This window comes from Canis lupus, chromosome 31, assembly GCF_011100685.1.
Source record: "Canis lupus familiaris isolate Mischka breed German Shepherd chromosome 31, alternate assembly UU_Cfam_GSD_1.0, whole genome shotgun sequence".
In the NCBI taxonomy this organism is placed as follows: domain Eukaryota; kingdom Metazoa; phylum Chordata; class Mammalia; order Carnivora; family Canidae; genus Canis; species Canis lupus.
This window is the reverse complement of record NC_049252.1, coordinates 4,779,089-5,067,446: the sequence shown is the minus strand read 5'-3', so window position 1 is coordinate 5,067,446 and position 288,358 is coordinate 4,779,089. Positions and strand designations below refer to the sequence as shown.

Genomic DNA, 288,358 nt, shown 5'->3' with positions numbered 1-288,358 from the left:
TAATAATTGTATCCAGATATTTGACAACCCCACACTTTAGTATTTAACCTGGATAGGTATATGGACCAGGTAGAGAAAGACTTTTACAGACCCATTTCAACAACTATAACTTTGTCTCTCTTCTTCCAACAAAAAGGTCAGTATCTAGGATGGAGGAAGAGAGAAATGTTTACTTAAGCAAAATGGAAATGGGGGAGGGAGAACTGGATGTTTTAAATAAAATTCTACCAAAATCTCTTTGTCTCACTCATGGATTATGGGTTTTATCTTAAAGCTAAAAGTATCATTAACTTTGTGTTAAATATGTTAGAGGAAATTAAAGACTCATATGTTACTGTTCAGAGGAGAGCCATGGGATTAAAAGGTCAGTGGATAGATGATATGGAAACTATCCATTAATATTTCACAATTTCATTCTGATGATAATAAAAAAATATTTGAACTAATTCACAAGACTTGGGTATATGGAAGTTTGTTGTTTCAGAAGACTATGTAAGACAAAAAAATCCTAATAGTTAATGGTTTAATGGTTAAATTCCTAGATACATAATTCTTGGTGCAATATTTTAATTAGGAAAAGATAGCCTAGTGTAGACATCTGCAGATCCCATGATCTGAAGAGCCATGCAAATTAATCAACGTGTAGTTTGACAAGACAGACTTGGAGCTTCCCATTGGATGCAATGGGATGAAGATCAATGTCTCTCCCTGACTTTCTAATCTTTCAAAAATTGATACCTCCTTCTGCTCTTATCTTTTCTTTTGCCAGAGGCCATTATGCTTTAATTTATTTTAGGTTCAGTCCGACAATTTCTTGGCATTTTGGAATCTTTAAAGAATATGGTAATTTTCCCCCTTTGTCTTATTTGAATGTTCTCAGCCTCTGCATTTTCTGATAGTTATAATAAATAATATCCAAATCTGTTTTATTCTCTAATTCCAAAAGAATCACCCCATAAATGTAGGGACCAAGTAGAATTAATGTTTTCAACATTTCAAATTGAGAAGTATGCAAATCATTTTTGTTTAATATAAGGACTATCTACTTAGGAGTTTTAAAATTTCTCCAAATTAAAAAAAAAAATTCTCCAAATTACTTTATTAACTTCTTTGTCCCTAGAAACAAAAGTAATTGAAGGCTTCTCAAATTTTCCTTATGCTTCAATCATTAACATCAATTGAAATTTGTCCAATTTCCTGGGTTCAAGGAATGTCCTTTAAGACTTTTAAATTCGGGATCCCTGGGTGGCGCAGCGGTTTAGCGCCTGTCTTTGGCCCAGGGAGTGATCCTGGAGACCTAGGATCGAATCCCACATCGGGCTCCCGGTGCATGGAGCCTGCTTCTCCCTCTGCCTGTGTCTTTGCCTCTCTCTCTCTCTGTGACTATCATAAATAAATAAAAATTAAAAAAAAAGACTTTTAAATTCATGATACTTGAGGACTGCAATATGAGAGAATGGCATAAATGAATAACATCAGAGAAGTGCAGAATTTTAAATGATTGCTTATCTAAAACTGAACATCTCCATGCTCAGCTACAGTCATTTAAATTTGGGATTTCTACCCTAATAGTGTACAGCTGGTGGTTTAGCCAGTCATGAACTTGACAGCAGGATTCCTTAAAGGGCCAAGATTTCAATATGTAGTTAACATTTTTGTCTACTTTTGCATCTCCTTTATTCTATTGTGTTTTTCTTTTTTTCTGATTCTAAGCCATCTGTTCCTCTGTCAGAAGCCAAGGGGCTAAAAAAGATTGTCTTGCTTAATGACAGCCCCCAAATGTCATGACATTGCAAAATTGCAGGTATGGGTATTGCAGATATCAGAATTGTGGGCTAAAGAAACTGAGATAACTAGAAAATACGAAGAAACTTTAAAAATAATATCCAAAGATTTTTTCCCCTAAATTGCTAAGAAAAGAGGTACAGATCAGTCATAATATAAATAAACTTGTCATTCAATAAGAGTGAGAATGAGATGCTTCCTATATAGCATAAAGTGTAGTCTTTTCTGCATAATCAATAATCTAGTCTACACAAGCTGGAAGCAATAACCAGCCACCTCTTGGAAATGTAGAAGTATCTTCATAAGATATTTCAAGCCACAGGGATCCATCTGCTAATGTGGGAAGCTGGTGCCACAAATTTAAGAACTTCATAAGTTTTACACAGAAGCATGTTCAGGACCACAATTTTGGCTTCTGACAAGCAGAGACTGATATTACATAAGGCTGGGCATGTTACATGCTTAACTCAAAGTGAAGACTAATGTCTGTCACACACTAGCTTTCATGGAAAGATCCTCTTCTATCAGAACAGATGGCATGCCATGACTCAACTCTCTGTGCCTCCATTTCACAGATTTTCCCTTTTTTAACTTACTCTGGCTCTGTGTATGTGTGTATATGTGTTTGACAACTTATTCAGTGGGGAAAGGCCTCCCCCATAACCATCTTTGTGGTTCTGTGATGGCCCACTTGAACACCGATGACAGCAAGTCTTTATAGAGAACTAGCTATGATGATGGTCATCCAAGATTTATTTTTTCCAAATATATGATAAATTATGATATATGACTTGAACTTCTCATCCAAAGCTTGTTATATTACATATTGAGTATATTTGTATTTCCTTAGTAACTATAACACATGAAAATTTTCATTTTGTTTTAAAAGTTTTAACTATTATCTTCAAAAGCCATTAAATCTTTTCAAGGATTACCATGGTTTCTATATCAATCCAGTAGCAGTGCCCTTTCCTGGCCAGTTTATAAAACTAGTTAACTTTATTAAAAATGGTTTAAGTAAAACAAAGTCTTTTAGGGTGCCTGGGTGGCAGTCAGTTGAGCATTGGACTCTTGATTTCAGTTCAGGTTGTGATCTCAGAGTCCTGAGATTGAGCCCTATTTCAGGGGTTCAGCATAGAGTCTGCTTTAGACTCTCTTCTCCTTCTGCCCCTCCCTCCCTGCTACTCTTATCTCTAAAAGAAATAAAATCTTTAAACAATAAATAAAGTCTTTTTTCAACTCATATGGGTTGATAAAAATGTGTTATCATTGTAGACATGTAGTAAATGAAGGCTTTTACTTGAAAATTTTCCTTCTGGTTATTAGTATGAAAAAGCAAATTAAAAAGTACAAATACTTTACTTCTAAAACCTCTTTATTGCATCTTTTTAAGGTAACTATTGGATTTATAATATGAAATCCATGTGGTATTTAATGGTTTTCAGTTTCTAAAAAGATACTATATTCTAGTGTTTGTATGATAGTGCCCTTAGTTCAGGTAAGTGTAATGATAATATTAAAATAATTTAATCATTAGGTTATAAACTTTAATTTGTTAATAAAATTTGACTTTAATTGATTTTTGGTAGTAAAATATTTTGGATTTGTGTTATATAATTAGTTAAATCAATATAAAATTAATAGTAGAATAAGATATAAGCATATTATAAAAATTGGGTAGAACATTTTTTCTATTATATCTCCAATTCTCTTGAGTACAAGACTCCTCAAAGGCATAAAATAATTCATATTTATTTTAAGAGGTCTTTGTATTCATTGTATAGTTTGTTACATAAAGTGTGGGTCACTTTGTTGTTGAAATAATATTTTGGCAGGTCTATGACTTTAATACATTATTTACTTGGACACAAAAGGACATAATTTCTCCTCACTGAAAATACATGAAATCAATTTTCTTTTCAAAAACAACCGATTAGCATGATTCTACTGGTATCGTAGGTATTGCTATAGGTAATTTTTTCTTGTCATTGTTTCACAGATAGAAATGTGTCCTCTTCACCTATTTTTCCCTTTCTTTTCTTGACCGGTTTGCAGTTACCAAAAACACTCTATTTAAAGCTAGGAAAATAATTCTTAATTATCATCATCATAAAACCAGATTTTAAAAGGAATAGTGATTATCCACCATCTGCAAATATAGTCAAGCTGTCAAAAAAATCTGTGACTACCTCCTCTATACAGTATTTCAATTACTGCAAGAAAGATTTGGTCAAATGGATCTATTTATTTAGAGTCAGGCATTTAAAATTAACATAAAATATATATCATCTCTCTAAATAATATAATAGGTAAAGCAAAATACAGTGTGAATGGAATTTTATTTTAAGACATTTTGTTAGGGAGCAGATTAATTGACTATAATGTGTGAATTAATATAGGAAAATAGAAATGATAGAATTGAGTATAAAACACCCATCAGAGCAATAAAATGCATCACACAACTATGAAGATAAAGAGAAAACAGACAGAGGCTGCAGAGATGGGAACAGATAAACATGTAACTTAGACTTCTTGGAACAATTAAAGATGTGGAGAGTTCCACTGGAAGCAACTATACCCATTCTGTTCTGTTCTGCTACCCTTGGCTCTGCGTTTCCTGGCAACAAGGTCTTCTGAGACCCCTGTTGGGGACAAAACTGGTACTAAGCAATCTTCCGTGTCTAACAACCTGGCTCTGTTTCTAGTGGTTGAGCTAAAAAACACAAACACATTCACTTGCTCACAAGCTAAAGCATAGAAAGATGCAGTTTTTTCTCTTGCTGTGTGGTTTGCTATATACAAGAAGCAAATACTTCTAAAAAGTGAAAGACTCATTTTTGTGTATGTGGAAGAAAAGTAGAAATTAAATGAAAAGGCACATGAGTATGAATGTTTTTGATAAATGCTCACTGCACTTAAGATGTATATAAAATATATGACACTTCAGTAGTATAATAACTGAACATGCACATTAGTGTCAGGGGATATTCAAAGACAAGTTTTTGTTTTCAAATATAATACAATATTTAATAAATATCTGTTGAATGAACACATCAGCAATATATGTTTCCCTCACTTCAGTTTTGTACAAAGAACTTAACATCAATTTATTTTTGCTACTCAATTTTCAATAAAATTGCCATCATGAAAAATATTCATGATACTGGTCTGATATCTGTGGTCCATCAATTCTGAATTTTATAATTTGCTATATCCAGAAATCAAGATATTCCATGTTTAAATCAAATTAATTTCTTACAGAATCAAATGTATTGACTATTGCTTTTGCACCATGCCTTGAATTTGCATTAAGGCTTATTTTGGCATTCAGCCATAAGAAATCATTACTGCATTTGTAGTAAGGATAATTTTAAGACCATTGTTCACATTGGTGCAGAATGACCTATTTACAAGGGCTCATAGAGAACCATTTTACTCTTCAATACCAGCAAGACTGTGTTTTTCCTAACAAAATTGAATGAATATTATGAATCCTTCTGTCATTTGTGTAACATTCCATAATTTATCTTCATTCTAGCTACTAAGAAATTCAAAAACAAATTTAAGGCTTATCCCAATGATATAGTACCTAACATGTGCCTGCTTAACAAATTTACCATATGGCTAAATTAATTATTCTATTTTTAGTAAGCTTCTATCTATATTTTCTCATGTTTATTTTTAAAATGTATTTTTAAATGTGCATAGCTGGAAGCTGCCTCAAAGACTTTATTAGATAGAATGATGCTGGATATCAATAATAGTACATCTGTAAACATGATGCATGATTTAATATACATAATATAATAAACATGATAAGATCTCAATACTGGATTTAATTGACAAAAAAGATATCAAAATTACCTATGAAATCTTAAAGCTTAAACTTTACTCATTGAAGGCTTTGCTGATGAAGATAAACTTTGGAATAAGATATGTTGACAAAGTTCGCTCATTAGGTTTTTTTTCCTCACCCAGCTATACAATGTTTTATACACATATAAGCAGATTATATTTTCTAAATAGAAAAAAAAATACCAATTACTCAAGTATATAATTGCAGGTAAAATATATAAGCTACATATTTCTGGAGAAAATAAGTGTTTATAAAACAGCTAACAATACAAATCTTGCTCACTAAATGTTATGATTTTTTTTAAATGTTATGATTTTTAGAGAATATTTTATTCTCTTATCTCCTATTGCTATACTTAGATAATAGGTAATTAATATAATGAAGTGGAAAAAAACTATTTACTGGGATCCTACTATGTTCTAAATTATTCTATGTATTTTGCCACTTAATTATTATTCTAATAATGCTGCTTAACTAACTGTATCAAAACTCAGTGGTCAAAAATTTGTTCTCATTCATTCATTCATTCATGTGCAGTCTGCATGGGTTGGTAAATTTTGGGTAGGAGAGGCTGGGGTAGATCCAAGCTACAGGTTAGGCCCAGGTCTTCATATGTTTATCATGCTCTTTGGATCAGCAAGCTGGTCAGAGTAAAGTTTTGTTCATTTTAACCTGATAGCACAAGTGCAAGATGAGCCCCATCATCTGTGCACATTTTAAGCCTCTTGATAAAATATGTGTTGATATTTTATAATAATGACATTTATATGTTATGTATAAATATATGTATTTTTAACATATATATTTTTAACATTTGTGACTAAGAGAAAAACTGAATACATTTTGTACCATTTTGCACTTAGTGCTTTCACATTCATCTTGTTCAATGTCTTTATTTATTGGAAAGTCCACTGATCACCCAAATGGCAAAGAAAGTAATATTGCTAAGACAAAAGCCAAGGATGGGGAAGTATACTCTGCTTCTAGTGAGAGTAATTGTGAACTCATATGGTAAAGGGTATGGATTAATGAGAAATAAAGAGTCAAAGATCAATAATTTTATTTTCCATAATATTTTCTGTGTTATTCTTAGTCACATTTCTCATGTGCAAAAAATACATCCATCTCCTTCTTAAGACTCTTCAAAGTTGTCGTCTAATTATAATAGTCTTTTTATCTAGTTATATGGACATATAATATTAGTTTCAGGTAAATAATGATTTGATATTTGTATATACTGGGAAATTATCACTACAATAAATCTGATTACATTCATAACTATAAATAGTAACAAATTTTTTTTCTTGTGATGAAAACTTTTAAGATTTACTTTCTTAACAACTTTCAGATATACACTGCAGTATTAACAACTATGGTCACCTTGTTGCACATTATATCTCCATGACTTATTTGTTTTATACCTGGAAGTTAGTACTCTTAAACCCCCTTCCTCATTTGCTTCCCCTTCCTTATGCCTTGGTAACCACAAATCTGCCCTCTCTAGCCACGAGCCCATTTTGTCATTGTTGACATTTTTCGGTTTTTTCTTCTCATAGATTCCACATCTAAGTGAAATCATACATTACATGTCTTTCTCTTTCTGACTCATTTTACTAGCATAATGCCCTCAAGTTCCATCCATGTTGTCACATATGGCAAGATTTCCTTTTTTATGGTTGAATAATATGCCACTGTAAATATATGACATTCTCTTAACCATTCTTAACTATTCTTCCATTGTTAGACACTTCCATTTCTAGAGTTAACATCCTTGTCATGTTCCTGATCTTAGAGGAAAAGTTCAGCTTTTCACTATTAAGTATGATGCTAGATCTGGGCTTGTCATATGTGACCTTTGCTATGTTGAGGTATGCTCCCTCTATAACAACTGCACTGAGAATTTTTATCATAAAAGGATGTTGAGTTTTGTGAAATGCTTTTACTGCATCTATTGAGATATTATTTTTATCCTTTATTACTATGGTGTTTCAAGTTGATTGACTTGTAGATGTGACCCATCCTTGAATCTCTGGAATAAACTTCACTTGATCATGGTATATGATCCTTTTAATAATTCAGTTTGCTGTTATTGAGGATTTTTGAATCTATGTTCAATTGGGATATTGGCATAAAATGATCTTTTTTTGTGGCATACTTGACTGGTTTTGCTATCAGTTCAGGTAAATTCATAAAATGAGTTTGGAAGAGACTTCTATTCTTTGGAAGAGTCTGAGAAGAAATGGTGTTAATTACTCTTTAAATATTTGGTAAATTTTGCTAATAAAGCTGTCTGGTCCTGAACTTTTTGTTTGTTGAGATGTTTATAATAACTGATTCGATCTCACTGGTCAATTGATCTATTAAGAATTTATATTTCTTCATGATTCAGTCTTAGAAAATTGTTCGTATCCAGAAATCTAACCATTTTTTCTGGGTTGTAAAGTTTTTGGAATATAATTTTTCATAGTGCACTATTCAGATCCCTTGTATTTCTGTAGTATCAGTGTAAATCAGTGGTAATGTATTCTATTTCATTCATGATATTTTCTAGACATATCTCTTTCTATGATAGTGTTTCTAGCTAAAAGTTTGTCAATTGTGTTTGTCTTTTCAAAGAGCTAGTTACTAGTTTTATTGATCATTTCTATTGTCATTTTGTCCTCTATTTCATTTATTCCTACTCTGATCTCTGTTATTTTTTTCCTTCTATTAAATTTGGGTTTCATTTGTTCTTTTTCTAGTTCCATGATGCATAAAGTTGGATGGTCTAAGTTCTTTCTGTTTCGTTTTTGTTTTATGTAGGCATTTATCACTATGAACTTCCCTCCTATAACTGTTTTCGCTGTGTCCCATAAATTTTCTTATGTTGTATTTTCATTTATCTAAAGGTATTTTTTTCTATTTCATTCTTTTTTTTAACTCATTGTTTGTACATTAGCATGTTGTTCAATCTCCACATATTTGTTAGTTTTCAAGTTTTCTTTATGTAATTTCTAATTTCATATCATTGTGGTTAGAAGAGATGCTTAATGTGATTTCAAGCTCTTGTTTTGTGGCCTAGTGTATGATCTATCTTGGAGAATGTTTCACATACGCCTCAGAATATGTATTCTCTTGCTTTTGGATGGGATATTCTATATCTATCTAAGTCCATCTGGTCTAATGTGTTGTTCAAGGCTGATATTTCCTTATTGTTTTTTTGTCTGGATGACAAATCTATTGAAGAAATAGTTTTTAAAGTCCCCTCATATTATTGTATTACTATCATTATTGTATGCATGTATTGTATGGATTGTTGTATGCATTATTTTATAAGATTTTTTTAAGATTTTATTTATTTATTCATGAGACAGAGAGAGAGAGAGAGAGAGAGGCAGAGACACAGGCAGAGGGAGAAGCAGGCTCCATGCAGGGAGCCTGACGTGGGACTCAATCCCAGGATCATGCCTTGGGCTGAAGGCGGTGCTAAACTGCTGAGCCACAGGGGCTGCCCTGTATGCATTATTTTGTATTATTGTATTGTATTTTTCCATCCTTGAACTTTCAGTTTAAAGTATCCTTACATTTTAAGTGAGTCTTTCATAGAAAGCATGTGGCTGGATCTTGTTTTTGTTTTGATGCATTCAGCCACTCTATGTATTTTGATTGGAGAATTTAACTTAGTCCATTTACACTCATTGCCATTTTATTAACTGTTTTTTGGCTGTTGTGTAGTTTTTCTGTTCCTTTCTTCTTCTTTTGTTCTCTTTGTAATTTGTTGATTTTCCAAAATGGTTGGTATAAATTCCTTTCTCTTTATATTATATTTTTTGCTTTGCAATTACCATGAAACTTACATATAACAACTTTATTTATGATAATTTATTTTAGTTGCTAAAAACTTAATTTTAAATGCTTTACTTAAATTTAAAAGCTCTACTTTTTTACTTCTTCCTTTTATGTTTTTGTATTGCGATTTACATATTTTTATCTTATATGTCCCTTAACAAATTAGAGTACCTGTATTTTTGCTACTTTTGTCTTTTACTATTCCTACTACTTTATAAGTGATTAATTCACCACCTCTACAACATTAGATTATTCTGAATTTTATTATATATTTACCTTTACCAATGAGATTATATACTTTTATATATTTCATGTATTTTTCTATTATCAGTTAACACCCTTTGTTTCAACTTAAATAAGTCTACATTTCATGTAAGGCCAGTTTAGTGGTAATAAACTGCTTTAGGTTTTGCTGGTCTGGAAAACTATCTTTCCAACAATTCTGAATTACAACTTTGCCAGGTAGAGTATTCAAAGTTGGGAGTTTTCTGGGTTTTTTGTTTGTTTTCTTCTTTTTTCTCTTCTTTCAGCACTATGCTGCTTCTTTCAGCAGCATAATGCTGCTCCGTATGCCTGCAAAGTTTCTGCTGAAAAATCTGTTGATAATGTTATGAGTTTCTTTGTAAATAGCAAGTTGTTTTTCTCTTGCTGCTTTTAAGATTCTCTCCTGTCTTGAACTTTTTACATTTTAATTAAAGTATGTCTTGGAGTGGATCTCTTTGGATTCCAATTCTGTAGGTCTCTTTGGGGTTCCTGGATCTCAACGACTGTTTCTTTCCCAGATTAGGGAATTTTTCAGCCATTATTTTTTTAACTAATTCCCTTTGCTCCTTCTTGTCTCCACCTAGATCTTTACAATGTGAATATTGTTCCACTTGCTATTTTCCATAAGTCCCTTAAACTGTTCTTGCATTTTTTTTAAAATCTTTTTCCTTTCCTTTCTTTTTTTTTTTCTATTCTGTGTAAATGAATTCCACTTCCCTGTCTTTGAGTTCACCATCCTTCCTTCTGCTTTATCTAGTTTACATATGAACACTTTTATTGCATTTTTCAATTCACTTATTGTATTCTTCAGTTCTGTGACTTCTATTTGGTACTTTTTTTTTGTCTCTTCATTGTAGTTTTCACTGTGTTTATCTTTTCTTCTCTTGAGCCCAGTGCTATCATTATGACCTCTCTTTTGAGTTCTTTATCAGATAAATAACATCTCTTTCATTAAGACTTTTTCAGAGACTTTATCTTGTCCTTTCCTTTGAAACATATTCCTATTTTCACTTTCCTTGACTCTCTGTTTTGGTTTCTATGCATGAGATAAAATTGTCACCTCTCCCACTCTTGGAGGTTGACCATGTGTAAGAGATGAACCTTATTATATCATACTGCCCTAGCTCTTTGTTGTTTTCAATGCTTTGTGATTTTCCAATGAACTTATTTTATTTTTAGTCACTCCCATAGTGCCAGGGTTGGTTGTGCCAGGAGCTGCCAGTGTCCCAAAGACACTGGAATATCAATCAACTTTTAGATTCGGGATGATTGAAAGTCAGACTCTTAGGCATCAGCTTGTATAGTAGACAATATATACAGTCCTTTGTGACTGCAAGCATAAATCTTGCTGGTTACCAGTGCCAAGTGACCTAGAAGTGTCCTGCATAGCAGTTTAAAAAAAAATTAAGGCTCTAAGCAAGTGTATAGCTCCTTTTTAGATACTTTTTGGGAGATATCATTTGCCTGGAGTGAGGCAGATTCTGTTACTGGAAGGCTTGTCAAGGCCCCTGGATATGAACAAATCAGAAACCTGATCATCAGTTCAAAGCTCCATGATAAGCAACTATAGACTGGATCTTGTTTTGGTTTGTTATTTGTACTGTGTCCTGGGGTTAGTAGCCAGCTAAGACTGCCTCTCTGGTTTTTGTTTGTTTGTTTGTTTGTTTGTTTGTTTTTTACAGTTCCATGGGACCCAGGAACATGCCTTGCTGGTCACCAGAGCTAATCAAGGTATGTTTTCTTGGTACTAGTCACAAAAAACTAAGGCACTAGACGTAAAACCTAAGACACCAGATACATGTAAAAGCTTCCTTCTAGGATATACAATTTCATTGGAGCTCAGCAGAGGCAAAGCATAAATACTGCTTGCCTTCTGAGGCCCCGGGAAAAGATTACAATTGGCCCTTTGATGTTTAATTAGAAGCCTATTCCTAAGCCTGCGCTACTCAGGGAGTTGTCTCTTGCTATGCCCTGGGGATGATGTCAGTTAAGAACTCTTTCTCCATTGGTTATAGTCTTCTGGACCCAGGAGCCCTGGACCTTGGCCACCAGAACCAACTGATTAAGTGGTATCCACTAGGTTGCAGTGGTAAATACCAGAGCAGTAAACAAAAACAGGGCTACCAGGCATGTGAAAAACCTTCTTCCAGGAGATGATAGTGTTCTAGTGCATGGCAGAAGAAGAGTACAAAGATGGAGCTCAATAGGGAGTTAAAATGTATAGAATTTGAAAAAAAAAATGTGCTCTCCATTAGAGTGAAATGGATGGGGAGTACAAAGATGGTGTCTGCTCATATTTAATCCTGTAGAGTCTCAGCAGATTCCTTTTGTGTTAAGTTACATGTCTGCTTCTCAAGGTAATGTTTTAAGGTCAGAAAAACAGGTCTCTTTCAGAGAAAATGGCTTTTCAAATGGCTCCTCCTGAGGTGGGAGAGTCCATGCAAAATCCCTTTAAGAATTTCTCAGTTTGCTATAGCCTTATGGGTCTTGTGATGTGAGGCCTGTTGGCTTTCAAAGGTAGATGTTTTGTGGGCTCATCTTTCAGATGCAGGTCTTAAAAGTTGAGGTTTCCAATGTAGGGTTTAAACTCTTCACTCCTCAGGGGAAAGCTCCAGGTTTTAAGTTCCCTTCTGATAATGGGTTTCCATGCTGGGGTTTGTGGTAAGGCTGTGTCTTAGCCTTTCCTACCTGCTTTGACATGGTTTCCTTCTCACTTACCTTATATGAAAGGGTCACTCAGCTAATTTGTACAGTTGTTTTTTTTTTCTAAAGGAAGTTGTTCCATAAATAGTAGTAGATTCAGAGTGTCCATGGAAGGAGATGAGTTCAAGATCTTTCAACATGAAATCTTGAATCCATTTCAACTATGAGTTTCTTATAACAATAGTTCTGAAGTCTAGGATCCCATAGTAACACTAAATCTGCGTGTAACACCTTGTAACATAGAAAAACATACATTATACTGGATTTTGATTGTCTATATATTTTTCTGTCACCCCCAGAAGGAGACAGGCAGAAACATTTATCAGACTGCCAACATTCAGAGACAAGAAGAATGAAAGTGCTCAAGAAACATTACTGTATGATGCATGCTTTAGAGTATGCACTCACTATAGTACTTTAGATGGTGTGTTAACTACTCACTAATGCACATGTATTGGTTTCCGGCAATTTGTTGAATGTACTGGAACACAAACTAAGGATAAAAAAAATTCTATCAAGTTCAAAATAATTCTGAGAATTTTATGTAAGAGGCAAGGACAGGAAAAAAAGAAGCATGTGTCAGTCAGCCAACGGGGGATTTTTATACAGTATATTTTTATATTTCTTCTTTTCCTTTAGAAGAGGAAAAGGTAAGTGGAAAGCTGTAGCAATATAATGTATCAAATCAGAGATAGCATTGTCTTGAATATTATGTCATGACTCAAGAGAATGAACCTGATTTAACAAACCTGTCTTGCTAAATTAAATTTAAAAATTGAGCCACTAGTAATTAGACTCTCTGGACATATGGATAAAATAAGTCAGGAAATAAACAGCATTTTTAGAGGAAAATGTGTCAGTGAGAACTTTGTCCTGCTTAACAAAATGGGAAGTACATTCCTAGGAGTATAGGTAACAGCTGTCATAAAAGGTCAGAGAAATAGAATCCTAAGCAGCTTTAGTGTTCATATCTATACTTTGGAAAATTCTCTGAGAACATACCCAAGTTCTCTGACTTTCCTCAGATAAGCATTCATGGATATTCAGTTGAAGCTGACCTTTGTCCGAGTCATTTCTGCTGCAACCTAATATTAGTCAGACACCTCTGCTAAAATAATCTTGATGTCCTTATTATGTATTACTACAAATCTTCCCCTAATTTTATTCATATCAGGGAAACACTTTTCCAGGGATTAAAAAATAAAAATCGAAAAGGATCTTTATTTTTCTTCTGTAACATTTTTATTTTCTTTTGTCTGGAGAGCTGCTTCCCCACACACCTGTGCATCTTACTTCTTTCAACCTCTGCTTACATCTCACTTTCAATGATAGACCTTCTCTTTTTTATATGGAAGGACATTCTTCCATCATCATCACTTTCTGGTCCTTTACTCTCATTTGTTCCGTCTCATAGCAGTTATCCCCACTTGACATAAGGCATATTTCCTATTTATGGTATCTCCCCCAGTTGGACAGAGCTCCATAAAAACAAAGTGTTTGTCTGTTTGATTTATGCCTGTTCAGCTGTACTAGCACAGTGTCTGGCTGTTGTTGGAAAAAAGGAATTTTTCCCTTTCCTTTATGCCCAGAGGAAATGTTTGCTAAAGCATTCCATGGATTAAGCTCAAGGTATTATTTATTCCAGTCAACTGGCCCAGTACCATGTGTATTTTATTAGAATTCCTAAATGCATATCAATGACAATAAATGTTTTCATACCTAAGGAAGAGGCTTAATTGATAGAATTTAAAGAGGTAGAGAAAAATATATTTTGAAAAAACTTTTGCTAGCAACCAAAATTCAACCTTTTTTCTTAGCTAAACACAAACTGACAGCTGAGTGTTGACCATTAAAAATTGGAACATTTAACATATATTTACTAGCATATCAACTTATTCTCCTAATACAAAAGCAAAAATACAGAAAAATACAATTAAAACATGTATAAGAAAAAAGTGAAATAATTACAAATATGAATTTGTTTTAGTGTGTTTATCAGCAGAGGAAAAGGTAGAGACACATTTCACTAGGTAATACAAAGAAAAATATTTTCAGATATGGTTGACTTTGCCATCATTATTGCATATACAGTTTTGAAAAAAATATGGAAGTTTTAGAACTTTGAGTTGCCCAATTGAAAGGACATTTGGTATTACTTTAGAAATTAGCTAAAGTACACAATTTAGGAAGTAAATAGACTTTCTAAAATTATCCTTTTTTAAATAATAAATTTATTTTTTATTGGTGTTCAATTTGCCAACATACAGAATCCTTTTTTTCTTTTGTAATTGGTTTCACAAGTAATCATGTGAAACCTCAGTGAAGAATCTGCTTAACAACTACTCTGCATAAAAAGAATTTGTTTTATTATCATATCAGTATAGGAAAATTCAAAAATTGATTGACATAGGAAAATAAGCACTAATAACAGGCTAACTACTTCTAAGTGGCTTCTATTACTAATGAAAAATGTTCTGTCAAACCAGTGTTCCTTGTTCTTTAATAGAAGAGATCTTCTCAGTTCTTATATACACATAGCGATCTTTTCTTAGAAGAAGAGCGAAATTTTCTTTTCTGGAAAATGTAGAACTTAGTATTCATTCTACCTACAACTAAATAACTAGTAGTACAGGGAGAGAAGTAGGATGTCTCTAATACCTATATTAACTCTTTATACATGCCGTTCGAATTACTGTAGGCTATTAATTTTTAGCATTATCATAGAAATTAAGATTTATTGATTAAACTAAGTAAAAACATTTTTTGTATTAATGATTTAAAATTACGAGTGAATTAGTCCTCTGAATAAGCTTAAACATATCTAAAAAGACATTAAATTATCTTACCAGCTGACCTCTTTTTTATTGTTTATGAAATAAGAATGTGAAATTAATTGATAAATATTTAGAATCTGCATGAGGTATTCAAGGGAAATGTGTGTGTTTGAATTTAGTTACCTTAGCTTAAGCTTCTGTCATTGCTTCTTTTGAGAGATACAGACACACACATACACACACACACACACACACACACTGTTGATTATATAAAATATAATCTCAGGACACCTGGGTGGCTCAATGGCTGAGAGTCTTCCTTTGGGTCAGGTCATGATCCTGGGATCCAGGATTGAGTCCCGCATCGGGCTCCCTGCATAGAGCCTGCTTCTCTCTCTCTCTGCCTGTATCTCTGCCTCTCTCTCTCTCTCTCTCTGTTTCTCATGAATAAATAAATAAAATCTTTAAAAATATATATATAATCTCATCAAATTTGTTTATATGGGCTTGAACTAATACACTAGCAAAACATGCCATGAAATGTTCTAAGCATTGATGACACAAAGTTCCAGTTACAATAAATTCACAATCATAATCTTTTAGGTGAAAAATAAATAATAATCATACTTGTATATGTACATATTATAGTAGACAGTATAGTTGCCACCCAAAGGTGTACATGTCCTAAGCCTTGGCCTGACATATTAACATATCAAAATAACTTTAAGCCACTATGTGGTAATTTGTTAGAGCACCAATAGGAAACTAATATAGACTTATATATATATATTTATATATACATACATATTTATATAAGGATGAATAAATTTATGAAAACATACCCATACACATAATGTTAATATATCTTTAAATAAAGAATATCATATAAGAGGATAGGAATTGCCAAGGGGAAGGGAACTGTAAGTTTTTAGAGTTAATGATAGATAAGGTGATCTTTAAAAACACCTTTGAGGTGATATATTTTTTTAAAGATTTTATTTATTTATTCATGAGAGACAGAGAGAGAGAGAGACAGAGACAGAGACTCGGGCAGAGGGAGAAGCAGATCCACGCAGGGAGCCTCCCTGGGACTCAATCCCAGGACTCCAGAATCATGCCCTGAACCAAAGGCAGACACTCAACCGCTAAGCCACCCAGGTATCCCAATGAGGTAATATTTCAATAGGGACCTGAATAAAGTAAGTAAATTAAGCCCTATGGATATCTGGAACAAAAGTATTTCAGGCAGAGGGACTAGAAATTGGAATGCCTTTGGAGGATTTGAGGAATATCCAGGAGCTACTAAGCCTGGAGCAAAGTGAGCAAGGAACATGGTGATAGGGAATCAGAGATGTTCTTAAACTATCTTTGGTTAAAATTAAAAAATGGGGTTCCTTTTTTGATTTACATTTTGTCACAGCCAATATTCTTTATAAAACACAAATTATTTTCTAGAAACATAAGTTTAAATGTAGAAGATTTACCAAATGCACCCAACTTTTTAATATTAAAGTCAACATAAAAATGAATTTCAAGGGATCCCTGGGTGGCTCAGCGGTTTGGCGCCTGCCTTTGGCCCAGAGCGCGATGCTGGAGACCCAGGATCGAGTCCCACGTCCGGCTCCCGGTGCATGGAGCCTGCTTCTCCCTCTGCCTGTGTCTCTCTCTCTCTCTCTCTCTGTGACTATCATAAATTTAAAAAAAATGAATTTCAATAAATATGATATCAAACATAATAGAATAAACAATAAAAGTTATAAAAGCTGTATTCTATTCATGAAGACAGCATACATAGGAAGCAACAGTTTGTGAACTAGAGATTCCACTTTGATGTCCATGGACCATTGAAAGGACCTTGGACCTTGTTGTTTTGTTTTGTTTCTGAGAGTGGATGCTCCTGTGAAGTTTTCAACAGAGATGTCTCTCAATTTACATTTTATACATATTATTGTGACTACTGTGGGGAATAAATTTTGGTGGGTACGTATGAAAGCAGGCAAACCACTTTGGAAGTTTTTGAACTAATTCAAAGAAGAAATGAAGTGGTGGTCAACACAAGTGGTGGTCAAAGAGGTAAGAAATGTTGGCATTATGAACATATTTTGAAGATAGAGCCAACAGGATTTATAGATGAACTTTTTAAGATATAAAATATTGAGTAAAATCAAAGATAAATACAATTTTGGAACCTCATTACACTGAAATATAGTCACCATTTCCTGAGAATAATGGAGAGGAGCATATAATGATATTTAAGAGTGGGGAGTCAGAAGGTTACTTTCAATGTGTTACATATTACTGGATGTTAGTGATGTGCGGCAAAGTTAACAGCTTAGACATCAACCATTTATTTCCTGTGGTCAGAAGTCTGGCCTTGACTTAACAGAATTCTCCGCTCAGAGAGAAGCAGCTAATATCACAAAGTGTCCAGCACCCTGGGACTCTCATCTGCAGCACAGCATTTTCTTAAAGGTTTATGCAGGCCATTGGCAAGATTTGCCTCCTTAAAGCTGTAGGACTCCACTTTGGCTTTCCTGCTAGCTGTTAACCCAGGTCTGTTCTCAACACCGAGTACCTACATGCTGCCCCATGCTGGTGGGTTTTCTCCTTAACAGGGCAGTTGCTTCTTAAAGGCCAAAAGGAGAATCCCTCTACTCAGCTACCAAGGAATCCTACATTAAGTAATAAAATCATAAAGTGACGACCCATCATCCTGACAATACAAAATAACCTAATTAAGAGAGTAATTATCCCATCACACTCACAAGTCTGTCCACAGGAGAGATGGTTAATCAGAGCATATTCGCCAGGGAGTAGCAATCTTAGGAATCATTTTAGATTTTGCATACCACAGATGACTATTTGGAGTCTGAATGGAAATATCTAGTAAACCATTAAATAGAGAAGTCTGGAATTCATAGAAGAGATTGGAGTTGAGATACACATTTGTGTATTAATTTGGCTCTTTTACATTACCACCCCCTTCTATCCAAATTCTCATCTTTGCTGTCCTGATCTGTGCTACAAAAGACTAATATTTGTAACCAATATTTCATGGGCTCATTTACCTTCAAATTCTGAGCTACTTTCAGCCAATGAAAAACAGAAACTTTCAAAATGCCAGAGAGCCCTGACATGTCCCTAACATTGGCTTCCAGCTTCTATAGCCTAAGTTCCTTCTGGCCTGCTCCTCTTGTGCTACTGTTCTAGTTATCTAGGGATCTGACAACACCATTTTTTCCCCTTTTCTCTCTAGCCTGGGGTTAGTAGCAGCTTTCTACTGTTGCATGCTTCTCATTCCCTTGTCATCTGTGTAATCCTTTGGTAAATAGTCCTTTTACTAAGTTATCTTTTCCTGTCACTTTGAATCTGCCATCTTCCCCATTAGTATCCTTAGTAGCATAGGTATCACAGAACAAATAAAAGACTATGAAAAGAAAATGACTATGGGAAATTAATTCAACAATGGAAAAAATAACATAAGCCCTAACTGAGCTTGTTTTCAGATATTTGAGGCTGGTGTAGTTAAACTGAAATTACAGTTTATTACTAGATAGAAGGGTTATCTAAAAGGCCTTATACTTCAGGTAAAAGGCTGCATTATATCTGTGATATGGAATAAATTCACTCAAAAAAGCAATTGAAGAACAAAGAAGCCATTCAATAAGTGACTTTAAAAACAAAAATGCTACAGATCAATAAACCAGCTAAATCTTTAGCACCAGTGGGTTAAAGGTGCCAGATGAGGAAAACACTCAGAGATGATCCGAAAAAGTCACAAGGAGACTTAACCAAGATGGAATGACAAAAGAGGAAGTGACAGTGGCAGTACACAAAGTGCATGTTTTCCTGACCAGTCCTGGAGTGGCATTCATGTAAAAATGCACTTGGTTTTAGAGGCTGCTCTCAACAATATCTAAGTCACTTGAATAAATTCCTTTCAAGTTGTTGCCTTAAATATCATGACAATATCTAGATCAACATTATAGTTCATGATAAATAAATTGACTTTCAACTAAGTTGAATAATCTCAAAGAACATCCCCAGCCCCTTGTGAGTGAAGAAAAGCTTAATGACTTTGATTGAGCAATGACAATGTATGAGAGTGGTGCAGTTTGACACAGTAGTTATGAGACTGGTGTTTGTTTGAATACCAAGGCTCCCAGTAATCTCTGCAAATGCATCATATGACTTAATATTTGTGAGCCTCTATTTTCTGATATACAAAGTAAGAAATGTATTTTACCCACCTCCATATTATTGTGAAGATTCTATAAAATAATGCATGTCAAGTGGCAGGCACATTATGGACATTGAACAAATCTCCTTTGCCTCAGTTTTGTTTGTCTGTGTGTAAGTGAATGTGTGTGTTTTATTTAAAATCATAATGATAACTCAAACTATGATTTAAAATATTCATAGGTATTTTGGATGGTTGTCACTGGCAATATATTTTGTAAAATGTGAAATATTTATAACAATGATATGTACAATCTTTCATGCAAAGGCATTGTTTTATTCAGAAGGGATATTAGAAGCATTTTCCTTAGTTCATCCCAGTCATATTAAAAAATACAAGGCACTTGATATGAATTTATATGCAAAATAATTTTCTTCATTTACTGATGTTCCAGACTTCAGGAATTACTTAAGTGGATTCACTTTTCCTCAGTCTATAGTCAGCATCTATAGGAGCACAGATCAGCATAGAAAGCACACCACACTCAAATTCATGGTAGCAACTAGAAACATGTGGTACTCACATCATTAAATCTGTCATGTTCACAAAATGCATATAATTAGCTCCAAGCCTTTTGTTCAGACCATAAATTACCAGAATAAACCTATGGGAAAACTTAATAAGCCTCATTTTACAATGAAGAATTAGTCTTCAGCAAATTCTGTCATCTATTTCCTCTAACATACATAGTACTAGTGTTAGAAAAATTACTAGTGTAAAAAGTATTAGTGTACAAAGGTACTAGCCAGAAAATTGATCAACAAGTCTGACTGCAGAAAGTGTTTCACCATAGTAAACAAGGCTATTTGTTTTTATTAACACGTATATCCAGTACCATAAAGCAAACCAATACAGTAGGAAGAAATAAAAATATAGTTATGCCTTCTAAAGTGGGAAAGTTAAAACATGTAGGATCATTTTAAGTGTTTTAAGACTTGGTTATCTACTAAGCTCTATCATAAGATCTACATTTATTTTTCCAAATTCGAATTGTAGTCTAATTTTCTGCTTTTTAAAATATGCACAAAGTAAACTTCTACTAGCCTTTTGAAAGTCTCTCTGACCTATTCTGACCATTCTGTTCCCTGTGTTATAAATGGTTTCCCCCACTGATGACAGAAATATCTTTTCCCCGCAGAGACTTATGAAGAAAGCAGAATTCTTCAGTAAGTGAGACTGAGCCAGATTTGGAAAAAATACTGAGAAGTAGAGAACTTAATTAATTAAGAGTAGAAAAAACTGGCCACCTCTTGTCTGGGGCAAGGTCTCCAGTGGCCTGAATTAATATATAGAAAGATAGAGCAAAACAACATATGGGGACCAATAGGAATTGAATAAAGATAGTGCATTTATCTTTGGGTGTGCAACCATTAACTTTTAGACTCATAGAGCTATATATTACCTAGTAAATCAGATAAATTTTTCATTCATATGCTACCTGGCTTTAAATATAATCTATAAAATCGGGAGAGGTGTACCTGCACACATACAGTTGGCTTGGTTTGATCACATAATCATTGAATGTGGTACTGCAGTAGGCTAAATAACATCCACACGAATAAATGACTTTTTCCAACACATGATGAGTTGTCTCATGCAATGATTCTGAGTATATTTGGAAGAAAGAATTGTTTTGGTAACTCTGTACAAACATGAACCAGTGGGGATTTCTTGATGGTCATGCTACACTTTTAAAATATGTAAACTAAATTGAAGCTACTCTGCAACTGTAGCAACTGCACATTTGCTTAAGATGAAGAACATAAAGAGATTTAAGTTTATTTTAATCATAAGCAGATGGAATTAAATAATATTTCTACAATTGCTTTTTTATCATTTCTACTCTGAATTATTGCCAGATTATCTCCTGGAAAAATGCTTGATTATACATTGGGACACCTTTATGTTATTTTCAGGTTTTATTGCAAATAGTTCAGTATTCATTAAATTTAATCATAATAACATTGCCTTTATCATCAAGTTATTGTTAAGGCAAATTTTGAATGTCTATTTTAATCATAATAACATTGCCTTTATCATCAAGTTATTGTTAAGGCAAATTTTGAATGTCTATTTTAAATATTTCCTTTTGAAACATAAAAATTATGAAATGCTTAGGATATCTTCACTAACATAAGTGAGAATTTCACATACATAAGTGAGAATTTCATTTTCTTAATTGTCCAGTCTCCTTTTCCTTACAAAATTATTCCCAATTAAGGGGGCTGTTTTGCCTTAGAAATAAAGGTGTTATAAAAGGAATGTATGGTAAGAATTTTCCTTCTATTTCTTTAAGTCAGTGATGGAGATTCAGCAGTTTGGGATTATATAAATATTAACAGCAATGCATTCTTTCTATTGCACAACCTCCTACTAGACAAAAAACTAATCTATTCAGTGGGTTTATTATATTGGCTGGGGATACTTTTCACTTAAGGCACAAGATTAAGACTCAAAAGTATATATCTGTCTTCTCTCTCTCTATCCCTGCACTGCGACTATATATCTGCCATTCCTGCTCTCACATGCTGCTTAGACATAAAATAAATGGAATATATTTACTAGAAAATACATTCTCTTTCGTTGTCTTTTGTAATCCTAACCTAAGGAGAGAGTTACCTTAGTTATTTTTTAATGATTATTAATGCTTGACAATATACATGTTGCTTTCCCTAAAATCATTACAATCTTAGGCCACTATCTGTATGTGTATCATTTACTATCCCTAAACTTCTCTTAGAAGCTTTTTGTTGCATTAAGTTAGGAACTGCGTGGAATAACTTTATCTTACATTTTATAGTCTCCAAGAATATTTAAGAATCAAAGTATTAGCTAGAATTTTCATCTTTCATGTTCAAGAATTTCTTCTTCAAGTAAGGCAAATACTGCAAGTTTCCTTTTTGTCATTACAGTGGATTTTATATCCTAACAAAGACATGCTCTCACCTGTCAGTTTTTCACTTGAAGTGCCTTAAGTGAGGAATGAGAGTGCCCTAAGTGTAACATAAGTTCAATTTCTGTCACTTTACACAGGGCTTTCCTGGGTATACTCTATTTGTACTCCTTCCCATTAAAACTCACCAGAAAGGGGTAGCTTAGAGTAGTTATTCTTTCCTAAGGGAAACTGAAAGAATCCACAGCAAACATGTTGCTTTATCTCTCTTCAGGGCTTGGGAACTAGCTTTTCTCTTGTTCCCAATGGCTGTAACAAAACTATATCTTGATCTTTTCTTTCTGATGAAGCCATCATTTAGAATTGTTTTCAGGACTAATGGATTTTAAACTTGATTCATTGCTCACGTTGGCTTCTAGTTATAAAATTATAGATCCTAGGGTTTAGTGTTGAGGGGACCTGAGAACAAAATCACAGAGATGTAATTCATAAGAACCCACATTCCAGATTTGAATTTTTTCACTTTTTTACTTTATAAATATGTAAAGTGAAGTAATCTTGATATCTCCTGGAGAATAAACTTTATATTTAAATCATTTTAATGAGAAATGTATCCCAAAGAGAGTAATGTAGAGATTGTTTGGATATATAAAATATACTTTATATGATCCCCTGTAAAATATACAAGTAGCATTGGGTTTCAGATGATGTTTGTTTTTATGAAATAGAAGAATGATGATCAAGAAAATAAAGTTTTGTTTTTCTTTTCATTACAAGTAGCATATTTAGCATCTGGAATGATGAGTAAGTGACATAAATGCTTCAATTGATACAGCAGGGTGTCTTAAAGTATAAGAACTGAGTCATGCTTTTAGTAAGAAATTCATTCATAACTAGAGTAATTTTAATCGCCACTTGTATGAAGTATTTTAGTGATAACTCAAATAACATTTATTCATTAATCTAATCCAAATCCAAAGTAAAAATCCTACATTCAGACTTAAAATTTCTATGATACTTCTTGTTCTCAATTTGCTTCAAAATAATTGAAAACTAAAATTTCTACTGTCACCAACATTGTGGCTATAAAGTTGAAGGAATACATTTTATTAGACTTTACAGGAGTAAAATATCTCTATTTTTATAGAAAAACATTTTATTTTGGAAGCAGGAAAATTACATTTAAATATCTGAATCTTGATTTTTAGGAATATTTTGGCATATAACTAAAAAATCTTTTAAAATACATAAATTGTATATTAAATATTTCGAGAATTGTTAATGTAGAAAATTTCATTAATAATGACATTATTAATACTTAAACATTTTTGCAAATAATTATTTATGGTTCATATTGATATTTTCTAGTGATACACAATATACTAGAAAGTATAAAATTATTTTATTTCCCCAAATTAACAACTTACTGAACCATTAGCTAATCTCTTAGTAAATATGACATATTAGTCATAAATATCATTGTCATCTCCCCATTTCCATGAAATGAATCATATATAAATAAAATTTTTCTAAATATACATGAACAGAAAAGGGGCAGGAGTAAATGACAACAGAAAAATATGTCAAGGAAGTAAAAAAGCCAAGAAGTTATAACTGATTGGTGGGATGGTGGGGGTAAAATATAAAATTCTTGCTGAAACAAGAGTGTGTAAATTCACCTAATAGAGCGCTGGGATGCTGAAGTCATCAGCCATGATAGAAAATTGAGGTAATTCCTGGGGCTAAAACAAGGAGTTTGGTTATAAATCTAAATGTAAAATAAGTATAACATTTGATTTCTTTACTCTATCTTTGAAGTCACAAAATTGAAGCTCCTCATCCTCCTCAACAAAACTTGGAGTGCCATTAAGATAGATCCAGGGAGGCTCTTGAATGGGAAAGCCAGGCAGAGAGCAGAGGTTAGGTGGGGCAGCTGGAAGACTAAATAAAAACTGCATGCTGAAGAGTCAAACATTCAATTTACTTCTTCGACTCAACTGCTAATGTATTGGCAACCAGATACACACTACTCCAACAACAAATGGAGGATTATTTAGCTAAAAATTGAACCCAATGAAAAGCTCTGACATATTGTAATAAAAGACTATTACTGACCAGACCACCACGAAGCACACCCATCACAAGCTCTTGGCCAGGAGTCAATTTTCAATATAAATTGAAAACTGAAGATCACTATCATAAAATGTTGCCCTAATGCCCTAAAAAATAGGGAACCAGTAGCTGGAGAAAACCCAGATAAAGATAACAGGGATAAGAATGAAGAAAGAGAAATGGAACCATATTCTCATGTCCTCAGTTTTGAAAGATTGTCAAAAATTGACAGCTTAAAAGAGAGAGAAGATGACAGACTGGGTAGAAGAATCTTCACTATACAGGGGTATTTGAAAAAGAGACCAGAAGACATGATTTGGAAATGTCATCAGGGAGCAGTAAGAAGTCAATGAGCTAACAGCCTAAGCCTAACATATAAAAAGAATAAAAAAAAAATAGCTTCCACCCAAGAAGCTGTTGGGGAAGCTGTACCTGTAGGAATTAGCCAGTTCTGAAAAGGATTTATTTCTGAAAAATCTACAAATTGACTTACAAATCTCAACCATTCCACTAATTTGTAAGAACTAAATGCGATGAATAATTTAGCACATTAAGAGTATGCCTAAAGCAAAAAAAAAAAAAAAATGGGAAAGAAATAAAATAATCCACATCTATTTGCATTTTGCACTCATACTTTATATTCTATATAGGGTTGCCCAATAGCTTGTCAGACAGAACAAAAATTTATTTGCCTTCTAATGTAAATTGTTCTCTAAGATGTATCAAAATTGTAGCCATGACTTGTGCAAGGGTACGTGACTGCACTTCTCAGATTCGGCAAATTGATAGTTAAATCTAATAGTCTCTGTGTCCTACTGTTTCCTGGGAGTATCATCAGCATCTACCTGCCACTTGACAGGCATTTCCAAATGATTAAAAATACCTGAGAGGAATAGAACTTATAAATTTTTAGCAGCTTCAAGTGTATGTGTAAATGAATTTGGAGCATAAAGGAGGTTGTAATTAATAGCCATATTTTTCAATAAGGAAAAGTCACCCATAATAATTTTTGTTTTGAGTTGCTACATATCTTTTTTTTTCAATTAAATATTTATTGAACAAATGCAGAATAAATGAAGCGGGGGGGGGTGCTTTTAACCTGAAGATACAATAAACACCTCCAAATATTCAGAGGGCATCACGCAAAAACTGCAAGACTTGTTCGGTATTTCTCCAAAAGGCAGAACTTGAACCAAAGGATAAAAATAAGCAACCAGTAGGCTGCAAGACAGTTGTACAAAGTGGATCACTTATCTTAATAGCTTCTTTGCCAATATAATGCATTCCACCCTAATATTCCCTTCTTCTGAAAGGAGTATTACATCTAATATTTCTCCTGAAGGTCTTAAATAGTTGCATTTTCATGGCAAGCCCTCCACTGCCAGCAATGGATGTACTCATACTATCAGGAAAAAAATCGAAGTTAACAAACTGGTTCACTGAGGAAGTAGTCTTCTGTTCCTCAGCCACACTTCAGCATTCTGTAAGAGTGATATTCAGGTGGTGAGGAGAAAGAGGAGCATATTCTCGGAAGGGGGTGCATCAGAATCCCTGGCAGCTCAGAGACTGTCTCTGGGGACAGTCCTCCTCAAACGCCAAAGGGATCACTGCAACTGTCAACCATCAGTGCCCATAGAGTGTGCTGTCCGCTGGGGCAGGGGCAAACAGCTGACAGCCACTGACCTACATGAAGCAGGAGAGCTGTTTTATAAGTCAGTCACTAAGAAATATAAGCTGCATCATACTGACGGGCTCCATCCAAATTGTCAAATATTACAAAATGAGAACTGTTTCAACAACTACTTCAGCATAATGTTTAGGGACAAAATATATAATAATATACTTTATATATGTATTTTATCACATACTCAGTAAGGAATGCTGAGGTGCTTCATCCATCCAATAAATTGAAAATAAAAATCTTACATTTCGATATCTGTCAGTATACAGGATTCTGAAGGTGGATCTTGGACTCAGAAGGATACACCAGTTTTCGAGGAAAGCCACATAATCGGTCAGTCTGGCTAACTGCTGCTCACTGGGGATTAGGGGCACTGGGGCAGGCTCTGATAAGGGAATAAAGCTGTTAAAGGACACATCCAGGACCCCTGCAACTGGCGTTTTGGGCATAGCCATTCTCGTGGGAGAGTCAACCTTGCCATCCTTGTTCCAATATACCCTTCACAGCCTCCCCCACAGGGAGCCCCAAAGGCCGCGAAGTCGGCGGCAATTACCGAGGTGTAGGCTTGAGAGACCAGGCAAAGGCTCTTCTTCTTGTTGCATCTCTAAGTGCTTCACGGTTGGCTGGACCGTCTCAGACCACTGGTGTGCGTTGATGGTCGTGTAGATCCCAGGGAAATCTCTCTGCCAGATTCTCTGTGCTACTGACCAAATTCCCCCAAGTTCAGAAATTGCAGACTTTGTAGCAGGTGGTATCCTCTTCCAAAGATATCTTGCATTATTCATGTCATTGTGGAGCAGATGTAGAGCTAAGAGCTGACCATACACGGGGGGAATGGCAATTCCTCCAGGAGCCTGGAGCTCCTGGTTCTCGCACTGATCCAGCAGCTTCTTGAAACTGAAGGCGCCTTCGCCGTCACCGCCCCTGGCATCTTCCCGGCCGGTGCCGCCGCCGCACCCTCACCAGAGCCCCCCCGCGACTCGAGTTGCTACACGTCTGAGTCAATCTTTATTCATCTCAATTGAGATGAAGTACTACCTGCCACATATCTGCACTTCTAGACAAAATAAACTTCACAGCCATTTAGACTGTTCCTTATTTTCAGAAAAGTACAGAAGTGCAGTATTACTATACTGATTTGAATACTGACATATTCTTTGCTAAGAACAAATCTTCAAGGAAAGGTGGGTTTTGTTATTTGTTTGTATGTATGTGTGGTGTGGGGTGTGTGTGTGTTCAAGTGTCTGAAACAAAAGGCTTCTTTCCATTCATCCTGACTATCTAGGATCATTGGAATTCCATCATGACAATATGCTTTATCCTTTGTATTTTGAGGAGATATCCTCAAGGTCATAACTCTTTGCCTAACTTTCCTTGTGATCTAAAGAGAATTCAATGAAGAAAAATCATCAGTATGGTAATGGCTAGACCAAAGGAGTGGAATGAGAAGGGGGTTTAAAAGGGTTGAAAAGTTACTTTGTGTTCCTAAAGAAGACTGAGAAGCTCGCTGAATGTTGGTGGGAGACTGTAGCCAAGATGTCAGTCTAGCAGTGACTCTGCGTTGGAAATCTGTTTAGTGGACTTTCCATCTTTGCCTGAAATGCAGAGACTAGATCACAACCATTAGCAAACTTTAGATACCCACATATCTCATCTCAGATCCACTAGACAAACGTTAAGAATCTTGTTCCAGACACCAGAAGGATATCAGAGACAAACTCAAACCTCTCAACTCTGCTTCTTTTAGAATTGCTCTGCTGGTTTATGTCCTGTTGACATCTGAAAAGTGTGACAAACAAACAAACAACGACAACAACAAAAACTACTTGAAATTAAAAGGGAAAATATCCTCTAAAGAGACTATTAAAGCAAATTATTGGATTGCTCTGAATTTATCAGACTGGCCTAAATACACCCCTTCTGCTCTTTTTTTCCACTAGATTGAGGTTCCATGAGACAGATGACATCACTTATTAGAAATTTTTATACATCTGAACATAGTGTGTAAATCCTGCAATATAAAAACTCCTATAGAAGAGAGATAAGTCAATTTAATTTGCCTAATAAAACCCCCCAAAACCCCAGGCATCTATTTTATAAATATTACTGGCTCCCACATGAATCTTGTTAATTTGTAAGTGATATTTCTGATAGTCCTTATTACAAAGTAATGTGACTAGTAATTTCTAATTATCCACTTATATCTTTGTTACCCAGAATATATTTGTAAAACTTAGAAACGTTTCAGAGTTAAAACAATATGGACACAGCACATATGACATAAGAGGACGACATATTTAGCCAGATTTCAAATGTAGAATTCTGAAATTTAGTTTAAAATTTAACAAAATCTCTATTGACAGATGAATGTATAAACAAAATGTAGTATTTAAATATAATGAAATATTATTCAGCCTTAAATGGAAAAAAATTCTGACACATGTTACAATGTGAATGAACCTTGAGGATGTTCTGCTAAATAAAATAAGTCAGTCGCAGAAGGTCATGTACTATATGACACCATTTATGTGAAGTCCCTAGAGTAACTAAATTCATAGAAACAGAAAGTAGCAGTGTGATTGCCAGGAACTAGGGTGAAGGGGATTACAGGGAGTTTATTTGTAATGAGTAGAGTTTCTTTTGGAAAGATGAAAAAGTTGTGGACTTGGATAGTGGTTATGATTGCACCAATAATGTGAATGTACTTAATGCCACTAAACTATACCCTTAAAAATGGATAAATAATAAATTATATATTGCATATACTTTACCCTAATTTATAAAAGAGTAGGAATAAAAACAGAATGATACTTTAAAAAGCATCTTGTGACTGACATTTTACTCTATTTTTTTAATAATAAATTAATTTTTTATTGGTGTTCAATTTGCCAAAATACAGAATAACACCCAGTGCTCATCCCGTCAAGTGCCCCCCTCAGTGCCCGTCACCCATTCATCCCCCACCCCCCACCCTCCTCCCCTTCCACCACCCCTAGTTCGTTTCCCAGAGTTAGGAGTCTTTATGTTCTGTCTCCCTTTCTGATATTTCCCACACATTTCTTCTCCCTTCCCCTATATTCCTTTCACTATTATTTATATTCCCCAAATGAATGAGACCATATAATGTTTGTCCTTCTCTGATTGACTTACTTCTCTCAGCATAATACCCTCCAGTTCCATCCACGTTGAAGCAAATGGTGGGTATTTGTCGTTTCTAAAGGCTGAGGAATATTCCATTGTATACATAAACCACATCTTCTTTATCCATTCATCTTTCGATGGACACCAAGGCTCCTTCCACAGTTTGGCTATTGTGGACATTGCTGCTATAAACATCGGGGTGCAGGTGTCCCGGCGTTTCATTGCATCTGTATCTTTGGGGTAAATACCCAGCAGTGCAATTGCTGGGTCGTAGGGCAGGTCTATTTTTAACTCTTTGAGGAACCTCCACACAGTTTTCCAGAGTGGCTGCACCAGGGCACATTCCCACCAACAGTGTAAGAGGGTTCCCTTTTCTTTGCATCCTCTCCAACATTTGTGGTTTCCTGTCCTTGTTACTTTTCCCCATTCTCACTGGTGTGAGGTGGTATCTCATTGTGGTTTTGATTTGTATTTCCCTGATGGCAAGTGATGCAGAGCATTTTCTCATGTGCGTATTGGCCATGACATTTTACTCTAATCCTTCTTTGATACTTTATAGCAGACCATGACCTGCCATCAAAGCCTAGGAAAGGTGGTTACCACTGGCACCTTTGATTATGAAGTTAAGCTATCTAAAAAAATTATTCCCTGAATTAGATCCCCCATGAAAAAAGAGCTAAGGTATTTCATAATTCGAGAAAACTGAATAATTTCAACTTAAGGAAAAACTACAGAATTATTTAAAAATCCCTTAAACTACATGAGCCTTTCTTTTATTTTGCCCTTGGCAATACAGCATAATCAGGCAACCTGCTTTTGGAGAAAGAGTCATTTGAATATTTTATTTTATTTTTTTTATTTTTTTCATTTGAATATTTTAGAAAGAATCACTTACAGATTAAAAACCCAAGAAATGAGTATCAGGTTTATATTATTAACTAAAAAGAGGAAAAGAGAGAAAATATGATTCTATTAAGCTGTTGGAAAATGTTCCAGTGATCCCATTATTATTATTTTTCTTTACAGTGGGAGAGAGAGAAAAGGGGATAAAGGGCAGAGGGAGAGAGAATCTTAAGCAGACTCCATGCCTAACACAGAGCCCAAATAGGGCTTGGTCTCACAATCCTGAAAACATGACCTGATCAGAAATCAAAAGTCAGACACTCAATGGACCTAGCCATCCAGGCACCCTGACCCCAATATTATTTTTAAAAACACTAAATCTACTATGGCAAATTACCAGGGCGGGATAGAGAAGTAGAACCTAATTTATGCAGGAAAATCAGAATATCTCATGAATAGTCATATTTTTACTCTTTAATTTCAAGATTTTCTTTTTTTTTATTTAAAGATTTTATTTATTTATTCATAGAGACACAGAGAGAGAGAGAGAGAGAGAGACAGAGAGAGAGAGAGAGAGAGAGGCAGAGACTCGGGCAGAGGGAGAAGCAGGCTCCGTGCAGGGAGCCCAAGTGGGACTTGATCCAGGGTCTCCAGGATCACACCCTGGGTTGCAGGTGGCGCTAAACCACTGCGCCACCAGGGCTGCCCAATTTCAATTTCAAGATTTTCTATCTGATAGTCTAAGTAAATACATTTTGTGTCTTGCCACTTAAGTCTTCAACTTCCTCCTTAGTTTACAGAGCACATGGCTAAAATGAGAAACCTCAAATGCATGCACTCTCCAAGTTGTCCTAAAGTTTATTATACTTAAAGCAGAAATCATTGCTGCAGATATCTGCCTATCCTCTTTTGTACTGCACAGTGGTTTCTGTGCAGTGATCGAGATGGCAGTGTCCCTATTATGAGTTGTTATCACTTTTTTTTCCAATGGAGCAGGTATTTGATGATCTGCCAAAAGCATCTTTGTGAGTCTTAAAGACATTCATACTGTGAAAAATATTCATTTAACAAAAGGTATATGGACAAGTGGATAAGTAATTGGTTACATGCCTGAGACTGCCCACCGGTTTTGTTTTGTTTAAAAAGCAAAAATCTCTCACTCTGTTCTCGGAATAATATTTCTAGTAGTGACAGCTTTAAAATGTAGTGGGTTTTTAAAAATATTTTACATGGAAAAAGGTCATAAAGATGCCAAGGAAAGAGAGAGAGAAAGAAAGACAGACAAAAATAAAAACAAAATGAAAAACAATCAAAATTCATGGAAAACAAAATACAAAAACATGCTTTTTTTTTAATTTATTTTTTATTTTTTATTTTTTTAGTTATAATCTTTGTGTAACTTACACCATTGCAGTCTTTTTCCTTTTTGAGAATAATAATAGCAAGGGCACAGTGACACTGGTGTGATGTGTTCAGATTACCTGAGGAGTCTGTGTGATGCTGTATATATTTCCCAATTAATCTTTATGAAATTTTCTAGATGAAAATCAGGCTGTGAAATGCACTTTGAGTGACTCCCACTAAATCTGATGCCCTGCTGGTGACTATCACTGAAAATCCAGAAATACTCACTTTTTCCACTTTAACCCATTTTGATTTTCAAGATATTTTATAATTTCTATGGTTTACTTTACTTTGGTTTTGTTGTTTTTGTTTTGTTTTTGTAAAGTGTGCTCTGCTGAGTGTGGCATCTAACTTTCACAATTTCTATAAACAACAGTGCAAATTGTAAAGTGAATAGAAAGCTTGAAACTAATTTTAATGGCAAAGGACAGTTATTCATTAGAGACCCAATCTTAAAATTACTTGTTGTTAATATGTTTAGGCTGCCCAAAGTACTTTCATTAGCCATTTTTTGTAATGTTATGTTTATAATCATGATACTATTCCCTGAAATTTTGTAGTACCTCCTAATTAGGCTATGGAGACAGGAGTTATTATTCCATTTTTTTAAAGATTTTGTACTTATTTATTCATGAGAGACACAGATAAAAAAGCAGAGACATAGGCAAAGAGAAAAGCAGGCTACCTGTGGGGAGGCTACCTATGGGGAGGCTACCTATGGGGCTACCTACCATATGCTGGATTTGATCCCAAGACCCTGGGATCACTACCTGAGCCAAAGGTAGCCACCCAAGTGCCCATCATTCCAGTTTTTGAAGTAGGAAAAGTGATGTTCAGAAGCATAGTTACTTGTTCAAGATAACACAACTACAAATATGAAGACAAATTCAAAGCAAGATTTATCTGATTCCAAAGTCTATCAATGCCTTGCTATACTAGAAAAAGAATAGCAAAAAGTCAGCAAAAGAAGTCAACATTAGGTGAGGGAATAGAGGAGTATATAGTATATATAGTAATATATAAAGAAATATACTAGATTGCATCTTTGTATGGATTTTTAATAAGTCTAAATATAGAAATTGATCTTGGTTTGTGTATTTTATGATTAATTTTGACATCATAACATTAGTTCATGATTTCAAAATATTTCCAATATTTTAGCCATATCCTCACATGTTTATTATATGGAGATCTCATTACAGTATTCTGAAAAAAGACGTAGAACTATAGAGAAATTAGTAACTTTGATATAAATGTTTTCAATAATTACTATTATCTCCTAAGGATAAATATGACCACATGGGTAAGTATGTAATGACTATTATTTAAATATACTGTGGCAAAGCTGCCTGAATAATGAAAGCAATGGTTAGTGAAATCCCTTGTACTTCATAATTACCACAATTTCAAAAGGACTTAATATTTAATAGCTGGGCAATTTCTTTCAAATTACAAGTAGCATTACACATTACATAACATTATTGTATCTAAGATTCATATGGTTTCTTTCTTTCTTTCTTTCTTTCTTTCTTTCTTTCTTTCTTTCTTTCTTTCTTTCTTTCTTTCTTTCTTCTTTCTTTCTTTTTTGTTTTTTTTTTGTTGTTGTTGTTTTGTTTTGTTTTTTTTTTTTTGTTTTTTTTTTTTGTTTTTGCTTCTTAGACATTCAATGCAGTTAGATAAATAAAAACACCTGCCTGGAACATTTTATTCATTTGCATTTCAGCAGCTTCTTTTGTGGTTTGAAGTTTTGTTTAACAAAAGGAAGGAGAGAGACAGGTGTGAGGAGAAACAAAAATTAGAAAGTAAAAAACAGTTGAACAGAGGAAAAATGTAAATACTTAATAAACAGCCAAAATAGAAAAGAAAAAAAATAGGAAGAGGTGAGGGATTTATTTTTAAATATTCAAGATATTTTTCTTAAAAATGGTATATCCAGTACTCCATTTATTTTAAAATTGTGTCATAGAAGTTTAAAAATGAAGTTTGTCTAAAATAATTGCATTAGTTTCTTTTTAAGTGATATCTTCTTTTAAGCCTGAAATTAATTGCAAGTGATAATTACGTAATAATACTTGAATCAGTGATAAAAGCAACATGAAACTGCTCCAGGGCATTTCAGAGAATAATGTAAATGTACATTTGTCTATTCTATTTAATGAAATCTTTATTCTTCCTCTTAAATTGTTCTTTCTATGCTACTTTTTATACCATGTCTTTATAGACTAGTCAGAGAGATTAAGTGACAACCCCTTCATTTCATTCATCTGGATCACGGAATAATGTTTTCTTATTTAACCTTGATTCTTAAATGTTTTATGTCTTTATAAAGTTGAATACTAATGGAGATTTAAAATAAAACATTTCTATGGTATTTAATCGGTGTAAGTCAAAAGAGAAAGAACGAGTTATTCAAAGTTGGTGAAATTGCTCTAGAAACTTGTTGAAAATAGCAAGACCAATTTTATTTGAGCTACTGCAGTAGAATAAACAAGTTTCAATATAGAGTGGAGCACAATTCTAAATATAGTTAGTAGAGTTGAGGATTTGTAGCCTATGGGCAAAATAAGGTCAGTGGCTGTGGAATTACTAAGACTAAGTTAAATAGATACAAGATAGAGGGGCAAAGAACTGGATTGGACATATTAAAGGTAGTAGGATTCTCCCTAAAATGGCTTAGCAGGATTCTTGCTAAAACAGAGCTCAGCAGCCAAGGACATCTAATCCAGAAGCGAATTCAGAGAAGACTGAAGTTTGATCAGGGACTGAGTTTTTGTTGGTAGGAAACAATTCTTCCTACCAAAACAATGTGTAACAGGAACAATAAAAAAATAAGTAAAATATCTTGAGCTTTATTTTCTTTGTTCATAGTCTTTAAATGAGTTTGTACCTAGACACATTACAAAATAAAGACTATAGCAAAAATTAGAATTAGCAGTAAAAATGTACTGTAAAGTATAATCTGTGGCTCATATCTCTTCATTTAATGTTCAAGATTAAAAGTTCACAGTAGGGTGAGGAAGAACAATTATCATTTTTATTAGAAAAACATAAGATTTTCACAAATATGTGTTTATCACAATTTGAAATTCATTTTAAAAGTTTAAATTCCAATTGTTGATTCCAGCCATATGTATATCTTTAGTCCTTAGATTAATGTTAATTATTACACATTATTTATAAATGGCAGTATTATATACTGAAGTTTTAAAAAATATGAAATTTATGTTAACAATTTTTATTTGGATGGTTTTCAATATTTTCCTTTTAATATTGGTGATTCAAATAGGCCCTTCTGAAGATGTAAGCCAGATTTTAAATATTTAAAATTCAGTATATTATAAATGTATAATGGCAGCTTTCTCTGCTGTACAATAGTCTTGAAGAAACTTTGAGAATTCTTCTCTTTCCCATCCTAGGTCAGTAACACTAAAATAATATTGTTTACAGACATCTCATAATGAAAGAAATAGAGGACATTGTAATTTGAGGAAGATTTTGCTAGCTTGAAGGTTTCATAGTATTTTTCCCTAATAATCTCTTATTTAAGAGGCAGTTAAGTGATATTAACCTAAATACAGAGGTAAATTGAAGCCAGCTTAAATAAATGTGTTTATTTGGAAAGAGCAGAGGAATTGCCATTTGGGACAAGCAAACTGTAGCACACTCATAGGTGTGTCATTTGAGGAACTGAGGTGGACTGTAATTATGGGCAGGGAATGTAAGCAGGGGAGAGTTCAGTTATCGTCAGTTAAATCTAAAACAAATGAAGACAAGTCCTGAAATATTTCTGAGCAACAAAATCAATCCAGTCACATGAAAAAGCTCAATTCAACCTACTTTGTCAGACCAATCTAACCTGGGTCATTTCTATTCATGCTTCTGGCAAAACTTCCCAAGACTGAGATGAGACACATTTTTTAAAGATATATTCATTTATTTGAAAGAAAGAGAGAAAGAAAGGGGGCATGCAGAGGGAAAGGAGAGAGAATCTCAGGCAGACTCCCTTCTGTGCATGGAGCCAGACATGTGCACGATCCCAATCCCATGACCCTGATATCATGGCCTGAGCCTTAATCAAAAATTGGATGCTTAGGGACACCTGGGTGGCTCATCAGTTAAGCAACTGCCTTCAGCTCAGGTCATGATCCTGGGGTCCTGGGATCAAATCCCGCATCAGGCTTCTTCCTCTGTAGGGAGGAAGTCTGCTTCTTCCTCTGCCTGTGTCTCTACCTCTCTCTATATATCTCTCGTGAATAAATATATAAAGTTTCTAAAAAATAAAAATAAAAAAATTGAATGCTTAACCCACTGAGCCACCCAGATTCCAAAGATTGAGACAACTTCTGATTAACTCCCCACAACCCAAGAAATTCCAACACTATCAGTTTCCTGTAAATCTAGCATTTATAGGAAATCAATCTTTTAGTCCTTAAGTTTTGTTTTCTTCCTAGGGTGCATGCTAGTCTCCATTTTATGTTCTCTGGTTCTATTTCAGATTAAAATTTTTCACAGTAAGCAATAAATGCAAAATGTTAAAATCAAACTATGTCTTTACTTTTAAATCACACAATTACAATTTCTGTGATCCCAATCAAGAGAAGACATTCTAATGATCTAATTTGTAGCTTAAGTCCATCAAGTCATTAAAAAGACAGAGAACAGAAAAGGTAAAAAACAAAAACAAAAACAAAAACAAAAAACTACAATGCATAAAATTTTAAATCTGACACAACCCGTGTAAGTCATTCAAGTGTTTAATCTGAAAGGTGCATGAAATTTCTCCAAACTAAACAAATTGTTTCAGTAGATTAATTCAACTACATGAATTTAAGCTAGATATTCAGAACCCTTATATTAGCCTAAGAATTTTAGTTTTCTCTTTTGGAATCAGTGAGTCACTAATTGGTCCCTTCAAGACATGGAAGACAAGAATGTTAACCCTATCTTCTCCATTCTAAACTCTTTCCTTACTGCCACCAAAACTTATTGACATTTAATTATAGTTCTAAAAAAGATAAAAAGGAATCAATTAAAAAGCGAATATTTGGTCATCTCTTTCCTTGACCTTACTGCCTGTAACATGATTTGTTTTCCCTCCCTCAATACTATATGACCTCAGGCATATATGACTTTGGAATTTGGTTATGAAAGAACAATTTAAATTTTGAAACATTGATGATTTTTGTCTCCTTAATAATTTTAAATAATTTCCTTAGTCTTCATAGACCATGCCATGTCTGATTAAAGTTTAAGAATTCAATTAAGCAGTCAAGAGATGAAAGCTCCCATTTATACCTCTTTGGTGAGAAATTAAATAGTTAAATAAACTCATTTGTACTTAGCATTCATCTAATAATAGCCCTCAAGTTAGCTGGAAATTATTAGAGAGTGGCAAATAATGGGTATACAGCACACACTTAATTAGTAAACTATATGGAATACCTTCTTTCATCAAGCATTATTTATTGAACACACTCATGCATTTGGCTCTCTGCCAAATGTTTGGAATAGCATTGGTAACCAAGACACATTGCAATCCTAAAACAGCTCATATTTTTATGGCAGTACTATGTATTATAATTGTAATAATTGATCCTAGGTGCTGTCTTGAGGATAGCAATCTACCACAGTCTTTATCAAGAATTTGTGTGTGTATAGGAGTAAGGTGGTTAGTGGGGAGGTACAGGGGGATGGAAGGATAATGCAAGCAGATATACAGATTCCATGCAAGGCATGTGATACACTACAATATTTTTTTAGAATTAAAGAGAAAGAAAAGATTAAATTAGACTGGTCTGAATGAGGTTGATGTAATTAATGTGCTTTCTGGTTCAGGATCTGGATTCTGGCCCATTATTAAAGAAATGTATGCCTTTCTTATGCTTCCTATAAAAGAATTCTTAATTTTCTGTGCATTTTAATTCAAATCATACTTAAATTTTTTTTCTTCCTAAATTCTTGGGCAGATCATTCTCAAAGTTTAGCATTTATGAGTATCATTTCAGGATTGTAAGAACAACGATTGCTCTGTGTAATCAAGAATGTTCATTTCTAATAGTTTCCATACATTACTGACATTGCTGGTCCAGGGAACCTACTTTGAATATCTTAGGAAAAAGTCCCTGATTTCCCTGAAGATAAAAAATTGCTTTCGGATTTTTTTTAAGGTTTTTTAATTTTTGTTTTCATTTTTGTTTTGTTTTGTTTGAGAGACAGAGAAAGAGTGTGCATGAGCAAGGGGCAGAGGCAGTGGGAGAAGTTCAGAAGCTGAGCAGGGGGTTCAATGTAATGTAAGGTTCAATCCCAGGACTCCTGGATTATGACCCAAGCCAGAGGCAGACACTTATTCAAGTGAGCCACTTAGGTGCCCCAGAACTGTTTTCAGTTTCATAAAACACACAGATTTTTAGGTTTTAGATTAAACCTAGTAAGTCGGAATGTCCTCATAACTTGGCCGATAATTATAATCTGTATGTCTAACAGGTGTCCTAGGAGGACATTCTTCAAAAATTCTAAAATTCTTTTCCTTTCACTATTTCATTGCCTTGCTTATCCTCCTAGTAGCATTTGATGTCTTTCTTTCTTCTTCTTTCTTCTTCTGATTTTTTTTTTTTTTTTTTTTTTTTCCTTTTGGCCCATGTTCCACCATATCCCTCATGGCCTGCTTCTCCTTCAGGCTTTTTTTTTGACTCTTCATCCTCTCCTTCAATTTTATTTTATTTCTTTAAAGATTTTATTTGTTCATTCATGAGAGACCCAGAGAGAGAGAGATAGAGGCAGAGACACAGGCAGAGGGAGAAGCAGGCTCCATGCAAGGGAGCCCGATGTGGGACTCGATCCCAGGTCTCCAGGATCAGGCCCTGGAGCGAAGGTGGCGCTAAAGCGCTGAGCCACCCAAGCTGCCCTCTCTCCTTCAATTTTAAATGCCAGGATAAAAGAATGACTCAGGTTTGGTCTTGATAATTCTTCCTAAAGCAGTCTCATCCATTCCATGATTTTCAATGTCATTATTTGCTGTTGACTATATTCTTGTCTATACTTCTATATTAATCAGTCTTTTGAGAATGCCATATAGTTTAACAATAAACAACTTATTATTTTTATATTAATTTTAAGGATTAGGGAGTCTCAAAATGTATAGTTTTTTCAGAAATATGAGTAACTGAAATTTAAAAAAAATAGTAAAGCAAACACTAATAGATTTACCAATTGTTAATAACTTGCCATATTTGTTTTTCTTCCTTTTGTTCTTCCCAATTATTTAAAAGTGAATTATAAAAATCATATGTTAGCCTGTACCCCCTAAGAACAAGAATGTATACCTGCCATGTCACTTTCATATCTAAGAAAATCTACAATAATTTTTCAATATTCTGTAATACCCATTTTATATTTTAGCAACAGACCCTCCCAAAGGTCCTTATAATGTTTATTTCCCCTAATCCAAGATTTAATCAATGTTCATGAGTTGCATTTTTTCAATGTCTCCTTAGTCACTTTTCATCTAGAATACTACCATCCTTACAGATTTTATTACATTGACATTTTAAAATACATTTTTTTCATTTTGCTAATAGTAAGTAGTTATAGAGTAATACTTTGATGGCATCTAAATATCTTGTTCTTCAACAGCCTTTCAAACATTTTATTTTAGTATCCCTGCTTGAATCAATTTACATTGGGCAAAAATAGTGACTTTCTGATTATATCATAAATACATAATGAAAAATATCTATCATAATCGTCCTCTTTAACTTCATGTGGATGCAATTACTGTTATTTTTTGGCTCCTATTATTAAACATTTTTAATATGATGTACTCATATCTTCCAAGTATAGTCTGGATTTCAACACACTTCTTCTGGAGTAATTTTCCTGAAATAAATCTTGCTATAAATCCCAAACTAAAACAATTCAAAACTTCAAATTTGTGATATACTTGACACTGTTTTATCATATCCTACTTAAAGATTTTACTCTTGAACTATGTTATAGCAGATAACATTTTGGAGTGCCAATGCACTATATACTAAGTATTTGCTATACTTGATTTCAATTTTTTTCCTTATAGAAACCCAATACATATTATTAATATTCCAATTTTATAAATGAGGACATGGAGGCTCTGGGAAAGCAGTAACTTAGGTCACATAGCCATTAAGTGAATGCAACCAGAATTCCATATCTGTTATGAATGACAGAGAATATGCCTTATGCATGTATCCATATCCCACTTACTTAGTAATGTATTCAGCACCTTGTCAGGGCTCCAGGAATATGAGTTTATGTTTTTACTTTATATGACATTTCTCTGTTATTAGATCATTAGCTAATTTGAATGTATTGAATTATGCCTTTCTTATTTTTCTCTTTAATGCCTAACATTTATTAAATAAACAATGATTACTATACCATTGCACAACTTTGCATTTATTATGGTAGTGTTTAAATGATGGGTACTGACAAACTAAATTTAGAATTTTGATTTATATCTCAACACAAATATAAATGGCACTTTGGGAATAAAGTTTCTCAGCTACACATAAATACTTTGAGAACTCTGACATTTCATCTTGTGTAAACATTTCACAAATCCTTGACCTGATCCTATGGATCGTTCTGTAGCAATTGTTCTTTAGTGACAGTTCTTCCAGTAGGCTTCTGCGCTCCCATAACTTTGATTGCATGTCAAAAATTTCAATCTGGAGAGAAGTTTTTTCAAGATGATGTCCCTGGTCCGAGACAATAGAATCTATCAGCAGTCACTTCCATGATGACTGACAGAATTGATTGTCTATCAACATCATCATGGTACTCATCAGAAATATCATCTATAGTCAGACCAGCATCTGTCATAGTAGGGATTACAATTGTTATTTTCCTTAGCTTTTGTTTACCTCTTTTTAGGAACTACTGTCAATCTTCTAATGAGTCTGTATTTCCTAATGTGCTTTTGAAAAACAAATACCTTGTACTCTGATATATGCTTGATAGACAAAAGTATCTTATTATGGTACTAAAATTATTACCATATTTTTAGATATATTTTAATATTTTCTGTGTATGTCTATCACATATTTAGCTCTTTGCTTCATTCTTTGGTGGGTTCCAAAAAGACTTATTTTCTCAAAATAAAATCTATGTTTATATATTGTTTAGGCAATAATATTGACATTTAATCTAAAAAATGTAGGGGGAGGGGGCACTGATCCCATGTGCAGACACATATCTATGTATAACTTTTCTTTCCAAACATAACTAAAAATAGCGTACCATTGACCAGAAGCTTTACCAATAACCTGAATAGTCAATTAACACACATTATTTTGTGTTATTTGTATTATACTCTGTATTCCTACAATAAAGTAAGCTACAGAAAAAATATTAAAATCATAAAGAGGAGGAAATACATTTATTTTCTTTTCGTATTTCATTATATGAAATACATTTATAGTTCTTCATTGTAGTTATTGGGGGGAAAATGCTTATAAGTAGACCTATGCAGTTCAAATTCTTTCAAGGGTTAACAGTACATTCATCCATGTTAAAATGAAAAGTGAAGCTAAGTTTTTTAAAATAGAAAATTCTTGTTTTCAAGTATTTCTCAATACTTTTTATGGTTACTAATTGATGTGGGCACTGTACACTTAAATGATATCCCCCCTCTGAAGTTTTAAATTCATTCTACTTTAAGAGAAAGTCATAACCTGAATTTGGTATTCCCTCAGCATTTTATTTTGCAGCCAAAAGCATCTCTTTCTTATTGTAAGCTATTCTCAGGGAACATTGAAATGTTCCAGTCATTTTGTTTTTACAGGAAAGTGGTCTTTTAGCTTCAAGGTAGTAATCGAAACACTTTCACTTGCAGTGATTTTCTCTTTTTAAGCAGGCCGTGATGCCAATGATTTATCTTTCATGAGTCAGCATATTTTGATGTAAATAATAAGTGTGGGCACTGTTCATTAGAATTATAAATATGAAGATTAATTCTTGCATAGAAGAAAAATTAAATAATCAGTCTCAAACATATTCCACTTGAATTGCCTTTATGGACTAATTTTAAATTCACATTACTATACAACCTTTATAGTGTCTGAGAGGAAAGTTTTGAAGATGACATCACTGTGAGTCAGCTTATTAAGTAATGAGACTCTATAGAGACATCATAGAAGTTCCATACTTTAGAGTAATGCTTTTTAGGTAATATTAAATAATCATGTAATACCTGGTTAAACTAAAAAAAAAATAAACTACTTTTGGGAACCATGTATCACACCCAAGAAGACCTGAAGTTAACATACAGACTAACAGCTAATGTCAAATTGAGATGTTCATTTATGTATTTTATGTCTCTTACTAAAGGAACAAGACTAATGTCAATTCGAGGATTTTTACTGCCCCAGGCAATATGAAAAATGTCTCCTCCTTCTAGCAAGTAATCACTCACATAATAAATAGTCACAAAACACTTTACTCTTCTAATATTTTGCTGCCCCAGGCAACCAGCTGTTCTACCTATATGGTACAACCCGTTGTAACTGTTGTGCATGTGTGGTTACAGTGGCTTAATGTAATAGTAATAAGACACATAATATATTCTGACTCACAGCCTTGAAGAATTGCCAAATGCAGGCCAAGATTCCCATTATTTGAATTTTTACTTTATCATATTAAAAAAATACCTTCGTAAAGGAAATTAATTGTAGTATCCAGAGTTCAAAGTATGATTAAAGTATGATGTAATCTCCATTTATATTTTTTATAGTTTTGAGATTGCTACAGACAACTTATGTAAATTCTCCTTTGTTAATGAAAATAATTACTTATTCTGAATACTAAGCAATATTTATTAGCTACTATTGGAAATCTTTGACTATTGCCCTATATCATGAATGTATGTTTGAATTATAAGAAAAAAGAGGTAAAGTGATAATCCTCAAAATTCATTTGTGAAAGAATAAACTCTAGAAATTAAACAAATATGATTATAAGTGATTTAATATAAAAACATAACCTCGTATTTCTATTTTACAAAGTTTATTAATTAATGTGCTATAATTCATTTGTGATTATAATGGATGACATTATGCTATTATGTTAGTTTCTGGTATACAACAAAATGATTCAGTATTTGTATATGTTGCAAAATGATCACATAAGTCTAGCTAAATTTAATAAAAATACATAGTTACAATTTTTTGTGTGTTAACTTTTGAGATTTGTCTCATAGTAACTTTCTAATATACAGATCAGTATTATTAATTATGTCATGTGCTGTATATTACATTACTGGTAATGTAAAATTCCAGCTACTTTTATTATAGGTGGAATTTTGTACATTTCAGACTTTCACCCATTTTACCCCAGTCCTAGAACCCTGCCTTTGGCAACAACTAGTCTGTTCTCTGTATCTATGAACTGAGTTTTTGTTTTTAGTGTGTTTTGTTTTATTTTAGATTGTACATAATTGAGATTATATGCTATTTATCTCTGTCCGAATTATTTCATTTAGCAGAATGCCCTCAAATTTCATCACTGTAGACACAAAAAAAGATTGTTTTCTTTTGTATAGCTGAATAATATTCATTGTATATATATTCTATACCTTCTTTATTCATCCACTGATGGACACTTAGGTTGCTTTCATATCTTGGCTATTATAAATGCTGCAAAGAACATGGAGGTACACATATCTTCTCAAGTTAATGTTTTTATTTTCTTTGAATAATAACCAAAAGTGGAACTGCTGGATCATATGGTAAATTTGTTTTTAATTCATTAAGGAACCTCCATACTGCTCCATGGCTGCTGCACCCCCACTGAAATAGTGGTCCAGCTTCATTTTTTTGCATGTGGCTTTCCAGTTTTCCAAACATGACTTATGAAGACACTGTCTTTTCCCCATTATATAGTCTTAGCTCCTATGTCATAATTAACTAGCTAAACATCTGTGGGCTTTTTGGGGGGCTCTCAATTCTGTTCTGTTGATCTATGTGTTTGTTTTTATGCCAATACCATTCTATTTTCATAACTATAGCCTTACAGTATTGTCTGATGTCAAGGAGAGTGATGACTCTAGGTTTGCTCATCTTTCTCAAGATTATTTGCTTTGGCTTTCTGGACTTTATATTTCCATACAAATTTTAGAATTGTTTGTTCTATTTTTGTGAAAAATGACATTGAAATTTTGACTAAGATTACATTTACTCTGTAGACTACCTTGGGTGGACATTTTAGCAGTAGTAAGTAATTTTTCCAATTCATGAGCACAGAATATCTTTCCATTCATTTGTGTCATTAATCTCTCTCATTTATGTCTTGAAATTGTCAGTATAAAAGTTTTTCATCTCCTCAGTTAATTTTATTTCTGGCTATTTTATTCTTTTTGATGCAATTATAAATGAAATTGTTTTCTTGGTTTACTTTTCTTCTAGTTCATTTTTAATCTAATAAAATGCAATGTATTTTTTAATGCAATGTATTTTTAAGTGTTGATTTGGCACGCTACAACTTCACTGAATTTGTTGATTAGTTTTAACAGTCTTTTAATGAATTTGGGGTCTTCTATACATATATTATGTCATCTGCAAATACAAATAATTTTACTTCTTTATTTCCATTTCGGATGACTTTTGTTTCTTTTTCATGATTAATTGTTCTTGCCAGGACTTCCAATTCCATGTTCAATAAAATTATCCAGTTGAGCATTCTTGTCTTATTTCTAATCTTAGAGGGAAAGTTTTCAGCTTTTCACTACTGAGTGTAATATTTGCTGTGTCTTATCATAGGTGTTGAGTATTTTTATTATAAATGGATGTTGAATTTTGTCAAACGCATTTTCTACATCTACTGAGATGGATCATATGATTATTATTTCTCATTTTTTAAAATGCGTGTATCACAGTGATTTGCAGATGTTGAGCCATGTTTGCATTCCTGGAATAAAACACTCTTACCCATGGTCTGTAAACATTTTAAAGTATTTTTGAATTTGGTTTGTTAATATTTTGTTGAGGACTTTTACACCAATGTTCAGGGATATTGGACTGTAATTTTCTTTTCATGTGACATTCTTGTCTGGTTTTGCTATCAGGGTAATGTTATAAAATGAATTTTAAGTGTTCTTTTCTCTACCAGAGTTTGGAAGATTTTAAAAATAATTGGTATTATTTCTTCTTTAAATGTTTGGTAGAATTCACCAGGGAGTCCACTTGATCCTAGACTTTTGTTTTGTTTTGTTTTGTTTTTAATTTTTTTAAATCTCCTTTCTTGTAATTGCTCTGTTCTTATTTTTTAGTTTTTTTATGATTTAGTCTTTATAGGATGTATATTACTAAGATCTTACCCACTTCTACGAAGTACAATTTGTTGATGTATAATCATTCATAGTAGTCTCTTATGATTCTTCTATATATTTTTGGCATCATATCCCCTTTTTAAAAATTGTATTTATTTGAATCTCTCTCATCCATTTCTCCCTCTCTCTCTCTCCCTCTCTCTCTCTCTCTCTGCATTCTCTCTCTCTGTTTAGTCTAGCTAAAGATTGGCAAATTGTCTTCATAATTTCAAAGAAACATCCCTTAGTTTCATTGATCTTTAAAAGAAAAAAAATATTTATTTTAGAAAGAGAGAGGATGTAGGGGGAGACATAGGGACAAGCAGACTCCATGCTGAGTGCAGAGTCCAATTGTTTTTATCTGGCTGCTATTAAGAGTCTCTCTTTTTCTTGGACTTTTGACATCTTAATTATAATGTGTCTTGTCGTGGGTCTCTTCAGGTTGCTCTTATTTGAGTATCTCTGTGTTCCCTTCCCTACCCAGTTTCTGGGATTTTTAACCATCACTTCTTCAAATAAGTTTTCTGTTCCTATCTCTACTCCTTCTGGAACCCCTATAATGAAAATATTGGTCAGCTTGATATTATCCCATAAATTCGTTATATTTCTCTTTTTTTCATTCTTTATGCTACTCTGATTCAGTGAATTCAACTGTGTAGTCTTAGAGTTCACTGATCCTTTCTTCTGCTTTATCTGGTTTGTTATTGAACCTCTTTAGTGTATTTTTCAATATAGTTATTGTATTCTTAGGTTTGTAGCTCCTCTTTTTGCTATTATATCTTTTATTGCTTTGTTAAAATTCTTATTATATTCTTCCATTATTCTTCTGAGCTCATTGGATATATTTACGAATGTTATTTTGAATTCTTTATGAAGTGAATCACTTATCTCCATTTTATTAAGGACTCTATCTGAGGTTTTATCTTGTTCTTTTGCTCAGAACATATTTCTTTTTGTTTTCTTTGATTCTCTGATTTTATGTATAAGATAAAACATTACTCCTCCCAGTCTTGAGGAAGTGACCTCATGTAGATCAACCTTATTATTCATCACAGCCCTTGCTGTTGGTTGTCTATCAAAACTTTGTGATTGCCCAAGCAACCTATTTTATTTTCAGTGGATCCCATAGGTAAGAGTGTACTATGACCTTCAGTGTCCCAAAGAGAAGGCTCTTAGTACCAAGGTTTTAGCTGATTTGGAGCCAGATCCTCAGGAAGAAGTTTCTGAAATATACAAATATATGTGGTCTTCTGAGATCAACAGCTTAAGTCCCACAGGTCACCAGAATTGGGCAACTTAGAACTGTCTCCTATGTGGCAAACACAAAAATTGGAGTGCCAGATGAGTGTACAGGTTCCATTCCCAGAGATGCCAACAACCTGGATGAAACAGATGGAGAGCACAAAGAGGACATCTACCAGTACTGATTTCCCTGAAGTGTACCTTCATAGGACCTTAGATCTGTACTATACTAAAAACCTTTCCCTCAGGCCATGGGTCCCAAAGAAACAAATAGGCCTTTTTCACAGAAAGACTGGGGGTATGTTTTAGTTTACTATCTGTGAAGTGCCCTTGGTAGTTAGCCAAGAACTCTCTCTCCATTTGTTAGAGTTCCATGGCACCCTGGAATACAAGCTCCACTGGCCATAGAAACTAGCCCCTCAAAAGCCATCCTCTTGGCAACATCACATAAACTGGGGCACAAGGTTAAAAAAAAAAAAAACACTGGGAAATTAGACCCATGTACAAGCTTTTCTCTGGGAGATACTGGCACTCTGGATTACTGCTGGGGGAGGGGAAAATATAGAACTTCCCTTCTGAGATATCTAGAGAGGATTATATTGGGCCATTAGACTGGTGTTCAATTTTAAGCCTGCACCCCAGTTCATAGCTATGAAGATAAGCTAATAAACCTCTTTCAGAGAATGTTTAGACATTTCTGTCTGTTTCCTGTTGCTATACCCTGGGGGTGGTAGCCAGCCAAGAATTGTTTCTCTATTTGTCAGTTTCATTGGACTCAGGAATGAAATTCCCACTGGCGACCAGAGCCAGACAATCAAGGGATGTGTTTTAGGTAGCAGCCATGGAAACCTTGGGTACCAGATGTAAAAACCAGGGCACCAGAGGTTTGTAAAATTCTCTTCTGGAGATACTAGCATTCCAGAGAGTGGCAAAAGAAGAATTCAAAGATTGAATCCACCCTCTACAGTCTATGGAAAGAATTACAGCAGTTCTTAGATATGTGTTTGATTAGGAGCTTACTCCTAAGATTATAGCAACATAGATAAACTAATAGGCTTTTCATGAAGAAAGACTGGTAACCTGAGCCAGCTGTCTCTTGCTGGATTCAGAGGTGATTGCCAGTTAAAACCCTTTCTCAGATGGTTACAGTCCTGTGAAACCCGTGTGCCTATGCCCTACTGGATACTAGTGCCAGGCCATCTAGACATGTCTTAGTGGCAGCTGCAAAAATTGTGGTGCTAGATGAGGTTGTAACCTTGTTTTTGAAAGACACTGATGAGTGCCTTCCCAGTAGAGGGAAGGCACAGTGATGACCTCTAAGGCCTTCTGTTTCCTGGAAATGCTTCAGTAGACCCCCTATGTGTGTGCCAAATCAGAAGTGTAACACTCAGGCCAAAGCTCTGAGATAAGCAGATAGGATTTTTTCACAGAACAATTGTAGGTGTGTTCCATTCCACTGTCTCCATAGTGCCCTGGTGGTAGTACCCAGCCAACAACCATCTTCCCAATTGTTTTATTCCTGTGGGATCCAGGAATACAAGCCCTGCTGGCCACTATAGCCAGGAAGCCAAGTGGTGTATACACACACACACACACACACACACACACATACACACACAAAGGTGCCTGCCCACATCTATCTCTGGAGATAGACTGCCCCTAGATATGCATTAAATTAAATGATTGAAAAAAAATTAGATGCTTAACATTTTGACTGACACTTTAAGATAAGTGGGAGTGGGGAAGGGGACCTTCTTTCGTAGAAAGGATAGACACTTTACAAAAACTACCTCTGTGCTGGGTCCTGAGGTGGATGGGTCCTCACATAAGCCCATTAAGAATTATTTCTCTGTTACAGAGGAAGAGGGATTATGAGCCCCATTGGCTTTTCTTTTTTTCTTCCCAAATTTTTATTTAAATTCCAGTTATTTAACATACAGTGTAATATTAATTTCAGGTGTAGGATTTAGTGTTTCAACACTTAAATACAATACCCAGTGCTCATTATAGAAAGTGCCCTCATAATACCCATTAGCTATTTAACACACACACACACACCTCCCTTCTGGTAACCATCACTTTGTTCTCTTTAGCTAAGAGTCTATTTCTTGGTTTTCTTCTCTTTTTCTTCCCCCTTTGTTCATTTGTTTTTTAAAATAGTATTTGTCTGTCTCTGACTGATTTCACTAAGCATAATATTCTCTAGCTCTATTCACATTATTCCAAATGGCAAGATTTTCATTCTTTCATATATATATATATATATATAAAGAATGAAAATCTTGCCATATATATATATATATCCCCCTCTTCTTTATCCATTCATCAGGTAGTGTATTTTTGAGCTGATTCCATAATGTGGCTATTATAGATGATGTTGCTATAAACACTGGGGTGCTTGTATCCCTTTGAATTAGTATTTTTAGTAAATACTTGTAGTGCAATTGCTGAATCATAGGGTTCTATTTTTAACTTTTTGAGGAACATCCATTCTGTGCTCCAGAGTTGGCTGCACCAGTTTGCATTCCTACCAACAGTGGAAGAGGGCTCCCCTTTCTCTGCATCCTTGACCACACCTGTTGTTTCCTGTATTGTTAATTTTTGCTATTCTGATAGGTGTGAGGTAATATCTCATTGTAGTTTTGATTGTTATTTCCCTGATGATAAGTAATGCTTAGCATCTTTTCAAATGTCTGTTAGTCATCTAGATGTTTTTGGAAAAATGTCTATTCATGTCTTCTGCACATATTTTAACTGGATTATTTGTTTTTTGGAGTTGACTTTTATAAGTCCTTTATATATTTTGGATACCCTTTATTGGATATGTCACTTGCAAATATCTTCTCTCCTTATGCAGACTGCCTTTTAGTTTTGTTGATTGTTTACTTCACTGTGCAGAAACTTTATTTTCATGTAGGCCCAGTAGTTTATTTTTGCTTTTGTTTCCCTTGCCTCAGGAGACTTATCTAGTAAGAAGTTGTTATGACTTATGTCAAAGAGGTTATTGCTTGTGTTCTTCTCTAGAATTTTATTGGTTTCCTGTCTCACACTTCAGTCCTTCATCCATTTTGAATTTAGTTTTGAGTAAGGTGTAACAAAGTGGTCCAGTTTCATGCTTTTGGATGTGGCTGTCCAGTTTTCTCAAAATCATTTGTTGAGGAGACTTTTATTTTTCAATTGGAAATTCTTCTTTACTTTGTCAAAGATGGGTTGACCATATAGTTGTGGGTGCATTTCTGGGTTTTCTATTCTGTTTTATTGACCTATGTATCTCTTTTTGTGCCAGTACCATACTGTCTTTTAAAAAATTTCAATGTTTTACTTAAATTCTAGAGAGTTAACATGTATGATAAAGTTGGTTTCAGAAAAAACACTATGTAGTGATTCATCACTTTCATATAACACCCTTTGCTCATCACAGCAAATGATGTTCTTAATGCCCATAACCCATCTACCCTACTCTCTGCCCACCTCACTACATCAACCCTCAGTTTGTTCTTTATAGTTAAGTGTCTCTTACATTTTACTTCTCCCTCTTCCCCTATGTTCATCTATTTTGTTTCTTAAATTCCACCTATAAGTGAAACTGTCTTGATCACTACAGCTATGCAACATAACTTTAGGTCCAAAGTTGTGAAGTCTCCAGCTTTGCTTTTCCTTTTCAACATTGCTTTGGCTATTTGGGGTGTCTTTTTGTACAAATTTTAAGATTGTTTGTTCCAGCTCTGTGAAAAATTCTGGTGGTATTTTGATAGGTATTGAATTAAATCTACAGATTACTTTGGGTAGTATAGATATTTTAACAACATTTGCTTTTCTAATCCATGAGTCTGGAATGTTTTCTCTTTCTATTTCTTTGTGTCATCCTCAATTCTTTTCATCAATATTTCATAGTTTTCAGACTACAGATCTTTTACCTCTTTGCTTAAGTTTATTCCTAGGTATCTTATTGTTTTGGTGCAATTGTAAATAGAATTGATTGCTTGATTTCTCTTCCTGCTGCTTCATTGTTAGTGTATAGAAATGCAACAGATTACTGTGCATTGATTTTGTGTCCTGTGACTTTACTGAATTTGTGTATCAGTTCTAGCATGATTTTGGTGGAGTCTTTGGGTTTTTTTTATATAGAATATCATGTCACCTACAAATAGTGAATGTTGACTTCTTCCTTGCTGATTTGGATGCATTTTATTTCTTTTTGTTGTCTGATTGCTGTGGCTAGGACTTCTAGTACTACGTTAAATAACAGTAATGAGAGTGGACATCCCTGTCTTGTTCCTGACTGTAGAGAAAAAGTTCTTCATTTTTCCTAATTGAGAATTATATTTTCTGTGGGGTTTTGGTATATGGCCTTTATCATATTGAATTCTGTTCATTCACTCTATCTTTACTTTGTTGAGTGTTTGTATCATGAATGGATATTGTACTTTGTCAAATGCTTTTTTCTGCATCTATTGAAAGGATCTTTTTTTTTTTAAGATTTTTATTTATTCATTCATGAGAGATACACAGAGAGAGGCAGAGACATACGAAGAGGGAGAAGCAGGCTCCTCGCAGGGAGCCCGATGTGGGACTCGATCCTGGGACTTCAGGATCATGTCCCAAGCCAAAAGCAGATGCTCAACCACTGAGCTACCCAGGCATCCCTATTGAAAGGATCTTATGGTACTTATCCTTTCTTTTATTAATGTGGTATATCTTGTTGATTGATTTGCAAATATTGAACCACACTTGCACCCCAGGGACAAATGTCACTTGATTGTGACAAATAATTCTCTTAACGTACTGTTGGATTTCATTAGCTAGTATTTCATTCAGGAGTTTTGCATCCATGTTCATCAGGAATATATACCGGTAGGTCTCTTTTTTTAATTGAGTCTGTCTGGTTTTGGTATCATGTTAATGCTAGCCTCACAGAATGAACTTGGAAGTTTTCTTCCAATCTATTCTTTCTTTCTTTCTTTCTTTCTTTCTTTCTTTCTTTCTTTCTTTCTTTCTTTCTTTCTTTCTTTTTCTTTCTTTCTTTCTTCTTTCTTCTTTCTTTTCTTCTTTCTTCTTTTCTTTCTTTCTCTTTCTTTCTTTCTTTCTTTCTTTTTTTCTTCTTTCTTTCTTTCTTTCTTTCTTTCTTTCTTTCTTTCTTTCTTTCTTTTCTGAAACAGTTGGAAAATAAAAGTTATTAACTCTTCTTTAAATGTTTGGTAGAAAACCCTTGGGAAGGCTTCTGGCCCTGGGCTTTTGTTTGTTGGGAGATTTTGCTTACTGATTCAATTTCTTTGCTGGTTATTGGTCTGTTCAAATTTTCTATTTCTTCCTGTTTCAATTTTAATAATTACATGTTTCTAGAAATGTATACATTTCTTCCAGGTTGTCCAATTTGTTGGCATATAATTTTTCATAATATTTTCTTGTAATTTATTTCTCTGGTGTTGGTCATGATCTCTCCTCTCTCATTTGTGATTTTATTTATTTGGGTCCTTTCACTTTTATTTTTGATAATTCTGGCTGGAGAATTTATCAATTTTATTATTTTTTCCAAAGAATCAGCTCCTGGTATCATTGATATGTTCTATTGGATTTTTTTTTAGTTTCTATATCATTTATTTCTGCTCTAATCTTTACTATTTCCCTTCTTCTGCTGGCTTTAGGATTTGTCTGCTGTTTTTTTCTAGCTCCTTTAGGTGTAAAGTTAGGTTGTTTATTCGAGATTTTTCTTGCTTCCTGAGGTAGGCTTTTATTACTAAATATTTCCCTCTCCAGACTACTTTTGCTACATCCCAAATGTTTTGGATGGTCTTGTTTTCATTTTCATTTGTTTTAATGTGCTTTTTAAATTTCTTCTTTGATCTTCCTGATTGATCTATACATTGTTTAGTAACATGTTGTTTAACCTCCGTGTATTTGTGGTCTTTCCAAATTTTTTCTTGTGGTTGATTCCAAGTCCCCAGCCTGGCACTTTAGGGAGTGTCTCTGGTGTGTGCTGCATGCACTCTGCTGTTGGGTTTTGGATGTTCAATCTTTCAGGCCCATTGTCTGCAGAGGCTCTCCTTGCCTGCAGTAGGCAGTGTTTGGTCCTTAACTAGAGTGTGGCAAGTTTTAACTAGGTGTGCTCCGATCTGCTTTTTAAATGAGACCTGATACTACTTCCACTAGAACTAAAGCCTTTCATAACTCTCTGGTTGGGAGACATGGTGTGTGTGTGGGGTTTCTGGTGGTCTGGGGAAGGTGCCCACTGAGTAGGACTGAGGCAAATTTGGGAGGGCATTACCTGCAAAATTCAGGGATGTGGGACCTGGTAATAAGCAGGTTAGGTAGCCAGTGTTGGTGCCAAGGTATTTACCACAGGTGGGTGGCTTTGTGTTTAAGCTAAGGAGCAGTAAAGGAAAATGGCACCAGCCAACTCTTTGGTCCTCAAAGAGAGGTCTCTATTACTTGCTTCTCCAAGGAAAGCACTCCAAGAAAAGCCAACAATCTTCCCTCTGTGTGCCCCAGGCATTCTTCAGGTCATCATTTCCATGCTGTCTGCCTCTGGGTTGTTTGTCTGCCTTTTCTCCAGGAGCAGCACACTGGCCTCTGGACTCTATCCCAGGCAAGCCTGCTGATTTTTAAAAGTCTAAGTTTTAGGGACATGATATAAGCAGGGGCTTGCACTGGTCTTCCTTGAGGGTGTCTTGCCATGCTGGGACTGAAGAAGGTTTAACCAAGAAGGGCAGCCATGCCAGAGTACAGGGGTGTGGGGCTTGGAGCAAGCAGGCTAAGCAGCCAGTGTCTGGGCTGAGATGCCCTTTACAAGTGGCTCTGCCCTTCTGTTGAGGGGTAGGGGGAGGGAAATGGCAACCACCAGCTCCTTTATCCTCAGAGTTGTCTCTATGAATGCTTCCATTGGCTTTTAAAGGTAGATGTTTTGGAGGCTTGTCCCTTATGTGCAGTTCTTAAAAGTTAGGGTGCCCAATGTGTATGAGAAGCTCCAGATCTGAGTTCCCTCCCAATTGTGGTTTACTGTGCCAGGTGTGGGCTTTACAGGGAGATTATGTTTCACTTACTGCATTCTTCCATGTAGGGTTTTCCTTGCTTGTCTGATGTGTAAGAGTTGCTCAGCTACTTTTCTTTTTTGTTCATTTGTTTGTTTGTTTGTTTGTTTGTTTGTTTTAACAGAAGTAATTGTTTTGCATGTACCTATAGATTCGGTGTGCCCCTGGGAGGTTCTGAATTCAGGATCTTCCTATCTCACCATCTTAAACTGTCCATTCTATTCAATGTTCATGATGATATCATTGATAACTATGATTATTGATGATTATTGCAGATAGGTTGCTGAATTCAGAACTCGGATACATGATTAAAATATTACCCAAGTTATCTATGTGACAGCAGGTCTTCTTGTACTTGAGAAAGTGGATATTTCATTAAGAAATAGCATAATAATAATTAAGGTAGCATTGTAATAATGACTAGTCTAAGTATAATCTATAGCCAGAGTCTTGCAAAGTAATAAGAATGCAGAAATTGTTCCACTGTTCTTTTGTTAATATTAATAGAATGGATAAAAGAACGAATTCATTGATGTAAATATAATTGCTCACTGGGGCCTAAAAAATTTTAGAGATTTCATAGAAGTAAAATTATTCTCCCAGAAGTGAACTATTTTTGAGTAAAATTTGAGAATATGTCTACACCCATGACCAAAATATGATGGCATTATAGAAATATTTTATTGTGAATTGTATTTTCAATAGGTAATTGTGTCTATTTTAGAAACTTGATTTTCCTATTCTGAAAGATGTAAAAGAAAACAAAAGCACTTATAGTGTTCTAATGACATCTGGCCTCAAGAAATGTATCAGAGTTCAAATTGCTAAGAATACATGGAAACATCTATCTTCAAACTTTGGGATCTACAATTTAAGATTTCCAAAACTCATTAAAATGTCAGATTTCAAAGCAATTTTCATTACTTCCAAAATCTCTGTACTCACTGAAAATCAGTTACTTAGTTCCTTATTTTTTTAATTAAGAAGAAGCAAAAGAAAAAAATATAATTTTGTTCTTTGAATATAAATGTGCTATCAAATTAGGCACTGTATGTCAAGAAGGCTGAAAAACTATTTTAGTTATAAGGAACATTAAGTTTTACTAGGAAGAACATAAGTTTTAGCTATACATCAGAGCAAACATTACCTATGTTTAGAAACATAACGCTCCCTCTTATACAAAATACCACTTGGTAAAGATTACCATTAATTTCTTATACTTTCTGACTTTATCCACATATTATCCATTCATGGGAGAATGACTTCATGAAACATGCAACCATATATGATTTCAAATGATATAAATTCACTTTCATTCAACTTATAGTACTGGCAGTAGAAATTATGAAAGCATGATTTTAAGGAGTTTACCATGACACAAAAAAAAATTAAAATAAAATGTTAAAGTGAACATGATGCTATAAAACTACACACACACACACACACACACACACACCCAGAATAATTAATTCCAGGAATCATACTGTAAATATTTACAGTCCATATTCTTAGTACATTGAACATGGATTGGAGGTGGAAACTCCACTTCACATAGAAACTCATGAATTATCTCCACATATACCGATACAGGAATACACCAGATAAACTCTCAAGGTCTTTTTCATTTCTCTACCCATAATGACACATGATATGTCTTTTTTTTTATAGAATACTGAAGTATAACTGAAAAATAAACATTGTATATAATCGAAATATACAACTCGATGTTTCAATATGTGTATACATTGTGAAATAATATCTATATTCTCCATAATCTCTATATTTAAGCTAATTATATCCATAATTTTTCATAGTTACTATTTTCTTGTTTGTTTTGTGATGATAACACATGATCTACTCACTTAGAAAATTTAAAGTAATTTAAAGTATACAATACTGTTAACTGTAGGCACTTTGCTATAAACAGATGTCCAGAACATATTCATCTTTCATGGCTGTAAATCTGTACCCCTTGACTAATTGCTACCCACTTCCCTCTTGTCCCATGACATATCATTGATTAGAGCTAGTTATATGGCCTCTCATAATTATGTGAGACCTGGAAATGAAGGAAGCAAATATTTAATATGTATTACCACCTCTAAGAAGGTAGGCATATTTAGAAAAAAATCTGAGAATAAATGAAATATAGTGATTAATTCCACCTAGCCAGACTAAAGATGCATTTAAAAAATAGTGTTTCAGAAAATTTAATGTTCTTAAAATTTCCTAATAAGTTGTAAAAGAACAAAAAGTATATAATAAATTTTATTTTTATGATTAAAAATAAGCATAACTGGGTTTCCAAAATTGCAAGCTTGCTCATATATCAGTGTCTGATCAAGTTTGGCTATTATAAGTAACTTAGAATGATTTGTAGGAAAAAATAAAAGTAACATTATTTGAATTCAAGACTAAGTTTGTAAACAAACAGTGAAATTGCCTGAAATTGAGTTTGAAACATAGATGTTCAGTAACTAAATATTATTTACTGAAACAAATATATAGCACTTTTTCTATTCAAAGCTATCTTCTCATAACTCCACACCTACCAAGTCATGTAATCCTCCAAAAGACTCTATGAAATAAGTACAGTCTCACAGTACCTACATATGAGATAGAGAATAGTAAATTACCCAAGATTATATAGCTAGGAGCAAAATTAGGTTTTGAAGTCAGGCATTAAGTTTCCAGAATCTATTAATCATTGTGCTGCTGAATCCTAGAGTTTGAGAAATGAGTTTGCAAAAAATACCATCATATAGATGATAATTAATTTCTTTAAACAGCTTGACCAAAAAAAAAAAAAAAAAGCAACAGTTAATATAAAGTGTAAATGAGATTGATAGGATACGTGGAGAGGATACTTACCTATAAACATGAGGAATGATGTTTTTTCTTAAGGATAGAATAAAAGAACAAATGAGAATAAGACAACATAAAAAAATTTTTAGGTAGAGACAAACGATATGAGTATGCTGAGAGTGAGAGTAGTAGAAGACTTATGGATTTAAGGAAAGGTCTTAAAAAGGAGCCATACAATGAAAAGCAAACAAATAAACTGATTAGAAAATGAGCAAAGAACTTAATAAATCTTTCTCCAAAGATTATATACATGTAATGATGATTTGCATCACTACTATTTTTTGAGGTATAAGCACCTCTACTAAATAGATAAGAATAGCATTTGAAGAAATAAGAAAATCAGAAAGAATAAGTAACAGTGAATTTAAATTTACGTCTCCTTTAATTTGAAGCACTTTTAGTATATCATGCTATAGCAACTAAAAATAGACAAAAAGGCAAATGTATATGAGGTGAAATAATTATTAAAGGAGTGACATAAATTTCATGAACCTAAAATTGTTCTCTGCATGTTAGTCTAACATTTAATGTGACAATCTCATCTGATATTGACAAAAATTAAAAGTAATGACCCCAAGTAATGATATAGGCCTTTTAAGAACTAGTTAAACCACCAACTGCCAAAATGCAGCAAGAAAATATATTGTTATGGCAAGTCAACACCAACTTTTTTATGTGACCTAAAGTCTTCTAAAAATGTTTTATGATAAAGGATTTAAAGATTGGGCAATCTGAAACTTTGTGTGAAAAGCAAATTGACTCATTTGGTGGTATGTGCAACTCTCAATCCTGGAGTGGTAAATTCAATCCCCAACTGGGTATGGAGCCTACATAAATTAAAAGAAAAAAGAAAAAAAAGAAAAATTGAGAGGGGTTATATTTTCACAGAGTTTCAAAAACAAATCAAGAAATACTGTAGGTGTTTTCTCAATTTGTATAAAATTATCAAGTTATTTTATGTGCTTTCACTTATTTCTGTATTTGTTTATATAATATCAGGTCCTTATATAATTTTAAAGATCATAGTCAATTGAATACTTATGTGAATCCCTCTAATATTTAATAAGCAGAATATAATACTGCAAAAAATAATGCTGCTAAAATATTTTCTAAAATATTTTTATTTAAAAAAATAAAAATTTAAAAAATTAACTATTTTTTAAAATTTATTTATGTATTTTAGAGAAAGAGAGCATGCACAAATGTGGGCGGCAGGCACAGAAAGAGAGGGAGAGAGAGAATCTCAAGCAGACTCCCTGCTAAGCACTGAGCCCAAAGTGAGGCTCCATGCAGAACTCAACCTGGGGCTTGATTTCACAACCCTGGGTTCATCACCTGAGCCAAAATCAGTGTTGGACACTTAACTGAGCAACCAGACACTCCAAGTTTTTTCTTTCTACATTTATTTGTGTTGCTTCAAATTTATTTTTACATGCATTTATTCAGGACCATAAAGTGGTTTTAGAATATATTTATTTATATGTATTTATTTATATATCTAGGTTGGAAATAACATTAAAGGAAGTATTTATGTATTTAAATCATACCATGTTATAAGCAAGTAATGCTATAACATATTTCAAACTACCATAGAGTGTAATAGGATTGCAGTAATTTTCCTAAAAATAAAAGAATAGCTTAATGACTTATTTTGAATTGAACCCCCATACAACCACCACTCCAGTCAAGAAATAGAATATTGCATTATTAGTTGAGACCAATCAATTTTTTCGTAAAAATAGATGCATTTCATAATACAGTCTTTATGAGATTTGAGTTTAATTCCTCTTCTAAGGAATCTTTGAAACATTGTAGCTAACATATTTACATAAAAATGTATATACACTTCAAACAAGTCCTTGTTTTCTCTGTAGGAAGCCTGAAAACTTGATTTAAAGGATTTTTTAAAATGTCTTGCTTTTTCTAACAAAAAGGCTCCTGTGGCGAGAAATATATTCTTAACACAATTACTATTTAGTGTTACATCAGTAGAAGTACAAACCAGTGATGCCTCAGATCAGTTTTTTATTGTGATGAGAGATTATTCACTAACAGCCACTCAAGTGCAAATCTAATAGAAATGAATCCATCCTCCATCCCAAATAATGGCAACATTGTAGAAGAAAATAATGAAAAAGGAAATAAGAAATTTACACATAAATTACTGAACCCAGGAAATTCTGGAATTGATGATTCTAATGATTTGTCCTATGAGTACGTACAGGGGCAGATGAATGGCATAGTTTGTTGATTGTTGTTCAGTTAAAAAGATACTTCTAAGTTCAAATGTCAAAGAATTGTCATTGAGTTGTCCATGCTTTCTTTTTTTTTAATATATTCTTTAATTTTTTATTTATTTATGATAGTCACAGAGAGAGAGAGAGAGAGGCAGAGACACAGGCAGAGGGAGAAGCAGGCTCCATGCACTGGGAGCCCGACGTGGGATTCGATCCCGGGTCTCCAGGATCGCGCCCTGGGCCAAAGGCAGGCGCCAAACCGCTGCGCCACCCAGGGATCCCTGTCCATGCTTTCTCATGTCACTTTTTCCTGTCATTTAGACTACTCTTTTTGCTTAGAAAGTAATTGTATCAATCCCATCTTCCCCTTTCCTTATGTTATACACAGTCTTTTTTTTTTAATGGTTTTATTTATTGATTCGTGAGAGACACAGAGATAGAGAGGCAGAGACATAGGCACAGGGAGAAGCAGGCTCCATGCAGAAAGCCCAACGTGGGACTCGATCTGGGGTCTCCAGGATCACGCCCTGGGCTAAAGGCAGCACTAAACCGCTGAGGCACTGGGCCTGCCCCAGTACACAGTCTTTGGATAAATATGTGTCTTGTTGTGCAATTAAGTCCTTTTTTATCTTTTTTTTTTTTTTTTTTTTTTAGTGTTTCCTATTTTCTGCTTTTACGTTAAACCTAACCACTTGTGTTTCATGGCTACCTATGATTGGTAGGCTGCTAGATTCCTCCTTTACTATTCAAATTGGGTATCTCTAATTTTATTTTTAACTCCCCTCCTTATACCTTATTAATATACCTTTTCATTCCCATGTATCCATTCTTTAATTTTGGTTTATATGGTTTTCATTGCATTCTAGATAGTGGGTATCATTTGGTCCTTCATGTTTAACCCCTGGCCATCTTTTACATTGTTAAAATATTCATATATGGCAGACTAGAAGAGGATTACAGAAATAAACTCAATAGAAAATAAAATGAGAGTTTCTTTAGAAATATCCATTAAATGATTGACATAATATCCTTTTAATTGCCAAAAATAAGCATAATTGAGTCAAACATCAAACAAGTACAAACCACTATATCAGTTAGAATGAAAATATGCATTTTTGTTTTAATTAGAAAAGTCAACTTTGTGAATGAACTAGGGTTAAAAGTGGTGCTTGTGCAACACGGTTATGAACAAATGATAGTAAATATGTAGCATTTATTCTAATTTTCATCTCTGAAAATCTTATTCATATTCAATTCAGTTTCTCACTTGTGCTAAAGCAAATCCTTATGAAAAGCAAAACTGGGAATCCCTGGGTGGCGCAGCGGTTTAGCACCTGCCTTTGGCCCAGGGCGCAATCCTGGAGACCCGGGATCAAATCCCACGTCGGGCTCCCGGTGCATGGATCCTGCTTCTCCCTCTGCCTCTCTCTCTCTCTCTCTCTCTCTCTCTCTGTGTGTGACTATCATAAATAAATAAAAATTAAAAAAAGAAAAAAGAAAAGCAAAACTGGTAAGTTACAGTGTAATTCCAAGATATTAAAACTATTTCCAGATGTTTGGTTGACCACACTGGAGAACAGTACATATCATATAGTCTTTAATGAGCATTCAACAGTGACTATAGCCAGAATGTCTAGTCTTTAGTGAATAGGCATCCATGTTTCTGAGCCCATGTACTCCTATTCCTGCTATTGTTTAATGAATCTATTGCCAAGGATGGAATAATTAGGAAAAACAGTGGATTGTTGTCCACAGAATAGATCATCTGCTCTGCCTTATTTTTTTAGACTCTCTTCTGCTGAGATTCTTTTAATTAACCATTCACCTAGTAGTCAAAAAATATTTGGGTAAAACATTTTTTTTTACCTTTTTCAGTCTAACCACATATGTTTTCCCACTAAATTTCCAATCATTTTTCTTTGAAGCCCCTCATCATCCAGTCATACAGTTAGCCACTGCCCATGAATAATTATAGATCTGAATCTTTGGATTAAGAGGAAAACATCTGTGAAATAGATTTGTCTTCACCACTGTCTTTAAGGACTACAGTGGAGTAATACTGCAGTGCTGCAGCTGATCTTCTTGGTGATGTCACCATATCTGCAAAAGCATCGAATAAACAAGGCTTAATTTATTTCATGCTTCATAATTTATTTATAATTAATCTCCATTGAAGCAATAGGTTCAGGTTGAGAAATAAAAAGCAAGATACCAGGAATAGCTGTCATTAGCATTAGGATCGGTTGTTCAAGTAACTTATTCATAATGTCAGGATCTGCTTAAACATGGGTCGCTCTGCTTGTCCAACTTCATGGCTTAGTACATCTAACAACACACAGTTCATGATGGGCACCTAAAGTTGTATAGTACCTTGGTGGTTAATTGTCATACATTCAATCCATTAACTTTCAATTACTACTTAAGAGCTGTTTCTCAAAAATAGACTGGTCACTTGCAGAAGAGGAGATAGCTTTGTTTCAAAATCCTAAAGACCTATAGAATTAATTGCAAACTACTAGAAAGTGAAGCAATGATTGTAGGAGCAGATATAGGTTCAGTAGATTTAGCTCTTGCAGACTGTTTTCTTTTTTAAAAAAAGATTTTATTTATTTATTCATGAGAGAGAGAGAGAGAGAGAGAGAGAGAGAGAGGTGGAGACACAAGCAAAGGGAGAAAGTAGGCTCCATGCAGGGAGCCTGACATGGGACTCAATCCCGGGTCTCCAGGATCACACCCTAGGCCGAAGGAGGCGCTAAACTGCTGAGCCACCCGGGCTGCCCTGTTTAGTTTTCTATAGCCAATATAAAACTTATCACAAATATAGTGGATTAAAACAACACAAATTTTTCTTTATCTTATAGTTTCTTTAAATAAAAAATCTGACATGAGTCTCACTAGACTAAAGTCATAGTAGCATCAGAACTGCATTTATTTCTGAAAGCTTAAGGGGGAAATCTGCTTCTTTGCATTTCCCAGGTAATAGTAGCCAGGATTTTCTTTGACTTTAGTTCCTCTCCCATCTTCAGGGCCAGAAACAGTTGAGTCCTCTACCATTATATGTTTGGTTGCTTCTGCCATGATCATATCTCTCTGAAGGAGAGTTTCCAACAGTTCCTGTGACTAAATTGGGCCCTGTTGGTTAATTCATAGCTACCCATCTCAAGATCTGTAATCTTCAATCACATCTATGAGGTTCCTGTTGCCATGTAAAGTAATATACGCACATTCTAAAAAAAAAAAAAAACAAAAAACAAAAAAACAAAAAAAAAAATATACGCACATTCTAGGGATTAGGGTGTGGACATTTTGGGGTAGGCCATTTTGTGCCTACCTTAATGAAGCTTATATAAAGGGCCACAATATTTGAGTAAAATTTTTCTTATGAGTCAGGATTTTATAGTTAGTGCTTTTGCTTTCACTTCGTCTCAACAAATGGAGATAAGCAGTTGCAAGATTTTTCATAGGAAAAACTTGTTTTTCCTTACTACTTCAGAGAAATATTCCTTTTAGAATATGTGCTTTGTTTTTATGATTCCTTTTTTTTTCCTGAATTCTCAGATCAAAAACAGATCTAGGGAAGCCCCATTAACTGTCCAGGTATCTCATTCCTACTGTTGCTAACATGAGATCTAGGTGTTGCACTTCAGGATGATTTTTAGCTAAGGAGAGAGATTTTCTCAGCTCTTTCAGAGAGCCACAGTCACAGCAACTTCTTCCTACTGCTTTAGGCCCCATCCCTTCCAGAAATGCTTCTGCTTATTTTACCTCCTTTTTCACTAATAATAAAGATTTTCATTCTGTCTCTCATACTGTGTGGCTTTGATTGATTTGCAGATCCAACATGCTGATTTATACCATCGCTACACCAAAACTCCATGCTTACTCTTAGATACTGCATTTGAACTACCAGAATTCTAGTATGGGGATTTGATTACAAAAGCATACCAAGAAATATGTGAAATTTCACTTAGTTTTAGACATTAAAACTTATATTTGATCAATGAATATGTATGTGCTCATATGGAAAAATCTCTAACATGTATTAAAAAGTTTAGAAAGAGTAAGAACATGAAAAACCATATTTAAAGGATACTCATATTTAACTAGATACATACATATACACAAACACATATATGTGTACATATTGTAGGAAGGATCTAAAATATCTTACCACGACGCCTGGGTGGCTCAGTTGGTTGAGTGTCTGCATTCCGCTCAGGTCATGATATTCGAGTCTGGGGGTCAGGTGCTGCATTGAGCTCCCTTGCTCAGTGGGGAGTCTGTATCTCCCTCATCCTCTGCCATACCATCTTGCTCCCGATTTCTCTCTCTCTCTCTCAAATAAATAAATAAGATCTAAAATAAACAAAAATAAATCTGTTATCAGCAATATATTTAAGAGAAATTTTTTTTTCTTTTTTTTAAGAGAAAATTTCTAGGGGATAAAGAAGAATAGTTTTACTATTTTCCCCTTACTATCAGAGAGGTATAAAATAAAAAAATAAAAATGATCTTTTGGTCATATGTATATATCATCTGTTTAAAAAGAAAAAGTAAAAAGGAAACCCAATGTAGTTATTTCTGGGGGCATTTTAGACATGGATCAGAAAGAGTTTCTGTTGGTCATATTGCCTCTTTCACTTGGAGTATAGAGTTCACAGCATATGGAATAAAGTTCTGTTAAATCTCTCTGGTTATGAATCTCATTGTACATAAATTTCCCTACAAATGGAATTAATTCATTCAGCAACTGAGTTTCAAATTCTCTGCCTCAATTTGAATCAATGTAGGCAAGAAGCCCATAAACAGATTTTTTTTTCATGATGTCCATGCAAGTATGTAAGTATGACAGCCATTAGTGGTAAACATTTGACAAAGTGAGAAAAGAAAGGGGAAGTGAGAGTATGTTTTATAAATACTCAGAAATGTATTTGCAAAAGTTCCAAGTATATGATTTTAGGGCTATGCCTATTTGAACAACATCTTAAAAAGCTGAACTCAAAGACAATATTTCCTATTAAAATAACTGAGCATAGATGTCCCATTTTGCTTTAACAACTTTTGCTATCTTGGCCCAGAAGAATCACACTTTAATTATTTATAGCAGCTGTTCTTTCCCCTTGTGTACATTTTCTCACGCACACACAAAATACATAACAAGAAGAAAATAATAAAATCACACAAAATAACCCCCTTGGTATAGCTTAAAAAGTGACAATACCTGCACTTAAAAATAGCCATATCAGCAAGGGGTCTAGAACAGTTATTTTTTAGATTATATCCCAAGACCATATTATTTTTTTGTTCAAATTATTCCAGGTTTGGCCATTGGCAACTCTTTCATGTTGACTAATTTTCTTCCTATGTTTGCTTTTCTTCCTCCTCTCCTCCTCTTCCTCCTTCTTCCTCTTCTTCTTCTTTTTTTTTAGAAGGATTTTTTATTCAAGGACTCCTTTTTAAGACTCTTTCAGCATACAATTAGAAATTATATTAATTTATTTATACTAACTTGCTTACATACACTAATATATGTTCCTGTATCTAACCATGTGTATAACATGCATCTGTGTAGGGGTGCATATGTGTATATATATTTAGTAATCCTCAATCTAATCTCACCACACCAATAATTCATAAAAGTTTCTCTTCTCCTACCCTTTGCTTCTTTGCAGGCTTCTTTCTCTGGCAGTGAGAAGCCTAGCCATTACTACCTCTATAATACATGTGAAATAATTTTAGAATTGTATGCCTATATCCCTGTAAGACACAAATTTTCCTAACTATAGAATAGCATGTGTGTACGTTTTTTTTTTTCTTTGGTTTTACAAATCTACTCAAAACTCTGTTTTCTCTAGTCTTAGCACATTTTGCCCTATTCTCTTCAATCACGAATTTGTTGTTTGTTTCATCTGTCATAGTGTGTGTCCCATCCTGGCATTCCCTAATGCCCTGGTTATAATTTTTAAATTTGCATAAAAAGTTTAATATTTTTTGTGTACAGTTTTATGGATTTTGACGCATAGTGCATATAGGCATGCATCCACCACCACAGTCATAGATGCATCCCTCTAAAAATTTTATCTTGTACAAGAATATAGACACATGATGACACCCATCTTAAAGAGAGGCTAATAAATGTTGTCTGACTAAATGCCTAGGTAGAAGGACAGAAAGGCAAGAAAGAATGCTATTAGACAGTAGTTGGCCCTACTAGAGATACTTAATTTTTACAATATAATGTGTTTTATCTCTTTCATCTCTTCCTTTCCTTCTTAGTTTTTATTATTTTTCTTTTATTATATTTTTAAGATTATGTATGTATGTATGTATTTATTTATTTATAAAAGATTTTAGTTATTTATTCATGAGAGACACAGAAGGAGAGAGAGAGGCAGAGACACAGGCAGAGGGAGAAGCAGGCTCCATGCAGGGAGCCGGATGTGGGACTCAATCCCGGGTCTCTAGGATCAGGCCCTGGGCTGAAGGCGGCATTAAACTGCTGAGCCTCCCAGCCTGCCCGATTTTTTATTTATTTATTCATGGGAAACACAGAGAGAGACAGAGACCGAGACAGAGACAGACATAGGCAAAGGCAGAAGCAGGCTCCCTGCGGAGAGTGCGATGCAGGACTCAGTCCTAGGACCCCAGGATCATGACCTGAGCCTAAGGCAGACGCTCAACCACTGAGACACCCAGGCATTTTATCTTCTTCCTTTCCTTTTTAGATAATTGTAAAAGATAAGAAGTCACTGAAACTGAAATTATTTAACAGACTTATATTTTGGACCTTTAAAGCAAATATAAACAAAAAATGAATAGATATATGACAAAATAAATGATAAATACACTCATATTAAAGGATACACATACACCCTGGTTAGAATAAAATAACGTGAGATGGAGGGCATATCAGTCACTTAGACACCAGAAAAGATTAGTCCTGCAAATTTACTATCAATTTTACTAGTCCAAATAACGTGAAGGAGAAATATATGTATTCACATTATACACACACACACACATATTTACACATATATACCTGTATGTATATACATGTTTGTATATATACATAGATATGTATATATGGGAATTTGGCTCTTCTATTATATATATACATATAAAATATTATATATATAATATTCTGTAGTTAGGAAAATCTTATATAGTATTATCTGTCTAATACATACAGGCGGTGGCCGCCGGAGGGAGGGACGCTGAGCGGCGCGGCGCGGGCCCCCAAGGCGAGCCCCGAGCTCCACTGGGCGCCTCGACCGCGGGCGCGACGGGCTCCACTCGCCCAAGGCCAGGTCCGCGGCCAGGTGCTGGCGCCGCTGCCCGTCCACGGAGTTGCTGATCGCCTGGGCTGTGATCCTCAAACACGGTTCTTTGTCCCTCCTGACATCAGTGGATTGCCCTGCTGCAGAGGGGAAATTGCACGTTTCAAGAGAAAACAGAACGGGCTGCTTTCCACAATGCAGTTGCCGTGGTCCTCTACAGTAATAAACCCAAAGAGGAGCCCATGACTCATCCAGGTTATGTCATGGACTCTCAAGGATTATCTCTTCGACGGGGATGCTTCTTACCTATCAGGATAAATGTCGAAGCCAACTCAGTACTAACTATTTCTTCATTTCTCATGGGAGCATTTGAGGATATTTCTAATTTAACTGCTTTAATAACAATAGTAGTAATTTATTGAGCACTTACTATATATATGCACACACACATATATACATATTATATATATTATATGTATATATATATATATATATTATATATATATATATATATGCCAGGCATGGGACTATGAAGTTTTTAGGGGAGGTTGTTTTTTAATAGACTTTATTCTTCAGAGCAGTTTTATGTTCCCAGCAAAACTGTATGGAAAGTACGTGCAGAGCTTCTCCCACTACCCACATCCCCCTCCAGAGCAGTAGTTCCTTATAGTTGGTGAAACTGCAGTGACTTATTATAATCACCCACTAGGCCATAGTTTAATTTGGGGGTCAGTACTGCTGTTGCACATTCTGCGGGTTTGGACAGATATGACGTACTCACGGTGATGGTATCACACAGAGTATTTAACTGCCCTAAAGATCCTCTGTGCCCTGTCTATTCATCTCTTTCTCCACCAACCACTGATTGATTGGTTTACACTATTTCCATAGTTTTACACTATTTTCCATAGTTTTGCCTTTTCCGGAATGTCCTGTAGTTGGAATCATACAGTGTCCAGCCTTTGCAGACTGGCTTCTTTCACTTAATAAACATACATTTAGGTTTCCTCCATGTCTATTCGTAGCTTGATAGTACATTTCTTTTTACCACAGTGTACCTGTTCACCTAATAAAGGACATCTTGGTCGCTTCCAGGTATTGTCAATTATGAATTAAGCTGCTGTAAACATTTGTGTACAGGGTTTTGTATGGATGTAAGTTTTCAGATCCTTTAGGTAGATATCAAAGAGCGTGATGGCTGAGTTGTATGATAAAAGCATGTTTTGTTTTATAAACTGCTGAACTGTCCTCCCCAGTGGCTATACCATTTTGCACATCTACCAACAATAAAGGAGAGTTTGTCACCGGAAAAAAAAAAAAAAAAAAAGAAAAAGATACACTTTTTTTTTTTTTTTTTTTTTGCAAAGCAAACTTTATTTATTTATTTTTTTTTCAAAGCAAACTTTATATGGCCCTGAGGTTGGAGCTCCAGGTCCCACTGAACACTTGAGAATTGGGGCGAGGGCCTCTCGTGTTGGCCTCAGCAACTCCATCCCATTCAGACTCAGGTGGAGAGAGGCTGAGTGGGGGAGACCTGGGGTCACAGCACACGTGGGGGAGGAAGGCCACCCTGCCTGCTGAGCTGTCATCTGTCAGCTGCGAGGTATTCTGGTGAGTCCCTACTTCAGAGCTTTACTCCTTAACAGATTTTATTAGCATAGCTCTGTGATGGTCATCCAGTTTTTTGAAAATGTGCTTATCCAGAAAGGCTCAAGTCCATGCAGCTGTGGCAGAGTTACAGTTCTGTGGTTTCATGTTAGTTACCTTATAGTTACTCTGTAATTAGTGCCACATAATGTATGTTACCAAAAAATAAGTCTATTTACCCCAGACTAGATGTAGTACTTTTTGTATAATTGGATTTCCTAATACTGATATTTGTTATCCCTGCAGAAAGTGTATTGTTTTTTTTTTATAAAAAGAAAGTGTATTTGAAAATAGAGTCAGTTGGAAAGTTAAAAAAAAAAAACACATTTTTTTAACTATGACGGAACACGTGTATTTATTTTTTCGCCTCAACTAAAAGATCACAAAAACGAAGTAAAGAAATGGCAAAAATACAGCTATAAAGACAGAGAAGATAATGGGAAAGAGTAGTAAACAGTATGAAAGATAGAGAATGATGAACTATTTCCTTAGAGAATTTAGTCCTTGGGAATGGGAATAGCAGGAAGAAGGGAGCCCTTGGGGGTGCTGAGTTGTAGCACTGGGGCCCTGTGAAGAAGGAGGTGATCCATACGTCTGGAAATAAGAGGGTGTTGAAAATCAAGGGAATCCCTGAGGGGCTCAGTGGTTTAGCACCACCTTTGGCTCAGGGAGTGATCCTGGAGACCCGGGATTGAGTCCCACATTGGGCTCCCCATATGGAGCCTGCTTCTCCTTCTGCCTCTCTCTCTCTCTCTGTGTCTCTCATGAATAAATAAATAAAATCTGACAGGCAGCAAAAAGGCAGTGAGATTCTTGAACTTCAGTGGCATGGTACTTCATCCTTGGACACTGCCTTCTTGTTACAGTATTTCAATGACACTCATAAAACTGTTCAGAAGGCCACACATCACCCCAGAGGTCTGGAGGGGTTCATAGAAAAGGATTCTTCTCTTTTGCGGAGGGCCCCGCAAGCAGGCAGTATCCCATCTGGGATCCCTAGCTCCTCCAGGGACCATGATGGGCCTAAAAGTAACCAGTGTTCCCTCCACTCTTTCCAAGTCAGCTTCCATCAGTTGGGCTGGGATCTTTGGATTATTGCTCCTCATCGATATACCCCAAACTACTGTAAAGGTGCCTGCCCTTGGGTACTACACTATGGTCTCAATTCCCCCAGTCATGCCATCATCGAGAACCTTGTCATGAGCTGGTAGACTAGAGTGTCCCCCAGCCATCCTGTGTTCCTTATAAGTATGTTCCCATTAGCATCCTTTTGGTTGAGGCAAATGGGAGCATCTTGTACAAGGAGTATGAGGATATGATTGCCCAGTCTTGCACATTCAGGGGATAGCAAAGGTAAAGCTAGCTCAGGTGTTCTGAGGAATTGGAAGAGTTTAACATAAAAAATATCAGTGTTAAAGCTGCAAAACAAAACGAACAAAAAAACGAGTGGGATTCCAGGCACTGTAACGGCGTTGACTGGCGTCAGAAGCTGGACTCTCAGCGAGGGGCCGACATGGCCACCAAGCTGAAGAACAGCAGCTACAAGTTGGCCCGAGGGACCTGCTGTGCTCTGCTGGTCGGATCTAGCATCTCAAGCTTGGTTATGTGTCCTGGTACCACGTGAAAGATTCCTCATGCCACGTCATCCTGGGCACCCAGCAGTTCAGGCCCAACGAGTTTGTCAGCCGGATCGACCTGAGTGTGGAGGACGCCTGGGGCATCCTGCGCTGCGTCGTTGACATCCGCATGAAACTCGAGGAGGGCAAGTACCTCATCCTCAAGGACCCCAACAAGCAGGTCATCCGCGTCTACAGCCTGCCTTCAGCTCCCATGAGGATGACGAGGAGGAAGAGGAGGAGGAGGAAGAGGAGGAAGAGGAAGAAACTTAAACCAGATGGTGACGTGGAGCTGGAGTTTGTGATTCCACTGAGCTTAGAAGGCTTTGGATGCTTAGTGGAATGCTTGTCTGATTATTGCTGAGGTTTGAAGGTTTAGTCTCAAAACCTTTTAGTCTCAAAAATATATATTTTTAATCTATTATATATATATATATATATATATATATATATATATATATATATATGCCAAATTTTTAATCCAGGGGGATTTCTCTGGAATGATAGCATTATTAATAGAAAGTTGAAAAATAACAGGAAAAATAGCTTCACATATGTCTACTATATAACTTTTTTAGTGCTTTCCCCCTGAAGACAGGGCACACTCCCTAACTCTTAGATTTTGGACTTGGCCCTTTGACTTGGCCTATTGAACCATGTGGATGAGCGGGTGTATATTTGTGAAGTATCAACCTTAAGAGGCTTTGCATGCCTCTGGTTTTTGGTTTGTTTTGTTGTTGTTTGTTTGTTTGTTTGTTTTCATATGTCTTTCTCACCTCCTGAAGAGGTTTTCCTGGTGGGCTGCTGTTCCTTTGACCTGACCACAAAATGACTACACATAGAACAGACATGAGCCTCCACGTCTGTGAGGACCTGTACTCAGTAAGATTCACAGATTGAAGCACAGCAGCCCAGCCACTCTCTAATTCAGTTGTTCCTCAACCACAGAAGAGTGGTCCTAAGTAAGTAAGGGACTTCTTTAAGCCAGTCACTGAATTATGGATAGGTTTATTACACAATAGCTAACTGACAGAATCAATGTTATCATCGTCCAATTGTTTGGAGGTCTGAAACTGAAAAATTATGTCAGATATGCTACTCATTACCCTAACCAAGTTCACAGTTTAAAGAGGTCTAAGCATGCCAGTTGCATGGCTCAACACTTTGGAAGGTTGCATTACAATTATTAGAGACACCTGCTGCTCCCCATATACTCTTGTTGAGACAGACTGCTTTTCCTAGTTCTCTGGCCAAAAATATTTTTCCCTCTGTTTTTTTTTTTTTTTTTTATTTCTGTTTGTGTTCACTGGGCAGTTCTGTACTGGGTTCCCCTTTGAGTCAGCTAAGTTTTCTTTCAGTTATCTGTGGCTGTAAGTTGACTTAATAGGTATTGTTATATAATTTGCAAGGGCCACCTCATTCAGGTTCTGAGAAGTGTCCAATGATTTGAGACATCATGAGTATAGTCTTAGTGTAGGAACAGAAGGAATTGTGCCCCTGAAGTTCTAAATGGGAGGAAATGCCCTATGCCAAAAAATGTAATACAGTAAAACTGTCAAAGAATGTATTATATCATTAATGTAAATTGAGAAAGACATATAATTCTTGTTCACCTATGACAAGGTAAATATAGCAAATCTTCCAATACAAAACTTTTTATAAAAAAGTATTTATTCATGAGATACACAGAGAGACACAGACACAGTCAGCAGGAGAAGAAAGTTCCTCACAGGGAGCCCAATGCAGGACTAGATCCTAGGACCCCGGGATCACACCCTGAGCCACCCAGGCATCCCCAAATATAAAAAGTAAAAATCCAAATAAAACCCTGGAAAGATCGGTGTAAATAATTTGAATATAATAGTTCATTCATGATTTATTTGGTTGAGGTTTTTCAGCTCCCTGTATTGACTATCTCATTTATTTATACAAGTTTATCTGTCTTTGTTTAGTCTGGCTGATATAACAAAATGCCACAGACTGGAATAACTAATAAATAACAAAAATTTATTTCTCACAGTTCTGAAGGCTGGAAGTCCATGAGGGTGACAGCATGGTTTGGTGATGGCCCTCTTCCAGGTGACAGATTTCTCATTGTATCATCACATGATAGGGAGACTAGGGAATCTTATGGGATCTATTTTATAAGAGCTCTAATCCCATTTATAAGGCCTCCATTCTCACAAACTAATTACTTGCCACCTGCTACCACCATCACATTGGGCATTAGGGTTCCAACATGTAAATTTTGAGGGAAAACAGACACTGAGACCATATGATCTCTTTATTACTTGATAGTAAAATTACTATTCCTTTTTAGTTATTTATTATTTCTCATATAATTAGTTCTATTTCCATTACCTTATCAACAATAATCATTCAAAATCACATTAAAATAACCTTTGTATTATGATGTACTTTTAAAGAGTGTCCACAAGTCTTTTAAATATGACAATATTTGAATACAGTGGCTAATTTTTTATCATTATCAAAGGTTAATCAGAATATATCTAGCCCTAATTTAGATATAGAATGTGAGATAGCTCAAAACCAGGATCCTTAATGCTTTTAAATTTGTGAATATAAGTCATTGATTATTAAATAATATCACCTTTGTATGTACCTAAAATGTATGGCTGGAATATATTGTTATTAATGATAAAACACTCAAGGTCATGTGGAAGATCTAAATCAAAGGTAAAGACTCTGTAATAGCTCAAGAAATTTCTACTTTCCAAAAAGCTCTGGTCAAATTCATACAGAAACAATTTGCATTTTACTTTAGTTTTAAGAAGGAGAGATGGGGGGAGCAGCCAAAGGAAAGTGAGAGAGAATCTCAAGTAGGTTCTATGCCAGCATGAAGCAGGATCTCATGACCCTGAGACCATGACCTGAGTTGAAATCAAGATTTGGATGCTTAACTGACTAAGCTATGCAGGCACCCCAGAAATTGCATTTTAAGTAGCTGAAAATGTGTTTGTATTGATTTTCTAGTAAAATTAACTGATGAATTTGCTTATTTGAAATGAGCTTAAAATATTAAATTAATAAACACTAAATTAATTTTTTTAATTCCTATAAGGTACTGTTCTATTAATAATATGGGATTCATCTGTTTTATTTATGAATAGAAAAAATAGTGTAATTAGATATCAGAAAATAAAGGTGAATACATCTTTCAGGAATCAACATTATAAATAAATTTGTATTGATAATTACAAAGTTCACAATATGTAGTTAAAAAAATCTTTAAATTTGCAGAGCATTATAAAATATGATTTATGTTTACTCAATGTGTTAGGCAGAATAATGCCCCCTCACCCAAAAAGTGTCCATATCCTAACACTGAAAAACTGACAGTATTTTAGTTTAATGGAATAAAGGAACTCTGAAGAAGTATTAAATCCAGAATTTGAGATTAGATTATCCTAGATTATCAATACAATCAGAATTTTCCTTATAGGCAGAAGAGGGAGGTAGGAGGATCAGTCAGAGATGTGACAAGAAAAGCAGAGGTTGAAGTGATGTTGCCTTGGAAGATGGAGGGGGACATGAGCCAAGGAATGCAGGTAGCTTCTACAAGGTAGAACAGGCAAGAAAGGGATTATTCAGAAGAGTCTCCAGAAGGAACACACCCATGCTGACACTTAGTTTTAGCCCAGTAAGACTTACTTCTGACTTCTAAATTCTGGCACTGTATGCTAATAAATTTATTTTTAAGCTACTAAATTTGGGGCACTTTGTTACATTGGCAGTAGGAAACTTTGCATGTGCAAAGGCAATTAAAAAACAGCTTTGACTGTCACCTAATTTCAAAAGAGATTCTTGATTTTCTTTGATATTTAAAACAGCACTAAGTCTAATTTAACCAGCATTTAAAAAAAATCCCATGCATAAAATCTCTTTTGATTTGTATTAAAGGTGAAGCTAGAACTCTAATAGTGCCATGGACATCATGGAAAATTTTGACATAGCTACCATAAATTTTAGTGTGAGACAGGAATTTTATGTACTTTTTTTTTGGATTTCACTTTTATTTATTTTATTTTTGTTTTCATTGAAGTTTGATTTGCCAACATATAGTATAACACCCAGTGCTCATCCCATCAAGTGTCCTCTTCAGTGCCAATCACCCAGTTACCCAAAACCCCCGCCCACCTACCTTTCTGCAACTTTTGGTTGTTTCCCAGAGTTAGGAGTCTCTCATGGTTTGTCTTCCTCTCTAATTTTTACCACTCGGTTCGCCTCCTTTCCCTTATAATCCATCTCACTATTTCTTATATTCCCCGTATAAGTGAAACCATATGACGTTTGACTTACTTCACGCAGCATAATACCCTCCAGTTCTATCTATGTCGAAGCAAGTGGTGGGTATTCGTCATTTCTGATGGCTGAGTAATATCTCATTATATATAGAGACCACATCTTCTATATTCATCATCTGTCGATGGACATCAAGGCTCCTTGACAGTTTGACTATTATGGACATTGCTGCTGTGAACATTAGGGTGCAGGTGTCCCAGCATTTCACTGCATCTGTATCTTTGGGGTAAATCCCCAGCAGGGCGATTGCTGGGTCATAGGGTAGTTCTATTTTAACTTTCTGAGGAACCTCCACACTGTTTTCCAGACTGGCTGCACCAGTTCACATTCCCACCAACAGTGTAAGAGGGTTCCCCTTTCTCCACATCCTCTCCAACATTTGTTGTTTCCCGTCTTGTTAATTTTCACCATTCTCACTGGTGTGAGGTGGTATCTCATTGTGGTTTTGATTTGTATTTTGCTGAACAAGTGATGCGAAGCATTTTCTCATGTGCTTGTTAGCCATGCGTACGTCTTCTTTGGTGAAATTTATGTTCATTTCATGGTTGAATTGTTTGTTTATTGGGTGCTGAGTTTAATAAGTTCTTTATAGATCTTGGATACTAGCCCTTTATCTGATAGGTCATTTGCAAATATCTTCTCCCATTCTGTAGGTTGTCTTTTAGTTTTGTTGAATGTTTCTTTGGTTGTGCAGAAGCCTTTTATCCTGATCAAGTCCCAATAGTTCATTTTGCTTTTGTTACCTTTCCATCATAGATGCATGACGAGAAGTCAAGAAGTTGCTGTGGCCAAGTTCATAAAGGTGCTGCCTGTGTTCTCTTCTAGGATTTTGATGGATTCTTGTCTCACATTTAGATCTTTCATCCATTTTGAGTTTATCTTTGTGTATGGTGGAAGAGAATGGTCCAGTTTCGTTCTTCTGCATGTGGATGTCCAATTTTCCCAGCGCCATTTATTGAAGAGACTTTCTTCCAATGGATAGTCTTTCCTCCTTTGTCAAATATTAGTTGACCATAAAGTTGAGGGTCCACTTCTGGATTCTCTATTATGCTCCACTGATCTGTGTGTCTGTTTTTGTGCCAGTACCACACTGTCTTGATGACCACAGCTTTGTAGTACAACCTGAAATCCGGGATTGTGATGCCCCAGCTAATTTTCTTTTTTAAAATTCCCCTGGCCATTCGGGGTCTTTTCTGATTCCACACAAATCTTAAGATGATTTGTTCCAACTCTCTGAAGAAAGTCCATGGTATTTTGATAGGGATTGCATTAAACGTGTAAATTTCCCTGGGTAGCATTGACATTTTCACAATATTAATTCTTCCAATCCATGAGCATAGAATACTTTTCCATCTCTTTGTGTCTTCCTCCATTTCTTTCAGAAGTGTTCTGTAGGTTTTAGCGTATAGATCCTTTACCTCTTTGGTTAGGTTTATTCCTAGGTATCTTAGGGTTTTGGGTGCAGTTGTAAATGGGATTGACTCCTTAATTTCTCTTTCTTCAGTTTCATTTTTCATATATAGAAATGCCACTGATTTTCTGGGCATTGATTTTGTAGCCTGCCACACTGCCGAATTGCTGTATGAGTTCTAGCAAACTTGGGGGGGAGTCTGTTGGGTTTTTTATGTACATTATCATGTCATCTGCGAAGAGGGAGAGTCTGACTTCTCTTTGCCAAATTGAATGCCTTTTATTTCTTTTTGTTGCCTGAATGCTGAGGCTAAGACTTCTAGTACTACGTTGAATAGCAGTGGTGAGAGTGGACATCCCTGTCGTGTTCCTGATCTTAGGGAAAGGCTCTAAGATTTTCCCATTGAGAATGATATTTGCTGTGGGTCATAGATGACTTTTAAGATGCTGAGGAATGTTCCCTCTATCCCTATGCTCTGAAGAGTTTTGATCACGAATGATGCTGTATTTTATCAAATGCTTTCTCTGCATCTATTGAGAGGATCATATGACTCTTGTTTTTTCTCTTGTTGATATGATATATTATGTTGATTGGTTTATGATTATTGAACCAGCCTTGCATCCTGGGGATAAATTCCACTTGATCATGGTGAATTATCTTCTTAATGTACTGTTGGATCCTACTAGCTAGTATCTTGTTGAGAATTTTTGCATCCATTGTTCATCAGGGATATTGGTCCATAATTATACTTTTTGGTGGGGTCTTTGTCTGGTTTTGGAATTAAGGTGATGCTGGCCTCATAGAATGAATTTGGAAATATTCCATCCCTTTCTATCCTTTGGAACAGCTTTAGTAGAATAGGTATTAATTCTTCTTTAAGCATTTGATAGAATTCCCCTGGGAAGCCATCTAGTCCTGGACTTTTGTGTCTTGGGAGTTTTTTGATAATTCCTTCAATTTCCTCGCAGTTATTGGCCTTCTCAGGACTTCTATTTCATCCTGTTCCAGTTTAGGTAACTTGTGGTTTTCCAGATATGCATCCATTTCTTCAAGATTGCCTAATTTGTTGGCGAATAGCTGCTCGTTTTTAAAATTGTTTGTATTTTCTTGGTATTGGTTGTAATCTCTCTTCTTTCATTCGTGGTTTTATTAATTTGAGTCTTTTCTCTTTTTTAATAAGGCTGGCTGGGGGTTTATCTGTCTTATTACTTCTTTCAAAGAACAAACTCTTGGTTTTGTTGATCTATTCTACAGTTCTTCTGGTCTCTATTTCATTGAGTTCTGCTCAAATCTTTATTATCTCTCTTTTTCTGCTTGGTGTAGGTTTTACTTGATGTTCTTTCTCTAGTTCCTTTAGGTGTGAGGTTAGCTTGTGTACTTGAGTTTTTGCAATTTTTTGAGGGAGGCTTATATTGTGATGTATTTCCCTCTTAGGACTGTTTTGCTGTATGTATCCCAAAGATTCTGAATGGTTGTATCTTCATTTTCATTAGTTTCCATGAATATTTTTAATTCTTCTCTGATTTCCTGGTTGACTCATTCATCTTTTAGTAGGATGTTCTTTTACCTCCACACATTTGAATTTCTTCCAAATCTTCTTGTGTTTAAGCTCAAGTTTCAAAGCATTATGATATGAAAATATGCAGGGGACAATCCCAATCTTTTGTTATCAGTTGAGACTTGATTTGTGACCCAGTAAGTGGTCTTCTGGAGAAAGTTCAATGTGCACTTGAGGAGAACGTGTATTCAGTTGCATTCAGATGGAAAGTTCTGTATATATCTGTGAAATTCCCTCTGGTCCAGTGTATTATCTAAGGCCCTTGTTTCTTTGGTGATGCCGTGCTTAGAAGATAGGTCATGTGTTGAAGTCTCTAACTATTAGTGTATTGTTACCTAACTATCTCTTTACTTTGGTTATTAACTGATTGATATACCTGGTGGCTCCCACACTAGGGGCATAAATATGCATGATTATTAGGTCTTCTTGTAGGATAGACCCTTTAAGTATGATATAGTGTCCCTCATCATCTCTTACTACAGTCTTTGGGATAAACTCTAATTTATTTGATATGAGGATGGCTACCCCAGCTTTCTTTTGCCAGTCTCAACCCTGGTCTTTTGTGGGGATCATTTAGCCCATTCATGTTCAGAGTAACTATTGAAAGATATGAATTCAGTGTCATCATAATACCTATTTAGTGCCTGTTTTTGTGGATTGTTTCTTTGGGCTCCCTCTTTCTTTTATAGGGTCCTTCTTAATATTTCTTACAAAGCTGTTTTAGTTGTTACATGTTCTTTTAGTTTCTGCCTATCTTGAAAGCTCTTTATCTCTCCTTCTATTCTGAATGAGAGCCTTGCTGGATAGAGTATTCTTGGATGCATATTATTCTCATTTAGGACCCTGAATATATCCTTCCAGCCCTTTCTGGCCTGCCTGGTCTCTGTGGAGAGGTCTGCTGTTAATATATCACCCAATATAAGTCAAGAATCTCTTATCTCATGCTGCTTTAAGAATTTTCTTTTGGGACGCCTGGGTAGCTCAGTGGTTGAGCATCTGCCTTTGGCTCAGGATGTGATCCCAGAGTCCTAAGATCAAGTCCTGTATTGGGCTTCCTGCATGGATTCTGCTTCTTTCTCTGCCTGTGATTCTCCCTCTCTTTCTCTCTGTGTCTCTCATGAGTAAATAAAATCTAAAAAAATAATTTTCTCTTTATCTTTTGAATTTGCAAGTTTCCCTATTAAATGTAGAGGTGTTGAATGGTTTTTATTGATTTTGGGGGGGATCCTCTCTAACTCTTAGATCTGAATGCCTGTTTCCTTCCCCTGATTAGGGAATTTCTCAGCTATGATTTGTTCAAATATACTTTGTGGTCCTCTTTCTCTCTCTGTCTCTTCTGGAATCCCAATTATACGTAAATTCTTCCTTCTCAGGCTATCGTTTATTTCCCTAAGCCTTTCCTCTTGGGGTCTAATTGTTTTTCTCATTTTTCTTCAGTTTCCTTCCTTACCACCAACTTGTCTTCTATGTCACTCACTCTCTTCCACCTCATTAACCCTGGCAGTTAGGATATCTAGTTTGGATTGTATCTCATCTAATCTATTTTTAATTTCAGCCTGATTAGATCTCAATTCTGCAGTAACGATGTCTCTAGAGTCTTATCCTTTTTTTCCAGAGCCACCAGTAGCTTTTTAATTGTACTTCTGAATTGACTTTCTGACATTGTATTGAAATCCAAGTCCTGTAACTCTGGCAGAGAGTACTGTTTCCAGTTCTTTCTTTTGTGGTGAATTCTTCCTTTTAGTTATTTTGTCCAGTGTAGAGTGGCTGTATGAGTGGTCTTAGTCAATAATGTCAACCACGACCTAAGAAAAATACACCCTGGATGATTCCAAAGAGGTCAGAGACCAGAAAACAAAAGAAAAAAGATCAGAACAAAATTAAACAAAAGGACTACTAAAGTGAAAAACAAATTTTAAAACAAAGTAGTAAAAATAAAAAGCCAGAAACCAAAACAAAGAAGAAGAAAAAAATAAAAAGACAAAAAATGTAAAGAAAAGAGGAAAAAGAGAAAAAAAATATATTGGGGGAATGATGGTGGTGAAGAAGTGGTAGTAAAGAGGGAATGTAGTCTCCCTGAAGGGTCCTAGAGGGTTATCCTCTTGGTTTTGAGTATATTCAGTTCTGTATGTTAAAAGATGCCCAATCCCAAATTTATATAAACCAGCAATACTTGTGGAGTGCCCCCAAACTGACTGCAAGAACATAAACGAGATAAAAGAGGGGAGCAAAATGGGAACGAAGAGAGACTATAATCTCACAGAATGAACCAGCATGGTATCCCACTTGGCTCTGGGTGCATGCTGGTCATGTTTTAGAAGATATTAACTTCCACTATTGTAGAACAAAAGGAGGCAGAGAAAACAAAAAAACAAATAACCATATCTCGTATATCTACCAAAATTAAATTGAATACATTGAAGGGAATCCAGAAGTAGAAAATATATCTAAGATCTATAATTGTAGAGATATTAGTCAAAAAGAAAAAAGCTTAAAAATGAAGAGCTGGTAAAATATCATAGTTAAGATGGGAAAAGAGGAAAAATATTGGAAATTTTTAGTCTGATATAAAAACGAATTTACTGGAAAAAGAAAAAAAAATGCGGACTCTAGTTCTATATACTATTTCCCTAGGATGTGGAGCTTTCCAGTGCTGCTTGGTCGACAACTGGCTCTTCCCCTGTTCTTCCACCTGGTCTTCTGGGGGAGGGGCCTGCTGTGCTCTCAGGTGTGTGCACCTGGGGAGCTGCCCCCCCCTCCCACGCCAGGTGCCAGGCTCAGTGGGTGCTGTTGACCCCGTGAAGCCTGTGTTCCCAGGTGGCCCCCCCCCTCCCAGGCACACAGTGACACAGGAGGAATGACACCACTGGTGGTGTCCAGGTCCCCAGCCCTGGGGTCAGCTCCCCCAGTAACCACCTGCAGCTCCCAGTCCGCACTGACCTGCACAGCTGGGGGTGCCTGGCAGCAGGAGTGTCCTCGCTGTCCTGTGCCCTCCCCGCCTCCGCCTGTCCGGGGGGACCGCAGGATGGGGGCTGTGTCCCCTGGTGCCCCGGAATTCGGGGCCTGTTGCTGCTGGAATCCCGCTCCCGGGGCCAGTGGCTCCCGAAGGCAGCAGGGCACAGCCCGCCTGGAGCCCCCGCCTGACCCACGGGCTTCTCCCGAGGCCCCGCCGGGTGCGCTGCAGCCCTGACCGAGATCCCCGCGGTGTGAGTGCGCTCTCCCCCCGCGCCCTCCTCTCCCAGTGACCCCGGGAGACTGGAGGGTCCCCCCCCTCCTGCACTTCTGCCCATTTCCCTGCTGAGCACTTCCCTCTGGGAAGAATCTCCCGGTTGAAGGTCTCCTGTCCCGAGGCTCCCCCCGCCCCCCTTAGCCCGGCTCCTCGCGGGGGGCCCTCCGCCACTCGATTCTTTTTTATTTTATTTTTCTCCACCGTCCTACACTGTTAGAAGCAAAAACCCTTCTCTCTGTACCTCTGGCTGTCCTCTCTTTAAATCTCAGGTTGGATTCCTAGGTGTTCAGGATGGCTTAGAAGGTATCCGGGGGGAGTGGGTGGGGCCGGGTCAGGTGAGGACCCTACTCTTCCTTGGATTTCATTATTTTGTAAGAAAGTAAAAGATTTCTGAAGTAGTTTGTGTTTCTTGTTTAAAGTGTTACTCATGCATTTTAGATGATGGGGACATTTTAAAAATCTCCCTGAATTCAAAAATGATACAGTACAAAGTGTCGGCTGATACATTAGTGTGCACTATTAGTGATGATAATTGAGCTCTTGAAGAAGATTTTAAAATTGGAAGTTCCATAAAATGATTGCTCAAAATCACAGATAGCCAGTAATTCAAATGGCTTGTCAAAACTAGTTTCCAAACTTGAACTTTATGTGTTATCTGTTCTTTAAAATGTCTAGTGTTTCAAAAAGTATTACTTAAAAAAATGTAGCTAGTATTCTAATAAACACAAACAATGAGGATGGCTAAATGTAGTGGGATGCTTCTAAGCATACATATGAGTTTTTTGACCTAATATTCACAATAATTTTATGAGATATGTATTCTTAGTCCCATTTTACAAACTAAAAAAAAAAAATAGTCTCAGTGCAGATAAATCGATTGTTTAAATTTTCATGTTTAATAAATAGCAATCCTGAGACTTGAAACCAGGAAATATGATCTTGCCACCCACCCTCTCCTTATTACCAGTCCAATATATTGATTCTCTAATAGAAATAATAGTATTTTTTAAAATTGTATTCATTTGTTGAAGAGTACTTGACACAGTTTTTGTTTCAGATGTACAACATAGTGATCTGACAACTCTATGCATTATGCTATGCTCACAAATGTAGCAACCATCTGTCACCATACAATGTTGCTATAGTACCATTGACTATATTTTCTATGTTGCACCTCTCATTCCCATGATTCATTTCATGATTGGAAGCTTATACCTACCACTCCTTTTCACCCATTTTGCCTATCCCCCTTCCCCATTCCCCTTCAGCAATCATCATTTTATTCTCTTTATTTGCAGGTCTGCTTCTGCTTTGTTCATTTGTTTTCTATTTTAGATTCCACATATAGATGAAATCATATGTATTTGTTTTTCTGTTTGTCTTATTTCACTAAGCATAATACCCTCTAGATCCAACCAAGATGTCACAAATGGTAAGATCTCATTTTTTTATGGTTGAGTATATTTTATATATATATGTATATATACATACAATTTTTTATCTTAGAGGAAAATTTCTACTCGTCATTACTGGGTATGTCATTAGCTGTGGGTGAGTAATATATGGACTATATTATGTTGAGGTATGTTGTTCCCTCTTACCCCCTTGAGAGTTTTTAAAGTGAATATAATTTTATAAGAAAATTGTTATTTTAGAAATAAAATGAATAACAAGAATAACATTTTAAAATTATCTACATGACATTTGCTATAGTCCTTCAGTGGTTACTTAAGGTTTATATCTATGAGTCAAATACTTACTATGCCACACTAACTGGTACCAATTTCCCTCACTCTGGAAAATCTATAGAAGATTCAAGTATATGTGGACATATCTTTTATCCTTCATCTGCATTAACTTTTTTGTTTAAAAATTGTCACATTATAAACCAGGTTATTTAGTCACTAGTTGGGATTATTGGTGTCAGTTTTGATCCCTACTATATATTCCTGGTTTCTGTTTTTGTTTTTTTTATTAGTTATTTCCTATAGTTAGTACTTCCAGTCTTAAATACTTTTTAACTGTTTTATCTTTCTCCTTCCATCTTTTTTCCCTCTTTTACCCTATTGTTCTGTCCTTTCTTCTTCCCCAAATCTCTTCTGTCTTCCTATTTCTCTTTTTTCTACATATCAAACCCAATAACATATTCGAATTAAAGCTTATTTCAAAAAGCTTCCATTTGGGCAGCCCAGGTGGCTCAGTGATTTAGACCACTTCAGTGTGATCCTAGAGACCCAGGATCGAGTCCCCACATCAGGCTCTCTGCCTGGAGCCTGCTTCTCCCTCTGCCTGTGTCTCTGTCTCTCTCTCTTTCTCTGTGTGTCTCTCATGAATAAATAAAATCTTAAAAAAAAACCCTTTCATTTGCACATCACATCAGATTTGTCATGATTTTAACACTGTAGCTAAGTTTAAAATATTGTTTTTTGATATGAATGTATTCAGCTCCATATAGAATGAATAATAGTAACTTCATGAATCTTTCTTGTAATTTCCCTCTTTATATTACATTTCAGATTAACCTTTGTTCTCAAGTGGCTTCTGGAAGATATTTCACTGATACCAAGGCTACTATCACTCAAAGTGTATAGAGAAAGAAAAGCAATGTCGAGATTGCTCTGATACCTTAAGATTCTGGAGAGAAATTACATTTCTCTGTGATATTTTTTTGCTACTGGTTGCTAACAGTGCTAGTTTTGTTGTCTACGGAAAGCCTGAGTCCCACTATTATAAACTGTCAATAGAAACCATGGTTCTCATAAAATTGCATTTTCATCCCCCCAGATTTATAGTAATTTAAATCTTTAGCTTTCAACTTTTAGAGGAGTTTATAAACTGAGGCAAGGACAAAGCCAGTTTTAAACAAATAATTGCTGGGCTCCACAATATGCAGAAATGCTTCTTTATTTAAAAATGGAAACATTGTGTGTATAACTGTAGTTATTTCATATTTAGCAACTCCTTTTTCAACAGTTTCCTTTTTTTTTTTTTTTTTTTGGAGCTCATTGCCCATTTTCACTTAGCTGGTTCTCTGGGCATTATGCCCAGCTTGAATTAATGTTTGTTTATTATAATTTACATTATCCAGGATAGTGTTTCTAGCTGGGTACCTTGGAAATTATTGTAATCAGGTAGCAAGGAATACATTTATTATACACATAAGTACATTGGGTCATCTAAGATGTTTTTCATACATCACTTCAAATAATAGGTTTACATTTAAGTTTTGTGATCTTTTAACCTGGTAACCTTTTTGTCTTTAAGCCATTTTAAATTGTTTCATGTCTAGATGGATTAACTTCCTTTTCCTTTTCTTCCAAGAGCAACTATGTATTAATATCCGTTGCTATTTCACACTTTTAAATGAAAAGGGAGAATATGAGCTTTAAGTGACATGTATTCCAGATAAATGAAAGTGACGAGATAGGTACAAGCTAAAATGAGATGATTTAAGTACTTATTAGTTAGGAATTGCTCAATAAAACAGAAAATACTTTTGAGTATTTTAGGAGGAAGGGATGTAGTACAGGGAATTAAAAAATTACACAGCATATGCTGAGTAGAGAGAGAAATGATAAGGGAGAACCACTCCTGGAATTCAGGAAATCAGGAAAAATGGAAAGAGAAATTGCAACAAAGGTTTTATATACATTCATCATCAGCAACATATATATGATTTTTAGATACTGCTGCTTAATAGTTGAACTATTCCTTCAACGGTTAAGCAGCGATATGTAGACAAACTGTAATCTAGTGCTAGAGTGCTGTTCCACTTCAGGAGAACATTAACTTCTGGGGTAAAAATTTAAATTTAAACAACTAGCAAGAACTACAAAATGTAAAGGCTGACACTATCATCAAAGATAAGACATTAACACATAAATGAAGAAACAGTTAATGAAGCAACTCTATTATTATTATATATATTTAATTATTAATTAAATATTAAAGTAAAACTTTAATACTTAGTATCCTAAAATAAATAAGCTACGGTTGCTGGAGAAAAATTACTCTGAAGTGAGTAGAAAATCATGGAAAGGTAAAGTGATTGGCAATAATACAATAAATGTAGAGAGCAGAAAATGGACATTTATAGCTACAGTTTTTAATGGTGAACAGATTTCATGTATGTACTTAAATTCTTCTCTTAGATCTGAGTCCATTTTTATTAAGACCACTATAATGCCATGCTATTTTTCATAGAGTCATGCTATATTAAAATACAATAAATGAAATAATTTTCTGAACTTAGGCTTGAATTCTCTAAAAATAACTTCGCATATACAAATCTATATAGATCTAGTGCCTATTTTATTTCAGACATTTCATTAGCCTAACTTGACCTGAAAACATAGAAAAGTTAGGATAGGAATGAAAACTATCAAGATTGTTTTATATCTACAACTTCCACCACTAGAAAGTCTGAAACTCATGGCTAATTTAAAGAGCAAAATAGATACCAGGACAAATAGCAGAGTGTGTTATAAAGAAGATGCAATCCAACTATTTTTCAGCCAAATTTTCTTTTCATACTATTTTAGCAGTGGATAAAACAAGCCATGTAAAAAAAAGTCTACTTGATTTTTGGTGTTAGTCAAAACTGACTTGTAAGAACAGGTTTGCAGTATTACCAGAAACTTTCAAACACAGACTAAAATCAATACTTTTATGCATAACTTAGTATAGAAGCCCTTCTATTCATGTCTCCCCAGCTTTCTTTAACATGGAGTTCCAAGTGGGTTTTAGCTTTAATTTAGGCACTATTTACTTCATTTGTTCTAGTTTATTCTCATTCAAAGATTACTATCATAACTTGGGTCTCCTTAGTAGGGAAACTAAAAACTATATTACCTGTGCACTTTTATTAGATCTCATTTCTTCTTGCACAAGCCATCTCACTGCTGTGGTCAAAAACATCTAATAGTTACCAACTGTCTCTTACTTTTTCCTCCATTTCTTTTGACCTATATGTATTTTCTAATGGTAACATAATTAACATTATTTCTATAAATATGCTTGATGCAGATTTTTCCCTATATTACAAAATGTAAAATTGTTTTCTGGATTTTACACATAAATTTCCCCCTTTAATAAATTTTGACCACTAAAAAATTAAGACACTTTTTAAAGAACATAGAACATGAATCTAATAAACATATCAAATAATTGTCAGTATGTTAAAAAGAAAAAGGTTTCCCCTAATTCTAGAACTTACATCAATATTGAGAAATACATTGATAATTTCTATATAATATTACATCAATAAAATATACAAAGATCATTTGAAAAATGGATATTAAAATTTACTAATAATTTTCATTAGAATAGATTAGTACTTAGGCCATTAAAATTACATATGCACATTCATACAAAACTGCCAAACTTTCCTAAAGTTTAAAATATAGGAAATGCTTAAGTCAGGAATGAAACATGGGTGCTTATTTCTACAACTCTTACTTGGCCTTGTTTTAGAAGTAGTGGACAGTAGAAGTAGGCAAGAAAAATGTATAAGTGTTAACGTGAAGTAATTTAAAAATTTCCCTAGAACACATTGTTTTCTTTTGAAAAACCCCAATATTGAAAAACATATTCGAAAAGGAACATTTAATAAATGCCATTACTTAAAAATAAAATAGCTAACATTTTTCCTACATAAAAATGACAAATATTTTTAGTAATTTGATAATAAAACAAGGGCCATTATATTTCCTTCCCAGAACTTTCAATATAATGAAGAAGCTAATTTACCCCAAAATATTATTCTTATTTTAAAGATTACTGAAAATATTCTATTGGTTTATTCTTTTACTGAAAAATATCAAGAACTTATGTAAAAATACATTCATAAATAAGAAATGGGAAAATATCACTGTCACTATTGTACAACAGTTCTCTAATTTTAGCTGCATCAGAATCACTCAGAGGGGGGATCCCTAGGTGGCTCAGTGGTTTAGCGCCTCCTTTGGGCCCGGGGAGTGATCCTGGGGTACCAGGATCGACTCCCACGTCGTGCTCCCCGCATGGAACCTGCTTCTCCCTCTGCCTGTGTCTCTGTCTCTCTCTTTCTCTGTGTGTCTCTCATGAATGAATAAATTTTAAAAATCTTAAAAAAGAAAAGTTAAAAAAAGAAGAATCACTCAGAGGGACTGCAAACTAAGTATCATGGACCTAACACTTACTTGCATTATCATTTTGGAACATTTCTAAGTTTTATATTTTCACATTAGGCTTGTTTCATTTTATTCAGAGAATCCACTCTTTTTCAGTACCTTTCTGTTCTCATCTTGGCCATGCTTGCAAGGATTTTTTTTTATTGTATTAGTTTATTTTAAAAAAACTCAGTTTTAGATTCACCTACTCTTTCTACTTGAAAAAAAATCTGTATTGATACTTTTTGCTGTTTAGTCTCCAATTTCAAAAAGTGATTACTGTTTTTGTTTTTCAAAAACAGATTTATAACTATAAAATTTTCTCTATTTTCATTATTGTAGTTTTTCACATGAATTGTCTCTAATTGTCTATTTTTGAAAATTTCTTCAATCTTTTCATCTCATGGTTATATAGTAGCATACTTCACTGATTTTAAAGTATGGAAGACTGTTTAGTCACATTTGATTATTTCTAATTTATTGGCTTCTAATAAAAATATAGATTGTAGAATTAATAAAGTTTCCTTTATATTCAAATGCATAATCATTTTCATAATGGTCTATCAGCATACAATATTGTGTATATATTCTATATGAGCTATCTACATATGTCTATATATGTATAAATCAAGTTTAATGAGTATTACCCAATTCCTTTACTTGGTTATATTTTATATATTAGGTGTATCCAATTAAATACATATTAGTACATAATGATATATCATATAATAATATAATATATATTATTGATGTATTATATATATATGCCCATATTTTCTTTGCCATTTATTCTGGTATACAGTAGTCATTAATTTCAAGTGCATATTTATTGTCTTATTTTCTGGATACTTCAATATCCATCCAGATAAAGCTAGTATCACTTTATTGAACTTCTCTTCTTCAATCATCTTTTTCATCTTACATCTTGCCATTATCTTCAGATCTTTGTTTTTGCCAACAGCAGCACTATCAAAAATCTTAGTCTCAAGGATTCCTTTCTTTAAAGATTTTATTTATTTATTCTTAGAGAGAGAGAGAGAGAGAGAGGCAGAGACACAGGCAGAGAGAGAGAAGCAGACTCCATGCAGGGAGCCCGAAGTGGGACTCCATCCCAGGACTCTAGGATCACGCCCTGGGCTAAAGGCAGATGCTCAACCATGGAGCCACCCAGGTGTCCCAGTCTCAAGGATTCCTATTTGAAATGACCGTATTCTAGTTTATTTCCAGCTCACTCTCTCCAGTACCTCAACTCCATTAACACTTGTATTAATCATAACTTAAAAATCAATAATTCTATCATTTTTCATCATTTCCCATCTCCTAGACATCACCCATACTATAGCCAACCTATACATATATCATCATCTGTTTTGTGTAAGGTTTCCTGGAAATTTGGTCTTTGGCAAATTCTGAGCCTTGTCTGCTCCACTTCTGACTCTAACTGGAGAAAACTAGCCCTGTTGATTGGTCTCCCTTTTTATTTATTTATTTACTTATTTATTTATTTATTTATTTATTTATTTATTTATTTATTTAAATAATAAATTTATTTTTTATTGGTGTTCAATTTGCCAACATACAGAATAACATCCAGTGTTCATCCCGTCAAGTCCCCCCTCAGTGCCCGTCACCCATTCATCCCCACCCCCCACCTTCCTCCCCTTCCACCACCCCTAGTTCATTTCCCAGAGTTAGGAGTCTTCATGTTCTGTCTCCCTTTCTGATATTTCCTACCCATTTATTAACCCTTCCCTTCTATTCCCTTTCACTATTATTTATATTCCCCAAATGAATGAGACCATATAATGTTTGTCCTTATCCAATTGACTTACTTCACTCAGCATAATACCCTCCAGTTCCATCCACGTTGAGGCAAATGGCAGGTATTTGTCAATTCTAATGGCTGAGGAATATTCCATTGTATACAAAAACCACATCTTCTTTATCCATTCATCTTTCGATGGACACCGAGGCTCCTTCCACAGTTTGGCTATTGTGGACATTGCTGCTATAAACATCGGGGTGCAGGTGTCCCGGCGTTTCATTGCATCTGAATCTTTGGGGTAAATCTCCAGCAGTGCAATTACTGGGTCATAGGGCAGGTCTATTTTTGACTCTTTGAGGAACCTCCACACAGTTTTCCAGAGTGGCTGCACCAGTTCACATTCTCACCAACAGTGTAAGAGGGTTCCCTTTCCTCTGAATCCTCTCCAACATTTTGGTTTCCTGCCTTGTGAATTTTCCCCATTCTCACTGGTGTGAGGTGGTATCTCACTGTGGTTTTGATTTGTATTTCCCTGATGGTAAGTGATGCAGAGCATTTTCTCATATGCATGTTGGCCATGTCTATGTCTTCCTCTGTGAGATTTCTGTTCATGTCTTTTGCCCATTTCATGATTGGATTGTTTGTTTCTTTGTGTTGAGTTTAATAAGTTCTTTATAGATCTTGGAAACTAGCCCTTTATCTGATACGTCATTTGCAAATATCTTCTCCCATTCTGTAGGTTGTCTTTTAGTGTTCTTGATTGTATCCTTTGCTGTTGAAAAGCTTATCTTGATGAAGTCCCAATAGTTCATTTTTGCTTTTGTTCCTTTTGCCTTCGTGGAAGTATCTTGCAAGTTACTGTGGCCGAGTTCAAAAAGGGAGTTGCCTGTGTTCTCCTCTAGGAATTTGGTGGAATCTTGTCTCAGATTTAGATCTTTCATTCATTTGTAGTTTATCTTTGTGTATGGTGCAAGAGAGTGGTCTAGTTTCATTCTTCTGCATGTGGATGTCCAATTTTCCGAGAACCATTTATTGAAGAGACTGACTTTCTTCCAGTGGATAGTCTTTCCTCCTTTATCGAATATTAGTTGACCATAAAGTTCAGGGTCCACTTCTGGGTTCTCTATTCTGTTCCATTGATCTATGTGTCTGTTTTTGTGCCAGTACCACACTGTCTTGATGACCACAGCTTTGTAGTACAACCTGAAATCTGGCATTGTGATGCCCCCAGCTATGGTTTTCTTTTTTAAAATTCCCCTGGCTATTCATGGTTCTTTTCTGATTCCACACAAATCTTAAGATGATTTGTTCCAACTCTCTGAAGAAAGTCCATGGTATTTTGATAGGGATTGCATTAACTGTGTAAATTGCCCTGGGTAGCATTAACATTTTCACAATATTAATTCTGCCAATCCATGAGTATGGAATATTTTTCCATCTCTTTGTGTCTTCCTCAATTTCTTTCAGAAGCATTCTATAGTTTTTAGGGTATAGATCCTTTACCTTTTTGGTTAGGTTTATTCCTAGGTATCTTATGCTTTTGGGTGCAATTGTAAATGGGATTGACTCCTTAATTTCTCTTTCTTCAGTCTCATTGATAGTGTATAGAAATGCCACTGACTTCTGGGCATTGATTTTGTATCCTGCCACACTGCCGAATTGCTGTATGAGTTCTAGCAATCTTGGGGTGGAGGCTTTTGGGCATTCTACGTAGAGTATCATGTCATCTGCAAAGAGGGAGAGTTTGACTTCTTCTTTGCCAATTTGAATGCCTTTTATTTCTTTTTGTTGCCTGATTGCTGAGGCTAGGACTTCCAGTACTATGTTGAACAGCAGTGGTGAGAGTGGACATCCCTGTCTTGTTCCTGATCTTAGGGGAAAGGCTCCCAGTGCTTCCCCATTGAGAATGATATTTGCTGTGGGCTTTTCGTAGATGGCTTTAAGATGTCGAGGAATGTTCCCTCTATCCCTACACCCTGAAGAGTTTGGATCAGGAATGGATGCTGTATTTTGTCAAATGCCTTCTCTGTATCTATTGAGAGGATCATATGGTTCTTGGTTTTTCTCTTGCTGATATGATGAATCACATTGATTGTTTTACGGGTGTTGAACCAGCCTTGTGTCCCAGGAATAAATCCTACTTGGTCATGGTGAATAATTTTCTTAATGTACTTTTGGATTCTATTGGCTAGTATCTTTTTTTTTTTATAAATTTTTATTTATTTATGATAGTCACACACAGAGAGAGAGAGAGAGAGAGAGAGGGAAAGAGAGAGAGGCAGAGACACAGGCAGAGGGAGAAGCAGGCTCCATGCACCGGGAGCCCGACGTGGGATTCAATCCCGGGTTTCCAGGATCGTGCCCTGGGCCAAAGGCAGGCGCCAAACCGTTGCGCCACCGAGGGATCCCCTATTGGCTAGTATCTTGTTGAGAATTTTAGCATCCATGTTCATCAGGGATATTGGTCTATAATTCTCCTTTTTGGTGGAGTCTTTGTCTGGTTTTGGAATTAAGGTGATGCTGGCCTCATAGAACGAGTTTGGGAGTACTCCATCTCTTTCTATCTTTCCAAACAGCTTTAGTAGAATAGGTATGGTTTTTTCTTTAAATGTTTGATAGAATTCCCCAGGGAAGCCATCTGGCCCTGGAATTTTGTGTCTTTGGAGGTTTTTGATGACTGCTTCAATTTCCTGCCTGGTTATTAGCCTGTTCAGGTATTCTATTTCTTCCTGATCCAGTTTTGGTAATTTGTGGCTTTCCAGAAATTCATCCATTTCTTCTAGTTTATTGGCGTATAGCTGTTCATAATATGTTTTTAAAATCTTTTGTATTTCCTTGGTGTTGGTAGTGATCTCTCCTTTCTCATTCATGATTTACTAATTTGAGTCTTCTCTCTCTTCTTTTTAATAAGGCTGGCTAATGATTTATCTATATTATGAATTCTTTCAAAGAACCAACTCCTGGTTTTGTTGATCTGTTCCACAGTTCTTCTGGTCTTGATTTCGTTGAGTTTTGCTCGAATCTTTATTAACTCTCTTCCTCTGCTGGGTGTAGGATCTATTTACTGTTTTTTCTCTAGCTCCTTTAGGTGTAAGGTTAGCTTTTGTATTTGAGTCCTTTCCAGTTTTTCGATGCTTTTATTGCGATGTATTTCCCCCTCAGGACTGCTTTTGCTGTATTGATTTTGAATGTTTGTATCTTCATTCTCATTAGTTTCCATGAATCTTTTTAATTCTTCCTTAATTTCCTGGTTGATCCTTTCATCTTTTAGCAAGATGGTTCTTAACCTCCACGTGTTTGAAGTCCAAGAGGAATGTGTATTCAGTTGCGTTTGGATGTAAAGTTCTGTAGGTATCTGTGAAATCCATCTGGTCCAGTGTATCATTTAAAGCTCTCGTTTCTTTGGAGATGTTGTGTTTAGAAGACCTATCGAGGGTAGAAAGCGCTATATTGAAGTCACCAAATATAAGTGTATTATTATCTAAGTATGTCTTAACTTTGGTTATTAATTGATTGATATATTTGGCAGCTCCCACATTCGGGGCATATATATTGATGATTGTTAAGTCCTCTTTTTGGATAGATCCTTTAAGTATGATATAGTGTCCCTCTTCATCTCTCACTACAGTCTTCGGGGTAAATTTTAGTTTATCTGATATAAGGAGGGCTACCCCTGCTTTCTTTTGAAGACCATTCGAATGGTAAATGGTTCTCCAACCTTTTATTTTCAGGCTGTAGGTGTCCTTCTGTCTAAAATGAGTCTCTTGTAGACAGCAAATAGATGGGTCCTGCTTTTTTATCCAGTCTGAAACCCTGCGCCTTTTGATGGGGTCATTAAGCCCGTTCACGTTCAGAGTTACTATTGAGAGATATGAGTTTAGTGTCATCATGATATCTATTCAGTCCCTGTTTTTGTGGATTTTTCTTTGGACTTTTTCTTAAAGGGGAATATTGGGAGTTCCCCTTAAAATTTCTTGCAGAGCTTGTTTGGAGGTCACATATTCTTTCAGTTCCTGCCTGTCTTAGAAGCTCTTTATCTCTCCTTCCATTCTGAATGAGAGCCTTGCTGGATAAAGTATTCTTGGTTGCATGTTCTTCTCATTTAGGACCCTGAATATATCCTGCCAGCCCTTTCTGGCCTGCCAGGTCTCTGTGGAGAGGTCTGCTGTTACCCTAATACTCCTCCTCAAAAGAGTCAGGGATTTCTTGTCTCTTGCTGCTTTAAGGATCTTCTCTTTATCTTTGGAATTTGCAGGCTTAACTACTAAAGGTCGAGGTGTTGAACAGTTTTTTTGATTTTAAGGGAGGATCCCTCTACTTCCTGGATCTGAATGTCTGTTTCCCTTCCCAGATTAGGAAAGTTTTCAGCTATTATTTGTTCAAATACATATTCTGGCCCTCTGTCCCTTTCGGCGCCCTCGGGAACCCCAATAAAACGTAGGTTTTTCTTCCTCAGGCTGTCATTTATTTCCCTTAATCTATCCTCATGATCTTTTAATTGTTTGTCTCTTTTTTCCTCAGTTTCCCTCTTTGCCATCAAGTTGTCTTCTATGTCACTCACCTGTTCTTCCACCTCGTTAACCCTCGTCGTTAGGACTTCTAGTTTGGATTGCATCTCATTCAATTGATTTTTAATTTATGTCTGATTGGATCTAAATTCTGCAGTCATGAAGTCTCTTGAGTCCTTTATGCTTTTTTCTAGAGCCACCAGTAGCTGTATGATAGTGCTTCTGAATTGGCTTTCTGACATTGAATTGTAATCCAGATTTTGTAACTCTGTGGGAGAGAGGTTGTTTCTGATTCTTTCTTTTGAGGTGAGGTTTTCCTTCTAGTCATTTTGCTCAGTGCAGAGTGGCCAAAAACAGGTTGTATTGGGAAAAGGAGAAAAAGAGAGAAGAGAAAGAAGGAAAGAAAATAAAAAAAGAAAAAAAGAAAAAAGGAAGATAAAAAGAAAAAAGAGAAGAAAAAGAGAAAAAAAAAGAAAGGAAGAAAAAAGGGGGTGGGGGAAGCAAACAAAAATCAAAAAGCAAAAAAAAAAGGGGGGGGGGAGTATTCTCTGATTCTGTATACTGTAAGTCCCTTGACTTCCCCCGGAACTTTCCAGTGCTGCTTGGTCAATAATTTGTTTTTCCTCTGTCCCTCTAGCTGGTCTTCTGGGGGAGGGGCCTGCTGTGTTGATTTTCAGGTGTGAGCACTTGGGGGAGCTGCTGTGCCCCTGCCTGGTGCAGGGCTCAGTGGGGTTGTTTACCCCGTGAGGCCCCAGGAGGAACAACCGCAGTGGCGGGGCCAGCTCTGCAGCCCTGGAGTCAGCCCCCGCAGTAGCTCCCGAGCTCTCCGTCTGCAGGGCCTAGAGGGTCCGGGGCGGGGCCGCTGATCTGCTCAGCTGGGGCAGGAGCGTCCTCGCTGTCCTGGGCCCTCCCGGCCTCTGCCTGTCCTGGGGGAGGCGGGATCCTGGGCTGTGTCCCGGCGCCCTGTGCTCCGAGGCCTGCGCTGTTGGATTCGCGCTCCGGCCCTGCAGCCCCCTCCGCGGTGCCGCCCCCGAGCCCCCCGAGCTGCTCCCGCCCCGCAGCCCCCTCCGCGGAGCCGCCCCCGAGCCCCCCGAGCTGCTCCCCCCCGCAGCCCCCTCCGCGGAGCCGCCCCCGAGCCCCCCGAGCTGCTCCCCCCCGCAGCCCCCTCCGCGGAGCCGCCCCCGAGCCCCCCCGAGCTGCTCCCGCCCCGCAGCCCCCTCCGCGGAGCCGCCCCCGAGCCCCCCGAGCTGCTCCGGGTCCCCCGTGCGCGCTGCAGCCCTTAGGGAGCTCGGCGCACTCTCCCGGGGCGCAGGTGCCTGTTAGTGTCCCCGAGAGCCCGAGGGCATCCCCGCCCTCCCGGGTCCTGCTCCACCTCCCCGCGAGCCCCTTTCCCCCGGGAAGGTCGGTGCAGCTCCTGCTCCTCCGGGACGGGGCTCTCCTGTCCTGGGGACACTCGCCCCGGCCTCAGCCCGGCTCCTCGCGGGCCCCTCCCCCTTGGAGGCCTTTTGTGTCTTTATTTCTTTTTCCCCGTCTTCCTACCTTGATAGAAGCGCGAACTCTTCTCACTGTAGCGTTCCAGCTGGTCTCTCTTTAAATCTCAGGCCGAATTCGTAGATTTTCAGGATGATTTGAAGGTTTTCTAGGTACTTTGATGGGGACAGGTGACCTGGGGACCCTACTCTTCAGCCGTCTTCCCCTCCATCTGGTCTCCCTTTAAATTCATGACCAGTACTCTTAGACATGTCCTTATTTAACAGAATAATATGATTATATTTAGAATAACCATGAAATCTGTGAAGTCTTAAATCTATTTTCTTGTGGTTTCTCCATTCTTGTACCTTGTTTTCTCGTTAATAGAATGATTTTCTCTGCCCTTTTGTGCAGATACAGATGATTCCTGCATTATTTGTAAACAAGATAGAACTGTTTCCCCCATTCAGATGACTTCACACAATGCTCTGCTCTAGCTCCCACATGCTATATACACACACAAAGATTAGATGGCATTTATTTCCTTCCTTCATTTTTTCCTCAGAGAGGTTCTTGGAAGATTTCCTATAACCCTTTCTCCTCAATTCCTAAATTTTGCTAAGTTAGTTTGTACTTATTATAATTTTATTTTTACTTTGCCCTTCTATTTATATAATTCTGGCATATTTATCTTGTGGCCGTAGAAAGATATACAGATGTATATATGGTATCAAGATTCATTTATCACCATTCCTGGTTCTTCTCTTCATTTTATCCACTTTTGAAATCTCCTTTAGAGATTATTTGTTGTTTTATTACTTCACAAAACTTGACGCAGATCAGGTACTTGGGTGATAAGATCTGGATCCATGCCTGTTACTGGGTATCTTTATTTCTCCCTAACAGATTAACAGTTCCTTTGATAATCATGATTTTTAGGACAAGTTATTTTAACAGGATATAAAAGTGATTTCCCTTTCTTCCACCTCTCAGTGTTGCAGGGAAGAAGTCTAATGAAAAAAAAAATCTTTTACTTTGATAATAATCTCTGCTTTTACCTAGAAGCTTGTATGGCTTACTCTTTATACTTAGAGTTCATAAAACTTTAATGGAAATGCCAAGATATGTCTTTCTTAGCAACCTTTCTTGAAACTTAGTGAGTCCTATCAATGTACCCTTGGGTCTTTTCTCAGATCAACACAATCTTCTCATAATATTTAATTATTATTTCTTCTATATTTGTTTTATTTATTCTCCTAGAATACCATATGTTCTCATACTATTTTTTCTGATGTTTTTTATCCCCCATACTGACTCTTAAGTCAGGATGAAATTCCATTAGAAAATTCTAATTTTACAAGTGACAAAATGTACCGTCTCTAAGGGCCCTCCCTGAGGGAAAAATAGTATGACAATCTGAAAGATTTGCCAGCCGCACTGGTGAATTCTGACATCGCTGCTTTTGTTGATTCTCAGCAGTGGGTGACTGTCCCATATTGTCAGATGTTGTGCTTCAGTGAGCATTTACAGTGAGCTGAATGGCTGATGCTCTTAGGTGATCCCAAACAAGCTACACTCTACAGCATTTCTTCTTCCTTCTTACTGATGTCCAGACCAGTCGACTTATTCTCATGCAATGCATATATCATTAGAAAAAAATAGCCACTATACATTTGGACTATGGATAGACTCAAAGATTTGTTGCTGACAAGTTGAGAGTTGGATTATTTGGAATTTTGTGAATGTGATTTTTTTAAATGTCTAGTGAATATAGAGTATCAAAATAAATCATGGCATAACTCAAATGTTAAAATGAGCCAAGGAACTATCCCTTTAAACAAATTCCAACCTAATAATATAGGTATCTGATTGAGAATAACATAGTTTTACCCCTAGGTAAACTTACACATAGGTGTTCTCATTGAACACATTAAAGAGTCTAAACACTGAGGATAATATAAGACCTACTACTTAATCGGTCTTCAACTGTGTTTAAACATGAGTATTTCAGATTTTAGAAAAATATCAAATCTATGTAGGCCCCACATTTTTTTTCAGACCCTCCTTATAGGAAAAAAAAAGTGAAAGTAATGCAACATCAAAGTGGCTATTTTTAAATGTAAGGAGGGATGAGCACTGGGTGTTCTATGTAAGTGATGAATCACTGAATTCTACACCTGGAACTAATTTTGTACTCTATGTTAAATAACTAGAATTTAAATAAAAGTCTGAGACTACAAAAAAAATTAAGTGGGTAACAAATAATTAATAACTAAATTAAAACAAATATGCATGTGCCTTTAGTGACTTAATGCCAATTTTTTCCCATATGAAACCAAATTTAAGAAATAAACTTAAGACGTGGGGCTTGTGTATGAAACTATTTACAAGGAATATGGAAGATATGATTATAGTTTATCTTATTAAAGATAATGAAAAAATTGTGCTTAAAATGTTTCACTTAATGGAGAAAAACATGAAAAATACTGTAGAGAGCAAATTAACAAGGTGAACTAATTTTTATTCTAGCATATTAGTCAGAAATATGAACAAATGTGATTTTTGCCAAAGCAATCTTTGCCTATTAATAAAATATAAACTATTTCATGGAAAAATATGGCCACTAATGTCTTAATAGCAGGTAGGTTAATATTTAAAGGCATATGATGTTGACAAATCAGAGAGGGACAATCATCATATGGTTTCACTCATACATGGAATATAAGAAAGAGTGAAAGGGATTATAAGGGAAAGAAAGGGAACTGAGTGGGAAAAAATAGAGAGGGAGACAAACCATGAGAGACTCTGACTCTGGGAAACAAACAAAGGGTTATAGAAGGGGAAGTGGGTGGGGAGATGGGGTAACTGGGTGATGGGCACTAAGGAGGGCACCTGATAGGATGAGCACTGAATGTTATACTATATGTTGACAAATTGAATTTTAAAAAAAGCCATAGATGTTGACAATTTTAAATTATATCTCTCAAACTCTTATTTTTTTTATATCTAAACTGACCATTTACTGAAAATCTGAAACTATTTTTACATATAATTAGACTGATAATCATTTCAACTTAGATTCAGGATGATAGTCACTTCATTTGTTTCATATGTTCAGCTGATAATTTTTCCATATAAGGCACATTATTTTTCATATAATGGAACTCATAAGATGTTGATGAGGGTGCTAATATATTTTTTAAAGCTTTTTTTTTTTTTAAATTCCAGTTAGTTAACATGCAGTGTTATACTAGTTTTGAGTGAACAATACAGTGATTCAACATTTGATACCCTTACTTGGTGCTTAACATGGTTAAGTGTACTCCTTAATCCCCACCACCTATTTGACCCATTCCCCTACCCACCCGCCCCCCTCTGGTAACCATCAGTTTGTTCTCCATAATTAAGAGTCTATTTCTTGGTTTATCCTTTTTCCTTTGCATTTTTGCTTTGTTACTTAAATCCCACATACAAGTGAAATCATATGGTATTTGTCTTTCTCTGACTTACTTGCTTAGCATTTACTCTCTAGCTCCATCCATGTTGTTGCATTCTTTGTTATGGCTGAATAATATTCCATTGTACATATACACTTACCTCTTCTTTATCCATTCATCAGTCAGTGGAGACTTGGGCTGCTCCTACTTCTTGGCTATTGTAAATAATGATGCAATAAGCATAGGGGCACATGTATTCCTTTGAATTAGTGTTTTGTATTCTTTGGTACATACCCAGTAATGTGATTCCTGGGTCATAGGGTAGTTCTATTTTTAACTTTTTGAGGAACCTCCATACTGTTACCTGAGTGGCTGCACTAGTTTGCATTCTCAACATGCAAGAAGGTTTCATTTTCTCCATGTGCTTGCCAACACATTGTTATTTGTGTTGCTATTCTGCAGGTGTGAGGTAAAATCACATTGTAGTTTTATTTTGCATTTTCTTGATGGGAAGTGATAATATCTTAATATTTTAATCTCAATTAAGTGTTCCTTTTCATATTTAAAGCAGCCGAAATTTTATCATATCATGAATTGTTCGGATTTGATCACAATCACACCTTATAAACCCTGACATGATTTTGATTATCACTTATATTGGCTTTCTACACTAATATTTTCAAGAACACAAACTTTTGCCAACAAAGTTCCCTGAACAGTAACACAGACATTTTCATAAATGTAATGGCAAGACAAAATAAATTGAAAGTTTAAAGCATATTAGAATTTGTCTTTGACTTAATTTATATTTAAGAAATGTTTGATCTCCATTAAAACCATCCCTGCTTCTCCTAGGTCTTTATATAGAATGATTCATTTACAAGAAAACTTAAAGGCAACCAGAAATCCTGTATACTTTTCAATTTTTAAAATTCTGCTTACATGCAGCACAATTTTATCAGAATATCCTATTTTGTGGGTGAGAACTTTAAATAAGTAAACTACAGAGTGATTTTTTATAGTTTGGAAGCAATATGGGGTTTTATAAGAACTCATCTAATAGTTGTTATGAACAATTCCCTTTGAAACTCTCATAGCTGAGATCACTGGAAATCCCTTGTATGTGTGTGTGCATTTGTTTAGATATTTCACAGATTAATGGAGAAATTCTTTCTTGTAACAACTGTCAGGAAATCTCATGTATGACAGCTTCTGTTTTTCACCCCAGAGAAACACATGTATTGCTTCCTTTTTGAGAAAGACCTTACTCTGTTTTAAAGCAATACTTTTGCATGACTGCATAGAGTCACTTGAAAAGCTTCTGAAATCACAGACTCCTTGGAAGCACCCTTGAGATTCTAATTCAGTAGGCTTTTACTGGCCCTAGGAATTTACATTTGTAGCAAACCAGAAATAATTATATTTCTGCTTGTCTAAGGAACACACCTGGTGATAGCTAGAGTGTCTTTTATAATTCTGTTGCCTTAATTTTTAGGCTTGATACATATATTTCTCTGTTCTGGGGGCATAAAGTCTTCAAATGTAATTATAGGACCAGTATTGTTTATTATTATAAGGGAACTAGATCCTAGGGTTCCCTGAGTTCTTGGGAACTCCATATTCCCTCAAGATGCATTGATTTCTCTTTCCCAAGTTTATAGCTCACTTGCCCTCATAAGACACCTGCTCATAGCTCAGCAGGAAAACATTATTTCTTTCCATAGGTCAGTTCTTACAACTAAAGATTCTCATCCCTTCTCAGAGATCTTCACCTTCTAACCCTCTGCCTACATCATATTTACAAGGTAAAAATATGACTCATTAAGATGCAATGTCATTTGCACTGTGTATTGACTATGATTCCAAATTCTGAAGCAGACTGCTTGGATTCAAATTCCAGTTCTGCCAATTCTAAACTCAGTGACCTTGGGCAGCTAACTTTTATGATTTGTGTTAAGAGTAATTACTTTAAGCTTAAAAATAATACTACCCATCTTATAAATGAAATTTTTTGAACAAGTTATGTTACATAGTATTCCCTAAGTCTTCCTATCATTTTTCTAAATCTGCTTTCTTTTTTCCAGTTTCAACAACAAAGTCTTCACATGAGAATTGGTTATGATTTACACAGTTCTGATCTGGTCTCCACCGGATTCTAATTGAAAGTCTTTTAACCGAGGGTTTTATAACAAAACATTGTTGTTGACGTTTTAAGATTTCCCTATTATATACTACATTATAAATTATAACACACTCTTAAATAATACCAATCCTAAAATACAATAAATAACTTCTGATGTGGGATCCCTGGGTGGCGCAGTGGTTTAGCGCCTGCCTTTGGCCCAGGGCGCGATCCTGGAGACCCGGGATCGAATCCCACGTCAGGCTCCCGGTGCATGGAGCCTGCTTCTCCCTCTGCCTGTGTCTCTGCCTCTCTCTCTCTCTCTCTCTGTGACTATCATAAATAAATAAAAATTAAAAAAAATTAAAAAAAAAAAAATAACTTCTGATGTGATATAATAGAAAATATACATTGATCTCTGCTCCTGCTTCCTGACACAGAGCCGCTAAAACCCTTGTATTTTCTTGGGTTATAAAAGTGTCTTTTATTCTAATGAGTTGGATCTGGATGGCTCCTGGATGAGAGTAGTCATGGGAAAAACCAAGCCTTAATTACAAGTTTGGAATTTTCAGCTTTATCTCCTCCACTACCCCCCAATACTCTGTAGAAGGGCTGAAAATACAGCTAATGATCAAGCATGCTTATATGATGAAGCCACCATAAAATCCCCAAATTATAGGGTTCAGAGAGCTTTTGAGTTGGTACACATGTAAGTAGAATATGGAATCTCCACACCCCTTCCTACATACCTTGCCCTCTTCCACCTTGATGTTTATCTGTATTCCTTATTACATCCTCTAATTAACTAGTAAACATAAGTTTTCTTCTGAGTTCTGAGAGCCAGTCTAGCAAATCAATCAAATCCAAGGAGGGAGTCATGGGAACCTCTGATTTAATAGCCAAGTGGTAGAGTAGAGGTAAAGACTAAGACTTTTCATTGGCATCCTGAGTTAGGTGATTGCAACCTCTACTTTGTAGTCCATCAGTTGGAAGCACAAGTAACAGTTGGGGCTTGTGACTAGTATCAGAATTCCATGTGTAGGGTTAAGTCCTGTTCCTTAACCTTGGAACCTCCAGTAGATAGTGTCAGAATTGAACTGAACTGTAGGGCACCCAGTTGGTGTCAGAGAGTTGCTTTTTGGCATGGGGAAACAACCTCCTAACATTGAAAATAGTACCAGGACATATACAGATACGAGTTTAATTATTTCAGCTATGAATTCAATTGATCTATTGATCAGTATGAATAAGGTAATATCTTTGGTCCCCTATAGATTCTCATTAATGCATATTCATTACTCACATTTAAAGCAACGTGGGCTGTGCATGATTATAATTTTCTTTGTTAAGAAAGAGACCTGTGTCTAGAACTTCACATTGGCAACATATCCCTACTTTGAGAAACACCACTTATCACTCTCCAAACATAAAGAACATATATAATTTCCATTTCTTTACACAATGCTCTATGTTGTACAGACTGTTGCTATAAGCCCATTATTCCTGTAAAAATCATCTTGAGATAGTTTTAAGTAATGCTTAGAAATATTAGAAATTGGCTAGTATAATCATATTAAATGTTATATTAGATTAATTAGAGTTTTACAAACAAGGCTTAACTAATTAGTAGGGATCCAACATTTTAGAACTATACCTTACTACTAATGTTGCAGCCATAAGTATACAATCTGTGAAGACCAAACTTTTCTCTAATGGTTGGGAGCTGATGAAGTTTTGCTATAAATGACTTGACCTGAAATTATACACTGTTTAATTTTAAAGATTAATTTTGTGCTATAGCTATGCTGTTTGTATGATAGGGATTGTTATTTCTATTCTGCCATATTTATCAATAATCTTGGGGACTCAGATTGCACTGGCAAAGTGGTACTTTAAGTAGTAATCCTGACTGTAAATTACAATAATCCTATGGGAAGAAATGTTTGCCCATAAATGAGATTGACATGGGACCAAAATTTAGAGAAATTGTAGATGAGTGCTCCATAAGAGTTCACAATATAACACAAAATGATTTATTTTTAGAAGTTTAGTTATAAAAAGCACTTTATGCAGATAATACTTCTACAAACCTAAAAATAATTAAAATACACTGTATAGGTAAATTAAACCTAGACACTGCTAAAAATACTGTCCCATTGTAGTCAGGCATATATCAGAGTTCCTTCTCTGCTTCCTTTTTATTTTTATTATTATTTTTTAAATTTTTATTTATTTATGATAGTCACAGAAGAGAGAGAGAGAGAGAGAGGCAGAGACATAGGCAGAGGGAGAAGCAGGCTCCATGCACCGGGAGCTTGATGTGGGATTCGATCCCGGGTCTCCAGGATCGCGCCCTGGGTCAAAGGCAGGCGCCAAAGGCAGGAGCCAAACCGCTGCGCCACCCAGGGATCCCTCTGCTTCCTTTTTAATGAAACCAGCCACATGTTTATTTGATCAATATCCTCATGTAACAATTTTTCCAATGTCCATTAAAAAAAAAGGCACATCCTCATAATTTGTAATGAAGTGATAATATCAATTGTCCTTTGTAGCCATATTATTTATTTTTCTTTGGCTCTGTTGTCCTTTAATATCTGGTTATCAGAAATATGTTAATTATGCCTTCACTTTAGTCCACATGGTAAATATTAGATGTTTTCTTATACACAGTGCTATGGACTACAAGGTAAATTTATTTGCTGAGTTGATACAATCATTCTACATGCTTTCTTTCATATCCTCCAAAATGATCATGCAAATAATATAAATTGCTAGAGAACCAGGCACCTTTTCCCCAAATTTAATAAATCATAGAGAAAAATGAAAAAAAAAAACAACCAAGTTTTAGTGTAGCACACACATTCAATGGAAATATGGATTTTCTTTGCCAGAAAAACAAGTACATTCCAATGAAGAAAGATATATTTCAGCCTTACAGGAATATGTTTGAAAGGATACCTCCTAAGGCACTGTTTTATAGCTTTAAATATTAATATTCAAAACTCTTCATAAAATATAAAATAGAAGTACAACACTGAAGATACATATTATATAGATATTGCTAAGTATTTTGCAAAATAGAAATTTTGAAGCCCTGTTGATTTATAATTTTCTGCATTTCTGTGATATGTTATGTTGATTCACATATTATTTTACAATATTTCTTTCATTTTGGGAAATGGTTGGAACATTTTCTCTGAAATATTAACTTCTGCTTAAGTGTTTCAGATTTGCAAGTGTAAATTTATATTTGTTATACAATATATACACATTTGGTTAAATTTACCCACTTATCATTGCCTTTGAAGTACTGTGGAAATCTAAATCTGCATTATATTCAAGTACTTTAACTTTGATAGAAGTTATTGGAGAAAAAGAGGTGGAATGAGGTAAGGCAAGGTGAAGATAAAGAATACTATGGTTTCTAAGAACAGACTACAATGTAGCAAGGGTGGAAGTAAGCTTAAGAAAAAAATGCATAAGCTTCTAGTTACAATGTAAAAAAGAACAGAAAATTGTTATTTAAAATAAATCCATAAAGGAAAAAACAACCTTGTGATTATTTAAATAAACACAGATAGAGACTACTGCAAGATATTTGAAACAATAAGATTTATATATATATATATATATATATATATATATATATATATATATATAAAGGAAGGCTATAATGGTTAAGCAGTCTTTTATAACACAGTAGGCTCTTAATGAGCATTTTAGTTGAACAATTATTTGGGAGCTGTAGACTGACAGGGAAAATGATTGATGTCAGCATTGGGAGAATTATTGTTTGATGAAAGGCTTCAAAATTGTCTGATTTTCGGAGGTTGTTCAAAGGAATGAGTCCACTGCTAATTGGTTTACCTTCAAAATTTTGAGCCTAGCATTGATTGTTTGGTTTTTAGAGTCATGTGTACTACAGCAAGTTTGTCATTGATCAGTTAAATTTATATTTGTCTTATATTGACATAACTTTTATGGTTTATAAAATAAACCTTTCTGGAAATGTGATAATATACAAAATGCATTTGTTTAAAAAAACCTGGAGAATGAGGAAAATGAATTTTCTATTTACAAAGTCATGTATGTATATGCACACACTGTAATGATTATTGTTATATCATCTCTAGAGCCAAGTTGAATCCTGTTAAATATAATAGGGAGAAGCTTTGTAAAGAATCAAAAAGCTTTTATGTCTACACAAGCAAACATGATCATGAATAGCAAACTTTGACAAATCACAATAATACCAAGTGTTATTAATATAAAAATAAAGGGAAAAGATCATTAGAAAGTCTAAACAGTACTCAAATTCATAATTTGAAAATAGACTAGAAAATTTCAACTTACCTAAGAAACAGAAAAAAAGAGTGAAGAAAATTTTAGACTTGTTGGATACCATAAAGTACCAATGCTTATAATGGAGTCCCAAAAAGAGAGGAGAGAAACCAATGGAAAGAAATAATGTCCAAAGCTTTCCAAGCTTGATCAAAAATATTAATCCACAAATTCTATAAACTCAAATATCATAGATTGTTGAAATACAAAAAAAAAAAAAAAGACTTCATCTTGAAAGCAAGAAAAGTAGGGATATCTGGGTGGCTCAGTGGTTCAGTGGTTAAGTGTGTCTGCTGTAGGCTCAGAGCTTGGTCCTGGAGTTCTGGGATCAAGTCCCAAATCAGGCTCCCTGCATGGAACTTGCTTCTCCCCCTGCCTGGGTCTCTGCCTCTCTCTTTCTGTGTCTTTCATGAATAAATAAATAAAATCTTTTAAAAATGCAAGAAAAGTAATATATAAGAGATAAAGAAATGAAGTTAATATAGCTTGCTTTTCAAAAATCAAGGAACCCAAAGACATTGGAATAATACATTCTTCAATGTACTGAAAATCATACTATGAAATATAAAATTATACCCAGCCAAATTCATCTTAAAAATGAAGGGTAATTTAATGGCTTTGAAGGTAGTCCTAGATGGCAACATAGGAAGACCCTGAACTCACCTTTTCCCATGGATACATGAAATCTACAGCTACTTATAGAACAATTCCTCTGGGGGGAAAAATGTGTGTGTGTGTGTGTGTGTGTGTCTATACACACACACATATATATTGTATATATGTATATGTATATATTGTATATACTATATATACAATGTATATATGTGTATATATATTGTATATATTGTATATACTATATATACACACATATATTATATATATATATATATATACACACACACACACATTTATATATATTTTTTGTTTCAGGTATATATACATATATACCTGAAAACAAGCTGAGCAGCTGCTTCACATCAGCAAGGTGAGTAGGAGAGGTTGATATTATCTTCTTTTAAAAGTCCCACCCACAGCAGGGCAACCTATAGTTGGGAAGGAACTCACAAACCTGGAACTTCTCATTGTAGGTTTATAATGTTTGTCAGTTCTGCAACTGAGAGATAAGTTCCCAAGTATTTGACTTTGAAAATCAAATGAATTCAAGCCCATGATACCCAAAGGGTTATAGCAAACTGAGAAGCATCTTCTAAAGGGCTTGCACATACTCACCCCAGGGCCCATCACAGAAGCAGCCATTTGAAAAGTTCCCAGACTTTATTTTAAAGACATTTGCTAATATTAAAGCATTAGCTAAAAGGGCAGGGGTCTGTGGGGATATTTTCCTGAGACCTTTGTTTCTAACTTGCTAAAGCAGAAAAGTGCTTTTTTTTTTCTTTTTTTCCTTTCACTAGGTGCCAGCTTTTTGTTATCTTTCTGCCATGTTTAACAGTACCACTAGAAAGGGGAGCTTTTACATGCATCTGGTATTCTGGGTTTTGTGGGTACAACCCAGGAGACACCCCTTGAGTACCTATTTCTGGAGGCCAGGTGAACTTGAATTTCTGGGTCCTATGGAACTGTTAAAATTGGAGAAACTGTTCTTGGCTGATTTCCACCCCCATGGCACTCTACAGGTAGCAGACTAAAACCTCTGGTCTTTCTGAGAAAAAAAAAAAAAAGACAATTTGCTTGCCCAGGAGCTTTAGACTAAGGTGCAGGCTTCTGGCATGGCACAATTTTAGGGATGTACCATCAGGGAATATAGGCTAAAAAATGCCAATTTTGCACTCCTCCTCTGCCTCATTGATCTGGAGCCCCAATTCTCAGAACTGTCACCCAAGGGACACCTCCAGACTTATGGCCAGCAGGATTTGTGCTTGAGTCCCATAGGACTATATATAACTATATATATTTGCATACTTTAAAAGCTGCTGTATTAAGGTCTGGCTTCTAATCTGAACCTAGGTGCTGAGATCTTTTTCTTTGGGACACTGACAAATATTGACACATACTCAACTATTGATAGCTATTAAAAATAGAATAATCTTCTTGAGTAATCACAATCTCTTACACAAGACCAATCCTTCAAGACCTGGAGAGGTAACTTTCATCTAAAACATAGAAAAATACACAAAAAGTTAAGCAAAATGAGAAAACAGAGGAATATGTCTAAAAAAAAAAAAAAAAAGAACAAGATAAAACCTAAGAAAAAAATAATAAAAATGGAAGGAAGTAATTTGACTGATAAAGGGTTCAAAGTCATGGTCATAAAGTAGCTCAGCAAATTTGGAAGAGTGGATGAACACAGTGAGAACTTCAACAAAATAATAGAAAATATAAGAAAGTACCAAATAGTAATCACAGATCTGAAGAATACAATAACTAAAGAGAAAAACGTACTAGAGGGGTTCAATAGCAGGCTAGATGAAGCAGAAAAAAGGAGCTCACCCAATCAGAGCAGCAAAATAATAATATTTTTAAAAAGTGAATATAGCTTAAGGGACTTAAAGGACAACATCAAAGAGATTAACAGTTTCATAAGAGAGATATATAGGAAGATAGAGAGAGATAGAAACATTATTGATAAATAATAGCTGAAAACTTCCCTAACCTGTGGAAACAGACATCCAGATCCGGGAGGATCTTTTTTTAAGATTCCATTCATTTATTCATGAACAACACACAGAGAGAGGCAGAGACACAGGCAGAGGGAGAAGCAGGCTGCCTGGGAGGAGACTGATGCAGGACTCCATCCCAGGATCACGCCCTGAGCTCAACGGATGAGCCACCGAGGCATCACAGACTCACTAAATTCTGCTTCTAAAACTGATATTACACTATATGTTAACTAACTGGAACTTAAATAAAACACTGAAACATTTTAAGAAGTTCAAAATCAATGTAATACATCATATTAACAGAATGGATAAAAATCATATCATTTCAAAAGACTCAGAAAACCATTTGACTAAATTCAACATCCATTAATGACATAAATTTATAATAAAGCAAGTATAGAGGGAATGTCCCTCAGTAGAATAAAGACCATATATGACAAACCTACAACTAACATGATATACAACAGTAAAAAGCTAAAAGGTTTCCCCTAACATCAGGAAGAAAATAGGGATATCCATTATGGCCACTTTAATTCAACCTGGGTAGAAGTTCTAGCCAGAGAAACTAGGTAAGAAAAAGAAATAAAAATCATCCGAATTGGGAAAAAAGAAGTAAAATGGCCACTGTTTGCAGATGACATGATATTATATGTAAAAATCCCAAGTGTCCAACTCTTGATTTAGACTCAGGTCATATTCTAAAGAAAAGATTCGTAACAGCCATGTTTCCAGTTTCAAAGGGGATAAAACACTTTATTGATATTATAAAATTCTGATAGAAGAAAAGGGAAATCTACACATAGATGAGGACAATAGTAAGTCGTAAAGGAGAATAAGACAGAGTTCTATAAAGTCAGGTACTTACAACATCTAACCTCATTAGCTGGGGAAGACCCATGGAGACAACCAGGTGGTAGTTTGGATTGAGAGGCCTGGGTGGAGTATCCCCTTCTCAGGTGAGACTTACAATTGACCATCCCCATAAGGCCATATTTATAGGGCAAATGACAAAATCTGAAATTAAACATTTGTTTGCTCATATGCAGTTTGGAGCAGACTACATTTCTATATTATCATGTCTTTACATATTCAAGAAGCCTGGGCCATAAGTGCTTGCCTCCCTCCCAGATTCCACTGAATGTGGAGAGGAAGGAACTGAACCCAGCCTGAAGCCCAAAGGAATGCAAGGCAAAATTTATAGATCTTGGCATCCAGACCAGAAGGGCCTATTCTGACCAGCTAATGTCAACTAATCAGGTTCCTGAGATCACTTCCCAGCAAAAGTCTCACAAACAACATTCTTTAGTCTGCCTGCAGTGGTTGGTTGTACACAACAAATCACAGAAACTTCCATCTATATAATACAGGTCATGCTCTCAGGGTCATGAAATCCAGCCCACATCAGCTTCAGCTCCATGCTAAGCAGAGAGTCTGCTTCTCTCTCTCCCTCCCTCTGCCCCTGCCCCTGCTTGTGCTTCCTCACTAAAATAAATAAATATTTAAAAACAAAACAAAAGACTCCATCCAAAACTTGTTTGAATTAATCAACAAATTTGAAAACCAGAAGTGGACAATACAAGAAAACTATACAGCAATATGTCTCATGGACATAGAGGCAAGAGTCCTCAAAAAATTAGCAAAGCAAACCCAACAGTGTGCAAATGGAATGATATGTCACAAAAATGTGTGATTTATCCCTGGTATGCAAGGCTGGGTCAAAATTTGAAAAATCAATTAATATAACCTATCATACCAACAAGCTAAAATAAATCACATGATCATATCACTAGATGCAGAAAACTCATTTGACAAAATCTAACACTGACTTATATAATAACTCTTAGGAAAGTATGCACAGAGGGTAATTTTTTCAACTTGATAAATACCTACAAAAAGCCTACAACTACCATCATACTTAATAGTGAACAACTTGAGAAACCTAAGATCAGGAATAAGGTAAAGATGTTCCTATCACCCTTTTATCAACATCATATTAAAATTTCTTATAATGCAATAAGGCAAGACAAGGAAATAAAAGGCTCACATGTTAGAAAGGAATACATAAAACTGTCTTTTTTACAGATGGCATGACTTTATACATAAAAAATTTGAAGGAATTGACAAAAATTTTGAACTAATAAGCAATTATAGCAAGGTTGAAGGATATAAGATTAACATATAAAATTAATATACAAAATCAATTGCTTTTCTGTGTACCAGCAATGTACAAGTAGAACTTGAAATTAAAAACATAATACAACTTATATTACTGTCCCCCAAAAATGAAATGCTTAGGTATCAATCTAACAAAAATTATAAGATCTATATGAGGAAAACTATAAAACTCCGATGAGTTTTTACTATGAGACTTTGACTCTCAATGAACTAAATAAATGGAGATATTCCATGTCCATGAATAGGAAGACTCAATATTGTCAAGATGACAGGTTTTCCAAGTTTATCTGTAGATTCAAAACAGTCTCAATCAAAACCCTAGCAAGTTAATTGTGGATATGACAGAGTGATTGTAAAGTTTATATAGAGAAACAAAAGACCCAGAATAGCCACAACTACAAAAGTTGGTATAAAGCTACAGAAATAAAGATAGTGTGATAGCTCAAAGAATAGATCAATGGAACATGATAGATATCCCAGAAACTGGGCTACCTATATAGTCAAATAATTTTTGATAAAAGAGCAAAGGCATTAGATGGCAAAGGCAAAGATGTCCTTTTAGTGAAAGTTCTGGACACCTGCATACAAAAAATACCTTACACTCTTCACAAAAATTAACTAAAAATGGATTATAGACCTAAATGTAAAATACAAAACTATGAAATTTCTAAAAATAAGAGGATACTAGATGATATTGAGTTTGGGGTCATCTCTTTAGATGCAGTGGCAGAGATGCAATCCATGAAAGAAATAAGTGATAAACTGGAATTATTAGAATCAAAACTTCTGCTGTGCAAAAGACAATTTCAAGAGGATGGGAAGTAAATCCAAAGATTGGAAGAAAATATTTGCAAATAACAATTCTGATAAAGTGCTATTATCCAAAATATTCAAAGCACTCTTAAAATTCAACTATAGGAAAACTACTAATCACATTTAAAAATGGCCCAAAGATCATAAAAGCATTTCACAGAAGATATACAGTTGGCAAATAAGCATATGTCATCATAGAAATGCAAGTTACAATAAAGATGAAGTATCATTACACTACTGTTAGAATGCCCCAAATCCAGAACACTGACAACACCAAATGCTGGCAAAGCAACAGGAAATCTCCTTCATTGCTAAAAAGAATACAGAATGGTACAACCACTTTGAAAGACAGTTTGGCACCATCCAATAAAAACTAAACATATTCATACAACATAATGCAATTGTGAAACTTGGTATTTACCCAAAAAGTTGAAAATTTATATCTACACAAAGACCTGTGCATGAATGTGTATAAAAGCTTTACTCATAATTGCCAAAACTCAGAAGCAAACAAGATGCCCTGCAATAAGTAAATGGATTAGTGTTAGCATATCTAGACAACAAAATATTATTCATTTCTAAAAAGAAATGAGCTATGGAGCCACAACAAGACATGGAGGGGGGGACTTTTATGCATGTTACTAAGTAAAAAAAGCCAATCTGAAAAGTCTATACATTGCATGATTCTAAATATAACACATTCTGGAAAAGGCAAAACTATGGTGACAGTAAAAAGATCAGTGTTTGCCAAGGGTAGAGAGGAGAGAGGGATGTATAGGTAGAGCACAGAAGATTTTTAGGGCAATGAAACAACTGGGTATAATACCTAATGGTGAATACATATCATTATACATTTGTCTAAATCCACTGAATACGTAACACCCAGAGTGGACCTTAATGTAAACTCTGGACTTTCTTTCAGTGATTATGATATATCAGTGGATGTTTTTAAGTTTTAACACATATATCACTCTGGAGGGAGACATTGATAATACAGGAAGCTATATTTGTGCAAGGGTAGGGAGTAAATGAAACATCTGTGTACCTTCCCTTTAATTTTACTGTGACCCTTAAGCTGCTCTAAAAACAAAGACATTAATTAATTTTTTAAAAAAGGGTAGATAGGATAAAAGTTTTCAGTACTTTTAGCAAAAATTATAGTATTCAAAGAACACCTACAAATCAATAAGAAAACATCCAAAAATAAATAAATATGAAAATGGGTACAAAAGACCCAAAAATATAATAATAAATCTAATACCCAATATCCATGGAAAGGTAATTTCATTTAATCATCTGAGAAATACAAATAAAAATACATGACAATACAAGTATATACCTGTTAGAATGACTAAAATAGAAAGACTGGGGGAAAAAAAACAACTTAGGCAGGTATATGGGAGCAGTATATGCAGCTGGTGGATTTATATATCATACTACTTTCAGAAAAACTTTTGGGAAAAACTTTTAGGGAAAAAGTATTAATTTGTCACACGTATTTCTCAAGACACATTGATTCCTCTTCTAGATCTGTCTCCAACAAAATACATACACTTGTGCTACAACAAGATATATGTAAGAATGATCACAGTAGTGAAAAGTTTGAGTAGGCAATTGTTTATGAATTTTGCTGTCAGAGGAGATGCCTATGCTACTGATATAAATAAGAAAGATTTAGTGTATATTTGAATGTAACAGCTTCCAGTATGTTTATAATAGTACTCAATATAGTCTGCTGATTTTAACATCTATGTCATTTTGGGATTATTTCTAGTGATGCTTATTTAATTATGAGTTTTCTTGTTTATTTTAATTCTCCCCCCCATCATTTTTTTTTTTGAAATTGGATTGTGTGCTTTCTGAATTTTTCAGGTGCTGATAATGGTTTTATTACTTTAAATACTATTTAAACTTTTTCTGAGTTGAAACCTATCAATTCTTTTGATTCTTTCCAAAGTTGCTTTTAAGCTTTTGGTCATGGGTTTGCAACAGCCCTTATCAAGAGCAATTTATTCCCACTAACAATGAAATCTTCTTCCATAAACAGCACTTATTATGGTATGTATTAATAAATCTTCCTTGTTGGAACACAAACAGGTTTGGGATTTGGGGATGACTCTATCTAAACTTTCAGGCAGTCCTTCCGTGGCATTGGATAGTTTATTCCTATACAAATATAGATCAAATCTCAGCCAGAGATGAAAATGGCTTTCTTTGAAGCTCTTTTGAACTTCGTGTATATAAATTTTTAACCTCTGGTATTTGTTTTACAAGTTCTTGGTTCTTTAGCTTCTCCAATCTATGGACTCTCACCTCCTAAATTCAGTTCTTTTCCCCAACAGCCTGGAATCACTCTGCAGGCAGTTAACCTGAAAAATCCTAGGACTCACCTCTTTTGTTTTGCTTTACTCAGAATCATTGTTCTGAATGGCCTGCTGTCCAGTCTGAGAAGAACTGTCTCATACAGGTTGTCCAGTTTTGTATATACTTAATTAAAAAAATAGGTAAGTTACTCTGTTATTATGTCATATAGGAAATTGGTATTTCAATAGACATGTAAAGTTTTTAATATAAGGTAAACACCTTGCTTGTCCTATGTTCATACAAGTATGTCCAAGTGGCACAAAGTTTGGGATTAAGACATAGACACGTATATGCAGAAACAGCAGGCCAAGGCAAGATTTGATTATTAACAAGCTACAAATTAAAACTGCTAAGACACAAAGTATTCATTTTAATAAAAGATTAATCATAAAAAAAGAATGTGAATAAAGAGTAAATACAGATCTAAGGAAAGCCCAGTGGCTCAGTTTCCTTGGTAGAACCAACTCTAGTCAGAAAACTAAACTTTTCATATCTTAGTGAAAATGGGTTATACTTAACCCAAGGCTATTAAATATATAATCCCTTTACTTAACAATTGTTGCTCTGATTCTAGGAATATCAATCAATCATCTAAGTATGGTTTTCATCACATGAAGACTTCTTATAGTATATTTAAGATCCCAGATAAATTAGCTATTATATTCCTTAGGAATCTGTATTTTTCATACAGCAAGTATTTTTTTATAACAATGAAGAAGCTTAGTGTGTCTGTCTCTGACATATGAGTTATTTTCATACCTAATATAATAAAATTAAACCTCCAAAGAGTAGAGGGAAAAGTTATTTAAAACATGTAATGTTTGCTACATAGTTTTTAAAGCATGAACATATAAAATGCACAAGTATCTTGTGCACACACAAGTATCTTTTACACATTTACATGCTCTTCCCACAATAAATATTCAGAGAATACTTATATTTTTTCCATTCTCTGCATTAGTAGGATGTGTCATGTCATATGGGTGAATAAAACACCAAAGGGAGCATTGATAACAGTATGATCCTTAATAAACCATAGTGAATTTCAATTACAAAGGGTCACAATGGGTTGCGACTTAATACTTTTGTATATTTTCATTAGCGTAATACTTGCAACATCATGCACTTGATAAATGTTTTTTGAGCTTAAATAATGTGCAATGAACTAAACTCTAATAGAAGCCTGACTTTGTTTAAGAACAGCCAAGTAGCATGCCTTGAACACTTAACATTTACAGATTATAAACTCAACAGGAGTCTGTACCAATCATTCAGAACCCTGCTGTATTCCTGGATGAGTATCTACATACATTGGACTAAAACTCAGTCCCATTCAATATATGATATTAATCAAACAGTAGGGTTCTGTAGACTCTTCACCCCATTCCTGTTTATCTTCTCTGTTTTTCACCATGACCCAATTCTTAGGATGGAAGAGGTCATAGCTTTGCCAAATCTCATCCTAAAGAGAATTCTTGAATCCTCAATATTATACACTTTTACCCTAAAGCAAAATTACAGGATTTCTTACAACTGTTCTAAAATAATTTCTGTTCTAGAGGTACCACATCATTATTAGTGCATTCTTCTTATAAGTTAGACAAGTGGCCCCATTATAGTAGGACTCTCCAAGTAATCATTTTAGTAATATTTCAGTGTAACACCAACAAACTATTTTTTACCCACTAAATTATTACTTATTGCTTATTGTTATATTGATTCTAAATAAACTCAAATGTTTTATTTTAGAATAAGAAATCTATGTATTTGCAATTCTGTCAAAAATAGTTTTATTATAGGTCCCTTAACCTTCTAAAGATTTGTAGTAAAATGCATTTATGTATGTGTGTGTGTGTGTGTAATTGTTTTCACCCAAAAATATCCCATTTGTAAGGCAACGATATTTTGAAGATTTTATGTGGCTCATGATTTTATTTTATTTTTTTAATTTTTTAAAATTTTTGTTTATTTATGATAGTCACAGAGAGAGAGAGAGAGAGAGAGAGAGAGAGAGAGGCAGAGACACAGGCAGAGGGAGAAGCAGGCTCCATGCACCGGGAGCCGACGTGGGATTCGATCCCGGGTCTCCAGGATCGCGCCCTGGGCCAAAGGCAGGCGCCAAACTGCTGCGCCACCCAGGGATCCCTGGGACTCATGATTTTAAACGAGTTATTGGTTATCATGACCAAATATGATAGCCAAATGGTTTTTACATGGTATAATACTTGAAAGCCCACTTTAAGAAACCGATCCATAGGTTGAGAAAGTTAACAAAATTAATTGATACTCTTACAATCTGAGTATGTTCATCTCTATCAGATAGAAAATTTCATGTGTTCCTTAAATAAAGGTCAAAAATTCATGTATCAAGTATCAACATCTGTGAAGGAATGCTCTTTTTCAATACACATTAGTGTGGACCATGCAGGAAAGAAATTACTCAGCTAGCATTGACTAACTTTTCCAAATTATTGTGATTATCTAGGATAATAGTAGGAAAAATATTCATATGTGTTTCCCCAGGGTAAAAATTCTTATGACATTTAAGATTCAAAAAAAATTAATGAAGTAAAAATAACTATATGCTGCAAATTGCATTGAAACCCTTTATTCAATTGCATAAGAGAGCAAAATATGCCATGCTATATAACTAAGATTGTATGAACTAGGTTAACACAGCTATAATAATACTAAGTATTCATCTGAAATAAATAGTCTACCTGCTGTCATATTATATTGGGTCTAGAGTAGTAGAATGAACTTCAGTAAACTGATTAATATTTACTTGATAATTAAATAATAAGCAGACTGTAATTATAAATTTAAATTTATATAAATGTATATAAAGTAAAGAGAAACATTTTAAATTAATAAAGAGTTGCTCAAATTATTTTAGGTCATTTTCTGTGTATTTAGAATAAAGCAAATCAAATTTAAATAATCAATTCATACATGAAACTCTTCATTGCCAGACAGCAAAAAAGGACATACTAATAGAAAAATAATTATAAAATTAAAAAGAAATATACACTACCTTCAAGTTTAGAACTACAGTTATAAAACAATTAGACATTTCCAAAGAAAAATAGAAGATAAAATCTAATACAGAAGGAATAAAAAACTAGAAAATTCTACAGAAAATACATTATCAAGAGGGCTGTTTATTTTATGGTTTACAAATTACCCATATTTTGAGACTAGCATAAGAATAAACAAAGACATAGTTGCTTCCAGTCATGATAAAATAACTGGTCTTTCAAAGATAAATAAAAGATAAAACAAAAATATTTAAGATAAATATTATTGAACACTTAATAAAAAACTGTATATTATGGAGATTAAAAGGAAAGTTGAAATATCTATAATTCACCTGCCTTTTTTCTTAAAGGTGTTTTCTAGACCACTTTGTAGGGAGGGTGACTAGAAGCAGAACACATCAATCTCTCTGAGTAGAGGAGCCAGAGAATAGAATTTAGAAAGATAAAGGTAAGCTAGAAATTGTGGTCAGTGTACCAGATAAAAAGAAACAAATAAACAAAGAACATGAGGATAGGAATCCCTTTGAGCAGTCATGCAGACCTAGTATGAAACTGTAAGTGCCAAACAATGACTGTATTGCTCTAAGTTGAAAATTTTCCAGAGCTCACAGATGTCAGAAGCACTTAAGCTCCAATCAGCCAGATGGGTGAATCCATATTGAACACCAAGGATTTTCAGTGGAGATAGCATAAGGGTCACACATAAAATTTACATCTAAACTAGTCCTAAAGTAAAGAAAACTATTAATCTGCTCTAACAAATCACAAAGCAAATCTCAAAAATAAAAACTGGGGTATAAATAAGTATAATGCTCATTAAGAAAAAAACAAATACAAAATTATCAACAATTATGTTATGGTGTATATATGCCAAATAAAATATTAAACATTCAAGAAAGCAGGGAAAAGTCACAATCAGAAACATAACTAGAAATGATAAAGATGATAAAATTATCAGACAACAACTTCAAAAGAACAATTATAAAGTCAACTGATAAAAACAATATAAAGATATGGGGAAAAAACCCAGATCTAACCTCTAGAGATAGAAATGACAGTATCTGAAAGAAAATATCAGTGTGTTATTGATAGGGGATTAAATATTTCTGAAGAAAACATCAGTAACTTAAAGATACAATAAATGAAACTATTTGAACCAAAACTTAAAGATACAGATACTGAACATAAATGACCAATACTTTAATAATATGAGATGATACTATGTTGTATTAACATTCTTCAAAGAAATAAAAACTGTATGTATATATGTGTGTATGGATAGATATATAAAATACGTAAATATTTATCTAAATAAATTTATTTATATTCTTATTTTATTTATTTTTTTTTTATTTTTGAGAGAAAGAGCATACAGGTGAGCAAAGGGGGAGGGGGAGAGGGAGAAGAGAGAATCTTAAGCAGTCTCTGTGTCCAGCACAGAGCTCAACACAAGGGTCAGTCTCACCACCCTGAGATCATGACCTAAATCAAGAGTCAGAGGCTTATCAAGAAGTTGGAGTCAGCCACCCAAACTTAAATTCAAGTCTGAAAGCCTTGAACCAGGGAGCCAATGGTGTAAATCCCAGTCTAAGGCCTTGAGGAGATGAGATGAGATGTCCTAACTCAATCAGTGATGTAGAGAATAGGAGAGCTAATTCCTCCTTCTTTGCTTTTGTTCTATTTAGGTTCTCAATTGATTTAATTATGCCACCCAATTGGGGAGGGCAATTTATTTTACTGAATCCAAAGATTCAAAGTCCACTTTACTTAGTCCACTGAGATTCAAATGCTAATCTTATTCAGAAACATCCTCACCCATACACTTGGAGAAATAATGTTTAATCTGGGCACCCCATATCCAGTTGACATATAAAATTAGCCACATATATAATCAATGTATACATAGTTTTAATCTCAGAAAATTTGAGGAAAGGAAAAAATGTTTGAAGAAATAATGGCAAAATATTGTATAAAATTGATGAAAATTGAATACCTATAAGTTCAGGAAATCCAATAAATTCTGAGTAGAATATAATGCACACAAACGTACTCCAAGATACACTTCAAAATTAAATTACTAAAAGAGAACGACCAAAGAATTCTTTTTTTTTTTTTTTTTTTTTTTTTTTTTTTTCGACCAAAGAATTCTTGACTGAAATATGCATTGCAGAAGACAATAGGACAGGACATTCAAAGTTATAAGGGGTGGAGAGTCAAACTAGATTATATATATTAAAGCTGTACCAGTTTCTATAATTTATTGAATTCAGTATTACTCTAAAGAAGACTGAGGAGGATGCTTATTGTAATCAGTAGAGAGCAACCACTAAGAACATAACTTAAAAAATGATTAAAAAAAAAAAAAAGCAGGGATGTCCGAGGGGCCTCAGCGGTTGAGTGTCTTCCTTCAGCTCAGGGCATGATCCGGGAGTCCCAGAATCAAGTACCACATCTGGTTCCCTGCATAAAGCCTGCTTCTCCCTCTGCCTATGTCTCTGCCTCTATCTCTCTGTGTGTCTTTCATGAATAAATAAATTAAAAAAATATTTTTAAAAAGCCCTGACGAATTAAATTGGTGCACCACAAAAAATATCTAATGCAAAAGAAGCCATAGGAAACAAAAAAAGGCATCAGTCATATAGAAAAGTGAGATGGACAATCATCATATGGTTTCACTCATACAGGAAACATAAGAAATAGTGAAATGGATTACAGTTGAAAGCAGAGAAAAGGATCCCTGGGTGGTGCAGCGGTTTGGCGCCTGTCTTTGGCCCAGGGCGCGATCCTGGAGTCCCGGGATCGAATCCCACATCGGGCTCCCAGTGCATGGAGCCTGCTTCTCCCTCTGCCTGTGTCTCTGCCTCTCTCTCTCTCTCTCTCTCTGTGACTATCATAAATAAATAAAAAATTAAAAAAAAATATTAAAAAAAAGCAGAGAAAATTAGCGGGAAAAATTACAGAAGGTGACAAAACATGAGAGACTCCTAACTCTGGGAAACAAACAAGGGGTAGTGGAAGGGGAGGCGGGTGGGGGATGGGTAACTGGGTGATGGGCACTGAGGAGGGTACTTGGTGAGATGAGCACTGTGTGTTATAGTATGTGTTGGCAAATCGAACTTCAATTTAAAAAATGATAAATAAAAAAATAAATTAATCTAAAAAAAGAAAAGTAAGCAAAATAGCAAAAATAAATTCTACAATATTAATAATTACAGTTATAATTAATGGATTAGCATTCCAAGGAAAAGGTGGAGATTGTCAGATTGATTAAAAAACAAACATAGCAAGATCTAAGTATATACTGTCTAAAATTGACATGCTTTAGATTCAAAGTAAAAAATGGGTTGAAAAGAAAGGAGATGAGCCATGCAAAAGGGTAACAAAGAGGGCCAAAATGTCTATATTAATATTGGATAAAACAGACTTTAAATATTAATTATTAAATTTAAATATTAGACATACAGAGAAATATGTTTTTAATGACCAAAGGATCAGTATATCAGAAATAAATACTATAAACATGTATGTACACAGCAACAAAGCCTCAAATTTTAGATGAAGCACACTAAAAGAACCACAGGAAAAATGGATAATTCAACAATACTAGTTGGAACCCTTAATACTCAACTCTCAAAAATTGATAGAAAAAATCATGCGAAAATAAGCAAGGATATAAAATACTTGCCCAATACAACTGACCAACCTGACCTAATGGATATCAATAGTATACTCCAAACAACAGCAGAATATTTTTCTTTTTAAATGGCACATGGAACATTCTCCAGGATAGAACATAGCTTTACTATAAAACAAGTCTCAGTAAATTTTCAATAGGATTGAAATAACAAACTATTTTTTTCTGATCAAAACAAAATTAAGTCAGGAAATTAGGGAAATGCACGTGTAATTGAAGGGAAAAAGAAAAGAAAAACACTTCTAAGTAACCCATTAGTAATAATGAAAGTCATAGAAAAATTTAGAAAATATTAAAGGAAAATGAAAACACAACATATCATGACTTATAGAATGCAGTTAAAACAGTACCTAGAAAGAAACTTTAATTTTGAACACCTCTTTAAAACAAAGGATAAATTGAAACTCAATAACCAAAGATTCTATCTTAGAAAACTAACAACAAAAGAACAAATCACAGCCAAAGGATGCATTAAAAACAAAATGACAAAGATTATAATAGAAATCAATAAAGTCAAAGTGGATAGTTTGGGGGGGGGAGACATGCCTTTAATTAAACAACAATGAAAGAGAAGATAAAAATTAACAAAATAAAAAACAAAAAGGAGACACTCTACCCTACTCTATTGAAATTAAAAGTATTATAACGGAATACTATAAATAACTATAGCCGAAAAATACTTAAAGAAAATGGACAAGTTCAAGACCAAATGACTAAGACTGCCTTGATATGAAATAGAAAGTATAAACAGACACATGACAAATTTTAAAATGCTCTAGTAATTAGACAATTCACCACAAAGTCTAGGCTCAGATGATTCACATGTGAATTTTATCCAACATTTAAAGTCGCAATCATAATAATACAGAACAAAAAGAGTGGAATAGGCCACTTCACAATATCGCTTAAGAGACAAGTATTACTTTGAGACCCAAGTTACAGTAATGTTTAAAGCAACACAAAATCCAAAGAAAATAACAACAAAAAACACAGATGGATATTTCTCATAATTATAGATTGCAAAATCCTTAATAAAGTAGTATCAAACCAAATTCAGCAACCTGTTAGTATTATACAGCATGGCTGAATATGGTTTTTCACAGCAACGCAAGGTTGGTATATATTCATGAAAAAAATAAGGTAAAACAGAATAAAGGACAACTTCCACCATTCACCAGAAAGCTGTTAAATGGCCCAAATCTGTAACACTGCTAACATCAAATGCTGGTGAGACTGTAGAACAACAAAAACTTTCATTCCCTGCTAGTGGGAATGCAAACTGTAACAGCTACTTTCGAAGATAGTTTGGTAGTTTCTTGCAAAGTTATACATACACAATCCTGAAGTTGCATTCCTAGGTGTTTACTCAAAGAGTTAAAATTTTATGTCTATTACAACAACAACAACAACAACAACAAAAAGCTGCACACAGATATCTATAGCAGCTTTATTTATAATTGCTAGAGCTTGAATGAAACCAAGATGTTTTTCAGCAGGTAAACGGATTTTAAAAATGGTGATAAATCCAAACAATGCCTTATTATTCAATACTAAAAAGAAATGAGTATCAAATCATGAAAAAACACGGAGGAACTTTAAATGCATGTTATTAAATGAAAGTAGTCAGTCAGAAAATGCTATCTACTGTATGACTCAACTAGATGACATGCTAGAAAAGGCACAACTATAGGACCAGTAAAAAGATCACTGGTTGCCAGAGGTTAGAAGAGAGAGAGGGATAAATAGGCAGAGCCCAAGGATTTTTAGGGCAGGGAAACTACTCTGTATGATACAATAATGGTGGATGCATGTCATTATACATTTGTCTAAATCCACAGAACAGACATCATGAATGAACCATAACATAAACAATGGGCTCTGGGTGGTTATGAAGTGTCGATGTAGGTTCACTAGTTGCAACAAATGCACTCCTCTGGTAGAAGTGTATACCGGGATATGCTATGCAAGTGTGTGCATGGGCAGCAGTGATGGGAAATTTCTATACCTTATTCTCAGTTTGCTGTGAACCTAAAAATACTCTGAAAATAAAAGTGTTCACAAGCTAAGAATTAAAGGATCTTTCTCAACTTTACAGCGGATATCTTTGAAGATTCTATAGGTAATATTATGCCTAAAGATAAAGACTTAAAGCATGGTTCAAGGATAACTGCTCCATCCATTTCTCTTCAATACAGTACAGGAGGCAATAGCCTATGTTATTAGTGAGAAAAGTAGGGACTGAAGGTGAAAAAAGTACAAGAAAAAAAAAAAGGAAAGATATAAAAGGCATCCATATTGGAAAGGAGTAAATATGCCATTATTTACAGACAACTTGATCCTAGATGAAGCAAATACTAAAATATTCCCTATTAGAAATACTAAACAAATTCAGCAATGTTATCACATGCAAAATCATTATACAGAATTTATATTTTTAGATATTATCAATAAAAAAACCTGAAAATGAAATTAAGAAATTAATTCCAGTCATATTAGCATCAAAAAGAATAAAATACTAAGGAATAAATTTAGCAAAGATATTATAAGACTACTGAAACTATCAAATATTACTGTGAGAACTTAAAAAATATAAATAAATGGAAATAAATATTCTATGTTCATGGATTATAAAAATCAATATTGTTAAGAATGCATTTATCCCCGGGATGCCTGGATGGCTCAGAGGTAGAGCATCTGCCGTTGGCTCAGGACACGATGCCAGTGTTCCAGGATCAAGTTCCACATCAGGCTCCTTGTGGAGAGCCTGCTTCTCCCTGGGCCTATGTCTCTGCCTTCCTCTGTGTGTGTCTCTCATCAATCAATTATCAATCAATCAATCAATTAATCTTGTATAATTAAGATTAATTTATAAATTAATATAAATTAATTATAAATCTTAATTATAATATCTCAATGTATAATTATGGGTAACATTGCCTGCCTTTTTTGCAACAGTAGCAGTAGCATAATACAAATAATTTCTATTCTTTTTTCAAATTTTTCTGAGTTTCTTTTTTCTACCTGTTGTTAAAAGAAAGAATAGAATTATGGACTCTAAGCATTGGAAACTTATTTGTTAGCAAGGACAAAGGATCTTAAAATTAGCAGTACAGGAAGAGCAGAAAATATTGTTTGTCTTTTTAAGAAATGAATAAGGTATGTGTTCCTTTTTGTTTCTATAATTACCTTATGGTATCTAAGAATGCACTATCTTAATATTAATGTATTCTTTTCTTTCTTATTGTAGTCTCAATTATATATCAGGTAGTTTTATTTAATATAAGTGATTTCTACATCCTTAAGGTGAAAATATGTGCCATAATCTATAACACTTGTTAATTCCTATATTTCTGTAGTATCCTCATTTGCCACAGAAATAAAGTGGCATAATTTTTCCAAAGATTGCTTTCTTGATGTTGCCTATGTTTACAGACACTGATCACCAACAACACAGTTCCATTATTGACAAAACACATTAATTCCAGGTACATCAATGTCTAGAGGCATAAAATGTCCCACTAGGGTCAAATGGAAAATTCCAATTATGCAAAGTTAGACAAACACCATACCATGATATTTAGAAAGGTTTTAATTCTATGACCTGACACCTAAGGTGATAATACTCTGTGGTATATGAAAGCATACCTTACCTCTGGAATTTTTAAAGTCATTTTCAAAGACTTAATAATAAAGGATTGTATTGTATGATATCTGTGATTTTCCACAGAAAGAGCAGAGAAAGTCATTATTCACAGGCTCAACATATTCTAAGTGCATCAGCCTTACACTGTCTTCAATATTGAATATTTTTCATCTTCTGCTTGAGATTCAATGACCAGATCTGAAAGTTCAGTTGGGATAGTACAGAATTGATGATCACCCTGCAGTGCCTGTTTGCTGACACACTCTGCTGATTATTGTGCAGGCCCTTTTTCACTAATGGAAGAGAAAGGAATAGCACTCTTACTTCAACTTCTATTAGAACTTGTTTCCCACAATGGAAATAGCCTAGTTAAAAACTAGTAGAAAATAATTAAAATATTTGTGGTCGCTTAATCCTGTTAAAGATAACCAAGGCTGAACAAAACAAAATGTTTAAGGACAATAATAAGTCCACAGTTGAGGAAGACAGTTTTCAAAGTTTCAGAAATGAATAGGTTAACTCAAAGAAGGCCTCCTTGTTGACAAACAGGAATGAATGTTCAGTACTGCTTGGTTGGAAATCAATCACTAAAAATTTCAAAATAGTGACTCCTAGGCGGTTCAGTAGTTGAGCATCTGCCTTTGGATGTGATCCCAGAGTCCCAGGATTGAGTCCCACATCAGGCTTCCTTCACGGAGCCTGCTTCTCCCTCTGCCTGAGTCTCTGCCTCTCTCTCTATGTTTCTCATGAAAAAATAAATAAATAAGTACATAAATAAATAAATCTTAAAAAATAAAATAAAAATCTCAAAACAAGAGGCACCTGGGTGGCTCAGTCTGTTAAGCGGCTGCCTTCTGCTCAAGTCATGATTCTGAAGTCCCAGGATTGAATCCCTGCATCAGGCTCCCGACTCAGTGGGGAGTCAATTTCTCCCTCTTCATCTGCTCCTCCCCCTGCTCGTGCTGTCTCTTTCTCTCTCAAATAAATAAATAAAATATTTTTTGAAATTTCAAAACAAAACTTGGAGACACACTGAGGTATCAGGTAAAATTTAAAGCTCACATGTCCAAGTAGTCTCAGGATAGAATTAGGATCCTCCAGAAGGATGTCATCAGGAGGGTTGGGGAGAAATCCCCATGGGGTCCCTGACATGTGCTTAAGAGAAAAACATATCTCGACAGTGTTTCTCCAAAGTGAGGGTGATGCTATGAACCCCTCAGCTAACAGGTGGTATCCGAAGTCTTGGGTCATCTTGAGTCTGAAAAATAAAACCTTAACAGTATGGCTAATCCTGGATAATGGCTTATATGGAAGAGTTATTTAATGATTTTATGTATGATTTGGCATTATGACTTATTATGTTAGTCGAATAACTATTTCACATTTCCTAACTAGTGTATACTATTGAATATGGATGGAACCATCACTTTCATCATCCTGTGTTATTGTCAGCATTATGTATCAACTTGGCTAAACTATGATCTCCACTTAATCAAAGACTAATTGAGATTTTTCTGTAAAGGCATTTTGTTCATGTGATTAAAGTTCATAGTTAGTTGAATTTAGGGAGATTATCCTTGGCAATCTGGATGAGCCTAACTCAAAAAATTGAAAGCCTTGGGATGCCTAGGTGGCTCAACGGTTGAGCATCTGCCTTTGGCTCAGGGCATAATGTCAGTCCCAGGGATGGAGTCCCACATTGGGCTCCCTGCAGGGAGCCTGCTTCTCCCTCTGCCTATGTCTCTGCCTCTCTCTCTCTCTCTGTGTGTCTCTCATAAATAAATAAATAAAATCTTTAAAAATAAAAAAATAAAAATAATAATAATTGAAAAACATAAAAGCAGATAAAAGACTCCCTGAAAAAGAAGAAACTTCATTCTGAATGGTATCTTCAGGTTATGTCTGAGACTCCCAGCCTGGAATCCCTGGCAATTTCTGACATCCTGGCCTACAGATTTTACATTACCTTGCCTACTCCCAGTTTGCATATATCAATTCCTCATAATAAGTCTCTTAATATGTATCTCCTACTTATTCTACTTCTCTCACGGAATGAACCCTGAATGATTCAACGTGTAAAACAATAATTTTATTTTCTACTGTCTGCTAAATATACTATCTGAAATCACTCTTTGTCTGTAGAAGCAACATTTCATTTCAACAAAATTATTTTACTTATATATTTAACAAAGTTTGGTTGAAATATAAACATGGTTTTGGTCTACTATGCAATGTGCTCATTGTAATGCAAAGGCAAATAAGACAAAAAGTTTGAAGAAGTTCCTGTGGAAATATGTCCATGAATAACTGAAATACAAGGTAGAAAATGGGAAGCACATAACAGCTAGACATAAAATGTACTGTGAGGGCTCTGATGAAGAATATATTACTTCCAGGCTGGTGGATTTGATTTTCCCTCAAAGTTATGTAATAGAATTTCATCTCTATCCAGACTCAACCTTTGACTTCAGAGTTGAAACAAGCCATGGTTGTACTTATTATATAGTCAGCTGTGTAGGGGGACACTTAACAGAGACCACCTGTTCACTTCCCATGAACAAAGGTTATTTCATAATGATTTTATGTCATAGCTGATATGAACCATATTTGAGAGAGTCTGAAAGGGTGAAAGGATCACTGGCAAAGTCCATGAATCTTGTAAAAGACTTCCTTTTATGGCATAGGATTTTTTAGTATTACTAGCGTATAACTTAGAAATGAGAGACTGCAAAGGAGTTCAAATGTCACTAATAACTTTCATTTTCTGCATCTTCAGAGAAGAGAAATCAGATTTCATCTTGTCAGCACTTGGTATTTGAGTTTTCCTGCAGAAGATTCATTATTATAATAAAAGGGTTGCTAGAATATGTGTTGGAAAATTATTAAGATATTCTTTATTTGACATTGTACTGTTATTTTGAAATGAAGGATTATGGAAATGTTTACACTCAAAAAATGCAACATTTTTTTTCTATTTGGAAAATATAAGGGTAATAAAAATAATATATTTTAAAAGCTTTAACATTTAATATAAGAAATATTAACCCAATGCTAAACATAAAAACAGAATATTTGAGGTATATTTAATATACACTATTATTTTTCAGTCTGAAGAGTGATATCTAAATTGAAATAGTATTAACTATTCACCAGAGATACTTTCTAATAACCAACTTATCCTCATAGATTTTTTTGTACATCTGAAAGTTAAACTTTTCTTCTGTAGCAAGAAGTTTCTTACTAATAATTGATTGGGTTTTAATGAGAAGAAATATAGTAGGATTGAAAAAAAAAAAACAAAAAACTACAATCTCCTTATGTAGGTTTTTCCCATTAAAATGACCACACAATCTCCAGCAAGATCTAGGTCTCAGTATTCTCTGACTATATGAACTAAGATTATTATTTTAGAATTCAGTTTTTTACCTTTATTGTCTGGTTCTTGATATATAAAAGAGTGAAGTATTAGTCCATTAAGGAGCAAATAATTTAGAATGTTCTTTTGCTATAATATATAATAGCAACAATATGAGAGTTTATGACTTACAACTGAATCATCTCCATGCTTTAGGATTTTCTTTAACTCAGTCCATTCTTCATTGAAAAAAGCAAAACAGAAAAAAAAAAATCATGTAGCCTTAGAACATGTGGTTCTCATGTTAAAATGTCTTCTATAATTCTTATTATCTATTGAATAAAGTCCAAGCCAAAATCAGTATAAAGCTTGTTAAATACCTTTCTGACTAAAAGTATAGATTTGGAATTAAGAATCTTGACTAAATTAGAGTACATAAAGCGATTATATTAGTGTCTAACAGAAATGCAATACAACTATTAAGTTATTTGGGAAACTATAATCAGCATCATTACCTATGCAAGAAACTTGAGGGGTGATAAAATAGGGATTTGATAGTCATTGATGGGGCCAAATATAAGAGTCATTAAAGGGGCTTGATGAATAATTGTCTTTTTTATCTTAAGTTATGTTAAATTTTATTATGTACCCTTGAAATGTTATGGAATTCTTTGTGACATGAGAGTGGAAAGTCAAAATTGCATATAACAATGATTTAAATCTATAGAAGATTGACACCAAAATGGTTCCTAATGATTGTAATTCCCACTTTTCATATTCTTGTGTTGTCTCTTCTCCTCTTTATATCAGGAATGGTGTCTATGAATAATTGATTATAGCAGAAATAATACGTGATTTCTAAGGCTAAGCTTAAAAGATATTGCTTTCTCTCAGAACATTCACTCTGAGATAAATCAACTGCCATGTTAAAAGGCAACCCAAGCATCTCTATGAAATGTCCACTTGATTAGGAACAGAAGCCTCCTGCTAATAACTAGTGAGAAACTGAGAGAAGCTGCTGACAATCACGTTAGTAAGCCATGTTGGGCAGAGCTACATCAGCAACAGTCATACTTTTACATAACTACAATCATAGATGATTTCTTCACTGCAGTCTATAATTCTGAGCCAGAACCATTAATCTAAGCTGACGCTGAAACTATAAATAATAAATGCTACTTTACAATGCTACATTTGGGGATGAGTGAAATGGTATTAGGTAACTAATACAAAGTAGAAGAAATCTTAATTGAAATAGTTTTTTACTATTTACTAGATGATCTACCAGAGCAATCATCATCATATTGGAATATAATTTATCTTTCCAGGGTATAAGTCAAGAAAACTGGTAATAAATTTTGTGCCTATCATGATAGTAAGCATATAGTAAAGTACTTAATAAGCATACAAGTGAATGAGTGCTTTTGTACTGTCACATAGGGATTACAATGGTGAATATTTATGTAAATAAAGGGACATCTGATTGTAAAATAATGCATATAATCAAAATACCAATCAAGTTTGTTAAACCCACAGACATTTTAGCATTTGATAGTAGCCTCTAATACAGTATTTTACAATATTCCAAGAGTATGTTAAAACAAAATTTTAATTTATCCAACTCTAATTTCTCTTTTATTGTCTTGAAAAAAATATGAACCATATTTTTGTTTCTTTTTATTTACTTTAGAAAAAAACAACTTTCATTGGTTTCTTGCATTGAATGTAAAAGGAAGATATTGTGTATTTCAATGACACTGCAGTTAGCACAAATTTCTCCACTTAAATCTCTACATGCCAGTAAATACTCTCCAAATTGCAGCAGCCATATGGATGTTATCATGAAAAGATTGTGGTAATAAACAATGGCCGTAAATACTGAGATGAGGATGAGACTGAGATGAAGACTACGGGACACAACCAATATAAAGCCAGTGAGATCAAATATGCCTTAGGTGGTAATCGTTTGACTAACATTAACAGTTATGATATAAAATTCATCTTCATGAGAATAAGGATATTTCAAAATAATAGGATCCTGACTGAGAAAACTATAAATTGAAAAGTTACTTTAAAAAGATGCAAAGTTTTCTATTTCTAAAATTAATTTCTTTAGCCCCAGAGGGATGATGAGGATTCATTGATTTCTGTCTTTTCCCTGTGTGTATTCTATGCTACAGTGAACTGCATCATTAACAGTCTTAGAATGTATCCTAATTGTTTTTTATAGAACACTGAAATAACTGAATAATAGAAAGTATTCTCCAATACAAATTAAAAATACACCCAAGAAGACCATAATGTTGTGCAGCAGAACCAATTTTATAGCGGGTACCTGGCTGGCTCAGTCAGTAGAACGCGTCTCTTGATCTTAGGATATGAGTTCAAGCCTCATGTTAAGTGTGGGGTTATGAAGAAAGAAAAAAGAAAAGAAAAAGAAAAAGAAAAAGAAAAAGAAAAAGAAAAGAAAAGAAAGAAAAGAAAAAAGAAACGAACAAACAACAGAAAGAACTAAAGAAAACGAAAAACAAAAGAAGACTCAGCAAACCAGACACGCCACGACCGCCCGCCCCCCTCCCGCCCGCCCGCCCTCCCGAAGACAGAAGAAGCCCCGAATAATTTAACAAATTTCAAAAGGTTAAAATCACACAGAGTTTGCTATCTTACTTCAACAAAATAAAAACTAGAAATAAAACACAAGCCCAAAATACCCAAATATTTAAAAATTAAATCATATACTTCAAAATAACTCACAGGGCAAACTATTAAAATAAAAATAAGAAAATAAGAAAATATTTGAACTGAATGATTATAAAAATAAAGCAGCAAAGTTTGTAGGACTCAGCTGAGCCAAAAAGCACACTATCCATTTAGCACATGTTTCAGATAATAACCCTAATAATAGATTCTTAAAGGATATTAGAATAAATATTATTATTATTTTTAATAATAAATTTATTTTTTATTGGTGTTCAATTTACCAACATACAGAAATAACACCCAGTGCTCATCTCGTCAACTGCCCCCCTCAGTGCCCGTCACCCACTCACCCCCACCCCCCGCCCTCCTCCCCTTCCACCCCTCCCCCAGTCCATTTCCCAGAGTTAGGAGTCTTTATGTTCTGTCTCCCTTTCTGATATTTCCCACACATTTCTTCTCCCTTCCCTTATATTCCCTTTCACTATTATTTATATTCCCCAAATGAATGAGAACATATAATGTTTGTCCTTCTCTGATTGACTTATTTTATTCAGCATAATACCCTCCAGTTCCATCCATGTCGAAGCAAATGGTGGGTATTTGTCATTTCTAAAGGCTGAGTAATATTCCATTGTATACATAAACCACATCTTCTTTATCCATTCATCTTTCGATGGACACCGAGGCTCCTTCCACAGTTTGGCTATTGTGGCCATTGCTGCTATAAACATCGGGGTGCAGGTGTCCCGGCGTTTCATTGCATCTGAATCTTTGGGGTAACACAGAGGAAGACATAGACATGGCCAACACGCACATGCGAAAATGCTCTGCATCACTTGCCATCAGGGAAATACAAATCAAAACCACAATAGATCCCACCTCACACCAATGAGAATGGGGAAAATTAACAAGGCAGGAAACCACAAATGTTGGAGAGGATGCGGAGAAAAGGGAACCCTCTTGCACTGTTGGTGGGAATGTGAACTGGTGCAGCCACTCTGGAAAACTGTGGAGGTTCCTCAAATAGTTAAAAATAGACCTGCCCTAGACCCAGCAATTGCACTGTTGGGGATTTACCCAAAAGATATAAAATAAATATTATATTCAGTATTCCTCATAAATAAAATGTTTTAAATGTTTTAGTACATTGAATAAAAATGCATAAAATGCCTAATAATTCATGACCAAAAAAAAGTGTATGCAAAGAATACAAGGACAAAGTTAAATCAATCAACACAATTTACCACCTTAAGATAATGATAAAAATGTGATAAAATATAATGACTAGTTGTGATTTAAACAAACAAATAAAAAAAGAAATCCTCAGCAGAGGGGGAGATACACTGGATAAGAAAAATGTATCCTTTAATATACAGTGCTGGAGTAACCGGATGTCAATATATATAGGAAAAAAAAACTTTATTACCTCACACCATAGAAAAAATGAAGTGGATTATATATCAAAATATTTTAAAAAGATAGACTACCTGATGTTCGATAAATACTTATCAATAACAAGCAACTATAAAAGAAAATAAAAAGATGCCTCAGACTACTCGAAAATTAAGAACTTTGGAGATCCCTTGGTGGCTCAGCGTTTTACCACCTGCCTTCGGCCCCAGGTGTGAACCTAGAGTCCCAGGATTAAGTCCCACGTTGGGCTCCTTGTGTGGCGCATGCTTCTTCCTCAAATGTGTCTCTGCCTCTCTCTGTGTGTGTCTCTCAAATAAATAAAATCTTTAAAAAAAAAAAAAGAAAATTAAGAACTTAAAACTTCAAAGGTTATGTTAACCTATTAAAAAAGACCTCAGTAAGTCATTAAGTCAAGTCACAAACTAGGAGATGTTACTTAGGTTTCACAAATCTGAAAAATGACTCAAAGTTATAATATTATAACTCTTAATATCCTATAAGAAAAAAAGTAAAATAACCAAAAATGGAGAAATTATGTGAATAGGTACTTCAAAAATATGTATCTAAGTTGGCAATAAACATAGGAAAAGTTACTATTTTTACTCAATTCAAATTAAAACCATAGTGGAATATTTTTATATATCTATCACAATGACTAAAACTAAGTATACTGAAATTATATATATAATATATATATAAATTATATTTAAGATTTTATTTGTTTACTCATGAGAGACACACAGAGAGAGGCAGTGACATAGGCAGAGGGAGAAGCAGGCTCCCCGCAGGGAACCTGATGCAGGACTCAGTCCCAGGACCTGGGATCAAGACCTGAGCCAGAGGAAGATGCTCTACCACTGAGCAATCTAGGGGCCCTTGAAATACAATATATTATTGAGAATGTACAGTGACTGGACTTTCATTTATTATTAGTGAAGATGTAAAATTGTACAATTAAATGGGAAAAAAATATTTGATGTTTGATATAAGTAACCATATACTTTCTTTATGGCTCCAGAATTCTGTTTTTATAAGAGGAATGTGTACCTATGTCTATAAAAACCACTTATTTGAGTATGTTCTGTAAAGATTTATTTAAAATAATCATCACTAGAAACAATTCAAATGTCCACCAAGAGGAGAATGGACCCACTTCTGTATTTTTAAGTCATCTCTACACCCACCATGGGGCTTGAACTTACAACCTTGTGATCAAGGGTCACATGTTCTACCAACTGAGCCAGTCAGGCTATAAGTGGACCTAGACCTACTTTTATAAAAGGAAGATAGAAATATTCTATAATGTAAGTGTTGATATGATAACAGAAATTTTTACATATTTAAAAACTCATTCATCTCTATACTTAAGACTTACAGGGATACCTGGGTGGCTCAGTGATTGAGCCAATCAATAATTATGATTATTTTTTCAGTGTTTATTTCTGCCAATAAATTACAAGTCTCTTAAAGAAAGAGATCATAGTTTGATTTTGCAGAGTTGTTGTTGGTGGTATTTTGGGGGTTTCTGTTTTGTTTTGTTTAGTTTAATTACTGGGATGTTTGGTTTTATTCCCATTGGTTTTCTAACATTTTATTTCCAGAATCTTATAGCAATCTTATAACATACAGTAGGAACTTGGTATCCATTAATAAAGGAATAGTAATGTAAATTCTTAATCAGTTTGGGCTTCTATAAAAAAACTACCATGGACTGGATGACTTAACAACAGAAATTCTCACAGTTCTTGATACTGAAAAACGTGAGATCAGGGTACAGACATGGTTGGTTTCTGGGAAAAGAATTTGGCCATCTTCTTTCTATAACCTCTCACAACAGAGCACAAAGAGAGGGGAGCCAAACTCTCTCATGTCTCTTTTTATAAAATCACTAATTTCAGCATAAAAGCTCCATGACCTAATTACCTCCTAGAGGTCCCATCTTCAAATATCAGAACACTGGGGATTAGGCTTCCAGATTTTAATTTTTGGAGGACACAACATATGAAACAATTTACTTTGAAAAAACAAACAAACAACAACAACAAAAAACCCTAAAAACTACCTCGGCAACTCCTACATGCCAGGTAATTGAGAGAACAACAACAACAACAAACAAACAAACCCACATTGAAAGAAGTAGGGGAAAAAAAAAAAAAAGAAAGAAGTAGGAGACACTGAGACACAATCTTATTATAAACCCCACCCCAGCACAGTAATAATTGAGAGAGAATTCAAAACCTGGAGCTTTGTTCTGAAGAGCAAAGAGTTTGAAACCCATATCTAGCACCTTAAATTTTAAAATTTGCACCAAAGCATCTAGTTTTGAAAACCAATGGAAGTCACATACACCAGACCTACAAGACTATAGCAAATTTGAAACTAGCTCTTAAGGGCTTTCATGTTCAGATTCATATACCCCAGGGACCAGTGCAGAGGCAACAGATTAAGAGGCACCCAGACTGTATTTCTTACCTTAAAGCTTTTACTTGAGGAACAGGCATCATATTTAACATACACCTAAGAGTCTCCTGGGGTACACTTTAGCCAAGAGGCACCGTCTTTGTGATCTCCCTCTACCTCACTGCTCAGTGGTATCTCCTAGAAAGAAGCTTGTATCTCCTCCAGTACCAATTTTGGGACTGCTACCCAAAGGGACACTTCTAGATTATCTGGCTCTAGTGGCCAGTATAAGCATGGGGCTTATACTCAAGGGCCCTGCAAAATTGGAAACCAGTGGAAAAAGTTCTTAAGTGGCTATAACCCCAGGACACTGGAACTGGCAACTGTCTTTCTGGAAGAGGCCTATTAGCTTATCTTTATAGCTGCAGCCTAAGGGACAGGCTTCTAATTAAAACACATCTACTGGCTAACTGTAACCCTTTCCAGAGACAACAGAGGCTGGGTGTTATCTTTAAACTCTTCCTTTGCCATATTGGAGTGTCCGTATCTCCTGAAGGGGAGCTTTTACTAGAACCCTGATTTTTTTTTTGTTTGTTTTTTAATCTGGTGACATGGTTTTGTAGCTGCTGCCCAGGGAATACCTCCTGATTACCTGGCTCTGGTGAGAGAGTATCTTGCATTCCTGCGTCTCATGGAACTGAAACAATCAGAAATAGGTTCTGCCTCTAGTACTTTATGGAGAGACTAAAATGCATGACTGGTCTTTCTGTAAAAGATGCTTCTTTTGCTTGTTCAGGAGCCTTGGCCCAAGTGGCCAAAGTCACAGCAGACAAAATAGATTTTAAAAGTAGAATTAGGGCAGCCCCAGTGGCTCAGCAGTTTAGTGCTGCCTTCAGCCCAGGGTGTGATCCTGGAGACCCGGGATCAAGGTCCATGTCGGGCTCCCTGCATGGAGCCTGCTTCTGTCTCTGCTTCTCTCTCTCTATATATGTCTCTCATGAATAAATAAATGAAATCTTATAAAATAATAAAATAAAATAAAATAAAAATAGAATTATATTTGTATCAGACAAAATAAACTTTAAAATAGAGACTGTAACAAGAGACAAAGGACATTACATAATGTTAAAAACGTCAATCAAATAAGAAGCATAGTTGTAAATATTTATGGCCTTAACATAGAAGCATGTAAATATATAAAATTAATATTAACAAACCCTATAGAGAGAAATAAGCAATACAGTAATAGTACAGAGCTTTAACATCCTACTTTCATTAAAGAATAGATCATCCAGATAGAAAATCAATAAAGGAATATTGGCCTAAAATAACATGTTAGACCAGACAGACTTGAGAGATATACACAGAACATTCCATCCAGGAGCCGTTGAATACATATTCTTCTCAAGTGCATATAGAACATTCTCTAGGATCAATCAGATTTTATTTATATGTTATTTATTTATTTTTGAGAGAGAGAGAGAGAGAGAGAGAGAGAGAGCATGAGCAGGGTTAGGGCAAAGGAAGAGGTTGAGAGAGAATCTTAAGCAGGCTCTATGGCCAGCACAGAGCCTGACACAGGGCTCAATCTCACAATCCTGAGATCATAATCTGGGTTGAAATCAAGTTCAGATAATTAACTGACTCAGCTACCCAGGTACCCTTAGGATAAATCATATTTTAAACCTCAAAACAAGACTTAATACAGACTTAATACATTTTATAAAATTGAAATCATTTCAAGCATCTTTTCCAGCCACAAAAGTATAAAATTAGAAATAAGTCACAAAAAATACACTGGATAATTAACAAATATGTAGTATTAGACAACATGTTAATGTTAATGTTAATGAACAACCAGTGGGTCAAAGGAGAGATCAAGAGAGAAATCAAAAAATACCTCGATACATAAAAATGGAAATGGGGGGGATCCCTGGGTGGCGCAGCGGTTTGGCGCCTGCCTTTGGCCCAGGGCGCGATCCTGGAGACCCGGGATCGAATCCCACGTCGGGCTCCCGGTGCATGGAGCCTGCTTCTCCCTCTGCCTGTGTCTCTGCCTCTCTCTCTCTCTCTCTGTGACTATCATAAATAAATAAAAAATTAAAAAAAAAATGGAAATGGGTCACATTCATAGCAACAAAAGCCTATCTCACAAAACAAGGAAAATCCCAAATAAACAACCTAACTTTATACCTAAAACTAGAAAAAATAACAAACTCCAAAGTTAGTAAAGAAAATAACAAAGATCAGAATAGAAATAGAGACTAAACAGACAATTAATAAGATCAATGAAACTAAGAGTTGGTTCTTTGGAAAGGCAACAACAACAACAACTGAAAAATCTTTAACTTGACTCACAAAGGAGAGAGATAGAGGAGAGGTGATAGATATATAGGTAGATAGATAATAGATACATAGATAAATTTCAAATAAAATCAAAAATTAAAAAGAAGATGTTACAGTTCATAGCATAGAAAAACCAAGGATCATAAGAGACTACTACTATGAGAAATTCCAACAAATTTCCTAGAAGGAATTAATAAGTTCCTAGAAATATATAACCTTCTAAGATTGAATCATGAAGAAACAGAAATCTGAACAGACCAATTACTAGTAAGATTGAATCCATAATCAAACCTACCAACAAACATAAGTCCAGGACTAGACTGCTTCACTGGTGAATTCTTTCAAACATATAGTTAACATAAATTCTTCTCAAACTCTTCCAAAATATGTAAGAAGGAACTCATTTTATGAGGCCAGCACTACCTTGATTCTAAAACCAGACAAGAAAGCAATTACAGGCCGATATAACCTAATAAACAAAGACACAGAAATCCTCAACAAAATAGTAGCTTACTGAATTCAACAATACATTAAAAGAATCATAGATCATGATCAAGTGAGATTTGTTTCAGGAATGCAAAAATGATAATTCAAAATCCACAAATTGATTAACATTATACATCATATTAACAAAATGAAGAATAAAAATCATATAATTTTTGATATATGCAAAAAACTCAACATTGATTTATACAAAACAAACACAACCTCTCAATCAAGTTACTGTAGAGGAAATGAACTCTAACACAATAACAGCAACACATGGCAAGCCTACATAACATCATACTCAGTAGGTGAAATGCTAAAACTTTTTAATGATCAGGGATAAGACAAGGATACTCACTAACCAAGAGCAATTCTGCAGGAAAAATTAATGAAATTTACCCAAATTGAAGGCACCTTGGTGACCCAGTCAGTTATGTGCATTATTCTTGATTTCAGCTAAGTTCGTGATCTCAGGGTCATGATCTCAGGGTTGTGAGATCTCAGGTTGTGAGAGTCCTGTATTGAGCTCTGCCCTGGATATGAAGGCTGCTTAAGTTTCTCCCTCTCTCTCTCTCTCTCCCTCTGTCCCTCCCTCACTTGCTCTCTCTCTCTCAAAATAAATAAATGAATAAATAATCTTAAAAATTCATCCAAATTGAAAATAAAGAAGTAAAACTCGCCACTTGTAAGTAATGGGACTCTATCTATCTATCTATCTATCTATCCATCTATCTATCTATCTATCTTCCTATCTATCTATCTATCTATCTATGTATATATGCCAGATATCTTTTTTTTCAATTTATTTTTTATTGGTGTTCAATTTACTAACATACAGAATAACCCCCAGTGCCCGTCACCCATTCACTCCCACCCCCCGCCCTCCTCCCCTTCTACCACCCCTAGTTCGTTTCCCAGAGTTAGCAGTCTTTACGTTCTGTCTCCCTTTCTGATATTTCCCACACATTTCTTCTCCCTTCCCTTCTATTCCCTTTCACTATTATTTATATTCCCCAAATGAATGAGAACATATAATGTTTGTCCTTCACCGACTGACTTACTTCACTCAGCATAATACCCTCCAGTTCCATCCACGTGGAAGCAAATGGTGGGTATTTGTCATTTCTAATAGCTGAGTAATATTCCATTGTATACATAAACCACATCATCTTTATCCATTCATCTTTCGATGGACACCGAGGCTCCTTCCACAGTTTGGCTATCGTGGCCATTGCTGCTATAAACATCGGGGTGCAGGTGCCCCGGCGTTTCATTGCATCTGAATCTTTGGGGTAAATCCCCAGCAGTGCAATTGCTGGGTCGTAGGGCAGGTCTATTTTTAACTCTTTGAGGAACCTCCACACAGTTTTCCAGAGTGGCTGCACCAGTTCACATTCCCACCAACAGAGTATGAGGGTTCCCTTTTCTCCGCATCCTCTCCAACATTGTGGTTTCCTGCCTTGTTACTTTTCCCCACTCTCACTGGTGTGAGGTGGTATCTCATTGTGGATTTGATTTGTATTTCCCTGATGGCAAATGATGCAGAGCATTTTCTCAGGTGCATGTTGGCCATGTCTATGTCTTCCTCTGTGAGATTTCTGTTCATGTCTTTTGCCCATTTCATGATTGGATTGTTTGTTTCTTGGGTGTTGAGTTTAATAAGTTCTTTATAGATCTTGGAAACTAGCCCTTTATCTGATACGTCATTTGAAAATATCTTCTCCCATTCTGTAGGTTGTCTTTTAGTTTTGTTGACTGTATCCTTTGCTGTGCAAAAGCTTATTATCTTGATGAAGTCCCAATAGTTCATTTTTGCTTTTGTTTCTTTTGCCTTCGTGGATGTATCTTGCAAGAAGTTACTATGGCCGAGTTCAAAAAGGGTGTTGCCTGTGTTCTTCTCTAGGATTTTGATGGAATCTTGTCCCACATTTAGATCTTTCATCCATTTTGAGTTTATCTTTGTGTATGGTGTAAGAGAGTGGTCTAGTTTCATTCTTCTGCATGTGGATGTCCAATTTTCCCAGCACCATTTATTGAAGAGACTGTCTTTCTTCCAGTGGATAGTCTTTCCTCCTTTATCGAATATTAGTTGACCATAAAGTTCAGGGTCCACTTCTGGATTTTCTATTCTGTTCCACTGATCTATGTGTCTGTTTTTGTGCCAGTACCACACTGTCTTGATGACCACAGCTTTGTAGTACAACCTGAAATCTGGCATTGTGATGCCCCCAGATATGTTTTTTTTTTTAAATTCCCCTGGCTATTCGGGGTCTTTTCTGATTCCACACAAATCTTAAAATAATTTGTTCTAACTCTCTGAAGAAAGTCCATGGTATTTTGATAGGGATTGCATTAAACGTGTATATTGCCCTGGGTAACATTGACATTTTCACAATATTAATTCTGCCAATCCATGAGCATGGAATATTTTTCCATCTCTTTGTGTCTTCCTCAATTTCTTTCAGAAGTGTTCTATAGTTTTGAGGGTATAGATCCTTTACATCTTTGGTTAGGTTTATTCCTAGATATCTTATGCTTTTGGGTGCAATTGTAAATGGGATTGACTCCTTAATTTCTCTTTCTTCAGTCTCATTGTTAGTGTATAGAAATGCCACTGACTTCTGGGCATTGATTTTGTATCCTGCCACGCTACCGAATTGCTGTATGAGTTCTAGCAATTTTGGGGTGGAGACTTTTGGGTTTTCTATGTAGAGTATCATGTCATCAGCGAAGAGGGAGAGTTTGACTTCTTCTTTGCCAATTTGAATGCCTTTAATGTCTTTTTGTTGTCTGATTGCTGAGGCTAGGACTTCCAGTACTATGTTGAATAGCAGTGGTGAGAGTGGACAACTCTGTCTTGTTCCTGATCTTAGGGGAAAGGCTCCCAGTGCTTCCCCATTGAGAATGATATTTGCTGTGGGCTTTTCATAGATGGCTTTTAAGATGTCGAGGAATGTTCCCTCTATCCCTAGCACTCTGAAGAGTTTTGATCAGGAATGGATGCTGTATTTTGTCAAAGGCTTTCTCTGCATCCAATGAGAGGATCATATGGTTCTTGGTTTTTCTCTTGCTGATATGATGAATCACATTGATTGTTTTACGGGTGTTGAACCAGCCTTGTGTCCCAGGGATAAATCCTACTTGGTCATGGTGAATAATTTTCTTAATGTACTGTTGGATCCTATTGGCCAGTATCTTGTTGAGAATTTTTGCATCCATGTTCATCAGGGATATTGGTCTGTAATTCTCCTTTTTGGTGGGGTCTTTGTCTGGTTTTGGAATTAAGGTGATGCTGGCCTCATAGAACAAATTTGGAAGTACTCCATCTCTTTCTATCTTTCCAAACAGCTTTGGAGAATAGGTATGGTTTCTTCTTTAAACGTTTGATAAAATTCCCCTGGGAAGCCATCTGGCCCTGGACTTTTGTGTCTTGGGAGGTTTTTGATGACTGCTTCAATTTCCTCCCTGGTTATTGGCCTGTTCAGGTTTTCTATTTCTTCCTGTTCCAGTTTTGGTAGTTTGTGGCTTTCCAGGAATGCGTCCATTTCTTCTAGATTGCCTAATTTATTGGCGTATAGCTGTTCATAATATGTTTTTAAAATCGTTTGTATTTCTTTGGTATTGGTGGTGATCTCTCCTTTCTCATTCATGATTTTATTGAGTCTTCTCTCTCTTCTTTTTAATAAGGCTGGCTAATGGTTTATCTATCTTATTAATTCTTTCAAAGAACCAACTCCTGGTTCTGTTGGTCTGTTCCACAGTTCTTCTGGTCTCGATTTCGTTGAGTTTTGCTCGAATCTTTATTAACTCCCTTCTTCTCTTGGGCGTAGGATCTATTTGCTGTTTTTTCTCTAGCTCCTTTATGTGTAAGGTTAGCTTTTGTATTTGAGTTCTTTCTAGTTTTTGAATGGATGCTTGTATTGTGATGTATTTCCCCCTTTGGACTGCTTTTGCTGCATCCCAAAATTTTGAACGGTTGTATCTTCATTGTCATTAGTTTCCATGAATCTTTTTAATTCTTCCTTAATTTCCTGGTTGACCCTTTTATCTTTTAGCAGGATGGTCCTTAACCTCCATGTGTTTGAGGTCCTTCCAAACTTCTTGTTGTGATTTAGTTCTAATTTCAAGGCATTATGGTCTGAGAATATGCAGGGGACAATCCCAATCTTTTGGTATTGGTTCAGACCCGATTTGTGACCCAATATGTGGTCTATTCCGGAGAAAGTTCCATGTGCACTTGAGAAGAATGTGTATTCAGTTGAGTTTGGATGTAAAGTTCTGTAGATATCTGTGAAATCCATCTGGTCCAGTGTATCATTTAAAGCTCTCGTTTCTTTGGAGATGTTGTGCTTAGAAGACCTATCGAGTGTAGAAAGAGCTAGATTGAAGTCTCCAAGTATAAGTGTATTATTATCTAAGTATTTCTTCACTTTGGTTAATAATTGATTTATATATTTGGCAGCTCCCACATTCGGGGCATATATATTGAGGATTGTTAAGTCCTCTTGTTGAATAGATTGTTTAAGTATGATATAGTGCCCCTCTTCATCTCTCACTACAGTCTTTGGGGTAAATTTTAGTTTATCTGATATAAGGATGGCTACCCCTGCTTTCTTTCGAGGACCATTCGAATGGTAAATGGTTCTCCAACCTTTTATTTTCAGGCTGTAGGTGTCCTTCTGTCTAAAATGAGTCTCGTGTAGACAGCAAATAGATGGGTCCTGCTTTTTTATCCAGTCTGAAACCCTGCGCCTTTTGATGGGGTCATTAAGCCCGTTCACATTCAGAGTTACTATTGAGAGATATGAGTTTAGTGTCATCATGATATCTATTCAGTCCTTGTTTTTGTGGACTGTTCCACTGAACTTCTTCTTAAAGGGGAATTTTAAGAGTCCCCCTTAAAATTTCTTGCAGAGCTGGTTTGGAGGTCACATATTCTTTTAGTTGCTGCCTGTCTTGGAAGCTCTTTATCTCTCCTTCCATTTTGAATGAGAGCCTTGCTGGATAAAGTATTCTTGGTTGCATGTTCTTCTCATTTAGGACCCTGAATATATCCTGCCAGCCCTTTCTGGCCTGCCAGGTCTCTGTGGAGAGGTCTGCTGTTACCCTAATACTCCTCCCCATAAAAGTCAGGGATTTCTTGTCTCTTGCTGCTTTAAGGATCTTCTCTTTATCTTTGGAATTTGCAAGCTTCACTATTAAATGTCGAGGTGTTGAACGTTTTTTTTTTATTTTAGGGGGGGATCTCTCTATTTCCTGGATCTGAATGCCTGTTTCCCTTCCCAGATTAGGAAAGTTTTCAGCTAGAATTTGTTCAAATACATATTCTGGCCCTCTGTCCCTTTCGGCGCCCTCGGGAACCCCAATTAAACGTAGGTTTTTCTTTCTCAGGCTGCCGTTTATTTCCCTTAATCTATCTTCATGGTCTTTTAATTGTTTGTCTCTTTTTTCCTCAGTTTCCTTCTTTGCTATCAACTTGTCTTCTATGTCACTCACTCGTTCTTCCACCTCGTTAACCCTCGTCGTTAGGACTTGTAGTTTGGATTGCATCTCATTCAATTGATTTTTAATTTCTGCCTGATTGGATCTAAATTCTGTAGTCATGAAGTCTCTTGAGTCCTTTATACTTTTTTCTAGAGCCACTAGTAGCTGTATAATAGTGCTCTGAATTGGCTTTCTGACATTGAATTGTAATCCAGATTTTGTAACTCTGTGGGAGAGAGGACTGTTTCTGATTCTTTCTTTTGAGGTGAGGTTTTCCTTCTAGTCATTTTGCTCAGTGCAGAGTGGCCAAAAGCAAGTTGTATTGGGAAAAGGAGAAAAAGAGAGGAGAGAAAGAAGGAAAGAAAAGAGAAAGAGAAAAAAAAGGAAGAAAAAAACGAAAAGAAAAAAAAGAAGAAAAAGAGAAAGAAAAAGAAAGGAGAAAAAAAGGGGGTGGGGGAAGGAAATAAATCAAAAAGCAAAACAAAACAAAACAAAACAAAACAAAAAAAGAACCACGGGGGAGTATCTTCTGATTTTGTGTAAAGTCCCTTGGCTTCCCCTGGAAGTTGTCAGTCAGTCCAGCTGGTCTTCTGGGGGAGGGGCCTGTTGTGCTGATTCTCAGGTGTGAGCACTTGGGGGAGCTGCTGTGCCCCTGCCTGGTGCAGGGCTCAGTGGGGGTTGTTCACCCCGTGAGGCCGCAGGAGGAACAGCCCCAGTGGCGGGGCAGCTCTGCAGCCCTGGAGTCAGCCCCCGCAGTAGCTCCGGAGCTCTCCGTCTGCAGGGCCTGGAGGGTCCGGGCGGGGCCGCTGATCTGCTCAGCTGGGGCAGGAGCGTCCTCGCTGTCCTGGGCCCTCCCGGCCTCTGCCTGTCCCGGGGAGGCCGGATCCTGGGCTGTGTCCCGGCGCCCTGTGCTCCGGGGCCTGCGCTGGTGGATTCGCGCTCCCGCCCCGCAGCCCCCTCCGCGGAGCCGCCCCCGAGCCCCCCGAGCTGCCTCCGCCCCGCAGCCTCCTTCGCGGAGCTGCCCCCGAGCCCCCCGAGCTGCTCCCGCCCCGCAGCCCCCTCCGCGGAGCCGCCCCCGAGCCCCCCGAGCTGCTCCCCCCCGCAGCCTCCTCCGCGGAGCCGCCCCCGAGCCCCCCGAGCTGCTCCCGCCCCGCAGCCCCCTCCGCGGAGCCGCCCCCGAGCCCCCCGAGCTGCTCCCGCCCCGCAGCCCCCTCCGCGGAGCCGCCCCCGAGCCCCCCGAGCTGCTCCGGGTCCCCCGTGCGCGCTGCAGCCCTTAGGGAGCTCGGCGCACTCTCCCGGGGCGCAGGTGTCTGTTAGTGTCCCCGGAGCCCGAGGGCATCCCCGCCCTCCCGGGTCCTGCTCCACCTCCCCGCGAGCCCCTTTCCCCCGGGAAGGTCGGTGCAGCTCCTGCTCCTCCGGGACGGGGCTCTCCTGTCCTGGGGACACTCGCCCCGGCCTCAGCCCGGCTCCTCGCGGGCCCCTCCCCCTTGGAGGCCTTTTGTGTCTTTATTTCTTTTTCCCCGTCTTCCTACCTTGATAGAAGCGCGAACTCTTCTCACTGCAGCATTCCAGCTGGTCTCTCTTTAAATCTCATGCCGAATTAATAGATTTTCAGGATAATTTGAAGGTTTTCTAGGTAATTTGGTGGAGACAGGTGATTTGGAGACCCTACTCTTCCGCCGTCTTGCTCCTCCCCCCTATGCCAGATATCTATATAGATATATATAGATATCCTTAAACTCCACAAAATACTATTAGAACTAATCAATAAATTTAGTAAAGCTACAGGATACAAAATGAATATACAAAAATGTGTTGCATTTCTATACACTAATATTGAGCTTTCATAAAAAGAAATTAAGAAAATAATCCCCCTTTCCAATTGCATCAAAAAGAATAAAATACCTAGGAATAAATGTAACCAGAGGATGAAAGACATGAACTCTGTAAACTAGAAGACACTGATGAAAAATACTGAAGAAAACACAAACAGATATTCCATGCTCATGAATGGAAACAATTTGATATTTTAAAAATAGTCATACTACCCAAAACAACATACAGATTTAATGCAATCTCTGTCAACATTTCTATGGAATTTTGCACAGAAATAGAACAAACTATCCTAAAGTTTCTATGGAATCACAAAAGACCTTGAATACCAAAAGCAATCTGGAGAAAGGTGAAGCTGGAAGTATCTCACTCCCTGATTTCAAACTTTATTACAAAGCTATAGCAATAAAAAAAAAGTATAGTGTTGGCATAGACACATAAATCAATAGAATATAATAGAGAACCTAAAAAAAAAATAATAGAGAACCCCAAAATAAGCCCATGCATTTATGGTCAACTAATTTAGGTCATAGGAACCGAGAATATACAAAGGGGAAAGATAGTTTCTTCAGTAGATGATATTGGGAAAACTGAACAGCACATGCAAAAAATGAAATTGGATCACTCTTTTAAACCTTACATAAACATTAGAATGTATTAAAGAGTTGAATAAAAAACCTGAAACTCCTAGAATAAAACAGGTGGTAAGCTACTTGACATCAGTGTTCGTAATGATTTTTTTGGATTGACAGCAAAGGCAACAAAAGCAAAAACAATTAGGACTACATCAAACTCAAAAGCTTCTGCTCAGCAAAGAAAACCAGCAACAAAAGGAAAAAACAACCTACTGAATGGGTTAAAATATTTGCAAATCATATATCTGCTTAGAGGTTAATATTCAAAATATATAAAGACTCATGCATCTCAATAGCAAATAAACCTAAATAATCTGATTAAATATTAGTAGGAGATCCAAATAGACATTTTCCAAAAAGACAGATGTCAAAGAGGTACTTGAAAAGGTACTTCACATAACCAATCACCATAGAAATGTAAATCAAAACTACAGTGAGATTATCAACTTGATCTTGCTAAATATCTACTATCCAAAAGAGAAGTTACAAGTTTTGGAGAGGTTGTGGAGAAAAATGAATCCTTGTGCACTGCGCCGGAAATGCAACTAATGCACCCACTATGGAACACAGTTTAGAGGTTCATAAAAAAATTAAAAAATAAATTGCCATATGATCCAGCAATTCAATTTCTGGCTATTTATCTGAAGAACACAAAAACACTAACTCAAAAAGATATATGCAGTCCCATGTTCATTGCAACATTTATAATAGCCAAGCTATGAAAACAACCTAAGTGTCTATTAATGGATGAATAGATAAAATGTGGTGTGTGTGTGTTATTATTTAGCCATAAAAAAGAAAGAAATGTTGCTATTTGCAACAACATGGATAGACCTTGAAAGTCTTCTACTAAGTAAAATATGTCAGAAAGCAAAAGACAAATATTGTATGATCTCACTTTTTAAAAAAGATTTTTATTTATTTATTAATGAGAGACACCCACAGAGAGAGGCAAAAGACACAGGCAGAGGGAGAAGCAGACTCCTCGCAGGGAGCCAGATGTGGGACTTGATCCCTGATCTCTAGGATCACACCCTGGGCTGAAGGCGGCTCTAAACCACTGAACTACTCGGGCTGCCCTGATCTCACTTTTATGTGGGATAAAAAATGAGTTAATTGATGGAGGAAACAGATTGTTGATTGCCAGAGGTGAGGGGCAGGAGGTGAACAAGATGGGTGAAGTGGGTCAAAAGGTATAAACTTTCAGTTATAAAATAAGTAAGTCATGGGGATGTAATGTATAGCAGCTAACTGTAGTTAATACTATATTGCATACCTGAAAATTGCTGAGAGATTTTTAAAGTTCTCATAACAAGGAAGAACAATTTGTAACTATATAGTGATGGATGTTAACTGAACTTATTGTGGTGATTATTTTACAATATATACAAATATCAAATCATGATGCTGTACACCTAAAAGTAATATAATGTTATATACCAATTATATATCAATTAAAAAAAAAAGCATCTGGACAGTTCCAAACACAGGATTTCATGATCCATAATTAAGTTTCAAAGTAGTAAACAGGGACACCTGGGTGGCTCAGCGGTTTGGCACCTCCCTTCAGCCTGGGGTCCCAGGATCGAGTCCACATCGGGCTCCCTGCATGGACCCTGCTTTTCCCTCTGCCTGTGTCTCTGCCTCTCTCTCTCTCTCTCTCTATCATTAATAAACAAATCTTTAAAAAAATTAAAAAAATAAAAGCCATTAATTAATAATTCATCCTACTATTTCTTTTAAGGATTTTATTTATTTATTCAGGAGAGACACACAGAGAGAGGGGCAGAGACTTGAAAGAGGGAGAAGCAGGTTCCATGCTGGGAGCCTGACGTGGGACTCGATTCGGAGACTCCGGGATCACTCCCTGAGTCAAAGGCAGAGGCTGGGGCCCAGTGGCGGATTGGTTTAGCACCGCCTTCCGCCCAGGGTGTGATCCTAGAGACCCGGGATGGAGTCCCACGTGGGACTCCTTGCAGGGAGCCTGCTTCTCCCTCTGCCTGGGTCTCTGCCCCTCTCTCTCTCTCTCTGTGTCATGAATAAAAGAAAAAAAAAAAAAAAAAGGCACTTAACGACGAGCCATCCAGGCGTTCCCCATCCTACTACTTTGAATGAGTATATGGGTTAATTCTAATATCCTCTTCTCAAAAAAATGTGGCTAATAAAAATTCTCATTACTATCACTTCATTTGATCTAAAATTTAAAATAATCTTATACCCTTTTCATTATTTTACAGCAGGTTCTAAATTATATGTACATTTATGAGAGATTTCAATAACAATTGGATGTTGCTATGCCCTGGAAACAAAGATAAATAAGATAAAATACATCATGGAATCCATGCAGTAGTGTAGACTAAAAAAAAAAAAAAAACTATTAAGAACAATATATTTTCTCATGAAAGTTTTGAGATACAGAGTATATTATTATTATTATTATTATTATTATTATTATTGAAATACTATATGGAAATTTTCACCCTATACATCATTACCAAACATAGCAGACATATTCCTTTCTGGTGAAAAATAAATCCTCATCAAAAATTTCATAGGACTCCTTCTATATCTGTTAGCATCTTGTGATAGAGTATATTGACACTAAATTATGAGTGATATTTTAGGGGTGAGAAATATTTATGATGCTATAAGCAATGTAAAACAAGAAAACATCAAGATTAAGTCAAGTTCACTCTAAAGGAATTAATAAGTATATTATCCGAAAAAAATCTCTGTGAATTATGCCATTTTCAGAACAAAGAATGTTCACATTTTATTAATGCAGTAAAAAACTATAAAATTTTATCATTGTAAGATACAACATAAAATAAATGTATATTTGAAATCCACTGACAATCATTTCCCCATAAAACTTGTAATGAGAGCTTTTTAAATATAATAATAACTGAATAAGGCATAAGTGCCATAGATACAAATAGCTACTTGTAACAAATTGAATATTAAATATAAAAACACAGTTTAAAATTCTATCTTTTACTAATGAAAACCAAGGTAATGATCAAAAATGGAAAAAATTGGAAGACAGTGAGACTATATTATAGAATATATAGAAGATCACATTATTCTAAAGATTTCTGAGTGTTCTTCAATTTCCACAGCTCAAGAATACCATTGATAAAATTGCAGTTTTATTTAAAGTGGAAGAAATCAATTTCACAGGTAGATTTTTATTGACAACAGCTTAGTAATGAATAAATACATTATCCAAACTCAATACAACTGTTGTACTTTTTAAAAACTGATGTTTCATGCAAATGACTAGGAGTTACTGTTAAGCCTTACAAAATATTGTGTATGAGAGCTAAAGGCAGGAACGTTAACTCTAATATATAATATAATTTCAGAAATATATTTTTCAAAGTTAGTTTATAATTTAAAAGACCAAAAACACAGTATGATAGAAAACCACAGAATAAAATTGAAGCGGAAAATAGGATTTACATATACTGAAATGTGGTAAAGAAGTAAGTTATTTGAAACATATAAACAAAACTAATTTCAAAGATATAAAGAATATCTGATACACATAGTGATTATGGGCAAAAATACTATATTATAGACTTCATAGTTCCTAAGAGTCCAGAACTTAATTTTTCTCACTACAAAAAAGAAATAGCAATCATGTGTTAGCTAACACTAAGATAAGTAATCATATTGCAATATATAAATGTATACTTTAAACCTATGCAATATCATATGTCAATTATATCTCAATAAATAACATTTGAAAAAAGAACATCCCTGAAAACAAAATTATAGAAGAAATTACTAAAGAATAAATGAGATATTAAATTCAGAAATAATTCTTACAGAAGAAATTTGGAAAATAATATATTTGGTAATTAAGCAAATTAATAAATTAATTAAAATAAGTCAAATTATTTTATTTAAAATGTCCATGAGGACAGATTTAAATTTTTTGTTTCATTCTCAAAAAACCTATGTGATTCACACAAATTTTCATTATATTGATTTTAAAATGTAAATTTAAAATATTTAAAAGCATACAAGTATATAAAATACAGAAAGCAAAAACAAAAATCTGTTCATTTTCACATTCATAATTTCCTTTTTTCCCTTTAGTATTAATCAAATCCATCTGAAATATTTGCTTAGGCCTAAAGGAAACAATAATGACCAAAAGCATCTGGAAAATAGTTATTTATAATTTCTTTGTCACTCTGTGCAATAAATAGTACTTTACAGGCTCCGTTTTCAGTTTTATTGCCACATTAAATAAAAATCTATGAACTTTATTTCTTACTACCATTTCCAGGGTGGTCTCTGTTTAGTAAAACAAACAAGTAAGAATATACCCTAGATTCATTACAAAATATGGTAAGATAAAGACCAACTTTTATAATCTGGCTATAAACTCTTTCTATGTTAATTTGTAGCAAATCAAGTCAGGCAACTTCTACAAAAACATTACAAAATATAAATTTAAACTAATTTACATTTAAATGAGACATATCTATCAAGTTAAAATTTGTACAAAATGTGCATTGTCAACAATTTGGTAACTAAGTCCTTTATCAGTCAAACCCTGAACAAGTTTTGAATTCCGTTGTCTCTTTCTCCCTTAGTATGTCCCTCTTTCTTTCCTCCCCTCTCCCAGCACAGAAACAGTTTTTGTTACTCCTGTCTTTGCCTCCATGGTTAGACTATATAGATTATATTTTGAATGTTTTGTTAAGTGTCTATAAAATTTTGGCATTTGTATGTACTATTTAACCAGTATATCCCTCTTTCTCCCAAACAGCAACAAGAATATATTAATCTTTATTTATAGCTACCAATATTTTATCAAATTTTGCAGAATATGCCCTTTGAATCTTCTTTTTTACATTTTCTTAAGTTTGTAACTTTAAAACTAATTCCCATTGCAATTCATTATTTCAATTTACCCATTTATTGAACAGTTTCTTTGCTCATACATATTTCTCATAAATCAATGTTGATTTCTGGTTTTAATTTATTTATATTAATAATATACCTAAGATGATAGTCACCCCTTTTCTTTTTTAATTTATAAAATATATCTTATTCCTATGTAGCCTTGAATTTCCTTAAATAATCTTGTTTTTAATTTACTGCAGCAACTTTTCTTCATCAATGTTTAGTTTTCTCATATATTTCTATTCTTTTCATTGTCATGATTTTGCCACCTTTATAGTGGTTTTTAAGTGTCTGTCAGTGATACAACGATGTTAGTAGTCCTGCAGCACTTTTTATGTTTAATTCCTAATTGCAGTTCCTAAACCATAAGACAGCAAGTAGAAAAGACTGTTTCCATTTCTCTTGAGTATGATAATTTCCCACTCTAAGGACCAACAGAGAGAGAAACTTCATCACCACTTGTCTGAACTATTGGAAAATTGTTTTTAGTCTGTGATAACAGTAAGTGTTTTAAGGTGAATTCTAAACAAAAGCTATAAGTCTATACCCATTTATTTCTATTTTCAGTCTACAATCTTTTCACATTTTCACCACCTTTTAAAGTATTTCTAACAAATATACATTTCCTCTTTAATTTCAAAGTCTATTTACCAATTTAATAAGCATAGCCAAACAGTATTGTGGTGAATTTAATCCAAAAATAGAAATGCTAGAGACCTTCTTTTGCTATTTTGTCCAAACTACTTTTACATTCTGCCAGAGACTTCTTGATCATGGCTTTCTTATGTAATAATTATGAATATTCTCATTTATATTTTTGGACAATCTTATCATCATTCATATTTCTTTTAGAATATTACTTTTCCTTATTATTCTACACAAATGTTTCCTCTAACTCATATTTAACAACTACTATTATTTTCCCATCCTTATTGGGGTAGCCAGCCTTATTTTTTCTGACATCCTATAAGGAATATATCTGCCCACCACAGAAGGATTAAGTGAACTCCCTTGAATTCTTCCAATATATACTGAAAACCATATCTCTTATCAAATCTTCATACATTGATCTCCTACACATAGTTACTTTTTTACTTTTGAATGTTTTCCTATATATCCTCATTGAACTTAGATTTTTTGGTTGATTACCAGGGCCCTTGAATTTTTTTATAATACAAGTAGAAATAAAATATATATTTATATAGAGAGCCACCATATATATTATATAAGCATAATGATGTTTTTCAGTAAATAATATTTGTAAATATTTGTGGTATTTCTTTCAGATTATTTAATTCACGACCTGATATAAATAATGTAATTATATTAACATGATCAAATCACTGTAAACAAGGAATTACAGTAGATTCTGTTATATGTGGTAATATGTTCTATAAAGTCACTGTCAACACTGAATTACCTATAGAGAAAATTAGTTTCCTGAAGACTTCTGTTCAGATTTTCAACAATTGATCTGTACATAATTGTGTTTTATGGTTTGCTTTCTGTTTAAAGACAATTATTTAGCATCTATTGTTAATTCATTAGTATCAAACTCTTGGGCCACACAACCGTAACTCATGCCTCAAGGGCTGCCGGGTTGGCTCAGCGGTTTAGCACCGCCTTCAGCCCAGGGCGTGATCCTGGAGACCCAGGATGGAGTCCCATGTCAGGCTCTCTGCATGGAGACTGCTTCTCCCTCTGCCAGTGTCTCTGCGCCTCCCCACCATGCGTCTCTCATAAACAAATAAATAAAAACTTAAAAAAAAAACAAAAAAAAAACCTCATGCCTGAAAGAAGTTTATCTCACACACATAGTTTCTGTATAAGGGACATCATAATCCTCTTGAGTTTGGGAACACAGACAGCACTTCTGCTGTTTGGGGGCTATTTTAAATGGTAAAAACACCAACAAAAAATGAAAAATGTAAAAATATGACAGTAAATAGATCACAAACATCACAATTGTTTACATTATAAGAGCTAAAACAAGAAGGTAAGGTGTTCTCTTATTTGACTTCAGATGGGAATGTGCAACCAGGTGACTCAAATTTCTTATTACTATGTACATGTTTGCAATGACCATTAAAGTACCAGGAGCACTGATTTGAAGTTTGCAAATAAATTTTAGTGTATAAGCAAATTCACATATATGGACTGTGAATAATGAGGAACAACTGTAGTTTTACTTATCTAATTACCTAAATGCTAATGTTTCTTATTACCTAAATATTTTAATTACATAAAACTAAATAATCAGAAATGAAAATGTTTATTACAGATGCATATTATGAAACATTCAAATGATTTAAAAACAAGTCTCCATAAATATTGATTTGAAATTTCAAAATAAAATAAGATTTTTAATTCTGAAGTGTAAAGAATATACATATATGAGAAAAATTATTTAGCAATCAGCTACCATTCTTTATTGTCTTAACTACTATAGATCTTTAGATTATTTTCCTTGATGCTGAAGTTTTTCTTTCCAACTTTACACCAGTTACTATTTGAATATAGCCTATAGCAATTTGCCTATTTGAATTTACCTATAGCAAATTTCTATTCTCTATACTAATGTTTAAATGAAAATAAATTTATTTTCTAACTTTTGTACATTATCTCCCTTACTCATGAGATTTTCTAGGATATTCAGTGCTTAGGATGAAAGTTTAACTATCTTCAATTATAAGAGATATATCGCATGACTTCACTTATACGTGGAATTTAAGAAACAAAACATGAACAAAGGGGAAAGAAAATTCAAAAAGGAGGTAAAACCATTTAAGAGAACTATAGAGAACAAACAGGATTGTTGGAGGGGAAGTAATCAAGGGGATAGGTTAAATGAGAGGTGGGTATTAAGGAGGGCACTTGTTGTGATGAGCATTGACTATTGTATGTAAGTAAAGAATTGCTAAATTCTACTCCTGCAACTAATATTATGTTGTATGCTAACTAACTAGAATTTAAATAAAAACTTGAAACTATAAAAAAAAGAAAAAATAATGGAAAATGAAAAAAAAATTAAGGACATTTTAAAAAACCACTTATCACTGACAGGTATACACTACAGGAAAAACTAGAGGAAAATTAAGAGCATTCTTCTAGCAGGAAGAGGATAATTCAAAATGGATGCTTGGAAATGATGAAGTAAATGAAGATTAACTGTAGTAATAATGTGGATAAATATAATAAAATGATAACTTCTTAAATAAAAGTGACGTCAAATGTACTTGAAATATATTAGTATTAAATCACACCAAAAAGCATAGCATATATATTAGTAGGGAATAAAAATAGTTAAAATGTTAGTTTATTATATAATATGTTAAGAGGAAAAAAGTGCTAATTAATACTAGATTTTATTACTCAGGATAAATATAGTAATATTTAGAGCGAACTGAAAAATAGTTAAAAAGTAAATGACTTCTGAGTTAATGGTAGAAAATACAGAATAATCAGTCATTTTAATAGAAGAAATGGAACAGGCAGACAAAGCAGAAAGTATGTGCAATGTAGAAGTTTTAAGTTCAACAGATCAGCAATAATAATAACAAATTGACTAAATACTCAACCTAAAAGATAAAGATTACAAGACTATTTTTTAAAAAAGCAAATTCCAGATATAAACTATTTTGTTATTTACAAGAAACATATCTAAAAATAGGTATCAAATAGTATGATTTTTTAAAAAAATTGAAAAAGTTACACAAAAGAAACTCAAAATAAAGAAAATGTAGCTGTATTTCGGAAAAAAAAAAAGACTTTAGTCAGTATTCTTTATTCAAGATAAGAAGATGTTTCAGAATCATAACATTTTCAATTGACCAGGAAGACACAGCATTTCTAAATAAGTGTGCACCTGCTGACCCTGTCTTATTTTTATACAACAAAAGTGCACAAAACTATATGGACAAATAGACAAAATTAATAAGATTAAAAAATACATCTCTCCAGAACTATTTAAAGAATTATTTCCAAAATATATTAAATGTATTTTTTAAACTCAAGAAGTAAATTCATCTTAGTAAACAAATACAAATATGGGACCCACCGTGGTAGAATGGACCAAATCTTAAAAAAAAAAAAAAAAAAAAAAAAAAAAAAAAGATCATATATGTTATGTTCTCTGGCCAAAATTCAATTTCTCTAGAAAAAAAAAATAACAAAAACACACTATAAAATATCCCTATATTCAAAATAACTTATAGGACAAAGGAAAAAAACACTGGCACCAGAAAAATTTTGAACTGATACCAAAAATATTACATGTCACAATTGTGACATTCAGGTGAAGTACAGAATTTATGTCTTTCAATGTGTATATCAGAAAACAAGACAGGTAGAAAACAAATAAATATTTATCTCAGGAAAGTATAAAAAGAACAATAAAATCTGTAAAGTAAATAGGGAAAAATAATCATAAGAGCAGAAGTTAATGAAATAGACGACAAACAGAATAGAGTATTCACAGAACAAAATATTTATTCTTTGAAAGGCAAAAATAAAGGTAAACATCTTGTAAGACTGATTATTTAAAAAAATAATATAATGTAAAGAATATAAGGGGTTGTCATTAAAGATTATACTAATATTAAGATGATAATAAGATGTTACAATCTTATGTTAATAAAATTTAAATTACAGATAAAAGCATATATTCCTTAAAAAATACTGTATCCTATCTGATAAAAGAGAAGAAAATATGATACCATTTTTGATATTCAAAACTGTATAGATTTTAAATCACTTAAATAAAAATTCTACCAGGGTTTGTCATGCATTTGAAGAGTAAAATCTTAAAAAAAAAAAAAAAAAAAAAGTAAAACTTTAAAAGTATGCTATTTGTGGGTATCACTTTTTGGGTAAAACTATGAAGAAAAGCAATCCAGGACAGTGGTTATCTTTGGGTGACAAAGGAAAATATGATTAGTGGAAAGCACAGAGGGGTTTCAAAGATATATGGTTTGTATTAACCACATATTCAATTTTTAAATTATTGCTTTAAAATTGAATATAGATGTTCTATTACATCTTGTATGTAAACTTTAAACTATTAAATGTATATATTTTTATTTCTTTTCTTCATAGAACTGGGCAATACTTAGTAAGTGATGAATAAATTCTACTCCAGAAACTAAAATTACACTATATATTAATTAATTACTAGGGTTTAGATAAAAACTTGAAACATTAAAAAAAGAGAAAGACATTATCAAATTGCTCTTTAGTAAGAGTGTATCAAATTAACCTAAACTTCCAGTTTCTATTGATCAAAATCTCCTCTAATTCTCTATATTTGCAAAATTAAAAATATATATCTACCAAATATGTGTGAAAAGTCTTAATTTTTTACCTTCATGATCACTATTCAATTTGAGCATTTTCTTAACTGCCAAGTAACTACAAAAGTAGATTTATTTTGAGCAAATTTTTCAGATATTGAATTAAATTTTTATAAAGATAAATGTTGATTATGTCATATATATTTACAAAATTGGCAAAATGTAAATAAGGATTTTGAATTTTTGGTATCTGATTACTGTATCTATTGCTGTACTGGCTATAGGATTTTTCAGATTTATTAGTAATTTTCCTGAGAATGGCATAGTTAAGATTTAGGATTATTTTTGTCTCTAATTATATATCAGAATCAACTGAAACAGAGAAGCTTCATCCTAATACTGCCCATGTAAGAACAAATATAATTGTTTTAAATAATGCTCACCTGCATTAATGAGGATGCTCCTCTTTACTCACTTCTTAGAATAAATTGCTTATTTCTTCCAGGACCACTGTCACAGACATACCCAGAAATAGTATTTTACTAACTGATTGGGCATCCCCTAGTCCAGCCAAGTTGATATATAAAACGAACATCACAGACTGACTTAGACCAATTGAATTACAAGTTACAAATTACAGTGTGCCAATTATGAGCATAAGCCTTATGATGTATCACCTATTTCCATTTGCCCTCTTGTACTTCTATTATCATCATGAAAAGAACATGCTAGCTAGCTTGTCTAAGGATGATGACACATAGACCAAATCTGGACACAATAGATAGTTTGGAGCCAAGAATGGCAAAACATAGTATAGATCAGAATTATCTGAAATAACCCTTTGATCTCTGGGAATAAATATTAATTGTAGTGAGATACTAAGTTTTTTGTTGTTGTTTATTCAGTTACTGCTGATGCTACATCTTCTTTTCCAACCCTTGTTTTTAATTTAATAGCATATATAGCAAGTATACATTTGTAAAATTACTTTCACATCCTTCTCTAAAATACACTTAAAGTGCTCTAAAGTTCTAAAACCACAATTATCAAACTATGGTTCTATTTTCTGACCTCGAGTAACCTCCTATAAGTTGTAAGCCTCAAACCACTGAATGACAAATATGATTCCAACTTATGCATAAACAATTCTGCTGTTAAAGTATTCCCATTTCCCAATGCACATTGTTCTGGATTTTTTAAGGTTTTGCTTTCTGAATTAGTCTTAATCCATTTTTCTAGTTTTTTTTTTTTTATTAGAAATTGAAAAGAGTTTAAGGCATTATTCACTAGGTTATTCCTGTAAGATTCACTTTGTGTGAGTTCTAAAATTAATATTATTTTTGTTCCTTATATTTTAATTAACTTGTTTCTAAGAAGTTTAACAATCAAATAGCAATTTAGGAAAGAATGTAAAGGATCTTTTTTTAAAAAAAAATATTTCATAGTCTCCAGAAAATGTGTAATTTATAATAGTCAGTATTCCTGAATATATTGCTAATAAGTTGCCTAAAAACAGACATTTTGATCCTAATCAAATATATTATAATAAATAAAACTACTATGGATCCTTTTTTGGTATAATACAGAAAGTAACCTACTTTCTTTTTTTTAAAGATTTTATTTATTTATTCATTAGAGACACAGAGAAGCAGAGACCTAGGCAGAGGGAGGAGCAGGCTCCCTATGGGGAGCCCAGTGTGGGGCCAGGATGACACCCTGAGCCCAAGCAGATGCTCAACCACTGAGCCACCTAGGGGCCCCCAATGTCTTCTGATACAGAAGATGGTAACTCCTTTGTTAGCATATAAATAGGTCTTTCTTTTTTTTAAGATTTTATTTATTTGTGAGAGACACAGAAAGAGTGGAGAGACATAGGCAGAGGGAGTAGCAGGCTCCCTGCAGGGAGCCCAATGTGGGACTCGATCCCAGGATCCCAGGATCACAACCTGAGCCAAAGGCAACTGCTCAACAACTGAGATACCCAGGTGCCACAGTCCTTTGGTTTTTATCTCAGGCTTTTAATTGCCTACTACTGGCCCTCAGCAATTTATTATTTTTAAGTCCTACACTAAACATACTTATTTTTATTACCATTATTTCCTTTTAATATCTCCATGTCACCTCCATGTTACATGAATGAATATGCATCTGAGACATTTCAAAATTAATTTTTAGGGATCCCTGGGTGGCGCAGCGGTTTGGCGCCTGCCTTTGGCCCAGGGCGCGATCCTGGAGACCCAGGATCGAATCCCACATCAGGCTCCCGGTGCATGGAGCCTGCTTCTCCCTCTGCCTGTGTCTCTGCCTCTCTCTCTCTCTCTGTGACTATCATAAATAAATAAAAATTAAAAAAAAAAATTAATTTTTAAGGGTTAAGTGTCAGCATAATTTAGCTGGAGACATGTTGGGTCTATAAGGAAGAAAATATACTATATCCAAAAGAACTGAAGTATACAACCAGTATGTGCCAGCAGGAATTATGAATTGGAAAATTATGCATAGCATTGAAATTTGAATGGCTGATCAAGAGACAGTGGGATGATGGAGCATAATTTTGTTTTAATTATGACAAAATATCAGGATGAATATTGTAAGGACTCCAGGAGATATTATAAACTGGCTACTAGGATTGTTTCCAAAGGGATGGCCTAAGTTGACCAGAATTAAAATTACAGAATTGTTATATGAAAAGGACCAAAAGTTGAGAAAATTGGCACTTTGTATATTGCCAAAAGACCCACTAGAGTGTTACATCCTTAGGGAGGCCCAAAGAAGACACAGTAGGATACTGGCATTAAAAGAGACACATATACCAAGAAGCAAAATAGCCCTGAAATAAACTCATGTATGTATGGCTGGTTAACTTATGACAAAGGAGCTAAGAATATACAAAGGTGTTGGGAAACTGGGAAGCCACATGGAAAATAATGAAACTAGACCACTGTCTTACAATGTACACAGAAATAAACTCAAAATGCAGTAAAGACTTGAATGTAAGGCCTAAAACCATAAGATTCTTAGAAGACATAGGCAGTAAGTTCTTGACATCAGTCTTGGTAATGATATTTTGAATCTGACAACAAAACCAAAATCAACAAAAGCAAAAGTACACAAGTGGGACTATGTCAAACTAAAGAAGTGTCTGAACAGCAAAGAAACCATCAATCAAATGAAAAAGAAACATACCAAATGTGAGAAACTATTTGAAAATTATATATCTGACAAGAGGTTAATGTCCAAAGTATATAAAGAATTCATACAACTCAATAGCAAAATCCAAACTATTCTATTTAAAAATGGAAATGTTTAAATATACATTTTTTCCAAAGATAGATGGGCCAGCAATATGTGAAAAGGTGCTTAACATGACTAATCTTCACATAAATGCAAATCAAAACCACAATGCTGTATCACTTCACATCTGTTAGAATGGCTATTATCAAAAAGGCAAGAAATAAGAAGTATCGGTAAGGATGTGGAGAAAAGAGAAAGCTAGTGCACTATTGGTGAGAATATAAATTGGTACAGCCACTTTGGAAAACAGTATGAAGATTTCACAAAGAATTAAAAATAAAACTACCATATGATCCAGAAATTTAACTTCTTGGTATTTATCTGAAGAAAATGAAACATTAATTTGAAAAGATATATGAAACACCATTTTATTGCAGTATTATTTATAACATACAAGATCTGGAAACAACCTAAGGGACCATTGATGTATCGCTGTATGAAATTTCATATATATATGAATATTATATATTCAAAAATATATTTCAACTGACTTTGAGGGCATTATGCTAAGAGAAATAAATCAGACAGGAAATATTATTCAACCTTAAAAAAAGAAAAGAATCTTGTCATTAGTGACAACATGGGTGATTTTGAGGGCATTACGCTAAGAGAAATAAATCAGACAGAGAAAGGCAAATACCATATGATCTCACTTATATGTGGAATGTAAAACAACAAAACCTAAAAAAAACAAGTTCATGGATACATAGAACAGATTTATTATTGCCAGAGTCAGAGAGTGGGGATGGAGATATAAAATTGGTGAATGTGATGAAAAGTTACACAGTTCTAGTTATAAAACAAATAAGTCATGAGTATATAATGTATATAATAGTGACTATAGTTAATACTGTATTGCATATTTGAAAATTGTTAAGATAGTAGATCCTAAAATTTCTCATCACAAAAGGAAAAAAATGTAATTATGTATGGTGACAAATGTTAAGACTTATTTTGGTGATCATTTTGTAAAATATAAAAGTATCATGTCATTATGAAGTATACCTGAAATTAATATAATGTCAATTGTACAATATAAAAAATGGCAGAATTGTTGTTACAGGCAGTCAGGAGGGACTAAAAAGATTGAGAAAATGGGCTTTCTCTATATGGCTGGGAAGACCATTAAATGGTTACATTCATCAGGATTTCCCAAAGAAGACACCATTTATGGAAGCATTTGGGACGCAGGACCGTGCTGCTGAAAGGAACATCAGCATCACTAAAATGTCAACTGGTGGCTGTCTCCTGTAGACCAGGCTGATGATAGAATGGACTACTATGAAACTTATATTTGCTCATAGAATGGAGATGAAAGCCTCCTTAAGCACTACAAGCCAAGTGGTGGTAGTTAATCATGACAAACTAGGTTAATGCAATTATTCTAATGACTGAGAAGGTAACATGAGGAAAAGGATGGGAGAACATCAAAGAATTATGGAGATGGCTATGAGAACACAGCATCAATAGAGACAAACATATGGCTATTTAGCAAGGGTAAACATCATTTTATACCAGCAGAACCAGTTGTAGATGGATGGCCAGGAAACAGACCTAAAGTCATAGGTCATATGCTTTTTCAGAAATAATATTTTGTGAGGATGAGTTTATGTTCTGATGCAGGGTATGCTTTAAATCAATGACTTTTATATGACACTCTACTCTCAATAAGGAGAATATATGACACTCAGAACCAAACCAGAGAATTAAGATGGGTCTACTTACCATTACAACATTTTAGAAACCACTGATGTCAGTACTGTTAAGACTTTACTCTTGGACTAATGAGATATAAAACCTGGAATTTACACCCTGACACTATTCTAGGAACTGAGTCAAGGAAAAAAATATTGGCTTAATTCATTAGGCAAACTTATCCTTAAAATTAATTCCTTTTACGTATGTTATTATCTATGAACAAAGACTTAACACGTATGTAACTCAGAATCACCTTAAGGAATTTGGCTTACATCACAAATTTTTATTAATAAAGTGATATAAAATGTATCATTGGTAGATAAATTTATCAGTTAGATGACAAAACAACTAATAAATATATTATATAGGGGATCCCTGGGTGGCCTAGCAGTTTAGCGCCTGCCTTTGGCCCAGGGCGCGATCCTGGGTCTCTGGATCTCTCCTGGCATGGAGCCTGCATCTCCCTCTGCCTGTGTCTCTGCCTTTCTCTCTCTCTATCATGAATAAATAATAAAATAAAATAAAATCTTTAAAATATATATATATATATTATATATTATATACATAATATATATTACATAAAATACCCAGGATAGCTTATTGAAAAAGAAAAAAGTGAGAAGCTATCTAAAACCACAGAAGTCCCCAAAGAATAAGAAATTGAAATATCTATGAGAGTGAGGATGAAAGCATTGGTTAAAGTGTGTTTTTAAGAAAAAAAAATAGAGAAGAACCCTTCCATCCTCTAAATAATTTAGAATATTTGCTATTAGATGCATTTTGGTTTTATTGTATTTATAAATACATTGTCAAATATTTTACACTATGTGTACTTTACAGAAACCCAGAGAGGCCACTTAGTTTTTTATCTGTTTCTTGCATGATTGATCACAAAATCCTTCTAACTAGCGTTTTCTAGAACAAGAAAATTTCAGAGAATTCAGGTACATCTTGCTAAAATGGATTCTTTGAATAAGGAATAAGTACATGACACTCATATTTACCACTTATCCATCTGCTTTCTAGGTTCCAAAATTATTCTCTCCTCCTATTCTTTTTATACTTACAGATTTGTCTCATTTATAATATAATTGCTTATAGGTTTAACCCATTCAAAGAGTACATAAGTTCACAGCTGGATGAACTAGCAAAAATTTAAAATAACATATATGTGATGAATTTAACAACGCCAGCACCCTAACTTCCTTCAAGTATTGCTATTTGTCTTACTATCAGTCAATTAGCGTTGCCGAGTTTTGAATATACTGTTAATGAAATCAAATTGTAAATACTTTTAACTGTCTAAGTTTGTTTGTCTTTTCAGTATTTTTTAAAATTTTATTTCAGTTTAGTAATGAGTATGCGAATTTTATGCATCCTCTAATGATTGGTTGGCTATTATCAAAGCTGTTGTCGACATTTCTGTCATATGTGCTGGTAGACATAGGTACTTTTTGTAATAGTTTGTGGACTGTCTAAGTTATAGAAAAGGCATATATGTAGTTTTATCAGGTTGTCAAACTGTTTTCCAAAGTGTTTATATTTATTTTTAACCACCACCACAACAAAATGGATATTTCTGTTGCTCCATGAATTTACCTTACACCTCATAATCAGCCTTTTTAATTTAGAGGCAATCTGGGGTATATCTAGAGGTTTCATAAGTTTACTTTCCATTTCTCCATGACTTACAAATTTTGGTACCATTTCACATTAGTAATAGTTATGTGGAAATCATCTTTCTGATGTTCTCATTCAAGTATTTGTCAGATTTTTCTTTTGGCTTGTCTTTTTTATAAATTATTATTTGCTGCAGTTTCTTATATACTCTCTATATTAGTCCTTTGCCATTTGTATGTATTAAAATATAACCTGTGGTTTCCCTTAAACTCTCCAAATAATGTCCTTGGAAGAAATGTTTGATTTTCTTACAGTCCAATTACAGGGTTTTCTCTTATAATATACTTTCTGTTCCTTGTTTAAGATATATTTGCCTATTTCCAGGGTACCTGGGTGGCTCATTCAGTTGAGTGACTCCTGATTTTGGCTCAGGTCAGGACCTCAGAGTCTTGAGATTGAGCCTTACTTTGGGCTCCATGCTCAGCAGGGAGTCTGCTCCAGATTCTCTCCCTCTCCCTCTACTCCTCACCCTACTAGCATGCACTCTCTCTAAAACAAATTTTTAAAAAACTTTAAAAAGATATTTGCCTTTTTCAATATCATGAATAAAATTTTCTTGACTCTATACATGAAGTTCTGAATATATTCTTCTAGAAGCTCTATTGTCTGCATCCACAATTACATAAAAAATACATCTGTATGTAATTCACATTTTTAAAGGTCAGTAAGATATGAGTTGGGAAAGTTTTTTCTGCTTCAATTTTGAGTTTACATATACTATTTTTGAAAGCTACATTTCGCCCTTACATTTGTTTTAAGGAAAAATGAGCATCATGTGTAGATTTTTTTCTGGACTGTTTCTATTAAAAAAACCCATATATTATTATTTGAGTGGATAATTGAGGAAGGAGATAAAGAGTAATTTTTTTTTATTTTTAAATGGGTGCCTATAAACATTAACATTAGATGAGATTTGGAATTTTTACTAATAAATTGAAATTTCAAAAGTTGGACTGAGTCAGTTCATGGAGCAACAGTAATCATTTTTAAAATATTTGTATTTATTTATATATATTTCCTTACTACCTGAGGGTAATTTTGAGTAATCGTCCCTCTTGAAATTTCATTTAAAGAGGAGGACATAAATCTGTGTGCAGACCGATGATAAATGATGACTTGGCTAGACTATGGCACCCAGTTGTTTGATAAAACATTAGTATAGATGTTGCTATCAAGGTAGTTTGTACATATAGTTAACTTTTCAATTAGTTGATTTTAAATAAAGAGATCACTCTCAATAACATGTGTAGACCTCAACCAATCAATCGAAGGTCTTAAGAGCAAAAACAAGTTTCTCAGAGAAGAAAAAATGCAGCCTCCAGACTATAACACAGAAATATTGCCTGACTTTCACCCACTGAAGACTGCAACTTCAACTCTTGCCTGAGTTTCCAGGATACCAGTCTGCCCTTCAGATTTTAGACTTGTCATCTTCCACATGAGCCAATTCCTTAAACTCTCTCAACTGTGTGTGTGTGTGTGTGTGTGTGTGTATGTGTGCATGTGTGTGACATGTTGAAACCACTCTTCAATTTACTATTTAAGTCTGAAATTGAATGGTAAGTACAGTCACCATTTGAATATTAGAATATACCATATGTATTAGTCGCCTAGGGCTGTCACAGATTTGTTATAAACTAGGTTCCATAAACAATAGAAATTTATATTTCACATTTCTGTCAGATACCTGAAATCAAGGTGTTATAAGGGTTTGTTTATACTGAGGACTGTGAGGGAAGACTATTCAAGACCTCTGTCCTTAGCTTGTATATGGCTGTGTTCCTGTTCACATGGAGTTTTCTCTGTATGTGTCTTTGACTAAATTTCCTCTTTTTATAAAGAGACCAGTCATACTAGATTAGGGCTCATTGTAATGACTTCAGTTTAACTAATCACCTTTAAAATAACCTAAATTCTAAATAACAAGGTATTCATCTCTTAGATGCTTATTCCAGGCAAGCATGAGTATAGTAAAATGTTATATTTTGGCCTTCTGGGTGTTGGACTTCAACATGTGAATTTTGATAGAACACAATTCAATGCATAATATCATGTAAAACTTGGCTGTCTACTCTGATTTAATTTTTAATATTAAGAAATAAAGTATTTGTTTCTCTATAAAGTATTAAATATGTGTCCTTTAAAAATTTTACCTTTCTCAGGTCAACCAGGAAATTAAGGAAGAATTAAAAAGATTCATGGAAACTAATGAGAATGAAGATACAACCGTTCAAAATCTTTGGGATGCAGCAAAAGCAGTCCTAAGGGGGAAATACATCGCAATACAAGCATCCATTCAAAAACTGGAAAGAACTCAAATACAAAAGCTAGCCTTACACATAAAGGAGCTAGGGAAAAAACAGCAAATAGATCCTACACCCAAGAGAAGAAGAGAGTTAATAAAGATTCGAGCAGAACTCAACGAAATCGAGACCAGAAGAACTGTGGAACAGATCAACAAAACCAGGAGTTGGTTCTTTGAAAGAATTAATAAGACAGATAAACCATTAGCCAGCCTTATTAAACAGAAGAGAGAGAAGACTTAAATTAATAAAATCATGAATGAGAAAGGAGAGTTCACTACCAACACCAAGGAAATACAAACGATTTTAAAAACATATTATGAACAGCTATACGCCAATAAATTAGGCAATCTAGAAGAAATGGACGCATTCCTGGAAAGCCACAAACTACCAAAACTGGAACAGGAAGAAATAGAAAACCTGAACAGGCCAATAACCAGGGAGGAAATTGAAGCAGTCATCAAAAACCTCCCAAGACACAAGAGTCCAGGGTCAGATGGCTTCCCAGGGGAATTCTATCAAACGTTTAAAGAAGAAACCATACCTATTCTACTAAAGCTGTTTGGAAAGATAGAAAGAGATGGAGTACTTCCAAATTAGTTCTATGAGGCCAGCATCACCTTAATTCCAAAACCAGACAAAGACCCCACCAAAAAGGAGAATTATAGACCAATATCCCTGATGAACATGGATGCAAAAATTCTCAACAAGATACTAGCCAATCGGATCCAACAATACATTAAGAAAATTATTCACCATGACCAAGTAGGATTTATCCCTGGGACACAAGGCTGGTTCAACACCCGTAAAACAATCAATGTGATTCATCATATCAGCAAGAGAAAAACCAAGAACCATATGATCCTCTCATTAGATGCAGAGAAAGCATTTGACAAAATACAGCATCCATTCCTGATCAAAACTCTTAGAGTGTAGGGATAGATGGAACATTCCTCAACATCTTAAAAGCCATCTACGAAAAGCCCACAGCAAATATCATTCTCAATGGGGAAACACTGGGAGCCTTTCCCCTAAGATCAGGAACAAGACAGGGATGTCCACTCTCACCACTGCTATTCAACATAGTACTGGAAGTCCTAGCCTCAGCAATCAGACAACAAAAAAGAAATAAAAGGCATTCAAATTGGCAAGGAAGAAGTCAAACTCTCCCTCTTCGCCGATGACATGACACTCTACATAGAAAGCCCGAAAGCCTCCACCCCAATGTTGCTAGAACTCATACAGCAATTTGGCAGCGTGGCAGGATACGAAATCAATGCTGAGAAGTCAGTGGCATTTCTATACACTAACAATGAGGTTGAAGAATGAGAGATTAAAGAGTCAATCCCATTTACAATTGCACCCAAAAAACATAAGATACCTAGGAATAAACCTAACCAAAGAGGTAAAGGATATATACCCTAAAAACTACAGAACACTTCTGAAAGAAATTGAGGAAGACACAAAGAGAAGGAAAAATATTCCATGCTCCTGGATTGACAGAATTAATATTGTGAAAATGTCAATGTTACCCAGGGCAATGTACACGTTTAATGCAATCCCTATCAAAATACCATGGACTTTCTTTAGAGAGTAAGAACAAATTATTTTAAGATTTGTGTGGAATCTTTAGAAAAGACCCCGAATAGCCAGGGGAATTTTAAAAAAGAAAACCATATCTGGGGGCATCACAATGCCAGATTTCAGGTTGTACTACAAAGCTGTGGTCATCAAGACAGTGTGGTACTGGCACAAAAACAGACACATAGATCAATGGAACAGAATAGAGAACCCAGAAGTGGACCCTGAACTTTATGGTCAACTAATATTCGATAAAGGAGGAAAGACTATCCACTGGAAGAAAGACAGTCTCTTCAATAAATGGTGCTGGGAAAATTGGACATCCACATGCAGAAGAATGAAACTGGACCACTCTCTTTCACCATACACAAAGATAAACTCAAAATGGATGAAAGATCTAAATGTGAGACAAGATTCCATCATATCCTAGAGGAGAACACAGGCAACACCCTTTTTGATCTCAGCCACAGTAACTTCTTGCAAGATATATCCACGAAGGCAAAAGAAACAAAAGCAAAAATGAACTATTGGGACTTCATCAAGATAAGAAGCTTCTGCACAGCAAAGGATACAGTCAACAAAACTAAAAGACAACCTACAGAATGGGAGAAGATATTTGCAAATGACGTATCAGATAAAGGGCTAGTTTCCAAGATCTATAAATAACTTATTAAACTCAACAGCAAAGAAACAAACGATCCAATCATGAAATGGGCAAAAGACATGAAGAGAAATCTCACAGAGGAAGACATAGACATGGCCAACATGCATATGAGAAAATGCTCTGCACCACTTGCCATCAGGGAAATACAAATCCAAACCACAATGAGATACCACCTCACACCAGTGAGAATGGGGAAAATTAACAAGGCAGGAAACCACAAATGTTGGAGAGGATGCGGAGAAAAGGGAACCCTCTTGCACTGTTGGTGGGAATGTGAACTGGTGCAGCCACTCTGGAAAACTGTGTGGAGGTTCCTCAAAGAGTTAAAAATAGACCTGCCCTACGACCCAGCAATTGCACTGTTGGGGATTTACCCCAAAGATACAGATGCAATGAAACACCGGGACACCTGCACCCCGATGTTTCTAGCAGCAATGGCCACAATAGCCAAACTGTGGAAGGAGCCTCGGTGTCCATCGAAAGATGAATGGATAAAGAAGATGTGGTCTATGTATACAATGGAATATTCCTCAGCCATTAGAAACGACAAATACCCACCATTTGCTTCAAAGTGGATGAAACTGGAGGGTATTATGCTGAGTGAAGTAAGTCAGTCAGAGAAGGACAAACATTATATGTTCTCATTCTTTTGGGGAATATAAATAATAGTGAAAGGGAATAGAAGGGAAGGGAGAAGAAATGTGTGGGAAATATCAGAAAGGGAGACAGAACATAAAGACTCCTAACTCTGGGAAATGAACTGGGGGTGGTGGAAGGGGAGGAGGGCGGGGAGTGGGGGTGAATGGGTGATGGGCACTGAGGGGGGCGCTTGACAGGATGAGCACTGGGTGTTATTCTGTATGTTGGCAAGTTGAACACCAATAAAAAATAAATTTATTATAAAAGAAAATTTTACCTTTCTCCAGATTATGATCTCCTATGCTAGACTTACTTTTTCATTAGCTTTATTTTCCTTATTCAGAAATATCTCCTCTTTCATAAAAATCTGGTTTTGTTTGGATTCTGGCAGCTAATTGCCTGTAAATCATGTCTGCCATCAGATTAAGTAATATTATTTATATTAAAAAATTAAATTTTAAGAAAATTATATTTATTTACTTGTATCCAATTCATCTTTCAGCCTTTCTACATCATATGGCATCAGAACTACTATACGGTTCATTTACACATATGATTTCCTTTCGTTTCCTTTCCTTTTTTTTTTTTTTAAGATTTTACTTATTTATTTATGAGGGACACAGAGATATAGGCAGAGGGAGAAGCAGACTCCCTGTAGGGAGCCCGATGTGGGACTCTATCTGAGGACCCCAGGATCATGCCCTGAGACTAAGACTGATGTTCAACCACTGTGCCACCCAGGTGTCCCTATGATTTTCTTTTCTAAAATCTGTTAATGGAAGAATCTACTTTGATTTTTTAAGTTTGATAATAATTATTAAATTCTTGTATCTTTGTTATTTTGTTGTATATTGTCAGTGAAGAAAAACTAAGCTATGTCCACTATGTTTATTCAGGAATAAATTAATGCTTTAGCTCTCACATGCTGGAGCAAATGTTTCCATTAGAGAATCCATCCAGAAAACTTCAAGGACACATATAGGCTTTGGATAACCCTGTTCACATACTTTAAGACCCACTTCTGGTATTTCTTTCTATTGTTGCAGTAAAGTTACAAGCTAATTATAGCCATTTTCTTTTATCCTGTATAATCTTAACTATTCAGTTGTGGAGGGCATAAAATATATTCTAAATTGTGTGTTGCAGGAAGTATTGCCATTCATAGAGAAAGAGTGAACATAATTACTTACTTACATTAAGCAAGCCTTCCCAATGCTGGCATTTATTATACACATTTACATGTTGTAAAAAGCTTTAAAAATACATGTGAGTTTGTGAAAAAAATAATAACATTGTCAAATCACTGATGACTGGAGTACATTGTTTTTATAAGTATTCATCTGTGTGTCATTTTCTTGTAAGTTAAATTCAACCTACATCTGAGGTTATATTAATAATGAAGCTCACTAATCTAGATGCATTTAAATGTCTATGTTGGGTTATCAAAATGTATGCCTGCTTATTTTGACTTGCTTTTAAAACCTCAATTTATAAAATAATAAACACTAATTAATATGGAGAAACCCAATAAATAATTTAGGAAACAAACACAAGGAAACCAACCTATGTTTTACTTTTTGATGACAAACAATAGAATGACAGCGTTTTGTATTTTCTAATCATACTGCATTGGAAGTTAGTTCTATAAATCTCCATGCATCCCAGTGCTTGTTAAATAGCACAGAATAAAATCAATGGTCAATGAAATTGTATTTTCAAGCTTCAAAGTGCTATAAACAATAGCATACCATAAAATAGAAAACCATAAAAAAAGCAAAATCTTTTGTAAGGAATATAATTGATTGTTTCTTTTCTGGTGATGATAGTGGTGTAGTGATTTGAATATCAATAAAGATGCTATTATAATAATAATTACAATATGTTACTTCAGATTCTGAAAATGATTGTGACTTTTATATGGGCTATTTTCTGCCAATTGTCTAAGCATAGTCTGTCTCACTGATAGAGAGAGAAACAATAGAATAGGAGATTTGTAGATACCAATTGTGACCACTATAAGGAAATGTGATCTGGAGGTAGTCACCTTTATTTTAGAAGACAGTCGTTTGTTTAAATGTGCCAGTTCAGACCAAGAAACATTAAGTTGACTTGATGCTTAGTTCAAGAAGGTTAATAGATAGTTACTTAAATTATCCTGTATGGGATCAACATCTTTCTTGAAATCAGTATATTAGAGATACTAGAAACCAGGCCTGAAGAAAGAAATATCTCTACAAAAAAAAAAAAAAAAAAAAAAAAAAATATATATATATATATATATATATATATAAAAGAATGACCAATTTACTAATAATCTCATAACTCAGTATTGCTAAAGAATGACAAATGTTTCCTTTAGTCTTCTTCACACCACCTGAATTTCTGACATAAGATGAAAATGCTCGTACTGAAATCTCAAAAAAAGAAAAACAATATTTACCCTTGAAAGATAAATTAATAGAAGAGGAAAAAAATCCAAGATTGTGCTAAGATGGACAAAGTTGTTGATTCATAACAAGCTCAAATAATATGTATTAAAAGGGAAGATAGATAAATCCAGGCCTCACTTGTGAAAGCTTTTGGGATCACACTTTAAAAAGACCTCCAGGACATTGGCAATTGTCCCAGACACAGATGTTGAGGACTTCCTCCAAACTGAGTTTGTGGTAAAAAAATATGATTCACTTTAACATAGCTTGAATGCTTATTGTAGGCAAGAGTTGTTTCAGTAAGAGATGTGATTTCAGCAAGATGGCAGGATCTCCTACGAGGAGATCCTCACTCTCAAACAAAAACGACGATCAAGTCAACTATCTACCAAAGCATTAGTTCTGGGAGAACCAGGAGTGTAGTTAGGGGGTTGCAGTTACCCAGATGAATGTAATGGTTGAGGATGGCTGCGTAAAAATGGATAGAAAATATTCTGCCTATATCTTATCATGTCTAACACCAGGGAAACTGGTGAGGAATTTTACTGGCTTTTAGTTCCCCAAGGGAGAGACAGAGAGGGAACCTTCAATAGCCTTTGCCAAAAAGATCCCAAAAGTCATAATTATGACCAAGATGATCTCCAATGTCTTTACTGATGTGGACTCCAGCTGCTAGCATTGCCCAGAGCTATACCTCCTATATCTCCTAAAGCTGAAGCTACCAAGCACTGCCCCTCTCTACCCTGTAGTTGAGGACGCTGTATCCCTATAGCCCTGGTGAGACGGGGTATGCCTGAGCCCACAAGCAGACATCTACCACCAAGTGCACAATTGTGCTCTGATCCTAAACATGCTGACACCACTGTGCAATCTCATGTTTGGGGATCAGTGCTTGCCACAAAGCACTTTTATAAGATCAGACACCTGCCATAATTATAGTTGTAATTGGGGGTTTCCCCCGTGCAACCCATGACACTTTCCTAAGACAGTGGTACTATAATCCCACAGAAATCACTTCTTGGTAAGTTTCTGGACATGGATGTCACTTAGAGCCATGGAATGTCTCATCTAGCTAGTATCCTTGTGCCTACCAGTGAGAGGAGGCTTTTTTTTTTTTTTTTTTTTTTTTTACCTAGGCCAGTTTGTGGCATTTGGAAGAGGTGAAATCAATGAATTCAAAAATAATTATCTTAAAGCAGCTCAGATAACAAAGATAGATATTGTAACAAAAATCAGAAAAAAAAGATATATGAACAAAATTAGAAGTTAAACAGAGGCAGAAATTATATAAAATAAAACACTACACCTGAAGAATATAATGTCTGAAGTGAAAAATATAATAGATAGCTTCAACAACAGACTCAATCAGTTAGAAGAAAGTATACATTAAATGAAAGACAAATTATTTGAAACTATCAAGAGAGAGGGAGAAAAGTAATGAATGAAAAGGAATAAAGAAACCCTGCAGGATTTATGGGATACTGTCAAAAGAACCAATAAACATTTAATGGAGTCTAAGAAGAAGAGAAAGAGAAAGAGAAGCAAGGTCAATTTAAAAAGGAATGGCTAAAAATTCCTAAATGTGGGGGAAAAAAATCAACATCAGTTTTGTGAAGTTTAAAAGTTCCTGACCAGCATCTACTCAAATAAGACTATATGGGGACACATTACAATCCATTTTTTAAAAGTCAGAAACAAAGGGAATTTTGGAAGCAGGAAGAGAGAGGTGAGTCATGACATGTAAGGAAACATGACACATGTCTGTTGGTCACCTATATGACTTCTTTGGAAAAGTATGTATTCATGCCTCCTGCCCATTTTTTATTAGATTATTTATTTTTGAGGTGTTGAATTTTATAAGTTCTTTATACTGGATATTAACCCTTTGTTAGATATGCCATTCCAAATATCTTCTCCCATTCCAGAGATTGCCTTTTACTTTTGTTGACTGTTTCCTTTGCTGTGCAGAAGCTTTTTATTTTGGGACAACAAGGTGGCTCACTGGTTGAGCGTATGCCTTTGGTTCAAGGCATGATCCTGGGATCCTGGGATCCAGTCCCACAACGGGCTCCCAGCATGGAGCCTGCTTCTCCCTCTGCTTATGTCTCTGTCTTTCTCTGTGTTTCTCATGAATAAATAAATAATTTTTTAAAGGGAAGGTTTTTATTTTGATTAAGTCCCAATAGTTTATTTCTGCTTTTGTTTCCCTTGCCTCAGGAGACATCTCTAGAAAGACATTGTAATGGCTGATATCAAAGAGGTTACTATGTTCTCCTCTAGAATTTTTATGGTTTCAGATCTCATATTTATTTCTCTCATCCATTTTGAATTTATTTTTATTTATGGTATAATAAAATGGTCCAGTTTTATTCGTCTTCATTTTGCTGTCAATTTTCCCCCACCATTTGTTGAAGACACTGTCTTTTTTCCATTGAATGTTCTTTCCTACTCTGCTGAAGATTAATTGACCATATGGTTCTGGGTTTATTTCTGGGTTTTCTATTCTAGTTCCATTGACTTATGTGTCTATTTTGGTACCAGTATCTTGATGTTTGGATTGCTACAGTTTTGTAATATAACTTGAAGTCCAGATTGTGTAACAAGCTAAACAGCAACATGAAAGCATGTGGAATCTTAAATTTCAAGGGTAAAGGTAAATACATAGTAAACACAGAAATATATTATACCATACATACTATTATAATACTATAATAGTAGTGCATAAATTATTTTAACCTTGATATAAAATTGACATAAATATTAATAACCATAATTGCAAAAGTGACTAATTAACAGCAATACAATAGCAGACTTTAATGCCCCACTTACAATAATAGATAGACCATAAAGATAGAAAACCAATAAATTATCACCTTGAAAAACACTGTAGATAAACAGACCTAATGACATGTTTAGAACTTTTCATATAATAGGAGAATACATATTCTTCTAAAGTGTAATCTCAAATAGATCATATGCTAAGCCACAAAACAGGTCTCAACAAATTTAAGAAGGCTGAAATCAGTCGATGTATTTTTTTCTGGTTCACAAAGTAGTGAATCTAGGAATTAATATCAATGAGAAAATGGGAAAATTAAAAAATACAGGGAAACCAAAAACCACATTTTTGAATAATCATTGGGTCAAAGAGGAAATCAAAAGGAAATTTTAAAACATCCTAAGATGAGGGCACCTGGGTAGCCCAGTTGGTTAAATGTACAATTCTTGATTTCAGCTCCGGTCATGATCTCAGGGCCCTGAGATCTAGCCTCATGTCAGGCTCCACACTGGGCCTGGAACCTGCTTAAGATTCTCCGTTTCCCTCTTCCCCTCCCCCCACTTTCATCCCTCTCTCCCTAAAATAAATCAATAAAATCATTAAAAAATTTATCCTAAGACAAATGAAAACAAAAATATACCAAGAAGATAAGTGCATTCATCATGGTTAACATGGCTTAATGTATAGAATTATTGAATTGCTATGTTGTACACTTGAAGTTATATATCTTGTTAAGATTTCCATATTAGCCAAAGCAACATACAGATTCAATGCAATCTCTATGAAAATCTCATAGCATTTTCCACAGGGAAAAAAAAAAAAAAAAAACTAAATTGTGTATGGAACCACAGAAAAACCCTGAATAGCCAAAGCAATTTTGTCATATTATCTACAATAATACATATGTTATCTACATAGACAGATCTAGATACATATACACACACATTCATAGACAGATCTAGATACATATATACACATACATACAAGACAATATTTTACTATCTTAAGCAGGAAGGATATCTGTGAATTTCAACTACCTGAATGAACCTGGAAGACATATGTTAAGTGAAATAAACCAGGCATGGAAAGAAAAATATCCATGATCTCACTTATTTGTGAAATCTAAAATCATTCATAAATTCTACAGAATTCACAGAAGCAAAAATTAGAATGATGGTTATGAAGGGTGGAGAGTGGAGTAAGTGTTGTGATGTTGGTTAAATGGTACAAAATTTCAGTTATGTAGGATCAATAAAATCCTAGACTTAATAAACAACATAGTGACTAAAGTTATAACATTATACTGTATACTTGAGATTTGCTGAGAGTTAATTTTAAGATTTCTCACCACCTACACATATAAATGTAATTATGTGAGTCACTGCACATTAATTAGCTTGACTATAATCACTTCATAGTGGAAACCAAAACATCGTGTGGTGCACCTTAAGTACATATAATTTTTATTTATAAAAAGAGTGAAGTAAGAATGAGACTCCCTGGAATAAAAGAGTAATACCTTCTATTACTACTATTCTCTGCCCTTAATATTAGCAGTTGATATATTTCTGAGCTACCAGAATAGACTTGTAGAAAATATTACCTTAGCTCTTTATTCCCTTTTCATAGGAACATAAAATATTCCAAGAAAGATCTCCAAAAGTCTCAACCATTTTTCCAATAAGAGGTACATTGGTCCTTCAGGATGGACAATTACTAAAAAGTGAAAGATAAACCAACAAAAAAAGCCACCTAAGTAAAGAAATACCCTGGGTGAATTAAAAAGAAAAGGAAACAAATAAAAAATGTGAACAGAAGTAAAACTATGTACAGTTATTGTTATAAGCCTCTGAAATTTTTAGAATTGTTAAGCAGCATGATTGAAGTACAGTGGTTAATATAAAACAAAATTCCCAATTAGCTGGTAGGGTAAATTCGATCACAATCATACTACTGAGATGATTTTTTAAATATCTAATTATAAATACATTAGTACGATTAGTATTTTTTAAGGATTTATTTATTTGAGAGAGAGAGGGCACAGGTGGGAGAGAACCTCCAGCAGACTCCCCACTAAGCATGTAGCCCCACATGGGGCTCTATATCACCACCCTGAGATCATGACCTGAGCCAAAACCAAGAGTCAGATGCTTAACCATCTGCACCCCCCAGGCACCCTGATATTTTTTAAGCGTTTTACTAAGTCTAGTACTTGATTAAGTGCTATTTTTTCCATAAAATAATCTAAACCTAAAAAGACTGTTTAGTACTAAAAAAACAGATAAATCAATGTACAATTTGCAAAAATTTAAGAAAAGTTTCAAATCTTTGTCTATATTTTATTTATTACTGAAAGTTGAATTTCAAAATAGTAAAGAAATTTTGATAATCCAATAGTTTATTTATTTAAGGATAAGTTCTTACTTTATGAAAATATTATAGAGCAAGTTGATATTATTTAAGATATAACATAAAAGATGTCATGAGATAAATATACTGAAAAGAAATATTTAATTTGAACCAATTTTCACAGCTTAGAATATTTGAAATTTAATATATAATACCAATACACATTAACTTCCTTGAGTTTTTAAAAAATGTTCCAGGTCTAAAAGCAAGATTAATAAAATAGAGATATGCAAAACCTCTGAATTAATACATTATTTTAGCATAGTTTCTAATTATACATTAAAAATAAATGAAATATCTGTCAATAAATAATAAAAATAACTTAAGGATATATAAATAACTAGAAGACACTGGACAAAGTATATTTAATATGGAACTGGTAGAGTCATGGTTTTAAGTAAATATAATTGTCACAGCATGATAAATTTAAAAATGGGACATATATATATATACAAAATTTCCAGTTTCATATATCAAAATTTTAAGAGGAATTTTCTATGCCAGAAGAGTTATTAGTTTATTTTAGTTATAACTTTATTTTATAGCTGTATGTATTCAAATATTCTATAAAAATATTACTTCATAATCAATGAAAACCTATTAATAAAATGTTTAATTTATTCTTGATTAGATGTTTCTGCAACTAAAATGTAATGTGGCACAATTTTCTTTAAAATTTTCATAAAATAATAAATTGCTTTGAACTTTATAAGCTTCAATAATCTACAATTTAACACTTTTCACAAAGAATCTTTTTGCCTAGATTTCAGTTATTATTGAATAATTATTAGAATATACTTTTGACCTTCAGAAGCCCGTGAAGAAGAGATGATGATATAATCATTATTCCTTTTCTAAATTTAAGCAACCATAATTATAGAATCTGGGTTTTCAGCATATGAAAATGAGAGAATTAGAGACTATGGTTACAGATCGATTGATTTTTTTTATTTTAAAGATTTATTTACTGGAGAGAGACAGCACAAGCAGCATGGGTAGAGGAAGAAGAAGAGATAATCCAAAGCAGACTCTGTGCTCAGTATGGAGCCTGATATGGGGCTTGATTTCAGGACTCTGAGGTCACAACCTGAGCTGAAACCAAGAGTTGGATGGTTAACCAACTGTGCCACCCAGACACCCCTAGATACAGACTTAAAATAACATGCAATTTAATGACAGTTTAGAGACCAAGAAAACCCAGGTAATGAGTTTCTAGTTCTAAGATGCAAAGCCTTTTGTATAATTGTCCTTTTCCTTTTACCTCATTGGGTCAGGCACATAGGTAATGTGGAAGGGTTGACTTTTGAGGAAAAAATGATAAATTTGCACACACCAAATCACTGGAATAATGATAATCACCTTTCCTTTATACTGGGACTCTTGCAAAGCGTATGTTTCTTTAAATATTCTTTTCTTGCCAAGTTATTTTCTTTTGATTATTTGTTTTTAAATGGGAGCATACATATCATAACTTGAATTGGTAATGAATTGGTAATAATATCACACATACACATTTCTTTAATCGTGTGACATAACTTAGAAATACTAATAAAGAAAATTTAAACATATTGCCTAATCAATATTCTAAATAAACATACTTTCCAAGCCTAATTGGTAGCAAAGAAATAATCATCAGAAATAAGGTAAAGTAAAAAAAAAAAAAAAGAAAAAAAAAAGAAAGAAAAGTATCAAAGTTATGGGATGTTTTCAACCTAAATTATTTCAGTAGGAAGGAGATTCAGAGATAAACAGGTAACAGCTCATCATTAACAGTATACAAGTAACTAGAGTTATTCTTTCTTTTAATGAAACATTCTCCCTGTCCAGAATGCTATAGTTACTCAATAAATGTTAGAAATCAGTTGGATTGTGAATACGTTGAAAGATAAGTAAATAAATAAATAAAGTTAGGCTGCAAAACGTTTGACTATTCTGAGAGAAATGGAAGAGATCTGTCTCCATGCTATTTTATTCTTACAAAGAAGACACCCTTTTGGTCCCCAGTGGTAAATATTATTTGTTACACTGGCTGAAAATTTTGTTTTATGTTATGGTAATCTAAAGTAGTGAAAAACATTGTTCTTAAAAAATGGGATACTACAGAAAAACAAAAAGCATTTGAAAATTTGAGACAAGAAAAATTCACATACTTACCATTCTTATGACATGCAAATCCGAAACTTCAAATAAGAAGATATATATTGTACTCTGAATTGGGTGCCTCTTCAAATAAATAGTTCATGACACTATTTTTTTTTAAATATTTCTTTTGTTTTGGTTTATTTTTGCTTTCATAGATAAAATTTTTCTTGAGTGTGGAGTGTAGAGAAAAACTATTTCTTCCCGGGTAAAACACAAAGGAAGTTATCTATTAATATGAATCATTGTGAACTGTCAATTCACATAGTTGGACCAAAAAAGAAAAAAAAAAAAAGACCACTTAAAATTTCCTGAGTGATAAGATTATTTTTTTTTATCTCTTGAGAAATTTGCCTACATTCTTTTCAGATATATTAATTTGGTTTTAATTTTTCAGATTTTAATTTGGCTTATTTTGATAGACAATTCATCTGTTTTGTAACCCTTTAAATTTTTAAAATAAACAAATTATAAATTTATAAGTCTTAATAAATGTTAAAGTAATCATGATCAATTTAGAGTAAGCTAACCTAGAGATTTTATAAAATTAAAACGTACATAGCAGGAAATCATATTTTCAATATTTGCAAACTGAGAACATTTGCACAGTCTTAAATATTTTCACTAAGAACATATGTGCATTAAAAACATTTAACTTTATTTTCTTTTCTCTCCATATGCAAAAGAACTAGTTTCTTAATCTGGCTTTTATTTTTCTTTTTCAAATTTTGTCAAATAAAATATTCAGAAACATTAATAGAATTTATGGTTTAAAAAGTAATGGGAGAATAATGTACAACTATCCAAATTTTACCTTGAAATATAGACTGTTTATTATTTTTTTAAATAAAATAGCCAAGGAAACTCAGTCTTTACTGAACCAAAGAAAAACTACAACCTTAAGCCACAGATTGATATATGTTATAAAAATACAGAGAAAATCAATAGTAATAGAGGGAAGATACTTAATTGCATGGTTGATACTTGTGTTGGAGAGATCAAGCCCCGCATTGGGCTTCATACTCAGTAGGGGATCTGCTTGAGATTTTCTCTCTCCCTTCCTTTCTGTCCCTCCCTCAACTCGTGTTCTCCCCCCCAAAATGAATAAATAAATCTATAATAATAATGAATAAATAAATCTATAATAATAATTAATTAATTAATTAAAAAGAAACAACTTGATTAAGATGCTAATTTTGTTTCAAAAACACCAGAAATAATTCTCATGATATAATAGATACACAATAGAATATTACTCCACCATAAAAAGGAATGAGATCTTGCCATTTGTGACAACATAGATGGACCTGAGGTAAGTAAAGCAAGTCGACAGAGAAACACAAATATCGTAATAATTTCAGATCTAGGTGAAATCTAAAAGAACAAAGAAGTGAACAAACAAATGAAATAATCAGAGTTTTGAATAGGACAAACTGATGGTTACCAGAGGAGAGGTGAGGGGGGGAGGGATAACTCAAGGGGGTTAAGAGATACAAACTACCAGTTATAAAATAAATAAGTCACAGAGATGAAAAGTACAGAATAGAAAGTATAGTCAATAATACTGTGTTAATATTGGGTGACAGATGGCTCCTACATTTACCATGGTGAGCACTGAGTAATGTGTAGAATTGTTAATTCAATTCCTTGTGCACCTGAAAATAACATTGTATGTTAACTATAAATCATTGAACACTGAATTATAAAAATATGATACAAGTGTAAAGATGTGAGACAAGAAAAGGTTAAGCCAAGGATCTCTAATTCAACCTAATAATGTCTATAAATGTGAGGGTTTATGGAATAGAGCATGTCTCACATTTTAATAATAATAAAAGAAAAACTTGATGACCAGTAAATTATATGAAATATAAATCAATGTAAGATGCCAAAATATTAAAACTGAATTAAATAAAATATAAAGTTAATAAATTTGGAAATTCTGAAAGAATAGATTGGTAACTATGATATAAAATTAATGTAACTAAAATATACAAAAGTGAATGGGACAAATAGGTATGGAAATTAAAGCACAATTTTTTTATTGAGAATCAATGATTACTGCATATAAAGAATAGATTATTTGCTATTAATCAGAATGATAAAAGTAAGCCAGAGAGAAAGTTAAAATATCCATATAACTTATAAATATATTCACACCTATAATACACAGATAACCACAGATCATAAAAAAGGAAGGGAATCAAAGGAAGGATTAGAAATAGATAATGTGACAAATAGAAAATGACACAATCAAGTATAACTATATCTCCTTTTATAATAAATATAAATAAATTTATTGAATAAACATTTCAAAATTTAGATCACAAAAAACCTTTAGTTTTTTGAATGGAAATTAAGTTATGGTTTAATTTAAATTCAATTAATTGACATATTATATATTATTAGTTTCAGAGGTAGAGGTCAGTGATTCATCAGTCTTATATAACACCCAGTGCTCATTACATGATGTATCCTCCTTAATGTCTGTCACCCAATTATTCCATACGCTCACCATCTCCTCTCCAGCAACCTTCAGTTTGTTTCCCATAATTAATAGTCTCTTAAGGTTTGTCTCCCTCTCTGATTTCATCTTATTTTTTCCTCTCTTCCTCTATGATCCTCTGTTTTGTTTCTTAAATTCCACATATGTGATCATATGATAATTGTCTTTCTCTGATTGACTTATTTCACATAGGATAATACACTCTAGTTCTGTCCACGTTGTTGCAAATGGTTAGATTTCATTTTTTTTAAGATTTTATTTATTTACTTATTCATGAGAGACACAGAGAAAGAGAGAGAGAGAGAGAGAAAGGCAGAGACACAGGCAGAGGGGGAAGCAGGCTCCACGCACGGAGCCCGACGTGAGACTCTATTCCGGGTCTCCAGGATCACGCCCTGGGCCAAAGGCAGGTGCTGAAGTTCTAAGACACTCATATTTAGCAAAGGAAAAGAAAAAAGATATTAAGGTATGCATGTGAATATTACTAGATGAGTAAGACATCACTTTTTTCTTTTTTATTCACCACTTTTCTTATAAATGAAACATACATCTCACCAAACAATTGTGTTGTTTTTTTTTTTTTTCTTAATTTTACTTATTTATTCATGGGTGACACAGAGAGTGAGACAGAGACAGGCAGAGGGAGAAGCAGGCTCCATGCAGGGAGCCCGAAGTGGGACTCGATCCCGGGTCTCCAAGATCAGGCCCTGGGCTGAAGGGAGACACTCAAATGCTAAGACACCCAGGTGTCCTCCAAACAATTGTTATACAGCAACTGAAAGTCAATCAACATGCTGTGACAACAACAAAAAATCAAATCCAGAAAATTCCACGGTATCTTCCTAAGTGTGTTATAAAGCCATTAAGAAAAAGATGATGATGATACTGTTTTCAATTTATAGAGCTTGTAAAAAATAATAATAAGCTTAAAAATGTTTTCTTAATATGGCTGATAACTGGGGTGCCTGCGTGGCTCAGTTAAGCACTTGACTTTGACTCATGTCATGATCTGAGGATCCTGGGGAATCAGACTCCCTGCCCAGTGAGGAGTGCCCTCCTCTCTCTGCCTCTCTTCCTGCTCATGCTTTCTCTCATTCTCTCTCTCTCTCTCTCTCTCTCTCTCTCTCTCTTTCCCATAAATAATCTTTATGATTTAAAGATTTAAAAATGTTTTTAAAAATATGGCCAATAATTTGAACCCTAATAAAACCAAGGACTTTTGTTTTCATGAAAAAGAAGAGTAAAAATACAACCAAAAAGAGGTTAATCACTACCTATTTCTGAAAAGAAATGGCAGCATTTTTTTTAATCCATGAAGATGGTGATATAGAAAAAATTAGAATAAGAAGAGCAGCTATATTCTGACCACATCACCCTTCCCTATGCAATGCCTCTCTAAGAAGGCCTTGCTAGGGAAAAGAGTCCCAAAGATGGATCCAGCCTCCCCAACATTTTAAAACATTTCCCAAAGTTGCACTCAGGTCTCGCCTCAGTGTGATCACTGGATGAATTTTCAGGATCTGACCACTGGAGATCAGATAGAGAATGCAGGAAGCAAATATTTGTGTGGGTATGAAACCCAAAGCACAAGAAACAAAAGTAAAAAAGAAGTGAGACTACATCAAACCAAAAAGTTTCTGCACAGCAAAAGTAACAATCAACAAAATGAAAAGGCAAGATGTGGAATGGGAGAAAATGTTTGCAAACTACATATCTGATAAAGGATTTATATCAAAAATATGTAAGGAACTCACTTAACATAGCAGCAAAAATAGTCTGATTAAAAATGGGCAAGGACCAGAAGAGACATTTTTCCAAGGATTCAAATGGCCAAAAGGAACATGAAAAGATGCTCAATATCATTAATCTTCAGGGAGATGCAAATCAAAACACAGGGAGAAATCATCAAATGGCCTTCATCAAAACGATAAGCTAAGAAGTGTCAGTGAGGATGTGGAGAAAACAGAACCCTGCGCACTACTGTAGAGATTGTAAATTGATGAAACCACTATTGAAAATAGTATGGTGGCGCCTCAAAAAATTAAAACTAGCCCTACTATATGATTCAGCAATTCTACTTCTGGGTATGTATCTGAAAGAAATAAAATCACAATCTTAAAGTTTTATCTGCACCACAACCCCCAGGTTCATTGTAGCATTATTTACAAAAGCAAAGACATAAACACAAATGTTGATCTATGGACAAAATACATACACATATATACACACAGGAATATTGTTCAGCCAAAACAATAACAAAAAGGAAATCTGACATTTATGACAGCATGGATGTACCTCAAAAGCATTGTATTAAGTGAAATAAGTCAGAAAAACTCAATTATTGGTGATCTCACTTAAATGTGAAAAAAAAAAAAACCTCATAAACACAGAGAACAGGGTGGTACTTGACTGGGATGGAAAGTGAGGGTTTGTGGGAAATGGGTAAAAATAGTCAATGGGTATAAACTGCCAATTATAAGATTAATAAATTCTGGGGATGTGATATACAGCCTGATGACTATAGTATACAGTATGTATTGCATATTTGAAGGTTGCTAAAAGAGTAGATCTCAAAAGTTCAAACCATACACAAAACTACTTTATGTGAAGTGACAGATATGTTAAGTATCCTTATTGTGATAATAATTTTGCAATATATATATCAAATCATTATGATATGCATCTTAAACTTAAAAAATGTTGTCAATTATATCTCACTAGAAACAGGAAAAAATAAAACCTCTAAAAAAACCTTATATATATTTTTAAATATACTAATCCTAAGGTACCAAATTTATTTTACCAATGCTGGGAAACTCTGTATTTCTTTGATTTATATCATATTTTGTAACAAAGCTTTCTCTAGATCTCTAATATGTTTTAGCTTTGAGAATAGTATTTAAAAATAATTCATTTTTTAGTATACATAGTATGCATGTTATGTGCTAATTTTTAAAGAAAATTTAAAATTCTATAAGATACATTCATAAAAAATATGTAGAGACAAAGGAAGTTACAATGCAACACATAAGATATCATTTACCTTTCAAGGTGTTGTACTTTATATCTGAGAAACTAAATCTAATTTCATTTAATATTTTCAAGATCATGAAAGTTTCTATGCCATTCAAAAGCATAGAAAAATGGAAGATAAAAATACATATTAGGTAACTTTTATTAAACATTTTAAGAACATTTTCTATTTGAATTAAACAAAATAAAATGTAAAACAAAAGAAGAAAAATATATACACATACACAAAAATATTCTGTAACCTGAAGATGATTTGGCAACAAGAAACTTTGTCATTCCAAAAGTAAATAATGTGCTAAAATGACTGATTACTTTCTAATCATTGATGGCAACAATCTCTGGTTAAGACTATCTGTCAGTAATCCTTTGAGCTTAGACAGCAGTTTTCAATTTTTTTCTCCATTTATAATACCTGGGTTATTATGGACAATGTACTAAGCATGTTTTGCAAACCTATTTTCTGCACTTTCCAGCACTAAAAAAAGCTTATTTCATTGATTGAATAAGAATGCATATATTATACAAAATATTTTCATGTTTTAATTATTCTGAAGAAATAAGTTAGAATATAACAATAAAATCTATCTCTATATCCCTTCAAATATCTAGGGATTGTAGAATGATTTGAGTTTTAATAAAATCATAGCAAATTTGGTATTGCTTTTATCTATAGCAATGCTGTGAGAAATTTTTAGAAAAAAATTATCTTAGATAAATTACAGATTGTAAATAAGTCTTATATCTTAAACTAATTAATTTATTAATTATTGTCATTAGTTACTAGCCTGTAGTGGGAAATACTATACTTGGATGCTATTGCTACATAATTAATGTTGAAGAGAATGAAATATACTCTATTTGGTCATGTCAAAACTTATATACTTGCCAGTATTTCATCATTTTGATCTACAAAATGTAATTTCCTTATGTTTCAACTAATATACCCATGAATTACAAAACATGCATTTCTATTGAATAACACACTTAGAAAACCTCTTTCCAGGGATCCCTGAGTGGCGCAGCGGTTTAGCGCCTGCCTTTGGCCCAGTGCGCGATCCTGGAGACCCGGGATCGAATCCCACATCGGGCTCCCGGTGCATGGAGCCTGCTTCTCCCCCTGCCTGTGTCTCTGCCCCTCTCTCTCTCTCTGACTATAATAAATAAATTAATTAAAAAAAAAAAAAGAAAACCTCTCTCCATATTTAGTGCAAAGTAAAGTGTTCAAATAAATTTATATGAATTTGTATTTGGGTTTGTGGTTAACCATTTATACTTTAAGGGAAAACTTATCAGTCATTATTTAGTATGAAAAAATGATACAGGACCCCAAGCACTGAGAATAATATAGTTCCCTAAATAATCAGACATTGAATAGTATAAAAAAATAACTACTGACAAGTGAATCATGCAATAAGTAAAGGTCATTGTAGAAAATGATTATTACTTAAAGTCCTCACCACTTTTTTTTTTTTTCTCACCACTTTTTAAGGAAAATAATGGCATCTTATCAAGGCTTTAAATTATAGTTTTAATTTCAAAAACCTTAAACATATTTCATTATGTATTTTTGATAATTTATTTTTCCAACTCTAGAAACTATTTGTACAGAATTTTTTTCATGAAAGACGCAAAGACTAGACCAAATGCACACAGTCTCCTAAGCTCCCATCAGTCCAGTGAAGTGTACTTGCCTTGAGCATGGCTGGTCAAACCATGGGAAGGGCTCCAGGACAACTAATCTCTTCCCATGCTTCTGTATCATTTTAAAGGGCAGTTAGTAGGGGCACAGGTGTAAGAAAAAAGTAAATTCTCTCACAAAGTTATTGGCTCTAAGACGTTAGTTGGAGGAACTCATATCAGATAGGGTCTTGTATATTTTCCTCAACAAGTGCTCAACATCACTAATCATTAGGGAAATACAAATCAAAACCTCAATGAAATACCACCTTACACCTAGGCTAGTCAGAAAGGCTAGACTCAGGAGGACAAGAAACAAGTGTTGCTGAGAATGTAAAGAAAAGGAAATCTTCATGCACCGTTGTTGGGAGTGTACTGGTACAGTCACTGTGCAAAACAGTATACGAGTTTTCCTTCAAAAAATTAAAAATAGAAATGCCACACAACGTGGTAGTTCCACTCATGGTTATTTACCCAAAGAAAATGAAAACACTAATTTGAAAAGATATGCATACCTATGTGTATTGCAGCATTATTTACAATAGTTAAGCTATGGAAACAACCTAAAGTGCAACAATAGATGGATAAAGAAGTAGGATATGTACACAATGGAATATTAGCCATAAAATGGATGAGATCTTAACATTTGCGATGATATGAATAGACCTAGAGGATATTATGCTAAGTGAAATGTCAGACAGAGAAAGGCAAATACCATATTATTTCACTTATGTGTGAATTCTATAAAGCAAAATGAACAAACAAAAAAACCAAAATACAAAAAAGGACTTATACAGACAGCAAACTAGTAGCTGTCAAAGGGGAAGGGAGTTGAGAGAGTGAGAGAAAAAAATAAAGGAGACTAGGAGGTACAGATTTCCAATTATAAAATAATTTAGGTATGGGATGAAGGTACAGCATAGGGAATTTAGTGAATAATATTGTAATAACTTTGGAGACAAGGAGTAACTATGTTTATCTGTTTCATATGTATGTGAGTTGAATCACTATTTTGTATACCTGAAACTAATGTAATATTAGTTGTCAACTATATGTCAAAAAAGTAAAGCACAAAACCTTAAAAGACAAAAATGATTAGACCAATAACTACGGAAGATTTAGAAAAAAAACTTTCAATATAGTCAGAAATTCATTTTTATAAAATACTTCTGATAAATTCTATATTTTAAAAAACATAAAAGAGGGGATCCCTGTTTGGCCCAGCGGTTTGGCGCCTTCCTTTGGCCCAGGGCGCGATCCTGGAGACCCGGGATCAAGTCTCACGTCGGGCTTCCTGCATGGAGCCTGCTTCTCCCTCGGCCTGTGTCTCTGCCTATCTCTCTCTCTCTCTCTCTCTCTCTCTGTGACTATCATAAATAATAAAAAAACATAAAAGAATAAAAGGGTGTAGAAGATATGATGATGTTGTAAGAGCCAAGCCTCTGCTTGACTAAAAAAAAACAAAAAACAAAAAACAAAACTATAGAGGTGTTTCAAATATGAACATTAACATAAAATGAGAAACAAAATAATAAATCAATAAATAAATAACTATTAATGGTAAACTATTAATGTGCATCCCACAGTGCAAATAGAGCTTAGTATAGCAATAGAATTGTTTACAAACATGAAAACTTTTAACAAAATTTATCACATCATCTACTCATAGGAGAATTAAAATGAATTTCATTGTATTCTAAATAGGAATTGCTCCTATTTACATATGTGTTAACCTTATCTCTGGAAATGTATTTTACATATTTTGCAAATCCTAATACATATGCAAGTTCTTTGCAACAGAAATCCTTTTTTTCTAGAAATTTATTCTAAATAATTAAATATATTCTAAAAGCCTCCCATCAATTCATAATTAAGAAAAGCTAATATTGAACAAATGACCTGTGATGAAAAATAACATACGTATTATTTTGGTATCCTGTTTGCAACAGAATTGTATGAAGTCGTTAAGTGTTATAGCCATATTATAAAAGAAGATTCAGTGCCTAAGGAATATTTTCAGTTTATACAGCATAGAGATAGGGGCAGATTGGGAAACAGTAGTTGAGGCTATATTCCTAAAAAAAGTTAAAAAGTGACGAAATGTCTGCTGTAGAGAAGTACATGAGTCAAAACATATATATATCAGTTTAATGGTATTCTTTTCCCTCAAAAGTTGATTGGATAATTTTATTTACTTATTTGTTTTCAAAAGATGATATATACTATTTCTAAGTTAGACACATTTAAATGTGTATTTTGAAGCCTTTGATAATCAAGTTAAGGATATCAGCATAGTTATAAGAATAATACAAAATGACAGACAGAAATTCAAAGTAAACAGCTATGTTACATTATTAGTATCACTGATTTCTTTCTTCCTCCAGACCATAATTATTAGTTTCTACAAAGCTGAATACATCTTACTTTATTATCTCCCTCCATGGCTTTTCCCCTCAACTCCACTTACAGTACTACAAACCCTCACAACCTAGTATAAAGAAAAACTACGTATATAAAAACAAAGCAGAATGCTAGAAGTTCTTCAGAAGCTTTGCTGTGTATAGCAATGTATATACTTTACAGAGATCTGATATAATACCAACAACAGAAGTCTGTTTACCAATATTCATAGTAATATAATTTGTTACATGATTTTAGTATTTTGCATGCCATGCCCCAAATTTGTCATTTGACAATACACCCTTCTGGAATATTCACACTGTGACTGAGAAATTGGCATGTTTTCAGTTCTTCAGAATAAAGTTGCACGTTTGACATGTTATAATTATCCCTCATTTCTCCTTTACTTTAATTTTAAATGCTTCATTTTAGAAATAGGCTAGCAGTAAAATAGACTATTGTTTGTATAATAACCGCCAGTATTTAATTCTCATTTTATTTCTCTCGGGATTAAATTCTCATAGACCCTGTCACAGTTTAAATCCAAATTAAACACTTTTATTTGAATTGGTGTTTTCTTCATTTGTTCTGATCCGTAAAGCACTTTAAAGTGTGAGCAAGAGGTGTGTTATATAAATGCAAATGATTAAAAGTGAGATTGTTAAATATTAGTCAGTGTACAGGAAGTCAACAGAATTATTAACATGAACTATGTTACCAACAAAAGAAAAGCTTCATAGAAAATTATAAAAATAAAATATATCAAAACGTTTCTAAATAAAAAATTATAGTTATAAAACATTCACCAAATTGTTTATATTTGAAAAATAACAACAACAAAAATTATAAATAAAGGCAAAGTTTCAGAAAATGTAAAGATATTTAACCTAAGTATCTTGTTTTGAAAAAATCACAGAGCATCAAATATCTTGAATCTAGTTACCCTCCTATTTACCAGCAGAATAGATTTAAACTGGCCATTACACTTTCTGATTCAATCTTTTTTAGACAAAATATACCTTTTTATTTTAAAGATTTCATTTGTTTATTTTAGAGACAGAAGAGAGACAGTAGAGAGAGTGTGAAGGGCAGAGGGAGAAGGAGAGAGAGAATTTCAAGCAGACTCCATGCTGAGGGAAGAGTCTGATATGGAGCTTGATCCCAGGACCCTGAGATCATGACCTGGGCTGACACCAAGAGTCAGACACTTAACCAACTGTGCCACCCTGACACCCCTAGACGAAACCGATCGTAATTTAAATAGAATGTGAGATAAATAATTGAAATACTAATTTTTATGTATTTTTTTAAAAACTCAGATATTATCAATGATATGAAAAAGAGATACTGAGATTATTTTTCTTTAAAAATTATTGCTGCAATGAAATGTTCTGGTTTTTTTTTTTGAAGATTTTATTTTATTTATTTATTCATGAGAGACACAGAGAGAGAGAGAGAGAGAGAGAGAGAGGCAGAGACACAGGCAGAGGGAGAAGCAGACTCTATGCAGGGATTCCGATGTGGGACTTGATCCCAGGACTCCAGGATCACGCCCTGGGTCATTAAACCACTGAGCCACCCAGGGATCCCCTGAAATGTTCTTGTATGTATTTATACATACACGTACACACAACATACATATATATACTATGGGTTTTTATTGGATGGGACTGAGTGCAAAAGGAAAAAAAAAAGGTTTGAAATGTTGATATTCAACATTTTCATTAAAATAGCAGGGGGCACAAATAGTTTCCTCATTGAAAGCTAGGATCAGAAGACATAAACATTTGAAATAGATTGGTAATCTTAAGCAGAATCTATGAAAATATTTCTAATATAAATGTATCAACAGTACTTAATTAAAAATAACAGAAGAACACTTTTCTCCCCCAATTAGCCTGTAGTATACACATTGCTAATGTTAGACTAGAATAAAATGTTTTTTCCTTAGGAGAAAATATGAACTCATGCAAAGGGTCACATTAGGATGTGCTAAAAGAATAATTTGATATTTGAAATATTTTTATGTATGCACAAAACATTCAACATTGTGCTTCTGCTTTAGAGTGAAGGTTAGTCCAGATTTTTCTCAACTAAAGGATTTGCATTCAATAGCCTTCTTCAATTGCCTATTTATCTCTACTAATGTTTTCATTTTTAGAGGTTTGGGAATGCTGAAATATGAATTTAACTGAAATATCATTTCAACTGATTTTGGACAAACTGCTCCTCTGTCTTAAGAAATTAGACTAGCTCAGCATGCTTTTCCTGCCACTTTTCTCAATCAAGCATATTAGGTTAGATTAGGAAGTGCATATTATAAGTCACTAAAGCATTTAATTTCTCAAACAAAATTATATTGCAGTTATATTTAAAGGTTTTTTTCTACAGTATTATTAAACACAGTATTATACAGTAAGCTTTCTTTATTATTCTAATAATATTTTCCTTTCCTTACACTTAAAAAATGGTATGGCAGCAGAGATGCTCATCCTATCTGAAGGACAACATGACAAAGCATCATTCTAACACCAAATTCTACAACGTGCAGCAAAAGGGAAGAGAAGAAATTATAAGAATGTTCAGTTGGTTTCTACTGGAGTGTGTTAGATTGCAGAATGGTATCCCATGGGAAGTAATGGAAGTTCTCGTACTTGAATCACTTGAAATCTCTCCCAGACAGAATATGTAAGAATATATTGCCTGGAACAATCTCATATTGGAACTGAGAGAGACACGATGACCTAGAAGTCTTTTCCTTCTCTAGCTTCTAATATTTTATGATTCTGTACATAGAAAAAATATATTAAAGTCTAAGATGCAGTTTTAGACAGCATTGAATTATTTGTATAGTTTTATAATTGTGTACAGAAATTTCAGGTAGTGGTCTATAGACAGAAATATTGCAGAAAAATACACTGAAATTTACAAATGGATTATGTTAATGTACCAGTGCAAGTTTCTCTGGAACTGTACCATGGTTTATATTCATGCAATCTAATGTGGTCCTCTAAAAGAAGTTACTGAAATTCATAGTGTTTTGTGTTAAGTGTACTGAACATATAAAATATGCTGATATAATTTCTATTGAAAATCTAACTTTTTTTTTTTTTTTTTAATTTTTTTTTTTAATTTTTATTTATTTATGATAGTCACAGAGAGAGAGAGAGAGAGAGAGAGAGAGAGGCAGAGACACAGGCAGAGGGAGAAGCAGGCTCCATGCACCAGGAGCCCGATGTGGGATTCGATCCCGGATCTCCAGGATCGCGCCCTGGGCCAAAGGCAGGCGCCAAACCGCTGCGCCACCCAGGGATCCCTGAAAATCTAACTTAAGGAATAAAAACAAAGTAAACTATAGTTTCTCTTACTGATACATGCTTCTAAAAATAGGAAGTGTCTTGGAAATATATTTTTAAATGAGAATAAATGCATTAGAAATTCTAAATTACTTATACTTTTGAAAATTAATATAATAATGTCATTTTAAATATAGTTAACTCTAAAAATAGTGTGAAACTCTGCATGTCTACTTCAAACTATCTTAAATATGTACTTACTTAGCTATAGAGAATGAACTGACTGGACAAAAATATCCTTTGATATTGTTCTTCTTAGAAACTTTATAAGATGATCACAGCTTGACAAAATCTAAAAAAAAGAAAAAAAATGAAAGTTTGAGTGGAAATTTTACCTTAAGAAATGACACTCTTTTAAAATAGTACATTTTAGACAGAAGTATTGGTTATCTTTAGCAGTTTTTAAGCATTTTTTAATGTAATATTAACTTTTTTTTTCCCAAAAAAACTAGCATTATAAAGGTGACAATATAGAAATGGTGGACATGCTATAGATAAAAAGAGAAAAAAAAAAAAAAAAAAAAAAAAGATAAAAAGAGAGCCATAGGACATATAGCCAAATGTAATAACTGAGGCTCATTTGTATTCAAATTTGAAATAAAAAATATTTTCTGATAAGCAGTGAAATTTAAACACAAACCAGATATTGAATATTATTAGATATTTATCAAAAAATGACATAATTTCTGTGATTACCTCTAACTAATTTGTAGGTAGGCAATAGCAGGCATATATGTGAAACAGTGTTTTAAAGTAGGTGTCATTGGTGAAGCTGCAGGATTCAAAGTTCATGATCCTCTTCTCTCTACATTTGCATATGCTTAGAAACTTCCATAAAGCTTCCATAAAACTTACCTAAAGCAAAAAATAAAAATAAAAAAAAATAAAAAAAATAAAAAAAACTTACCTAAAGCTTCTGTATTTATCTGTAGTGTTTGTTGCTGTGTTTTTCTAAATGTAATTTACTATATTGATGCTTGAATTAATATAGCACCAGTACAAACAACTTTTCCTTTTATTGCAATATGAAAATAATATAGAAAAGCACAAAAAACAGGTTTATTATCTCTATAGATGTTAATTCTTTTCCTTTCTGGAGATTCTGCATGACAGGCATTTTAGACATTTTTATAATCCTGTTGTCTTCCTTGGATTTTGTCATCAGTAATTGTGGATGTTATTCACAAAGGTGTAATCCGTATTCAATTAAGGATGGCTTTCAGGCTGTTTAAATCATTTAACAAAATTTCAATGATTGTTTCAAAACCCATTTTACACAAGCCAATCCCAGGTGCTCTGATGTATAGTTAGTCAAATTGGGCTGATACTGTAAGCTCATAAGGAAAAAAGGTTCACAATCTTATGCCTATACACAAAAACTTAAGACCTTGAATCTGTAGAAGGTGGATTATCAGTGAAGAAATCACCTGCCAGAAATATTAATGTCGTTATTTTAGTCTTTAAGAGTCTCTGAGTATCATTTTTGCTTATAGATCTACCTATGCCACCTTAAAAAAAAAAATTAAAAAATCGCTGACAAAAAGAACTCAAAGTCAAAGCTTCAGGCACTTATCAATTTCTATTCTTTTTGAAATCTTGCAAAATAAAGTAAGTTGTCTGTGAATTCAGTTTATAGAAGGCATTAGTTATTTTTCTAAACAGAATCTGATAGAATTATTGTTTATCACACTTACATTTTATGTATTTTCCAAGAAGAAATATTTCAGCAAACTCATCTATTGGGGCCTACAATGAGACTTTTAATTATCTTAAAATTCTAAAATTTCTTAACATTCTTAAATTGAAAAATAAACTGATGGCTGATATTCTTAATATCTCTAGTATGTTAAATATTTATCAATAAGTTTACATATATGGACATATTTTCTCTTAAGGATAATTAGGAATAAAGGCATGAGTGAAATATTAAATCTTGTGAAAAATAATGCTATTGAGGCAGTCACAAATTTATATAGAGGGAGCATAGGAGAGGAAAGACATTCTTACACAATTCAGGAAAGCACTTCTCAAAGAGAGGGGATAGATTTGCTTAGAGCATTTAATATCAAAACTTAATCAAAAAAAAACTTAATCAACTTCACAATTGGGTAAGTGGTCCACATAATATCTCTAATTCTCCTTCAGTTCCTTGGAGGAAGATAAGTAAAATCTTAAAGTTCACATGCCCGCTGTAATGATCCACCTATGGGACAAAATGCTGTCTGTTAATAATTTCAGTAGTGTTCAGTATCAAATTCACCGAAAATAGTGATATATGGATGTCAAATTTATCAAAGAAATGTAACAAATCATTACTAGAAAATACAGAAGAATAGCACATTTAAAATTGTTTTAAAATCTTGATTATATTCCTTTCTTATGCAAGAAAAAAATTTGCGTTTCTGTAAAGTCTTTCCAAGTAAATTTTACTGAAACTTGTCACCTACTCAAAAATAAAAACCTGAAAGTTTGTGACTACTTAGCTCAACTAATTATTAGTTTGTGACTAACATCCCTGGACTTATGTTTACATTTCAATAGTAGGCAAATCACCCTAACTCTGATTTATAAATTTGCTGATATTAGTACCATCTCTCTCTCTCCTAAAAAAAAATATTTACATTCCAAAGGGTTTAAGAACCCCAAATCCTTCCCATTATATTTCTGAAGAGATTCTCTGTGAAGGGGAAGAGAAACAGCTAAATCTCCCATATAACTCTCCACACTTACTTTTTTGAGATGCTTCGTTTACAGTAGACTCCACCATTTATAGGATGACATTTGATTCTCCTTGTTTCACTACAGAGTGAAGAACTGGGACAAAGAAGAAAGGCATGCTTATTTTCTGTACCTAGTTAATTGTTCCTTTTAATATACCTCATGTTTGCAATCAAGGTAATATTTATACATATAGATATTACAACTAAATCCTCATATTGTGAAAATTTACGGGGGTTGGGTAACAACACAAATGTATACCTATTTTTTAAATAAAGTCATCCAATGCTGTCCAGAATTCCACAATTCAATAATTCAAGGACTCAAGAAGATAATTTTTTAAAAAAACCTTTTTGAGGTATTTATAGATTTCATAGAAACTTGTGTCTCATGAGCACTTCCTCCAGTTTAAACCAATGTTAACACTTTGAATAACTATAGTGCAGTGTGAAAACCAGGAAATAGATACTCATGCAAACCATAGATATTATTCAGATATTACCAATTATAAATGCACATATTTGTGTGTGTGTAGCTCTATGCTATGTTATTACAAGTGACATAACTATATTTGGCCAAAACCAAGTAACCATGATGACCGAAATCAAATTACTTAATGAACCTTGATTCCAAGATTCCAATATTTTACTCTTATAAAGCCATAACTTTCCTCCATCTTAAATGCCTAACAACCACTAGTTTTTCATCTTTATAATGCTATATATACTCACTACTAGTATATAAATGAAATCACGAAAAATGTATTCTTTTAGCTTTATTCCATTCAGCATGATTTCTTTGAAGTCCCAAAAAGTCATTGTATGCATCAATTTATTCATTTGTATTGTTGATTAGTGTCCCATGGTATGGATGTGCCACAAATTGCTTTTTCATCATTGAAGGACCTTTGGATAATGTCCAGTTTCTGGCTATTCTTAATAAAACTGTCCTGAAAATTCATTTACATATTTTAATATGAAAATATTTTCAGTTTTCTAGGATATCTTCCCAAGGAAGTAACTGCCAGGGCATATGTAAGTCCTTTTTTTTTTTTTTTTTTTTAGTTTTAAGAGAAACTGCCAGAGTAGCTGTACACTTTCATACTCCTACCAACAATGTGTGAGTGGTTCAGTTTCTCCTCCATCTCATCCACATTTGGTGGGAACACTAATTTTATGTTTTAGCTGTTCTGTTAGGAATGTAGTGATATTTGCTGGTAATTCTAATGTGCCTTTTTCTTATGGCTAATGACTGACCTTTTTTCATCTTATCTCTATATTCTCTTCACTAAAATGTCTGTTTAATGCCCTTTGAACATTGTTATTGTTTTTTTTTTTTACTGTTGAATTTTGGGAGTTCTTTATATACTCTAGATACAAATTCCTTGTCATATATATGATTTGTAAATATTTTCTTCCACATTAAAATCTGTCTTTGCGTCCTCTTGACAGGATCTTTCACAGAGCAAACGTTAATTTGATGAGGTCAAATTTATAAAATCTTTTCATGTATTGGATTTTTTATAAGTCTAAGAAATATTTTCCTCTCAGGTAATTCATGTTGTCTGTGACCAAGAAGAAATAACATAGACAAGGATTGTCAATATGCTTCTGAAGAAAATATCACAGATGTAGCCCGTCTTTTGCAAGTACCCTCACTGGATTTATCAATATTTCATGTTGATAACAAACGGGATGAGGATGAGATTTGGTCAGATTTGTTAAGTCTTACTTGAGGAAATGGAACTCAGCAGTTATCTGTTAAAATTGCTAATTAGCTGAAAATACTCTAAGATGTTCTGAAACCTTCGAAAACAGACTTTTGCAGTTATGATACTATGGATAGTAAAGAAACTTACACATATGTAACTCTTTATACTCATTCACTTAGGAAATGTAAAATGATTAGTCAGCTAAAGATACTTTTCATGATGTAAATAAGTAGCTATTGTCTTGGAAATATGAATTATTGAATAGAGCTCTTCCTTGACTTATGATGGGATTATGACCCAATAAACCCTTCATAATTTTAAAATATCATTGTTGAAAATGCATTTAATATACTTGATCTGCTGAACATCACAGCATAGCTTAGCCTACTTGAAATGTGCTCAGAACACTTACATTAGCCTACAGTTGGGCAAAATCATCTAGATGATAGAATTTATTTTACTTACTCATGGGTCCAATTGAGCAACTGAATATAAATGTTTGCTAATTTCTAAGAAAAACTCTGAAATTTTAACCTCAAACATAAAATTTTGTATGTATCTTTGAACCAAATAAAATATTTTTTTCAAAAGGGTATTAATTTTAATACATAATATTGTTTTGTAATTAACAATATTATTGGTTTCTAAATTTACATAACTGATCTTTACACTGCTTATCCTTTTGCAACTTTTCTTTTTACTTAAGATTTTTGTGATTTCTCTGTATTTGTGAAAATAAAACGGACTCATTTATTTCTAAGTGTTTTTATTGGTCTTTGTGTTATATCATGTTTTAAATGTCCTTTTAATTTTTTATTCAATACTTTTATTACAGCAAACAGTTCTAACCATGAAAACTCTTGTTCATGTCTTTGTGTATACATGTGAGGCTTCTGTGGCAGTGTTTTGATTGATTGATGATTGATTGTTGTTGTCTTGGCACAAATACAAAAAATAGATAATATATTTATATTGCATTTGCAAATTGTTTTTGGAAACTTCTTCTCTAAGATTCATATACTCAGAAGTGGGATATCTGAGCCCTAGATGCTACACCATGGTTATAACAATCTAAGAATTAATTAAGAATACCTACTTAGCTAATTCGTGTACTTGGTATATTGACTACAATACTTCTGAGTGCTTTGTTGCCCAGTTCCTTGTCTAGGCTTCAGTATACTTTGTTTATTTACTAAAATTCCCAATGGATACCATCTAGGAGATTCCACACTCAGAAAAATAATGTCCTTCTTCTCCCCTCAGACCTAGTGAGAATTGAATTTTTCTTGCTAACTCCCAGATGCTTCTGAAGTAAAATCTTACAAAGTCCTTGGCTCATTCTTCATGAGCCACTATTACCAGTGAGTAGAGTTCCAATGTTCCCATTTGTTTTCCTCTCTCCATCCAAGGGAGCTGATCTATCATAAGAATACTAGTTGAAACTTTTTTATTCAGGAGAAGGAAGTTTTGCAGATTAAACAACTATCGTTCAACAAAATGTAAAATGCTTTGTATTATTTTGAGGCTGTTACTTTTTTTATTTATTTTTTTTTCAGGTAGAAGTGAGGACACTGCCAGTGGCTATTCTTTTTGTGAATGACTTCTTGCAATCTCCCTTTAGTGAAAAAGCAGAACTGGTGGTTGATTTCATCATACTCTGCAAACCAAAACACCTTCAGGACCTACTAAGGTCAGTGGTTCTCAAAGTTCAGTCTTCAGATGAGTCAAGCAAGAGAACTATTTAGACAATGAATTGTCTGATTGTCTCACCTTCAACAACACCTTCCTTCTTCCCCATCCTCACTTATTTAATGTTACAAAAGAAAACCTGAGTATGGGAGCCAACATGTGCTCTGGTAAGTATTGTCAGCACTACTGATGTATGTGCAAGATAGAGAACCACTGAGTTCAGTAAACTGGAAAATTCCTCACATAACTAACATGATGTGGAGACTGTAACAAACTAGAGAATGTGTATCCTGTTTTGTAATTTTTTTGTTCTAACACTGCTAATCGGAAAAATAAAACCAGAAAAACAAACAAACAAAAAAACACTTATCTGTAGGTTGGCTTCTTCCAATTCTGCCTGCTAGCTGCCTGTTTTTAACGCCTTGAAGCATACTCTATGTTGTTCTTCTTTCCACTTACAGACTCATTTTGAGTGATAATTGTGTCACATTTTCTTGTTTCTCAGTTTTATTTTCATATCACTTGAGCTATGTGGTTCAGGCCTAACTGTATTAATTAGAAATTTTCACAAAGTGCTGCATAATATAATATTAAATTCTTATTCAAAAAATGATAAAATCATTATTACCTCCAAAGAGTCCTATTCTGGTAAGTAATCAAATAACAATGTAATAAAGCATTTTTTAAAAATCAATTACATGAGGGATGCCTGGTGGCTCAGGACGTGATCCCGGGGTCCTGGGATTGAGTCCCACATCGGGTTCCATGCGGGGAAACTGCTTCTCCCTCCGCCTGTGTCTCTGCCTCTCTCTCTGTGTCTCTCAGGAATAAATAAATAAAATCCTTAAATTACGAGAGAAAAACACTAATCATTCAGTAGTTGATGGGTAGTTCTTCCGGATTTTTGAACCTCAACAAAAAAGACAGAAAAAGTCAACTGCAACTTTGACTTTTTAAAATAGCTAATAATGTTCTAATAGGTTACAATTCTTTCCTTTTACTTTAAGTGTACATCCTAAATTTTATATATGGAATTTTAAGATGATTTTAATTTCTATAGTAAAGTATTTATTTTCACTTTACAGGAAATAGAAACTAGAGGGTTTTTTTTCCCATTACTACTTTTAAAATTTTTTTTTATAAATTTATTTATTTATTTATGATAGTCACACACAGAGAGAGAGAGAGAGAGAGAGGGAGAGACATAGGCAGAGGGAGAAGCAGGCTCCATGAACCGGGAGCCCGACGTGGGATTCGATCCTAGGTCTCCAGGATCACGCCCTGGGCCAAAGGCAGGCCCCAAACCGCTGCGCCACCCAGGGATCCCTACTTTTTAAATTTTTAATTCATCATTAACATACAGGGTTATATTACCTTCAAGCATAGAATACAGTGACTCGAAAATTCTATACATCCTCAGTGCTCATCATGGTAAGTGCACTCTTAATCCCCTTTACCTATTTCACCCACTTGCCTCCCCTGCCATCCACATCCTCTCTGGTAACCATCAATTTGTTCTTTATAGTTAAGAATCTGAGTTTTGGTTTGTCCTTTTTTTCCCTTTGTTCATTTCGTTTGTTTCTGAAATTCCACATAACTGAAATTATACAGTATTCATCTTTCTCTGATTTATTTCACTTAGCATTATACCCTCTAGCTCCCTCTGTTGCTGCAAATGGAAAGATTTTATTTTTATGGCTAAATAATATTCTACCACATGTATACACTACGTCTTTTTATTCATTCATCTATCAATGGACACTTGAGTTGCTTCCATGTCTTGGGTATTGTAATAATGCTGCAATAGATATAAAGGTGCACAAAGCTTTTCAAATTAGTGCTTTTGTTTTCTTTGGATAAATACCAGTTGGAATTACTGGAATTACTGGATCATATGATAATTCTATTTTTAATTTTTTGAGAAACCTCAATACCATTTTCCACAGTGGCTGCACCAGTTTGCATTCTCACCAATAGTGTACTAGGGTTCCTTTTTCTCAACATCATTACCAACACTTGTCTCGTATTTTTTATTTTAGTCATTCTGACACGTGTGAGGAGATACCTCACCATGGTTTTGATTTGCATTTCCCTGATGATGAGTGTTGTTGAGCACCTTTTCATGTGTTTGTTGGCTATTTGTATGTCTTTTTTTGAGAAATGTCTGTTCATGTCATCTGCCCATTTTTAGCTGGATTATTTGTTTCTTTTTGTTTTTGTTTTTTGGTGTTGAGTTGTGAAACTAGAGTTTCTTGCAAGTATTTTCTGGCATTCTCATTTTTTTTTAATGCAGAAAAGAATTTTCCAAGAACTCCTAATTTTTGGTGGGTATAACATACAAGTAATGAATTAATCATAAGATAATTTGACCAAGGGTCCTCAAACAAAATTTTAAATCTTCCAAACTTTGTTTTTTTTTTTTCTCAGAATGCAAGAAAATATCATTTACAATAAATGAAATGTATGAACTCAAATTCAGGGATATTAAAAAAAAAACTCTCTAGTTTATGTCCCAAGTTTCATGTATATAGAATATCAGGGAGGGATGCCTGGGTGGCTCAGCTGTTGAGCATCTGCCTTTGGCTCAGGGCTTAATCCCGGGGTCCCACATCAGGCTCCCTGCATGGAGCCTGCTTCTCCCTCTGCCTGTGTCTCTGTCTCTAAATATCAGGGATATTTAGTCAAACTACAATGCACTGTTTTATGAATTTAAATATATTCTTTAATGGCAACATTTTTTGGATGATAAGGATAACTAAGGGCTGAAACTGCCATAATTCACTAACATTGTAAAAAATTTAAATACCCTGAAAGTGTAATTCTTTCATAAAATTAGAGCCTCTAACCTTTTGCAATATCATCTAAACAATCTATCTTCTAGGACATACAATTTAATTTTAAATGTAAGAACAATACAAATGTTATTACATTTGATGAAGTCACTGAGTCTACTTTTGTGATCCCAAATTTTTTTTTTATCTCTTTTGTTCAGCATTGTTATTTTAAATAATTCTATATGTTCCTGTTTCTGCCATTTGTGGTCATTATATCAAGTTAGTTTAAAGTCTCAGTTATTAATTTTTTTTATTTCATCCTGATTATTTTTTAACTTTATCATCTCTATGGTAATTGTTGCCAGATGTCTTCCATGTTTTTAAGCCCAATTAGTATCCTTATGATTCTTGCTTTATATCCTAGATCAGGCATATTACTTATATCTGTTTCATTTAGATCCCTGGCCATGATCTTTTCTTGTTCTTTTTTTGGGGGGATGAATTCCTCCATCTTGGCATTTTGTCTAGGTCTCTGCCATCTTCTCTGTGCTACAAAAGCATGTTATGCTTCCTCTTCGTTCTTTATGAAAAAGAGGTCATGTAATGTCTAGGGCCTGGTGCTTCAGGATGTGCCTTTAATGGCTGTATGCACGTTGTGGGTTTGTTTTGGCTGCTGTATCCCTCATGTCAACCGTATGCATAGTTCCTTGCCTGCAGTAAACAGTGTTTGGACTTTGGCCAGACTGTGTTGAATTTTAACTAGGTGTGCTGTGCTGTCTTCTGATCGTTAAAAGAGACTTGATACTATTTCAACTACAGCTGAGATTTGCACAACGCTGTGGTCAGTAGACATGATGTGTGCAGGGATTTGTGTTTGTCTCCTGAGGAAGGGGCCCACTGCCTTGGTCCTTAGGCATGCTTGCTCAAGGAAAGCAGTACTGGCAAAGCACAATGGGGTGGGATTTTGTGTAAGCAGGTTAGGCCACTAGTATTGGCACTGTGCTTTTTACCAAAGTTGGTTTATTCTGAGAAGCAGGGGAGGAAAATGGTGCTGCTTGTTTCTTTGTCCCCAGAGAGGGGTGTCTGTGCTTGCTGCTCTCAGGGAAGGACTTTTAGAGGAGCAAATAATTTCTCCTCGTGCATCATCATAGACATTTTTCAGATCACTGATTTCACTCAATCTCTGGCTGCTTGCCTTCCTGGAGCAGCACAGTGCATCTTGGCTACTACTCTAGCCAGGCCTGCTGATTTTTTTAATTTCCAAACTTCAGGAATATAATGTGGCAGGAACTTGTGCTGGTCCTTTGGGAAAGGGTCTCCCCATGCTGGGACTGATGCAGGTTTCATCCAGATTGCAGCTTCCCCAGAGCACAGGAGCATGGGATTTGGAGCAAGCAGACTAAATAGCCAGTGCCCTGGTTAGCTTCCCTCAGCAGATGTCTCTGCACATATACTGAAATGTGGGGGAGGGAATTGGTGCCCCCCCTTTTTTTTTCTGTCCCCAGAGAGGCAATGCCACTTCTCACAGATGCATTCCAAGATGTACAAACAGTCTCTTCCCATGCTCCTGAGGATCCTCAGATGGAGAAGTTTGCCCTGGAGTTGTTTGCCTGCCTCTTCTCCAGGAGTAGGGTAGCACCCTCAGGCACAACCAAGACTGGAGACCTCTAAAACTCCAGTCTTTGAGCCCCACTGATTGCAAAAACTCACAAAATTCAGCTGCTCTCTTTTTCCCAGTCAATGGCTTTGGGAAAGTGTTATCTTTATATGTAACCTTGTGTGCTCCATTCTCTACTGCCTTTCTCTGCAGCCAGGGCTCCCTCCCATCTGAAGAACCCATGACTCAATTCTCCCCTAAGCCATGTCTCCACACTTTCTACCTTCTATGATGTAGCTTCTTCTCTTCCTCTGTGCCGATTATTCTATCAGTCCTCTGGTCAATTTCTTGAGTATTCAGAATGATTAGATAGTTATCCAGCTGTGTGTGAGGGATGAGGCAAGCCTAGGGTCCTCCTATTATGCCATCATCTTAGCTCCACACCTGGTCCACATCTTCTAAATCATCAATTTTAAAAACAAAAATTTTCATATTATTTTCTTGTCTTTTTAATGGCTGTAAGATCTATTGTGAAATTATGTTTTTCCTGACCTTGGTGATTTTAACTCTTTCTTTTAATCTTTATAAATCTCACTGAAAATTAATCAATTTATTTTATTGATTATTTTTTTACTGTTCTTCTTTGAGTTTATTGATTATTTATGCTCTGATTTTTATTCATTGCTTCAAATTCATTTTAATCATTTTTCCTCTTGGTTCTTGAGGTGAGAAATTACTAATTTGAGATTTATACTCTTTATTAATGAATGGATTTAAGGCTCTAAATATTCCTTTAAGGACTGTTTATTCTGCATCTTACAAATTTTGCTGTATTGTGTTTCCACTTTTATTCAGTGCTATGTATTGCACTTTATGTTTATATCCCTATTACCTATGAATAATTTATAAGTTTATTAATTGTGTTTGAACATTTATCTGTCTTTATGTTATTTTTAGTTTTATTCCATTATTGTCAGAGAAATACTCTGTATAATTTTAATTGTTTTAAATATGTTAAGCATTATTTCATGGCACAGAATATTGTCAATTTTGTTCAATATTCCATGGGCTCTTGAAAAGGATATCTATTTTGCTGATGGATGGAATGTCCTATAATGTCAGATGATGCTGCTGGTAAGTTCTATATCTTTATTGATGTTGTGTCTGGTATTTCTCATGTGCTGAGGGATTGCTGTTGAAGTCCTTAACCCTAAATGTGGTATTGTCTATATTTTAAGTGTACCAGTTTTTGTTACATATATTTTGAAGCTTTGATCTTTGGTTCACACAAATTTAGAATTGTTATTTCCTTTTTCATAAATAGATCCTTTTATCATTGCCTATATCCTATATTGTCTCTAGTAATATTTCATCTGAAATTTTCTTTATCTGACATTTATATAGTTATTTTTACTCCTATTAAATTAATTTTGCATGATATAATTTTTTAAATTCTTTTTTTACCAAGCAATCTGTATTGTTAAGTTTGGAGTAGGTTTCTTATGGACAGAATATGGTTGGTTACTTTTTAAAAATATTCTCTGCTCATTGCTATCTTTTTTTGGTGTATTTAGACACTTATATTTAAAGTAATATATTGTAATTTTAGGGGATCCCTGGGTGGTTCAGTGGTTTAGCGCCTGCCTTCAGCCCCGGGGCATGATCTTGGACTCCTAGGATCGAGTCCCACATCAGGCTCCCTGCATGGAGCCTGCTTCTCCCTCTGCCTGTGTCTCTGCCTGTCTTTCTCTCTCTCTGTGTGTCTCTCATGAATAAATAAATAAAATCTGTAAAAATAAATAAATAAATAAATAAATAAATAAAGTAATAAAGTAATAAAGTAATATATTACAATTTTAGACTGTCTTTTTATGATGGTTTTTATTTCCTGTTTCTCATTTTTCTGCTTTTTTCTGTGCTTCCTATAAATAACTTAAACATTTTATATTTCCATTTTGCTTTATTTACAATGTTTTTAGTATATAATTTTGTAGTTTTCTTATGAGTTGTCATAGATATTGCCACATACATACATTTATTATTAATATATTGGTGTTAATATTTTACCAGTTTGAGTAAAGAGTAGAAACCTTACTTCCATTTAGGTCTCTTTACCATCATAATTTTCAAAATGCATTTCTTAAATATTTCCTCTATATCCATTTAGTAACACATCTGATGTTCTTTAACTTCCGCTTCAAATGAAAAATATAATTTAGAAAACTCATGAGGTAAAAATACTCTTTCTTATGTTAACTCTATTTTTAAAAATTCTATTGTTCTACTTTAAATTCTGAAGGGTCCAGACTTGTGTTAACATTTTCTTTCAGTTTTGAAAGCTACTTTCAGGTATTCTATTGTATGATCTGCTAGGAAAAGATTATTTTAGCTTTCCTTTGTCTGGGATTACTTTTACTTCTCCTTTGTTCCTAGAAGATATTATTGAGTAGTTTTGGGTTTGACAGTTCTCCTTGACCACTTGAAAATGTTAAGACAGATCTTAAACACTTTCATGATAAGAAAAAAAAAATTATAACTGTGGTGATGGATATTAACTAGAAAAACAAAATTTTTCAAAGTAAAAAAAAAAAAGAAGGGGCACCTGGGTGGGTGGTTCAGTGGTTGAGGGTCTGCATTTGGCTCAGGTCATGATCTCGGGGTCCTGGGATCGAGTCTTGTATCAGGTTCCCCTCAGGGAGCCTGTTTCTCCCTCTGCCTATGTCTCTGCCTCCTTCTGTGTGTCCCATGATAAATAATTAAAAAAAAAAAAAAAATCTTAAAAAAAAAAAAAAAAAGGAAAGGAAAATGCTATTGTCTTCTGGCCTCTGTGGAGTCACATAAAATTTGTTTTTCTCTATAAGGTATTCTCTATAAGGAATGCATCATCATTTTTCTTTGCTGTTTTTAAGAGTTCCACTTCCCCCTTTGGTTTTTCAAAATTTAATTATCTTTCTTGGTATGGATTAATTTGGATTATCCCTCATTAGGATTTATTCAGCTTCTCAAGTTGATTTTTGCAACACTTTTATGAAGTCACTTTAAAATCTTTGTCAAATAATTCCAACATCTGATTCATCTGAATATTGGCACCAGTTGATCTTCTTTTCTTTTTATTTTTTTAACTTAAATTCTAGTTGCTTGCATTTTACTATGTTAAATGATTTTTAATTGTATTCTGAACATTTTGGTTATTATCTTGGGAAAATTTATTTACTTTTATTATCATTTAGCCATTTTGTTCAGATTTGGCATATATGTACTTTCGTATTTTGATTATGGTTTAGTGTTTTGAGTCCTTGCCAAGAATATTTTGGCCTACTTTATTTTTCTAGTAGTATAAACACTTCTCTTGAATCTTAGCTAATAATATTTACCAAGGTAGAAGGAGCTTCCCTGGATCACTTGCTTTTGCTGGGCAGCCTTCAAGGGAATTTAGATCAAACCCACTGATCCTGAGTCACATAATTCTGCTGGTTGGAGTGTCAAGAGACACCAGGGATCATACCAATGTTGCTGTGGACAGATTAGGCCAACTATCAAGGGAAAAGTTGTGGAGCAGAAATTATAACAGCTTGAATCTTAACTGCTCCCTCTGTTACCTCTGGGTAGAACTTCCTGATAGAACCTTAGTTTGAGGTGTGTTTTAAGGTTCACAACTAAGTTGCTATTAGGCTACCTGGATCCAAATCATTTTGCCAGAAATAGAAGGCATTTTGGAGATATTTTGTGTCAACTGGCATTACCAGGTTGTAGGCCCCTCTGACATACAATTTGGGATTATATGGGAAACAAAAAACCCCAAGAAACTCCTTATATTTTTATTACTGAAGCCTTAAACTCTCTTATTAGCCCAACTTCTTTTCAGCTTTCAGAATCTTTTTACCATTATTTGTTAAATACCTTTCAGAGTATTTACTTGTATTTTGTGAGAAAACCAGGAAAAAATGAATATATAATCTTGTTCTGAAAACATGTTATATTATTTTTTTTAAATGTATCTTTAGTCTTATCTGTGTTTTTTATACTGTGCTGTACTCTGAGTAATACCATAGTTATATAGTAACTCATCTTAACCAACTCCCCTTTTCTCTCTTCTCCAAAGTATCCAATTTTACATATTTATATTATTTTAGTATTAATTTGTGTCCTTTTATATAAGCTTAAATTTCTCACTTCGATTTGTTAATTTTAATTATTTAATAGCAAGGAGCCAATGGTCAAATATTAGACTATAGATTTTATTAGACTTTCAATATAGCTCTCTTCTTCTCCTATATCATGCTAGTTGTAATAATTCTCTATTGCCATATAGTCTCCACAGTATTTTATTATTTTAACTGTGTTCTTGTTCTTCACTCTATAACTAACTACATTTAATGTTCAAAAATAATCATTTTTTACTCTAGTATATTCCTACTCAAAGTTTGACCTGTGGAAGACACCAGTACAGAAACTTTTTTTTTACTGGTTTAAAAATGAGATAAATACAGAAAGTGAATTAAGTATTTTTAGACTTTTATAAAAATATCAAGATACGTCAAGACCAGTATTTTACCTACATATTGGCTCATAAAGTATTGGGAAAAGAAACATTTCTGATTCCTTCATGTCATACCTAGGTAGTTGGCTTAACACAATGCCATCTCGGTTCACAGAAAAGCAATTGTCAGCTCCAGGCTTCTAACCTCAGTGACGCATTTAATTTCAAAAATAGAATTTGTCAAAAGACCAAAGGAGAACCAATGTAAGAAATATAACTAAGAAAACATGAGAATTCTAATCCATTATAATAAAGTTGACTTTTCAGAGAATATTGATTTTATTTTTTCAAATCACCCCATGTAGAGACCTTTAGTAAATCTTGTATTTTGGTTCAATTCTATTCTTCTTCCTAGGAGTAAAACAAATAAAAAAAAATAGCAATAGAAAAAAAATTGCTTGGAAATTTTCTTTTAGGATTTATCATGAAAGAAGTAGCTGTGTATTATTCTCTTTCTCTAAAATATTATCTCAGGAAAAGGATGATGGCATTTTCCCCTTTATTATTACCTATTTATATGCAGACATTTTATCCTCAATTTTCCCCTTCTTTTTCTTTGTTAAATGTCTCATTGCACACTGGACCTCCCCAGGAAGTTTTGTTTTGGCCAAAATACCCCACCATAGGCGAGAACACAAAGCCTCAATTTTTGTTATTTCTAGGAATATTGAAAGAGAAAATAATAATGAAACTGGAGCTATTACAATCAGTACTATTTTAACACATGAAATAAATTCCTGATCAAGTCTATTGTTCCTTTAGGAATGTGCACAAATTCAGAGGAATTAAAATTCTCCACTAAGCATCAATGTATTTTTTTGCCTGATATGTGACTATAATTATATACCTGGTACAACTTACTTTCTGGTAAGATAAATGATATATTGTATGAAAGAAAATATAGTTTTAAGTGATTGCAGTATTTAAACCTTCATTTCACAAACCTTTCCAGAAGAGTTATCATTTTACAATCACATTCAGATGAAATATATTAATTAAGCAAGTCAGCCAATAATGTCCTTATCACCCCTTTCTCCACTTTTTACTAATAAGTGTTGTAATTCATAATAGTTACAACAATTATGAATCAAAGAACAACTTTTAAGTTTTAAGGAATATCATAAGTCCAAAACATGGAGTGCTTTTTAGCTCAATTATGTCATTGCCATAATGAAAGAAATAATCTGATTCATTGTGGAACAAACTACAAACTAATTCATAGTTCCAAGAAAGTAATATATTTTTAGTCAAAATGGAACACTTACTTGAACACTCAAGATTATTTGAAATCCCTAAAGGTACTACTAAGTCTCTAGGGTAGACATACATTTATGCAGTCCTTTGTTCTTTGTTCATATCTATAAATATGTTGCTAAGGCCAATGTCCTAGAGATTACTGTTTTTGTTTTCTTTAGAAGTTTTATGCTTCCAGGTCTCACATATAGGTCTTTAATCCATTTAAAATTCATTTTTGTGTATGGTTTAAGAAAGTAGTCCTTTTTCATTCTTTTGCACCATTTATTGAACACTGTCTTTTCCCCATTGGGTATTTTTGTCTACTTCGTCACAGACTAATTAACCACATAAGCACAAGTTTATTTCACTATACTATTCTATAGGCTCTTTATCCTATTTCATTGATCTATGTGTTCATTTCCGTGCCAATACCATACTTTTGATTACTGTAGCTTTGTAGTGTAGCTTGAAATCTGCAACTGTGATACCTCCAAGTTTTTCTTCTTTCTCAAGGTTTCTTTGACTGCAATTTTATTATTTTATTGGTTTCAATTTTTTAGAGATGTTTTAGTTTCACAGCAAAATTGAGAAGGTAGAAAAGTTTCCCACATATCCCCTGCCTCCACCTTTGCATAGCTCCCCCATTGTCAACATCCCCCACCAGAGTGACACATTATTTATAACTGGTGAACTTCTATAACACATCATAATCATCCAAATCCCATGGTTTAGAGTTTGCTCTTGTATATTTTACAGACTTCAACAAATGTAAATGATATTCATGTAAAGTATTCATCACTGTAGTATCACATAGAATATTTTCATTACTCTAAGAATATTACCCACTCTAGAGTATAATAGACTGTGCTCTATTACACATTTCCTATAGGCCTATCACAACTGCTAATCTGTTTATTGTCTTCATAGTTTTGTCTTTTCTACATTGTCATATAGTTGGAATTATACAGGATATAACCTCAGATTGGTTTCTTTCAGTTAGTAATTATGCATTTAAATTTCCTCCATGTTTTCTTGATGGTTTGGTGGCCCATTATTTTTTTGTGTTGAATAATATTTCATTGTCTCAATGTATCACAGTCTATTTATTTATTCGCCTACTTAATAACATTTTGGTTATTTCAAAATTCTGGGCAATTATAAGTAAAGCTATTCTAAACTTAATTTTTAGGTCTTTGTGCGGAGATAAGTTTTCAGATCTTTTAGGAAAATATGAAGGAGCAACATTAATCAGTTTTCTGGTAATAGCATGTTTAGAATTGTTAAAAAAAAAAAAACACACCAAAATATCTTCCAGAGTGGTTATTACATTTTGCACTTATACTACTAGCAATATATGAGGTTCTCTGTTCCACACAAAGAGAGCATTTGATGTTATTTTGTGTTATCAGTGTTTTGCATTTTGGCTATTCTAATAGGTATGTAATTGTATTTAATCTTTTTTTAATTCATGTTTCTCTGATGTTATATAATATGAGGTATCTTTTTACTTATTTTCTATATGTAAATATCTTTTGATGTGGTGTCTACAAACATCTTTGGTCTAGTTTTTAACTAGGTTGTTTGTTTTCATATTGTTGAGTTTTGGGAGTTCTTCATACTGTTCTTTGTATAACAGCCCTTTATCAGATGAGTTTTCAGCAAATATATGCTCCTAGTGTGTGGCTTGTCTTCTCTTGACATTGAATTTCACAGTGTTGAAGTTTTCAATTTTAAATCTTTTTAAAAAATTTTTATTTATTTTTCATGAGAGAAACAGAGAGACAGGCAGAGACAGGCAGAGGGAGAAGCAGGCTCCATGCAGGGAGCTTGATGTGGGCCTTGATCCTGGGTCTCCAGGATTATGCCCTAGGCTGAAGGTGGCACTAAACCACTGAGCCACCTTGTCTGCCCCAAAATTTTCAATTTTAATGAAGTCCAGCTTATCAATTTTTAATTTCATGAATTCTCCCTTTGCTATAGTATCTAAAAAGACATCACCATACCCAAGGTCATCTAGGTTTTCTCTTTTGTTAAATCTAGGATTTTAATAAATTTGCATTTTACATTTAGGCCTTTTATACATTTTGAGTTAGTTTTTGATAAAAAGTGTAATGTCTATCTAGATTCCTGTCTTATATGTGGATGCCTAGTTGTTCCAGGACTGTTTGTTAAGGAGACTATATTTGTTTTATTATGTTACCCTGTTCCTCTGTCAAAGATCAGTGAAGAATATTTATATGGGTCAGTTTTTGGGTTCCACCAATCTATTTGTCTATTATTTCTCTAATTTCACACTGTATTGATTATTGTTGCTCTGTAGTAAGTCTTGACATTGAATAGGGTAGGTCCTCCCACTCTAGTTCTTCAGTATTATGTTGGCTTTTCCAAATATTTTGCCACTCTAAATAATTTTAGAGTCAGTTTTTCAGTAACCACAATAGCTTAATGGAATTTTATTGGGATTGTATTAAATCTATAGATCAAGTTGGGAAGGACATACCTTTTGACAATATTGAGGTTTTGGGTTTACGAGTATTGAACATTTCCCCATTACTTAGTTCTACTTTGGTCTTGAGATTTATAGTTTTCCTCATAAAGATTTTGCATGTATATATAAGAATCATACCTAAGTATTTCATTTTTGAGTGCTAATGTAAATGATATTGTGTTACTAATTTCAAATTCCATTTGTTCAGTGTGATTATATGGGAAATTGACTTTTCTATATTAACTGTGCATCCTGCAGCCCTATTTAGTTCCAATAGTCTTTGTTCTTTTCTTTCTGTCATATTTTTTACATAGATTGTCATGTAATCTGCAAGACCATTTAATTTCTTCCTTCCTCATTGGTGTACCTTTTATTTGGCATATTTGCCTTATTGCATTAGCTAAAACTTCCAGGATGATGTTGTAAAGGAGATTAATAAGTACATTTGTTGTGATAAGCACCTAAGTAACTAAAAAAGAAACTAGAAAAAAGAAGGGGAAGAGACATAGAGACATATATTTCTCCCCCATGTGAGAATGCAGCGAGAGAGCAACCATTTGTGAGCTGGGAAATAATTCTTTCTAGAAACAAAACCTGATGGCACCTTGATCTTAAGCTTCTATCTTGTGGAACTGTGAGAAAATGAATTGAATTGAAGAAGGAAGGAGGAGGAGGAGGAGAAAGAGTATTGGTCTATTTACCAATAAATCCCAGAGATATGAATAAGAAGTAACAGCATCACTCACAAAATCACAACAGCAACAAAATCAGGAGATCTCTATTGCCCAAACTGATCATACTACTTCACCATTCAATATTTTTTCACTTGCTAGGTGGCACCACATTCAGAACTAACACTTAATATTAACAGATGCAGAAGCTAAATAAGATTTAAGAATTGTAATAACATGTGTAACCTTTTTGACATTGGCCATAGCAACTTTTTTTTCTAGATAGGTCTCCTGAGGCAAAGAAAACAAAAGCAAAAATGAACTATTGGGACTTCATCAAGATAAAAAAAAAAAAATCTGCACAGTGAAGGAAACAATTAAAACTAAAAGGCACCGTCTGAATGAGAAGATATTTGCAAATCACCTACCTGATAAAGGGTTAGTATCTAAAATATATAAAGAACTTATAAAATTCAGTACCTCCAAAATGAATAATCTTGTTTAAAAATGACCAAAAGGCATGAATACACATTTTCCCAAAGATGACCAACAGACTTATGAAAAAATGCTCAACATCACTCATCATCAGGGAAGTGCAAATCAAAACTATAATAATATAGCACCTCACACCTGTCAGAATGGCTAAAATTAACAACACAGGAAACAATAGGTTTTGGCAAGGATGCAGAAAAAGGGGAAGTTTTTTGGGGGGAGGAACTTTCTTAATTGTTGGTGGGAATGCAAACTTGTGCAGCCCTTCTGAAAAGCAATATGGAAATTCCTTAAAAAGTTAAAAAAATTGTTGTCCTCAGCAATTGCACTACTACGTATTTACTCAAAGGATACAAAAATACTTATTTGAAAGAATACATGTACCCCAATGTTTATCAATAATAGCCAGGTTATGGAAAGAATTAAAATGTCCATCAACTAATGTATGGATAAAGAAGTGGGATAGATAGATAGATAGACAGATAGGTAGATAGATAGATAGATAGATAGATAGATAGATAGATAGATAGATAGATAGATATTGTAATATTACTCAACCATCAAAAATAATGAATTCTTGCCATTTGCAACAATGTGGGTGGAGCTACAGAATATTATGCTAACTGAAATAAATCAGTCAGAAAGGCCAAATAGCATACCATTTCATTCAATGTTGAATTTAAGAAACAAAACAGATGAAAATGTGGGGGGGGGGGGAGAGGAGCTAACCATAAAACAGACTTTTAACTATAGAGAAAAAATTGGGGGTTGCTGGAGGGATGTGAGAGGGGGAACAGGTCAGTGGTTGATGGGTATTAAGCAGTGCATTTACTGTGATGAGCACTGGGTGTTTTATGTAACTGATGAATCACTAGATTATACATCCGAAACTAATGTTATACTGCATGTTAACTAACTGGAATTTAAATAAAAACTTGAAAAAATTAAAGACATAGACCAATTCCTCAAAAACAAAACAAAACAAAACACAATGACAATAACCCTGTCGAGATGAAAAATATAACTTGAGTAGTTCCATATTTATGAAAAACATTGGATTTGTAAATTAAAGTTTTCAAAAGAGAAAACTTCAGGCCCAAATGTTTTCAGTAGGTAGTTTTACCAAACAATCAAAGAAAGATCTAGAGCAGCTTTACAAGAATTCTTCTAGGAAGAGACTAAACAGTTTGTTGATTTTATGAGGCTAATATGACGCAGATACAGGAATGGAAGGAAGGAAAGAAGGAAGGAAGGAAGGAAGGAAGGAAGGAAGGAAGGAAGGAAGGAAGGAAGGAAAGAAGGAAGGAAGGAAGGGAATAGTGAGGGGAGGGGATGGAAGGGAGGGAAGAGGAAAGGAAGAGGAGAGAAAGGAAGGGATGGGGGAGGAAAGGAAAGGAAAGTTAAAAGACTGATTCACATCATTACTTCTTCTTGATATGTTTGGATAAAAATCTCATAGACTTTTTAATTGAATTACCATTCTGTCATGATTTTTTAAGTCATACTCTACCAGTGGTTTACATGGCACTCATGAAGATAATGGAATTCTTTTTATTAGCCTTGTGTGATTCTTTTTTTGCATGTAGTTGGGATGCAATAATGTCACAGAATCATGTACACTAATTTAATAATATTACAAGGTAAGGGTGAAGCAACTCATTGATGGTAGTGGTTTAAATTTTAGAATATGTATTTATCCTTTATTTAATTTCTTTTAAACATTGAAATACTTTATAAATGTTAAATCTCCTTGATTTATTTACAGTTTCTATCTAGATACAAAATAACCTAAAACATCAAGGATTGTAATATCATCTATAATAAACATACTATAAAACTCAAAAGTAAAATATGTCATCCAACCTTTTTAAAGTAAAATGTGAATGAAATATAGATGGAGAAGTTTTGTTTTTCCTTGGTGAGGAGAGAGTAAATGAAAATGAATGAGATGGAAAAGGTGTAAGAAATTGTACATTTTGCTTGTGTCATGATAAAAAAATAAATCAATGACAGCTTTTCTTTAGAACAATTTTCTGTTTTCTCTGGAGTACATAATTCTGATGAAATTGATTTTCCTCAATCATTGTCAGGGTTGTTCTGTGTATTTCACTAACAACAGTAGCTTTTCTCATAAGGCAAAATTTATGAAATATTCCCAGGTGAAAATGATGTGACATGTAATATAGGTATATGAGCAAAGACAACCTTACTTAAAAATACTAAAAGACTAAAAATATGAACATGTATAAATGTGATAATATATCTTCATACTATTAATACCAAATTGTTCATTTTCTGTAATACACAAATACTGAAGCACAGAATAAATGCATGTTGAAATGATGCTATCATCAGTATGGGTTCTTGAGTAACTATAATAAATATGGCCCCAACACATCTTCAAGTGAAATAAAAAAATGAATGAGAAAATTGCACTGTCTTTGGACACTAAGGTGTTGAACTTGTTTAATAACACAGCATATGTTACACTATCTCTCTCATAGAAGAACTACACAAAATGGGGTTTCATCAAGAATAAAGCTTGATTTCTCAGCCATGTAATATTTTTTCCTACATGGAATTATCACTAAAATTATAATAATATACTATTGAATATGTATATAAATGATAAATCATCAGATTATTATTACTTTGTTGTCTATAGCTTGAGCATTGCCTAAACACAATTTTGGGAACACTCCTGCTCTGCATTGTACATGTAATATAGTGGAAAAATTAATTTTTGCTGTGCCAAGCCACTAAAGTTTGAGATTGAATGTTACTGTAGCATTTGTTAGCTTTTCCTAAGTTTCAAACTTAATATTTATTTTAAAATATATTCAATTATTATATTCTATAATTCTATAGTTGTACTATTATATATTATATATCATATTCTATCATTATGCAATAATTATTTCCCATCTTTACATATTTTTGCTGTGTTTAATTAGTCTTCTGGAAAATGTTAAGATTTTTGAATTGGGTCCCTTCAATGTTTTTGGGTTTTTTGTTTGTTTTGTTTTTACATTAGATGTGGTTTTCTATGCTTTCTTTATTACCATAAATGGATAGAATATTTATTTTTAACTCCCTTGAAGAAATTTTTAACGGTTTCACACTATTCATATTACATTCACACACATACACACACACACACACACATACTGAGTCAAATACTGTATGATCAGATATATATATACATACTGTGTATACTATATATATATATCTTATCCACATATATATATATCCATATATATTTATGGAGATAAAGATAACTGAATTTTATTTTTTAATTTTTTTATAAAATGTCATTTATTAAAAGCTGCAATAACTTTTACACTTTGGAAATAAATTATAAGTATTCATGACAACTAAATAACATACAAAATGCATATCTTCCCTTGAGTATTCTTCCTCAAGTGGAAAAACAGTGTTGAAATACTTTAGCTTTGGCCACAGATAACATTCTGAAAAAATGTGTTGTCAGTAATGATCCATCTCAAGGATATTTAAAGAAAACATAATAGAACTACTGCTCAGAGGGCATGGCAATAACAGAATGCCACAAATTGTACCTAATAAAGAACAAGAGATTATTAAAATCCTTGAAATGTTATACACAGAGTAAGTTATAAAAACCCTCCCTAGATTTTCATACTGTGGTGTTACTAAGCAACCAACAAAATGTATATGCCTTGTAAAATTTCTGCACTGAGCTTAAGATATCTATCTAAACTCAATGTAAATCTTTTTTTTTTTTTTTGCTTCCTAAAAATGAATATTTGAGAAATTTAATTTCCTGGAAAGATGTAATATAAATAGAATTGTCAACTAAACTTCCAGAGTAATGCAGAATTTATTTACAAAGATTATACGCACCCCTTTAAATTATAATTTAAAAAATAAAACTAGAAAACACTGACTGGTCCTTGACAATGCATTCTCTACGTAATTTTCTTCTATTCCTTTTTCAGATAACCTAAAATTTGAACATTTCAAACAATAGTAATGATTGCTATACATTTATTATTCTCACTAGTATTAAAATATTGTATAAATAACTATTAATGTCTATGAAGGCAAATATACCTTCAAACCAAGTATTCAATTAACAGCCTTACTCAAAAGCTTTTTTAAAAAATGAAAAACATTTAACAGGTAAAACTCTTTATTTTATAGGAATTGAATATTCTTATAGGAAAATTCTTAGCAGGATCTTTGTTTCCTCAAATACTATCAGGAAACATCAGTGTTACTGGTATATAGTATTTAACATATTATTTTCCTTCACAGTAGAACCATAGGTGGGTCTTGGATTAATAAGTTCAAAACATAACATGACTGATTTTAAGAATAAAACTGCTAAGTCAGTCACTGGGGGAAATATCTCTGATACTCATGATACTTTCAACAGTTTAGCTTAACAAGAATAACTTGCTGGTTTATTGCTTTATTTCAAAAGTGACTGTTGAAATTATTTCCCAGAAGCTCACAAATTTACTGTTTTGCATGAAATTGTACATTTTTCATGTACTTAAATTTATTTTTATATTATTTAAGATTGTATTTATTTATTCATGATAGAGAGGAGGGGGGCAGAGGGAGAAGCAGGCTCCATGCAGGGAGCCTGATGTGGGACTCGATCCGGGACTCCAGGATCATGCCCTGGGTGAAAGGCAGGCGCTAAACCATTGAGCCACCCAGGAATCCCTATATACTTAAATTTCTACTTCTTTCCAAACTTCTCACAATTTACTTTTTTACCTCACCATACAATAAATGTACAATAAATGTTTGGGAAATCTGTTGTTTTAATTTATCTGATGTAGTTCTATTAATGCAGTTCTATTAATCATGCATGGATTTCATTAATTCATTTTTACAAAGTCTATCTTACTCAAAAGTGAGACTGATTAATCTGAGAGATTTTGCCTACAGCAAGCACAAGTCTAATGTTGATGTTAGTGGCCTGTGGGGTTTCAAATCATCATTTCAGAAAGAAACATTCATAGTTTATGCAAACAAAAAGAGCTCAAATTTACAAGTTAGTAGGTCCACCTAGATCTTCCCTAAGGCAGATGCACTTATCTCATTTTTCAATCAGTCATTACCAGACAGATTTTTTTTTTTCATTTCCATGGATTCTAGCCTCGATTTCTCCCTTTTCGTTGTTACTTATACCAATTCAAACAATACGGACACAACTTCCTACGTTAGTTTCCCAAAGAACCACTGTTAGAATGTGAATGTATGTCACATTTTATTACAATTCTGTAAGTAACATAGATGCAAAGTACTACAAATAATATGAACCTAAATAATGTGACTAATCTTTAAATTATTCTAGTTTATTGATATAACAGGGACTTTCTCAATAGCTATTGCTTTGAGCATTAGCTGTTTTTTTTTTTCCCTAAAGGCCTTTCACTCCTACCATCCAATTCAAATAGCTCTAAGTGTTACAATGAAGAAAATTTAACCTCCAAAACTTTCCCTCAAAATTATTTTTTTACATCAAAATATCTCATCAAGATATTTTCCCAAAATATAAAAAAAAAAAAAAATTAAAAAAAAAAAAAAAAGATATTTTCCCAAAATATAAAACAGGTTTCCTTTTTTTTTAATTTTATTTATTTATTAATGAGAGAGAGAGAGAGGTGGAAGGAGAAGTAGGCTCCATGCAGGGAGCCTGACGTGGGACTCGATCACGGGTCTCCAGGATCACAACCCGGGTGGAAGGCGGCACTAAACTGCTGAGCCACCCAAGATGTCTTCCTTTTGTTTTTTTAGTAGTGATGTTCATTTAAAATATTTACCTGTTGCATGTATTTTGAGGATTTGCAAATAGTAATTGACAATACTTTTTTTGTGTGTAGATGTTCTCTTTGATACATCCCATATTTGTTAATTCCATAAATTCTGTGTTGGTATTCAAAAAAATCTTACTTTTTCTATCCTATGAATTTCACCAGGAAACTTTTTATAAGAAAAAGGTTGATAGAGAAATAGCTGACAGATGCTACAAAAAGCAAGAGAGAATATGTCCTTGCCATGCAGTTCACTCAAAAGATTCTTTTATCAAAATCATCCTCCTTTGCAAGAGCTGAAATGCATTTTATGGATTGTTTCCAAGAAATAATTTGTATTCATTTTATAAATAGAAAGTAAGAAGGCAAAACTGCCCTAACAAATGACTGTGGAGATACTCAAGTAGTCTACTTTATAAGAAGTAGTCAGTTGATAATGCTGATTGAAAAGAAAAGTGTGAGCAGATCTATAGCAGCTAAAAACTGTCAACTAGAAAAAATAAACACAAATAAAGACACAGGGGTACACACCTTGCAAAACATGTACACACAGAAATACAGAGACAAAAATCACCCACTTCAAAATTAGTATTGCTTTGAATTAGTGGGAATCCTAGCTATAATATTATCATCATCCCTTCACATAAAAACAGCCTAAAAATTTATATCTGATTGAAAGATAATTTTATTTGACAGATATTAGCATAGACTCTCCATAAAGACAATTCAAGAAAAGAAAATAACATATACAGAAAAGAACAGAACACAAGATATATAAAAATAAGACTCATGATTCAATATGTAATCATGAAAGAAAAGACCATAAAGATAAAACTGAACTTTAAAATGTTTAGAAAATTGAGATAGAAATATCTGACAACAAAACAGGAAGTAATAAAAATAATTTAAGCTGAATGGAGGTTTAAACCTTAAAAATCAGATAATTAATGGTCTTGTTAGAATTGGCATAAAGAAAAATATTTTGGATAAAAGGATGGTAAGGATAGTATGTCAAGATTGAGAATGCAAGCAAATTAAAGAAAATAACATCACAAATACATATAGATTATAAAATAAACATTTTAAAAAATATTTTATTTATTTGTTCATGAGAGACACAGAGAGAGAGAGAGAGAGAGAGAGAGAGGCAGAGACACTGGCAGAGAGAGAAGCAGGCTTCATGTAGGAAGCTGGAGGTGGGACTGGATCCGGGGTCTCCAGGATCACACCCTGGGCTGAAGGCGGCACTAAACCGCTGAGCCACCCGGGCGGCCCTAAAAATAAATATTTATAAAAATAAGTGAATCAAGCATCAATCATCAAAATTAATAAGTTAGATGTGTTCTTCTTCCTGAAATGGTTTAGCTGATCTTAGACAAATTATTTCCTTGAGACTAATTTAATAAACTGGAAAAAATGCAAATTTAACATTTTTGATGGTTTTGAAGAGCTAAAAGGCAATGCTTAAATAGGTACTAAAACAATAAACATTGAACATTTAGGTCAACTTTCCCTTCCAAGGTCTATTCTGAAATGGAATTTGAAAGGTAATGAAGCTAAGTGGTCATACAGACAGACCTATGAGGATAGGAGGCATAACTTGGAATTCAAGGTTTGCCAAAGAGAAAGAAGTTATGTAACAGCTTCAGAATTCTGTTGTGATACAAGGAAAATAAATCTGAAGGTACAATTAACTAGCCATTCCAGGACTGAAGCTTGATTTTGAGTTTTGTCTACCTTTTAAATATTAAGATGAATTAACATCTCTAATGAACTCTAGCTAGCTGTTATCTAATAGCAAAAATAGAACTTCCATAAAGATTGCACATTACATATAATTGGTACAATATTTTATATTCAACTCCAACTTTCAATAAGAAAAATATTAGAAAAAAATGATTAGCATTAGAGACAACAAAGTGCTACAAAAACTAGGAGAAAATTCAGTCCTTTAAAGCAGTTTGGGTAGCATAAATAGGCTTTAAAATTATTGTAATTAATATTTCATGAAAGCACAAAAGCTAAATAGAAGAAAAAGATGAGAATATTATGGGACCTCTGAGAAATTAAGTCTACTAACATTTATTTGCATAGTAGGGGTCCCATAAAGAGAAGAAAGCCAGGGTTAGAAAACTTATTTGAAGAAATAATAGCTGAAAACTAACCTGGGGAAAGAAACAAACATCTAGGTCCAGGATGTACAGAGAGAAAATAAATAAATAACCCAAGAAGGCCCAGATAAAGACACAGCAATTAAAGTGTCAAAGATTAAAGGTAAGGAGAGACTTTTAAAAGCAACAAGAGAAAGCATATAAAGCTCTTAGTTAATTTTTTCAGCAGAAAATTTGCAGGGCTGAAGGTAATGCCATGAGATATATCCAAAGTGCTAAAAGGAAAAAACCTAAAACCAGTATTACTCGATGAAGCAAGGTTATCACTCAGAATTGAAAAAACAGTTTTTCAGTAAAACAAAAACTAAAAAAGTGCATCACCACTAAACCAGCTTTAAAAGAAATGTTAGAGACTTTAAGCAGAAAAGACCACAACTAGAAGTTAGAAAATTATGAAAGAAAAATTGTTAACAGATAAAGCAAACATATATGTAGTTAGATAAATCACTTATAAAGCTAGTATAAAGGTTAAAAGACAAAAGTAATAAAATCCATTATATCTAAAAAAATAATTTGGGGACTCACAAAATAAAAAGATATGAAATAGGACAACATATACATAAAACATGGAGGAGGAGTAAAAATGTGGTGATTGTAGGATGTGTTAGAGCTTAAACAACCACCATTTTAATATAGAGTGCTATTTATGTGGAGTGTTTTATATGAATATCAGGGTAATCATAAGCCACAAACCCATAAAAGATACACAAAAAATAAAGAGGAATCCAAGCATAGTATTAAACAGTCATAAATCACATAAGAAGAAAGCAAGAGGAGAAGAAAATAAGAGAACTACAAAAAGAAAGAAAGAAGAAAGAAAGAAAGAAAAGAAAGAAAGAAAGAAAGAAAGAAAGAAAGAAAGAAAGAAAGAAAGAAAGAAAGAAAGAAAGAAAGAAAGAAGAAAGGAAGAAAGAAAGAAAGAAAGAAAGAAAGAAAGAAAGAAAGAAAGAAAGAAAGAAAGAAAGAAAGAAAAAAAGAAAGAGAAAGATGGAATAAAATGAAGATAAGTATATGCCTATCAATAGTCTAAATGTACCAATCAAAAGGCATAGGAGACTGCATGGATTAAAAAAATAAAGACCTACCTACATGCTGCCAATAAGAAACTCATTTCAGACCTTAAAACACAAAGACTAAATATAAAGGGCTATATAAAGATATTCCATGCAAATGGAAGTAGATAAAAGAACCTGAGGTAGAAATATGTATATTAAAACAAATAGACTTTAAAACAATGTCTGTAACAAGAGGTAAAAAAGGCATTAGATAATGATACAAGGATCAATCCAAGAAGAGTATATAAGAATGCTTAGTATCTCTGTACCCAACATAGGAGTGCCTAAATACATAAAGCAAGTATTAACAGACATGAAAGGAGAAATTGGCATTAGTACACTAATAGCAAGGGACTTTAACACCACAAAAACATTAATAGATAGATGATCCAGTCAGAAAATCAATAAGGAAAAAATGACTTTAAATGACACATTTTGCCAGATAAATATATGCAAAACGTTCCAACCAAAAACAAAAGAGTCACATTCTTTTCAAGATGCAAGTGAAATATTTTCAGACAGATTACATGTTAGGCCATAAAATAAATCTTAAGAAATTTAAAAAGATGGAATTCATATCAATTATCTTTTCTGCAAAACAAACAAACTAAAAAAAAAAAAAAAAAATCCAAATACTTGGAAGCCAAACAACATGCTACTAAACAACCAATGGGCCACTGAAGAAATGAAAGAAAGACAGACTGAACCTGAGGCAAATGAACATGAAAAAAAAAAAAAAAAAAAAACAGTTCAAAATCTTTGGACACAGCCAAAGCAGTTCTAAAGGTGAAGTGTATAGAGATATACAAGCCTATCTCAAGAAATAAGAAACAATTTTGACTTATATATAAAGTAACTAGGAAAATAACAAAGCTCAAAATAAGTAGAAGGAAAGGAGGGAGAAAGAGAGGGAGGGAGGGAGGGAGGGATGGAGTGAAGGAGGGAGGGAGGGAGGGAGGAAGGGAAGAAGGAAGGGAGGATGAGTCAATGAAGCCAGGTGCTGTTTTGTTTTTTTAAAGATCAATAAAATTGATCAACCTTAAGCTAAAATCATCAAGGAAACTAAAGGAACCAAAAACATAAAATCAAAATGAAAGAGACATAGCAACTGACACAACAAAAATACTAAGAATTATAATAGAGAACTATAAAAAATTATAGGCCAACAAATTTCACAGCCTAGAGAGAAATAAATTCTAAGAAATATATAATCTTTCAAAAATGAATAAGAAATAGAAAATATGAACAGGCCAATTTCTAGTTACAAAATCTAGGTGTTGTAAAATTTGAATGGAACCACAAAGGATTCTGAATAGCCAAGGGACTGTGGAGAAAGAATAAAGCTAGAGGTGTTAAAATATCAGACTTCAAGCTTTAGTAAAAGCTATAGTAATTAAAAGAGTATGGCACTGGCACAAAAATAAACACCTTTATCAATGGAAGAGAAATCCCAGAAATAAACACATATTATGTGGTTAATTAATCTTTAACAAAGGAGGTAAGACTATACAATGGGGAAAAGAAAGTCTCTTTAATGAATAGTGTTGGAGGGGATCCCTGGGTGGCGCAGCGGTTTGGCGCCTGCCTTTGGCCCAGGGCGCGATCCTGGAGACCCGGGATCGAATCCCACGTCGGGCTCCCGGTGCATGGAGCCTGCTTCTCCCTCTGCCTATGTCTCTGCCTCTCTCTCTCTCTCTATGACTCATAAATAAATAAAAATTAAAAAAAAAAAAAAAATGAATAGTGTTGGAAAAACTGGACAGCTACATGCAAAAGGTGAAACTGGACCACTTTCTAATACCATACACAAACAAACTTAAAATGGATTCAAGACCTAAAGGTGAGACCTGAAACCATAAAACTCCTAAAAGTAGACATAGAGGGTAGTCTCTCAGGGATCCCTGGGTGGCGCAGCGGTTTGGCGCCTGCCTTTGGCCCAGGGTGCGATCCTGGAGACCCGGGATCGAATCCCACGTCAGGATCCCGGTGCATGGAGCCTGCTTCTCTCTCTGCCTGTGTCTCTGCCTCTCTCTCTCTCTCTCTGAGTGTGACTATCGTAAATAAATAAATTAAAAAAAAAAAAAAAAAAGAGGGTAGTCTCTCAGACACTGGCCTTGGTAACATATTTATGGATAAGTCTTCTGAGGCAAGAGAGACAAATGCAAAAATAAAATGAGACTATATCAAATCAAAAAGCTTTTGCACAGTTTAGAAAACCACCAACAAAACAAAAAGGGAAACTAGTGAATGGGAGAAGACATTTGGAAATGATATATCCAATAAGAGGTTAATATGCAAAGTATATAAAGAACACATTTAGCTTCACACCAAAAAAAGCAATATGATTAAAAAATTGGCAGAGGACCTTCATTTTACCAAAGAAGACACACAGATGGCCAATAGATACATGAAAAGATGCTTAACACCAGTACTTAGAGAAATGCAAATCAAAACCACAACGAGGTACCATCTTATATCAGGCAGAATGGCTAGTATCAAAATCACAAGAAATAGCAACTGTCAGTGAGCATGTGGACAAATGTAAACTGGTGCAGCCACTATGGAAGTTCCTCAAAAAATTAAAAATAGGAATACCGTCTAAACTAGTAAATCCACTGCTGATAGTTATCCAAAGAAAACAAAAACACTAACTAAAAAACATATATGCACCCCTATTTTTATGCAGCATCATTTACAGATATGGAAGCAAACAATATATCCATCTCCAGATAGAGTTAAAGTTGATGCAGGGTGTGTGTGTGCACATGCATGTACGTGTAGACATACACATATACACACATATACATATGCACATATAAGCAAATATTACTCAGCCATAAAAAAAAGAAATCTTGCCAATCTTAACATATATGGACCTAAAGGATATTATGTTAAGTGAGATAAGTCAGACAGATAGCCAGATACCGTATAATTTCACTTATATGGAGAATCTAAAAACCGGAAGAAAACAAAGAAAGAGAAATAGACTCACAGATACAGAGAAGGAACTGGTGGTTACCCAAGAAGAAGAGGATTCAAGGATGAACTAAATAAGTGAAGATTTAGAGGGACAAACTTCTGATATAAAATAAACAACGAGGCTGATTATTTATGGATGAAAGTGCTACATAGGAAATATAGTCAATAATATTGTAATTACATCGTTTGGAGACAGATGATGACTACACATATTGTAGTGAGTGTTGCCTAATGTACAGAACTGTTGAATCATTATGTGATACACCTGAAATAAATATAACATTATATGTCAAATATACTTCAACTAAAATTAATATTTCAAGATATGAAGGCAATATGGAGAATTTCAGCAAAGTATTTCAGAATTTATAAATTAATATCAAATGCAAATTTGGAAATAAAAACTGCAATAACTGATAACACCTCTGTGATTACTGATAAGTTAAAAAAAATAATCAAAGAGGAACGCCTGGGTGGCTCAGCAGTTAAGCATCTGCCTTTGTCTGTTTTCCTCTCAGGCGTGATCCTGGAGTCCTAGGATCTAGTCCAACAATGGGCTCCTTGCAGGGAGCCTGGTTCTCCCTCCACCAGTGTCTCTTCCTCTCTCTCTGTGTGTCTCTCATTAATAAATAAATAAAATCTTTTAAAAAGTCAAAGATATATAGAAAAAAAACAGACATAAGCACAAATAAAAAATATAATAGAAAACATAGAAAAGTAAAACATATAAGATGATAAAAAGACCAGGCATATTCATGATTTGTGATCCTGGGGTGGAGAACATAGAGATCAGGAGCAGTGAGTGCAAATAAAATTAAAAGGATGGAGGGGGCAAGAGGGTGGAAGAGTAGGGTCCCCAAGTCACCTGTCCCCACCAAATTACCTAGATAACTTTCAAATCATCCCGAAAACCTACAAATTCGGCCTGAGATTTAAAGAGAGAACAGCTGGAATGCTACAGTGAGAAGAGTTCGGGCTTCTATCAAGATAGGAAGACGGGGAAAAAAAACAAAAGAAAGAAATAAAAAGCATCCAAGGAGGAGGGCCCCGCGGGGAGCCCGGCTAAGGCCGGCGGGAAGTGCCCCCAGGACAGGAAAGCCCCATCCTGGAGAAGCAGGAGCTTCACAATCTTCCAGGAGGGAAAGGCAAGCAGGGAGTTGGAGCAGGATCCCAGGAGGGGTGGGGATGCCCTCGGGCTCCCTGGGACACTAACAGAGCACCTGTGCCCCGAGGGAGAAGGCGTCACACCCGGCGGCCGAGCTCCCTAAAGGGCTGCAGCACGTGCCCCGCAGGGCCGGGAGCAGCTCCGGCAGCGGCTTCCAAGGAGGGAGCTGCGTGGCAAGGGACCGCGATTACAGCAGCACAGGCCCGGGAGCCCAGGAGGCAGGGGGACACAGGCCAGGATCCAGCACTCCCCCCGGGACAGGAAGAGGCTGAGAGGGCACAGGACAGCAAAGATGCTTCTGCCTCTGGGCGGGCCCGAGCTGTGCAGATCAGCGGGCCCGGAGCATCCAGGCCCCTGCAGACTGGGAGCTGCTGTAGTTACTGCGGGAGCTGACTCCAGGGCTGCAGAGCTGGCCGCGGCCACTGTTGTTCCTCCTGGGGCTTCACCAGATAAACAACCCCACTGAGCCATGCACCAGGCAGGGGGCCGAGCAGCTCCGCCAAGTGCTCACACCTGAGAATCAGCACAGCAGGCCCCTCCCCCAGAAGACTAGCTAGACAGGGGAAAAGCAAGTTATTGACCAAGCAGCACTGGAAAGTTCCAGGGGAAGCCAAGGGATTTTGAGTATATAGAATCAGAGGATACTCCCCCCCATTTTTTTTTGTTTTGTTTTCTGTTTGCTCCCCCCCCTTTTTTCTCTTTTTCTTCTTCTTCTTCTTTATTTTTTTTCTTTTCTTTCTCTCTTCTCTCTTTTTCTCCTTTTCCCAGTACAACTTGTTTTTGGCCATTCTACACTGAGCAAAATGACTAGAAGGAAAAAGTCACCTCAAAAGAAAGAATCAGAAACAGTCCTCTCTCCCACAGAGTTACAAAATCTGGATTACAATTCAATGTCAGAAAGCCAATTCAGAAGCACTATTATAAAACTACTGGTGGCTCTAGAAAAAAGCATAAAGGACTCAAGAGACTTCATAACTGCAGAATTTAGATCTAATCAGGCAGAAATTAAAAATCAATTGAATGAGATGCAATCCAAACTAGAGGTCCTAACAACAAGGGTTAACGAGGTCGAAGAACAAATGAGTGACATAGAAGACAAGTTGATGGCAAGGAGGGAAACTGAGGAAAAAAAAAGAACAACAATTAAAAGATCATGAGGAAAGGTTAAGGGAAATAAATGACAGCCTCAGAAGGAAAAATATACCTTTAATTGGGGTTCCCAAGGGTGCCAAAAGGGACAGCGGTCCAGAATATGTATTTGAATAAATCATAGCTGAGAACTTTCCTAACTTAGTATGGGAAACAGGCATTCAGATCCACGAGATAGAGAGATCCCCCCCTAAAATCAATAAAAACTGCTCAATAACTTGACATTTAATAGTGAAACTTGCAAATTCCAAAGATAAATAGAAGATCTTTAAAGCAGCAAGAGACAAGAAATCCCTAACTTTTATGAGGAGAAGCATTAGGATAACAGCAGACCTCTCCACAGAGACCTGGCAGGCCAGAAAGGGCTGGCAGGATATATTCAGGGTCCTAAATGAGAAGAACATGCAGCCAAGAATACTTTATCCAGCAAGGCTCTCATTCAGGATAGAAGGAGAGATAAAGAGCTTCCAAGAGAGGCAGAAACTGAAAGAAATTGTGACCACCAAGCCAGCTCTGCAAGAAATACTAAGGAGGATTCTGTAATAGAAAGAGGAAGTCCAAGGGAACAATCCACAAAAACAGGGACTGAACAGGTATCATGATGACACTAAATTCATATCTTTCAATAGTAACTCTGAACGTGAATGGGCTTAATGACCACATCAAAATGCGCAGGGTTTCAGATTGGATAAAAAAGCAAGACCCATCTATTTGCTGTCTACAAGAGACTCATTTTAGACCTAAGGACACCTATAGCCTGAAAATAAAAGGTTGGAGAACCATTTACCATTCAAATGATCCTCAAAAGAAAGCAGGGGTAGCCATCCTTATATCAGATAAACTAAAGTTTATCCCGAAGACTGTAGAAAGAGATTTAGAGGGACACTATATCATACTTAAAGAATCTATCCAACAAGAGGACCTAACAATCCAAAATTTATGCCCCGAATGTGGGAGCTGCCAAGTATTTCAATCAATAACCAAAATTAAGAGATACTTAGACAATAATACACTTATACTTGGTGACTTGAATATAGCGCTTTCTACAATTGACAGGTCTTCTAAGCATAATATCTCCAAGGAAACAAGAGCTTTAAATGATACACTGGACCAGATGGATTTCACAGATATTTACAGAACTTTACATCCAAATGCAACTGAATACACATTCTTCTCAAGTGCACATGGAAATTTCTCCAGAATAGACCACATACTGGGTCACAAATCAGGTCTTAACTGATACCAAAAGATTGGGATCATCCCCTGCATATTTTCAGACCATAATACTTTGAAATTAGAATTAAATCACAAGAAGAAGTTTGGAAGGATTTCAAACACGTGGAGGTTAAGGACCATCCTGCTAAAAGATGAAAGGGTCAACCAGGAAATTAGAGAAGAATTTAAAGGATTCATGGAAACTAATGAGAATGAAGATACAACCATTCAAAATCTTTGGAATACAGAAAAGCAGTCCTGAGAGGGAAATACATCTCAATAGAAGCATCCATCCAAAAACTGGAAAGAACTCAAGTACAAAAGCTAACCTTGCACCTAAAGGAACTAGAGAAAAAACAGCAAATAGATCCTACATCCAGCAGAAGAAGAGAGTTAATAAAGATTCGAGCAGAACTCAACGAAATCAAGACCAGAAGAACTGTGGAACAGATCAACAAAACCAGGAGTTGGTTCTTTGAAAGATTTCATAAGATAGATAAATCATTAGCCAGCCTTATTAAAAAGGTAAGAGAAAAGACTCATTAATAAAATCATGAATGAGAAAGGAGAGTTCACCACCAATACCAAGGAAATACAAATGATCTTAAAAACTAATTATGAGCAGCTTTACGCCAATAAATTAGGCAATCTAGAAGAAATGGACACATTTCTGGAAAACCACAAACTACCAAAACTGGAACAGGAAGAAATAGAAAACCGGAACAGGCCAATAACCAGGGTTATAATGGAACAAAGACTTCAGTGGCCACAGGATGAAAAATAAATACTTCATAAATTATAAGACAGAAAAATAATAAACATAGAAAAGAGAGAGTTGACACAGTATAATATTCAAAATGACCATTTCTTTACCAAAAAAATATAAGGTATACAAAAAATGAAGACTGTATCCCATGCAAAGAAAAAAATGCAATTGACGGTAACTATTAAAAAAGACTAACTCAAAAAAAAAAAAAGAAAAAGAAAAGAAACGACGAATTCATCTGTTTAAATGTGTTCAAAGAGCTGGAGGGAGTCTTATCTAAAACACTGAAGGAAACCATGAGAACAGTGTCTCACCAACAGTGTCTCACTTATGGAAATATAAGTATAGTCACAGAAATTATTGAATGAATCTAAATTAAAACTAGTAGGGTGCCTGGGTGCCTCAGTCAGTTAAGCATCTTTCTTCAGCCCAGGGCATGATCTCAGGGTTCTAGGGTCAGCCCCAAGTTGGGCTCCCTGCTTAGCATGGAGTCTGCTTCTACCTCTCCCTTTTCCCATCCCCTCTGCTCATGTTCTCTCTCTAAAATAAATAAATAAAATCTTATAAAAAAATAAATAAGAGCAGCCTGTGGCTCAGCGGTTTAGTGCCACCTTCAGCCCAGGGCATGATCCTGGAGGCCCAGGATCAAGTCTCACGTCAGGCTCCTGCATGGAGCCTGCTTCTCCCTCTGCCTGTGTCTTTGCCTCTCTCTCTGTGTGTGTGTGTGTGTGTGTGTGTCTCAAATAAATAAATAAATAAATAAATCTATCTATCTATCTATCTTTAAATAAATAAATAAGACTTTCTAAATATTGGAATTAAACTGATTATTTCACCAGAAGAGTTCAAAAGCATATTTGAGCCTAATAAGAAAGAATGAACGAAACTGAAGATAGGATAATTAAGATTATTTAGAATATTCAAGTAGAAGAAGAGATGAAAAAGAATCAAGCATACAAATACATAATGGGAGTGTAACATACAAATACATAATGGGAGTGTAAGAAGAATAAGGAAGAATAAGAATAAGGAAAGTGACAGGATATTTTCGAAGAAATAAAGTTTAAATCTTTCGAATTTGATGAATAATATTAATCTACACATAATGAAACTCTATATACTCAAAGTAGGTGAAACTCAGAGATACATACCAAGACAGATCATAATCAAACTCTCAAAAACCTATGATAGGGAATCTTGAAAGCAGCAACAGAGATGTAATTGGTTCCTCAGTTAAATTAAGAATAATTTTCTTCAAAAAACAAAGAATCAAGAAGGCAGTGGAATTACATATTTGATGTACTAAATGGAGGGAAAAATTGTCAAATGACAATTTTCTTTCTATAAAGATTTTATTTATTTATTTGAGAGAGAGACTGGTGGACTCTCCACTGAGCAGAATGCTCAACTTGGAGTTCCATCTCAGCACCCTGATATCAGGATGTGAGCCAAAGGCAGAAGCTTAATCAACAGTGCCACTCAGGTGCCCAAATGACAATCTTATATCTGGCAAATCTACATTTCAAAAAAAAAAAAAAATGAAGGATAAACTAAGGCATTTCCAGATTAAAAATAATAATAAGAGAGTTCATTGCTAGCAGCCCTTCTCACAAGAAATGGTAAAGGAAATTCTTCAAATTGAATGAAATAACAGAAGACATTGACCTAAATCCACACAAATAAGCAAACATTGATAGAGGTAACAACAACCTTAGTAAACATAAACACAGTATTTATGTATTTATATCTCCTTTCTTCTTATCTGATTTAAATACATAAAATAATAATTACCTATATTTTGGACACATAATGTATAAAGATTTAATTTGTGGTAATAGTATAAAGGGAAGGGAGGAAGGAGCTATATAAGAAGCTTGAAATTAAGCTGATATTAATTCAAATTACATAATTTTATATTATGTGATTATATTCACAAGGAAATCACTAAAAATGTATCTAAAAACTATATAGTAAAAAAGAATTAAATTGGCATGTTAGAAAAATATTTGTAACACAAAACAAGGCAAAATAGAGAAAAGGAGGAAAAAATAAATATTTGGAAAAACTAAAAATGTAGAAACAAGGCCTTTCTTATTGTAATTATATTAAATGTGCATAGACTAAAATCTCTAATTAAAACTCAGATATTGGCAGAATGGATTAAAATGTAACCTGATCCAACTCCAAGTCTATGTAAGACACATATTGGATACAAAAGATAGATAGGTTGAGTTTTTTAAATAAGAATGTTCTCAAATAACCTACAATTTTATCTTAAGAAACTAGAAAAATAAGAACAAACTAAACATAAAGCAATCAGAAGGAACAAAATAATCAATGAAGATCACAGTAAAAATAAATATTTAAATGGTAAAATATTTAATGGAAAAAAGTAGAAACCAATGAAATAAATTTTTGTGGGGTATTTAATATTTCAAATAAAATCGATAAACTTTTAGCTTGATTGATAAAGAGAAATGAAAGTAAACTCAAATTATTAAGATTAAGAGAAAACAGGGACATTAATACTGAATTTACAGAAAAAAAGGATTATAAGAGTTTATTATGAGCAATTGTAAGTCACAAAATGGATAACCTAGATGAAAAGGAAGAATTCCTAAACATACCAACTGCTAAAATTGACTGAAGAAGAAAAAAAAAAATCTGAAGAGACCTATAACAAATTAAGATGTTTAAGTCTGCAACCAGAAAACTTCCAACAAAGAAAATCCCAGGACCTGGGGGATCCATGGGTGGCTCAGCGGTTTAGCACCTGCCTTTGGCCCAGGGCGTGATCCTGATGACCTGGGATCAAGTCCTACATCAGGGCTCCCTGCATGGAGCCTGCTTCTCCCTCTGCTTGTGTCTCTGCCTCTCTCTCTCTCTCTCTTTCTGTGTGTGTGTGTGTGTGTGTGTGTCTCATGAATAAATAAATAAAATCTAAAAAAAAAAATCCCGGGACAAAATATCTTCATTGGCAAACTATATAAAAGATTTAAAGAAAAATATCAGTCTAATTATTCTCAAACTTTTTTAAAAAAATACAAGAGGGAGCAACAATCCTGACCTAACTATATGGGGCAATATTAAAGTCAGGTAAAGACATCACAAATAAATAAAACTACAGACCAGTAACCACTATGAATATTGGTGTAAAATTCTGAAACAAGATATATACTAGAAAACTAACTCCACCAGCATGTTTAAATGATTATACACGATGATCCAGTGACATTTATCCCAGGATAGCAAGGTTGGTTCAATACAAATATCAACAGATGTAATATTCCATTGCAATAAATTAAGAAAAAAAGGGAATATGATTATCCCAATAGGTAAAGAAAAAGCATTTTACCCTAAGACATTTTCATGATAAAATCACTCATGGAGTAGAAGAGATATTGCTTAGCCCAATAAAAAATATATGTTTTAAAAACACAGTTAACATAATACACAATGGTGCAAGCATGAAAATTTCCCCCTAAGATCAGAGACAAATGTCACTCTTATCATTTCTGTTCATAATTATACCAGAATTTTTAGCAAGAGCAAGAAGGCAATGAAAAGAAAGAAAAGGCATTATCCAGACCTGAAAGGAAGAAGAAAAAGTATCTTTATTCAGAGTTGAAAAAATCTTACATATAGAAAATCATGAGTCCCCAAATATTTTTTTAAAGATTTTATTTTTGTATTCATGAGAGACACAGGAAGAGAAGCAGAGACGTAGACAGAGGGAGTAGAGGGCTCCTCACAGGGAGCCTAATGTGTGACTCCATTACTGAACCCGGGAACATGCCCTGAGACGAAGACAGATGCTCAACTGCTGAGCTACCCAGGCCTCCCACGTCCCCAGATATTATTGCAGCTAATAAATGAGTCCACAAACATTGAAAGAATTTAATGAATGAGTTCAAAATATCAGAGAAAAATACAGGATATTGTTTATATTTCTCTATAGTAACCACATGTAGTTCAACATGAAATTTAAAAATAATTTCATTTATAATAACATGAAAAAGAATAAAATATTTGAGAACAAATATAACCAAGTTAGTGTATGACTTGTATAGTTATAATAAACTGCTGAAAGAAAAAAAGACCTAAAAATGAAAAGATATCCTATGTCCACGGATTAGAAAACTTAATATTGTTAAAATGGCAAAACTTCCAAATTAATTAATATATATATAATTCCTATAAGAATTTCAGCTGCCTATTTTTCACAAATGTGCAAGTTGTTCCTAAAATTAATATGGAATTACAAGGAGCCCCAAACAGTTAATAATTATCTTAAATAGAACAGAGGTGGAAGATACACATTTTTCAATTTCTGAGCTTACTACAAGAGGAACAATAATCAAAACTGTGTGAGGATGGCATAAAGATAGACATATTGATCAGTGGAATATAATTCAGAGTTCAGTTATAAACTCATAGACCTCTGGTCAATAGTTTTTTTTCTAGGGTGTCAAAACTATTCTATTGGGAAAGAATAGTCAGTTCTTGTTTTGTGCATTGTGACACTGGATATTCCTATGCAAAATAATGAAGATGGACTCTTACTTTACACCACAGAAAATGTTCAAAGTAAATTAGATACCTAAATGTAAGAGCTAAAACTATCAAATTCTTAGATATGAACATAAGTATAAATCTTTACAATCTTGCATTAGGCAATCTTTCTTAAATATGAAAACAAAATCAAAAGCAACAAAAAAAATTGGCAAATTAGATTTTATTAAAACTTTGTGTGTCAAAGTATACTATCAAGAAAGCCATCAGAATAAGAGAAAATATTTTAAAATCATATCAGGTGAAAGTATAGCATCTGGAGTATATAAAGAATTCTTGTAACTCAATATTGAAAAGATAAACAATTTATTGAATACATGGGCATAAGACTTGAATAGACATTTCTCCAAAGAATATCTACAAATGGTCAGTAGCATTAGAAAAAGTGTTGGTGGTGCAAGAACACGGTCTTTTATCCCCTCTGGTTGGAATGGCTTATGCTGCCAGCTTCATGGCATCCATCTCAGCTTAAATCACTCAGAAGGCTTTCTCCTCTCCTTACTCAAAGCAGTACTAGAATCACTGTCTCTTGTTATCATTCTATGTAACATCTCTGCATAGACATTTTCAGTGATATTTTTTAAGTGTTTTTCTTTAGTTTTCCAGGATCCTCTGACAGAACTTACATCAAAAAAGGAGGGCCTTTTTTTGGTCTCATTTCCCACTATACTCCAATACCTAAAATAGAGCTTGGTCCATAATAGGTGCTCAGGAAATGGTGTATAAATATAAACGTATATATATTAGTTTTTCACTCTTCCTCAAATTATGTCCTTCTTAGCCTATTTTAAAAGACAAGACTAAATCCGTATTTATGAGTAATTTACTATGCCTTCTGTTCTATATCCTCATATTTTCATACTTTTATTATAAGTTATATAATAATTTCAAAGGCACACTCAGAAAAAATATTACTATAGTATTTTTAAAAAAAACACCTTTCTAACAGTATTGTTTTATGAATAATATATATACTATTCAAAAGGTAGCTTCAAATTTATTAGTCCAGGGCCCATTTTTGAGAGCATTGACAAATTGGTATATTTGATTCTACTATAGTTTTAAATATTTTGTTATTTGATTGTAGTTCATGGACTGTTTTCACTTATTGCATTCATTTCTAACATCATGTAAGCTCTGGTACTGAATTAATTATTTGTTCTTTTTATTTATCCCAGTGAATTTCATGTGATTATAAAAGATTCATTTGATCTTGTTCAAGTAAATTATGATTTTCCACAGGGTTATCTTTTTAAATTATGTCCTCTGTGTTATTTGCATATTTGTATTAGAATTATTTTTAGAACATGAGTTGTGAATTATTGCTGTTTCATGCATCAAACAATCTTATTTGTGTCACACTAAAGGTATAAATATAAATTCTTTTCATGAAATGTATTCAAAAATGATTCTTATAAACACCTAAAGATTGAAATTGTAGTCGAATTAATACCAACTCTCTCCGCAGCATCAAAGATCACAAGCACTCTTATTTGACTGAGTTTTGTGGTAACACAAAGAAAAAGAATAATAATTGATAGGACTTATCTTCCTGTCAATTTTGACATACTTAAATTAATAGGCTGATAATGTTTGGCATGGCTCAATAATAATGAATGCATTTGCATTTTTCTGAAATAAGAAAACATTTATTAAATGTTGAAGTTTGAATTTAAATTACTATGCTAGACAATAGTATATTATGGGGCCCCCTAAATGCTACTTTTCTATAAAACTTTGCCAAATATCATAAAATGAAATGTTCTTATCATTCTATTCCCAGGATGTAGATACAGTTTGGATTATGCCCTCATCTCAATAAGGAGAAAGAAGTTAGAGCAACTGGCCTGTGGTTCATTCATCTGTCAATACTGATGCTTCGGGAGGAGGAGGAGAGGTTTGGTCTCATTTTCTTGTAAACATGAAGTGGGCTATCTGAGAAGTAGAAGTAGACTAACGGTATATGCAAGAAAGGATCATTTTGGAAGTAATGCTTTTAGTCCTGGTTTAGCACTGATTATTCCAAACAACAATGTGTGTTTGGTGCAGGAAAAAGGGGCTTTGGAAGAAGTTTCCAATATCCCATTCTCTCTGCCTTTACTCTGCCCTTTGTTTGTCTTCTTGAAATTATTGGTAGAACTTGATATTGAAAGATCTCTGATTCATAGGAATCTGCTGTCACAATAGTATTTATTATGTTAGCTTACCCAGTTTCAACTCCTAGGCAGGAATCTAGAGGATGTAAATTATAGTTCAATAGCAGTCATAATCTGAGACTATCTTATCTATATCTGTCTATTCCAAGGGGAAAGAAAGGTGGAGACATTACATCTAGATCATCTCACAAAGGCTTTCTTGCTTGCTTTTTACTTTTTTCCTTTGCTCACTTCCTCTGTTTCCTTCCTTTCTATACTACAAATTTTTAAATTCTAGCTGTATGTTAGTTAATCTGTAACAAACAAAAACCTGCATTAGAAACATTCTCATAGTCAAATCCTCCTCAGAGGTAGTGCTTACAACCAAAGTGCTTATAATCCTCTTTTCAGCATTTTATACACACACACACACTCTCCCTCACTAGCATGCACACACACAGTAAATATGTTGCTTTGTTTCTGTAAATAGGATCATCTATATTTTGTATTTATTATTTGCTATTCTTTACAATGTATTTAACAACATGTATGAAAGATCTCTCTCTCTCTGTTTATCACTCATTTTCTCCTTCTCACTATTATACCTCATCATTGTGCACATTATTCCATAGGACACTGGAATGTTGAACCATCTTTTATCTAATAATGCCCAAATTTTTATAGTTTAAGATCATTTCTAGTCTGCCTGTATAACAACAAAAATGCTACAATGTATACTACTGTGAACATAGATGTATCCTTACAACCCCAATATCAGAATGCTTATTTTTCCATATGTATGTGCAAAGTTAATATATATTTCTGTTATAATTCTCTTCTCCTTGATTTGTACACTATTCTCTATGTAATTTATATAATTAGTATCCATTCCCATTTTTTTCTTTTTTGTTTATATCTTTTCCCATTTGTCAATTGGATATTTTACTTATTGACTTGTAGAATACTCATTTATTCCTCATTTAGGTATCAAATTTGTCAATGACTTGTTTTATATCTTTGCATAAGCTGTGTTTTATTTTGCACAATTAGTTATACATTCAGATATATATTTTTCTTGATAGTCTCTTGATTTTTTTATATAAATAGGAAGGTATTTTCCACTTAAACATTATAAAATTATTCTTATGTTTTCTTCTGACTTCTATAATTTTTTTAACTAACCTAGAATTATATTTGTGTATGACTATGGTATTCATTGTATTATATATTTGCTTCAAATAAATTGTCAAGTATTTTACCATTATGTGTTGACTGCTCTATTAGCTATTCATTATAAATGCTTTCTGTATCATATATTTAATCCCTGTTAATAATCTATGCATCTGGTTGTGCTCACTTATTTCTGTTCTTCAGTCTTTGTATTGCAAAACTAACATGCTTAATTTCTATAACAATAAAATGTTTCAATATGCTTGAGAGCCAATCTCATTTTTTGTTATTTATTTAAATTGGGTTATTTTACAGGTTTGTTAGTATTTCATAAAATCCTCTTTTATTCGGTATACATAGCTATATCCTCTTACAAAAAAAAAACAACTTGGAAAAAGAACACTTTTATGATACTATTTATTCCTATTACATATACAACTCTCATATATGACTCTATATTTCTGTATAATTTCACTGTTTCATTTTGTTAATGTTTTACTTAGCTCTTACTAACTTAATTTGTAGGTAGTTGAGAATTTTAAATGTTAGATGCTTTTATTAATGAGATATTTATTCTCTTCTGTTTTGTTATGTATTACTAGTATATATTGAGTAAATCATTATTTTATATATTTATCTTGCAATTGACTATTTTCTTGATTTCTTTTCTCTGAATGTATTACACGTTGATATACACTCATATTTTAATGCATATATCACCTGCCCAAAACAGATATACATATCTTGTATATATGCATGCAACTGTTTATAATGTTAGATGGAGGGGACATCTTGAATGAAATTATGACAGTTTGATAATGTGGATAACCTAATTTATAGCTATAAGTAGGCTACTTAGAATGGGTTATTAATATCATTAGAATTTTTGGTTTTGTGTTCTTACTCATATCAATTAAACTACGTGAAATGTTTGTATCCTTTTTCCATATAGAACCAAATCTATTACATACAAAATTTTATCTCTATTTCTTATAAATTATGTTGTTCCTTTCCAGCTTAGTTGGTTTCAAAACTAAGTATTTTTACTTCTCTGAATCATCACAGTCCTGTGCTCTTATGAATAGAATTTGGGATAACATAAAAGCTTTTTACTATACTAGTTATATGTCCAGTCTTTCTAGGACCTTTAATTTTAAAACTTGTCAATAAAATGTGCTATGACTAACACAGTATAACATAACATTTTGATAACATAACTAATATAGCATAAAATAAACATTTTGATACATTTCTGGAACCAATACTGTAATTTTCTAGCATTATTAGCTATGCCTAGGAATAAAGATGCCCAATTTTACATATGAGATTGAAGTAATTTATGATTTTGCCTTGTTTTAAAAGATGTTGGTTTGAGTTTTTAATCTTTCAAAATAAAAAATGACTTATATAAACATTCGCCATTGTAAATATGTGTACTGACACAAATTGGAAGAAATCTATTTAAAATAATATAATTAGCTACAAAACTATTCTCTGTACCTATTGCATAGAATATAAAGTCCACATGTCCCTCTCTAGCCAATAATTTAAAATGTTTTTTATAAAGATAGAATAATTTACCTGAACTTGAACTTCACATAGTAAATGGAATTGTGTGTTATATATTATTTGATGGCAAGTTTCCATTATCATTATTGTTTTATCTCTTTTATATCATTTCATTAGCATTATAGTTTTATCTCTTTTATTCTTGTTTTTTTAAACATAATAGTGGGTCAGTATTAATGCTATTTAGAACCCATATAACACATGTTATCTATACTAATGATGGACATTTAATTGTTTCTAATTTTTATAATTATGAGTACTAATATATAGATGTGTGTGCAAATTTATTAGGTAGCTCATAGAATACTTTTCTGAATGCTTATGTATGCATTTTCTTTCTTTTTTCTCATTAAGCTTTTGTTTTAATGGGTCTCAAAATTCTGTGACAGATTTTTGGTCAAGTTGTTTCCATTAAAAAGTACTGATTTTAAAAACTAAGAACTTAAAAATGCCACACACGCACAAAAAAGAAAAAAAAAAGGTCTACAAAACATTCTCCTTTCCTTCTGAAGGTTTTACGATGCATTGTTATCATTAACCAATCTTTTACTATTAAACTTAAATGGCCAATTGACACAAACAGTTCTGAGATCATTCTTCCACCACTGATTAAGACTGGGGTGGCAGGTATTGGGGATAATATTCATTTAGCCTTCTGGGCTTTCTGGGCAGACTTGGTGACTTTGCCAGCTCCAGCTGCCTTCTTGTCCACTGCTTTGATGACAGCCACAGCAACCGTCTGTCTCATGTCGCGAATAGCAAAACAGACCAGAGGAGGATAGTCAGAGAAGCTCTCAACACACATAGGTTTGCCGGAAACCATCAACAATGGCAGCATCCCCAGATTTCAAGAACTTGGGACCATCTTCCAGCTTCTTTCCAGAATGATGATCTATCTTTTCCTTCAGCTCAGCAAACTTGCAAGCAATGTGAGCTGTGTGACAATGCAGCACAGGTGCATATCCAGCACTGATTTGGCCTGGATGGTTCAGGATAATCACCTGAAGTGTGAAGCCAGCTACTTCCATTGGTGGGTCATTTTTGCTGTCACCAGCCACGTTGCCACGATGAACATCTTTGACGGATACGTTCTTGACATTGAAGCCCACATTGTCCCCAGGAAGAGCCTCACTCAAAGCTTCATGGTGCATTTCAACAGACTTTACTTCAGTTGTAACATTGACTGGAGCAAAGGTGACCACCTTGCCAGGCTTAAGAACACCAGTCTCCACTCGACCCACTGGGACAGTACCAATACCACCAATTTTGTAGACATCTTGGAGAGACAGACACAAGGGCTTATCAGTTGGATGAGTTGAAGGCAGAATGCAATCCAGGGCTTCAAGCAGTGTGGTTCCACTGGCATTCCCATCTTTTTGGGTGACTTTCCATCCCTTGAACCAAGGCATGTTAGCACTTGGCTCCAGCATGTTGTCACCATTCCAACCAGAAATTGGCACAAATGCTACCGTGTCGGGGTTGTAGCCAATTTTCTTAATGTAGGTGCTGACTTCCTTAACGATTTCCTCGTATCTCTTCTGGCTGTAGGGTAGTTCAGTGGAATCCATTTTGTTAACACCAACAATTAGTTGTTTTACACCCAGTGTGTAAGCCAGAAGGGCATGCTCATGGGTCTGCCCATTCTTGGAGATACCTGCTTCAAATTCACCAACACCAGCAGCAACAATTAGGACAGCACAGTCAGCTGAGATGTGCCTGTAATCATATTTTTGATAAAGTCTCTGTGTCCTGGGGCATCAATGATGGTCACATAATACTTGCTGGTCTCGAATTTCCACAGGGAGATATCAATGGTGATACCACGTTCACGTTCAGCTTTCAGTTTATCCAAGACCCAGGCATACTTGAAGGAGCCTTTTCCCATCTCAGCAGCCTCCTCAAATTTTTTGATAGTTCTTTTGTCGATCCCACCACATTTGTAGATCAGATGGCCAGAGGTGGTAGACTTGCCTGAATCTACATGTCCAATGACGACGATGTCGATGTGAGTCTTTTCCTTTCCCATTTTGGTTTAGGTTTAGCGGTGGTTTTCACGACACCTGTGTTCTGGCGGCAAACCCATTGCAAAAAAGTATGTATGCATTTTCTAAATGTATATTTTACTATAACATATGGGTTAAAATATAACATTCAGATGGGATGAAAAAAGAATGATAATTGAAACTTTAAACTTATATTTATCATTATATTCACATATTTTAACTCCTAAGAAGCAAAATTAGTCCCCTTACTATCAGACGTCATTAATTTATTCTTTACATCATACACATAGTGTTAAAACATTGTTCCAGGGATCCCTGGTGGCTCAGTGGTTTAGCATCTGCCTTCAGCCTAGGACATGATCCTAGAGTCTCAGGATCAAGTCCCACATCAGGATCCTTGGATGGAGCCTGCTTCTCCCTCTGTCTGTGTCTCTGTCCCTGTCTCTGTCTCTTTCTCTTTTGAATAAATAAATAAAATCTTAAAAAAAAGTTCCTTGCAGTTTTGCTCAATTTTGAAGATAGTTATGATTTTTCTGTAAATGTTTTTAAGTACATAAATGAATAAATAGGAAGAAAATAGACATTGAGAATAAAGGCATTGGGAAAATACAGATTGGCATAATATATTACATTTATTTTAAATGTTACAAGTATTTTTAAATATTGTTTTAAGTTATTATTATATTAATAAAATGTGTAATCCAATGTAATAGAAGTGAAAAATAGCATGATGATTTAAGGTTTAACATAATAGTCCAGGCATAATAGTCATTTATTATAAAATTTAAGTTCCAGGCTTTTAAGTAAGTCAGAAATACATAAGAGAAAGTTCTCTTGTGGGTACTTAGTGGGTACTTCTGTTAACAGAATATTCTCATAATAGTAAAAGTAATAGATTAAGAAGCTATCATAGTAGATTCTAAATAATTTTTAGAAAGACTAAAATAATTTAAGTGGTTACTGAATTTTAAATTAAAATAATTACATTTTTTCACCTAAGTTGACTGAAGTTGTTCTTCTTCAATAGCTTATATAAATAATTTATTTTATTCCTGAAACAACACTGGAGAATAGATACTATTACTGTCACCATCAAGGCAAGTAAAGATATTGGGCTTAAATATGCTAAATGTCTTACTCATGGCCTCCAGCAGGCAAATTAAAGAATTGGGCAAATTTAGTTTACCACTTACACTCTATTTGACTATAATAATCTGCCTTTGGATTTTTATCTTATATTTAGGTCTCCAAAACATTCCCAGACTATAGATATGGTCACATCTATGACTCAACACTATGTCACACTCCTAAATACCAAACCTTTGGTGATGGTTCCCATATTTTTGTAGTAACTATGAATTCCAAATTCTCTGCTTTTTTCTAAAACAAGATCATTTTTGTAGGCACTAGAGATGGAGAAAATCACAAGATAATTTGTAAACTAATTCTTGTCTTATATCCCCATGTTCAAAAAGATGCCTTTTGGCATAAGTATATTAAAAAAAGTATATTAAAAAATAAATAAAAATATATTAAATATATTTTCATTAGCATTATTAGCATATTAATATTGAAATTAAGGTAATTTATTTTACTCTGACTAATCTACACAGCACCAAAATGTATAAGACACTATGTTAAGTAGTGTAGAAATATAAATTTAAAAACAACTTTGTTTTTGAGAAGTTTATTATCATGCAGAGAATGGATATAAGTAAAGCAGAGAGTTATAACAAGAAAGGATGTAAGGAGGTCTCAATTGTTTTTAGCATTTGGGATAGGATAGGGCTGCCAGCAACTTATCATTATAAGTTAGACAAAGTTGCCTTACAAATTTTACTAAAGGCAAATACTAAAAAAAATCTAATGTCACTATATAGCTATATTTCCAATAACCAGGGATAAAATTCTCTATTAAATATTGTCTAATATAAGATTTCAGAGAAGATGACACTGAAACAAAAATCAGAGTATATGTAATTTATGCATAACACCAGGCAACACTGATGGGCATTTGGGGAAGTGAGATGGAGAAGGAAAGAAAGCCCCCAAGGAATACATTATGAAGCAAATTATCACTGTGGGGGGAAAAAAGAAAGAAAAGAAGCTTAATCCCAGTGTATAAGTATAGGGAAATAGAACAGAACACGCTTTGCTATCCAAAGAACAAGCGAGTAATCTGTGACATCAACCCAATCAATGTCTGCCATTTGTTGAGAGCTGCTTCTGGAAACATGAATGTTCTGATAATTGCTGCTTGGCCTGCACAAAGCCTTAGCAAGCTGAAAAATCTTACCAAGCGATATGCCTCCATTGTAGTAATAGGTCAAGATTCAATAGCTTTCTGGTGTAAGGCAGTCCAAGATGGAAACATAAAAAGACCCTGAAATCAACAAACCAAATCTACACTTACATATAGAGAAATTCTTCCTAAAGAAGAACTAAGGGTTGACTGATCAATTTCTGTACAGCATACAATAGAGGGACCACAGAAAGATAAGAGATATAGAGAAACTTTAACAACAGGAAACTTGCCCCTGATAAAACAACCTACATTAGGGATAAATATAACTGAGGGGCTTGACTTGCCCTCCCAAGGACAAAATAAAAAAAAAAAAAAAAGAGGGGGGGACTTCTGGAACACTCTTCTCCAGGTTTGGAGACACCAGCAATTGTGACTGTTTGTACCTTGATAGTACAGGTGGGAACAGGGCCCGGGTACTCTCCCCAGCCTGCTAGGGCCATCCCAGTGAGTCTTAGACCCCTAGCTCATACAGACCCAACCATCCCTCTGTGATGGCCTCCTTCTATGCCCATTCCAGTTCCAGCCATCCTGCCAGGTGGTTTTAGCAGGGAGTGCCCCCATTACCCATTCATTTCAGCTCTAGCCAACCACCAAAGCTGCCAGCACACATAGTCTATGCAGGGGACACTCCTATATGAGGTCAGTTCTTCAAAACCAGGATAGGTAGCTGTTCTGCCTAATTTATAGAAATAAACATTGAAGAAAATCAAACAAAATGAGGAGACATAGGGATATATCCCAAATGAAAGAACAAAATTAAACTCCAGAAGAAAAAAATAGTGAAATAAAGATAAGTAATTTACCAAATAGAGTTCAAAGTAATGGTCATAAAGGTGCTCACTGAACTCAGATGAATGAACACAACAAACTTCCACAAAGAGTTAGACAATATAAAAGAACCAATAAGAAATTGAGAGTACCAGAATTGAATAAAAAATACTCTAGAAAAATCAATAGCAGATTTAGATGAGTTAGAGAATGGGTCAGTGATCTGGAAGACAGAATAGTGGAAATCACCCAATCAGAATAGAAAATAATAATAATAATAACAACAACAACAATAACAACAACAACATATTTTAATTCAACTAGTTTAAGAAACCTCTGGAACAATATCAGGTGTAGTAACATTCACATTATAGGAGTCCTAAAAATAGAAGGAGAGAGAGAAAAAGGAGAAGGATAAAATAGAAGGAGAGAGAGATAATGGAGCAGAAAAATTATTTGAAGAAATAATAGCTGAAAATTTTGCTAACCTGTGGGAGAAAACAAGTATTCATTGTCCAGGAATCACAGAGAGCCCCAAACAAGATGAACCCAAAGAGATATATACAAAAACAAATTATAATTAAAATGGCAAAAGTTTGAGAGAAAATCTTAAAGGCAGCAAGAAAAAAACAAATTGTCATATACAAGGGAAACACTGTAAGACTGAGCTGATTTTCCCGCAGAAACATTGCAGGTCAGAAGAGAGAGGCAGGATACATTTAAAGTGCTGACAGGAAAAAAGAAACAAAACAAAAAAAACCTTATACGAAGAATATTCTATGGCATTCAGAATTGAAGGAGAGCAATAGAAATTCCTGAACAAACAAAAACTGAAGTTCACTAACCAGCTTTCCAAGAAATATGAAAAGGGTCTTCTCTATGCAGAAAATCAAAAGCCATGACTAGAAATTTAAATATATATATATATGAAAAAATCTCACTGGTAAGGACAGTAAATTACCCACTTAAAAAGTTAATATGAAAATAGACAAAAAGTAGTAAAATCAACTATAACTAGAATAAGTAGTTAAGCTTTACACAAAATAAGAATATGTATAATAAGAATCAAAAACATATAATATGGGGATGGGGAGTAAAAATATAGTGCTCTAGAATAGTTTTGAACTAAAGTGACCATAGGTTTAAACCTATGCTACCCTATATGTGGGAAGTATATATATGAACCTTAATGATAACCATAAACCAAAAATTTATAACAGATACACAAAAGATAAAGAGAAGGGAACACAAACAGAACAGTAAAGAAAATCATCAAATTACAAGGCAAGAGACTAAGAAAAAAGGAACAGAGAAGTACTACAAAACAACCAGAAAACAATTAATAAAATTGAAATGAGCATATATTTATGGATAATTAATTTAATTGAAAAGGGATGGAATGCTCTAATTAAAAGACAGAGTGGCTGATTAGAATATTTACAAACAAACAAACAAAAAGCAAAACCTATTTATATACTGCCTAAAGAGACTCACATTAGTTCTAAAGACAAACACAGACTGAAAGTGAAGTAACGGAAAAAATTTTCCATCCAAATGGAAATAAAAATAAATCTGGTATAATGATATTCACGTCATAAAAAATAGATTTTAAAAGATATTATAGCAAAAAACAATGAAGAGGTTGAGGTAGTGATAGAAGGTTACATTCAGGAAGAGGATAGAACATTTATAAATGTTTGTGTATGCAACAAAAGAGCACCTAAATTCATAAAGGAAATATTAAATGACATAGAGGGAGAAATTGAGAATAATACAATAACACTAAGGGACTTTAATCCCTTACTAAATCAATGGATAGATCCATAAGGAAAGTCAATAAGGAAATATTGGCCCTATATTGCAGATCAGATTGCATGGAATTTAAATATATACAAAAAAAATCCATTTAAAAATTGCAGGATACACATTCTTTTCAAATGCACATAGATCATTCTCCAAGAAGATCACGTAGGGCTATAAAATATGTCTCAGTAAATTCAAGGAAACTGAAATCATACCATGCATTTTTTCTGACCACATGGAAACTAGAAATAAATTATGAGAAAAAAAAAGCAAACAAACACATGTAGACTAAACTATATGTTACTATACAAGCGATGGATTAAAAATCAAAAAGGAACTTAAAACTACCTTGAGAAAGGGATGTCTGGGTTACTTAGTCAGCTGAGCATCCAGCTCTTGATTTCAGCTCAGGTTGTGAGTTCAGTTTATAAGATTGAGCACTGGTTTGGGTTCTACACTGAGCACAGAGTCTGCTTGAGATTCTCTCTCCATTTCCCCTCTCCTCCTCTCTCCACTCATACACACTTTCTCTTTCTAAAATACATACATAAATACATACATACATACATACATACCTTAAAAAATACCTTGAGATAAATTAAAATGCAAACAATATTTCAAAAATCTATGATACACAGCAAAAGTGATTCTGAGAGGAGTTCATACCAATACAAGCCTACCTCAAGGAAGAAGAAAAATTCTAAATAAACAATCTAACTTTATACCTACAGGAACTAGAAAAAGAATAACAAGCAAAGCCTAATGTTAGAAGGAAGAAAATCATAAAGATAAACATGGAATGAAATGAAGTAGAGACTATAAATAGAAAATATCCATAAAAATGAAAGCAGACCCAAATAAATAAGATGAGAAATGGAAGAGAAGTTACAACAGACACTACAGAAATATAAAGAATGCTGAGAGTTTACAGTGAACAATTATATGTCAAAAAATTGAAAAACCTAACAAAAATGAATTGTTATAAACAGATCATCCAAGACTAAATCACAAAGAAATGAAAATCTGAATAGACCAATTATAAGTAGTGAAATGAATCAGTAATTTTAAAACTCTTTAAAAAGAAAAGTGTAGGACTAGATGGGTTGACAGGTGGATTCTATCAAATATTTGAAGAAGAGTTGGTACCCATCATGGTCAAATTATTCCAAATTATTCCATACTGATGATGAATGAATGCTTCTAAACTTATTTTAAGAGAACAACACTACTCTGATGCCAAACGTGGACCAATATACCACAAAAAAAAAAAAGAAAATTACAGGCCAATATCCCTGATGAACAAAGATGCAAAAAGGCTCAACATTAGCAAACTGAATTCAACAATATGTTAAAAAGTCATACACCATGATCAAGTGGAATATATCCCAGGAATTCAAGGATTGCTCAACACACACAAATCAATCAACATGATACACCACGTTAATAAAAGAAAGGATGAAAATCATATGATCATTTCAATAGATGCAAAAATAGCATCCAACAAAATTATATATCCATTTCTGATAAAGACTCTCAACAAAGTGGGTGTAGAAAAAGCATACCTCAAAATAACAAAGGCCACATCTGACAAAATATCACAGCTAGTATCATACTGCATGGTATAAAACTGAAAGGTATCCTCTGAGATCAGGAACAAGACAAGGATGTCCACTCACAGAACTTTATTCAGCCTAGTATTAGAAGTTCTAGCCATAGAAATTAGGGGGAAAAAAAGAGAGAGAGAGACAGACAGACAGACAGAGACAGAGAGAAAGAGGGAAATAAAAAAAAGAAAAAAGGAAAAGCATTCATATTGGTAAGGATGAAGTAAAGTTGTCACTATTTGCAGATGACATATTATATAAAATACCTTAAAGACTCCACCGAAAACTATCAGAATAAATAAGTTCAGTAAAGTCACAGGATATCAAATTAACATACTTAATTGGTATTTCCATACACTAATAAAAGGTATCAGAAATTAAGAAGACAATCCCATTTACAAATGCATCAAAAAGGATAAAATACTTAGGAATAAATTTAACAAAGTAAATGAAAGACTTATATACAGGAAATAATAAGACAATGGATGAAATTAATTGAAGATGACACGAATACATAGTAAGATATTCCATGCTCACAGATTGGAATAATTCATATTATTAAAATGCCCATGCTATCCAAAGCAATCTACAGATTCAATCCAATCCCTATTAGAACACCAACACTATTTTTCACAGAACTACAAGAAAGAATTCTACAATTTTCATGGATCCACAGAAATCCATGAAAGAGGGACAAAAGTAGAAGTATTACAATCCCATACTTCAATCTATACTAAAAAATATAATAACATAGTGTGGTACTGACATAAAAACAGACATAGATCAATATAATTAAACAATTTAATTAATATAACAACATTATACAATATTGTTACAATATTAACAATATTAATATAACAATATAACAATCAATATAATTAAACAAAGAGCCAAGAAAATAATGTATATATAGTCACTTAATCTATGAGAAGGAGGCAAGAATATAGAGTGGGGGAAAAAGATAGTCTTCGGGATCCCTGGGTGGCGCAGCGGTTTGGCGCCTGCCTTTGGCCCAGGGCGCGATCCTGGAGACCTGGATTGAATCCCACGTCGGGCTCCCAGTGCATGGAGCCTGCTTCTCCCTCTGCCTGTGACTCTGCCTCTTTCTCTCTCTCTCTCTCTCTGTGTGTGTGTGTGTGTGTGACTGTCATAAATAAATAATTTTTAAAAAAAGATAGTCTTCAATAAATGGTGAATAAATGAGAAACTGGACAGCTGCATGCAAACAAAAATGAAGCTGGACCACTATCTTACACCATATACAAAAGTTAATTCAAAATGAAGTAAGGACTTGAATGTAAGATCTGAAACCGTAAAAAATAAAAGAAAATATAGACAGTAAAGTCTATTACATCAATTATGGCAATATATTTTTTTGGACCAGTCATCCCAGTCAAGGGCAACAAAAGCTAAAATCAATTAAGTGAGATTACAACAAACTAAAAAGCTTTTGCACAGCAAAGGAAACCATCAACAATATGAAAAAGCAGTCTACCAAATGGGAGGAGATATTTGCAAATCATACATCTGATAAGGAGTTAACATCCAAAAAATATGAAGAATTTACAAAACTTAATGTTTACCAAAAAATAATGAAATAAAATCACTCAGTTAAAAAAAGGACAGAAAACTTGAACAGACATTTTTTCCAGAAAATACATATAGGTGGCCAAGAGCACATGAAGAGATGTTCAACATCAGTAATCATCAGGGAAATAAAAACCAAAACTATGATGTGACACCACCTTACAATGTCAGAATGAGTACTATCAAAAAGACATAAAATAAGTGTTGACAAGGATATGAAGAAAAAGGGAATTGTCATTCATTATTCTTGGGAGTGTAAATTGGTGTACGATAATAGAAAACATTATGGGAGTTCCTCAAAAAATTAAACACAGAAATCCCTCATGATTCAACTATCGACTTCGAGGTATTTACCCAAAGAAAATGAAAACATCAATCTGAAGAGTTAAATCTATCTTCATGGCAGCATTATTTGTAATAGTTAAGAAATACAAGTATCCATTAATAGATGCGTGTACAAGAAAGATGTGACATAGGTACACAATGGAATATTATGTGGCCATAAAATCTTGCCATTTGTTGCAGCATGGATGAAGCTAGAGTATATTATGCCAAGTGAAAGGAATCATAAAGAGAAAGACAAATATCATATGATTTTACTTTTATGTGAAATCTAAAAAACAAAAGAAACAAAGAAACAAGCTCATAAGAAATAAACCTGGTTAACAGATGGATTGCAGGGGATGAATATGTGAACAGGATTAAGAGGAACAAACATCCAGGTATAAAATGAATAAGCCATGAGGATGTAGGGTACAGCATGGGGAATACAGTTAATAATTTTGTATCTTAACAGATAGTAACTACACTTATCATGAGGATCATATAATGTATGAAAATACTGATTCACTATGATGTATAGCTAAAAAAATAGGATACTGTATGTCAATTGTAGTTTGATTTTTTAAAAAAGCCTTGAATATGAAAAAAGATGCAATACCTTTTCATTTACCTTAGAGAAGATAGTTCAGTATAACCTATTTTAATTGATTCCTATAAATTTTACCAATGTAATAACATCCGAATATTTGTCAGATGTTTCTTTCACCCCTTGATCTCTACATACCGAATCATTGTATCAAGCTAAAGGACATACAACCCCTTGTTTGCCAGTTATTTTCAACATTATGTCATAAACAAGGCCTCAAGCTTGGTCATTATTTTATACTGGACCTGCTCAGCCCAGTCTTAGCAAAGAATCCTGCTAAGCCATACCCTCCATCTTGATATTTTATCACCTTGGTCTGCCTTCAGCAAAAATCCTATTAAGTTGGTTTAGCAAAAATTCCCCTAACTTGGATGTCTCCTCTTAGTAATTTTCCATCCATTAGTCATCTCACACTACCCTTTCACTACAAAATCTAAGTTTACTTCTGCTTTATTTGGAATTGAGATCAGATCTATACTGAAATTTACTTTCCTTATTAAAATAGTTATTGAGTAAATTCTGTCTTTGATACTCTAACTAAAGTCAAGCTCTGGCTATCTTAGTTCCCTCCTGTGGAAAATGGTCAGATGGTAGATTATTTTGTTTACAGTAAAAAAAATATTCCACTAAATGCAAATTTTGATCTTCCTTCAGTCTTTTTTTAAGGCACTTCCAAAATTTCCACCTCGTTTACTATATGCCATATTTTTTTTTTCATGTTTCTAGGAACTAATCCAGAAGAATATTAGGAATCCTTCCAGGCTTTCTAAATCGTAGGCTAGTCCCCATATTAAAAACTATCCACTACCCAGCTGTATATTCTATGTCCCAACTCCAATTCAACACCCTAAAGGTTCATTACCAGGCATTTCTCCCATTTTCTGCCAGGATATCTTAACCAGATCCAGGAGATTCTTTAAGGCATAATGTCTTCCCCTCCAAAGCAGGGAAAAATGCTACTCAATTTATTACTTTAAATCAGAAGTGCTCAAAATTGTGCCATGCATCAGAAATACCCAGACTTATTAAAATATAGATGGATGGCCCTTTCTTCATTACCAGGTTTGAGATGGAGCCCAATAATCGACTTCTAGTATATTTTCAGGTGTATCTGATGCTGCTTGTCCACTTTATAAATTACCTGAATCAGAGGAATGAGAGAAAGCAAATAAGGAATGCAAACAACACTTTTAAAGACATCTGCCTCCGGTGACTCCTTTTCACAGCACACAAGAGAAGGGACTCTGCTCACCTATAGGAAGGAAAGGCAGACAACTCTGTCATCAACCCATGTGTTTCAGGCAATTTGGATGTTCAAGGTTCTTAGGAAATCTACCTCAATGTTTTCATCCTGTGTTTCAGGCTTTCACTCTTTTCCTAATTCAGTACTAAATTTTGTATGTTTTTATTCCAAAGACTTGCCAGGATTTTGAATTTCACTATTCTCATAATCATATCTTGTGCTAATTTTTTGGCATGCTGCCCTTCAGGACATGAAGGTATCTTTAAATGCTGCCATGGAGGGCTTATGTATTCACACCATACTGTTATAATTTCATATTAAATTGTTTGGTAGCAGCTGATCTTCTGTGATTTTCTTTTTCTCAGTGTTTTGATGTGAGATAAAAGCTATCCATAAACGCCATTTTAAATAGGGCAAATCAGGAATCGCCTATTCTATCTTCTCCCTGTAAATAACATGTATCATTTATGCTCATGTTGTACTGTACAAAGAAAATCACATGTCAAATGTAACTTCAAGAATTTGAGAAGTTTAATCCTAAAAGTGTCTCAGGTGTTCAGAAATATTTGGCAAAAGTAATATGGCTATGTTTCATGCCTCTCATCACTAAATATTTGCTTCACTATTCTCTCCATCTTACACACACACACACACACACACACACACACACTACAAAAGACTATGCAATTTCTTATCCATTCACTTCATTAACCCAACATCCTGGATCCATTTCTTAGTGACATATGGCAGTTTCTTCATCAAAAGATGAAGGCTTAAGACAAAAGCAAGGCATTTCACTTAGCAATATATTTGTTATTATTCATACACAAATATCCTGCCTAAATACTTCAAAATAAATATATTCAATTCAGAATACTTTTATAAGTAAAATGGTAGATAACTATGGTTAGGTAAGGGTTTGGATTAAGTGGTCCCAGGAAATTCTCTTCTCAGAATCCTTTATACAAAATCCAAGAAACATGTCTAATCCTCTCTGGTGACCTCATTATCTTCCCAAAGTGTGTCTGAGGTGAAGAATGATTTTGTCAATCACTGTCCTGAAGGACCAGTTTGGGCTCTGTGAGACGATCTCTTTTTATCTTTTAGGTCTTTGATCTTCATGGGGTGCAATTATCAGGCCACTGACTCTTCTGTCATTTTTGTCTAGGGAAATACCTGCAAGCTTCAATTTTCAGATACACTGTAATTCAGACTTTCCTTTACTTCATGATAGGGGTTTAAATTTAGGTGTATCACTATTTAATAACTATTTCATCAACCTATGTTTGCTGTTGGGCTTTAATTGTATAAAGTGAAAATTGTTGACATATTTTATTCCCATAGCTACAGAAAAATATGAGAACTACTAAAATGCTTCTTTCTGACCCCCTATATTTTACTGGAAGGCTTACTATTTCTTTTTAAAGGGATTTATGTTTTGCTAGTCAAAGAAAAGGAGCAAGCCAACAAAAGTCACTTTTTGGCAATACTCAAATGGCAGTACTTATGATATAGCAATAACAGACATTGGGCTACTCACATCTTTAAGAAGCTAAATCATCAGCACAAACTTGTTTTTTTTTATAACTACCCAGTCATATCATATAAGAGACATTTACTATGCAACAAAATAGTACCTACTAAAAATAAAAAAAAATAGTACCTACTATGCAACTCAACAATTAACTTTTATGTAGTTATCAAGAAGAAAAATATATATCCACAGAAGAATTTGTACATGAATGTTCATAGCCCCAAATTGTAAAGAATTGAATTGTCCATGAACAAATAATCATATTGTGTTATATGTATATAATGGAACACTATACAGTGATCAAGAAGAATGGACAAAGATTATACCATGAGAAGGATAGCTCGCAAACATTATACTGAATTCAACAGAAAGGAGATACAAAAGAGCACATACTATATAATAAGATTTATGTAAAGTAATATAAAATTCAAACATGCATATTGACAGATGGCAAATAATTTGCTACTTAGTCCTTAGTCCTGAGGTATTTAACTTCAAAGTGACATGAGGGAACTTTTGTGCATGATGAAAATGTTCTATATCTGGATGATAGCTATTGTTCCACAGACATACACATCTATCAAAACTCATCAAAACAAATGTTAAAATAATTAAAGCCTGAACTTAGAAGATCCAAGTGGAGACATTCCTTTCACAGTCTATAAAATAGTGACTATTTGTGGTAATGACCATAAGAATTACTCAGTATTTCTTTTTTTTTTTAGCAGTAATTTGTTTTGTTTTTTAAGATTTATATTTATTTATCCATGAGAAACAGAGAGAGAGAGAGACACACGGGCAGAGAGAGAAGCATGCTTCCTGCAGGGATCCTGACTGAGGTGGGATTTGATCCTGGGTCTCCAGGACCACACCCTGGGCTGAAAGTGGCACTAAATCACTGAGCCAGTCAGGCTGCCCTACTCAGTATTTCTAATCAGAATATATCACACTGATTATATACTAGCTCAAGTTCTGAAAATTATGGTCTAAAATTGTGATCCTCAGCCCTCCTGAGATTTTGAGGTCGTGGATTATTTATTTAATAATCAAAAAATGTAAAGATACAAAACTTTGATACAAAAAATACTGTTGTAAAGATACAAAAGTTTGTGAAGAATAGCTATTAACTCTTCTTTAAATGTTTGGTAGAATTTACCTGTGAAGCTCTCTTGACACTTTTTTTTTAATTGCTGATTCAATTTCATTTCTGATACTTGGTCTGTTCAAATTTTCTGTTCTTCTTGATTCTGTTTTGGGAAGTTATATGTTTCTAGGAATTTATCCATTCCTCCTTCTAGGTCGTCCAATTTGTTAGCATATAATTTTTCATGACATGCTCTTAGAGTCCTTTGTATTTTTGTGGTGTCAGTTATTCTCTTTCATTTCTGATTTTGAGACATCCTTTATTTTTTTGATAAGTTTAGCTAAATATTTATTAATTTTGTTTATTTTTTTTTCAAAAACCCAGCTCCTGGCTTCATTGCTCTGCTCTATTTTATTTTAATTTCACTTATTTCTGCTCTAATTCTTATTTATTTTCTTCCTTTTACTGCATTTGGATTTTGTTTGTTCTTTTTCAGGCTCCTTTAAGGTTGGGTTGTTTATTGGGGATTTTTTTTTCTTGTTTCTTGAAGTAGGTTTCTGTTGTTATAAATCTCCTTCTAGCTTTTGCTGCAAAATTTTTGATTGTTGTGCTTTTATTTTCATTTGTCTCCATGTATACTGCAATTTCTTCCTTGATTTCTTATTTGACCAATTTATCACTTAGCAGTATGTTATTTAACCTCCATGTATTTTTGGTCTTTCCAGACTTTTTCTTGTAGTTTTGATAGCACTGTGGTCAGAAAAGATGGTTGGTATAACTTCAGTGTTTTTGGATTTGTTCAGACAAGTTTTGTGGCTTAATATGTGATCTATTCTAGGGAATGATCCATATGCATTTGAAAAGAATGTGTATTCTGCTGTTTTAGGATGGAATATTCTGAATATATCTGTTAGATCGATCAGGTCCCATGTGTCATTCAAAGCCACTCTTATTTATTTATTTTATTTTTTTTTTAATTTTATTTTCTGTTTCGATAATCTGTCCATGGATGTAAATGGGATATTAAAGTCCCCAGCTATTACTGTATTACTGTTGATTACTTCATGTTATTGGGAGCTTTACATATTTGAGTGTTCCCGGGTTGACAATTATTATATCTTCTTCTTGGACTTTTCCCTCTGTGATTGTATAATGTCTTTGTCTCATAATCTTTAAGTCTATTTTGTCTGACATAAATATTGCTACTCCAGATCTCTTTTTACAACCATTTGCATGATATTAGCTTCTTCATCCCTTCACTTTCAATTTCCATTTGTCTTTAGGTCTGAAATAAGTCTCATACACAATATAGATGGGTCTTGCTTTTTCATCCATTCAACACACCATGTCTTTTGATTGGAGTACATAGTCCATATACATTCACAGTAATGTTGATAAGTGTGTACTTACTTTCTTTGTTTTTTTTTAATTTTCATTTTGTTACTTGTTTTTTTTTTTTTTAATTTTTTATTTATTTATGATAGTCACAGAGAGAGAGAGAGGCAGAGACACAGGCAGAGAGAGAAGCAGGCTCCATGCACTGGGAGCCCGACGTGGGATTCGATCCCGGGTCTCCAGGATCGCGCCCTGGGCTGAAGGCAGGCGCCAAACCGCTGGGCCACCCAGGGATCCCCATTTTGTTACTTGTTTTACGGTTATTTTGTAGTTCTTCTCTGATTCTTCTCTTACTCTTTTCACTCATATTTTGCTGGCTTTCTTTAGAGATATACTTGGATTATTTCTCTTTAACTTTTGTATGTGTATGACCCAGTTTTTTTTTTTTATTTTATTTTCAGTTACCACTAGGTTTATATGTAACATCTTATGCATATAGCAGTCAATAATAAGCTGATGGTTACTGAAGTATGAATTCGTTCTTTACTCCTCTCACCTCCATGATTAAGTATATGGTGTCATATTTTACATCATTTTATTTTGTAAAATTATTGACCAATATTTATAGATACACCTAATTTTACTGCTTTTGTGCTTTCTACTTATTTTATTTTATTTTATTTATTTTATTTTATTTTTTTAATTTTATATTTTATTTTTGCTTTCTACTTTCTTTACACCTGCTTGTTCTCTTTCCTTTCCACTCAAAAAGCTCCCTTTAACATGTATTTTAGGGCTGGTTTACTGGTAACAAATTCCTTTAACATTTCTTTGTCTGGGAAACTCTTTAAATCTCCTGTTCTGAATGATATAGCCTTGCTAGACAGAGAATACTTGGTTGTAGTTTTTGGTTTTTTTTTCTTTCAGAATTTTGAATATATCATTCCACTTTGTTCCAGCTTTCAAAGTTTCTGCTGAAAAATCATCTGATAACCTTATGGGGTTTCCCTTATATATAACTGTTTTTTTCCTGCTACTTTAAAATTTTTCTCTTTATCATCACATTTTGCCATTTTAATTACTACATGACCTGGGGTAGACCTCCTCAGATTGATTTTGTTTGCGTCTCTCTGTGCCTCCTGGATCTGGGTTTCTGTTGTCTTCTCCAGATTTAGGAAATTTTCAGCATTTTTTTCTTCAAATAAATTTTCTGTCCCCTCTTCTCTCTCTTCTTCTGGGATCCCTATAATGTGAATGTTACTACACTTGATGATGTTACTGAGTTCTTAGTCTGTTTCCTTTTCTTATGATTTTTTTTTTCTCTCTTTTGGTCAGCTCAATTGCTTTGTATTACTCTGTCTCCAGGTCACTGATCCATCTTTCTGCTTACTCTAGTCTACTTTTCATTCCATCTGGCATATTTTTTAATTCCAGTTATTGAGTTCCTCATTTTTGATTGGTTCTTTTCTATGTTTTCTATATCTTTGTTGAGGGTCTCAATGAAGTCATCCACTATTTTCTCAAATCCAGTGAGTATCTTTATTACCATTATTTTAAATTCTCTTTCAGGCACATTACTTATCTCCATTTTGTTTAGCTCTCTTGCTGTGATTTTGTCCTATTCTTTTGTTTGGTTCTTTTCCTCTCTCCTCATTTTGTCTAATTCTGTATGTGTTAGGAAAGTTAGCTGTGTCTCTTGCTCTTGAAAGTAGTGACTTTATGAAGAAGAGATCCTATAGTGTTCTACAGTGCAATGCCCCCTTTCACTAGAACCTGGCACTTCAGGGGTGTCACCTATGTGTGTTGTGTGCACCCTACTGTTGGGCTGAACTGTGTTTGCCTTCATTCCAACTGTCTGAAATGGTTCTTTTTGCCTATTGTGGGGAGGGCTTGGTCTTTGTCCAGGGCCACCTTGGGCTCAAGCTGACTCAGACTAGGCATTTGACAGAGATTCAGTATCACCCAAACCACATAGTGCTTTTACTGTGTTGTCCCCTAAGAAGCTTTCATTGATGGGTAGGGCCAGTAGTCAGACCTGGTGTCTGCCCCAAGCCTATTTCTGGGGCCACAGTTTGACTGATATGTGTTCTGTTCCCCCTTTCCCAGGGCAGGAATCACTTGGGAATGGTGCTATCCAAATGGGGCTGCTTACAGATTGCCAGGTTTGTGGTAGTGCTTTGGATGGGTTCTGGCAAAGAGCATATTGGAGGAGGTGAGTTTGCAGGAGAATATGGGGCATGGTGTGTGATACAAGTAACGTTAGCACCAGTTCATTAAAGAAAGGGACCTGCAGCTGCCCAGAAAAACTCCTGAGCAGGCTTTGATAGAAGGAGTATTTCCACAGGAGAATACAATTGCTGGGCATTGTGTTAGCAATCTAGGTGGCTAGTGTAGGTGCTGCACTGGTCCCTGCAGGTGTCTGTGTACCTAGGCTGGAGTGGTGAGGGAGGGAAATGGCACCTGCCATCTTTTTGTTCTTGGAAAAGTCCCTCAAAGATCTCTGTACCTCCAGCACATGCTCTGAGATTAGTAAATACATCTTCTTATATGGTTCTGGAATTTTCTATACTGTCTCTCAGTGGGGCTGTTCATTGTGCTATCTCTTAAGGGCAAGGACTCTGTCTTCCTGGCTCTTCCAGACACAAGGCCATTGATTTTTAAAGTCTAGGTTATGAACCCTGTTAAGCCCCACTGGTTTTCAAAGCCAAATATTATGGGGATTTGTCTTCCTCCTGCCTGAAGTATTTGGTGTGAGGATATTTCTCTCCCTTTTCCATGCCTGTGGTATCTCTCCTTCCCATGGACAGTCCCATGCATCTGTTTAGCTCCAGACCATTTCTCTGTCCTTCCTACCCTCTTCAGTGTAACCATTTAGCTACATTTATCTGTGTCTGTTTCTCACATTTCTGGAGGCTAGAAATCCTAGATCAGGGTCCCAGTATGATTAGGTCCTTGGTGAGCTTTCTCTTACTAGTTTGCAGCCCAATTTTGAGTTCTTATATGGTAGAACTGGGGATAGTAAGAGAAAGCAAGCTCTCTCATATATCTTCTTATAAGAAAACTAATGCCATTATGAAAGCTCCACTCTCACAACCTAATTAGCTCTCAAAGGCCCTATGTCTAAATAGTATCACATTGGAGATTAGAGTTTCAACATATGCGTTTTAGGGAATTCTAACATTCAATTGATAGCAATAACCTTATTTTATTTCTCAACTAACACATGAAAAATCCATAGATTATAGTCTGTTTTGTCAAATCTAATGAACACATGTAGACATTATTTATCAATAGCAGTCAGCAAAAACACACCAGACATCTCCTGATAATCTTGTCAAAGATTACATATACCCTTGTTAAAAATGTCAATTATAGGGGCGACTGAGTGGCTCATTCAGTTGAGCATACAACTCTCGGTTTTTGTTCAGGTCATGATCTCATGGGTCATGACATCAAGCCTCAGATCAGGCTCTGTGCTCAGCAGGGAGTCTTGGAATTTTCTCCTTCTACCTCTCCCTCCACTTGAGCTTTCTCATACTCTTTCTTGAAAAATAAATAAATATTTTTTACAAATCGTACATAATAATGGTTCCTGGGTTGCTCAGTGGTTGAGCATATGTATTTGGCTCAGGTCATGATCCCTGGGTCCTGGGATCAAGTCCCACATTAGGCTCCCCACAGGGAGCCTGCTTCTCCCTCTGCCTATGTCTCTGCCTCGCTCACTCTGACTCTCATCAATAAATAAATAAAATCTTTAAAAACATTAAAAATTAAAAAAAGAAAAATGTAGATAAACTTAGATTGATCATTTCTCAGTTTTTTAGGGCCTATATGAATTATTCATCTTGTTACCTCTCTAACCTCAACTTCTATTACTTTCCCTTTGGTTCTTTTTCTTCAGGCCTCATTGGCCTTTTTGATCTTCACCAAATATAGACAGGTAAACTCCGACCAATCTCAGGGCTTTTGTACCTGCTTGCATAACCCACCGATATATGAGAGTTTAAAAGAACCTCCCTACTTCCTTAAAGTCTTTACCTATGAGTTTTACATAGATTCCTTTATATATACGGTATTACTGATATCTGCTTGATATATTTCTTGATGCTCATGAATAATCAATTCTCTAGACATTTACTTGTGTATCTTCTGTTTACTTCAGTGTAATGTAAACTCCATTAGAATAGGATTTTTGTCTAGTTATTTCTGTAACCTTTGCCTGGTGCAAAGTATAAGCTTTGTAAATAATTAATATATAAATTAATGAATGGGCGATGTGACATGGGGTATGCAATAAAGGATAGATTTTTAGGAAAAAAAAATGTATTATTAAGTTTGAGCTTCTTGTGGAACATGTAAATAAAAACATGTAGTACATACCTATAGATATGTAGACTTAATAGAGACTTTAAATTTAAGTAAGATATTCATTAAATAAAATACTCAATTTTGCAGACTCAAACTAGCTACAAGGAGTATAGAAGTAAATAAACATAAGCAGACCATGCCTTTATCAAACTTACATTAAGGCTTTCTTTCTATGGATAATGAAGTCTTTGTAATAAAGAGATTACCTGGTAGGCAGGATGCATAATGCAATAATAGCTAAATATCAAAACATATCCATGGGAAATAAAAACTTTTAGGAGGGATAAAGAAACATAATATTGAAAGTGAGAAAAAGTACAGACAAAGAAAAAAATTGTAAAAATTAAACTCTCTGCAGTGAAAGAGAAGATTTAAAGAAGAGTGTATCTAACAGTGCCAAGTACTGCAGCAGGATTAAGTAGGATGAGAACAAAACCCTGGGATTGGATTTATTGATGAGGAATTCATTAGTAATTGTAGCAAAAGCTCTTTCTATGTAGTCATAGAGATATGGACCAGATTTAATGCAGTGGGGAATGAGGTAGAAATAGAGACATTAACTGTTTCAGTCACTTGGTTCTATCATGAAAGGAAAGAAATAGAAGACATTGTGGGTAGATAGTTTCAAAGGAAATATTTTTTTCTTTACTTTCTGTTTATTTTTTTAACATGGGAAAGATTAATATGTAGATTGAGGAAAAAACCCGAGGAAGGAGAAAGTGAACAAGGCAGGAGGAATAGCACTGAAGGCTAAAAAGGTCAAGAACAATGTGACATAGTCTTAAAATGGCCAATCTTCCTCTGAATTAGGAGGAATATTAGGATAAGGAATTCTAAAGGAGAGGAAAATTTTTAGGTCAGGAATATATGTATATCTGAAACATTGCTTCAAAAATAATTATCAAAAAACAACTGAATGGTATATTTATGATATGTCTTTTATTTTGGTTTATATTTTTGAATCTTTTTTCCTTTTAATACTTTCTGGGCTCTAAGAAAGTAGTTGTCACAAATTTAATGACAACAGTCATTGCTAGTTGGGAGGAATACAGATTAGACTTTTGTAATTTTATGTATTATTCTAAAAGTCTCAATGGAAAGTTATCACCCTAAGTTTCACAATGTTACCACAGAGCAAGTAAATATAAGCTGTATGATATGACTGCGGAGCAGGAATTGAGAATTAGCAGAAATGAGAAATTTTAAATAAATAGGTTAACACAAGCAGGATGTGGTGGGAATTGGAGAAGGGCCTCATGGGGATCCTGCAAATCTGGCCCAGATCCAGGGAAGTTCTAATCAAGGTATTCAAATAGGGTAGGGCATGTATTTAAAAGAATAGAATGGAAATGGTGACATTTTCAGATAGAGGTTGAGTAAGCTAATTTTCTGGATTTTGTTAGGCAGAGAACAGGGATCTGTCTCTAGAATCTTTGGATGTAGATACTTTGTAGAAAGGATAGTCTTACAAAGATTCAGACTTAAGATATTAAATGTGCACTTTATTTGTTATTTTACAAGAACATACTGCTCTGAGGAAACACATGATACAAATTGTTATGGCTAAAGTTTGTCCCCATACAAATTCATTTGATGATGCCCTAAACTCATGTACCTCATGAATATCAAGGTTTAAAAATATACAGATATTAAAGAAATAAGTCATGAAGACTTTAAGGTATGTTTAATCTAATTTAATGGTGTCTTTATAAAAAATGAAAATTTGGATACACAAATTGACTCCAGGGATTTAAATGCACAAAGGTGAGCCATGTGAAGACACAGTGAGAAGACAAGTCTAGGAGAGAGGCCTCAGAAGCAATCAAACCTGCCAACATCTCTATCTTGGACTTCTGGCATTCTGAATCGTGGGAAAATAAATTTCTGTTAATTAAGGAACCCAGTCTGTGGTATTTTCTTATATAAGCCCTAGCAAACTAAAATACAAAACATCTCCTTAAGTTTTTGATGAATACTAAAAATCCGTCTGTTTGATAATATTGGTTATGACAAATAATAGTTATAAGAATGATAAGAATACAATTAATAAAAGCTAACATTTGTTAAGATATTACACTAAAACCTTACATAAACTACTGTTATACTCATTTATGGACAAAGATTAAATAAATTCTCCAACGTCACAAAACGTAGTGGCAGAAACAGCAACTGCCATTGATAAATTGATTTCCTAGAATCTCACATTTTTTGAAAGATGACTTGAGCAGCATAGAGATAACTTATTAATAACATAATATTTTGATTAAAAAAGAGAAACTGGCAGAAAATTGACATTTTGGAGAATATAAAATGTGAATCAAATAAAAGAACATTTAAAGGCCATTACACATGGGATTCCTGGGTGGCTCAGCGTTTGAGCATCTGTCTTTGGCTCAGGGTGTGATCCCGGAGTCCCAGGATTGAGTCCCACATCAGGTTCCCTGCAGGGAGCTTGCTTCTCCCTCTGCCTATGTCTCTGCCTCTCTCTGTGTGTCTCTCCTGAATAAATAAATAAAATCTTAAATTATAATAATAATAAGGGCCATTACACAACATATATGTTCTAATTGAAAAATAAAATAATCTGACAGTTTTTCAGTCTATAGTCCCTGGAGATTAGATTAGATTAAAAGTTAGATTCAACCAAAATTCTGCTAGTCAACCCAATAATAATAACATGAGAAAAACTCAAGGGGATAAAATGTGTTAACAAAGGAGCATTTATAATTACTGACCATGAAATTTAAACTGGAGAACTGTAGACAGAGGAGGTAAGACACATGGAAATAGTGGGAAGAGAAGACCTTAATGGTCAGAGTGAAGTATAAATATTTTTTAGGGAATTAAAATAAGGAATGAGCTGGAATGATAGAAGGTGGTAGGTCAGGCAGTTAGATATATAAAGTTACAATTATAGAGTGGTTGTTAGGATAAGTACTGACAATTTGTGGGTTACACTTCTGCAAGAAAGGGATTGAGAAAGATTAGAGCCCAAGACCTTTAGAAGAACAGAATTCAAGGTACTGAAAGGTTTGACTTTAGAAGTGTCACACACGTGCATTATATTAAATCACACCAAGAATTAAGACAGTAGTACTACTGGAGAAAGTAGATTGATCTAGGAGTAAAAAATTCTGAAAAAGGGAGAAATATGCAAGGGTGAATGGGTGACTGTAACAAGAGTTAGTGGGTAATATGGTCTTATTATATTAGACTTAAAACTAATTATGTGTGTGTGTTTTTCCATGAGTGAGAAAAAAATGGTCTGAAAAGAGCTATTTACAGTTTCCACGTGGGAGGGTTTGAGGGGAATTAGTGTCCTTAGGGAAGAGTCAGGTTTTTATTAGAGAAAGTCAAAGCAGAAGAAACTAATGGAGAAAAATAAAAAATATATAGGGTTTTTATTATAATGAATCTTAAATCCCAGAGTATAATACAACTAGGGGTAAAGTATAGAAGGGGAAATATGAGAAAAGAATAGGGCCATATAGATTATGAGATGATGGTTAACTTGGACCTTGGTATTCTTTGTGTGGCTGCCATCACCAGGCATAAAAGGCATAATGATATTGATTCCACTGGATTCAAGACCGAGTATAGCAAAGCTCTAAATAAGAAAGGATTGAAAGACCACGAATAGCCAGGGTAATATTAAAAAAGAAAACAAGAGCCAGGGGCATCACAATGCCAGATTTCAAATTGTACTACAAAGCTGTGATCATCAAGACAGCATGGAACTGGCACAAAAACAGACACAGAGATCCATGGAACAGAGTAGAGAACCCAGAATTGGGCCCTCAACTCTATGGTCAACTAATATTTGACAAAGCAAGAAAGACTATCCACTGAAAAAAGGACAGTCTCTTCAATAAATGGTACTGGGAAAATTGGACAGCCTCGTGCAGAAGAATGAAACCGGACCATTCTCTTATATCAGACGCAAAGATAAACTCAAAAGGGATGAAAGATCTAAATGTGAGACAAGATTTCATCAAAATCCTAGCAGAGAACACAGGCAACTTCCTTTGTGAACTTGGCCACAGCAACTTCTTGCAAGATACATCTACGAAGGCAAGGGGAACAAAAGCAAACATGAATTATTGGGACTTAATCAAGATAAAAAGCTTCTTCAAGCAAAAGAAGCAGTCAACAAAACTAAAAGACAACCTACAGAATGGGAGAAGATATTTGCAAATGACGTATCAGATAAAGGGCTAGTTTCCAAGATCTATAAGGAACTTATTAAACTCAACACCAAAGAAACAAACAATCCAATCATGAAATGGGCAAAAGACATGAACAGAAATTTCACCAAAGACATAGACATGGCCAGCAAGCATATGAGAAAATGCTCCACATCACTTGCCATCAAGGAAATACAAATCAAAACTACAATGAGATCCCACCTCACACCAGTGAGAATGGTGAAAAGTAACAAGGCAGGAAACAAATGTTGGAGAGAATGTGGAGAAAGCTGAATGCTCTTGCACTGTTGGTGGGAATGTGAACTGGTGCAGCCACTCTGGAAAACTGTGTGGAGTTTCCTCAGAGTTACAAATAGAACTGCCCTATGAACCAGCAATTGCACTGCTGGGGATTTACCCCAAAGATACAGATGCAGTGAACTGGCAGGACACCTGCACACCAATGTTCATAGTGGTAATGTCCACAATAGCCAAACTGGATGGAGCCTCAGTGTCCATCAAAAGATGAATGGATAAAGAAGATGTGGTTTATGTGTACAATGGAATATTCCTCAGCCATTAGGAATGACAAATACCCACCATTTGCTCAACGTGGAAGGAACTGAAGGGTATTATGCTGAGTGAAGTAAGTCAATCAGAAAAGGACAAACATTATATGGTCTCATTCATTTGGGGAATATAAAAAGTAGTGAGGGGGAATAAAGGGGAAAGGATAGAAAATGAGTAGGAAATATCAGTGAGGGTGACAGAAAATGAGAGACTCCTAACTCTGGGAAACAAATAAGGGGTAGTGGAAAGGGAGGTGGGCAGGGGGATGGGGTGACTGGGTGATGGGCACTGAGGGGGGCACTTGGTGGGGTGAGCACTGGGTGTTATGGTATTCGTTGGCAAATCAAACTCCAATTTAAAAAAATACAGTGTTAAAAAATTTTTAAAAATAAAAAAGTCACCAAAAAATCCATGACGAACAAAATATCCAATTTTTTAGTAAAGACAAAATCAGTATTTTTATTTCCTTTGAAATATGAATGTTAAATACGATTCTACTGAGGAATTAGAAAGAAAAAAGAGTGTAGAGAATGTATCATCTTAGAGGATACATATATCATAATGAACAGAATGGCATAGAAATAGAAACATTAAATGCACTTCTGGTCTCAGACAAAAATGAGGAACATATTAGAAACTGAAGGAAAGATGATACTTGCTATGAAGTGGCAAAAACCTGACTGAATTGTGTTGTAGTGCTTTGTGGAAGGTAAAATTTATGAGTTACTACTTTGGATATTTAACAGAGGAGATTTCTTCTTTTTTTTTTTTTTTAAAGATTTATTTATTTATTCATGAGAGACACAGACTGAGAGAGAGAGAGGTAGAGACATAGCAGAGGGAGAAGCAGGCTCCTCGCAGGGAGCCCGATGTGGGACTCGATCCTGGATGCCGGGATCACGACCTGAGCCAAAGGCAGACGCCCAACCACTGAGCCACCCAGGCATCCAAAAAGAGATTTCTAAGCAACATTTTCAAAGCATGACCTGATTTCTCCTTACTAATTAAAGTGCACCAAGAGAAAGAGAACCTGAGGGAAGTGTTAAGCAAAAAGGAATCATAAATGAAGATTTGTAAAATTCTCAGCTTATCCATATTGCAAAAAAAATGATAACACATGCTCTGGAGAGAATACAAAGGGTATGGCTGAACAGTAACTCAATAAGAAGATTCTGATAAATTTAATCAGCCATCTTGACTGAAGCCAGGAAAGGGATGGGATTATACTAGTAGAAATCTTACCTGTTTACCTAAAGATAATAAAAATCAGACAAAATGAAGCAGGTAGCCAGATTTCTGGGCTCCTATAAGGTGAGTCAATAGAGCTATCTGGCCATGAATACATTATTCTTCAAGAAAAAAAAAATGATTTTAAAAATAGTACCAAAGGTTGGGGAACAAGGTAGTCTCTTCTTTCTTTTTAGAGAATGAGAACACTTTGTTTTCAGGAGAATAGGCTGCCACTGTCCAGGGCCTGAGGAATAGGGTTGTCTATTCAGAGATGTTTGAGGAACACTGCAAACCCAGCGGAAGGAAAGTGGAATCACCAATATGATGAATCTTTATAACAGAGCATGGAACCAAAAAGAATCATTTTCAAACTAATTTTTTTTAAGATTTATTTATTTATTTTTATTTGATAGGGAGAGAAAGAGCACGAGCGGGGAGGGATAGAAGGAGAAGGAGAAGCAGAGTCCCATGTGGGACTTGAGCAGGGAGCCCGATGTGGGACTTGATCCCAGAACTCTGGGGCCATGACCTGAGCCAAAGGCAGGTGCTTAACCAACTGAGCCACGCAGGAGCCCTCAAACTTTAAATTTTGATAGATTCCACCCTGCTAAGTTTTTTACTTGTTTAAGACCAGCAACGATTTTCCTCTATCTAACTTCTCCACTTTCGGGGTAGAAATATCTATCTTATACAAGTGTCAACATTCTATTTTGGAAGGATTTTACACATGTAGAACTTTGCCTCTGGATTTGATTCACCTACATTTGATTCCGATGATATTTAGATGAAGTTTTGAACTTGAAGATGATAAATGGGTTAAGACTTTAGGGCTATTGGGATTGGGGGATGTATTTTTGCATATAAGAATGTAAATTTGGGGAGTTCCAGAGGATGGAATGTTATGAGCTGAATTTTTGTTCCCCACAAAATTCATTATGTTGAAATTCCAACCACCATTACCTCAGAATGTAACTATATTGAGATAAGATCTTTAAAGAGTTTATTAAGTTAAAATGAAGCCATTAGAATGGTGCCATAGGGATGCCTGGGTGGCTCAGTGGTTGAGTATCTGCCTTTGGCTTAGGGTGTGATCCTGGGGTCCTGGGTTCGAGTCCCATATCAGTCTCCTTGCAGGGAGCCTGCTTCTCCCTCTGCAATGTCTCTACCTCTCTCTGTGTCTCTCATGAATAGATAAATAAAATCTTTAATTAAAAAAATGGTGCCCTAATCTAAAATTACCAATGTCCTTAGAAGAAAATAAATACCAGGGATACGTATACACAGAGGAATAACCATTTGAAAAAGCAGATAATGATAAACTGAAAGCCAAGAAAGGAGCCTTAGAGAAAGCCAACTCTTCCAGAACCCTGACCTCAAGCTTCCAGTCTCCAGAATTATAAGAAAATAAATTTATGTTTAAGCCACCCAGCTAGTGGTATTTTGTTATAGCAACCCTAGAAAATGAATATCATTAGCATCAGAATTAAATTGCAGTATAAGGACTTGGTATGAAAATGCAACAGATGCAAAAATGAGGCATAAGTACTTTTAAACAGTAAAGATAATACATAATATTGAGATAAAATTTAATAATATGCTAAACATTTTTACACCAAGACCCGTTCTTGGCAAATTATTTAAATTCTCAATTAAGATTCATTCTGTATCTTACTTAGAAAACAAATTTATCTTTCAGAGGTTAAGCAATCTTAACAATAATTTAAAAATAATAACCAAGTTATTGGAAATAAAAAGCAAAAAAAAAAAAAAAAACTTCTACATTTTTCCTACTTATATTTTTCTAAGATATTTTTACTCCTCTTTATACTTTTTGATTTTAAAATATTTAAACAAAGCAATTTACTTTTACTTTTAGTGGATATTTTCACAGTAATAGGATCCTTGAAAAAAATTAAAACAATTTATAACATTTCAATTAGTAATACTTCAATCATCCTATAAAGGTAATCTAATATATGCATGTACAGTCACTGGCTACTAAGTGTAGTTCCCAGGCCCATCTTACCAAAGAGGAAGCTATATAACTCAGTAACACTCAAACTGAGAAACATGCAGGCAGTGCTGATTGGCCCAGAGCAAAGTAAGTGCCAGGAATGGTGGGTTTCCTTGCAATGCCCAGGCAAAGGAGTTAATTCACAACCCCCTATACTGCTTAGCATAGCATCCAGCCCCACTGAAAAGCCTGCTCAGGTAATTTGGAAGGTACCTGGAGAGGGCCTTTCAATAACACTCAGGCAGGGAAGCTGTGTCATAGCCTTTTCTACTTCTGTGTGTGGCTCTTGGCCTTTTTGGCCAGAAAGGCTGGTAGAAACATCTGGACACTGTGCAAGCTCAAGCAGAGTAGTATGCAAGCAGGGTTTATAGATAGCAAAGCCAAGCCAGTGACCCTGTCTGGCTAGGGAACCTGTGGCATAGATAGCTTGAGTCAAGACCACAAAGAACCTTATCTATCTCTTTAATATATTTTATTTATTTATTCATGAGAGACACAGGGAAAGAGAGGCAGAGGCATAGCAGAGGGAGCAAAAGCAGGTTCCATGCAAGGATCCTGATGTGGAACTATATCCTGGGACTCAGGGGCTCAATCTCAGGACTCCAGGATCACACCCTGAGCCGAAGGCAGATGCTCAACCACAGAGCCACCCAGGTATCAGGAGCCTTATCCATTTTGCAACTGGTTCTTCCACCGAGCTCAGGCCAGAAAAAATAATTAATAGCCCAATTCATTGATGAATATAGCCTTCAGCCCACCTAACTAGGTAATGTTACCAGGGCACACAGGAAACTATGACTGTTTGGAGCCAATAGACCTATTTACAGTGGCACATGAACAAATAGCACAGCTGGTGGCTTTCCTAATGTGCAGCAAAAAAACAGGACTTCATCTGGAAAGAAAATTTAATGTACCCTATTGCCTGATTTAGGTCACCAAACATCTATTCAGGCCCTGGGTCTCATCATTCTGTTTCTCAAGGTTAGGGAACCTAATTTATAGTCCCACCTACTGCTCAGTATAGTACCCAGTCTCAGCTATCTAGTAAGCCTTGACTCAAAAACCCAGGCGACTGTGGAAGCCATCCTACAGTATCATCCAACAGTCCCATCCAATTGTTTTCAACCACCAGCACACTCTCAACCTCCAATAGCAGAGCTTGGGCAGTTGTCTTGCCCAAGCCCTAATAACAAACTCTACCCGTCCTACCTTAATAGCAGACACACCCAGAAACTCAAACAGTTAACTGGTGAAGAATTATATCTGCCTAAGCAAACCTGTAAAGTCTCAAAGAGTAGACTACTTATCAAATGCATGTATATCAAAAGAATCAAGGGTCATGCAAAATCAGGTAAAATATATATCACCAAAGGAAACTAATAAAGGTTCAATAACTGATCCTAAAGAAATGAAGATCTATGAAATGCCAAAGAATTTAGAATAATTATCTTAAAGAAGTTTAGTAAACTACAAGAACACATGAATACTCAACAAATTTGGAAAACAATACATGAACAAAATGAGAAGTTCAACAAAGAGAAATCATCAAAAAACCAAGGAGAAATCCTAGACCTGAGGAATACAATGACTGAATTGAAAAATACATTAGACAGCTTCAAAAGCAAATGTGACTATGCAGAAAAAAAAAAAAAAATCAAAGACCTGAAAGAACATTTGAAAAATCTTGTCAGAAGGGCATAAAGAAAAGAAAAAAAAAAATGAAAAAGACTTAAGAAAGCTTGCAGAGCTTATAGGACACAATGAAAAAAAACGAATACTTGTATGTGGAATTCCAAAAGGACAATAGAAAAAGAAATAGATATAAATTATATTTAAAGTAATACTGGATGGGGGAGCCTGGGTGGTTCAGCAGTTGAGTGCTTGCCTTCAGCCCAGGGTGTGATCCTGGGGTCCCGGGATTGAGTCCCACAACAGGCTCTCATCATAGATCATGCTTCTCCCTCTGCCTGTGTCTCTTCCTCTCTCTCTCTCTGTTTCTCTGTCTCTGTGGTGTGTGTGTGTGTGTGTGTGTCTTTCATTAATAAATAAATAAAACCTTATAAAAAAGTAATACTGGATGAGAACTTCCCAAATCTGAAGAGATAGACCTTGAAATCTATGAGACCCCAAAGCCTCCAAATAGGTTGATCTGCACTAGAGCTAAACCAAAATACATTATTATGAAATTGCCAAAAATCAAAGACAATTTTGAAAGCAAGGGAAAAGGGTAAAACATAAGGGACTCCTTATAAGATTATCCACATATTTTTCACACGAACTTTTCAGTCCAGGAGAGAATGGGCTTATATATTAATAGGTAAAAGGAAAAAAAACAAGTCAGTCAAGAATTCTATAGCTAGCAAAGTTGTCCTTCAGAAATGAAGGAGATATAAAAACTATTTTAAGCAAATAATAGCTGAGGGAGTTCATCACTGGTAGACCTACCTTACATGGAATGCTAAAGGTAATTGCTCATGTGGAAGTAAAGGACACATATTAACATGATAAAAACATAAGAATATTGTATAAAACTCACTGGTAATGGTAAATATATAGTTATACTGTAATATGGTAATGCTTGTGCATAATTCACTTAAAATTCTAGTTTAAAAATTAAAAAATAAGTAGTAAAAATAATTATAATAATCTATCATTAATTACATTATATAAAAATATGTAAACTATAATATCAATAACCAAAAATATGAGAGGAAGATGTGGAAGTGTAAAATTTAGGAATTCTATTGAAGTTAAGTTGTTATTAGCTTAAAATAGGGTGTTGTAATTTTAAGATATTTTATGTAAGCCACATGGTAGTCACCAGGGAAAACATGGCGTAATTACACAAAAATATAATAAAGCAGTCAAAGCTTACTGACACCAAAAGACATCAAAACCCCACAAAAGACAGCAGGATAGGAAGCAAAGATCAATGAATCCACAGAAGAAACAGAAAACAATGAACAAAATGTCAAAAATAAATCCTTACCTAACAATAATTACTTTAAATATAAATAAATTATTCAATCTAAAAACAGAATGGCTGAGTAGATTCTTTTTTTTTTAATCCAATGATATACTACCTACTCTAGTCTTAAAGACACACACAGACTAAAAGGATAAAAAAATACATTTCAAGCATATGGTAAAATACCACAACACAACAGCAGGGCTAGCTGTATGTACATCAAATGAAATAGACCTTAAACTCAAAATGGTAAAAAATAGAAAAAAAAAAGATAATAATAAAAAGGTCAATCATGTTAGTTCTCAACATCCTTAAAAATTTCCCAGGTAATATGAAACAGGCTTCTATATACAGAGGGCAGGGACCGATTGAACAAAAAATTAGTTCTACTAAAAAATTAGTAGGTGACAGTTTTAGTAAGGAAGGAAACTTACATAGGAGGCTTGTCTTGGGTAGCCACAAGACAAGTAAATTTCTGCATATGACCACCAAATCTTGAACATTTATATAGAAGCCTTAACTGGGTTCCTGATAGCCTCTACCTTATATATCGAGGCTACATCCTTAGGACAGCTTCTGGGAATGGGGAAAACAAGATGAACGTACATTCCAAGGACAGTGGGGGGACTGGAGAACTTCCAATTTCTAGCCCAGCTCATGGATCAACCAGTAGTTATGTCTTCTCAATGACCTTCCCTAACAAATACATCAAAAAGTTATAAAAATTGTTAACATTTATATGCCCGACATGCATATTTGTACCTAAATACATGAAGTAAAAACTAACAGGGAAAAAAAATAGAAAGAAAGTAAGTGAATAAAACAATAGCAATACAATAATAGTTGGGGGCTTTAATATCCACTCTCAACAATTGATACATCATCCCAGACAGAGAATCCATAAGGAAAAAGCAGATTTGAACAACACTATAGACCAAACATAACTACCAGACATAAAGAGAAAATTCTATCTAATAACAGCAGAATATACATTCTTCTCAAGCACACATGAAACTTTTTTTTCCCTTAGGTTAGATCACTTATTAGGCCACAAAAAAGTCTTAGCAAATTCAAGAGGATTTAAATCATATCACAGTTGTATGCAACTAGAAATCAATAACAGGAAGAAAACTTGAAAATTCCGGAACAAATGGAAAAATACTCAATAATCAATGGATCAAAGGAGAAATTAAAGGAGGATGGCAAAAGAACATACCAAAACTTATGAAATGTAGCAAAAGCAATTGTGAAAGCAAGTCTAAGAGGAAAGTCATAGCAATAAACATCTACATTAAGAAGCAAGAAAAACCCCAAATAAACAACCTAATTCTATGCCTTAAGAAACTAGAAAAATATCAAACTTAGCCTACTGTTAGTGGAGGAAGGAAATAATGATGATTACTGCAAAAGTGAAATAAAGAACAGGCGAACAATAGAGTTACCAAACTAAGAGTTGATTCTTTGAAAAGATAAACAAAATTGATAAAACTTTAGCTAGACTCACCAGGAAAAGAACTAACTAACTAATTGTAAGTTAAAAGAGGTATATTGTAACAGATACCAGAGAAATACAAAAATCTGTATTAGAAAAAGAAGTTACTATGAACAACTGTAAGCCAACAAACTGAACAACATAGAAGAGAAACATTCTTAGACACGTAAAATCTACCAAAAGTTAAGAAGGAAGAAAATAAAAAACTGAACAGAGTAATTGCTAGTAAGGAGATTGAATCAATAATCAAAAATCTCCCCATAAATAAAAGTTCAGGACCAGATGGCCTCACTGATGAATTTTACAAAACATTTAGAGGAAAAAAAAAATTTAGAGGAGAATTAATGCCAATCCTTCTTAAAATATTTTTAAAAAATTGAAAAGGAAGAAACACTCCTGAAATCACTTTATGAGGTCAGCATTATCCTAATTCTAATCCATGAGAAAAAAGTATGATCATCTTGATAATTTTTTTTTAAAAAAGCAATTGTCAGAATGCAACCTCTGTTCATAATTTAAAAAACCTTTGAAAATTTACTAATTTTTAATAGCGGGAACATTTCCTAAAAGGCTAAATATGATAATCCCATAGTTAGCATTGTACTCAATGGTAAAAAGTTTCAAACTTTCCTTCCAATGTCAGAAATAAGACAAGGGTGCCCATTCTTACCATTTCAACATAGTACTGGAAGTCCTAGCCAGAGAAATCAGGTAAGAAAAATAAAAGGCACCAACATTGGAAAGAAAAAGTAAAAATCTCTCTAATTTCAGATGATGTAATTTAATACATAGAAAATCCTAAAAACTTCATCAAAAAACTATTATAGATGTAATCAACATATTCAGGATAATTGCATGACACAAAATTAACACAAAAATCATTAGTGTTTTTATACACTACAAATTATTTGAAAAAAGAAATAAAGGAAACTATCCTATTTACAATAGCATCAAAACACTACATTACTTGGTAATAAATTTAACTAAGGAGGTGAAAGATTTCCACTCTGGAAACTATCAGATATTGATGAAAGAAATCTAAACACAAATAAATATAAATATATCCTTTATCCATTGTATTAAAAAACTTAACATTGTTAAAATGTCCATACTACCAAAGCCATCCATCCATAGATTCAATGCAATCCCTATGAAGATTCCAATGGCTTTTTTTTTTTTTTACAAAAGTATAAAAACAGTCCTAAAATTTATAAAGAAGTACAAAAGACCCTGAATATCCAAAGAAATCATAGGAATAAAGCTAGAGACATCACAATTCCCGATTCCAAGCTATATTATAAAGCTATAGGAATCAAGATGGTGTGAAACTGGCATAAAAAAAACATACAAATAGACCAATAGAACAGAACTGAGAGCCCAAAAATAAATACAAGCATATATGGTTACCTAATATTTTACAAAGGAGCCAAGAACACTCAGTAAAGACAGTTTCTTCAATAAATTGCTTTGAAAATTGGTTAGTCATATGTTAAAGAATGAAGCTAAATCTCTCTCCTTCACCACTCTTAAAATTAGCTCAAAATGGATTAAGCACTTAAATGTAAGACCTGAAACTATAAAACTCCTAGAAGAAAACCTAGAAAAGAAGATCTTGGCTCTGTGTTTTGGCAATTTTATTTTTGATAGGATACCTAGAGCACAAGCAACAAAAGCAAAAATAAACAAGTAGGACTACATCAAACTAAGAATCTTCTGCAGAGCAAAATGAATAATCAAAAAAAATGAAAAGGCAACATACAGAATAAACAAATATTGATTTTAGATCTTTATTTTTCTAATATATATGTTCAATATTACAATTTTCTTACTTCTCTTTGCCTTTCAGTTTTCAAGGATTCAATTAACATATTCTCTAGTTCATGAATTTTTGCCTCAGCCTCCTCCAGTCCACTAATAAGCTCAAAGGTGGCAATCTTTATTTCTGGTACAGTGTTTTGGATCTCTAGGATTTATTTTTCATTCTTAGAATTCGCATGTCTATTTACATTGCTCGTCTGTTTTTACAGTCTATCTGCATATTTAGCCATTAGAGCCCTTAACCAATTAATCATAGCTTTTTTAAAATTCCCAGTCCAGTATTACCAACATTACTGCTATATCTGGTTCTGATGCCTGCCCTGTCTCTTCAAATTGTGTCTTGCTTTTGGGATGCCTTAGAAGCTTAAAAAAAAAAAAAAAAAAGAATACATGATATGCTCAGGTAAAAGGAACTGTTATAAATATAATTTCAGTAATGTAATGGTGAGGTGTGACATCAATAGAAGTGTCCTATAGTCTGATGATTAGATCTCAGTCTTTGAGTATGCTTATACCCCTTCACTGTGAGCTTTGCAATAGTATGAGTTTGTTATTTCTTCCTTCTTGGGGTGTGACAGGGTGAGAAGAGTGGCTTCATCTGGGTATTTCCCTTTCCCCAGGTCTTATAATTAGAGCCTCACTTGCTGGGATATTAACTAGCTTCCCTTGAAGCATTCCTTGTTAAAAAGAACAGAGTTCTCTGACATATTTCAGAATGGTTCCCTTTGCTGTCTTCTGTCAGAAGCCTAATAGAATTTTTCTCTGATATTTTCTTTGTAGGACTCTGGTAGACCTCCTGTAGCTGAAGTCTCAAAATATTGTGGGGAGCCCATGACTGGGACTCTCACCACTTGCCTACACTAAACCTTCAGCAATTCATCAATTATAACTCAGGTTTTCCTACCCTGGCATTTGTTTCCACGGAAACTTATGTTCATGATTCTATGCTCCCTATATTCAATCTCTCTCATTTTGGGAGAAGCAATTTGTTTTGTATCCTGCCCTCTCTTATGGATCCAAGAAGGGTTGTTGAGCTTTTAGCCTGTTTAACTTTTCATTTGTTAGAGTGGCATGGCAACTTCCAAACTCCTGCCATGTTGAAATGAAACAGGGACACTTCTGAGTTCTAATTTTGAAAGAATTTTAATATAGGGTAAAAAAAATACATAATGAAATGTAATGTATCTTCCTATTAACTTCCTATTAACTTGGGAATATCTCTATTTACTTTATATCTTCGGTTTGTTTCATTTTAATAAAGGTGTATATTTATTCTTGGCAATTTCGTAAAACCCATCCATTGAAGTAAGCTCTATGAAACCGTTATCTAATCTTAGATACTCTGAAATGAATCTCACAGGTAAAGGTCAGTCTAAAGTGAATGCAATGATATTCTGAGAGGAGAATCAAATGATATTCTTTTTGATTCAAGGGAGAATTCACCGTTAATAGGAGAATAGATTACTAAATAATGTAGAACATACATCCAGATGTGTTTGACTATGGGATGTCTAGTTACTTTTGCCTCATTCTGAAGGCAGCATAAATATTAAGATCTTTTAAACAACCCCATACATTTTCATCATCAATGGAATATATTTCTTACATATATAATGTTAAAGTAAAAGCTTTAAGAGGATATACGGATAACAATAATTGAAGCATTTATAAAGCTAACTAACCACTCAAAAGGTGTATGCTAAAGTTAACTTATTACATCCTCTTTAAACAATTTATCCTATGTTATTTTAATGTGAAATATCATGCAGACAATATAACAGTTTGTATACTATGCCTCCATATACAGTAAATTGCTATTCATAGGAAGCCACAGATAAAGCTTCAGTAGATATTTTTAAGTTGATTTCCAAAGTATTTGTATGCTTACAGAAAATGAGACTTTTTCCTTCTATAGAAAGGCTTCCTTACTGATATTTTAGATATAATTTTTATATTCCTGGTGAGAGTGAACATCTATGTGTTTTCTAGACTTATCCTTTATAAATATATTTCATTTTTGTAGTTTTTTATATGTTGACCTATAAAAATTATTTATATATTCTGAATACAAATTCACTGTTGGGTGAATAGTTCAGCAATGTCTCCTTGTATATACCTCAACTTTTTTCCCACCTCGCTTATACATTTTTCTGTGTTGAATATTAATTTTAATAGAGTCAAATTTATCAACATTTTTCTTTATGACGCATACTCCAGTGTCTTGCTTAAGTAATCCTACAAAACATCAAGGTTATATTACTGCCTACTATTTTCTGGTAAATATTTTAAAAAATTAATACATTTAAATCTTTTTATTTACATAGATGATATAATGCATAAATCTATTAATTTTATTGCATGACCATAATTGAATGTCCCAGGAGTATCTGTTAACAGTCCATGAATCATCAATTTATAAGTAGTTGGCAAGTATCAAGTTTCTACTTATGGGATCTGCTTCAATTAATCTATGATATCTGAGGAAAAGTTTAATGTCAATAAACTTGACTTTCTCTTTCCAGTTTTCTCCCTCATAGTTTTTGATTCGGCCAATTCTCTTGAGATAAAATGTGTTTCAAAATTCTAATTTTTTTACAATTTAGGAAGAATTTAGAATTATCAAAGTAGTATTGCAGCTATACCATGAACTATACTGTATCTCCAGAGTGGCCAAGGGCAACATTTAACAAAACAAATGAAAATTTATGTAGCAAAATATAAATATCACACTACATGGGATGAACTTCTAAATATTCTCATAACATCTTAGGTCAGATTTTCCACCTAAAGAGTTCAGGTCAGATCAATTAAAAAAAAAAAAGAAATTAGTTATAAACTTTAAATTTGTAATTTAAATATTTTGGGATAAATTTAACAGAAATATCAAGGCCTCCACACTATAAATTACAAAACATTGCTGATGGAAATCAAAAAAATAACTAAATTAGTGGAGATATATACTTATGACTGATAAAATTGTAACACTTCCTGAATTTTGCTATATATTCAAAGCACGGGATCCCTGGGTGGCACAGCGGTTTGGCGCCTGCCTTTGGCCCAGGGCGCGATCCTGGGGATCCAGGATCGAGTCCCACATCGGGCTCCCGGTGCATGGAGCCTGCTTCTCCCTCTGCCTGTGTCTCTGCCTCTCTCTCTCTCTGTGACTATCATAAATAAGTAAAAATTAAAAAAAATAAATTTATATTCAAAGCACTTTCAATCAAAATCCTACTAGATACTTTGAAGAAATATACAAGGATTTTTCTAAAATTTATGCAGAGAACAAAAGGTTTATAATATCAAAAAATTAAAGACCAAGACTAGACAATTTGGAAGACCTTATTTTTAGTTTAATTATTACATTAGGACAATCAAGACATTAGCATTGACTTTAGAATACCCCTGTAGATCAATGAAACTGAAAGCAATCAAATACAGATCAATATTTATTGCCCAATTAGTGTTGGAAATCACCAAGTCAATGGATTAAAGTACAGTCTTTTTATTCTTTTTTATAGTTTCTTTTTTTTTTTTTTAAGATTTTATTTATTCATGAGAGACACAGAGAGAGTCAGAGACACAGGCAGAGGGTGAAACAGTCTCCACGCAGGGAGCCCGAGGTGGGACTCCATCCCGGGTCTACAGGATTTCGCCCTGGACTGAAGGCGGTGCTAAACCACTAAGCCACCAGGGCTGCCCAGTACAGTCTTTTTAACATGAGGTGCTAGAACAACTGGGTAGCTGTATTTTTTTTTTAATGCTGAAACTAACCACATATTATAGATAAAAACATAAGAACTGAAATTATAATATTTCCATAACAATAGGGGAAATATTTATTCTCTTGTATTAGGCAATGATTAATTAAAGAGGACACAAAAAGCATGGATTATAAAAGAACCATAGTGTTGTAACAGACTTTATCAAAATTAAAAGCTCTTGCTCTCCCAAAGATATAAATAAGCAAATGAAAATATAAGCAACATATTAGAAAAGTAATAATAATATCGGAAATAATCCAGTGAAGAGTTTGTATACAAAATATATAAAGAACTTTAAAAACTTAGTAAAAAAGAAAAAAATCTTTGAAAAATGATAAAAAAAAATGAACTGAAACTTCAACTAAGATATATGGATGGACAATAAGCACATGAAAAACCATTTTCCAAAATCATTAGTTATTAAGTAAATGAACATTTAAATTGCAATTAGATATCATACATTTACACTAGAATACCTAAGATTAGGAAGCCTGAAATATCACACAGTGATTATGTGGTCCAACTAGAGTTCTCATATATTGCTGATGGGAATGAAAAATGTATATAACTCAATAATATAATTCTGTACTCATAATCCCATGTAATTAACCAAGAGAAATAAACTATAGACTATACTAAAAGAACAAAGTTGTTCATAGCACCTTTCTTCACTAAAAACAAAAACTGGAAACATCCCTAATGTCTGTCACTTCGTCAACAGATAACTAAATTGTGGTATATCTGTAGTTTGAAATACCATTCAGAAATACAGAAACAAATACATTATTAATAGATGCAAAAGCACAGGCAAATATCACAAGCATTATGCTATGCAAAGGAATAAAAATCAAAAGTACGTGTATTATATGATTCTATTTGTTTTAAATTCAAGAAAACACAAATTTATAGAGAAAGAAAACAGATTAGGGCTTTCCAGGTTTCAGAGTTGGAGGGGACTGACTGCAAAGCAGCATCAAGGAGATTTTTGGAAAGATGTAAATGCCTATATCTTGATTCTAAAAATGGTTACAGGAACGCCGGGGTGGCTCAGTGGTTAAGCATCTGCCTTTGGCTCAGGGACTGATCCCAGGTCTGGGTATCTATCCCACGTTGGGCTCCCTGCAAGGAACCTGCTTCTCCTTCTGTCTATGTCTCTGCCTCTCTATGTTTCTCATGAATAAATAAACTAAATCTTTAAAAAAAAATGGTTACAAAGCTTTCTCAATATGAAAATCTATAATCTGTACACATAAATTGGTTGAGTTTTGTTGTCTGATAATTATATCTCAATAAACCTGGGGTAAAAATCAAATTAAAGGAAAAATATTTGCAATGAAATATTTAAAAACATAGAATAAATACATATATTAGAGTATAAACAATGTTTGAATGCCTGCCTGAGAAGATTTTTCAGTTATCAAAATATCTAAGAAAAGAATATCTTATTAAAACAATCTTCATCAAGTCAAATATGGACTGTATTTTTCCTATAGCATAGCAAGTAAAATTCTTAGACCATGGCATTACAAACCTAAAACTTACTCTTATTACCTGGTGTCTTTGCACTAGTCAAGCAACTAGTTTGCTAAATTTGGTATATATTTAATTTGGCTACTGAATGCCTAATCTAGATTACTTTTCCCATGTGCACTGATCCCTATGGCAATAAATGAATAAAGGATATTTCACTATTTGAACACCTCTAATTTAAAGCAACTTAATCAACTCTCTTCATTGAAAGATTCTGAAGTACAATTACAGCACTAATGTCTAGCTATTGGTTCTTTTCAGGCCTGCTACCAAAGAATAATTGTATCCTATGTATTTTCTTGTGAAAATTGCTTCATGCCCAGAGGTTATATTTTTTCCCCTTAATCATTTCTTCTGTATGATGTAACTGTTAGTCACATTAAGTGCTTTTTAGCCAAAATATTCAAATGTGACCCACCCCATCTGTATACCATAGAGGTAAAAAAAAATAATAATTTGTAAGGATTTAGCAATGCCAAAAATATGTTTAAGAAGGTCACACATTGGGATCCCTGGGTGGCGCAGCGGTTTGGCGCCTGCCTTTGGCCCAGGGCGTGATCCTGGAGACCCGGGATCGAATCCCACGTCGGGCTCCCGGTGCATGGAGCCTGCTTCTCCCTCTGCCTGTGTTGCTGCCTCTCTCTCTCTCTCTCTGTGATTATCATGAATAAATAAATAAATAAAATCTTTAAAAAAAAAAAAAAAGGAGGTCACACATTCTTTGTAATAGATCTTGATATTTGTAGGATGCCCTAATTTTTAAGGTTTATTGTATGGTGGTAAGATTTTATTTCTGAAAATTTAAGACAGCATTCTGACAATATTTTTTCACTGTATACTCTAAAGACTTGTTTTTTAATATTCAAAATAGTTTCTTAATAGTTTACTAAAACATGTATTAGACTTTTAAAAATAATATTGCCATAAAAGGACTTCAAGTGTTTAAAAAAAATCCATGGGCCTTTTATAGAAAATTAAAAACATTGGCAGAATATTATGATCATCATAAAATTAGATATATATTTATGTTTTCCAAGGATATTTCAATGTGAGTTCATGATCTAAAATATATAATCATTCATCTAATATTTTGAGCTTTAATATTTATGATTGATCCCTTATAAAGGTCATTAACCTAATTATATTAAACATAATCTAATGTTATCCCAGTTATCCTCTAGTGCAAAGTTACGTATTTATCGCCTAGCTTTTCTAAAGTGTTACTTGTAATCCTTTCATCTTCCACTAATGCAGTAAGTCCCTCCAGCTCATCTAATTCCTTCTGTAAATTCCAATGAAATTTATTTGGAAGTGACATAATATTTTTCCTAACAAAGAGCAATCTGAAAATAGTATAAAGATGTTACCCTAATTTGAGATAAAAAGCTGGATAATTTCTAACTTCAGGTCTAAGGGCATGGCACAAAATGTCACCTCATATGATTGGTTGGTTGGTTGGTTTATTGGTTGGTTGGTTGGTTGGTTGGTTGGTTGATTTGTTTGTTTATTATCTCAGGAGTCTTGAGGTTTTCCAATTCAGTCAGATACTACATCCTTTGGAATTTCTTAGTCATAGACCTTCCTTAATAAGAATAATAATGAATACTTCATCATCTTATATTTTACACTTGTCCAAAGAAACAATACATTGATCACATAAACCATATCCTCATCAACTAAGATGAAAGTCCAGTAATCAGAACCCGTGTTTTACCTCACATGATTTGACACAATCAGACTTCTGTGATAATTTTGTATTTGAGCTCACTATACGCTTTTGTCAAAAACCAAAAGTACTATTCAGTTACCTTAATTGGTTAATGCTGCTTCATGGATTTGCAGGACCCTGCTTCTGACATCTAGTAAACTCATTTGAGTTTTCTCTCTCCAACAATGGAATGTTGGAGTTCTCTTGGTCACAAGTCCTCCATGCCCCTGAATACATGAGTGTCCATTATCAAAGTCCATATGGTTACAAACATAACCATTACTGAGCAGTGGGTCATAAATATGAAATCATTATTTTGTGCTATTTTCAACTAAGCTCCATAAATTTTTATTTTTAATCCTTAATTATATTTATGGAAGATTTCATACATTTATATTTACTTAAGATTAATAAAACACCTAATCACTCCAGTTTAAAATTTTTATACTGAATTGTAAAAATTGCTCCCCCCATGGTTTAAAGTTAGGAGAGATTTAATCAGTCTCTGAGAGACCTCCCACCTTGCTTTTTTCCCTCCTCTTCTGGATATGGTCCTTCCACAGCTTTAGGATTAGCTTAAAGAAAATTTTAAAAGGACAAATATTTCTCTGCTTAAGTTTCTGTTGTGGTGATTTACCCTCTGTCACCATTCACCCTTTTCATAGCCACCAGTTAGTGCTGTCTCTGACAGTCCAAAGGAGCTACCTTCTCATGTGTATCAAAATACACATATACTAATGTGGAGGACTGGCTGCAGTTCACTGTTCACAATCCTTTTCAGTTGATGATTACCTATTGCAGGAGATTCTTTTGTTAATTTCCCTCCCAAAACTTTGGTCACTTACTCAATTTCTTCCAAGTCTTCTTCTCTCTCTTCCCATTTTCTTATTCCTTAGTCTTACTTTCTTACTTAGGGATCTCTTTTAGGTCCTCCTTCCTTATGCTTTACATGCCATTTATCCTTGAGCAAACTTACCTAAAGCCATTATTTTCTGTTACCATGTCTGATAAATGGTGTTCTTTGCCCAATTATTTTATTTTTACCCTGTAGAAGGATTATACATCCTTATTCCCATCATAATTTGAAGGGTCTTTCAAAAGAAGAATAATTTTTTACTTCTTACCCTTCTACTTGGACATAGATTTGCTCTGGACAATACAATGTGAATGTAAGTGATTGATTGAAGCCCTCAAAAATATCACAAAATGCCATCAACACTATTGTGCTTTTCCTTCTTCTATAAATAGGCTATCCTACATGTGGGTTGCAACTTCAGCCTTATACCTCACATTGAAGAATACACATTGATCTGCAGTTGATTGCCGCCTGATTCTAAGCCACAATTTAGAATAGATCCACAAGAATGTAAATGTAAAAGTGAGATTTATATATATACCTTTGTTGCTGTAAGCCATAAGGATATTGTTGTGTGGTACTCCAGCAAAATTAACTGTCAGTCCATGTGTATATTTCAAATATCTAAATCTATAATCTGAACTGACCTGAATGGCACTAATCCATTCACTATGCCATTACAGAGGATTGTCTTTTTTTTTAAGGTTTATTTATTCATGAGAAACACAGAGAGAGAGAGGCAGAGACATAGGCAGAGGGAGAAGCAGGCTCCCTGCAGGGAGCCGGATGTGGGATTCGATACCAGGTCCCTGGAATCATGACCTGAGCCAAAGGCACACACTCAACCAGTGAGCCACCCAGGGTCCCTATAGAGGATTGTTCTAAAATATGATTTCAACACTGTATCATCCAGGTTGACATAAAAAGCAGACAAGTAAACATATATTATGTATTCTTATAAACCTAAAACTAAATGGCAAATTTATGTACATGTTGTGAAAACGTGGTCTAATTATTTCTCCAATATCATCTTTAATTCTTTTCTCAAACATTATAAACTAGAATGAACTTACATCGGTCCTTCTAACATTTTTTTCTTGGCTTAAAGACCCTTGCATGGATTGTTCCTTTTAGGTGATTATTTTATTATTATTATTATTATTTGGCTAGTTAATTCGCATTCATCTTCCAAACTTTAGTTTTTATTATGCTTTATCCTATGTGCCTTTTATACCTATTTCCTCTCAACTCCATGGATACTTCATTAAATCACTATCAGATCGCTTTTTCACCTTTGTTATATTTAACTTCTATCTACCTATTTAAATTGCCAACTTTGTGGAAATAAGGAAAACTACATTTTTTCATTACTTTAAGAAAGTCCAGCCCAGACTACTGAAATCAAATGTCAAGTAGGCTAAACTACTGAATGTTCTATTGCTGCCAAATTAAAAATTGTTTCATAAAAATAGGGAAAACTTGCAGAAAGTAGCTAATCATGTCTTTTTGTTTCTCTTTCTGTATCATAATATATTTTCTATTCGGTTTATGGCACTTAGGTTATATTGATTAAATAAGTACAGCATGTAGTATTTTCAATGATCATTAATGTATATTTTGAGCATGCCTCTGGCTAGTCAAATAAAGCTGATAAACTATTAGCAATTCTTCACTACCCAAAACAATAGGGAAACAGATTAGGGAAAATTCTATGGCATAATGGAAATAGTAGAAGCATATAAACAAATATGGAGTGATAAGCTCAAGATTCATTGAGTCTTGATAAAACTAAAGATTTTTTAAATTACATTATTTCTTAATGATAAAAATTATATTAAGTACAGTGACAAGTTCAAGGAAGAATATAAGAAAAACATATTCATAAAGAAATAACAATAAGCAGGACATGAAATTTGGTTTACTCACTTTTAATGGATAACACTAGGTCGGTGGAGGCCAGAGAACGGAGCTTCCAGATTATCTTTTCAATTCAGTTGCAGTCTCTTAAACACATACATACATACACACACACCATATCTTCAAATAATTTGAATATAAATGCCCAAGTGTCTGTAACTCAACTATCTTGTAAATATTATATCTATTAAACATTTTATATCAATATATGATGAAAAGGACCTCTTGCATGTCAGAATCAACCAATGATTCTGTTAAGACTTAACACATAGGAAATCTTATAAAGGAAAATAACTCTCTTAAATTATCTGTTCTACAGGGTCTCTAACTTCTAATCAGTGAGAAGAATAATTAGACTCATTCATTAACAAAATCACAAGGTTTCAATATTTATAATGACATTTCTGAAAATGCAAAATATAAAACAACTTCCTCAGAAACACAATTACTAAAAGTGAAAATATCTGGGGTATATCAAGCAAACTGCTTTGAAACAACTCCATTAATGTATATGCTCTTTGACTTCTTAACAACCCAAGAATTATAATGACTCCTTTATGAAGTGGCTGAGAAGAGACATTTCTATAATATGATAAATTCCTCTGTAAATTTTTTAGAAATATCTTTAAACAAACTTTTCTAAATTATCTGCTTGATTTTGTAAAGTAACTGTTTCCATTTAATGAAAAAGCTTTGTTCAAAAAAGTATAGTTAAGAAACTGAATCAATTTTCATAAAGTTGGTATGAAATCTCTTCTGTTTTGAAAATTATTTTAAGTAATTCATTTTGAATCTTGCCTTGTTTCCTTCTGTGAGTAGGTGGCATATCATATATTATAACCAAGTATGAGTGCCTGGTTGGTTGTAGAGCTTTGATACGAAATTACTGGCAACAAGGATATATTACATATTCTGAGTTAAAGTCAGTCAAAGAGACATACCATAGGATTTCACTCATATGTATAATTTAAGAAACAAGAATAAGCAAAGAGGGAAAAAAGACAAACCAAGAAACAGAGTCTGGACTTAGAGAACAAACTGTTGGTTACCAGAGGGGAGGTGTGTTAAATAGGTGAGGGAGATTAAGCAATGCACTTGTGATGAGCATCGGATAATATATATGGAAGAGTGGAATCACTATATTGTACACCTGAAACTAATATTAGGCTGTGTGTTTGTTTGTTAACTGGAGTTTAAATTAAAACTTAAAAAAATCAACAAGTGGAGGTTTCAGAACCACAGACTTATTAATTAATTAATTGATTAATTAATAATAAATAAACAAATAAACAAACAAATAAATAAATAGTAAAAAGAAAATTGCAGATTTATGGGGCTGGAGTAGATCTGAAAAGATCTTTGTAAATGGAAAGAAGACCTATTTGTCAAAGTTATTCTATAATCCCTTGACTGGGTCTTATCTAAGATTAAGAGAATTACTCTCAGCTATTTCTTCCCTTGACTAGTAGAAACTGCCATCCACCCAAGAAAAATAATTCACTCTTCTGGAGTTGGAATGCTAAGAAGTGGTCTTAGAAAATTAGAATACAATTAATAATACTATGAATACCTTACTAATAGTGAAGTTTTAAATTATTATTCAAAATGTTAAATTATCTGAAGAATTATATAATGTATTATATAACTGAGTAAATATTATCACTTGTGTATTTGTGTTGTAAGTTTGGGATACATTTGATTATAGTTTATTATTTTAAGCCCAGACACAGAAATATTACAAAGTATAATAAGCATGTAGATTCCATTGATAGTGTATTCACATAATTTTGTCTCCATATGGTTAGGCACTTAAAATTTAGGAATACAAAAGCTATAGGGGAAGTAGTACTCTGTATTTCACCTTCAACCAACATGAAAATAATGCTATATTATTGCTCCTGCCTCTTTTGTAACGTATCAAAACAGGTCTTTACAAAATCTTTATAGAAATAATAAGATAATTTCTTCCTTGAAGACCACCAGAATTTTCATGTTAGGAAGGACTTTTTATTTATTGGAGAAATTTCACAGGCTATAGACTTGTGATATTAAGCTATTTCAATATTCTTCTAATAGTTTCTTGAATAAGATTTTGTACAGTTAATATTGTACTCACATTTTTACATTCTAGATAAAAAAATGAAAATTGTCTTATATGTTCTCTTAAAATGTTTAAAACATTTCTTTATTTTTTCCCCACAAGTCTTCTGGGAGGTACAAGCAGATTATTCAAGGCTTTGAAATTATTCACACAAGTCATTTAGTGCTTTCTTTTCAAAAGGATGCTAAAATTCTTCCCCATTCTCTTTTGATTGCTTCTTTTCCCTCTTTTTTTGATTATTCCCCTGTTGGACAATTTTTCATGCTGATAAGAAATATAAGGCTATTTTTATCACAGAAGAATATGCATAATGATATAAAACATATTTCAATTTATTTAGCCTTTTCTGGGATAAAGTCCAATTACAGCTTTTAAAGTATGCCCTAGTTGATACTATGCCTGTATTGAACTTTCAAGATATGTTTTATGATAAAGAGCCATTTAAAGAGTGTATCTTAGTATGTGCTAATTTTAAAGTACTGTTGTAGTCACTATTTTCTTTTGCCAATTAGTCTTCACTGTATAATCTGTGTGTACATATAAACAGCATACATTTAAAAATCACATTAGGCAAATGAGCACTTTGCAAATACAATTTTTTTCATCAGCTGCTTGTGTTTGTTGTAATTGCTCACTATATTCAGATGACAAAATAATTTAAACTGACTATTGAAGTAAATTTTATTTTCTAATTTGCATATATAATTAATCATTTATTTGCCTTATTAAAATTTTTATACTGCATTTATAGATATCTAAATTCAATAAAGTATAGCTGTAACACATTTCAAACTTTAATAATAAAACTTGGATACTTTATGCTAACCACATATATAATAAACTAATATTCACAAGGGCAGGTCTTCAAAACAAGTAAATACTAGTTCAGGAATATGTATGAATTCTCTTTTTGTTCTAAGTGTTTCTCTTCCAGGAGGGATTAAGTAGAATTTATGGGTCTTACCTTTACTTTAAGGCAATCACTTTCCTTCATTTATCTCCTTTTAAACATATATTCATATGGTAAAGTACTTACCTTCTTCCTGTTTGTGTTTTTAATGGATGATTTTTAGTAATACATAGCTAATTTTATATTCATAGGACCTTAAAACAAGGATTCAGAGTAAAGAGAATATCACATTGATTAAATCAGAATAGCAAGAATTTAGTTCTTTCTATACTGGGGAAAATAAAATGCAGTTTTATTTGTAACTAATTCAGAACTCTTTAATGTTACTTGAAGTTTGGAATTAAAAAAAATCTATGTATATTTGTGTGTTCTTCATTTAATTAAGATGAAAAAATGGTGAATATTTATAACTAGAAGAAACTTAATTTATCATTTTGAAAATACATGCATAGCTAGTTAACAGCTTGTGGAGAGGGGGAAAGGGGAGAATTGGGGAAGTACTTTTTGGTAGCAATCATTATATTTCTAAATTAAGGATATTAAATCATTTAGGTTAATATACATCTTGACTTAAAGTCATAATGTAATTGTAGTCTTATCAATTTTAAGACATATGCTGCCTCCTCCACAAATTAAATAATTGTCCTGCAAGATGAGGGCTATTTTTTTAGTGATTCTGCTCTTATCTCATTGCTTAGATATAAATTCTAAAGAAAGGCTCTGGGTGCTAATGTACATCATTTGTAGCAGATATTTAAGTCCAGACATTTTCCAAAATCTGCCCGATATAACTTACACCTGATTTATCCTTTGAATTTAAAGTTGCTTACAAACAATATAACTGCTTTGTCAAAAGCTCACTTGAAACAACACTGAAATATTATAAGATAACCTATATTATAGGATTATTTGACATCAGACAAAGATAAACTAGAATGTAAGATTCCAGGCTATAATTTTACAGTACTTCCTTTTCCCTTTTACCCCTTATAATGATAGCCCAGAGTTGTACATGCTCCATATTTGACATGGTACCAGCACAATCATTATCTTATTGATGCTCAGAGCCATTCAATGAGATAGTTTAGATTTCCAGATTAAGACTTCCAATACTCGGGACACCTGGGTGGCTCAGTGGTTGAGCATCTGTCTTTGGCTCAGGGCGTGATCCCAATTTCTGGGATCAAGTCCCACAAAAGGCTCCCTACATGGAGCCTGCTTCTCCCTCTGCCTGTGTCTCTGCCTCTATCTCTCTCTCTATGTGTCTCTCATGAATGAACAAATAAAAATCTTAAAAAAAGAAAAAGACTTCCAATATTAACGCAGTGAAATCTATGGGAGCGTAGTTCTTGAGATTATTGTTTATTGAGGATGATTCCTGTTGTAGGCCATTTTTTATAACTTAGTCAAGCAAACTTAAGTATAACAGCTTTATCCATCAGTACAAAAAGTATCAGAAAACCAGAATTTAAGTCTTGGTTTGTTTTGTTGTTATTGCTATTCATTTGTTTTTGTTATTTTCTTAGTCATTCTTCAAAATTTCTTTTTTTATAATAAATTTATTTTTTATTGGTTTTCAATTTGCCAACATACAGAATAACACCCAGTGCTCATCCCATTTCTCCTGTCTAGTCATATTAGAAATCAATTATATTAAATAAACAAAACCAAATCAATTTCTTAAAATTTCACTGACCACTGATCTTTGAGGTTTAAAAAAATTTAGAACCTAAAGTTTTCTAAAAGCCTAATTACCTTTTTTTGGAAAAGAGAGATTGTAACCCTATTTTACACATCATATTGTATATATTTGTTCTCTGAAAGACTACATGTATACCTTTCAATCTCTAATCACTATAAACTTAGTCTGAAGTACTTTTGCTAATTAATTCACTCAGCCTATAATTAATCAGTGCTTGTTTTATTGCAGACATTTTATTGGTTACCTTCAGATAGCTAAGAAATAATATCGAAACCTGTAATTAAAGAAAAGAGAGAGAGAGAGAAGACAGAAGCCAAACACTAGTATGCATTTCAACAAAAACAAAACAAGATATAGCTCCATCCTTACATAGTTAAAATTTGGGATTTTGCCATTCAAAACAATGTCCAGATTTTCAGCATCCTCTGGGAATTAGCTAGAAATACAGAATCTCCAGATCCACCCTAGTTATTAATATCTGTAATAAAGTTTACAAAGCATTGGTAGACACATAATTTTATGTAATCATATTCACTAAGGTAAACTTGCATATTTCCTCATTAGTACTAAGTATATATAAAAAAACAAAATGGTTACTATTTTTATTTTCATTTAATAAATCTCCTTCTACACATATGCATTGGTTACCAGATAGACAGATGAATGCACATTACAACGCATGCTATCCTTTCAGCTCAAGCTTCCAAAGTTGGGGTGCAGGGTATAAGACAAACAGTATTAGAAAATCCTAAGTAAATTGGTGAATATCACAAGGAAAAAAAAAACATAAAATTGAACTTTGTGCAGTTCCTTTGTGAGAAAAAAAAAATAAGCCACCAGCATTCACAGTATCGAAGGAAATTGCTAAAGAACATAAGGATCTTCTTGTCACTCATGCCCTGGTATGATTCAGCCCATCTGATTAGTTGGTGATTCTTAATCAAGAACTTCACCCACTAAAATCTAAGTTACCTCATTAGTAAAGTAGAGGTAACAAGGATTTTGTTTAGAAGTGTTGGGAGGAATATAAATCATGTGCATAAATCATGTAATCTATGAAATGGGATTGATTATTGAAAATTGTATATTGTGCAATGGATTTTGAGTAAAGAATACGAAATCCTGTGGCATGCTTTGCATATTACTCAGCAAATATATTTCCAAAACTTAGAGACTAATATTGTTCCTAGATGAAAAAAAATGTAATTTACTTAAAATCCTTTTCTCTCATCTCTTCGTATAATTGTTTTTGCAACATACCCATATGTCTACCAGTTACAGAATGAGAAATGAATGTTAGCAATCAACAAAGTTTAACTCCAAAACAATATAAATTCCATAAGGACAGGGAATTGGTTAGTCCTTCCCATGGCATAAAGAGTGGTTTGTTTACCTCATGCATGTGGGGAAAGAAACAGTTTGCTTGCATCAACTTATTTTGAGTCTTCTTTTAACCCTCTGTCTGCAAATAAGACTTGTAGTAATGGAGAGACTGAGAGAGGTTTAGGGGGGAAGAAATAATATTAAATTTACCACAGGAATCATAATAGTAATAACTTCTTTGGCTACAGACCTAAACTACGTTTTCTATAATAATCATCAACAACAACAAAAAATAGCTATGTCATATACCCATATTTTCTTCCTTTTTTTTCTAATCAATTGTTACTAAATTTGAAGGGTATATTTATGACTCCTACAAGCCTTAACAGAAGCATGCTGTATTACCAATAAAGTAATTAAACTATTGGAGTTATTCACATGTAATAAAATATGTTGTTTTTCTGTATACTGTTCAATTATATTAGAGTTCTGATGAAGTAATGACAGTGATAGGCCCACATAAGGTTATAAAATGTGTGAGATGAAATACTGGAGTTATAATCAAAGGTCTTTTTCAGACAGAACACACTTCTCCAGGTATATTGTTTGTTAAAATATTGAAATATACTTGAACTTGAAATTTTTTGCTTCCCTAAACTCTCTACGCCCAAGTATTATGGCCACCTCCCTCATTGCCCTCTCTTTCTATAATCTAGTAATTTGAAGGTAAAAGCTTGCCTCACTGTGAGACTTCTCAATCTCTCTTGTGGCTCTGAATAGCTTATGCCTATGATTTAGTATCACTTGCCACCCCTCACCCCATCAGGACAGTTCTCTGTAAGTAGAATATTTCTTCTTGGATTCCTACCAGTTCATCTGGTAGAAGAAAGAAGTTGCTTCATGTTTCCATTCAAAGAAGTCCAGTTTACTCAAGGTGTGTGGAGTTGAACTGTTTCTACTACGCTGGAGAAGCAGGAACTTGTTTCAATATACTAGTTTATTGAAATGATCTAGTTTTTGTTCTGTGTATGTGATAATGATCCAAATGGAGAAGGAATTTTGTGAAGAACATAATAAATATTTCTTCTCTCACTCTCTCTGTATAAGTAAACAAACAGAAGAAGTATATATTATTTATACTTATCCCCAATTATCCATGTTACCAGAAAATTATATGTTAGCCTGAAATGACTACATAATTCTTTCCATTAGGATCAAGATCAGAAGAACATAAAAGATTCTACTTATCATCAACACTGAACTTCTATTATCAATTCTCTAGAAATAGTGGCAAGATCAGAAGGCACAAAGTCGGAAACAGAGGAAGAAAAAAATCAATACATGAAGAACCAGAGAGACTATTATTAAAGCACTGAAGAGAGAACAATAACATCCATGATTTACCTTTTTATTCATCTAGTTGAGTCCATTAACAAAGCGTATGTCCTATTGTTAGTTTGATATTGTATTGCATTTCTGTTTTTGTTTAAAGATAATTTGAACTGCAGGAGGTCTCTACTCAAACTTGGTGCTATTATATCTCTTAATTAGGAAATGCCTTATTCTCTAGGCTCTGATGCTCAAAACAAAATGAAAAATATAGCCCCACACAAATGAATTTACATTTAGCTCTATGTTCTGTACTTTTGTAGGAGATGGGTAAATTCATATAGAAAGACAGCTCTATGTTTTGTAGCTCTATGTTCTGTACCAATTCTATTAACATATGGAATATTTTATCAGAAAGTGAATAAGATTTCTCCCATAAATTTGCCTTCTATTTGAGAAGCATTTATCAGAGTAAAGAATCACCTTGTGCTTCATCAATTTCTCCCTCCTTCTATGTATTGATCTTGACAAAACTGAGTGTCAACTTTGAAAAGAAGCAAGTATTTATTAGTCTAATGCCATTTTAAATGAGAATTCTGTTTGTAGTTTGGGCAATAATAATGGCAAATTGAAATACTTTCTGTAAAATTCAAACAGGATGAAACTCAAATCACATGAAATATCATCTAAAGAAATTTAAGTCAAGCCGTATTCATTGAACGACATAAGAAAAATCTCATTTGTAGAATAAATTAACATAAATTTAATGGCATTTAAAAATTACATTTACATTAATTTTAATTTTTTTCTGTCCTTATATAAGGATAAATTCTCTTTAGATAATAGAATTTCTTACTAACTGCCAAGAAGAGCATAAGAGAGGAAATTGAAGAAATTAATACCTTGTTGATTTGATTATTGTAACTTTATCATGTACTCTGATATTGGTATTCTTCAATATCCTCCCTTTTCTCATACTGTGCCTTGAAAATATTTCAAGGATGGATAACCTAAGCACATTTCATGTATGATCTAATTTTTATTTTATATTATACACTACTTTTTAAAAACATAATTAAATACTGTACCTGACAAGTAAAATTCACATAAGAAAACTAAACTACATGTAAATCCTGGGAGTAGGGCAAACCTTTAAAATTAAAAAAGGAGGGCAACCCTGGTGGCTCAGCGGTTTAGTGCTGCCTTCAGCCTAGGGCCTGATCCTGGAGACCTGGGATCCAGTCCCATTTCGGGCTCCCCACATGGAGCCTGCTTCTCCTTCTGTCTGTGTCTCTGCCTCTCTCTCTCTCTCTCTCTCTCTCTCTGTGTCTGTCATGAATAAATAAATAAAATATTTAAAAAATTAAATTAAATTAAAAAGGGAAGAGCAATGTATTTTTTAAATTCCCTCTTTGTAATATTGTGATTTATTATAAGAAATATATATTTGGTCAAATATTTACAACTCACATAGCCTACTGATTCCATTTCTCTGAAGAACTCTAATGCCAGTGTTCTGATATACAGATTGTTGTGTAATGCTTTCTGGTTAGGAGATGGGTAAATTTATATAGAAAGACAGAGAAAGACTTCATGAGAGAAAGACCAATACCATGATCCTGTCTCAGAAGTTTAAAGACCATGAAGTACATTTATTTACTGGCAAAGCCCTACCTAATGCTATGTAACAAAAAAGTTAACAGCCCCTGAGATGGACTTTTTCCGGAGATGTCAGAAGAATAGGACCAGTGGATTTATAATTATCCCCCACCCCCACCCCAGTAAAGGTTACAGAGAACTTTCCTCTTTAAGAAAGTTGTATACTGGAACACCTGGGTAGCTCAGCAGTTGAGCATCTGCCTTCAGCTCAAGGCATGATCCGGGGATCTGGGATTGAGTCCTATGTCAGGCTCCTTACAGGGAGCCTGCTTCTCCCTCTGCCTGTGTCTCTGCCTCTCTCTGTGTCTCTCATGAATAAATTTTAAAAATCTTAAAAGAAAAAAGAAAGTTGTGTACTGTGAGTGGAGGTAATTTGCTGTAATACATGAATGATGTGCCAAATTTCCAAAAGCGTAATTTACATCTAAAGTTCCCCTGAGAAAAGTTACTTTATTCCTGTCTAAGAATGCTTTTTATTTATTTTTTTTATCGAGGTCTAACATTACATTAGTGACAGGTGTACGGCATGATTAGATATTTGTGGATGTTGCAAATTATTGCCAATAAGTCTAGTTAACATCCATCACCATGCTTAAGAAGTTCTACTCTTCACTCCTTGAGAAGCCATTACAGCAAACATATACTGTCAGAAATAGCAGTAGGCAGAAAAAAAATGGCCAAAGTAACATTTTTAGATTTTACAGCTTTCTCTATTGATACTAATGTGGCCTCACTAGTAACAGACCCACTTGTCTAAAACAAACAGCACTAAGATCCTTGATTATACAATCTGTCTTCAAGGCATTGAATCTGAATTCAAACATCATCCACTAGTTAAAAAGTAATCACAATTAGATATTAACACCAGTTATCACACTTCGGTAATTATTGCATATTTTTAGAAGAGGGAGGTTGGAAGGAACTAGACCAGAAACTCTTCAAATTTGTATTATGCTATGTGCCAGTCATTTACTGCTGCATAGTAAGTCACCCTCAAACTTATTTTCTTTAGATAATCTGCTTCTGTGGGTCATAAATGTGGTAATCCTTCTGTCCTGGACCAGGCTCATCTATTCTCACATTGTTTCACCACATGTCAATGGCCTCACCTGAGAGGATTGAGATGGCCAAGAAAGATGGGAAAGCTGAAGTCACTGGGGCCTCTCTCCATGTGGCTGCTCATACTGCTGAACATTATCCCAGACTTCATAGCGTTTTAAGAGCATTCAGACTTAAAAGCATGCAAGTCCTATGCTCTGAACTTAAACTTCTATGATATGTTACTGGCCAAGTGAGTCACAAAGACAGCCCAGATTCAATGGGTACAGAAATAACTACATTTTTAAAAGATTTTATTTATTTATTCATGAGAGAGAGAGAGAGAGAGAGAGAGAGAGTCAGAGACACAGGCAGAGGGAGAAGCAGGATCCATGCAGGGAACCCAATGTGGGAGTCAATCCTGGGTCTCCAAGATCAGGCCCTGGGCTGAAGGTGGCACTAAACCACTGAGCCACCCGGGCTGCCCTTTAATGGAAGAAAACACAAATTATTTTGGCTCTTTTTTCCAATGTATCACATAGGGGCTTGAATTTCAACACAAATACTATTTTAGTTCGGTTCTGTTAATATCAAATGATGTTACATTTGTTTAATGGTAATGATATCCCACTTTGAAATGGCCCATTAATGCATTTTCCTAAAAAGGCTAGTTGAAATCTTATAGTCTGTTACCATCAAACCAACCTCTGTATTTCAGAATTATCTACTGAGAAATGGACTTGTTAATAACAACAGCACATTATAGTACTTGCATTACAGGATTATTAGAATATAAAATGTTTGTTGAAATCTGCTCAACAATAGGATACTAGTTACATAACAACATGTATTCATCTTTGAGTATGTTAATTAAGTATATTCATAAAAATATGTGTATTACAAAGTTATATAATGTAATAATGATAAACATAAGTCTAAATTTGTCTATAAAATATCGAAATATGTTTCAAGCAACGAACTCTTGTTCTGCTTTTCTAAGCCTCAGTTCTGTAACTTAAACATGAAAATAATTGTTCTTCAGAGTTATTAAAAATGTTGAGGTAGGGGCACCTGGGTGACTCAGTCAGTTATGAGCACAACTCTTGCTTTCAGCTCAGGTCATCATCTCAGGGTCCT

The 288,358-nt window shown here is 34.2% G+C and overlaps 1 pseudogene; it reads right to left on the bottom strand.

Moving 5' to 3' along the window:
- Positions 1-26,078: 26,078 nt before the first annotated feature.
- LOC100682560 lies at positions 26,079-27,041 on the bottom strand (annotated as a pseudogene).
- Positions 27,042-288,358: the final 261,317 nt, after the last annotated feature.